At 43.4% G+C, this 249,162-nt stretch overlaps 5 protein-coding genes and 1 long non-coding RNA gene across 12 annotated transcripts; 2 read left to right on the top strand and 4 right to left on the bottom strand.

Moving 5' to 3' along the window:
* Positions 1-10,071: 10,071 nt before the first annotated feature.
* Positions 10,072-13,390, top strand: BBIP1 (BBSome interacting protein 1). The gene is made up of 3 exons (XM_030486696.1): positions 10,072-10,171; positions 10,249-10,469; positions 13,164-13,390. Exons 1-2 carry the CDS (start codon positions 10,108-10,110, stop codon positions 10,434-10,436), a joined length of 252 nt encoding a protein of 83 aa, XP_030342556.1. The 5' UTR covers positions 10,072-10,107; the 3' UTR covers positions 10,437-10,469; positions 13,164-13,390.
* On the bottom strand, positions 11,148-30,830 carry PDCD4 (programmed cell death 4). Of its 7 annotated transcripts, none has more exons than XM_030486690.2 (14): positions 30,677-30,830; positions 26,463-26,617; positions 25,224-25,321; positions 21,600-21,896; positions 20,991-21,085; positions 19,140-19,253; positions 18,681-18,902; positions 18,313-18,410; positions 16,714-16,828; positions 15,759-15,866; positions 14,609-14,719; positions 13,516-13,655; positions 11,792-11,898; positions 11,148-11,458 (listed from the first exon to the last, which is right to left on the bottom strand). In XM_030486690.2, the coding sequence occupies exons 3-13, from the start codon at positions 25,261-25,263 to the stop codon at positions 11,838-11,840; spliced, it is 1,401 nt and encodes a 466-aa protein (XP_030342550.1). In that variant the 5' UTR covers positions 25,264-25,321; positions 26,463-26,617; positions 30,677-30,830; the 3' UTR covers positions 11,148-11,458; positions 11,792-11,837. The 7 variants fall into 7 exon arrangements, with proteins under 7 accessions (XP_030342550.1, XP_030342551.1, XP_030342548.1 ...); XM_030486691.1 differs by having other exon boundaries at positions 30,757-30,816; XM_030486688.1 differs by lacking the exon at positions 30,677-30,830 and adding an exon at positions 27,673-28,108.
* A 13,840-nt stretch (positions 30,831-44,670) lies between these two features.
* On the bottom strand, positions 44,671-147,265 carry RBM20 (RNA binding motif protein 20). The gene is made up of 14 exons (XM_030488605.1): positions 147,123-147,265; positions 68,722-69,907; positions 67,063-67,124; positions 66,814-66,905; positions 66,364-66,465; positions 61,849-62,009; positions 60,273-60,404; positions 58,391-58,470; positions 56,914-57,601; positions 54,921-55,019; positions 52,851-53,520; positions 50,322-50,441; positions 49,450-49,571; positions 44,671-45,598 (listed from the first exon to the last, which is right to left on the bottom strand). The coding sequence occupies exons 1-14, from the start codon at positions 147,263-147,265 to the stop codon at positions 45,488-45,490; spliced, it is 3,768 nt and encodes a 1,255-aa protein (XP_030344465.1). The 3' UTR covers positions 44,671-45,487.
* A 25,769-nt stretch (positions 147,266-173,034) lies between these two features.
* Positions 173,035-203,252, bottom strand: SMC3 (structural maintenance of chromosomes 3). Its single transcript, XM_030487031.1, has 29 exons — positions 203,039-203,252; positions 198,858-198,933; positions 197,304-197,342; positions 196,460-196,527; positions 196,015-196,086; positions 195,567-195,646; positions 194,858-194,936; positions 193,398-193,515; positions 192,692-192,867; positions 192,427-192,507; positions 192,032-192,196; positions 191,396-191,517; positions 190,769-190,982; positions 189,157-189,260; positions 188,836-188,935; positions 188,221-188,381; positions 186,719-186,860; positions 185,350-185,500; positions 184,120-184,272; positions 181,740-181,891; positions 181,362-181,520; positions 180,559-180,666; positions 180,052-180,160; positions 179,132-179,379; positions 178,805-179,017; positions 177,909-178,100; positions 177,555-177,732; positions 176,881-176,987; positions 173,035-176,577 (listed from the first exon to the last, which is right to left on the bottom strand). Exons 1-29 carry the CDS (start codon positions 203,051-203,053, stop codon positions 176,506-176,508), a joined length of 3,654 nt encoding a protein of 1,217 aa, XP_030342891.1. The 5' UTR covers positions 203,054-203,252; the 3' UTR covers positions 173,035-176,505.
* Positions 203,253-216,646: 13,394 nt separating this feature from the next.
* Positions 216,647-227,019, bottom strand: DUSP5 (dual specificity phosphatase 5). The gene is made up of 4 exons (XM_030488274.1): positions 226,497-227,019; positions 222,034-222,176; positions 220,385-220,604; positions 216,647-218,282 (listed from the first exon to the last, which is right to left on the bottom strand). The coding sequence occupies exons 1-4, from the start codon at positions 226,888-226,890 to the stop codon at positions 217,882-217,884; spliced, it is 1,158 nt and encodes a 385-aa protein (XP_030344134.1). The 5' UTR covers positions 226,891-227,019; the 3' UTR covers positions 216,647-217,881.
* On the top strand, positions 225,799-228,083 carry LOC115608847. Its single transcript, XR_003991671.1, has 3 exons — positions 225,799-226,358; positions 226,585-226,800; positions 227,962-228,083. It is a non-coding gene; the product is annotated as an uncharacterized LOC115608847 (long non-coding RNA).
* The last annotated feature ends 21,079 nt before the right edge of the window (positions 228,084-249,162 follow it).

The raw sequence follows: 249,162 nt of genomic DNA, 5'->3' as shown, positions 1-249,162 counted from the left end.
TCTGCTGAAGGATAGGGAGGCTCTGCAGAGGGATCTGGACAGGCTGGATCCATGGGCTGTGGCCAATGGTATGAGGTTCAACAAGGCAAAGTGCCAGGTCCTGCATTTGGGCCACAACAACCCCATGCAATGCTACAGGCTTGGGGAAGGGTGGCTGGAAAGTGGCTCAGTGGAAAAGGACCTGGGGGTGCTGACTGATGGCTGCTGAACGTGATTTGAGCAGCTTGTGCCCTGGCAGCTTGTGCCCCAGCAGCCAAGGTGGCCAACAGCATCCTGGCCTGTGTCAGAAACAGCGTGGCCAGCAGGGCCAGAGCAGTGATCATCCCCCTGTGCTGGGCACTGGTGAGGCTGCACCTTGAATCCTGTGTTCAGTTCTGGGCCCCTCACTACAAGAGAGACATTGAGGTGCTGGAGCAGGGCCAGAGAAGGGAACAAAGCTAGTGAAGAGTTTGGAGAATAAGCCTTACGAGGAACGGATGAAGAAGGAACTGGGGTTGTTTAGTCTGGAAAAGAGAAGGCTCAGAGGGGACCTTATCGCTCTTTACAACTACCTGACAGGAGGTTGTAGTGAGGTGAGGTCAGTCTCTTCTCCCAAGTAACAAGCGATAGCACAAGAGGTAATGGCCTCAAGCTGCACCACGGAAGGTTTAGATTGGATATTAGGAGAAATTTCTTCACCAAGAGGGTGCTCAGGCATTGGAACAGGCTGCTCAGGGCAGTGCTGGAGTCACCGTCCCTGCAAGTATTCACAAACTGTGTAGATGAGGCCCTCAGTGACATGGTTTGGTGGTGGACTTGGCAGTCCTGGGGTAATGGTTGGACTCGATGATGTTAAAGGTCTTTTCCAACCTAGCTGATTCTATGACTCTATGATATTTTGAACCTTGTGGTACCGCACCTGAGTACCTCTCCTTAAGATAGATCCACAGACAGTATGTAAGAGGTTCCTCAGCCCCATTGCCCCAGAGAACCCAGAGAATTGTGTGAGGATCTTGAATTACTGCCATTCACACTGAAATGAACAGGAGGGGAAATATAATTAACAAGCATTTCCTAACCTACATGCATACGTGTTCTGAATTAAGGTTTCAGCAGCACTTTCATTTAGACATTGCCTAACTTTTAAACACTTGGCTTTTCAATCTTCATAATGTTTCTTTAACACCTGTAGTACTTTCTGTGTTCCTGAAAAGGACAACTGTCAGTGTAGGATCATGCAACACCACAGCACCTCTATGGGTCATCAGCCATGCTGGTACCTTTGTGTGTCCAACACAGACCTCTGCCCCTTTTACTTGAAAGAGAGACAGCAACAGCAAATTGTTAGTCTCCACCTAGACCAGCAGTGGAGGGGGATGAGCATTGGAATTTGGATTATTCAGTGGATTCATAAGACCATTCCTAAGGCTATTTGGTATTTACACAGTTGTTTCAAGCATGTCTCTACAAAGCAGTGTGATTTATTAGGAGCTAGCTCTTACACAATGAACTAAAACAAAGCAATTAATTAGCTAAGCTTGTTTAAACTGACCGCAAGATCGATCTAGCAACTTCAGAATCATCTTTGACTGAAGTCAGATACCTCTGATACAATAGCCCCACTTGCCTTTCCTTAATTTAGTGGCTGCCAAACTAATGAATTGACCCTTTCTCTCTTGGTCATGTGGCCTTTTCACTACCTCCTCCCAACTGTACAATTCTTGTCATCTCACAGAAGAAAGCCTCTCTCCTCCCCCAGGCAGGCAGCTGCTGCTGCCTCGGCCAAGGACACTCGGATTGAGCCGTTTCTGTGCTGTGGGCTGGGGCAGACAACACAAGAGGCAAATTCTTTGCTGGCTAAGCCAACGTGAAGGCCAGCCTCAGGGAAGCTCTGCTCCACTTCCAGCTCTCGAAGTCAGGATGTCCCAATGCCTCTCACAGCTCTCCCCTGCTACTGTGTTCCCGTCCCTGTGCCTGACCTCCACTTTCAGGCTCTGATCACTTGATCCCTCCCCAAGCTGTCTATCCTTTCTTAGCCTTCAACAGGGCCTCCAACTTTGGCTCCTCACACCAGGTCCTAGTTCAGTCTCTTGCCTGGTTCTTCGTCTCACTGCCTATCCCTGACTTTGCTGTCTCTTCCTTCTTGTCTCCTTGTACCGGCAAACTGAATTCTCCTGTGTCTTCAGTCCCTCTCCTGCTGCCAGTTCCTTCCCAGACAGCCTCAGTATAAAACTCCTCTAATTGCCAGTTTCAGTTTCTCTAATCTCCCTCTATGACTTCTCAAACCTCCATGTTCCCAGTCCTAGGTTTTATCTTCCTGTCATCTACACCTTAATCTACCCAGACCTTCCTGCCCTATCCTATTTCTTTCCCTTCTCTTGAGTCATCAGTTTACCAGAAGTTTGGCTTCAGTCTCTTAGCCAAGGGCTGCAACAGGTTTAGTTGTTCTGGGGGAAAGAAACATGCTTTGAAGGCTGATAGCACAACAAAGCCCATTGCATTTTGTGAGCCTCACAGCAATCAGGAAAATAGTGTACGCCTTTGTCATTGCTTTTCTATCTTCCCCTTGAACGTCGCCTTGGCTCCACTGTTATTATTATGAGTATACAAAAACTGGGAAGGCTGGAATAGTTGGCACAACTCAGGAGCTGAAGGGGAGAGAGAAAGGGTTCCTGGCACAGACACCGCACCTGGAGGATGCACACAGGCTTTCAGAGCCATGCCAATGTCTAGAAGCTAATACCCCACCAGAGTGGCTGACAGCAAGAGCCATCACATCGGAAACAGACACTGCCCCGCCAGAGCAAAAGCTGCTGCTTGGTGCAAGATGCTGTTGCAATACAAAGAAGGATGCAAAGAAGGGGAACCTCAAAATGTGGTTCTCTGTTGAAGGACTACAGCACAGTGAGATGTTGCTATTTTTACTGCCTGTTCCTTTTATGTCTTCAGAGCCAGGTCTGCTTACTTGAGTGACATGAATTTACTTTTGCTTCTTCCTCCAGTTGGTTCTACAAAGCAAACACATGATAAAAGGACAGGGTTTGATTAAGGTACCTACGTTCTCAAAACCAAGCAGCATGATTTAGGGTTGTAAAACTATCATGTAAAACCAATTCTGGTCCTGCCAGCTTCAACTTCCAACTCATTAGCCACCTATCTGTGTCTGTCAGGCTGCTAGCAAGTTTTTAAACAGACTTCCAAGGTCTTACAGGAGCTCTTCCAGGTGGAAAGACAGGACACAGCAACACTGAGACAGCACATCCAGAATGCCACGCATAACATGCTTTTCTCTTATTTACTTGTATGCACACAAACCTTTCAAATATGTGCTGTGTCCTAACTGCCCCAGGGCCGGCAGCTCTGCAGTTTATCTAGTGCAAGGGAAAACTGCAAATCCAGCAGGCTATCAAGCAAGCTAATCTTCAATTACACAAACAGAGAGTCAACCAGTTCAAACAATTTACGTTTCAAAGTCAACACTACAAACAACAGAAACAAGCAAGAGCTTTTTCATTCACAGCAGACAATAAACTGTATTTTTTTGGTGTAGATATCCTAGAGAGGATAGTATCAGCTGTTAGAAACTCCTACTTTTCTCTGCACTGAAAGACAGGGCAAATTAAAGGCTTCAGTTGTCTGTACTTTGAAAGGAAAGAAAGGCTGGAATGAAAAACTCAGCTAAGCTGAAACAGATGCTGATTACAGCCAGGCCATCCCTAAAGAAACTAACCTTTCTTGACTTCATTTCATACTTCTGGTACTCGCAAATCTTTCTTTGACATCCCAGGATAACTCGAAAGGACACAGCAGGATCCAACAGGACATTCTGTGCTCTGTGGCACACAAGCTCGGGTGTGCAGCACCTGAATTTCCCTAGACAGTGTGCCTTACCAAGGACTGACCATGTCCAGGACTAGCATAACTCCCACAGCTAAGGGGCAAGAGGGGATGGGTATTCACAAGAGCTAGTTTACAGAGTTAAGCTTCCTCTGTAGTCAATAAGATAAGCCCGTGCTTAGGCACTCTGAATCGTATTCTGAAGAGATCACTTTTTCCATTGACCTCACGCAGACCCTGGGGAGTTGAGCTTTCCAAAGGAAAAGCCACTTCCTCCCCAGGAACGCACATTCAAGCCTAAGTGGCTGTGGGTTCACCAGCCTTTTACATGCCACACGTTGCTGTTGGACTCCGATGCTGTGCGAGCACTGCAGTTCTGCATGCCTGCAGGTGGTACAAGACAGCCTTCTAAAACGGGCTGGCACCCATGATCTGCTATGGTGTGGCTTGGGTTTCATTTACACTGCATGTCGTTTCATGCCTTCAAAGGTCCGTGCAGATTAGTTCCAGGCTGACTGGTATGGCACGGTATGTAGGAATGTGAGGTAGCCCAAGTTTTTCTCTGCTGAACTTCACACAAGGCCATATCCTACCTCCATTCTGCATAAAAGAGGGAGCAGGCTTCCACTTCCCAATGTCCCCTCTGACCTTCCAGTCCTCAAAAGCCACAACAGGGTAGCAGCGTAGCCTGTACTTCAAAGAGAGAGCCTGAAGACAACCAGTTCCGTACTGCTATCAGTTTTAGCTGATAAAGGTGTGAAGCTGAAGGAAGGAAGCTCCCGCAGTTGCCAAGAAAGAGGAATGGTCTCTGGACCCGGTGGCCTCAGGAAGGCAGAACAATTTTATTATCAAGGGTTTTTTAAGGTTCCACTCATCTGTGCCCTAAAAGTGACTGGGAGTGGCAGCACATCCATGCTGAGCTGTGTGAAAACGCCAGCTGCCCCATGCCCAGGCAAGTACCATTGCCAGCAGGTTAACCAAGGCTATGGGCAGAAGCAGTTTGACTTGGGATTACATCTTGTCATTGCTGCAAGCTCCGCTGCCTGAAATGTGGAAGAAGCTGACTAGGAGAGGGGCCAGGAAAACAACCAACCAACCCTCGTTTGCATTCTCACAAAGAGAAAAAAAAAATCTTTATAAGTAATTTGGAAAGGGAAAATTGAGGTGGAATAAAAGATTTGCCTGTTGGTCTTAATAGCTGCAGCTCTGCTATCTATTTTCCCTCCCTCTTCCAGACTGTCAGCAGGAATTGAGTGTTCTCCGGAAGCCAAAGATGGATTTCCTAAATGGTGACAAATAGCAGTAAAGCCTGAAGTCAATTCCACAGCGAAATCATTATATAAATTGCTCTTTCCTGCAGGAAAGAAGTGGATGAAAAATAAAACAAACCAGAAAACAGTATGAAATGAGTAATCTGATGGTTCAGTTACGGGAAGCAAGAACAACCACCCCAACAATGATGCTGGCTCTGTCAGGCATTACCAGGAGGAGTACACCTGTAAAGGAAAATGTTAGTTGAGGATTCCTGAAATACAAAAAGCCCCAAAAACAAAGTAATTCAGGTGCAGAACCATATTCCAAAAGGACACCACGAAACTCCCTCTGCCATGAAAACTACAGAGCAGAGCGAGTGCGAGCAACCCTAATATTTATTATTGTTGTGGTAGTGCACAGGAGCCTTGATCTTGATCCCATGTGGGATGCTGTACAAAAAAGAGTATTGATTCAGCGACTGAAAGCTAAATGTAAGACTAGAGAAATGACACACATTTGTCACAGAGGCAGGTAGCATGAGGAAAGAAAAGCAGTCAGCGTGCTGCCAAGTTCTTTTATAGGCCATATGGACACAGAGAGCGTTGGAGAGAGCTCCGAAAGAGTATTTTTTCAAAACACATTAATAAGGGTTCGGCTGCAAGGCTGGGAGGAAGCTTAGGGATGTTTGAAATGGCAACAAGTAGGCAGTCGAACTGGTCCTCACCAGCTGATCCCAGGGAAGAGCTGACATCCCAGTAATACTCAAACAGATGAATGGGGATGGGCTAGGGAAAGACAGGTCTCATCCTGGTTATACTCTGAAACAGATGAACAGGGACGGGCACGGGAAAGACAGGTCTCTAAGAGGCAGGCATCCGATACACAAGAGAAGAAAGAGTTAGTAGGCAGAAAAGAAAGAAGCGACACAGAGCGAGGAGCTCAGAACAGTCCCGCATTGTGAGGACAAGGGCTTGGTTATTCAAGAGTTTTCTTTCCCCCTCTTGTTTCTCAGGGGGAGGAGCAGTGTTTCAAGGGCGAATAATACAATCATTTGACTGTGTTGAGAGATTTATGGTCTGACTTTACCATGTGTTAAAATATTGATTCTCTTTCTAACATATGCTTTAGATATTGACATTATCTTTTCTATACAGAAGACTGACTTCTGCAAACAAAAGCTGGGACTTCATAGCAGGATCCAGTGATGCTGGGTAAATACAAAGTGATGTAAGCGAAGCACAAGTCTCCGATTTTTTCCACTCAATTAAATAAAGATAGCAAGAGAGACACTGAGCAGTGTGCGGCGGTGAGAAGCTGGAATAATGAAACAATAATATGACAGACGGTGCATTTACGGGCAATTACAGCATGCCTCTGCTGGCACTTTAAGGCACAAGGCCAAAGACTTCAGCGATTCAAACCACACAAGTAGAGCAGCAACCTCCTAGAAACGCCAGCATAGAGCATCTGGCTTGGGAGCCCAGGACGGGACTGACACTTAGCAACGAGGCAGGTCTCAGCATTTACCGGACATCACTGCTACAGATAGAGCAGCCCATCAAAAAGCTGTTTCTGTGTCCCTTGGATAATACATTTCCAGGCTCTTTTACGTCTGTAGCAGTGAAAGACCAATCTTCACAGTGAGTAAGGACATCTCCTTCTTGCCTTGTGCATACAGCTTGAGGACACCACTGCATCAAACAACGACAGGTTTACAATAAGTAGATTCAGAAAGCTCAACTAGAAGAAATCACTCATCTGTCAACTCCCCTCCAAAAGGAGGACTGGGTTAAACATCAAGATATCAAGCTTCAGGCCCTGAAGGCATTTGGGATTCCCTCAGGCTTTCTGTTCCCCACCCAGCAAACCCGAACCACCTTCCTCCTCCTGTCTCCACAGAAGATGGGCTCTGTATCCCATGGTACCGCTCAGCAGCGTAAGGGGACAATTGCATGCAACCTGCATGTGTATTTTTGAAAGCACTGGTATGCATTATTCAACACACGTCAGAGGCATGCTGGTACACTACATTTCTGACCTCGTCAGCACATACAGAGGTGAAACAAGCTCTAGATTTTTAGAAAAGAAGGAAAAAAGAGAGACATCTGCCTGGGAAGCAAATGCAGATCAGATGTTGTTAAAAGCTTCTTAAACTGCCAACGAAGTATTTACTTAAACTCAGAACAGAGAGTCACCTTCGAGATGGGTGATTCTCATGGAAGGAGCTTTATTTTTAAACACCCCATATCTGGTGCTACATGCTTATACATGACTCTGAACCAGATTTTTGTTTTTAAAGTAAGGACTCGATTCCAGACTTTCTTGTCAGATGGAAAAGAAATGGAAAACATGAACTTGAAAGGCTCAAAAAGCAGAATGAAAGTAAAAAGCATTTAAAATGTATAAAGACAAAACCCAAGCCTCATAAACAAATGGGACTGGCAACATTGCTTCACCTAAATGCTTTTTTCTTCTACTTAGGAGGAGATGTTTCCCAAGACTTAAAATAAGTGTTGTTTTGTATCTGCAGGGCTTTCAGCAAGCCACTGCCACGTTATGAAACTCTCTGGATTCCAGCAATGCACATCTCCGCTGTCTGCTGCACTCGGGGTATCTGGGAAGAAGAGGAGGAAAACAAGCTTATCATTTATGAAGTTATTGCTGGGTTTGTGGTTGCGAGGCTTTCTGCAGCGTACAAGAATAACTTGTTTATGACTCCAGTAAAATAAGGATACACAACCTAGAGCACGTTGTCTTCTCTGTGGATACCACTCTCATGGTTTGTCAAGTAATGCCAGGTTTTATCCAAAGTTGAAGTCTCGGGACTTTAGGAAGGGGAATTAGGTCCTCGATGCTATGCCTTCCCCTCTCTCAACTATGGCTAGCACCACCCCAGTGAATAAATCCCAGCCTTACTCAAAGCTAAACCATTCCTGTCTTTAAGGATATTAAGCTGCAGACAACGCCATTGCCTCTCTCCTCTCTCTCATCCAGTCCTTCCAGACCTGAAGGTGGTAACTGTGTTTTCTTTTCCCAATGGAAAGAGGTGTCTTAAAAGCAGACTTACCAGAGACTGTCAAAACCAACCTCCACAGTCACGCTGTCCCAGTGCTATCAGCTTTCTAGATAGGCTGCCAAGTTGGCGTTTGACTAGCTAAGAAAATGGTTTCAGCCCACAAAGCCAGATTCCACTTCTCAGTCACTAAAATGCTCAAGTAAGAAACTGAGTTGACCATTGTTTCTTATCACCAAGCAAACAAACCCCATTGGCAGGAAAACCATGCTTGGAAAGTGATTCCTTACATGACTGAGGTGGGCTCTGGCTGCTATTAACACCAATCCTCACATGATGCTGGACTCCAGGTGGTCATCAGGACACTGTCACAAAACCTTGCCTGCAATTTGATTTCCATGTCTTGCTTTCAGTCCATCTTCTGTTGCTCTGCAGGCCGTACTTGTTACCACAGGAATAACTGGTGGTGTCATGGTGCAAGATTTTCAGTCATAACTGGCTTTTATGTTCATTTTTAGCCATAGCCATATCTAAGATGCTGGATCAAACAAAGAAACAACTGCCAAATGACTGATTTTCAATCTGCACATACTCTTTAAAACACCCTGGCCTTCAAACATCCACAGTCTTCACAAATCAGTCCGTAGTCTTTTTCCTTCCAATCAGTTTGAAATACTAATTGTCAGGCAGACTAGAACACCAGACAAAAGAGCTTTTCCTATTGAAATCAATGGGAACACTCCTATGCACTTCAAAGGGTAAAGACGTTCCCAGCAACGTCCATTTTACAGCCTCATCGATGCCAGCCTTCTGACCTGAAAGTGGAACATGTGAACCACAACTCAATGGCCCCACTTCTGCGCTGCCCCGGCCCAAACCATAAGTGTTGTCTCTGTCCAACCACACAACAGACAGGACATAGGACATGTACCTGAACCCTTCGCAGGTTCTCTGCTGGCCTCCAACCCAACAAGCAGGTGAGACATCAAGTGAGGTGGAAGCAGGCTACCTGAGGGACCATCAGCTTCCTACCCTAGGTTTCCCTTAGAGGAAAAAGGCAATAGCTCTGGAATAATGCAGAAGGAGGCTTTAAATAACTATCAGAGAGGTGCCGCTTACTGGAAGTTAGGAGTTTTACCACAGGTCTTCCTGCAAACCTCGTCCTTGGATCCCGTAGCTGATGGGTAGTGCCTAAGAGGGAAGCAGGCAGCATGGAAAAGAATGATCCGCAACAATCATATTCTCCCTCATTTCATCCATCCACAGCCACTCGCAGTGCAGTAGTAAGAAGGAAGCTCTCGATCTCAGAACAGTTGTCACTGCTGCGGCTGTGTTAGTAGGATTACGAGCCTTTACTGCCAGTCCCCAAGCAAAGGGCACAGGGCAGGTAACGCGCGCAGGGCAACATCATCTAAAACTACAGCACAGCCGGGTGCTGGGACAGACACTGAACCTTCCTCCACCGACCCTGGGCTGGGAATTCTGCGGGAAGCTGCTGCCAGCAGCAAATGATGCTGCAAAGGTGAACCCGGTGGCAGTGATCTCAGGTGCACTGGTTGATCAGGTTTGGCGACATTTAAACCCTCAGCGTTTGAAAGACACCGGCTTTTACTACTGTTTACATGTTGAGCAGTAGGATGATTCACGCCTCACGTCCCGAGGCGCTGCCTTACAACGCAGATGAGCGCCCGCACGCCCCGGCACAGCCAGCCTGTGGGACGCTGCCTGCTCTGAGGCGCAGGCCCGGCGGGGAGGCGGCGGCAGGCCGCAGGAACGGGCAGGCCCGCGCAGGTTGGAGCGGGGAGCTCCCACCTCACCGAGGAGCCCCGGCGCGGCCCCACCGAGCCCCCGCCGCGGGGCAGCTGCGCTCCGCGCCCCGCTGCCCGCCCGTCCCTGTGGCGGGTGGCCGGGAGCCGCGACCCGCCCTAAGACTACAGCTCCCAGCATGCACTGGAGCAGCGGAGGCGGCCTGACCGCCGGGTCGCCGCGCAGTGCAGGCTGGGAGCTGTAGTTCTCCCGTCCGCATGCGCAGGGGAGCCGCCATGCCGGAGGGGAAGGCTGCGTTCCAGGAGGTGCTGCCCAAGCAAGGTACCTGCGGCGGGCGGGAGGGTCCCCGCGGGCGGCCCGGCCCCGGCGCTCACCCCGGCGCTTGTCTCCCCTCGCAGGGCAGCTGTCGGTGGAGGACACGGCCTCCCTGGTGCTGTGCAAGCCCAAGGTGCTGCCGCTCAAGTCGGTGTCGCTGGAGAAGCTGGAGGCGCTGCAGCGGGCGGCGCTGGCGGCGGCGGCGCCACGGCCCCCCGAGGAGGGAGCGCAGCCCCCCGAGGAGACACCGCAGCCCCAGCCTCAGGCGTAGCCCGGGCCGCGTGTCCGCACCCGCCCCTCCGAGGTACCCGCTTGTAGCGGAGGTCGCGGATTAAAGGCTGGCCCGGAGCGAGGGGTGCTGCTGGAGCGGGGAGGCGGGAGGGGGCGACCCGTGACCTGGAGTTCCTCCCGTGCGAGCTCTACTGACCGCTTCCCAAGCGGCGTTTTAAACGCATCTCTGCGCTCGCCAGCGCCGACGGGCAGCGGAACCCCGGCGGGCGCGGCGCTGGGCGGATACGTGGGGAGGGAGCCCGTTACACGACTTCACGGCTCCGGTAACTGGTTACGGGGCTGGCTCGCGAGCGGCGGCGCTGGTGCCCCCGGCCCCGCCACGGCGGTTCCCGGTGTTGCCGAGCACCCGGAGCGGTGGCACCAAAGTGAAACACGTAAGGGAGCTGTGTGGATGTAAGGTCTTCTTGGCTCGGCCTTGTTCTTGAGCAGGGGCTGGCCAGAGGACACTTGCCAATACAGACACGCCAGAGCATCTCTGCTGCACCAGCCTGGCTGCTCCTACCCGAGACACTTGTTCTCAAAAGCATACTTGGTAAATACTTACCATGAGTTGAGTTAGTCGGGGCTCTTCTGCAGATGATAGTAATACAAAAGGGCAGGGTTAGATGTACAGCTCACTTGCACACACTGCAGAATTTACACGGTTACATTTGTTCTGGTTTGAAAATAAAAAGGAGGCAGGGAAAAGAGCATCACAAAAAAATATTTTTAATATGTTTTACCAGAACTTTTCACTTTTCCAGTTACATAGAAAAAAAAAAAAGACAAGTTTGGTACGCAGGGGCTAAAACCAACCAGTGTTCTCCCCTGGAACAGATGAAGTAATCTTATGAGCCAACTCCGTTTTCTTGGGCTCTTTAAAACAAAGAAACAGCTATTTTTTTTTTTTCCTCCCAAAGCACAGTATTTCTTCAGCAGCAATGGAAATGGGATCACAGCAGCTTAACTTGACCCTTCTATAAAGCTTTGTATAAACGGTGATTTTATGATGACAACACTGTCCTTGAAAGAAAGAGTGGCAGTCAGACATGGATGCAGATGTGGAATGATCAGGTCATACACATATGGCACGTGAAACGATAGCTTATTTGAAGGCACCACCACAGCAGTGGCCAGTTGTTCTACCAGATGCCCAAAGAAAGAAGTATTTTTCTTTCTGAAATTTATAAAACTATAGAGAAAAAAAAAAAGATTGTACCCAAAACATGTGCTTTTAAAAAAATATGAACTGTGCTAAGCAACTCTTAAATTTGGTACATTATATATGTGTATACATATATACATACACACACCCAAAAAGCATGCGTGTTTGTATATATATATAGAGAGAGATACCTATTTCCCTTTCAACATTTAAGGCTTCAGGAGCTGGTTCTCACATTCAGTAGCTCTCCAGCTTAAGACGACCTCCATCTCCTTCACTCACAAAACGCTTTCTGCCCCTGCAAGAAAGGAGAAAGTATGGTTTTAGTTCACAGTAGCATTGCTTCGTTGTTCTTATCTGTCATTGAGAATCTTCTCTTGGTCATAGAATGACAGAATGGTTTGGGCTGGAAAGGATCATCTAGTTTCTCAAGATCTAGACCTTAAGATCATCTAGTTCCAACCCTGCCATGGGCGGGGACACCTCACACTAGACCACGTCGCCCAAGGCTCTGTCCAACCTGGTCTTGAACACTGCCAGGGACGGAGCATTCACAACTTCCTTGGGCAACCCATTCCAGTGCTTCACCACCCTCACTGTAAAGAACTTGTTCCTTATATCCAACGTGAACTTCCCCTGTTTCAGTTTGAACCCATCACCCCTTGTCCTATCACTACAGTCCCTGGTGAAGGTCATCAAATGGAAGATGTGCTCATCCAGCAACATCAGCTGACGTTCCTAATCACTGAGAAATTCCTTAAAATCCATCTGAATCTTGCAGCCAGGTTTATTTGCAAGAAGCTTGTAAAAAAGCCTCTGTTGTCAAGTGCTTTCTACTCTGCTCACCTTTGAATGCTCACACTTGCAAAAGATGCTAGTTTGAAAGCCTGGGAATGGTGAGTTTCTACCCAAAACTGAAGTACATAAGCAAGAAGTGCTCCCCAGTGTATTACTGGTAACTGAAATATAATGAAGCTTTTGTTGCAGTGCTTTCAACCCTCCCACACCCCAAACCTGCAAAACATTCGATACCAAGATACACACAAACTCAATTTTCAGTCTGAAGTCCACAATCGGAGGCTGGTTTGGGTGAAGACACTAACATTTCAAAATCTGAAGTTATCTCAGACTGGCAGGATGGTTTAACAAGCCCAACAAAACACCCAAGTGAGATCTAATGAACAGTATTCCTGATGCATGAAATTGGGAATAATAGTTTTAACATCATGTTTTAAAATTTGCATGTATTCCCTGCATGAAATGAAACTCAGTAATGGTATGTGACCAGTAAGGAGGGAACAGAATACTGATCAGCTCCACTTCAAATAGCGTTATTTATGCTACAGATAAGTGAACAACAAACAGAAGCACTGTACAAACTACAGGAGAGATGGGAAGGGATCAGGTGTGTACAGCTTACTCAAATTAAGTGTACAGTTCCTTTTACATAAACATTAGAATTGATGGTCTTGTCTTAAACTCTGTTCATGCTGTTTGGTGAGTTTAAACCATTTTTTAAGCAATTTCTAATCATTTTTCTTCCCCCCCCCCCCTCCACTGTAGCTCACAGTTTTTCACTGTCACTGACATGGATTGGATCATTGTGACAACTCAGTCTTCCATCTCGGTACTGCACTGATCTCTGCTCAGCAGAACAGAAGAGAAGGCAGGCCTTCATCCTCTGGAGAGCACACAGGCCTGCAACAGACTCGCTGGAGGCTTATTTTCCTCAACTATTTATCCCATAACAGGATAACCATAACCCCTTAATAAACTTTTTACTAGTCCAGCCCTCTGTGTCTCTGTCCTCCATAGTTTCCAGTCCCAATCTGTAATATTTTGGTCGTAAGATCCTGCCTTCTGTTACGTACAGTGTGGACAAAAAAGCAGTGCCGTCACCCATCTAAACAAGTACCTTGAAGGACAGAGGTCTCTCAGTGGTTTGGGGATTATTCCAGCCTGAAAGCATTCCTCTACAAACCGCTCAAGCACAGAATAGGAGTGTGGCACATCCAGGTTGATATCTGGGATTTCACAGTAAACTCGTTCATAACCCTGCAATGAAAGAATTCCAATAATCATCTGGTTATTCTAAGATTTGATTACAAATGTCTTTAAACACCCTTTGGCACTCTCAGGATTTATTTTTCAGTATAGTTCCATGGACAGTTTCAAGAAGCCTAAAGCAGAGCAGCTGCAAGTCAGCGGAATACCATGATACTGCACAACCACCTATGTACAGAAAAGCATCAGCTGAACTTTTAACTTCTTTACAAGTCAGAAGTCCAGACAGTGCAGAATGGGTATGTTAGCCTGGCCTGGCCACTGTAGCATGAGTAGTTAACAAGGAAAAAGAGTTCATTTTTCTTCTGTGTAAATAAAGAAAACGTGGCCACAAATCTCCACCACCAGTTTATGCAGTGAGGGAAACACTGGTGACAACCAGAGCTGATTTTGTCACTTCCCCCAGCAGTGTGGCTGGGTGAATTCTGACACAAGCCTGTGTGGTTCCTGGTTTGCTCTGGGACAGGACAGCTGTCCTGCATTCATAGCTAGAAGCACGGATGATTCCAACTGTGTTAAATACTAGCTTCTATAGCCTGTTCTAATTGACATTTGTAATTAAGTGGCTCCTTACTGTACTACTGTAATTATGAAGAACTGGATAAAAAGACAAATTGGATTTAAGAAAGATGAAGCTGTACTGCAGCGTTTTAAATTACTGGTTTTAACCATTTAATTGCATGAAAGCATTTGAAAAATCTTTGACTGAAGATTCCAATATTCTACCTCGCAGTTCTACAGAGAACTACTGCTTGGAATCTTCCAGTCCAGGCCAAGTAATGTACATGTACCAGTGACAGATTATTTGTGTAGGATACAGAATGACCATGGAGAATTTAAAAAGCAGCAGTCAGCCACAGAATACAAACAGTACTTTAAGGAAGGTAAAAGCTATACAAAATTTTGGAAGACCTTACCCAAACTTGTCTAAATGCTACACTTACCCTTTTCATTTGGTCCACAGTAATGACAGAAGACTTCCAGAGAGATTTCAGCAAATCCAGTATCATTTTAAAGGTCTTTTCCCCAGTTGACTCCAAAACCATTACAATGGCCTAAAACAAATGATGCAAGTGTCAACTAAAAAGAAAGGAGTGCTTCAAGTACATGGTGTGTAAGCACACGAGGTGTGAAAAGGAATTTTATGTTTTCTGGGGAAACAAGTCCAGTTGTTACACACTCACAATTGCACAGTATCATTATTTGAAAAGAAAAACTGATGAAAAGTGACTTGGCTAAAGATAAAAGGCATGAAAAACCAGCAAGAAGTAGACAGAATGAAAAGCATTGCCTTTCTGGCTCTGCATTGAGAGATCCATGACTATACCCATATGGTTGCTGGCAGTACAGATGGCAATTAATTCTGTGCAATTAATTTTGTATCTATGATTTTTTTTTGTATCTGTGATTTTAAAGAACTTGGAAGTTGAAAATCTACAGCTCTGCACAACCCCCATCAACTAAAAGGATTCTGGGTTTCTATTGGGAAGGAATTTTCTAAAACAAGTCAATGTACTGAAAAAAAGAAAATAAAATTGTAGGTTGTGGGTGTTCAGCTTTCCTGGTAAACAACCATCTCCTAATTTGGCAGATAAAAGAGTACAAATGGGAACATCTCCCAGATATAGCAAAGATCTTTCTCTCTTACAGTCTGGTTCTGAAATATCTTGGAGTTATTACAAATGTACTAGATGGAACAATCCCACCCTGACAAGTAAGCTCTGCAACTTAACACGAGCAGGTGAATACCCAGATATCTGAAACTAAAAGGAAACAGACACCAAAACAAAGCAGAAAATAAACTGAGCTCTTCTTTTTTTAGGAATCTATAATAATCTGAACTCAACTATTTACCCAACAAATAATTTTGGATCTTCCCAGAGTCAGCAGCAGCTTAATGGTTGCACAATGTGCACAACACACACACACACAAACCATTAACTTTACATGAAACAATTTAGTTATTCAAATAAGATTAGAACAAGCGACCTGAGCTTCAAATTCCAGCTATAATATTTGCATCCCCACATCAAAACCAAACCAAACCTGTTGGTATTACTGACAATTATTAAAGGGACTCTGATTTCTCCTTACTTCATATACAAGTTCATGGTGAAAATGGGGTACTTCCAGTTCCTGAAGGCAACGTTCAGCTTCCAATACATCTCCGGAAAGCAGATACTCTTTCAGCAACATATCAATCTATTAGATTTTAAAACAAACAATGCCCAACACTAATTAGATTAGATATAAAATGTAAAAGCTGTCAACTGTTCTGATACTCTGCAACCAGCCCAGCAGCAAGTCAGTGCCTGAAACTTGCTGCTAGTGTTTTTGTAAGTGTAATTAAATTCAGATGTTAATTAAATTGAGACATTATCAGCAACCTGAAACACAGTGTAAGCGAAATACCCATCCATAGTGTTAATACAGACATACAAGCACCAGAAACGTTGCTTTATAAGATGCATATCACCATTAAAGGTTAATATGGGAACAATTAAGTTTATCTTCTTCCCTGAACTTCTCTCCTCCTCTCATCTGTTACACTCACAGCCTAGAAACTGTAACACCACTTTCTCCTTTAAACCTGCCTACTTCATAGCATGGATCTCCAAACATTCCCATTTCTTCCTCTCTCTTTTTCAGTTATTACTGTGCTTTTAATCAGTGATGCCAAACAATAATACAGTTTATCTAGTTTAGCCAGTTTCATCCTGGCTTTTCTAATTATTTCACCATTTTATATTGTAAGCTCTTAAAAAGCTAAGTGCTTAAAACTTTTGCTCAGAGCAAAAATAAATGTATACTTGCAATTGTACTAGCATGTTCCCATCACTGAGGAACACTACAAAATCAACTTAATGGTCTGCATCAGGTTTTAAAAACTACTTTGTATCTATAAATTATAATTCTTTAAAAAACCAAACCAAAATCAACACTTAAGACATCATTTTGCTACAGGACATGCTTAATGTCTTCATGCCAAACAAGAGAAGCTTAGACAGACAGTAAACTCTAGAAAGAAGAGTTCTGTAGAAGCAGTTACCTCTTTAACCAGGTGTTTCACAGACTGCTGCCCACCTCCTGATCCCCACACGCTGTCTATACGCTTTCCACCCTTGGTCATGCTCAGCAACACAGTAGCTCGGTCCAGTGCAGCTCTAGAAAGCAAAGTTAGATTGAAAAAGTTATTGCAGAACTTCATTAAAAGGCATCTCTAACTTCCCCCACTGCCATTCCTCTTTGGGCAAAGTGACCAAATCCCTGTGGGTGACCACAGATCCTTTGGGTTAGCAACTCCAGGGGAACATCTGGATCAAGCAGCCAGCAAGCCAGCTCCCCCATTCTGCCAGCTTTACACTTTTGATTATACCATGCTAAGGGCAGGAAACAATCCTGTGATGGCAACAGATCTGAATTATCAGTGCAGAACCTGAGGCATTCTCACAAGAACTTAGTATTTTCTTATTCAGAGACGGATTGTATCCAGGCTCCTCCAAGAACACAGCTTGGCATGTGTATCTCAAAAGAGGTTTGAGATGCTTTTCTACTGAAATACTGTTTTCTGTTTGGGTCTAAAGAATTATGAAACCTTGACAATTTAAGCCAAAACAGTACTTCAGAAGGCAAATATGTAGTTGCAAAGAGATGGCATGAACTAGGGAAGCTTGCCAGTTCGTTGAGAAAAGAATGAAAAAGGTGGAAAAAAAAGAAGCTTCAGATCCAGCTAAGCACTATCCAGCTAATGAAGGAACATTTATCCCAATCCTCATACTGGGAGCTGGCCAATCACAGGAACACTATTCAAGATTTAATGAGCAGAAAAGACTGGCCAAGAAATAACAAAGGCAGCAAAGCATCCCAAGGTGGGCAGTATTCAGGCTACAGTCCTTCAAAGTGCGGGGGACACTTGTAGAACTGGCAATTTCCACCCCTTGAACCCTCAAGTTAAACAGCTCAGCATTTTCCTTCCTTGCAGAAGTACCCAACTATAATCATTACAAATGGAACTTCCAGAAGCTACAAGAGTTCAGCAACAGCATATTAAGCCGAAACGTACATTTATGGGGGGAAATAATAAACCATGACTAGTTATTAAAATGTCCCTTTTTGTCAGAGACTGCTCCCTCAGCTTCTCACCCTGACATGGAAAACAATTATACTTCTTGATGAATAAATAAAGCATTACAGAGAATGTCTGGGAAAGCACTGCATGAGCTTCAAACCTTTATAAGGCAAAACAGTTAATCCCTTGTGTATGTCACAACATATCTACAGGAGCTGTCCTGATGCTATATTTACTCATTTATCACATTAAAGCTTTTTCTAAAGACAAAACCTTCTATAATCACTTCTTGTTTCAGCTCTTCTTTTTCCACCCTCAAACACGAGCTGGACAACAAGGCTGACAAACTGAACTCAAATGTATTCACACATTTTTGAGGCACTTTAAGTATTTCTCCTCTGACTCAAGTCACTCTAGATTTTGGTGGTGTTCTTGTTGCAGACTTTGTGGGGTTTTCTAAGTTTAAAAATAAGAAGTTATAGAGAGTGACTTGATTTTTCCTGAAGTCCTAAATTCCTGATCATCATCTTTTGTATTTGGAATAGAAAACTGTAGCTATATAGAAAGCAAGAAAGTTACCGAGCTTGGATGCAATCCACAGTGCCTTTGTAGCCATCTATGTAGGTACTGCTTAGAATCCCATCTCCAACAGCTCTAGCAATAAACTGGCCCACCAACTGCAACACAACAGAAGCAGTTTTAATTGAATGTTGAATTTCAAAGTAGTTCCAAGTAGACAATTATACCATGCTTGGGTTTCAGATTTTATTTAAATCAACCATCTCAAAGTAAAAGCTCAGCCTGAGAAATTAGCAAGGGATTATAAACAGTAAGAAAATCCATAGGTATTATTCAAACTAGAGTCTGTTTCAGTTCACTGGATTAATTTTAGCAACATTTCAGAAGAAAAAGCTTTTGACTACAAGCATAAAACTTCACAAATGTACCTGTGGTGCCCTGGGAGAATCCAACACCAATTCAGGTAGTTCTTTAAGCAATCTATCGAACGACTTTTCCACATCAGTTTTGCTTACTACTGTCCCACAAAGGTCGGAGATAAGCTTGGATGTCATTTCCCTGTGACTAGCCTTCCCCTCTAATGCCAGGGAGACAGCCAGCACTGGCACACTGTATTTCATTTCACCAAGGTTCAAATCCTTCAGCATCTCCTAAATAAGATTTGCAAAACAAAGTTGATTAATATATTATATAAACTTACTATATATATATTTACATGCTTATATTTATATATTTACATATATGCTGCTGCTCATGCAATTAATATAACTGCTTAGGTGTTCTTATTGCACACTTCTTGCCAACATCCCTATACACTCATTTACAGCTAACAGTTGGAGTAAAGCAGTTAGCAGCTGGATAAAGAAATAAAAAGGTATTGCACATACCGAAACTTCATTAGTATCTCCATGTTCAAAATACTCCTGTATGATTGGTGTCAAAGTTTTTTCAAATGCTCTTTCATCCAGAGGTAAAACAACAGTTTCATAGACACAGTTCTCCTATTTTAAAAGGGGACAAAAGCACATAGCCCTTTTGTAAGCAGTCTTGTCTCTTCAAAATGTATCTTCTAAATCCTTAATGCTTTATTAGTCTTGGTAGTCAGTATTCTGCCAGAAAACATCAGAGTATGTCTCTACCATTAAAGTCTGGATGATGATGGCTAAACGTCACACTGCTTATATTTTGAACGTACCTGTTAGCTGAATTCAACTGAAAGGCTGAATTTACTGTTTAAACGATGGTAAACACTCCAAACTCTGTTCTTAGGATCCTGCTGACACCACGTGAACACAGAGATCAAGTGCTTAAGTACCAAAGGGAGAGCGACAGAAACTCCCATCCCAGCCCAGCACAAGATGGAGCTTTCAGCACCTTTCCCTGCAAGTGGCACTCCAGTCCCTGACAGCAAGCCTGCCTGTCTTCCCTCTTCCCTAGCGACCGTGTGACCAGACAGGTGATAGCATGTACAATTCAGAGAAAAGGCATTTTCAGAATATTTGTGAGCAAAGACATTCCCTAAGGGGAAAAAAGAATCACACAGCGACTGCCTCCTGTATGACCAGGTCCTGCAGAGTTCCAGCATGAGCAGATCTCCCCACTGTAAGTCAGTTCTCTACTCCTCACAGACTACAGAAGGAACAGTCAGAGCAATACTACAGATCCCAGAAATCTGAACAAAGCAGCTTTCCAACTAGTGCTTATTGGAAAGAAGCTTTCCATGATCAAGAAGTATAGCTTAAGTCCAAAAGCCTATCCTTCCATTACATCAGTCTCCATTTACAACCTTAAAAAAGCTGAGCATACAGAAATTCCGTGGAATATTCATTCACCATTAAGCTTTCTTTTATGCATACATCAACTTCATTTCTCACAGCTATCTCTGTTAATGTAAAGCACTGAATTGTAGGGAAAAAATTAGTACTGGAAGGTTTTGACATTCCCACATACCATCCTCTCAGCAGCTACAGCAAACAGCCTCTGCTCAAAGGACACCACCATCGCTCTGCTTATGTTACACAGAATTTACTCATGGTCTCACAACTGTATTGATCTTAGATACTTTAGTCATCTGTGTGGCAATCAGTGATTTCATGGAAATTTCAGTGATTTCATGTGGAAATCAGTGACCTCATCTCTGTGATTTCATGTTATAAAGCACCCTTTGCCCAATGAGCTTTACTTCCCTCCCGTCCTTCCACTCCCCAATAATATCACTGTAAGGTACAATCTTTCAAAACATACCCTAAATAAATACCTGTAAACAAAATATCCAGGCTATCAACTCTGCACCAGTTTGAAGTGTTTATACCAAGTAGATACAAGACATTGGGAAGGTTGGGAATTCAGGGGAGAGAAAAATCTATAAAGGATACTGCCCCCTACTAAACCCCTGACTTGACTCAGTCTGTGTTGCATTTTTAATGTGGTGCCCGTTTGCAATAGAGAACAGGACTGCAACGTGCACCTCTCTGGGAACCAGGAAAAGGCTGCTGCCTAGTCAGGCACAGGAAGAGGGCTTATGGGGTAAGATTTGTGACTAGTACACTGTGACACTTCTACACCAGCTGTCTTCAACTAGCCAATAATCCACTCCTGAACATAAACCGAACATTTAGTACAGCCAGGCTGATGGGCACATAACTCACAAGGTCAAACTGCCATTAATATAAGCATCAAAGCAACTGAAATCAATAAAGGAAATTAAAAACAACACTGCAAAGAAATTATTTGCCTACCTGGTCATCATCGTAATTAGGATCCTTAATATCTACTTCTTCCACATCATATACTTGACCTGGTGTTCCCCAAACTCCTTTACCACCTGCCCCACCTGGCAAAATAGGGGACAGTAAGCAAGGACCACCAGTTTACAAAGAATAATTCTGAGTTCAACCCAACATTCTTTCACTTGAGTGATGTATATGCTGAAAAGAGTGTGCTTTTATCCCATGTTCCCCCTTCAGCAACCAGTCTTTTCACCACTTTCCAGTATGATACTAGAAGCAGTATGAAACTACACAAGAATTGCTGAAGGTTGAACTCTGTACTTTCAAATATAACCATGCTTTAAGTTTGCATTAATAACAGTCCTGTGAATCACCAACAGTTCAAGTTTGCATATGAAATTTGTGAAGAGAGAAGTTAATGGATGATACACATACAAAATTTCCTGATAAAAATGCCTACTATTGGCTTCTATCACCATCTACTATCTAACATAAAGAACCAAACACCTGCACAGAGACTGCTGGTTACGAAAATGAGTCCCAGTGGAAAAAAAAGACTATGTTTTGGACAAAATCTTTATCTTTACCATGCTACTCTCTTCGTTAAGCTACACCAACCTTTCTTTGGTAGACCTCTTCCCTTTCCAGACCGGGATCTCCTGTCCAGGAGTTTCCCCTTTGGGCTCGTCGGTGCAGCTCCAACCTTCAGTGTCTCTCCATTGTCACTAACAGAGTCTCCTCGCCCAGAATCTCTGGAAGAGTTTTTCCTCAAGCGTCTCTTTGCTTTAGCGTTTATTTTGGCCTCAGTAATTGAAGTTGCAGGAATCCAATTTCCATTGATTTCAGTCTTCCGCTCCTCAGACCCACCATTTTCTTCATCACCGGAAAATGGAGCATCACTTAGATTCTCAAGTTCTTACAAAGGAGACAGAGCAAGAAGAATCCAATATAAACAGTTTTATGTTAGAATACCAAAACACACTGCATTTAAAATGGATTACAATATTAAACAGAACTCTTATTTCCAACAGCCTTAAGGCAAATAATGTTGGTTTTGAAGTATGTCTACACATCACAGTCATAAGGAGTTCCTTATTCCCCCGCACAAACCATCCACAATCTAAACAGAACATATGTCAAGAGCTGGAAAGCAAACGAAGAAACCATTTATAAACAGGTAAACCACAGAAAACCCCACCCTTGTTAAACAAAAACTATCAGAAGTCCTCAGTGCAGAAGGTCCAAGTGCCTAATTCTCACTCCACCCACTCAGCTCTTGATTTAGATACAAACAAAACTGCCAATACAGTAAGTTCTGTAAGAAGTCACTAATGTTAACAGACTAGCCAACACCATGAAATTCATCTCCTAAATCATCAACCAACATTCTCCTCATTGAGGGAATTTCAAATGCAGTTCACCAGCTGGTAAAGCAATAATTTAGACATACAAGAATACAAAAACATCACTACTTTTATTGTTTGTGTTTAAAGTTATAAAAGAAAAAAGCTGTTTAATCCAAAGGCTGGGGGGTTCAGTAACAAATACTCGGAGAATAAATAAGGTCTTTGGAAACAGTGTGATCTCTCTTCTCCTCTATGGATTGCCCCTCACTGTAGCTTCTATCAAGATGGTTTCTAAAATAGCCATGGTTTATTCCCCAGCACAATCATATAGTAGGTTTGTTTCATATAGAGTAGCTCTGTTCAATACCCAACAAAACACTCTCTCCCAACTTAAGGAACTGTGTCTCAGAGCACTGAGAAGTGCAACCATTTTACTCTTTCAGGAAGTTAATGCACATTTAAAATTTGGATCTAAAGTCTTTCATTTCACGAAGGTAGGATGTCCCCCACCTGAGCCAGATGGTTCAGCGGAATGTCTTATTGACTGCATCAAGAGCACAAGTAGGTTTGTAGGTTCTTCTTATCCTTCTTAACCCATCAAGATAGAAAAAAGCACCTGGAGACCTACTTACATCCCAGTTAGTACCCTGGTTGTTCTTGAAAATTGTAAAACACACACACAAAGGGAACAGCCTCAGCTCTGTGACACAGCCCTTCTTTTCTTGAGGATTCAGGAGAGTCTTAAAACACAACCTACAGCCCCAACCCTAGGAAGTGCTGTGATGAGGCATACAGAGAAAGCTGCTTTTCCAGCTGTGCCACAAGCCTGCTTTAAAGAAAAGCTGACTGCCATAAACCCAGAATATGAAGAGCATTTTGAATTTGTATTTTAACTTAGCTAAATGTATTACTTCACATTGCCAATACATTCTAATTAGCACTGTTCAGTTGGCAATACTTCCCAGAACTGTTTTTTCATCCAAAACAGGTTCATGAAAAATTGTTTTGAAAGCAAAGTGCACTAATAAAACATTTCCAACCTCAAAGTATGTACCTATATCAAAGAGGATACTACACTACAAAATGAAGAAAGTTTGATGCAACTGCCTCCTTCCTGATCAAAGAAACAACATTTAGATGTTAGGGTTCATAGATGTGAATGCTATAGCTGAACAATAATGCAGCCATACCAGTCTAAGCTTCATTTTTCCACTCGTTACTCCCACAAAAGCATTCCTTTTACGCTTGCAGCGAGCTAAAAAGAAAAGCATGCACCACGTCCAGGAAAAGATTCCCCACAACAAGCTTGCTCAGTTTGTCTAACATTTTAATAAAACAATGAGAGATTTGCATAAAGCTAGCAGAGGGGGGGAAAAAAAAGGCAAAGCCAAACAGGTTTCCTTCCTCTCATTCCCTGGGGAGACCCCATCAGCACAATCAGCTCATCTCAGACAAATGAACTTAAATTCTCCTTCATGTCCACTCTCCCATGAATTTTTCCAGTTTAGACCTGCCATCTAGCTCTCCAGGAACTACGCTTTGCAGTGATCACTTACTTCTCAGTTTCCAAACAAAACGGCCAACCATTAGCACAAGTCAGTCCTGAATGTGACGACTCTTACAAGGGGAGGCTACAGTCCAACCTCCTTATACAATTCTGATCTCAGGTTCAAAGACTAAAGGAAATCCTCTACAGGAAACATCCAACCCCTAAGACTTCGTATTTCTCACTGCATTACTAAACTAGTTTTTTATATAACACTATTGCTTCCAGCTGCAACGTCTTTGTTCATAGTAATATAAACAACTGGCCTTCCACTAACAGTTAGCTCATTGGGCTTGAAAAAAATAGGTTAAACAGATGTACTACTATAAAAAGTACATAAAAAATGATGCGGATCTTCTTTCTCCTTCATATACACATATATAAGCAATAACAGTGTTCTGTAAACTTTAAGACTTTGCTTACTATGTATTAAAAAGTTACCCAAATTTCTCTTATTACCCTGCTACCAAGCCTAGCAGGCACACCTAAAACATGTGCTTTTCTGGTGCTACCTTAACTAACAAAGCATCCAGCAAGTACTTACCTGCACACTGATTTCATTTGACCAAATTAAGTCAGTTCAGACATCTAGCACTTTCCCACCTATGATCCAAATATAACTCTAAAATGCTGAGAAGCAACAGATCTACATTAAACTAATCCAGGTTTAAAATAAGAGGTCAGATGGAGCATGTGGCCACTTCAACTGCATTATACACCATCTTAACATACATATGATTTTTTTTTTTCCTGAAAAGCCTTTAAAAGCTACAAAACCTCTTAGGTATGAAAAGGTCAGTGCAGATCATCACAACCTTTGGGAGACACAGGAAACAACATGAAACTGTGTTAACTTGACTAAGCATCATAAAAGGCATCTGTGATATGCATGAAGCAGTCAATTTCAGCACAATCTCTGACACATACTCAGGACATTTTTCCATGCCAGGCCACTTCCAGTTCAAGCCTCTCACCACTTGTTTGCTCTAATTTTAGACTTAACAGCTACAGAAAAGCAGAATTTGTACCTCTCAAATGCACCTACACATTTTACTTTTGAGTTTATTCTTTTTTTCACACCAGGACTACATGAAGTCAGAGGATAAGGAGTCCAAAGTCACTATTATTTATTAGGAAATGTTAACTTTATGATTTTAACAGTGTTTGAAATCAATGTAATCAAGCAGGATACTCTGGTACAGAATTGAAAAAACAATTCTGCAGATTTTTGATGAAGATTTTTTACACCAGCACTGTTAAAAAACTAAGAGGTAACAAATTCTTCCTACAGAGAACACTTCAGGTCAGCTAAGCAACTTTGAGTAAAAAAATACTGAAGATATTACTTACCTGTTGGGGTAGTAGAAATGTGGTCCTTTTCTAGTTCCATAGTTGCTTAACAGAACTGACCGTGAAATGTAAAGTCTTTAATGCTTTCCCTCCAAGGCCTAAAGAGAAACAGAGAAGCTTAGGGGAAGAAAAGCACTAGACCAAATTTTAAAGTAGTAAAAAGCTGCAAAGGCTTCACTCACAAAATACAATGCAAAAATAAGGGTTAAGTTATAATGAACTATTAGCAACCACTGAAAATTTCCTGGGAAGGTAAATGGTGCAACATGAGACAGCACCACCCTCAAACACACCTATCTAAGCCTTGATGTCTTAGCAGCTGTCAGCTCTGTTGCTTATAAAGGAGGCACCAGGAGAAAAGCCCTCTGTATGCAGCTTTTTTTAGTCGATAAAAGCAACCTCTATCCACTCAGACTGTCCTATTCTGCAAAGTGATAATCTATATGAGAATACAATATCAACATTATAATTGCATCCACAACAGAAATGTTCTTCACATGAACTATACTGATAAAATGGTACAAATTTATCAAGTTCAGACCAGCCCTTAGAAGACAAGCCATTTTTCATTCCTCCCTCAAGGACATAGCCTTTATTGTACGTGTACATACAGCTACCAAACTTTCACATCTTGCTTCTGCACCACCCTTCAAACACTCCTCACAACCACCATTCAATCTGCAAGGGATAAAGGTAAACACTTGTGCCACTCTCTCCCTCCTCCTAGCAGCTGCTAATCTACAAACCACCCCATGTCACTGTGAAGAGATGGTATCATCCATCTTGCCTTCATGTACACAAGAAATTAAGCAGCCCCAGAATTCCCCATACACTTTTTCACCTGCAAGACTTTCACAGATCACTTTGTAGTCCTGTGAATATTACTGGCCTTTGTGTCTGCCCTGAAGAATGCAGTGGCTTTTTTACCCCCCTTTTTTCCCCCTTTGCTGCCCTGAAGACATCTTACCATTTATGACACCAAGTAACAGTGCTCCCTTCCCCTTTTCTTCTCTTCCCTTGTTTTCCTCTCTTACGGCCAGTTGCCTACCACAGACCCATTAACTGCAAATGATTCATCACAGACCGTTGGCAATAAAAAACCCCTGGTTTAGGGCACAGTACCAAGCTGTCATGATCTTGCATTTCATAATGGCAACCCAAACAGTTAACAGCTCTGTGTAACAACAAGTCCTCCTGCAGCACACCATTTCTTTTTAATAAATGTTTTTCTTGAGTTACCTCAACCGATCATTCAGGAGTTCTCAAGAGGTCCCAGTCACTGTTGGTTGAGAGATCTTTCTTTTTCCTGTATGGATCTCAGTCTAATCTGAGCAAACTACCTTGTAAGAGCAGTTTTATTCTTCGTAGTGGAATGTTCCATCAGTTGTCCACCTCTTTGAAAAAGACAACAAAGGACAAAAACCTGTATTAAATAACAATCATGACTTTCATCATTTGTAATCAAGTCCTAAATTTAAAGGGGAGAAATACTTCTTCCATATGAGATCCTAGTTGAAATTCTCCACTTATGGCAACGTAGTAAGTAACACCACAACTTCCATATGCTGTCTTCTTGACACTCAGCACCCTGCTTTGTCTGTAACAAGGATGATGGAATAACTGGGCCTTACAATTCATTTTGTCATACTGATCAGGAGACACACTCTCAATTTAGCAATGCACACCCTCATTAACTCAAGCCAACAGGTCTGCTGGGGCTTCAGGATGCTGCTATTTATCACTACAGCAAGAACACCATCACTTCATATTTTTCAGAGTTATAACAGACAATTACAACCCTGAACTTCCGATTAACTACAGAACACAATTTGAAAGCATGCATTAAAAGCATCAGAATAAATAGTTCCAACATTTCATGTCAATAGAAATAATACAGGAACAAAATGGACTGAGATTAAGTATCTACAACACAAAAATGCTGTGAGAGATCTTAAACTAGGCAGTGATACAAACAGTACTTTTAAAACAGTTCAGCAGATCAGGGTATTTCCTGAATCACTGAAAACCACTTATAAAACATACTCAGCCCTCTGTGCCCACCACCACTGCATATACTTTATCTAACCAGGCAATTCTACCCCAGCAGGTAAATAGCAGCAAATTAATATTTAAGAACAAAACACACTGCAGAAGAAAGCTTCCAAAACTTATCAACACCTCACACCTATGCAAAACACCCCTGGGGAACACAGCTTACAATATTTTTCTCATCTCCCTAACATTAAGCAACCCCCCCCCCCCCCCATCACCAAGGCTTGGGAGACCTGCAAACACCAGCTGTTCTTCACACGCAAGAATAACCAGGTTAAGACTGAGCCACCCCTACAAAACCCGTGCCGCTGAAAGAAACCAATGGCGGAGCAACTCCGGACCTCACGGCGTGACCGAGAAGCCACGGCCGCAGGGCGCGGGGAGCACAGGGCCCTACCTCCAACCGCTCGCAGGGCGGCACAGGCCCGGCCCCCGCTCGCCACGCCCGGCTGCTGCCTGAAACCCTCCCGCACCTCACGGGACGTGCCCTCAGCGACGCTGCCACCGAGCAGCGGGGCGGCAGTCGGTCAAGACGACGAGGAGGAGAAGGAGGAGGAGCAGCCCCCCCACACCCCTCACGGCGGCACCCGCGGCTTGGCCACCCCGCAAGGAGGAGGAGGAAGAGGAGGCGGAGGCAGGGCCGCCCGAACCGCACCGCACCGGGCAGGGCAGGGCAGGGCCGGGCAGGGCCGGCCGAGCCACCTCCCCTCAGAGGCCGCCCTAAGCGAGACCGTTACCGGCGGTGCTCGCGCGCGCGGCCCCGCCCCGTGCGCGCGCCCTTGCCTGCTCGTGTTTGTTTTCTTCCCCCAACCTCACCCAGCGACACTGCCGCCAGCGCCGCCGCGGATTGGTTGGTTCCCGCCCGCTGTCGCAGCCAATCGGCAGGCGGGAATAGCGGTGGGCGGGGATGGGAGGGTGGTCAGCCCTCAGGAGGGGGAGAGGGAGAAACCATCTCGCGCGTGTTGGCGGGGGGGAGGGAGGCGGAAGGAGCCATTCGTGAGGGGAGGGGAAGGGAGGGGAGGGGAGGGGAGGGGAGGAGGGCACCGAGGGCTGTGTGGGGTCGCCTTCACCGGGGGATGCGGTCGCTCGGTGCGGGAGGGAGCATGGGGCAAGCGGCGGGGCTTGGCTCCCTCGTGCTCCGGCCCTGCCGCCCCTTGGTGCCTGCTGGTTGAAATAAAGCTGCTTTACGCTCTATAGGTGCATGAGGAGGTGGCCTCTGGGGCTGTCCCGCACGCAGCGGACCCGCAGCTAACATTGCGCTGTAAAACAGTACCCCAGTCCGCCCGCAATAGTGTGCCAGGTCATCGTGTCCTCACTTCTTAACCTTCAGGAGGATCATTAGTGCCAATTAGCAATGCCTTTGGCCGGTTTTAGGTCAGATCTGGCACGATGAACGCCAGGATGTGGGAGAACTGTTGTCTGTGTGAGGGGATATCTGGGTGCACACAGACCTGAGGAAACCCTGACGGCTGTGCCTGCGTCCTCCTCAACACCATGTCCTCCATTAATAGGAAATCTATTTTCTTCACCAAAACCATCGTAAAAATAATGTACTACCTCTTCTTTGTGTTGCTAACATGGGGATCTCAGACCTTTTGCTCTCTCTTCACGCAACACCCCCCCTACCTTCTCTACACTGGGTGCCACAGGACAGGGGTTTGGGCAGGGGGAGTGGGAAACACTGCAAGTGCCCCACAGTTGGCAGACAGCATGCCCGCTGCCCAGGCAATCCAAATGTGCTGCAGACACCTTCCCCACTGCTGAAACTCTCTAACCCGGTGCAAGTTCAGGGCTGACAGCTAAACCAGCCATACCCATCCACAACCTTCCAACCTTTCTACCTTATTTTAGTTTACATTTACCCTCTTCATCCTATATGCACCGCCTGAGGCCAGACACCTAATTAGAGACAAAAGTCTCCCTTCATTGTCATGTATTTTGACTCCATTCACAGTTTCTCCCAAAAAGTCAGCTAACCCTTTGTTTTCTCTATATAATTTTTCCCACTGAAGAGCCCAAGCAACACAGACCAGTGCTATGAGGGAAGCACAGGTCCCTTCTCCTTTAGGGCTTTTGCACTGCAGGATTTTTCAGCTGCCAACAAGAGAATCCTCCTCAGTTAATAGATGATGGCTTGAATTTTACAGTTTTTTTACGTATTTTCCAAGTATAAGATACTCCAAATCAGTGTACTTTTGACTGAAATAAGAGCCAAACTTTCCCTATGTAAGAGCCTTTGATTTATTTTACTGGCCCAGCTCCTCATGAATCATCAAAACTTGGTTTAAGAATTAAACCGACAGTGATCTGTTAAAAGAATGTGCAGCACAGTTGCTGTATTTATAGTGATAAATCCTTTCCTCATCAGGCAAACGACAGAAAAAAAACCTTTCTTGTTCATGAAGACACTAAGTTGCAGACATTTTCAAGTCAGGACACTTCAGCATGCTCACACAAGACTTCTTTCACATGCAACCTAGAGGCAGCCTCAAAAGATGTTGTTTCCCCATCAGTCAAAAAGTAATATCTCATTTGTCTTTGCACCTCCACTGCACGTACCAAGCAAACCACTACAGTCTCATCACCAAGATTTGGAAAATGAATTCTAGCTGTTAACACAGATCATGGGATTCATCTTCCCTGGCAAGGCAGAAAAGGGGCTTTACAAATGTTTTTCAGGGGAGAGGAAATAGGTGGCAGAGAAACTGAAACAGTAACCAGAACGTGCACAAGAGAAGATGCCACAAAATACCAAATCAGTGCATCATGCCAGTTACACATTTTAAAGCACCATGGAAAACTGCTATAGGATTTTGTGGCAAAATTTAGGACTGGATCACTTCCAAGAGGCCCAAAAGCTGGGTCAGTGATCAAAAGAAGATGAAAGCCCCTGAACCATCCAGCATACCTCCAGACAAGAAAATGGTGAGGTTTTCCTTTCTTCTGCTGAATGTCTCTACAAGCAGCTGAAAATCACTGAAAATCTCATCTAGATTTGACTGTGCATACTATCTGGTTTCTAAAACGCTGTGACCTGAAAAGGGTCTGATGTGCATGAAAGATTATTTGTATTTTTCCATTGTATCAACCAGTCTGCTGAAAGATATCACCTCTTTTTTGCCTTTCTAACCTCAAAACCGCCTGCAATATTGTAAAGACAGCTGATCACATGCTGATCTCTGAGCTGTAGAGACCTGCTTCCTCTCTCCCGGCCTCCCTCCCCCAGCCATATTAATAGCAAACATACCACCAAAATCCCCATAAATACAAAAGAGCAGAATTCCTCCTCCCATAGGAAAAAACCCCAACACCCTCTTTTGACCGTTTCTGTCCAATTTGCAGCTCAAGACAACCCATGCAGGTTGCACATCCTCTCCCCAACACCTGCATCCCGGGGTTACCTGTGCCCACGACCTTCTCCACGCTGACCCGCACCAAGGGGGACCCGCCGGCAGCTCCCACCCCTAACGCCACTGGTCACCTGGAGCAGAATGCTTGCACGGAGGCGAGCAGGTCACTTTCTAGCCGCCTTCCTTCCTTAGAGCCTGCTGGGTTGTTTTCAAACTCTCCCCTCCCTTTCTCACATGCTGGCCAAGCCCTCCCGTAACACCCAGGGGAGGAATCCATTGGCTGAAGTTCCCCAAAACGCGTGGAGCAGCCCTTCCCCCCCCATCCAATCTCTAGTGCACAATAGACAAGGGGTGTCTCCAGGCTGCCCTGGACAGTTTGCTGCTGGCCTTTGCTTTTCATCAAGGTTTATCTGAGCTGCAGCTGCCATGACTCACATAGGTCCCCGACCTCCAGCACGGGAGAGAGCAGAGCAAAGCACAGGGAAGTGGTGTTGGGTTAGAAACATCCCAGATCATTCTCATTGCTCTTCCCTCACTGTGGATTTCTCAAAGTTTTACTTTCTGTTTTAAATATTTTCGATAGGCAGCATCTGTGCTCCTGACACCTCAGCAGTGCTGTTTGATTACAGTCGAGTCTGTTACTGTGCCACTTGGAATATAAATTGCCACACATAATGCACACGGCAAAAAATGTATCGTATCTGTTAAATCAATCTGCTCTGTTCAGTTGCCTGTCTCTTGGCCTTCTGCTTTCTCTTCCCTCAGCCTACTTTTATTTTTGCATCTTCTGCAAAGGTGCCTTCATAAAATGAACTGCAAGCACAGCAATCCCATTCTTCATCAGGCAGCGTCAGCCCCGGGTTGAAAGGATAGTAAATCATGCCTTTGCTGTTTTTTAATGCTCAGTAATTAGAGTTGCTTTTGAACATCCTCCTGCAGCTCCATCCATGAGCTGGGAACGGGGCTGTGCTGCAGACCTGTGTGTGCAGTGCCTGTCGAGGCTGGGCACCCTTGGGAAGTGAAAGGGGATCACCATGTGGTTGCCTGAACATGGAGACTGAAGTGTCACCCACTATGATGGCTTTGGATAACACTTTCCCAAACCACAGCTTGCCTGTCTCTGTTGTGGCTTTCCAGGACTTGCCCCTCACATTGCACAAAAAGCCTTCCCTCTTCACATTTCTGAGTACACCCTCCTGGCAGAAGTGTTAGAATTGGGTTTGCTCTGTAAAACTGTTCCAGGCATGTCTCCTCTGTGCTGCAGTTGTCATCTGTTCATTCTTGCCTTAACAAAAGGCAACCACGCATCTGAAAAGAAGCTTTACTGGAAAGGGCTGAACTTGTGAAATGTGCAGAAAAATGGGAGTGCTTGATTTAAGAGTTCCAGACAGTGAGTTCATTTAAGAGCTAACAACCAGAAACACGAAATACCGCCTTCACCTCAGAATAATTGTCCTTTTTTACTGGTTCACTGTGGGAGAAAATCTTAGGGAGCCATTTATTAAAACAAGGAGTGTTATTGCCTTGTAATTATTATTTGACAAGCTGAGGTCTTGTGATTAATAAATCATGCGCCTGCTTTTTGTGTGTGTATAATCACATGCTCCATATTTATATTGACAGTGTTACAGAGTAGTTACCTTTGTGCATAGGACTGGCACAAACTTCTGTGCTACCAATATCTCCTATCATCACGGGCACAGTGTGATATAATCCTTTTTGTAAACTTACCAAGTTCCGTCCTCAAAGTGATTCAATATTTTTGCATGCGTGCCTGCAATGGGGAGGCTGTACCAGAACCACACTGTCAGAATGTTAGTAATGATCTTCTACCCAAAATTTCTAATGGCTCTTTTTGATCGTTTATTCTGTATCAGCACTGGCCCTCCACACCATCAGCTCTTCCCTCTCTTTTCCTGGGAGTATTAATGCAGAGAAATCTTCCCTCTCTCAGGATTCTCTTTGCAAAATGAAGCGAGGTAGCCTCTCCTCAAGCACACCCCAGCCTTCACTGCAGTCTGGGCCTCCCAGGACTGCATTTCTTGCTCCATGTTTCCACTGTGTTGGCAAGTCGGTTATTTGGTGACCAAAGTGTGAGCTGTCAACCAGCTTGTAGGAAAGGGTACAGTCATTTGAGCCTGTGACCACCACTTTGTGCTGCTGACTACTTTTTTCTGTGTAATATCTCAAGCCTCCTTTGTCCTGAGGTTGCTTCATATTTTCTGTCATCAGCAATTTCACCAGTTCCCCACTAACATTAGTGCCAAGCTCATTTACAAAAGCACTTTGCTAGATCTCCAGGAGTGATGTTTAACACGCCCCTGGTAAGTGCCCTCCAGCCTGACAGCCATCTGCTGCTCTCACAGCAGATCTTTATGGGGTTTAAACCTTGTGCTAAATCACTTCTCCCTTTTCTTAAGACTTTTCCACATGGCACCATATGAAATGTGCAATTCAAGTCCAGATAGGCGAGATCCACCCCATTTCCTTCACTAAGCAAATGGCTTGCAGCTTGCCTTACCCAAGAAAGATAAATGGGCTTGATAAACCCATTTAATCTCATGCCATTTACCTCCCTCTCTTTTGCTAGCCTTTGCTTCACCATTTTTTCTGAAGCTTTCCATATACTATTAAGCTGAAACCTTCATGCCTGTTCTTGTCCAGATCAGTTCACTTCCGTACAGGTTCACTGTGCTCCTGTCCCTGACTGAGGGACCTGTTAAAGGCATCAGGCCAGTTCTTCCAGAGCTCTGGCATGCGGATCAGCCCGTTCCTCTGCCTTGAGTGCAGGAAGAAGCCCTGAAATTTGCTTCTATCCTGGCTATGAGCATTTTCATACCCCCATCCCATTATCCTTCTCATCTGCAGCCACATGATTAACATCCTCAGTGAAAGTTGAGGCAAAGTATGAGTTTGGGTTTTGCACATACCTAATACACATTAACCTCTATCCCATATAATCTCTCTTTTTCCTTCCCTGTTTTCTTCTGCCATATACAGCCAGGAGAAACATTTTCCCATTTTTATTAATATCCTTTAAAAGACAAAACCCCAACTCACTTTTGAGACTTAGCTTTTATACCCAATGGGATATTTTGCTTTTTAAAATGATTCCTTGTGATGACTGCTCATTCTTAGTATCATTTCTGAGGTTGAAATGTATTCAGCTGCAGCCTCTGTCTTCAAGTCTTACCCCTTGCCTGGGTTTTATCCCCAGTGAAATTATGCTTAATTAATTAGAGTTTTATCCCCAATCCTGAAGTCTCAGTGCAGTAAAGTTTAGACATGTAAATCCCGGAGCTCCTAAGGAAAGCTGGCTCTATGGATTAGTTCCTGTTATATATTTAAATACACCCCTTGGAAGTCTGAAGCCGTATCAGTCAAGCCTGCCTTGATCACAGGCATATAACATTTTAAGTGGGGTACTGTTTATCATTAAAAAACCTGAAGCATCTCAATTCTCCCAGAAAAAAACTTGACCAAAGTGGATTTTCCTGATATTTCTAGAGTAAGAATAAGCAACGCAGTGAAAAGGCAGAAGTAGCTTAGTTGGTCTTCTTAGAAATATTTTTTTTTTAACCTTAAAAATATAACTGTTCAAGTTACCTTTAGTGTAAAACACCACAAAGGTGTTTTACCTCAGCAGCGCCAGGAGACCCAGCCAAGGCCAATGAGGTCTAGAGCTCTACCTGCCTCTCTTCATCCTGTTTCACATCTGCTTTTAGCTCTGTCTTTCCCCTCTCACTCTTTCTCTTCAGTCCCCCCTTCTGGCTTTCCTCTCTGCTGACACAGTGACCCAGAGCCCCAGCACTGCGCCGAAGTCAGAGGAGTGTCGGTGTGCAAGAGCTTGACATTCTCAGCTCTCTTGCTGCAAGGCACGGAGGTTTGGCACCCAGTGCATCCCACAGCACAGCCGGCTGAGCCAGCCACAGAGCCTAACAATACAGAGAAGCGTACTTCTGACCTCCTGGCGGGTGCCTGTGCGTATATCTAGGCTCCTCAGCAGGCTTGGACCCCCTGGTCTGGAGGGAATCGGTGCTGCTGCACCTTCCCTGTAGCCAGGGCTCAGCTAGTGGGAGAGCAGCAGTGTGACTGCACTGCTGATAAAAGCACAGCCACTTCTGGTCCTCACTAGTTCTTGCATAGCATGTTCTAGGGTATCAAGGATGCAGTGTCTCTAGAGATGTCCCCTGACAAAGGAAGGTCCTTGTAGTCTTTCCCATGTGCATATGCCAGCGGGCTGGAGGGAGCATGGTGGAGATGAGGGCTGTGGTGGCGATGCTCAGCCCAGGGGCACACCACACCACACCTTGCCCTCCAGGTTGCTGGCTGCCATGGACTTGGCCACTCTGTGCTGTGACAAGCTGGTCTGCAGCCTCAGGCACAACAGATCCCACAACAGCCCCTTGGCGGTGTGCATGGGGCTCCCAAGGGATCGAGCAAGGCTTAGGAATGGTTGTGCTGCTCCCAGCCAGGCACCTCCTGAGCACTGCCCAGGCTGTGCTGACCCTCCGGGTGGGCCGAGCGCTCCCCCATCTCTGCACCCTCAAGGAGCTGGCACAGAAGAAGGCGAGGTGTGTCCTCACATTGGGGCATGAGCCACGAAGTCAGCACTTCGGGGCCGAGTTCCCACCTCTGACGCCGACTTACTGCATGACCTAAGGCGAGTCACATAGCTGCTTTCCTGCGTTTCCTGACTCTGCTAAACGCCGGGGATAATAAGTAACTTTGTGTGAGTGCTGCGAAGCTTTGAAATCTCCAGATGAAAAGGTGCTGTATAATTGCAAAGCATTTTTAATAAAGCTAATCATTCGCTTTGCTCCGCATTGCCCGTCAGTCTCAGGCTGGAGCGCTGCGGCAGCCACCAGCGAGCATCAGGCTTTGCTGAAGTGGAGGATTTTCCTGAGTTCGTTTCCATTTTGACCTCGTGCTGGTCCAAACAGGAATCTGAGCTCAGCCCAGGACCTGACAAAAAGCCGCAAGCTCAGAACAGCGCTTGGCGCTTGCAGGCAGGAGCTTTCTGGAAAGCAGGGGTATTTGGGGGAAGGGATTTAAACAGCTGTGTTGACAACACAGACAAAAGGGATCTGATTCAAGCTGAGGGGGGCTACGTGAAAGGCAGCACGAAGCTGAAATTAAAGCAACAGTGAAGAGGAAGGAGAGGGAAGAAAGGAAGATCGCTTGGGCTGAAATGCTCCTGGTTTGGATGCAGCCGCAGCCACGTGTCCCAGGAGGTGCCGGGCTGGCACCAGCCTCCTCTGCATCCCAGAGAGGGCTTTATACTTTCAAATGCGCCCTGCCAGGGGTGCAGGGGCCTTCTGGGGCAGAGAGCTTGAGTGTGGACACTAATCCGGCAGATTACAAAGGCAGTGCTTTTGTGAAGCACTGCAGCTAGAAGGAGATGAGGTTATCTCCTTTAGCAGAGCTGATGTTTAACCACACAGTGTTATTTTTACTTGACTCACTAACACGACAGTAGCTAGTGATGCTGGCAGCTTGCTGCAATCCAATGCCTCCTCTTCCAAACAGAGGAGACTCTGTGCACTGCTGGCAACTCCTGTGATTTTATCACAACTTTTATGCTTTGGGGAATATATCCTAAAATCCCAGCTCCTTGGAACAAGGGAATTGCAACTTTCATTTATAAACAAAGTATGTCCCTAGCCCTCAAGGTTGGGAATGAAAGATTTGAAAGCATGAAACTAGCGCAACCTAAGTGCTCAAAAAGCTGGGACGTGAATAAAGAGATCCTAAAGTTTGTGGGCTAATAATAAAAAAAGTCAGGAAAAGAAATAGTTGGCAAACAACTTCTTGGGAAACGGGGCAGGGCTCGGGCTGACTCCTGGCTTTTCGGGACTTGGGGTTGCCAATATGCCTTTGAACTTTGCAGCCATTCATAAATCCTTACATAACAACAGCAGCCACAACGCACCGGAGCTCCAGAAATGCTGACATGAGGAAAGTGGTGGGAAAAGATTATTTTAGCAACCTATGACAACACTCACCTTGAAGCATGAATCTTTAAAGATGGAAGATGTGGAGCCTCGACACCACATGTCCCCTCAGAAAGGAGGATCTTTTTGCTCCGGGAACTCATTTTGCACCATAGCAAACCTCTTGTAGATAAAGAGAAATTCAAAGGCTCCACCAGATCATAGAGGGGCATTGAAAGAGATTGAGTCTGTGTCTTGGCTGCTTGCATTTCAGGAAAATGATTCCTTTTTGTTTCAGAGGGTGGCCTTTGCTGAAAGCCTCCAGGACCAAATAGGAGCAGATTTGAGCTTCAGAAGCCTCATAAGCACTGCTCTGCTTTATACCATCTGCATATTTAGGCATGTTCACACACTCACAAGCGATCAAGACATCACAGAGGTGCTGGTTACCGTGTATCAGCTAACTCCTGGTGCACACACCTCCCCTGCTCCTTCTGAGCTGACATCCTAGACCACCTGCATGCACCAAACATCATTTACTTCCCACTTTGCTCGGCTGACAAGAAGTAATTCACAAAAGTGGGTTCGTGCCATTCCTTGCCATGGCGTGAACATGCCCTGAGCGCAGGGAGATGAAGCAGCTCCTATGTACCCAAGCCATATTTCCGGCGGGTTACTTTCACTTCCCTTTCTCACACTGCTAGGCACTGCTTGCGTCTGATGCTGTTTTAAACAGGTACTTAACTTACCTTAAGGTTCAAGCGGCCCTCGGTGCAACCTCACCGCTGGCTTTGGGATCAGACCCCATGGAGGGGGTTTGGGAAGAGAGATGCCGATGGCTAAACAGCAGCAGCATCTGCCTTTGCAGGAAGAGAAGAGCAGAGAAGCAGGTAACACACAGCCTAGAAACGTGCAGTCACATGGACATCAGCTTGCTGGTGGGAAATACCCATGAACAGAATCCTACTGATTTATTTCAGGCCTCTTGGGTCCATCTCATACACAGCCTGGCATCAGCCACACAAGGCACTGCCAGGTCTCCATGCACCCCTGCAGCAGCTGGACTTCTTTCTGTGCCTGGCCCAGGAAGGGAACATCCCAATGGCAAATCCCTACCCTGCCTCATTAAAATACCCCTTGTCCCCCACCCTCACCTCTAACAAGGCAAATTTGTGAGTGACAAGAAAGGAGAAGGCTTTTGGGATCATTTACAGCATCCTGGCTGCCTTGCTCATCTCTTGGCAGACTAATATCTAGCATATCCTCCTAACTGAGTTAATCTTTCCCAGTTGCAATCAGATGGAAATAGGCACTGGAATAGCCCAGCGGGAGTGGTGCTGATCCCCATTAGCATCAGGACAGACCTGGGCTGCTCTTCCTGTTGATCTCAGCATACTTTCTGTTTACTCAGCCAAATCCGCTGTGAGTGTGCTTGGTTAAGGTCTGCCTTGTTTCCAGAGACCCTGCACTTGGTGGCAGGGAACACTAATGGGGAACACTAGTGGGGAACACTAATAGCAGCCCCTGTGTGCCTCAGTGCAGGAGGCGGCTCAGCGAGCTCGCCAGCACAGCTCATACCTACAGAGAGAGTGTTACAGGAAGTAACAGTGAAGAGAGTAAATAAGGAGGTTAGAAACTCAGCTTGAGCACACACCAAAACAATACTACTTGTGATCGTAATGTTGGCGAAGTACGTCCAAGTGCCAGCTGCTCCATGCCAAAGTCCACGCGGGGCAGTGCAAGTCTTGCTCATGCAAATGTTCAAGGCCAGGTTACACAGAGCCTTGGGGGACATGGTCTAGTGTGAGGCATCCCTGCCCATGGCAGGGGGTTGGAACTGGATGATCTTAAGGTCCTTTCCAACCCAAACCATTCTGTGATTCTATGATTCTATGCACACACACACGCTGCACAGCTCCTGGGAGCTGGGGTCTCTACAAAGCACTAACAGCACTGCTGTGAAACTGGTTTTAACATCTCAGCGGTGATACAAACAGGCAAATTTCCCCTAGTTCTCCACCGCAGGTGTGCAAAACACGGTGTGGCTACACCCCCTGAGCTCAAGGTGAGTGTTTGCTGCCAAGAACATGATCCTATCTGCCAAAGATAAGCTAGCTGCAATGCAAACACAGCTCAGCCAGAGAAGAAACCCACAAACAAAACAGGCTTCCTGTGTCCTTTAAAGACATCAAGATGGTGTTTAAGGAAGTGGGAACTAATATACATGTCCTCAAACAAGGCTCAGGAATAAGGGGAGGACAGCTTATAAACAGGAACCTTCGTTTCTAAGGCACTGGGAAGAAATCAGCTTGGAAAAGCTGCCTCCTGACCCAGGCCTGGTACTTACTGTCTTACCTTGAGGAATATTGGCCAAGACTCTGCCTGGCAATTATTTAAACGTTTAATAGGCTGGATTCAGCTTGTCCCACGCAGCTTTCTAGTTCACAAAGAGCTTTTGGACATGCCCACTCGCTCAGATCTGACCCAGTTAATTAAAAACTGACGTATGCTCCTATTTTAGTTTAAACGCAGCTACTTCAGGTAGCTGAACGCTGCTCCTGACAGACAGCCCTTTAACCATAGTAATCTCGATGTGAACTGAGAGCGCTGACTGGCTTTAATCACCTTGGGTATCTGATTAGAAATCTCACCCTGCAGTAGGCTGATGCAATGGAGTGGAGATGTGCCCTGAGAAAACCATTTTCCCAGTGTGGAAGATGGATCCCGGTGGCCCCATCCCTCCCCTGCCCGCTCCCAAGCCCATGAGACACCCATCAGGGCCCTCCTGAGCCTCATATTGGCAGTACAAGGGGACAGCTAGGAAGGGAGAGATGGAAACTACCTCTGCTTCTTTCACTTCAGCACCTGGGAGTCATGTTTCCATGGTGCTGTGAATATATTAGGTTAGCACAAGACTGTGTGTTTCATAAAGATGAGGGCAGATTGCCAGCACTGGAACACACCATAGCTCCGCTGAAGGCAAGCAAAGGGGAGGTGTGACATGCCAGGGGAGGTGGATGGGATTCCTGGCCACCAGGTTGCTAAGGCCAGCTTGGGCCCTGCAATGAGAAGGCTGATCCTTATGGATATTTCTTTTGTGCAAGATTTGTTTTACTGCTGCAATGTTTTACCCAGTTCCACTAAGATCTTACATGGAAAAGCCCTGGTCCTTGTCCAGTCCCCCTCGTCTCCATAACAGGGGGAACTTCTCCTCCACAAATACAGACTGTATACTCCCATGGCTTCACGCGTTGCACCAGGCAAGCCAAGCACATGAGGAGTGCTTAATGTATTGACACAGATAAGCAGAGATTGGCATAGAAAAGTAACCAAGTAAGCAGAGGCAAGCCTGTTCTCTGGAGCTGCCCTCGCTGCCACCTGCACAAACACAGCAGAGTCCTGGGCTGCATCAGTGCTGCAGAGCAGGCGGAGCGAGGCTGCCTCGTGCCATGCCAGTGCCTGCTGCACGCAGCAAGCTGCCCATTAGCCTGGCCCTGCTTGTACCAGGGCAGCGTGTCCATGCCTGAGCCCACCGTGGCCTCATCCAGAGCAGGCAGCACTGTCCCCAGCTCCCTGCACAGCCCTGCTCCCCAGGGGGGGCTCCCCTTTTCAGACAGCCTGGGCCTGGTCTGCTCTGTTGGTCAGGCAGGACAGCTGGGCTACAGCCTGGCTGTCCAAGTGAGGGTGGTCACAGCCTTGTATCAAAAGGCCAAGCTGGTATTTGGGTGCAGGATGGTGTTCATTTGTGAAGTCTTTCACACCTGAGTTCCCCTTTTCACCAAGAAAATTGTGTGGCAAAATCTGGTCTGGAAACTCGTTGTGTTTTGAACACCGCAGTTTGGATTTATTTTTTGTTACGGATATGTGATGAGTTAACGCTTACGAAATTGATTTGCCTGATTTCTAGAGAGATTCACAGCTGTGAGGAGATGGTATTAAAATCACACGTACAAAGGTTTCAGTACATCCAGGACAGGAGAACTGAAACCATTTGTGCTTAAAATACCTTACATGTGTGCTTCAGCTGCAAAATGGTTACTTAAAAGACGCTAAAGCACCGATTTAATGAACTGCAAAGTCAGAAAACCCCTGTGCCAGTCTTTTTGTCCATGACCAATTATTCTGGCCATCCAGTGGGGCAGACAGACCCATTTCCCTCCCTCAGCAGGTGGTAGGTGCTTTGATGGTGCCCCATGCCTTGCCTTGCACACGGACTGGACATTGCCTTGTCTCAGTTCTCCTCCTGGTGTTTTCCGCTGAGGGAATTCATCAAAGCTGATGGTGGAGTTTCCCCTTGGCTTTTGTCCTCATTGCATTCTTTAAATATTTAGTATAAGCATGTCTTTACGTCACCCTGAGTGATGCCGAGTGTTTCCTCCCAGGAGCTCCGGTTGCTGGAGATGGAGGTGAGCCAGGGAGAAGGCCGGGGAATGGGAAAGATCCTTGTGGAACTGGGGTAGGACAGTCTGCTAAAAAGAGATAAAATCAGCAAGGGCAGAGGGAGAGCACAAGGGAAACAGGGTAAATGGGCAGACAAAGGCACTTAGGTTGAGATGAGGTGGAGAAGGTGCTTGACTGGGGATGATTTGATACAGTGCTTTTAGAAGGATGGGAAGACAACCTGGATGGAGACAGAGAAAAGGCAGCTCACCTCCTCCCCCCAGTTTCCGAGGACAGTTTGCCCAATTCATTTAGAAATAAAAAGGGAAGAGAGGACATATCTAGAAGGACAGGAATGGGTAATAACCATTAACAATAATTAGAGTGAACCACTGAGATGTGTTCAGCATCAGCATCAGGTGATGGCAACTGCTCACAGTCTGTACAGGAGGAGCTACCTGGTCAGAATCACAACTTCCACAAGTTATATTTAAAAGCAAACATTCTGTCCTCCTCTCTCCTTCTTCTCTTCAACCTATCTTTCATTAATTTTGATTTTTAATAGATCCCCTGGGAAGCTGGAAGCATGTTGCTGCTGGGACGACTGCCCACCAATGTATATGCTTTATAATTCTCTTTATTAAAATCTTTCTTTTTAAGAAACACAAATTGAAATACTTTGCAATCAGTTACACAGATCAGTTAATATTGGTGACAGTTCCTACATCATTAAACAAGTACTAACAAATTCCAACTGTTTACAAGCCAAAACTTAAGTTAACAAGATTATATAAGCTCAATAAATAGTACATCTGGTCCAGTTCAAGTATAATTCGACAAATCACAGCCTTAATCCTTAGAGAATAGAAAAACCCTGAATGCAACCAGCCCAACACTAATTTAGTGTTAAAGCCAAGATAAAACTTTGTCTAATCTTATGGGGCAAATGTTTAATTCTTTCATTTTTTACTTCAAAGAAAGTAAGTTGCAGATTGACATTAAAGACTCTTTGAGATCAATACAGATTTCACAGAGATGAAAAACATAGTACTTACTAAAAAAGTGCAATCTTTGGTTGAGATGTGTTGAAATGGTTTGTATATATTAAGGAAGCTCCTTGTTAAATATCAATATCTGTTTGGCTAGACCTGAGCCTGCTTTGTGCTATATATATATATATATGTATTAATAAACAGCGTGGATTATAGTGATGATGAATTATGCCAACTAAAAAAAAAAAAGTCAATATTTTAAATATAATAAACCAAAAGAAACAACACATTTTTACACAAGCTGAGAAAGGTAACGGCTGCCTAACAGTGGCCTTCCTCAGCAGAACAGGTAGTAGAGAGAAGTTGAGGAGTTGAGTGCCTGTCAGCATTGCATTATGGGCCTGTTGGAGAGGGAAGGAGATTATGTCTGAGTCCTCAAAGTGCATCAGGCTGAAAACCATAGGGATCATTAGGAGCTCGTTGAGACTCGATATTGCTTTTAACTTGCTTTTAAAGGTTGATTTTAGGGGGAGAAAGGACCTTTTCAGAAGGGGAATTGCCTGTTTGGCCATACCCAGGATTTTGCAGATTGCTGTTGTGTCAGGACAGAGCCCAAAGGATGGGTTCAAACCACCTCTACCAACACCTGGGTCTGATCATGTCTGTGGGGCAGGGCACTGCACCTGCATCACTCACCTGAGTCATCTGCCTCCAGAAGAGGAAACTACAGAGGGCAGAGATGCCATCTGGAGCCTCCTCCTTCCTCACTGGCAAGCAAGGGCCTGTAGCCATGACCCAAACAAGGTATATGGAGCCAGGACAGCTCCTGCTTCAGCTTTTGGAAGTAAAACTTAAGCAGTTGGAGACTGAAGGATACCAAAGCCCACTCTCTCAAGAAGGGGTTTTGTGTGTCTAATGCAACTGGCGAGGCAAAAAAACCTCCAAGGAGGTTAAATATGCAAGCTGTGAATAATGGGAGCAAACCCTGTTCAGAACCAGAGGAGGGGGAAAGGAGTTTGAATCATCTCCTGCACATCCAAAAATAAGCCCCTGGGTAAACACTCATGTTAATTATTCTTCTGCTGCCAGTCGAGATCTCATGGTTACCTACTGCTTTCCCTGCCTGCCTGTATCCACCTGTTGTCTGTTTTCAGAAAGCCTGATATAAAGCTCTCTGGCCTGGGAAAGTCTTTATTGTGGATTTGTGCCGTGCCTATAATAAAGGCAGTGGACCTGTAGCTTCTCCTGCAACACAAATAAAGAATAATAACAGTGATACTTTTCTCATTTGAGGTTACCCGGGGATAAAGTTGCTGGAGGCATATGACTTTGATATACAGTCAGCTATGTCTCACATCCAATTAAGCTTAACCACATGGTCTAACAAGCTCCCATTAGGCCGGTGAGAGCCCCAGTTTGATAGCAGGGTTAGCTTCAAAGATGTAATGCTTGCATTTGCAGTGATTTCCTCCCCTTGTGCTCAGTTTGTGCTGAAGGGCATGAAGGGAACTTCATATTCAGGCGATACATGACCAGCTTGAGAGCTGTGCTTTAGAAGACAGTTGCACAATCTTTACTGCCATTTTCGTAATCGTACAGCTTGCAATACAAGCTCCTGCCCTAACAGCCCTGTGCTCAAATTTCACTGCAATGTGAAAAACAAACAGTCAAAGAAAACCCAACCCTTGAAGTCAAAAATACCTGGTTTGCAATATTACAATTTTTTTTTCCCCCCATAGAGAAAAACACACAAAAAAAGGGCTGTTTTAAATGACAGATAGGCCCAAGTCTTAACATACTTCAAGTCTGGACAAAGGAGGATTTAGGCTGTAATGTTTTTCATTTCCCCTTGTCTTTTGGATAGGCCACGTCTGAATCTGGGATGCAAAGAATCCCTGAACTTGCAAGAAGCAGGAATTCCAAATATGAAATCTGAACCCACCTCTGGTAAAAATGAGTGGAAGGCACAGGCCATGAAATGGAACAGGGCTTCAGGCAACACCACCAGGCACCTCTAAGACACACTACAGGGTACTTCAGAGAATGAGCATGGCTGCTGGCACAAGACATAATGGCAGGAATACTTTGGTGGAAGCAGTTTTGGCACTTTAGCCACTCTGCAGTATTTTGCAACATCCATGTCATTCTTAGGGATGGCTTCCCATTCTGGGAAACTAGTTCCTCTGCACAACATCTACACAGGACATCCAGCACCAGCAATTTTTACAGAGCATACTGTGATAGATATTAGGGTCAGGCAAAGAGTGGAAATACATCTGCAAATCCCCATCTGTCTAGATTGTGTGGGGCACTTTATAAAAGCATAACTCCAGGATCAATTCTGGCACTGGCTTGCGTACGTATTCACTTTACTACACAAAGCCCTATTGAAATGAACCAGAAACTTGTACGGTGCATTTCAAAGGGACTCTGCAAAATACTAAGCAACAACTGTGCAGAAACAATAGCTTATAATAATGCCAGAGCTGCTGGTGCATCCTGTGTTCTCAGTGCAGCACTCTGTGAGCCATCAGTTGTTGTATTCACCTTTAAAAATTCAGGGAAATCAAGTACAAAAACAATATTAAAAATCTGGCGTCTTTCCAAGAAAACCAGGAAAAATTCGACGTTGCCAAGCTGAGGAAAAGCAAGCTTGAAAGAAAACAAAAAGACCCCAAAAGCAAGGATCTTGACTGAAATGTCTAAAAGAGACATGGTCCAAACACGTGGCACTTTAAAAAGCCTCTTGGGAGAGTTTCAAGTCTGTAAGACTCAAAGTTGGCACCCTTTAGAATTATCAAAAAAGAAGCGTTTCAAACACAGCGGTACCTGGAGAGCATCCTGATCACACCATGGACAATGCTGAAGACCAGAGCAGGTCAGCTCTCAGCACGCACATTCGAATTGCTCTTGCCGTGCTGGGCTCAGGCTGTGAGGTCCCTGGGACAGACTGTGGCTCCCTTGGTATTCGTACAACACAGTCAGTGCTTAACAACACAAACATTTCATCAATTCACCAAGCTCTAAGACACATGGAGGTGGATGCTGATGGGGTTTATGTTATGCCATCTACTGACTAGTATTAGCACAATGGCTTTAGATGTCCTATGCAAATCCTACTTCTCACCGGGGCAACGAGTGAAATGGCTGAAGATATTTTAAGCAACATTAAAGCCTATTTATAGTCACATCTCCTTTCCTTCCAGCGTCCACTGGAGGATGCTGAGTGCTTCTAAATACTCTGCCTGACCTGATGTGTCACATCAGAATTAAAACTTCAAGAATCCCTGAGAATTCTGATTTAATCTAGGAAACCACTCCCAGCACGCAGAGTGTGAGAAAGAATTGCTCCACTTCTTACAGATATGCCAGCATTGCTTCACCGTGGGAAACAGTTTCAGGCATTTTGGTTTTTAATGGCACTCTGGGCATAGATGCATGTTCCATGCTCTTTATTTCCCCTCCTCTGTACAGTGCAAATTGACAGTTATATCATAGAAATAAAAAAAATAAAGAATCAGCATTCACTCATTTATAGCTCTTCCAGTTCATCCACATCATAGTTTTTTCTTCGCAAAGTGAGGAACGATGCCAGTGTCATCCTGAGGCAGATGGCTGCCTTCTTCCTTCATTTTCAGGCTCTCTTCTGCAAGCTGGGATAGATACTTCTGCAAACACATCAAAAACAAAGCGTCATTACCAAAACCGAAAACGTTCAACACATGGTGCTTTATGCATTTTCAGAGCTCTTGCACTCTCCCAGCATCTCAAAAGGGAAGAAAGCACACAGAAGCCCCATTTTGGTGAAAATTCAAGCCAGGAAATATAGCTGTGTCAGGCAAACTACCTGAATATATGGAGAGCCTGAGAAGTCCAGTGATTTACCCTGTGCCATGAAGGGAACTGGTCACAGAACCAGGAGCACTGTGACTCCCCATCAGTCTGTGTAACCAGACCTCACCTTTTCTCCTTGCAAACTCCTTGTTCCCATATGCTATAGGGCAGGAATTAACTCCATTGAGTCAACTGAATTATGCTAGTATAAGATCGGTGTGTCAGAAAATAGATGCAGTTCCTGAACCATAATTTAAAGCACATGTATTGCATTTTAGCATGTCCAGTTCAGAGGTATGCCTTTTGCACCAGAACATTTCTTTTAAGGTAATAATCAAACTCAGTAATAATTAACACAATTTAGCAGCATGTGCAGAGTATTTACATTTACTGTGTTTCTCCAAGATAAAGCCTTTCAGAGCTTACACAGACATGGCTTTCAGCCTTTTGGCAGTGCTCTTAGTTGGCAGAGCTGCACACAAAATGGGCGATGAACTGGTGTGGGTCTGAAAATGGTGCTCCAAATATTTATTCAAGGTCAATAAACCTAGAATTGGATGGAAAGAAGCTTCTTCAGCAGCAGCTAGTGTAGAGACACACGTGGGAAATTCCCACATAATAATGTAGACATGTTCTTATTAATGACTTTTACCACATGCAAGAATAACTGATTATTATGATCATTAATCTCTCTTTTCTAGCTGATTAATCCTTCTGATTTGTTTTGAAAAGGCCATCTCACATCACTGCAAAATTATATCTACTTGCAGGATTCCGCCAGAGCACAGTTTGCTCTTTGGCATCTGTGAGGAAGAGGCGAGATGAGAAATGGATGTAAAAAAACTAAGGGCTGTGTTAGTACTGCCAGGTTGTCTCATGTAAATACAAGTTTAGGATGTAAAAGGTACATCTGAAAGGGCCTCAGTAATGCTAATGAATAGGCATACTTGTGACAAAACGATGACTGAACATAGAGTATATAGAATATACTCTGAACATAGAGATTTGGCTGTGGAAATTGCACGAGTCTCATAAGGCTTTATCCCCAGGTACAAAATTCTGTGTGGCAGAAAGCCAGAGTAAATGCTACAGTAGTATAGAGAGATACAGGGTCCATGAAGGCTAGGAAAAGTGATCTGTACACCATGAACTGTAATATATCACTAATTCTTGTCGCTGGATCAGATAACCCAGGCATTTTTGGTTTTTAATGATTACCCATCAAAATAAGACAGGTTTATCCACCAACTTTAGCTGTACTCATGATGGATCATGAACACCACAAACATCAGTCTTGATGTTCACAGACCAGACATTCAGATTCATTTATAGAAAAATGACAATCAAGGAAAACTATTTTTTCATTTAAATACACGTTTTGATGAACAGTGCATAAAGCCAGTGGAAAACACGATAAAATGCTGCACTGAGTTGCCGAGGTAGCTTACACCAGATGAATCTGACTGCTTTTTGTAGTAGTGGGGGGAGAGATGGCCGAACGATGGATTTTTTGGACATGCAAAATGCAGTGATCTGTAAATACAAATGCCAGCTGGGAAAATCATCTGTTAAGCTGAAGAGAATGGAACATTAAAAAGGCCTGCAAGGCTGACAAAGAAACAGTTGAGGTTTTTTCAGTGACTGCTGTTCTTCAAGGGGCACCAGACTCAGATGAAGTTGACCGTTTGACTTAAAGACAAAATCATCACCATCTAAGCAAGGCTTTTGGAAGAAAACTGGTAAACAAACTGTTTGGTTTTGCATTCAAACCCAAACATTGAACATATATTTTGGACGTCCAAGAGAACCACATGAAAGTAGCAGATGATGACAAATAGCAAATCAACTCTAAAAGACTCCTGGCCATGACAGTGTTGGGGGCAATGTCATTGTCACTGGCCATTGGTATTTGTCATGTAGGCAAGACAACAGAAAGTCTGCAGCAGCAGTGCCACGGCTTCACATACAGCAACAGTCCACAGTTCTCATGTTGGTGGATACACTCATTAAATCATCGGAGAAGACTGACATTTCTTACAGAGTGCATAAATAAGCATTATTACAACTAAAAGGCTTCTAGTAATACAGAACAATTACTTAAAGTTTGCTGAGTTTCCAGCTGAGTGGGCAAAAGTTGGACAAGACGCTTCCTCCATTTAGTAAGGTAAGAGGGACAGTTCGACAGAACAGTCTGTTTTCATTACCATATTTGACAGATTTAACAGCTTTTGTGGGCTTTGTTATTTTACCTCAAGTTAGGGTTAGAGATCTATCACTGCACTTAACGGGAAATGTCTTAATGGGGAGAAAAAGAGGGTATTTTTCACACTGATTTAGTTTTAGTTGGACCTTTTTTCTATGACTTTAACAAAATCCCTCTTCTTCCCATGGGACCAGTTGCCAGGGGCAGGCGCTGGAGCTGCAACCTTTGCATTAGCACAAGTTTCTTTGGAACAGACTTGCATGGGACACACAGCCTGCGCTGAGTGGTGCCACCTCTGGTGGATCCCTCTGGATTTTTTTGTGTGAAGCCAAAAAGGCATGCAAACTGGGTACCTGTTTTTCAGCTTACACTTGGAGGATCCATTCTGAGCAAGCATGGCAGCTCTGCAGGCAGAGTCTTTGAAAGCCAGAGCCCTTTGTGTGATCACAGTTACGTACCTTCAGGAAAGTCAGGAAGAAAACTCTCCCAGAGGAATTATTTGACTCCAAGTGTCACTAGAAAAGCCAAAGCCTACCAGCTAGCTAGGGAAAAATAGCTATTCTTTGGAGAGAGGCAAAGTTCCAGCATTTACTATGGGCAGAGGGAAGGAACAGAGAAAGAAGTGACTTTTGCTATGAGTACACAATGCCAGCAAAAGTGTCTTCTGCAGCGTACACACCCTGCACTCCAGGAGATGAGAAGCAAGGCTACCTCCTCTGAGGAGACCTCAGTACAGGGCAGTTAATGTTCATGCTGTCATGACTGATGTTATCAACTGTGCATCTGAAAAGTGATAAAGGTGGGGTCTTTTGATTGAACTGCAAGAACCCGTGATCTCTGTGTGCTCTTATCAAGTGCTGATATGCCTACAGTATATTCTTATGGAATCCATACAAGTAATTACATGCTTCTGCATATCCTTACAGAAATTATTCAGCAATGGTGTTCTGCGTGGCTGAACCGCCGTACTGCTGTGTAGCAGAGGGAGGTGATTTCAGTGGGTCACAGGAAATGCTTGGGAGAGCCTGTGCGTCACAAAGTACTGCGTGCTGAAACACGCTGCAGAAATTCACGCTCATGCAAAAATAAGCCTGGCAACATCATTCAGCAAGTGGCATGTTTAATGCTCCTGATATTAAGAAATAAGAAGGGCTGCAGGTGGGCTCGCTCCCAGTGATAGAAGCGTCTGGGACCCTCAAGAGCAGAGAATTAAAGATCTGAGTTGCATGCTGTGCTAGTGACGAGGACCAAATATAGGTGAGAAGATCAAATTATCACCTGGCCCCATCTTATTTATGACCCAGAAGTTGATTTCAAGGATCTGAGAGTGAGAAATTAGTGTGCTAACACTGGAACTACTGAGAAGTTTGGCTTATCTAAATTCCACTTCATCTGAATTCTGCCCACAGAGTAAAACCCATTTTTTGGTAGCATCACCTATCTTATGCACAATCCACCAGCCAGCTTTGAGTGTGTTTTCACCTGAAGATTTTTGTAGTGAACAGTACTTCTGCAGTGACTTGTCTTTGCTGTCTCTTCATTTGTGTAGAAGAGTCCGCAGAGCTTGCAGTAAAACCCAGTTCTAGGCACCACAAATTCCACACCTATTGAGAAATCCTGAATTACGTTAAAATGTCAGTTGAAACCCTTCCCCTCCACAGTAAACTTGCTTCCAGAGAAAAAAGTTGCTGTTTAGTTAAATGACATAGATATGATGACTGAATCTTGGATTCACTTCTCTGATTTCCCTGATTTCGCAATACTGAGCTGCAGTTTAACTGTGCATTGCAAATACACCTTCCACTTCTCTCTTACATATTACACATATTTAAAAATATACTTTCTTGAGCATAATTATTGACTGGAAACTTCACTGTGTAACCTCAAGGGCTAGAATAGCGATAGTAATTAGCAGTAAATTCATGCTTAAGTTACACAGATTGCTCTTTGGGATGTACTTCTGGGTGGTTTACTCATGATCAGTGTTTACACAGTAAAACTAATACTTTTGCTTATACTGAAAGCAATAGTTTTATAACAAGGACTTTTAAATTACTAAGTATTCTTCATATGGATTTCATCTATACTCCAAGGGAACTTATTTCATCTCATCAGCAACATTAACATCTATCATCTGCCGTTTATCTGGAATGAAATTAGCAATGAACTATAATCAAATGCCCGTTTCTTTCAACAGCTATCCCTCTGTCATAAACCCTGCTCCTTCACTCTCCTCACATCTGTTCTGAAAAATAAGCATAGCAAGTAGCCTTAAAGTGACATCTTGTTGTAAGCTGTAGGTATTGCAGTGGGCAGCACTGCAGGCTGAGGGTGGCCTGGGCGTCCGAACGTACCCAGGGGAATGCTGAGTTCGGTGAAGACATCCTCTTGTTCCCAGCCTGGTGGAGAGTGCCTTCTTTTAGACTCTACCTCCGGGTATTCCAGAGATCTCATTTCCAGGTACCTAGAATTTGCTTAACAAATGAATAAATGTATTGAATGAAAACAGTTTATTAGTTTAAAGAGACATTTGTAAACTTCTTGGGAACACTTGCGGGGTGGATCTATAAATGCAGTAAAATCTGGAAAAAATGCTTTTCCATACAAATCAGAAGCTTGCTCAGTGCAACTCCAACAGCTGTACTACACTGGGCAGCCACCCCTATTTCTCCTGGCAAACAATTCTTCCATTTGTAGTGTCACATTTGTTATGTTCTTTCTTTTCATATTTTAATCTCTACACAGATCTATAACGTTACACATGCCTCTGGCACAAGCATGGTCTGACTACAGCTCCATAACCACCTATGGTACTGCATGACCAGTGATGGCACTGTGCTCACATGGGGCTGCCGAGAAAGGGGGAGCCACCAGGACCTGCTGAGAACTCATCCCCAAACTGCCTAAGGAGCTGTGTGGGCAGAACAAACCTTCCTCTTGCAGGAACCCTGCAGCATCATTATCATCTGCTCCCTGGAGCCACTCTTCTTCCATCCTCAGCTCTCCAAGGGGTAGTTTCCGCTTTATGGTTCTTGGCCACTTGGGATGGGCTGGTTGGTCCCTGCCTACTGACATTAATGGATACAGGCAGGAGATTCAAGGTGTGGCAAACAGTGGTTTGCTTTGCTGAGGTAAATAAAGCCAGTCTAAAGACCAGATGTTCTCCCTTACCAACATGTGAATTGCTTTTATTTTAAAAAAGGAGAAATTTGTTATCACAGAACAATAGAATTACAGATAAACTGGTTTGATTCTTCTTCTTCAGTTCTTACATCAAAGAACTAGTTCCCTTACCCTGACAAAATTCCTATTGCATTGCTAAGTTCACCTAGATAAGGGATGTATTTTCTCATAAAACAAATATGGTTTTGCCCAAACCAAACCCTTCCTGCCTTTCAAGTCTGTAGTTCAAAGATCTGCAATTTCTGGCTATGAGAATGAATTTTTCTTCATTGTTTTAAATAAGTCTATTACATGATTTAAAAGAAAATAATCCAAATTCCTGACTGGTTGGCTTTCAAGTTAACTTTAAGCCCATCCCAGGTTTCCAAATCTGCAGCAGAGATCCTGGGAAAACCTGCAAGCTTTGGCTAGCTCTTCTTGAGACACCCAGAGCCTTTGTGGCAACTTAAGTCCCACTGAAGTTGATTTCTGGGCTGCTGAGCTGGCAGCTACACTTGCAGAGAGCCTAAAGCCTTGCACTACACATCCCAGATACCAAGTCCATGACAGAAACCTGGGAAATACAAGCTCCCCTGGAGCTTCCAGGCTCACTGCTGGCAAGCTGGAAGGTGAGATCCTGAAAACACAGAAGTAACTATGCTCTTGGGATACCCAACTCGTTCGTCAGCTGGCTGCCCGTGAAGTGGGCAGCCCAGGGGAGCCAATCTTGCCATCCCCAGTCCCGGGGAGTTTGCACAGCAGCATTATCTCCAAATATGCAAAGCCTGGCAAGGCGTCTTCAGGACAAACAGGTAAGTGTTGAAAACTAAGCAAGTTTAAATCTGTCCTGGGGGAAGAAGTTAGTTCAAAATCATTCATTCACATTAAATGTTGCAGCATTTTCCCCTCAGAAATCTTCCAGCAGCTTCTCCTCACAACCCCTTCTCCATCACGTTGGGCTCTGGCAGCAACCAAAAAGAGCATTCCTGGCCAACATGGTCTATGCTGTTTTCCACTTCACCTCGTTATACACAACTCATTCACTCAAGTTTCGTTTGAAAGTGTGATGAGGAACTGAACTCACTTTCAGACACTCAGATCCTTTTTTTTTCCTGACAGCTAAAGTATTAATAGGCAGCTATGATTACATTTATTGGCATTATCTCACAGCATGTCCTATCAGTTATATTAAAGGCAGGACGTGGCAGATAACAGATGATCAGGCAATTCCTACCAAAATGCATGTATTTGTGTGAACAGTGACTAAGAAGGAACAATCTACGGATAATTTCCATGTTAGTAATGCTTCAGTACAGTGTGTAAGAATACCCACCTTGTCCAGGAGCCAGCCAGACACTACAGATACTTTTCTGTTGACCTTCAGAGACTGTCACTCATTTCATTGACAATTCAAAATAAATATAGCAGGGCACTGAAAGAGTCCAGCTAAACTCATGTGAACCTTGACATGACAATTATAGCAGCTTATGCCTTTCAGAAAGCTTGCAAGCTGCTTATCATATTTCCTTTACACTATTCAGCTAAGAGGCTCTAATGGTTTAGCTTGGCGAAAGGCACTGGGGTTCTTTTACTGAGCTGCTCCAAGGACAAGTCTTGATACTATTAGCAACATTTATTCTTGTTAGCAATAAATTTCAGTCTACTGTCAGAGAAAACATGCAAGGCCCTCTGCGGGCTAAAGAGAAAGAAACAGTATTTACCCTTGGCCTCTGGACACTCTTGGCTTCCATGTCTGGTTTCTTCGCTCGTGTTTTTAACAAGCATTTCCATAACTTCTCTGCTCTCAGCTCCTTGTGATCCCATCTGTTTGTAATCATCTATAAATGTATCAGGGAGCTGGAGAGTCTCTTCTTTCAGATGAACAGAAGGTATATGGTGATCTTCGGGCTCTAAACGAGTGTCAGAGCTCTTATCAATTTTTCCTTCCTTCTGCTGGGGATCCGACTCCTTAGCAGATTGGTCTTCCTGCAATTCCTCTGGCTTCTGCTCAGGGTCCAGATTTAGGCTTGATGCTTCTGTTACAGCATCATCATTCTCATCATCCTCATCATCATCCTGGCAGCCGCTAGAAGCCACACTGCCCTTTGCCGATCTAAAGTTTGTTTCTAAAGCTTTATGGGCAAATTTGTCTTCACTCCTGGTTAGGTGGCTGTGATCGTTTTTCAGTTCCAACATGGTTGACATACAGGGACACATCTCTGAAGCAGTTTTATTTTTCTGATCAACCGGCACTATTTCTTCAAGCTCAGTTATATCAGGCTCCATAATTAAATCATCTTCTCCCACTTCATCCACTGTCACTAATTCCTCCATGTTAGTAGGATACCAGGTCTCACCTTCTATCTCACTTTCACTCTCCCAGTCTCGGTCCTGTCACAAAGATGTAAAACATTTGAGAGATCAGTGATTATAGATATCATCACAAACAGTGGGCTGCGAACATCAGTAGCCAGGAAGAACTTTGATCTGGCCATGCCTAACCCCTCTTGTATTTTAGTTTCAAAGACTGATATGTCTTGGTGTGATTTTAAGCCTTATGCTTATGACATGAACTTCACTTCATGGCGATTCTGTAACTGCCTTGGGGATTACAGCCTCCCCAGCCTCCTGCTTCTCACTTTTTTGTAAGCAGCAGAACAAGGTGCAACCTGTTCTACTTTATTATGCAACGGATACTACTATGAGATCCCCAAGGAAATGAACCTCTCCCCTCCCACTATCTCCATCCGAGGGTGGCAAGGAATAGGCAGCACAATGAGAATATACTGAACCCCAATCTAGCCCCTGCGGCTTTCACTTTTTCCTTTAAATTCCTGTGGTGACTCAGAAAACATGGCTACCTACTGCAGTCATTTCCTTCCACCAGCAAGAGCCCTCTGCCAGGGACTGTGTTGGTAGAGATTGGCCTAGACCTTAAGAAAACTCAGGTTTACAGTCACCCTCCAAAGTACATAATCCGAAATACCTCATACATGCAGTTACAGGACTCAGACACTGATATTTGGCCTCAGAAGTATTAGAATTATATGGTAAATGTTACTTTTAAGACACACTTGCAGCTCAGATTTCAACTTCCGGGCTCGTTGTGCACACATAACCTATTAATAATCTGTATTCTCCTCCTATTTGGCCATTCCCACACTTCCCCTCCTAGAATCCTAAAACAGCATGAAAACTCCAGGAGTTGACACTGTTCTTGCCAGGAGATCAGTTTTCTACAGCAAGAGATATCAATAGCTTCCATATCTGACCATCAACCCATGACCCTACAGATATGAAGCTGGAGGAATTCCAAGGACATTGCTGTCCCTGACTGCGGTGCTGCAGTAGGGGTGCTGTAAAGACATTTTTAATTAAAACCAGAAACAATCAGAAGAGGCTACTATCTACAGTTCATCTAAGGCCAAAGTTGTCACCATTAGTCCCCTCCTTCTCCACTAACTGACCACATCTCCTATTCTGGGGCATGTGTCACAAAGTTCCGTGGTTCACTTGGGCATACGTTACCTACAGTTGCCAGTGCCAAGGGCTATGCATGTGAAGCAATGTACATGGGCAAGGAGCAACTAAAAAAAGAGTTCTGGAGACTTCAGGAAAAGCTATCCCTTAAAGCAGAGGTCAAGATAAGGCAAGTTAATTTAGACAACCCCCTTCTACAACCCTTTTACATGCCTTTCATGGAGGTTTAATATCTCAGCTGGGAGAATGCTACCAAACCCAGGAAAACACTCATTTTGTTGTGGAAGCTGCATCAGCAACGTGTCACCTACCTTCTCTTGTCTTGTGTTTTCCAGGATTTCTCCAGATTCTTTTCCTTGTTTATTAGCTGAAGGCGAGCTCTTCTCGGGAACTTGCTCCTCTTTTCCAAGCTAAAATAAATACAAGATATACATGTACAGCAACACACAGTGGTGCTCTAGTATGTTTCTATTCTGGGTTTAGGGAAGCAAAGTCACTCACAAGGTCACATTCTTTATTTCTAAACTTTATGCAAGTCAACTAGGTTGTGGGAAAAGACCCAACAATCGGATTCCATTTGCAAAGCTGCACAAAAAGAGAATTAAGAAAAAGACATTTAAGCCAAATTAGAGCTGTAATTTGTATCATAGAATTGGCTGGAGACAGGTGGGGGAGAATGTGAATTCGTTAAAATTCCCAGCCTCCGCTCCTCTGTTCTCTACCCACATCTGCTATGTTGGCTCAGACCTGGTGAGGAGAGCAGCAGCATTAAAACTCTGCAGAAGACCTCAACTGTTTTGTCTATTGAGGTAAGATCAGTCGAGAATGCAACTGCTTGCACTGTTCATCCTTTGGAAGAACACAACCACAGTACTACCTGGCACTTGGTAAAAGAGAGGTGAAACACAAGTGTGACTTCAAGACATTCAAACATATCTCTTCCTTTTAAAATAGATTATTAGCAGCAGTCCCTGGAGAAGTATGCCTTTAGCAAAGCCACTTTTAACTTGAAAAACATGCAGAGGAGTGTGCAGCACTGGTGATTTAGGATGCTGTCTGACATTTGTCTCTGACATCTCCCCCCAAGAAACCATCCATCACAGTGAAATACCAGCCAAAGGAGAAAGATGACAAAAGGTGGTACAGCCACACATATCTATGGCATGAGGTAGTGCTGCTGCCTGCCACAGAGACTAGCTGAGTTACAAGACTAGAGATTTCCACCAACCTGGCTCCTACATGAGAAGAACGAACACAAGGTCAATTAAAAACAACCAAAGATGGCCCTGGCAGCACAAAGCCACAAGCTAGAGACGGACCCCTGGTCAGCAAAGCAGCTCTGCAGCCTCCTGTGCCAGCATCCCCGGGGTGGGTGGCAGCAGTGTATCACCGGGGGGGCCGGGGGAGGCAAGGTGGCCAAGAGCCAGTAACAAGATCTCCATGGGGTGGGGATATGAGCATGGGCTCTACTGGGACTGAGCGAATGAGGCATCTTGATCTCTTCCCATGTGTTTTTCCCAGTGGAGGATCAAACCCACAAACACTGCCGCTTTACTGACTGGGATTATTTCTCCTGAGATCCCATAATTTCACAGTAGGTTGATTCAGTGGTTCTGCCATGGGAAGAGATTCCTGCCAGCACACTGAAGGGAGTGGTATGAATTATTCCTGCCACAGTTGAGGGTAGGGACATATGATCAACAGAAACTAATTGTTCTGGTGTGTTGACTAAAACAAAAATGTTCCTCATTAAAAGTTCATTCCCTATTTTAGCAGTATATCCACCAGTTCCCTGCACTGTCCTGGGAATTACTGTCCTGCAAATATTGTGCATCCCTGTAAAATGCCACTTAATTCCCAGATAACTCAGCCCACATCACAGACAGTGCAAGGAGGTGGTGGATGTGGAGAGAGCGGCTATGGGGTATTCTGCACAACTTAGAAGAGAGAGCAGTAGGACAATTGCCCCTGCACACACAGCTTGCATGCAAACAGCACATTGTCACTTGGTTTTGTTTTCAGTTGTCTGTCCCCTTCCCCTCACGGGTACCCAGAGGCTCTGTGCTTGCACAGAAAGACAATGTCCATGTACCACACAATGGTGTCATAGATCTGCACGATCTGGGAAAGAGTTAGACAAGATGAACTCCCAAGATTTCTTCTAGGCCTGTATTCCCTGATTTTATCATGGCAAAACATTACAAGTCACCAGCACCACAACCAAAACAACTGACCTAAAATATTTCCAAAAATGTATTACTTCAGCAGTTGCCTTCTTAAATACAGTTTGAGATCTTTATTTACCTCATTCTCAGGAGGTTTGGTTTCCTTCACATCACTGCCTTCAGCAGCAGCATCTTCCTCTTGGTCTTTTTCGGCTTTCTTCACCTTATTCTTATCACTCTGTTTTTGCCTGGAGCCCTCGGATGCTTTGCTGTGCTTCTGTTCAGCAGCCTCCTCCCTGGCAGCGTCCTCGCTGTAAGAATGCCTGCGTTCCCTTAACTTTGCCTCTTCCTTTCTCTTGGATCTCCCAGGTAAATCCTGCAGCTGCCTCTGAAACTTGTCAGACTTTGACTTGGAGGTTTTTCGGTAATAGTCATCTTCTCTGGTTTTGTAGCCAGATAAAGGGTGAAGGGAGCCAGGGGAACCACTCCTTAAATATTTTTCTCTGTGCCCTCTGCCTCCTTCAATCCGTTCATCCAAATCAAACTTGTCCAGCTGTCGGGAATAATGTTTCCTCTCATGTACCCACATGTCAGTCCTGTCCCTCTTCTCATCCCCATTCTCTCGCCATTCTCTGCTGTCTCTTTCCTCTTCCCGTCGAGAATACGGAGACTGATCCCACGACTCTCTCCCATTTCCCCAGTCGGTCCTGCCCGTCCCCATCGGGCTGTGGGGTGAACTGCAGGAAGTAAAGCTGGGAGTGTGGGATCGGGGTGACAGGGAGCGGCTTATGGGGCTGCGAGAGCGGGGCCTTTCCGTGCCATACCTGCTGTAGAAGGAAAAGGCAGCTTTAACTAACCCAGCCAACCTACTGCGGTCTACCAAGGTCTTGTACATTGGAAACACACGGGGAATGCCCTGGGGACTGTGAACCTGAGACCCCAGGCCTGTCACAGACATGCACTGCACAGCTGCAAACACAGTGAGCGGGAGAAAAGGCAGAGTCATATCCACAGAGTTTAACTCTTCCTCACAGACCTGTCAAGAATATATTCATTCATTTTCAAAAGTGTCACATAGGGGTTCAGCATTAAAAGCTTATAATATGTTGAATGACTCTGATGACTGTACCCTTAATACTCAGTCATCTAGGGTATCTCTCAGACAAAAGTGAAAAAGGTCACCTGTTTAAAGGAGATGTTTTAGGACTGTGATTCCTCTCCATTTTTGCTGGAAGGTCCAGAAGCCAGGCAGATCCTAAATATACCCAAATACATTTTAACCTGAACTGGCTCCTCCCTGCTAGGTCTTGCAGCACCCCCAGCCTTTACACTGTTCACTCAAGGGGGAGTGTGTTCTCCACATGCCAGGTGCACTTTTTTGAGTCAGTAGGAAAGAGTTCATTTGTTTTCACAATGTGCACAGTTTCAATCTGATCTCATTATACAGGCCCTGTACCTACTATTGTATCCACTTATATTTTTACAGTGATTTGAAGTGAAATCCAAATTAAGAAAGCAAATGAGTTAAGAGAGGGAAGCACACAGATTATGCTTTTTCTACCTGCAGGTTTATAGACTTATCCAGGTCCCAATTCCAAACTATGGGGAAACTTTACCTGTCCACTTCACGCAGCAGGTCCCTCTCCCTCTGCGAGTGGATGTCCTGGATGATAGCAGCCACATTCTTACCTGGTTTCTAAAGAAGACAAAGACATGGTTTAGCATGCTGCACTACTCTCCAAGCTAACATAGGTGATTTGTCCTAGAAAGAAACAACATCCATGCGTCATTCCATTATACTACTACTGAGAATACTCGGTTTCAGTGTTGTGGTTACACTCTTTTCTGCAGCTAGAATCTCAACAACGAGATCAAAGCCATAAAATGATACAAATGGAAAGTTTGCTCCATTACCTTGTAGCACTGCCTCCCATACTTGGCTGCTGTAAAGGGCTTTGAAAACTCGCTTGCCCTGTTACATGTTCACTATTTCTAGGAATTGGATGTAAGAGGAAACAACCCAGACAATCTTTCTAATATCTGAATTCAATCTCTATAGCCTATCTCTGATCTTCTAGGATCTGCCTTCTCTTCAGCTTAGAGTTTAGCTCATTCTGGAGTATAGCTCTAATAGACTTGCTTAGACATGAGAGCTTCCGAAAAGCTAAGCGCAAGAAAGATGTGTACTGTGGAAGCATTGATTACTTGAGATTCAAGATCAATTACAAAAGATGCACTGCTCCAGGCTGGAGTGCATGCAATTTGCCAAACACTGGTGCATGCACCAAGCTGAGCAACATAATCGTGAAGGAACCCAGCAGTTTGTTGTGGTGAATAGCTCATGCATATCCCCCCTTCCATGTTGCACTTTTGTTTGCATGTTTGCTTTTAACAAAGGGAAAGGGCTTTTTCTCATGCAGAGAAAAATTATTCCATGCCCTGAAAAACTGCCAGTGGAAAGGCTGAAAACCTGCCTGAAATCTGGGCAAACTACCACACTCTCCTGGTAGTTTCCTATTCCACCTCTGTGTTAGGATGCACAGTCTCTGCCACCTTACATCTGAACCCCTCACGGTACCACACTGAGAAACACTGCCTGGTTTGTGAACTTTTGGCAACTCCTTTAAGTCTCCTTAAACTATTATACACATACAGGAGGGAAAGAGACTTTTCCAAAGGTCAAACTAAACCATCTGAGTTACTTGTTTTTAACTCAAGGCTCATAAAAGGCCCCTTAACCTTTTAACTTGGAACATTACAGAGTTATTGTAGAAAATAACCTTGTGCTGTGTTAGATAATACGCTATGAAGCTTTTCAGCTCTTTATTGCCAGTTCCAGTCCAAGTCTCCATGAAAAAACTAATACTCTCTTAGCATTACACATGGCAGTACATAAGCTTCCATAAATATCCTTATAAGAGCATGGATTTTTGGACATCACTCAGGTGTCCACATCAGAAGTGTGGTAAAGAAAACATAATTAAAGCAAAATTTGCTCCTTAACTTAGGTCATTTACAGCAAAGAAAAAGAAATCAGTGTGATGTCCAGCCCTGCCATCACTGGTTGGTATAGAGATTGTACTATTGGCTCAAGCATGCCAAGCAGTGAAAAGCATTGCTTCAGGCTTAATGCCTGAATAAAAGGATAGGACCATCTTATTTTTGCTGACATGTTTTATTTTACACATGGCTTTGTTTTAGGCCTTTGTTAGACCAAGGAATGTGGGGAGCCCACTGAGAAGGAAGCTCAGAAGGGATTTTCGAAGTAATGGTATGAGAGAATCTGAGAAAATGGGATCTCTTCCAAGAGTTAAAATTTAAAGCAAGAGCAAGCAGCTTAATATAAAGGATTGTTATCATGCATTCATTAATTTACCTTTCTTCTTCCATAATATTAAAGCATTAATTAGAAATCAGTAATCAGCAAGAAGTTTTATATGCATTCTCCAGAACATGCCATGGAAACTCAGGAAATCTGATCAGGAATAACTATCTTACCTTCAGCTGCAATTCCTTGTATCTTTTAGACATCCTAATAAGTAACTTGTCATCATTTATCATAGCAGGTTTTTCTTTGTAGTACTGTACCATGGCTTGGGCTGCTTCGCTGTAAGCCATTTCCAGAAAGGCCTAGCACAAATGGGGAGAGCTTTAATATCTAGTACGTAATTAAAAATACAAAGTAAAGAGAGAAAAGGCAGCATAATAATTTTTGTTTGGATTCTTCTCACGCAAAATGTCTTGACAGTACAGAACTGGGTAGCTTTTCAACCCTGGAGCTGAAACTGTAACACTCAGTCCATTTCTCAGCCTCCTTTTAACTGCAAATAACGGTTTCAATGCAGCTATTAAAGCCAATAGGCAACTTTAGAAGCCAGTTTAGTTGAAAAATTAAATGACTGGAATCTAATTTTTCTCAATATATGAAAGCATCACCTTTCCCTCGCTTCCTCACTGGTGCTTCTACACCAAAGTCAGCTGCTGACAGGATGCAGAACTGTAATGCTGCAGCATGCACTGCTCCCGAGACTGTCAGCTGTGTCTTGCACAATTGCAAGGGATCCAGATAAAAGCAGAACACCAGAGCATGAACAGCCAGAACAAAGGCAAAAAAGAGTTTAAAAAACCTGAATGTTGTTAACTAGCACTTTTATTTACACAAAAATCACATTTGATGTGATTGCGGTTTAGGTGGTCAAAGAATATACTCACAGCTGAGTAATGACTGCATTTTGAAACCTCACAATCTCAACCCACTACCCACTGGCATGGATTCTACATCCATCTGTACTGTCTGCTACAGGTATGCAAGAGCAGACGTTCTACTCTTCCCAGCCTACCACTACTGGTAGACTTAAACTGCTTAAGGTAGACTTAAACTACACTGAAGAAAGAGCTCTACTATAATCCAGCGCAGATTAAAGGGGAGTGAGTGAGGCCTCAGTGCTCCCTGTAAGGGTACAGCCTTCCTTTAGCATGTGTGCGCCAGATCACCCAGTATAGCCATGGCCAGGGAGCTCTGCCACCAGCCTGTAACTGTAATTACACCACTGAGGGGTCTGCCTCTACTCTAACAACAGTTCAGCTGTGTCGGACAGCTGAACCAGATTAGAGTGCAAGTCATTCTTCAATGCCCAGTTCAGCTCTACGTGTATGGGTAAGAAAGCAATAAAACCCTCCCAAACAGCACAACAGAACTCTGAAAGTGACCCTAACAAATGGCTGAGAGAAGGCCAAGTTATTAACTTTTTAAAAATATTATTATTTTTAATAAAATAATATATAAATTTAATAAAAAATACATAAAACTATACTTTATTAAAGTATAGTTTTACAATACTTCTTCATTGAAATGTCTGGGGGTTTTTAACAAGGATTGTGAGGCAGTGGTCATGTTTAGGCCATCATCTCATTCTATGAACACCAATTTTTTCTTCTACTTTAAGAGCAGGCTTCATGTATTTAAGTTTCTATTACAAAACAAAACAGATTTCCCCCCGAAAGACTCTGTCCTCTCATCAATATATCTTTATACCAGTAGATGTCAACACCGGTGACCCCAAATGCACAGTACCTGATTAGTGGATTTCATGAGGATATAGTTGGTGACCTTCCCAAATGGGAGCCCCAGGTTAATGACATCATTCTCTGTGCAGCTTCCCTCGGGGAGGTTGCAGATGTGAACAACTCGACCCAGTGCAGATTTCCTCTGGGGAAATTGGGGGGAAAAAACAACTCAAAACCATGTTTTTATCTTAGATATTCCATCCACTAGATCAGACCTTAAATTTCTGTAAAAAATTAAATGTTCTGTTCTATTATTAAGGACAAATAATCTTCTTTAAAACCTTGTATTTTAACATCCTTGTTTAGAAATACAAATGCAGTGCAGCTTGCAATGGAATCTCCACCCCTGGACATTACAAAGCCCAGAGAGGATTTCGAGAAGAGATGCTCTTGTTCAAACAGGATTAACAATATTGCTGCAAAAGCTAACTTGCCACCTCAAACCTTATGGAATTCATAAGTCATAGGGGATTCAGCTCCCTTGCACGTCACAGCAGAGGGCTGGGCTGCCATGGGCACAGGCCACTGCGCTGTACTCAGGACCAGCGAGAGTTTGGAGGCCCCTCAGTGTTTGGAGATGAAGGGTGCCCTTGTCACTAGGAGGTCTCAGCTCCTCCTGACTAGCTCTCTGCATGGCCAGTACCCATCTGGTACCCCAGCACAACCCCTGTTGCTTCTCTGGCAAGTCAGACAGCCTTCCTGAGCCTGCCTGCATCTGTTGGTCTCCCTGAGGGCTCTGTGCCTTCCCTGCACATGAAGGCCCCGTGCATTACTGCTGAGTGCCCTTAGCAGACAGTTTGCAGGCAATGCACAAAAAATTAGTATTTTCAAGTATTCCATAAAACATCCATTTATGTGGTGCTTATGGTTCCTGGAAATGAAAACAGATGCTCACTGCAGTCCTCATCTATAAATTCATATAGATGTCAGAAATCAGTTTAGGTGACTACAGAGGTGTTCAGGATAGCAGAGGCTGAATTTCAATCCTCCTTCTGTGCTGGTGGAACAGACTGGGCCCGGTGTAAAAGTGACCTCATTTATCTTGTGAGAAAACACACACTGTACCTCAGGTTGGAAAACCTACTACTTTCCCCTCTCATTACACCAACACGCAGTAGGAGGGACTTCTCCCCTGGGGACACAGTGATCACTGGACACGCAGACAGGCGGAGCTCCCAAACTGGGTTGGCAGAGGCACACGGTGGTGGTGCAGTAATCGCTTCCCAAGGGTGTTAGTCTATTTTGGAGTGCTGGGGCAGTTCCCAAAGAGCCGCCCATCTCCCTGACATGGAAAGCAGGCTCTACACTCCCCGTGCAAAGAGGCATCAGGGTACACTGGGAGAGGAACATAATTTACCCCAGCTAATGACACGCAAAACATTGCTCACACAGGATTAAGTCTTCCCAGACCACTTCCCTGTCTATGACCTCTGCTGTTAGGATTTTACTGAAGAAGTAACTATACCTTCAGTTAAAATTGTGTCATTCAAGGGGAGATGCAAATCATGTAATCTTGCAGGATCAAGTTCACCAGAGCCATCACAAATGTTTGGCTTGTCAGCAAGTTCACAAGTTACAGAGCTAATGTTATCTTATTTACACCTTCATCCCATTACCTTCCCTCCAGGCTTCACCACTTAACCATTTGTGTGGTTTTGCTGCAGCAAGACCATGTATTATACAGTAGTCTGCTGTTTAGCTTGCATCTTACGGAGCTTGCCCAGGTGCAAAAGGTAAGTCAAAGAAGTACAAAAATCCAGAAGTATGGTATTTTCTCTGGCAGAAAAATAACAAATGCCTGATCCTGAAAAGATGAAGCAACTAAACTCCACTTGAACATAAATAAATAGAAAAGGAAGTGGTGGCTGCCTGCATCTGGCAAGGAAGCATGTAGTGCACAACAGAAGAATACAACTACAGCTAGCAGAGGAAAAGGAAACTTTCCTGACAGCAAAAGCAGTTCCCAGTGTAGGAACACCCTTCTGTTTCTTTTGTCAGATTAGTTAAGGATGGTATGTTAGGAGTCTATGGGACTAGAAAGACTCAGCTGCTCCCTATGGAGGCTCCAGAGTACGTGTTCTGACACCTGCACAGCAGTACATTAAATCAAAATGACCCTAAGATGTTACCACCTCCCCACAATTGGCAATGGCTTAAATTTAAATGCTATGCCATAAATCTGCTGTAATTCATGATTAAGAAGTGGTCGTGTACTCATAGCAGAAGTCAATGGGCTGTACCAAGCAGTAATCTTGTCAGCTGATTGAAGTTAAATTGGGTCCATTCATTCGACAGAGCTGTAAATCACAGCCAGAAAAGGAATATACACCTTCCATACCCACACACAGGAAGTTAGAAGGGCTGTTGTGTGTTAAGTTTTGAATGTAATTTTCAATGAGACTCTAAGCTAATTTTCTTTGCAAGTGATATCTATGGGGGTTTAACAATGCAGTTGCACAACTACTACAAAAATAATTTGATGCACAGCAGTGAAATGCATTCCCTACCATGTGCCATATTATTTCCCCAATCCATTTTTTCTACTACAGCTTTTCCCATTTCCTTTGTTTCTTGCTTTTCAAATTCTTTATCCCTTTCTTGAGCTTTGCTTGAATTTTTTCTAAATAAGAACCTGTCAGTCCCATCCCTCCAGTGCTAATGGCTCTCCATGCCCGAATGAACGCTTGTAGCACTGTATCTGCCTTTTAAAGAGGGGCAGAGTTATTTGCAGATGGATAGCACAGAGCAAGCTCTTCCAGAAATCTGAACACTTTGTTTATGATTACATGCAGGGTCAAATATAATCTTCCACTGCTCACTTAAATGGCAGCAGCTTAGATGAAAGTGAATACTACCGTGCAAAGGTGTAATAAATTATAAGCCACCTGGTTGCAGGGTGAATGACAAATGGCAAACTCCATCTTAACACCTCTACTATAACTCCCTGCCCACCCGATGAGCTTCTGAAGAGGAGGATTTACAGGCTCTTGGAAAATCAAATTATCCAATTAATACTCCATTAATTTAATTATTTCATTAATGTCATTCATTATTATAATGAATTAATTATTCAAATTATTATTAAATCAAAATCAATTATTGTTTCTTTCATCTTTCATAGTACTGCCAGACATTGAGAAGGAGGACTTCTGCAGGCAGCTTAAATGATAAATAGTGACAGATTCTAAGGAGAAACGATACTGGTATTAGCACTAATTTCATTTGTTGCGAGGTTGACAGACATGATGAAAAGGAACATTCCTCTACACCCGCTGCTACTCCACCTCTGACCTTGGAGGCAGCTGTCATGAGCAGCTCTGCTCTCTGCTCCCCTGCACACAGTGTCTGTGACAGGCAGAAGATAAAACCCCTTCAGAATAACCTCTTGCCCAGCAAAGAAAATGGGTTGGATTAAACAAATCTGGGTGATGTTTCTGTAAGCAATGCCTGGTGCGAACTGGAGTAGCACAGGGGAGCAACTCAGCCTGGCTTTCCAGAGTGTCAGAGAACACATCAGGATATATACACAAAAGCTAACAAGGTGAAAACTTGAATCCTTGAAATACTGCTGCTATTCCATGAATGCCCTAACATGAGCCCTTGATGCCTCCAGCTTTAATCATAGCTTTCTGATATATGTTGAGCTTCATTTTCACCCTAACAACTTTGTACTTCCATCATGTATATGATATGCTTTTAGCTGCATTTTTTTTCTCTTTTTTTTGTTTCCTTTTAAAATCTTTCTGCCTCATCAATGCAAGAACCACTTTTAATGTTATCCTTTTTTTTCTGGCATTTTTTCATTACTGGGCTGGGAATTCAAGTGTGCACTAGAGCAGTAGCACTGGAGACCTGTGTTGAATGCAGGGGAGGGGCAAATAAACCTAAGCCATGGAAGGATGTACACCAAACCAAACTTGCTGAAAAGCTACCAGGAGCAGCAGATGATATGAACAGTACACTAAAATAAACTAAGAAAAAGTTAGTCCAGTGTAATGAATCGATCTGGGACCTCCAGGTAACAGCAAAGCTGCACTCACTATCTTTGCCACCTGGGAGAAGCACCCCAGCATGGGAAGGGCAGAGAACAGTTGCTACCAATAACTAACCACAGAGATGGAAGGCTGCTTGTTGGGATCATAGAATCACAGAATAGCTAGGGTTGGATCAATTACTTAGAGTAAGTAAAAGCTAATTCAAATCGTCATTCCAAGCTGAAGCTGACCTTTCTGAGTTGAAAAGATTCAGAAAATGGGGAAAAAAAGCCAATGGGATACACACAAACCATTTTCCCCCCTCCCTGTATCAAACAAGTAAACAACTTTTAACACTGGGAAAAAAACCTTACAATCAAGTTCTGATTTCGCCAAAATCAAAAGCATAAAAGAGCTGCAGGAAAGTTGAACTAACAGACTGAATATTCAGATTATTGTCTAAAACAAAGCCTTCAACAGTTTTAATTCCAGTAAGTAGAAGTGGCTTCTACAAGAATCTCGACACAGAGATCAATTTGCTTAAGTACTCACTCTTACCCCTGATGGAGGAGAGGAAAATGTAGGACCTGGCTGGCCAAAGGATCTTGCTGACGTAGTGATAAAAGATGCGCCGACATTTGGTGGATAATCTGAATAATGGATTACACACATTGCATGAAAATCCCGACTCACACTAATTGCATTAGTGTGCCCAGTAAGCAATGCCCCGTTTACATAATAATTAATTTCATAGTGTCTACACCAAATTATGCAGTTTGGTGGTACTGTGAAAACAAGTCATTGTTCGAAAGTAAAATAAATTCATACTTTGAAAGGCACAGTATTGGCTTTTAGCATTTCTGTGCACAGCCTCTAAAAAGTTTTCTTTGGAAACTTGTGTCACATTTCATTTTAAATGTCCGCTTTCCCCCAGAGACTGACTTCCCTTTCAATTTAAAAAAGAAGTGGTTTTAACTATTGCACATACAAGCACTCACCTTCGACACTAGATGGATTGAAAACTGCTGCATTATTTGGGGATAAATGCAATGTTCCATCTGCTGAGCTTAACACACACCGGATACCAGTGCTGGAAAATAAAAGAAAAGAACTTTAGGAGCATGCATAATGTGCCATAAATATTAAAGCATAATAATTAGATAGTAAATTCCCAGTGTAAAGCCACTGAAGTAAGGGATGCTCTATTCAAAACTCAGTTGGAAGAGGGTCTCTAAAATAATACTTACTTATCTGAAAAAGCCATACATTTTTGGATGTGAAGACTTCCTTTAACGTGCTGATCCCAGTCCTACGTTGAAACAAAGAGATGATGAGCACAGGAAAAATCCTGAAACAAATTTACAAGAGATTGCTTCTCCATTCAGTTTACCTTAGTCTAAAAACACTACTGAGATGCTGAAGATTAAACTGTGCAATGAGGAGCCAAGTGCACCTTCATCCAATGCATTTACCAATTTGTTATTTATAGGTTAAATTACCAGGTACTTTACAAAAGGAGAGCTTCTCTGTATTAGTTTTTAAATCCAGTACATTTCTATTAATTCACTTACTCCACTCTAGCTGAAGAGCTCATCCTGTGAGGTGCTGAGCACCCTCAACTCCTGCAATGTCCATAAAGAAGGTGCTCAGCATGCAGGGCAGCCAGGACAGTGCTTATTCATTTCAATAGATCAGCAAAATTTGCCAAAGTACATTTAGCTATTTACACTCCTGTGATCCAAATGAGGCAGTGTATTAAACACTGACAAACACACCAAATGAAACTCACTATGATGACATTTCCCCTGCCCTTTTTAAAAGTTTAATGAATAAAAAGAAATGCCCAGCATGGCCTAGGTGGGGGCTGCTTCAGACCAGCCCCATAGCTGCAGTAAGTGCAGCAAACCCTTTTCCAAGCAGGTGCTCAGGGAGTAAGAGGGAAACATGAAAGAGCAAATACAATCAAATATTCCTGTGTGTGTAAGTATCAGGCATGACTTCATTTGCTGGCCATCCTCCTTCCTGCATACACGCTGTTCTAATGTTTTTGTCAGGCCACCATCAGCATGAACATGCCTTTGCAGTTAGGTGCTGGTCCTGCGATGCGATGGAAAAGGTCATAAGGACTCGTTGAGCAGGGCTTACCAGGGGGCCAGCACAACCCCAGCGGAGCCCATGAATGGCTGTGGGGCTCCAGACCTGACCTATATAACGTGACCTAGCACACAGGCTGGGAAGCTGCTTCCCAAGGGTGAATTTGGAGCTCCCTTGGCAGTGTGAAGAGAGAATTGGGAGCGTGGTCTGCACCACACATGCTGAGCACCTTCTTGCTTTCAGGCCAAAGTCGCTGGGGACCCTGAGTCCTAACTTTTCCTTAGAGATACTAGAAGGAGGAGGAGATCTCAATAGAGGATTATTAAATATAATTATTATTAAAATAATTTTATCGAAATGCACTGTTTTGTTTAAGCAAGCTGTTCCCGCAAGGTTGTCTTTGTGGAAAGGGGAAGCCTTTGTGATCAGAAACACAAAAAGAAAGGGAGAGGCAGATGAAACTGCAGATATCATGGTTACAATACCAGCTTGAGAAGCAGAGGATCGGCTTCAAGCTCCTCGTCCCCTCGCTTCGGGCCCATGAGATGATGTGCCACCCCAGCCTGGACTCACATTTCTCACGCCAGCGCTGTAATCTCACTGTCTTTCACAGCGGAACAAAACCAGATCTTGAAACCCCACTAATCGCCATGGAACAGATGTACGACACCCTAGGCAAAACTATGGCCCTTTGTTTCCACTTCTCCCAGGGCACCTCCATGGGACAAGGAGCAGCAGGAGCCAGTGGCTGGATCAATCACCAGCCAGCCTGTTGGAGGGTCTGAACTTGGGGGTGCCTCAAACCCACTCACCTTCAGATCGAAGATCTTCTTGTCACACAGGGCGCAGACGTGTGGGAAGTGGAGGGGGGCCACCCCGCGGAGGTCACCCAGCTGGTGCTGCGGCAGGGAGCGGGCGGGCAGGTCGGGCACGCCACCGCTCCGCTCCTCCTTCTGCCTCATGCGAGGGCTGCCGAAGCTCTGCTTGCTGTGGTTGAGGCGGCCGAAGGCAGGGGGGGTGGCGGTGCTGAACTTCGTGTCAGGTGTTGGCTCTTCGGGGTTGTAGAGCTCGTTTCTTATTTCATACTGCTGCTGACTCGCTGTCGGCCACAGGCTGTTGTCGCCAGGCGCGAGGTCAGGCTTGTTTTGGCCGGGGAAATTAGGGATGTTTTCCCACTGGTTGCTTGTACCGCTGCCATGCAACACGGCGCTGGGATCTCCTTTCGGATGGGAGCCCGCGTGCGGGTCGCCGGGGAAGGCCCGTGCTGTGCCGTGCTGTGCCGCTGCCCCATAGGCTTCCTTGGGAAAGGCTGCCACTGCCGCCTCGTGCTGCAGCTGCCCGGAAGCCCCAAAATGACCCTCATAGCGTGGCCCTGCCGGCGAGGAGGCTGCATGGGTCCCACCGGCGAGGAAGCCGTGTTGGCCGGGCTGATCCCCCTCCGGGGCATACGCCTGAGGGGCAGCAGCAGTGGCGTTTTGCTTGTTGTACTCATAAAACCCCCCCGCAGCAGCGGAGCCGGAGGTACCCGCTTTGTTGAGACCCACCACCACGGGTTGCTGGCCCGAGGTCGGGGCCATAACACCTCCAAAGGGACTCATGACGATGGCATTGGGGGTCTGCGCCTGGACTGGCCCCAGCCCGCCCCCCGGCGCGGCTAAGGCAGGGCTCTGTGCGGGAAAGGCAATGCCGCCGGAGGGGAACCTTGTGCCGGCCATGCCGGGCCCCTGCGGTGGCCCTGCGGTGTGGCCCTGAGGGGCGTTCATCATGGAGGGGTGCCGCAGCTGGTTGAAGAGCGGCTGGGACATGGCCACTTTGGAGAGCACCTGGTTGAGGACGGTGGCGGCAGCCGGGTTGTTGGTGACGGCGGTCTGAGCCAACTTCAGCCTGTGGAGCGTGAGCTGCGCCTGGAGCTGCGCCAGCTGCAGGCTGGCCGGCGAGGGGAGCAGCGGGTTCGGGGTGCCGACGTTGAACGGACTCTTCTCCAGGAGCTTGGCAGCACTGCAAAGAATCAGGAGCTGGGTTAGATGAATTCACCAGACATCCACCTGCACTCGCTTCCCGCTAAAGCCTGGCATGGGATGCACAGCCACTTCTGGAGATCTAGCTTATCTAAACGCAGTGAAAGCAAGGCGGTGATTGAGAATGCAGCCGTACTGAGAATGCAGCCATAACATGTCATACTCCCTTCCGCATCTGTTGCTGCATCCCTTTCAATCAAAAAGCTACTAGGGAGACAACTATTCCAAAGATCTCGCTTTAAAACCCACATTGTGTCCCTCATCAACCTCCAGATCAGGCCTTCAGATCATTTTAAGTACCCATAGAACTCACACCTCTAACGCAGATGAGAAACAGAGGCAACATAAGCCCTCCCACACCATCCCCGAATCTACAATCCTTCCTCTTTTCTGCACTTGATGCAACCTCCAGCCTCCCTGCTGAGACACCACTGCTCCTCACTCTTGATTTTGTGACGTTACCTTTTCTCCCTTTTCCCCGCAGAGCAGGGGGATGTGAAGAAAAGGACATCAAATGGTACTGTAAAGCCAGCCCCATAGGTACTTCACACCTCGCACATCTGGCTGCATAAACTAAGATAAAATACACCACATGTATTTATTTTAGTTGTTTACAGTTCTCATTTAATTAATATGCATGGCAGCCTGTTCTGTAACCAAGTATATCGTTTCCCTGTATGTTTGCAGATGCAAATATAGTGGGAATAAAAGGGAATGATTTGCCAGAAACTGAAGCATTTACAAATCGTCCTGAGGAGTTTTCCCAGTTCAGTTGGAATGTAATGCAAAATTTCTGCAGTGCCAGCTGGTGAAAATCAAGGTCTTTATACTTTCTAGAAATTAGAGGTGCATTGAGTATTCTCCTTCAAGTCTCATACATAGAATGAATAAATGATGACTACGTTGTCTGTGTGAATTCCAGAGCTAGGAAAATAGATGATATTTTCAGGCATTGGGAAGCACCTTTGGGACATCTCACCAGTTCACAGCATCACCACCAACCCTTCCTCTCCCCATCCCATCAAACCCTGCAACCATAAACCAGGAAAAAATAAATCAAAATGGGTGAAGCGTAGCACAGTTACAAGCAAGCAAAATGTTATAATGGAAAGTATTAGGCAGCACAAGCTTCCCTTAGGCAGCTGCACTCATCCTGCTGCCCCCCTTGCACCATTTCAGGATGCCTCCAGCATCATCTGCGGCAGAGCCTGGTCCATGTGTACCTACACTGTCCCATGGACACACTCCTTCTGTATGCCATGCTGTCTACACTTGGATACCATCATCATGTCCCTATGCCAGAAAAATGTTAGCCATCATGTTTTCCATCACCAAGAGCCTCTGCTCACAGGCGGCACGGCTACTCAGCACATTACAAATGGCTGATCATCCTGAAAATGAGAGTAGAGAGCACTCAAATAACAGGGATGTGGTCCAAAGTTCAATTAATTTATATTGTAAAAATGTATTGAGTTTCAATTTAGGCCTTTCAAAGCAGCAGGAGCTATGCATCAACTGCCACGCAACCCTCACTGTTAATAATTGGCCAATTTGTTGAACTGCATGGATGAAGCTGTAGTTAATGATAAATGTCTTGTCAGCATGCTACATTTGAAAACCACGAATTAGGAAAACATCTGCTTAAATCCAAAGTATGACTAAGAGAAAATGAATGGGTTTCATATTTAACATTTAGCTTCCACTAGCAACTGCGAGGCACATCTGTCTCCCAAAATCCAAAACGCCGTTTGGATAAGTGCATCATTATGTAATGACAAGACTCCCTGCCAGCACAAGCTGACACCACTGTGCTTCAGAGCTGAGGTGCCCTTTGTTTTCCCCTGTGGTTTCCATCTCTTACTCTCTGACTTGCACTTACAATGCAGTTTGCTGTAAATCTGATTATGGATGACAGTCAGGGCCCAAGTACAGCCAAAACAACACGGAAGCTCTCGGAAACCCCATCCCGTGAGATCCTGAGGGTCCATAAAAGATACTGATGAGCCCCACGGGGTGCAAGGGACTCAGCAAGCAGAGGGTCACACACTGGCACACACACAGTTATCACTGTCACTGGATGTGGCACAACCCTGTGCCCAGGCTGTATTGTGCCACGAGCATCTGGAGTGTCCCGGCTCATGATGTGCTGTGTGGTAGTTGCCACAGTCCAGACAATGATTTAGTTTTATAGCTGGTTATACCTTTTGTACGCTAAGTAAGCTGTAAAACTCCTTTACAAGTTTTATAGAGCATGCAAATAAGAACTGCCTGGTGGTCTTAAAATAAAAAGAAAAGCCAGCAGCCAGCATATGATGTTTTCAGGCTCATGAGCTGCAGATGACTCCTGTTCCCAGCAATCTAATTCCACTGTGCTGCAAGCCTACGCAGCAGCATGCATATCCCGACAGCTGCAGCCTCTTCCCAACTCTGGCGGCTACCTGCTGGATGCGGGCACAGGCTCCCTTTTCTCCAGTGAAACCATCTAAATTGACACTCTGCAAGCCCTGAAGCTCCCTCAGCTCCTCATATTTTGACCAACTTTGGATCACTGGCTTTAAGACCCCCCCCCCCCAACATATAAGTAGTGCCCTGCCTGAGCACCCACTGGCTGGGCATGCCCAGGGCACTTGCTGCTCCCCAGCTCTGCAATCATTTATGGGCTCTGCAGCTGGGCATAGGGAAGGCTTGGGTAGGAATGCCCTGCTGGATGGTGGACACCCAAATTTGAGGATTTCCATTCTGTTATGAAATACAGGACCTAAGAGATGCACGAGACCAGCATGCACAGCTTTGGAAATTTCTTTCCCTCTTTCTGCTCTGCAATCATAATATTTATATATTTGATAACATCATTTTGTAAATAATCCTGCTACAGATTTACTAAGCTATTGGAAACTGCAAACGCAAAGTGAAGACAGCACTCAGCTAAGGCATTTAATGGAGGCCATTCACACTCATACACACACACTTGCCACCCCAGCTCGTCCTCAGGTTACCAAAACGCAGCCCCCATCTGCTCGTGGGGGGTCTCTGCTGTGAGATGTTTCAAAGCAGCTGAATGAAGCTTTCATTCTCTATTGAGCACCCAGGGAATTAGCCTGCGTCAGCCAAAGTTAGCTCAATCCCATGCAAAACATTCTCGATTATAAAGTCAGAGATGTAAAAAGTAAACAGAAGTTGTCCTCTTCGTTTATTTATTTAACATTAGTTGTACAGCTGCAGTCTCTGCACAACTAGGAAAGCCAGAAATGGTCTTTCTTTACTAAAATAATGACTGGCAGGAGCATTGCCCTACATTTCCAGGAAGAAAACCATAAACCAGGCAAGCTTTCGCACAGCTCTGGGAGATAGGAGTTGAAGATGTGCATCAATTATTGCAATACTCACAGTGAGATTGCAAACACTGGTCAGGCAATATTGCTATAAATCAAGTCAGCCCATCTGCTACCCCTGTAATCCTTATTATGCTTCTAGCATCCAAGAACAGCGAGCAACACACATTGCCAGAGGTAAAGTATCTAGATGGCTGGATTATTTGAGTAATCCTGTCTACAAGAGTGATGAAAAGGCTGAACACAAAACATGTCTATCAGAACAGACTGACAACCTGGAGCTTGATTTTCAAATTGTGAAATCAAGGAGTTTAAAATGCTCCCCAACACCATTCAAAATTAAGAAAATTAAAAATGTGAACTAATGAAGTCATGATCTTGGCTGCAACTATTTAAGAATTATTTGTACTCAAATATTTGAAATGCTGCACAGAGTATGAATTTGAATACTTAAAAAGACTAATCCGTAGCAGTGAAGAGTTCATTTTCTTGCATTTTCCATGAATCCTGCACGTCTTTTAAGATTTTTCCATTCCCTCCCCTATGACACATTTGCCTTTACATATAATTACATCTACCTGTCAAAACCTTTGAAAGATAATTTTTAGATGTTTTTTGTTCCAAAAGCTGCACTTTCTTTCCAAGCTGTCGGTATTACTGTGTTAATTTCAGAATTAAAATGGCCAAGGATGTTAAGAGACCAAAGTATCCCACATGTATGACTCTGCATTAGCACAGTATTAGATTTGAGACCCTGTTTGCAATAGCATGATGGGTTTTCATCCATTAAAGCTGTTTCTGAATCAATTTTCCTAAGTTACCAAACTTTAAATTTTTACTTCAGGACTCTTGAAAGCATCAAAGAGAACCATTTCCTAATTATCCAAGCACTAAATCAATTATGTTCCGTTATACAGAAGTGTGAACATCCCTTCCCTGTAATGTCTCATTTGTGCAAAACACAAGGGGCTGCCTTCTCTAAACTCATCCAAAACAATTGCTGCTGTACTAAAAGAACAAATAAAACCCCCTTAAAAATAAACAATTCAGTTGTTATATAGATGAAGGTGATAAGATATTAGGGATAAACCTAGCCTTCAAATGAAAATGTACCATTTGACAGTACGTAAGCGAGATTACATATCTGTATGCGAGGACGGAATCTGGCCTTTGAATTCAAGGGAACTTCAAAAGCTGTATTTCAAACACTGGCAGAAGTAAAGACAAAGTTCAGCAATGTCAACAACATATGTTAAATATTAGAATAATTAATTACTATAACAATATTTTATGTTATGCAGTTTTGCTGATCCCATTAAGAATACGGGGTTTATGTTCATTTTTGCTTAATAACCCCACCACTTATGTCAATAAAAACCAGAGCACTGGGTAAAAAATGGTCATGAGAACTTTTTTCTATACTCCAGATTGCATCTGGCTGATACTAAATGACTGTTTACTTTCTCTACAGCTCCACAAAAAGTATTTTCTTTGGAGTTTAGTAAAATCACTTTCTTGGTCAGAAAAGCTTGGAAAGTCTGCTGAAAGGAGAAACCCCTCCACCTTTATAATTTAAGCTCTGAAATCATCTGCTGCTGAAATTTTTGTTTTTGCTGAGTTTGGGTTAGAAATGATAAAAAAAAAGAGATCATGTTTCATAGTAAGTTCAGCTAATGATGGGGAGCACTAAAAACCTTAAGCTACTCTAATACGTTTCTAAGCCCCAAGTAAGACCCTTCTTATCCCAAATAACGATTTATAAAGCCCTCCATTATACTATTGAGTAAATTAAAACATCAGCCAATGTATACATGTGCTTTGCCAAGTGAGTTTTGCATAAAGTTGACCATTGCCAAATATATTATCTGGACAATCATCTGACTTAACAGTTAGCTGGAAGATGAAATGTAGAATGTTATCACAGAGCTGCTACACTCAAGGTTCACAGGGGTGACAGGAGTTAAGTGCTGCCTCTGACCGAGAGTCCTTTTTGCTTGTTTAAAACTTTCAGCCAGAATGTTCTCTGCTTTTGTTTGTAGCAGAGCAGTCAGGCAATTTTTACTGGGAAAGGGACAAGATAAAGGGGCAAACACAATGGCTATGTCTTGGATAACAGCTGTGATCACAGAAATAAAATCAGATCTTAGGAGGATGGTTATACCAGCTCCTGAGGTGGGACCACCAAGCTGAACTCAACCACTCTTGACATATTTATTTAATCTGCTCTTAAGAAACCTTCTTTAGTGGAGATTTCACGACCTCCAAGGATAAGTAATTGCTCAACCCCCTTTAGTCTTACAAAGTTCCTCTCGAGGCATACAGTGGCTCTTTGCTGGCTGCATAACCTGTCTTCCCATGAATACCGAGAAGGGCTTTTCTTACCTTCCTGCATCCGCTATCGAATCTTCTCTACAACCATCCCAGCTCCTTTCTCTGCACGTTTTTTGTGTTGCACTTGTTCATAATGCCCAGTATGATTGCTTTTCTTCATAATAGTACAGCCCATGGTCCTGTCACACCCAGACCCCTTCCTAAAGAGCTACTGACCAGAGACATTGGTTGGGAGGGATCTCTGGAGCTCAGCTGGTCTGACTTCCAACACAGAAAAGGCTAGCTCAGTCTTTCGACTGTCCAATGGATTTATCATATCCCCATTTCATATTGTCCTCAGTAATATTACATCCAGGTTACACCAGATCTGGTTTGTCAGGATTAATCTGGATTCCTGTGCTGCCTCCAGAGCACTTGTAAATCCTCTCTGCTTGGCATCAGCTGCAGATTTAATGGATGCTTTTTTTACCCAAGTCATCAATGAAAGTGTCAAATAAACTAAAGACTGTTCTCAAGAAGGGAACTGCGATGCACCTTTCGAATTTCTTTCCAAACACCAGTAATTCAAAGATATCTTATACATCTTGCAGCTCTGCTTTGAGTGTTGAAGACACCACACTCTTTCCTCCCTCACAGTCAATTTTGCTAAAAACCAAGAAAAAAAACCAAAAAAAAAGCAACTGTCCTATTTGCAGTTGCAAGGATAAAAGCGTGGATCATGTCTGGTGAGACTGATTTTACCAAACGTTGCTCTGTAGTTCTGGGAGAATAGTTTTGGATTGTTGCTTAAAATCAACTATATATTCTGGTTTCTTTACAGCAACATTTTCCTTCCATTTGATTAAGCTGCTTTCAACTGTTGAACTCAAAGCCATAGACAATAGTACCTATTTACACTGCAACAACAACAAAGCCAGGTTATCACCAAAGCCTTCGCTGGCCATCACGCTTTCTTCCCCTGTTATTCAGTATACATTTTACCCTGGAAATATGTTTCTCACATTGTGTGGAACTCCAGATTGCATATTGGGTTTATTTCTGCTTTCCCTCACACAACACAGATCTGAAAAGCTATTTAGTTAGGCAAAGTTCAACTCTTTTCAAGCAAGCGATGTGCTCTAGTAAATGTACCACCTAAACCCAAGGTTATAGGTAACAATTTTCAGAAGTTGGGAAAGTTATCATTTTGTTTCATGACATTTAAATGTTGCTTGGTTTTGATGATGTGCCACAGTATGTCAAGGATGTCTCTGAGTTTTAGTGAGTTTTAGAGTCTAAAATGTAGACTACTAGGTACACTAGTCTACATTTTAAATTTCAATAGGCAGCCACACAAATTCCTTTCGCTATACCACAACCACTTATCTGCAACTGCTTCCCAAGGAAATGTAATTCTTTACTAAAGAAATGTATTTTTAAAGCTGTATCTTAAACGTATGCTAAAACCTGTTGGAAATAGCTGTAGCACCAGATCAGTGCCCTCTGTAACATGTTGCAAAGATCTAAACTAGCAGACAAATCGTGTCACAGTTTTAAGGAGCTTTCAGAACAATCTGTGACAGCCTGGCGGTGCCACGCTGCCCGAGCCTGCCTTCCAGCAACCTTCCTGCAACAGCTCTCATCATCGAGCCTTCCAATACCCTTTATGGTGTGAAGTCCTCAAGCCAGATTATCCCTGCCAACCAGCATCCCAGCAGGGATCCTGTAAGAAGGGGTGTTGGGGGGTCCCCAATAACCTCATTGCCCCGACAGACAATAGTGCCAGGGCACCATGCGGTCATGCCTCAAGTCCCCAGCAGCAAACAGCACAGCCCTGGGGGCTTGCCTGGAAGCCGAGGGGCACAGGAGGCCTTTTGGGAGGGAAAAAGCAGGATAGAAGGAGGAATGGACAGTGCTGCAAATCCATAGGTTGACCAAAGAGGCCAGGGCAGGGATCAGCACTGGCAGACGTAGGTAACCTTGGTAGGAATGGGGTGAGCGGCTCCGGCAAATGCACTCCTGCTTTGGGAACTGTGGTTGCTGCTCTGTTGCACGGCTTGGTGCTCGCAGGGCTGCTCCCAGGCTCCCCTTGAAAATAAAAGAAATCTACAGAGAAATGATCTAGAAAGCTTATAATTTAAGTAAAAAAAGAGAAAATGCAGCCTTTAAAAAAAAATAGTCAGAAACCCTTGAAAGGCTTTTTACACGAGCACACAGACAAATGCCCAATTGAAAAATAATCCTTGGCATATAGTACTTACTAGAAAAGATATTACAGTAATATCTCACTGCACCTTCTGCTAATGTGTTTTCTGCATGGTGGTGTTAACAACTACAAAAATAATAAGTTTGAGTGTATCAATATCTCACACTGCCTGGAGGCACAGCCATTTTCCTTTGTGCGTTGAAAGTAGGAAGCATAATGCGGTAGGCAGATAATTCCTCATTTGAATAAGCCATTTCTATTTCACAGCCATATAAGACAATATAAAAGCCCTTTTAGAAAGGTAGTATCTTCAGTTTGTAGACAGGAAAATGACATACAACTGTGGAAAGGGTAAAGTGCTAAGAAGGGGTTTTATTTCTAAGTAGCTTCATTTGTGCTCAAAGAAAGGGTTGCAATTTGTGTGGAAAAAAACCAACAAAAATATTAAACTCACCTTTTTTATCCTTTTATTTTCAAACATTAGTCCCAGTGATATATTTGCAAAGCTTAATGAAAAAGTGTATTGGTAAATTAAGTTTCTAGGAGAACATGAGTCGGCATTCATAGCGGTAATGGCACAGGCTGAAGCAATCGTGCGCAAACCTGAGCTCTCCTGTTTGTACCCTTAGGTCAGGTGAAAAGCGACGGCTTGGGACTAAAAGTCACCCAGGAGCATCGTAATCATTTCATAATTAATCTAGTATCACCACCTCCACTAAAAGCTGTTTAAATGCCATGTGTTACTAACCACCATAGCAGAAGAGCGCACAAGGAGAAACGCTGGAACAGCGCCTATCCAATGCGGTCAATATGATTTACTTTCTCTTTACTGCTAGTATCTAAAAGTAGGCAATTTAAAGTAATATTTTAAATTAAAAAAGAAAAAAAGGGAACAAAGCTTCACTTCTTTTTAAAAGCAGATTTCTGATTAGAAAACCAGAACCTCTGTGGATTTCCTATGATATATATTACGTAACTGTATACTTAGGCCTATTTTTCAGTTTTCCTTTAATGTATATTTTAAAAGCATATCAGTGTTATAAATTCCTATTGTTTATATACCCACATGCATTACTGGTGTACATAAATTATATATGAATCTTATGAAGCCCAGATCTAATTCAGCTGTTACTGAAATGTGCTGCAAAGCCTTTCCTGATTTCACTGTAGCAAGAGCAATGCTCTTGTATCCCTTTTCAGTTATATTTAATTTAAACATAAAACATCAAAGAAGATTGCTCTCTTTTCATGATCTCTTTGAAATCGGCGCTTAATACTAGATCATAATATTCATACTATTACATGGAAGTAATACATAGTGTATTTTAGCCTAGAAGCTTTCATTATCTATTTTGCAATGAATGTTGCTCACTTTTTTCTTTAATGCATCCCAGTTTCTATGCTAAAGAAATTTAAATGTGAATTTTGAAAGATATATAGGAGGTTTTATTTATTTTTCTTATGTTAAAGGGCAACAGTTGGTATGAATCAGACCTGAGCATGTTCCTTCTGGCAAAAAACAGCCCATGCCAGAACTGCTGGAACTCTCTGGCTTTGAGAAATTTAATTTATTGTCTTGAATAATAAAGTGCCATTCAATCAACCTTATGAAACAAAACATAAAACGGGCCGGTGCTTAAATCTTGAACAGGGACCAAAAGAGTTTTCCACAAAGGAAGCAAAATTGGGAGAGGCATTTTATATTAAATAACGTCAATTATTTTGTTCTCCCTTTTTGTCTCCCTTCAGTATTAATTAGGAGTAACTGACAGTTAATATGCTGCAAGCTCTGCACGGTAAAATTGATTAGTATACTCAGATGGAAAATACGAATAAGTTTTTGATGAAAAATATCAGGTTTCAGAGCACTGCATGGGGCAGCTGTGAGGAAGGAAAAAGTGTGAAGACATTAACCCATCCACAACACTCAGCTGGGCATTTGCCCAGTCCTGCTGACCAAACTGTCGAGGCACACAGCCGGCCACTACTTTTTGGTTAAGCAGTGCATTATTTCCTCTTAATCTTTGCTTACTGGCTTGTCCATTTTTACTATAAAGTACACTGCTCAGTAGCCACAATCTATATATCTAAGTAGCTTGTACAACTAATGAAGAACAGGTTTTAATTCATTCTGCTGGCCTGCATAGTAGATGTTACACCTTGTGTTACTGATGTCTCTTTTAATTGCAAAGTACCACTCTGGGACTTGGATTCAGTTTTCTGTGTGAAAAGATGTCTAAGAAAGTTGTGACAGCTATATTTTTTGAATATATAATAATTTCCTTTAAAATTATCGTATTTATTTCCTAGGCTTTACTTCTGAGGAAAAAAAATTAAAAAGCTGTCCTGAAGTATATAGTCTCAGTTATTAAAAACAAACAAAATACAAACAAAATATCCCCATTAATAATGTTGCTCTGATTCTTTCTAATTTATTTTATTCCAAGGAACTCTATTCATACTCTAATGACAGCATTTCCAAATTCAACTGTCTTTGAAATATTCTGGTATTTTGACTTCTTTCATGTTTTCAAATAATTCTCTGCCCACTGGTTATAAACGACATTAATGTAATTCTGCTTTGTGTCTACTCACAGACGATGAGGGTTATTACAGGGTGGTTAACCATGGCAAATCAATAGGATACAATTTGGTGTGGAATGTCTTTTAAAGTAGAAAAGCCCTGGTATTACAAAAAGCTAAGCACTATAAGGAGCTAGAGCACAGACCAGATAGTACTGTTGATTTGAGATCAAGTTCGCGGTTACCACCAGCGCTGCACACGCCTGCCTTTTCCCTTCGCTACGGAAAGAGCTGTACCTCAAGATTGTATTCTAAAGATCGCTAAGATACTCTGCTTGGCAGATTAGCACCCGTCCTTGCTGGAGACGGGGATGACAGGCATTTCGGCGCCGCGGTGGGTGACATCTTACCTTCTTGCAACACGTAGGGCTGCCGGGAGCAGTGAGCTGGTGCGGAGGAAGCGTGGCTAGGAGCCGATGTCAGCGTTGCACACATACCTCCCGGTAACATCCCGCTGACATTCTACCTGCTCTCTGCACCCCGGCTATTCACAAACTTCCTTCCAGAAAGCCACAACTTTAGGAATGAGAAAAACCCCCCACCCTAGCCCAGCCCAAATGGAGGACTGGAAGGCGGATCACGTGGCCACCAGGAGCTGGTCTTGTTGCGTTACACGCAGCAAGTGCGGATGGCAAACAATATCGGTTGATGTTTACGCCATATGTTCTCAATCTCTTCACGTATCAGCACCAAAATCCTGTTTCTGCACAGTGTAACGCCGCAGGATCCTATCGGGGAGAGGGTCACAGTCTAATAAGGCAAACTGCAGAAAACACACGGCATGCTAATGAAGACCAAGAGGAACTGACTTTTACAAAGTGAGCCCTTGCTCCAGAAGGTGACAAGAATTACCTAGTAAAGTTTTAACAACTTCTTACAATGCATGCTCAAATACATTGTGTTTGAGTCCCTGAGAAATCTGTCTGTGTTTGAATTGCCTGCCTGTTAAGGGCAGTTGAGATTTAGAGGCAAAACACTGTTGTTATTTGCGCTAATATTATTGCTCAAGTCAGCTATCTGCCTGCTCAGAAACAGTCAACAGAAAGGAGATTCATAATTCAGTGCTAATCCACTGCTGCAAATGCATACGAGTGCTGACCTGTGCCATGGGGTCTGCTGGGACTCCCAAAGCAAGGGCAAAAGGCAACACAAAATCTCCACATCCTTAATGCAGTATTTGAGGATTTATCTCAGCAGGTCTTCTCCCATTCCTGATCCATCCTTGTTAAACCAAAGCTTTTCAATAACAAGTTTTGCACCTTCCTAAACCAAAATTCTTTGCACTTTACATCTGGGTGAGAAAATTATTGATCTTTCCCATATTTCACATTATTCAAAAATGACCATAGACACAAAAAATGCTGTTTTCCTGTTCCTGCTTCTAACGTACTGCAGTATATCCACCAGATAAGAAATAAATGAGCTGTTCTCCCATATCCAACAATCAAAATAAGCCAAATATTCCTGGTTTTGCCTGTGGTACATTAGCCCCTGCAGCCCACCAGACCACTCTCCTTACAGCTGTTTAGTTGGCCACGCTACTAACCTCCTGGGACACAGCAAGAGCTTGTTAAACTTTCTTCTTGCAATTAACAGCATTAGTCTGGAAACCTTTTACAGTAGCAGTGGCATTTTATATGTGACATGATCCTTCTATGGAGGATGCCGTTTCCAAAATCACTTTGCAATAAGGCAAACCACAAGCTAAATCAGCTTGTAAACACACACCTCTTACCTTTAAATAAAAAATTATAATCCTGCAATACTTCACATTTGCTCAGAGTGAAGTCCAGAGGGGTCTCCATCCATGTTTTTCTTTCTTTCTTGCCTTCTTTCTTCCTTCCTGTGCCATGCCAGAGAGCTCTCCCCACCTCTCCAAAGGAGAAAACTACTGTTCAAGTTTCTGGCTTTTCTCTAAATAAAAAAGCCTTTAAGAGATGGCAAAGACTGTGACTGAATGGGGAAAGGCGCCTAACAGGTGGTCCAAGTGTGTTCCTTCACACATGCAACTCTCATCAGGAAACAGCGGAAAATTCAGGGGAAGGAGAAGGAATTAGCAAAACCTATGGGGCTTTTCTGCAGCCTGTCACATCATCCCCCAGCACAGGCAACCTTACGCTCTCCTCTGCACCTGCATTGCATTAAACAGGATGAAGAAACACAAACCAACTTTCACTTGAATCTGAACTCTCCACTTCATGTCACCCCCAGGACAATCACGTGAAGCACATATGGTGAGCTCAGCCTGGGAACCGCGTCGGGACCTTTCCAGCCAGGAGCAGAGCTAATCCTCACCGCTGCCCGCATATGGCTTGTGACTGCAGGTTCCTCCCTGCCTGCAGCTGCCGGCCCAATCGGCAGCACGAGCAGGGCCAACTGGATTGTGTCAGCAGATGGACCTGCATTTTTTCCATCGAGTCGGAGCAGGCCAGAGACGAAGGGAAGCAAAGGCGAGTAACACGGGCGATTTGATTTCAGACTACCTAGTGCACAGGCTGCACGCTCGCTGATCTCTTTAGAGAGGGAAAAAGATTCACTCTCCCAGCTCCACGGTTCTCCCTAACCTGCATTTGCATCTGTCATCAGATACTCGTGTTTCCCTTCACACCTAGGGAAACAACCTGCCCCAAAACGACAGCGTTCCAGGCAATCTGGCAAATCTCATCCCTGTGGCATGTCCTTGCCCCATCTGTCTGCTAAGCTGGGATAAAATAAGGGGAAAAAAAAGAAACGAAAGAAAGAAACCAGCAGCTAGTCCTTTCTCCACCCCGCGAGGAAAGACCTGCCATTCAGAATAGATCGGTTACCATCTGCTATAGTGAGCCTTTCCAGTAATTTTTCCTACCTTAATTAAAAGTAACAAGAAATAAACGTTACTTTTGAAAGTGAATCTATCTCAGAGAGAGACAGTGAAGCCTCTCAACTGGTTAAATTTCAGCTGGGAGCCTCCTCATAGTTTTCAGATAGGAATGATGTGCTAGTCTCAATATCCGCCTTGTAGGCACATGCAGGTCTCCCAAATGCCTGACGCTCTCCGCTAAGGTAATATTATGCTTCGAGGGGCTGGTGAGACTAGAACGGCTCATCGCAGTCTTTGAGTATTAGTGGGGGTAAGGAAAAAAAATACATTCAGACCACTCTTATCACCAAGAAAAAAACATCCCCAAAGATGAAGTAATGCAGCTGAGAACAAATTTTAACTGAGCAGTTGGCACACGTGGAGAGAAATAATTCAGTCGATGGCAGTAACATATCTGATGAGCAGCTGTAAGTCCTGTGGTGCAGCTCTTCAGGAAACTGTGCTCTCTAACACTCTACTTGGGGACTGTTTTTGCATGGCTTTCTACTTGAGAGGTCAGTGTTTTCATATCAATTGCCCAGCATAATCTCTGAACTCTCATATCTCTAACTGCGTTTAAGAACTTTTTGTATTACAGCAAGCACAAACAATTTCAGATCCTGCCCCTATCTCCGGAGTTCCTGGATCATAGCATTACTGTTACAAAACCCATCAGTGCGTCATTTGGGAAACATCCTGAAAAGTCAGATGCGTCAATTCAAGCCAAGCAGGGATGTGACGGATCAATTTGAATATTTAAACAGCAGAATTAAAAAGAAAAATGAATGGGCAGCCATCTCCAGATATGGGAGCATCCCCACTCAGAGGAGATTATTGAATAAACAACACATCCTGATGTCTGATGGAACATGAGCCTGAAAATCCCTTGGCATAAGCCACCATCTACAGGGTGGGGGCTGGAAGAAGCTTATCTCCATGTTCCACAAAACATGAGCTTTATAGTCAAATCTTTTATAATACCCTAAGAAATGAGACACTAGCAGACAGAATTGTGGTTGGATCCTCTCTAAGAATTTATGTATGTCTGTAACAATCAAATGAGTTATTTTAAAGGAGTTTGCTACATCCATCTCTACTATTATAATGACACATGCAGTAAAACAGAGCAGTGTTCTCTCAAGAAAGAAGAAAAAGAAACTGTTTTCACAGTTCATGCAGAAACCTTTGCATGTATTTTTCTGCCTTTATTCACAGCCAGTCACCTCCTCCTGAGCTCCCATCCTGCTGTGGAGAGTAATATTCAAACAAATGATTTTATAAAATCCAGCTACAATTCTTTTTGCAACTGCGTTACAGCCTGATTTGTCCAGGGTAGGAAACCAGCTTCCTTGCTGGGACTGGAATTGGACAACTTCATCAACAGCTTCTTTATGACAGACAGGAAAACTGAACATCTGTCTTACATGTCTGTATGTCAAGTAATAAATTAAAGACTGGTCATACATTAAAGACTAGAAATACTCCACAGGACAGCGATTCCAAAATGTTTGCATGCCTGGGCATTGACAGTTTTGGAAGATCACTAGCAAACCCATTCAAAGGTCAGAAATACTTTTTAACATGGCATCAAAAAACAGGGACAAACCTTATCATCATCTTTTAGGATTATGGGTGCTCCTGCTGTTAGACATTAAAACAGGCCCATATCAGCATTTCTAACTTCTTTCTGTTTTAGTTGCTCAAGTGTCCACAGAGACTATGGCTTCAGAGATCAGCAGCATCAAATCTAACCGCTGATATAAACAATCCAGACAACAGCACAGTGCTGCTGCCAGGGTCAGGGTCATGCCTGATTCTTGGCATCAGACCTACTGCGATGAGCTGTAAAACCTGGCTTTGAGAGGGTCAAAGCACCCTCTGAGTGTCATGGCATGAGACATCCGTGTTACACTTGAGGTCAGTGGTCCTTTCTAGTGTAGAAAACCTCTACCAAGCTGAGATGACGAGCACGAACCTCTGAATGCCCAGAAGGAAGCATGCAGGATGTGCTTGTGTTTATCACCATCTACACTTGTTCTGTAGTTGGTTCAACTACTGTGCTAATCAAATACTTTAACACAAGTATATTAGCTCCATAGAAAACATGATTTAGCAGAGAAAATAGTTAGATTTTAAACAGGACAGTAAATGCCCAGTTACTCATGTTGCAATGTGGGCTGAAAACCTTTCACTGCAGGGAAACACCAGCCTTCTGCACTACTGCTGGCTGGTTCCCATTTACAGCCAGAGGATGGTTACCTGCTTTAATGATGTTATTCCTACTTTTCTGTCATTCCTGCTGGGTTTTGTATTGTCATCCACAGTGAATGCAGTGGTTCATTACCACACAGGGAAACAATCTGCTGGATGAGACAGCAGCTGAAGACAGTGTAAACATTAAGCACAATTTATAAAGAGATCTTGAGCAGTTTCCATGGGTGCCTTGTTTTTGAATTGCCTACTTGGGTTACCTAAAATCCTCCAGCACAACAGATCAGTCTTGAAGTCTTTCTCTCTCATCAGATTTAGTAAGCCTTCAGCTGGGTCTTCTGGCTGCGTTCTGGCCTGTGGTCTCTGTGTCATTAATACTGTCAGATGCTTTCGCCCCCTGATTTGTCTACTGAAGTCAAAGCCTCCTTCATAATCGGAGTTTGAAAGAGAATAATACACACAATAAGCTCTGCTGCACACTCCAGCATTAGCATAATTTAAAGAGGGCTACCTAGATGTCATTGATGAAAACTCACTAATGAAGCATTTAGTTGTTTTTTGTCCCATTTGGCCATAGGTCTGGAAAAGGAGGACATGGCCAGCTAGGCTTTCACCACTACAGGATGGTGCTTACTGTAAGACTTCTTGTCCAGCTCAGCTATTTTCACCTAATGCAACACACAGATTTTGTACAAATTGAAAGTACTGCAGAGCTGCCATTAATTTGCAGCACAGTAAAGGTTCATTAATTTTCTCCTCTAGGAATGAGTGTAGCTTAATACACAGGGCTACCACAGCCCAGCTCTTCATTAGCTTTGCCGGGAGCACGCAGTACGATACGCAAAAGATCTCTTTCCCTGTCTTATATGTCATTCTTGGGGGGTGTGATGAAGACAGCCAGTCCCAAGCGCCGTGTGCCAAGCTACATGTGAGCATCACACTCTGCTGCCCCTTCGCATGCCTGGCTGGATTAGCCAATGTCAACAAGAGAGTTACACCCTTCCCTACATGGGCACATATGGGGCGTCCAACTCCATACGCACCACGGGGGAGGGACTGGGGGGACGGGACAGACAAAGCACATGCTCAAGGCCCTGGGAAGAAACGCCACTCAATTTCTGACTCCTGAAACAGGATCGGAGTCCCTTGAAACAGGGCCAGCACCTTCCCCCTGGGGTGGAGCCAGACATGCTGGGTAGATTCTGTCCTGAATAGAAGTCTCCTGATAGCAAGGCGCAGGACAGCCCAGCGCTTCAGTGCTGCCAGCCTTTTTGGTTCCTCATAGCTCATCCTCTCTGGGGTTTGCACAGCTGGTGTGGTGAGTACAGTGGCACTTGAGCGTCCAACAGTGATGCTAAGGAGGAAAGGCTCGATGATCTGCCCAGTCTGGAGGATCTCCAGGTTCTGTATGTGGTGTATTTGTCACCATAAAAGCAGGAGACAGTAGGGAATGAACCCAGATTGTGTCCGGCGCTTCTCCTGTCTATCATACATTATGTTTGTTACGGAGATGGCTGCTGACATGAAGCAAAAGTGACAATATGCCAACAGCCCTCTTGGCCTCCTGATCTCCAAGAAGGGAAGGAGGACAAGCAACACAAAGTCTATAAATGGATCATGCAGTGGAGAGGATAGAAGTGTTTAAAATTAAGCTAGAAGCAGGCTCAAAGCTGCCCTAAGGTGGTAAGCCTGGGGACTGAGCAGAAAATGAAAATGTCAACAAGAATGCAAGCAGGATGGATAGTTAGAATGTGTGTTCTTCCATCTGATGCATACACCTTATGAAAAAAAAAAAGACACTGAAGTATTTTCAAATAAAGCAGCTGAATGTAAATGCGAAATGCTGCATGAGAATCACAGAAATAAGCCTGAGATTTAGCTATCAACACTGACATATAGGATGAGCCATTTTAATAACATCTCCGTTCTGCTGCTCCCCAGGAAAACATGCTGATATGGGCTGGGAAATCTGAGGAGCAGCTCATGTGACGCAGACTTCTGACATTCCCCCAGACGTGACTAAGCTTAAACAAGTGGCATTATCTGGTGCATTTGAAAGCAAGATGTGAACAACATGATCGTGGGGCTTTTTTTGGTACCACGCAAAATGTTCCGGTTTGGATGGGGTTTGTCAAGTGAGGGATATTACAAACAAGTTTAAATTTGCCTGTGGCTTTTATAGTCTTGCCAGCCTGAACTGAGAGCGTTGAGAGTTAACATGAACGTAAAGAACAGTGGTTCTGTGAAAATGCCTATAATTGAGCTGACACCATATACCACAACCAAAATAACTACGATTCCTATTACAGAAAACACAACCTTAGCTAGAAATAGAGCCTGAAGTGGGCACTCTTAGTCAGTTTTAGAAGTTTTACATCATTACAAATACACTGATATCTAAAGCGTGCTGCTTCCAAATATAGAATTAAATAGTGGGTCATCACAAATACTCTTTTTTAGTTGTGAACCTGAACACGTAAGCAAGCTCTGTATTAACTGAAAAGTGAATAAAGGGGAATTGAAAATGAATGTATAATGTGAAGCCCAGATGCTGTTACACTGATATGTGTGCACAGGTCAGGAGCACAAAGCTCAAATACCGCCTAAGCCCCTGTGCAAGCCCACCCTAAAGGCACACAGTGCACTGCCCACAGCTCCAGCATGGCAATTTCTTTTATGGGATTAATTTTGTTCTACATTCATAGGGATTTTAAAAAAGTAATCTTGAGATTGCAAATTAAGATTTCTGTTTTTGAAGAAATCAGAGCAAAAAGGTTTAACCATCCTGGTTAAACCAAACCAGAAAGTCAGGTCTGATCTCTGGGCATCAGAATAATTCCTTTAACTACAACAAAGCAATGACACCAGCTGACTCTTTATTTCCCAGTCCTTCAAAAAGCTCACCTGTCTTGGTAACAATTGCAGAGGTAATAACCACCTTCCTAAATCTGATATAATCACAGGATGGTTTGGGTTGGAAGAGACCTTAAAATCACTCAGTTCCAACCCCCTGCCATGGGCAGGGACACCTTCCACTAGAGCAGGTTGCTCCAAGCCCCTGTGTCCAACCTGGCCTTGAACACTGCCAGGGATGGGGCAGCCACAGCTTCTCTGGGCACCCTGTGCCAGCGCCTCAGCACCCTCACAGGGAAGAATTTCTTCCTTATATCTAGTCTAAATCTCCCCTCCTTCATTTTAAAGCCATTCCCCCTTGATCTGTCACTACAGGTAAAAAGCCCCTGTGCAGATTTGTTGACAGCCCTTTTAGGCACTGGAAGCTGCTCTAAGGTCTCCCCAGAGCCTTCTCTTCTCCAGGCTGACCAAGACCAGCTCTCTTAGCTTAAATCAGTATAATCTCATCTTATAATCAGAATTATTCTCTCAATTACCTCAGCTAATAACTAGAAAGTTCATTATTTTCCTATTAGTGGTTTATTTGTTCCGCGGTTTTTTGTTTGGTTGGGGTTTTTTTTTGGGGGGGGGGGGGGGGGGGCGGGGTCATTTCACTGCATTTAGACCATAAAATCAGGGGGAGCCCTCTCACTTTCTGGTTGAACTTAGCACAGAAAAGAAGAATTTCAGGTTCAAAAGCCTTACACGCAACTAAAAAAACTACTGTTATGCATTATATCTTTTCATTAGCTATAATTGCTTTTAAAAAGATTTTCTAAATGTACATGGTGTGGAGTTAAACGCAGCCTCTTCAAATACAAAACAATGCATGTTTTCCATCCAAAGAAACTTGTCATTTCGAATCTTTCCCACCTAGACTTTCCCATTTAGCTCAGCAATCGAGATGCTCGCTGGCTGATGCTGCCACCCAATGGCTTTTTAGTCATCAGCAACATAAAAAATATAATAAAATAAAATAAAAGCAGATATAATGTGAACACAGTTCTGCTTCTGCTATAGGAACAGAAAGTGCCTGCGTAGGACACTTCCACTGAAGAGATCTTATGAAAAATGACTCTATAAAATACACGTTAAAAATACTCATTTGATGAAGGTGCAGAGGAAGAAAGTTCTCAGAATTTCAGCTGAACATTCCTACTATCCAGCAATAAACACGGGTGAGCAATTCAGCTCACATGGACACCAGCTCCTGCACCCAGTACTTGGCCAGGCCCTTCTGAAGATGTTCCCCCACTGCAAAAGAAGGGATAAACAGCCGCTTCCTCCTTCCCCTTGCACCTCAGTTCCTCATCAGTAACAGGAGCTGCCTCTGGGCAACTTTCTTCCCAGACATTTAAGAACCAACCCAGATTTTCAGAGGGGGAAAGTGAGCGCTCAGTTTACACAGCAACAAAATACTTATTCCCAGGTGCTGTTACCAATGCTGGGGATCAGATGGGAGAAGCTGTGTGGATAGTACACTCCAAAAGCCTGGCTACACTTTAGCCCTACCTGACATAAAGCAAATGGCCCTCAAGAGTTTTTAATTCAGGGGAGGGAGAAGCATCCAATAAATTACCTTGTGATCCCTGAACAGGTATCTATGCAGAGAAAAGCAAAAGGGCCTTTAAGAAGCAAAAGGAACTAAAAGGCCAAGATTGAGGAGAAATAGAAAACTCTTGCTCCATTCCTGCAGTCAAATCCACAAGAGATTTCTTTGCCCATGGAGAACTCCATAGTGGAGAAAGCACTACAAAGCTTCCTGCAAGGAAGGAACCGAGGGTTTGTCATTGCCAACCTGGTGGATGCCTTGAGCTTGCCTCTGCATAACAGGGGTTTCCTTTTGTTTCCCTCTGCAGTTCCAACCAGTCTTAAAAATGTCTCCCCATCTTAGGTTGTGACAGCCTGACCACGTTTGTCAGCACCACTTCCCTCACAGCTGGCGAGGGCCATACTGTAGCTACATGGCCCTCACCAGGACAGAGCTCAGACAAACACCAGCCTTAAACTGCTCCTGACCCACAGCCAAACACCAACACCCATCAGCAACCCGGGACAAACCCCACTGAGTTAGAGTGAAACTTGCAGGGAGAAGGACTTCAACAAGAAGAACAAGTGATTGTTTTTCTCTGAAAGGCCACAAAGGGCCACGTGCAGCAGAAATATGATTGTACATTATTATACATGCAATAAGATCCCAAAAGATTCTACTTTAATGTACAATTCACTTAACAAAGTACTGACTTGTAACCAATTCTTTTCATCATTTTGTTGATAACAAACATGATCCTGCTTTATTGTGTCACTCTACATACGGTTATTAACAAACATTTTCATGTGTCAGAAGTAATAATACAGTAATAAAAGTAAAATGGTTTTAGCAATAAAAAATTGCTAAAATAGTAACAAATTATTTTCCACATGCAAATTATAAGCAGTAAAATTTTTTTCCTCTTATACAAAAACGTTTAGGTACTTTATTCTGTACTCGCAGCAGTTTAAGACATCCACAGGAAAAAATTTAGATAACAGGGGGCTACAACTGGTCTTACTGCTGTGCGTGTGTGCAAGGCATCCTTCTCCCCAAACTGGTACTTGAAGAGTGAAGGCGGAACAACCACTAGATGGGGATGTCTGGTTTCAGGATGCAGCAAACCCAAGAGGAGCCTCAGCCAACCTGAGACAAAGCTTTTTCAGAGTATTAGGAAAAAGAAAAGGGAGAAGAAAGGGGAGAAGAGAGGGGAGAAGAGAGGGGAGAAGAGAGGGGAGAAGAGAGGGGAGAAGAGAGGGGAGAAGAGAGGGGAGAAGAGAGGGGAGAAGAGAGGGGAAAAGAGAGGGGAAAAGAGAGGGGAAAAGAGAGGGGAAAAGAGAGGGGAAAAGAGAGGGGAAAAGAGAGGGGAAAAGAGAGGGGAAAAGAGGAAAAAGCCCATGCACTTGCCTTCTCCTTCTCTCCCTGTGCAAGGGACAGATAAACAGTACAAGAGAAAACAGGCAGAAACGGTATCAGGTCAATGTGCGTATTCCCAAACTGTCCTGAAGATAGCTGCCAGAAGTCCAAACTGCTGGTGCACCTCCCCTGACCTCCTGGCAGGTTCTCGCACTTCCGACCATCTCTTTTCTCTGACAAGATATCTTTTGTGGCTTCATCTGCTCATGGTCCTCTTCTTGTCTTGCTTGTCCTCTTTTCCACCCCGCTAACCTTATGGTCCTTTCCCTCCAGCATTTGGTAGTCAAATTTTGCAGCTTCTCTATCTATGTCTTTTTCCTTTCAGGTTATAGCTAAAAGTTCAACATGCATCTCCTGTCTCAGTTAATGGGTCACCCACCCCTTCCTAACATTTGTATGGCCCCCATCCCTTCAACCCATGACAGAGCTCCTGCACGTATATGTTCCCCCTCTTCAGATGGTTCCACAGGTCGCAGGGCATGAAGGCTGTATGATCAGCCCTCACCTTCAAACACTTCACAGCACTGGCACCACTCTTCTCCTTCTCACTTTATCAGCTTTGGGGCCCATGTGCTCACTTGTCCCTCTTTCTCCTCATGAGCGAAATGCCCTCTGCATTGAAATCCAAACACCCTTTTCTCTCCATCTTCAAAACCCCATTTCTAATATTTCCCTTCTCCGCAGTACCTAAAAGCAAGTGGCCAAATAATTCCAGACAAGTGGAGCAGTGAGGAACTACTCAGAGATACTTCAAATATTTCATACTTCATTTAAAAATTCTAGCATATGTCAAGAGAAGCACACCAAAGTCAGACTCCTTCTGTGTGCTCACCTTTCATTTGTTGGTCTTAGTTTGTAATTGCAAGAGAATCTGATTACACCTTCCATAGATGCAGACAATCCTATGCAGGAACAATACATATCTGAACGTAATGACTTTCTTTGAAAGAGCATGTGAGAAGTTCACAACAGCTTTTCATACGCTTAAGAACAAACCCAAAGAAGATACTTGAGGAACCCTGTTAAGAATACAGACAGATCTGGGGATATTTCAAGCAAACTGGGTCTTCCTTTTTTGCTTCAGCTGAAAGCTATGTACTCACATGAAAGCCAGAATTATAACCAACATTTGTATGCACCAAAAAAGGTATCAAATCTTTTAAGCTTTTCATTGATTGTTTTTCTTTGTCCCAAGGTAAAAGATTACAAACAAAACACCACTGTTCATTGCTTTGAAAGTAGCTGAGCATCTCCTTTCAAAACACCATTGTGTAAAAGTGAGAAGTGGTAAAAAAGTAAGAAAAATGGTTGTAAAAAAAGTTTCCTTCGACTTAATGTGACAAATCTTTGATTTATTTCTAAAGCTGCGTTTCAGAGGTGACACGGGTCAGGTTTTCAAACTCTTAGAAAACAAGAGAGAAATAGTTCGTGTTCAATGTGTTTTGTCATGGCTTTCAGCTTACTGGAAAGTAAAGATAAATACAGAACGCACTGCAGGCTGTGTTCTTGATCTACCATTCGTCTTGGCCAAAGATAAAATATCTATTGATCTCAGCAGTACAGACACAGCCTCCACTAGGAATCTGCTGTAACATATTTGAGATCTGAGAAGATGCTGTTAATGTTCACATGGGAGCCTCAGAGCACTTACAATATAAGATTTAGTCCAAGATTTGCACATCAACGTGTTATACCACAGTGACAGAATAAAGCTTTTCAATATAATTAAAAATACATTTACATAAAGACCTCATTTTAATCTGCTTTTCAAACACGTATTCAAAATAAACTGCAAGACAAGGTCACTGTATGAACTGATCGAGACCCAGCTGGGGTGCCTTGAAGTGCTCCCATAGCTTGTTTTCAACTATGGGCACTGGCTACGATTGAAAACTTCCATACATCTGCACTGATGAACGTTCAGACAGGATCATTACAGACTCACACACTCTTCATCTGGCTATAAAGGGGCATTTTACCATTTGCAAGGCACAGCATTGCCCCACGCTCTGGTCCTGCTCAGTGCTCTGTGCAGCCAATTAGGCTGTGGAATTCCCTCCCATTAAGCATGAAGAATATAATTCAGCGCATTAGGCTTGAGCATACCAGTATCTGGGTGGGCACTCCGATTTATTAAAAGAATTAACTATATGCGAGCATCAGAAAAGACTTTAACTACAGCTCCATGAAAGATCCTGTGCAGAGATCTCTTGAGGAGCTATGGACAATACTCCCAAAAGGAAACCCGAGACCATCCTCGGAATTATAACATCATCCACTACAGCAAGGAAGCATAAAACAGCTCATTAGCAGCCCTATCGAGTGACAGACCTAAAGCCAGCTCCAAAGTTGCCCACACCTGCCTGCCTATAGCGCCTGCCAAAAAGCCAGATTCCACTGGGGAAAGAATCCTTGTCCCTCTTCTACATCTGGATCTTGCAACCCCGATATGCCCCGGGGAACTGCAGGTTTTCCATCAGCAGGGTGCACATCTAGGGAGAGAAGATGAGCAGATGCTGTAAGATCCCTCCCCCCAAAATGAATGAATTCCACAGTACTGTGTTTCAAATGTGAAAACCCAAAATGCCATTTAAAATATCCATCAATTGTAAGTAGTCCAGCAAAAATTACACAGTGGTATTGAGTACATCTTGTTCGTCTATAGCCTGAAAACACACAAGCCCTACTATTATCTTAGGAACTCATTTACAGTTGGCACCCTGAGAAGTTCCTTTGACAAATGAGGAGCAAGCTGTATTCATAACATAATAGTTACTTTATAGTTTCACACTGAACTCCAATACCACAGTGAAAAGCCTTAAGTATGATAAAACTGAGCAGAGCTCTTAAAAGCAAGCCAGAAAATCTATCTTTCCACACCATCATTCATGACGATGTGAATACTTCATTAATCCCCAAGGATCTGTACTCTAGAAACAGTGGGATTTTTAACATGCTTTATGTACAGACCTCAGGAACAACCTACCAAGAAATTTGATAGGAGAAATTAAACTAACAACTGACATTCACACACAAGTACCCATCAGAGCTTCAGTGAGTGATTCTATCCAGACTCTAACCAGCACACCCACATCATACTACACTCTACAGGAGATGGGAACAGTCCCATGGGTTAGAATCCAGACATTGTATCCTTGTGGAAATCTTCTCTCACTGTAGCAAACTGTTAGATAAATTATTTTACAGAACAGGCAATTTTTTCAGACAATTTAATAAGAAATTTCATCTCTCTGCAATGGTGTCTTGCAAGTGTGAAAAAGGACTCCTCTCTAATGCCAGCACTGTTTGTTTTCCTTCCTGATATAATTAGCATTATTACTATCAGAATTTACTGCAGCTTTACAGTAAAAGACATAAAACTAGCTGCAATAGAGCTGTAGGAGTACACAGCTGTAGTAAGACCAGCACCACAGATCCTCCACAGCAGAAGAATATTAAATAGCAGAACTCCTCAATCTGTCACAAAGTTGCAAGGCACCAAATCAAGTCATTTGCAAGCCTATATATATGAATTTTTCAGAAGAAATTACAATCTTGTAAGAAGCAAAAGGTAGAAGAAGCCTTCCTGACTCTTCTTTAAATATTCTTGCCCTTCCACTGCAAGAATATAAACCTATGGGGCTGGGTTTTTTTTCTAGATATTGAACTAGGTTTTACGTTTTGATCCCAAATAACATTACACCCAAATAGGTGAAGACATGTGAAGAAGACTGAGGCCTTCTGTGCTTGGGAGAGAAAAGGATTTCACACCAGCCTGAGTTGCTTGATCATTTCACTGCAACTTCCCCATTGCCTAGAATTGCCTTAAAGCCAATTCCAGGTTTAATTAATTCTTAAAAGAAATGTCTCGTTTTGATGTAAAGAAAAGATGCATTGATAGTGGAGGACCATTTCGTCTCTCTCTTAGATTACAAAGATGTGCCTAGCAAAAGTCTGAAGCACAATACAGATCCTGAAAGAAAAGTCTTAATGGCAGCACCCGCATCCCAACAGCTACTTGCTTCTCTGGGCCACCCACTGCAGCGAGCTGGGACAGAGTCAGCACTTGCACAGGCACCTGAACCAGCCACTGCACCTTCCAGATTTTGGAACACGCCTGCACTGGCAGGGAAGAGCCTGAAGGAGGTTTAAGGAGGGAGGCAACTGGCCTGGGAAAGGCACAGGAATTCAGTAATCCAAAAGGCTGTGTTCCTGGCCTGTGTGAAGGGACCTGCAGCCCCAGTTGGAGGATGCAAGTGCTCAGAAGCCTTTTCACTTATGTACTAAGTAGAGACTGATGCTGCAGTAACAAGTCATGTATCACAGAAAAATGCGTGCGAGAGACGTTCAAAAGGCTCCTCATTACACGTAGGAGGGCAGTAACTAACAGGAATCTACTTTCTAGGTTTTCCCTCCCTGCCATGGCATTAAGACACTTTTTAACTATTTCCCACTCAGTGTGTTGCCTTTTACCCTAACAAACAAGCAGAAATTCCAAGGAATCCCTACCTCTGTGAAGGAGGGCTTTTTAAGGTTAATTATCTACCTTATGAAGATAATTAAAGTCTGGTCCATTGCAAACAGCTGCAGGTTCTTCTAGCACTGGAAGGATGACATCTTTAAAGAAACACCTGGCATCTGTAGCTGTAACCCCCTGTGGAAAAGCCCAGGGTTGGACCCAGTCACTTGGTCACACACGTGGTCCGAAAGTTAACGCACTGGCTTCTGCCCTGCCATTGCTGAAGCAGAACTTCAAACCCCACTGTCTGTTTGGGATAATAACTTAAAACCTAACCCACATCCCCCTTCAAAACAATACATAACATACACTAACCCAATTTATTATTTTTTTTTATGTGTTATGCATAACCAGTGTTCAGCTGCACAGTAGATGGCAGTAAATCTTCACTTGTCCCATTCCAGACCCTCCAGCCTCCCTCCAGAATTGAAAGAATTTGTGAATACATTTATGACATTTTCCAACATACTGTAGGAGTAAACTCCTGCTCAGTTACACTCATCTCCTGCTCAGCTACACTCATCTTCAGTCTTCCTCATCAACCTTTTCCCTAGGTGTGCACATATATGAGTTTATCATTTCACACACGGCTCATTCTCAGAGCTCTGTCATTATGGAAAAGCGATGGGATGTGCACAAAGTTTGGCACTGTCAGATGAAGACTGGCTTATTTCAGTGTAATGTAATCCAAAAATGTATGAAACATAAAACAGAGGATGCTTAATCACAGCTGTAAATGTGTTGACATATACAGAGTGAGGAAGGGAAAAAATACACTTCGTGTTGCTGACAGTATGTCAAATAGCATTACCAGAAAGAGAAGCAAGCTGCAGTATGGGATTTGCATGACACTTTGGGACACAGAATTATATCTTGATATAGATTTTCTGCCACAGAAAAACAATCTCTTCCTGCCAACCCTTCGTAAAGCTCTGAATCTCACATAAGTTCTCAAATGCTCATCATTTAACCTCTTCTGCCAAAGATGCCATTTCAAACTTTAAAATGCTCCATGTCCCAGTTTTCAAAAGGTACATTTGCTGAATCATTTTCCACCTGCAGATGTCAGCTCCTAGTAATTTACAGGACACATGTAATTTACACAAAACCATAAAAATTGAGCTAAGAAAATGGCTTTCACAGAGGGTTTGACCCAGAACACCAATTACTAAATGTATTTCCAATTTCCTGTCTGATCCTTGGATCAGGCCAAAAATGAACAAAGCTACACCAGCTTTTTGATTAAGTTTACTATCAGCTAAGAGCCCATAATTCCAGTGAAATTGTATTATTCATGGCAATGAGGAAGGCAGCCTTTAAATGTGCTTTTTCTTCACAGACTACTCAGCATACAAATGAAGCTCATCTCCAAACATATTGTTATGACTTGTTATGTTTCAGAGACTTTCATAAAAAGCACTGAGAAACCACAAAACAATCTCTCTTTGGATGATACTAATTAAACTAGATTAATATTATACTAACTTGTAAGAGCACACAGAAATCTGTTTTATATCACATCTTTCTGACAGACTGCATTCCAAAACAATTTTGGTGCCAGCTCTCACTTTCCCAAAAGTGCCTTAAAAACCACCTTGCAACCATCTGCAGAAGCCTCGTAACTTGCATCCAGCACTTTAGCACTGGCCCCCCGGGAATTCTGGGCCAGCATTCAAGATCAGTACCCTGGCATCTGCACAGGGAGGTGCGGAAGTGTGAAATCACTGGGACTCAAAACCCCACCAGAAATGTCTTCTGACTGTGCTTCATTTATAGGAAAGACAATCAAACCGCTACTGCAGTTCTGTTTCTCATGAGCAGCACTTGAGTTGCTTGCAAAAACTAATTTGCCTGCAGCATTGCAATTGCCTCTGCATTGCTCCAGAGCGCTGGAGCTGCAAGGACAGAGATTTATGCCAGGATTCACAAACAATACTGTCCTTGTGCTTTCTCTGTTCCAGCGTGGGACTTGCATGCAGTGAGTGGAAGCACTTATAAACAATACAACTTCTCTTCAACTGGACAATGTTGTGGATTCATTTCTTTTGTAATTTTGAAGTACTCTGTACACATATTTGACCTTTTCTACTTTTTTAAAAGACCCATCAGGGAGGCCTAGCAGCCATTTACTGCAGAAACAGAAGGGAAAGAAAAAGCTATCTATTAACACTAGAGTATTAGATGCAGATGAGCTGGATGCAGTGTAGTATCTGGACAAGATTGATTTGCTTGAACCCAAGACCAAAGTTAAAAGAAATTCTAAAGTGACAGGATATAAGTGTACATTTTGACAACCCACCTGACATCAGTCAGAGCAACCACTGCTTAAGTTCTCATAACAAGAGCAGTGAAAAACCTGAGCCCATGCAAAGTTCGTATCAGTAGCATGTGTGCAGATAAAGCAAACTCTATAAATGATCGATACAGACAACGTTTTAAATACTGGAAGTTATTTGAAAAGGGCCTTCTTTTTTTTCCATTACATGTTCATAGCATTGTCAAAAGGAGAAAGAGAAGAGCTTACCTGAAGCCTACAAATTAAGTCCTTATTAAGAAGTGGGGTGTGCAAAAGATCTCAGTGTATTCAAGAAGCCTAACAAGAACATGGAGGTTGTACCTGTGACAGGTCTTAGAGCTCTGAATTAAAACTTTGGTTTTAATACTAATAGCAAATTTTAACACTAATAGCAAATGTTTCACCTCCTGGCCCCTGGGCAAAGCCCACTGGCTTCACACTGCTTCACAATATCTACATCCTCAGCAAAAGCACAAGGTTCCTTTACACCACTGGAACTATTTCAGCCCAAGATTCCCATTCAGCTCAATGTGACTTGCTTTAGGTGAAGCACAGAGGAACCTTGATAATTGTGATCTGATGTTTCACAGCTTATAAACACATATCTCCCTTCCCGAATGCTGAATTGAACTCCCTAATAGGCCACAAACTTAACATTTGTCAATTTTTTATAAAATCCCCTCAGAAGACATTCCAGTATCTTTGAGGCAGCATTACCACCCATGGATAGAGCCGAAACCTTGCCAAAGGAAAAGGTGTAATACACTTTAATGTGAAAAATCAAGTGGTTATTTGCTTACCCACTAATTCTTCCAGGCCACTGAAGCATACATTTAACATTCAGTGGGCTACTGATGGGTTTAAGCTAGTGGAATAACTCAAATAACCACTTCTGTTGCTTCCACCATAAGCAGTAGTGAAATTCTTTGGTGGATGTAGGCCCTGGTCACTACAAGTCAACAAAGGTCTGCAGTATGGTATTATATTTACATCTTTATTCTAGAGCAGCATTTGCTCCACCCTTACTGCAAGATAAAGTGTTCAGAAAAAGAAAGCAAAAATACTAGCGTATTTTGTACACACTCTTACTTTAGAGGAACTAATCATAGAAGCATAGAATGGTTAGGGCTGGAAAGGACCTTAAGATCATCTAGTTTCAACCCCAGAGAGTTCCTCTCTGGCATCCTTGTAATCTTTCAGTACAAGCAAAATGAGCTAGATAAGCATCTCTTCACACTCCATTAAGTTATGAGCCTCTTCCATATCAAAGACAACATACAACATCTGAGTTGTATACAGTATTTATGTGATGGCCACTTGTCCTATACAAATGCCCTTACAGAACCTAATGATCTTCGGTCTGAGTGGAAACTACAAACAAGTCTCTGACACTGCAACAGTGAACACACAAGATCCAGACAGACTCACAGACCTATGACCTTTATAATTACACCCCATCGCAGGCAGCACATTAGTGTGTGGACAACCCTATTTATGGCAACAACAAATCACTGCAAGTTAGTCCCTGTGTGAAAGCCTGGAGACCAGCATACCTGAACTGTCAAATATCTCAGCATTCCTCATGCAGAGCTTGCTTTGCTCTAGTGAGACAGCCAGCCTGGGGATATCCCCAAACTGTCTTGGCTTCAGTTATGACACAGGTATGAGCAACACAACAGCGTTTGATGCCACAGCATGAGGAGCCAGTACACAGTGCTGACAACTGGTGATCAAGCTGTTCCCATGACTCTAAAAGGAACAGAAACAGGATCTTAGTGAAAATCATTGCTCATGAGCCAGAAATCAAAGTAGAGGAGCAAAGCAGTTGGGGTGATGAGAGATTTATACCTTTTTGCCACTTCTCCCTTTCTAATCCTTTCACTGCCTCCTTGTTGAATAAATGCAATTCAAGTTTCCTGTCTCTAATTAGAAACTGCTTGTTTAAGCTTTTCCTCCTTTTGCAAGCTTCAGTCCTGACCCTCTGCCTCATCTGCCTTGTCCACTCATCCTTTCATAATGCTGCACAAAATCAGTTTTGTAACGTTCCAACCTGGTCAGGCCACTGAGTCACCCTGCATTACCTTGCGTGCCACAGACTGAGATGCTTCACCCAGCTATCCCCATAACATGCACTTGCCTGAAAGCAAGACTTCCTGCAAAACACCACAGTCTTGATATAAGTGAGTTCAGAGAGGAAGAATTGCTTGGGTTTGTCTCCTTTTGATATGTTGCAGTGGCTAATTACACTTACTATGAAGGTGGAATTTTTATTCCAATTTAAATACCTGTTTCTGAACTTATTACTTTGGATTTGGCATTAAACCGTGTTTAAATTGTGTTAACAAGGGCCCAGCTTGTTACACGCACTGAGGTTACAGTCCTATTGTTATTTAAAACTGCAGTAACCTTTATGCTGAACAGCATCTAGGTTTACTCCAAACTCTTGGTTAAAATGCTGAATAAGACTGTTTCCAAGTCCCTATGGTATGACACTGAAAAGATCCCTATTTGAAGGAAATTCACTACTGCCAACAGGTCTCAGACATTTACGTTTTGCGGTTTTTAATCCAGTTAGGAGTTGCTGTACTGAAAATGTGGGGTTTTTTCCTAAAAATCAAAAGACAGGGAGGTATGAAGCAAAATTTCTTGCAAACATGAAATCTGATTATCTATTTATCTACCTTTATCAAACAAAACTAAAAATCTTACAGAAAAAAATATTCAGCAAACTCTATTTTACAGAAGATTATGTCGATTGAAATAGTTATACTTCTACCCTCTAGGCTTTTGTTGGTTTAGTCTTTGTCAACTGTATTCACCTTAAAAATTCCTGTAATATAGTCCCTTACTTGTATCCGACTAACCCCACTACAGCTACACTGACCATTCCAATCATTATTATTCAATGATTAGCCCTTCTTCATCAGTCTGGATTTATTCCCATAATTCCATATCTTTTAAACTCTCAGACCAAAAGTCTCAGGGAACTTAGAGAGCCTGCTCTTCAGATTCTTCGGTGAAGCTAACCAGATGAGTTGATTTTTAGTGCAGTTCTAGGATAAACATTACCATACCTTCATTAAATACTGACTCCAGAGTACTGTATCAGCCTCATTCGATACACATTCCTGCTCATTTCCAAATAGATAATGAAGTATTTATTAGAAAGTGAAATATTTATTGAACAGTTCTGCCTCTCTTGCATCAATTCTAGGCCCTTTACAGGCTTTATCTGGTACTGCGCCTCCTTGCTTTCTAGCATAATTTTCCTGAAACATCTAAATTCTTCCATCAACCATGGATTTTACTCTTTTATTTTTAACTTCCCAGAGTTAAATGTCCCTGTTGGTTTTTTGGTTCTTGAGTGGGAGGAGTGCAGCAGATATTTTGCAAGTGCTTCCTAGCAAAATCTAATTTGTTCTTCTCAAGCAACTTTGCTCTAAGATTTTTCCCAGCGTGGTGAAATTCAACCTTTCCCAAACGCCAAATCAGCATGTTACCGTACAAACCAGCATATGCCTCTTCGTTGGGAAGTAGGTCATGCTCGCTAGTCCCTAGGCAACCACCAAATCTCACTCCCTTGATCAATTCATCTGCATCCCTGTTCATGACGTCTGTAATGGATTCAGCTGGCATTGTCTGCTGTGGGTTTTGTATGAAAAAATTATTATCTGGTTTTAGCATTGCCAAGTGTGCTACTATTGCCTGCATCAGATCTCTGCTTTATTGAATGGCCCGTTTAAAAATACTCCAGATCTGTTCTCCTCCTCCTCCCACATACTGCAACACAACTGACTAGTTCCCACCAGTCTCTGCTTTTATTTCATGGATTCTTTTCCAGAATTTGTTATCAAATTAATCTTTATGCAGTCAAAACTCAGTGGATACGAGTTACTCATCAGTTCTTTAATACTATAGCATACAGCATCATTTCTTTTTTTTATGCTTATCCTTTCTAAGAGTATGGATGGCCACATGAGTAAAGCATACCCCACAGCATACTGCATTGCACCAGACACACATAAACAAGCAGCGCATTTGAAAGCATGAGAAACGAATGGGCACCATATAGCAAAGCAATGACCAGCAAGCGTGATGACAGAAGCCCTAGCTGAGGCAGATGAAAATTTGCTTCCCTTGAGGCTGGGTGAGCTCCCTTGCAAGAGCTGCATCTAGTACTCAAAGCCACTGTTCAGTGGAGATAACCTTACTTGGCCCTGGTTCAACCATTGAAGTATTCCATGAGTTTTATGACTCTAGTCACGCAAATAGTTCCCCAAGGTTTCAGCAAGACACATTTCTTAAAATCACTGAGAATATCAGTTCCCTTCTGCTGTTCCTCCACAGCCCATCAGTGCTATGTGAGCAATTTCTCTCTCTCATATTTTGCAATAGGGAATCAATTTGTTCACAGCAAGCTGAGCTCAGCTTGTGCATTTGGCTTAGCGATAGAACACAATCTTGTAAATTAAATGTTAATTCAATGCCTTCATATTTGCTTCTTCTAATGCCCAGAAAGGCTTTGCCTTCCAGTTTCTAAAGTACAGTTTATAAGCTGCTGCATATTTTTCTTCCTTTCTCCTGACAAATATCTTTTGGTTATAGATCAGAACTAAGAACAACATGATTTTTTTCTTAGCTACACCTAGAGACACCTTGTGCAGATATGAGTAGACAACTAAGAAGGTCGGATCTGCAAACCTAAAATTAGATCATAATGGAGGGACTAAAGCCAGCTTCTGTAACTAAGGGATGGATGTTAATATGTAAGGGTAAATAACTTAATTGTGTTACAGTGTCACATACTTAGAGTGACTGCATCTGGAAAAAAAAGGAGGCAAATATAAAGAAATCAAACATACATTTTCCTATTGACATCATCCATATTTTGATTTAAAAATGATGGAGAGAAAAAATCAAACAAAATATGTGAAATGCAAAGGAAAATGAGCATAATGTATTTTTTTTAACATTCTTGCAGATGAGAGATGGGTATGAAACAAAATCTTTCCTATTCTTGGTTGGAAAAAAAGTGCCACTTCTGGTTATCTGTCTTAAAAGACACTGAAGAATAAGGGAAACTTCCTTTGTATTGACTAACGCTGGTATTCAGGCCCCAATGCCCCAAAAGAGACAACCCTGATCCACTACCAAACACAACTAACCTCAGTGGCCACCTGACCCAGCTCACAGGAGGAACTAATAATCGTTCCAGACAAGCCACATCAAGTGACAGCAAGTTTTCCTGACACGTACTCAGCAAATGCATCAGCAACAGAAGTGAAGTAGATGTAGGTTAGATCTTCACTGGGGAAAGAAGAAGAAATACGTCTAGGCTTCACTCCTCACTTCAATGCAGTTGCTGCACTAATTGAGCTTTGTCTTAAGGTCAGCATCTTATATTAGCTCTCCAGAGTAGCAAGCCAAGAAGCCTAACAATAAAAGGCATCTAGGGAAAACTGTTTTCATTCTTCCATATCCCACCAGTTCCGGGGACCAGGGGTTTGGGGCCTTGACTTCGCTGTATGACTGGTGTTCACATAGCTGCAGCCTTAAAACCTGCTGGGCATGACCGCCTGCAGACACAGCAGATTTCCATCTGTCTTCATCATCAAGCTGTGGCTGTCAATCCCACCGGCTTCACGGGAAACCCTGGTGTTACCAATCAGCTTAGCCTACTGTGCACACGCCACACAGCTATGAACCATAAAATCATTGTTTTTACAAGGGCAGTGGATTTAAAACTGCCTGACCCCGCCAATTCAAGAAATGCAAGGCTATTGGACCGAGAGAAATACATATGTAAACAGATGAAACTATGAGCACCAGCGTCTTGGGATGTACCTGAACCCCGAACCTACAACATATAGAAAAGCACAGAAGAGAAAAGGTACTTTGTATTTCTTACAGGGTGATATATACAAGAACTGCCCTTGGAGGAGCAGTTTGCCACGTGATCTCTAAAGCCAGCAATGGCAGCAGCATCATCTGTGAGTATAGAGACAACAGGTGGGAGAAGCAGACGAGACAAGTTTTCTTTTAGGTGTATGAAGTTTGTATTTCATTCATGCTATTTGTGAAATGGAATAACATCAGCAAGCAGTCATGAGGCCGCAAGTTAGGAAATTACATCATATATTTGGCAATAACTGCAGGATATAAATAACCTGGAACATCAAACCTTTCACAGACATAGACGCAAAAAGGGATTCACTTGCCCATGGGCAATTCGCAGAGTGTAACATTTAGGCGTTGATGGGCAAGCTGTTTTTAGCTTCCCAGGAGTCGAGACAGACCTAGCAGAACTGGATTGCACATTCCCACAAGAAGGGCAGCAGGTGATTGTTACAAGCTGCAGAGCATAGCAAAGGAGTTGATTCAGTACACTGAAATAGCATAAATCCAAGAAAATGTAAGGAACTTGTTTCTTTCTCTCCAGTTCCCCATTCAAAGTAATTATAGGAAGATAAATAACTCTGAGCGCTGTAATTTAGGATAAGTAACCCTTATCAAAAATTCTCCACAGCCAACCTTACAATAGGAACAGTATACCTCTTCCCTTCGGGTTATTTTAAACATATTTGCTAGTAGTTCAACACCAAAACCCTGATCCTGCAGAGGTAAAAGCATGGGAATTGTTTTATTCCCACAAACTGTCTTACACGTCCTTGTTGTAGCAGATGTGCAATCATGCTTTTCATTGCTTCACAGTGAAGCATGTGTGACCCAAATTAAATTAAATTAAGTCTATACAAACAAACATTTATTGTGTCTTCTGCTTTTATAATATAATGTCTTAGCTCTGTGGATAAAGATAGGCATGGATTACTGAGATCCACAGGGCATTGGACAAATACTCCTGTCAACCACTACTGGCATCCTATACCATTTGTTAAAAGGGACAGCATGGACGCCCTTTTCCTGGGCACTGGAATGAACGCAGCATCAATCTAGAGGCTACAGTCTTCAGAATAAGGAACTGCAAGTAGACCAACCTGTCTGTTAGGCCAAACACTTTGGTGAATCTTAATTCATAATAAAGAATGCAAATGAAACAAACCCACTGTTTGGAAATACTCTCAGCACTTCCCCATGCTGAGTTTTAGAAACTCTCCTTCTCCCTTCCCACTCCCACTAGGAGATAAGAAACAGCCTCCATGTGTTCCTGAAGAAAGATGCAACTGAATCTCACCTCACCCCTTCTGCAAACATCCTTGCTTGCATGGGGACAGTACTTTCCAGTGAAAGACTAAAACGGATTTCAGGCAAAATACTTCATCCTGCTTTAGTGCCCACCAGCTATGACAAAGCATAGAGGTTTTGGTAAGTACTACACAACTAATTCTTACTGTCCCACTCCTCTCTGTCTTGCAACATCATAAGAGGTTAAGTAATTACATCAGTCTGGATTCATTGCATTAAAGATCTGTATTGCTGGTCTTGCCTCCCAAAATTAACCTTTGGTATTTCATTCATCTGCAAAGTATCTTCTTTATTCAAGAATTCCAAAGTGCTTTAGTAATTTTGCTTAACTACGTTTTATAGTTTTGGATTGTCAACTATTGACTGTTATTTATTTTTTACAAGTGAGCAAAGAGAGGGAAGGCAGAGAAACTGAGTGAATCCACTATGAGCAGGACCACAACACTGGCATTTTCTTAAAGAAATCAGGTTAGCACAGACGCTTAACTAGCAGGGGGTGTTCTTGCACACAGTACTCCAAGTGGGGTCTCACGAGAGCAGAGGGGCAGGATCACCTCCTTTGACCTGCTGGTCACACTCCTTTTGATGCAGCCCAGCACACAGTTGGCTTTCTGGGTTGCGAGTGCACACTGAAGCCGGCTCATGTTCAGTTTCTCATTAACCAACACCCCCAAGTCCTTCTCTGCAGGGCTGCTCTGAATCTCTTCTCCGCCCAACCTGTAGCAGTGCCTGGGGTTGCCCCGACCCAGGTGTAGGACCTTACACTTTGCTTGGTTAAACTTCATAAGGTTGGCATCGGCCCACCTCACAAGCATGTCAAGGTCCCTCTGGATGGCATCCCTTCCTCCAGCGTATGAACCGAACCACACAGCTTGGTGTCGTCGGCAAACTTGCTGAGGGCGCACTCAATCCCACTGTCCATGTCGCCGACAAAGATGTTGAACAAGACAGGTCCCAACACCGATCCCTGAGGGACACCACTCATTACCAGTCTCCAGCTGGATACTGAGCCGTTGACCACAACTCTTTATGTGCGAGTATCCAGCCAATTCTTTTTCCACCTTCCACAAGTTAAATAAATAGTGCTCAGAAGCAAAGGTCTTCATTGCTCCTTTTAAGCTTATCTAGATACTAATTGAAACAACGCACAAGGCAAATAACTGCAACTTCCAGAAACCATATGAATAAGTTCTAGGCTTTCTAATAGTTAATTGGAATCATGATCACATAAAAATAACTATCCTGCAGCATAAAACTAATCTAAACACTGAGAAGCAGTTGAAAGCAAATAGCAATCTTGCTGATTGAGATATTACAGATATTGCAGAGAACTTGCTTCCTTGCTTCTAGCACTGCCACAATTTTAAGATACAAATATAAACAAATCTTTATAGTGTTACCCATCAGCCTCCGCACACGGCTGCTGTAATCACTCCTCTCCTAGACTTTTCTTATTTCCCATAATGACTTTACCTATTTTGATCTTCCCCTCTTATTCTCTCTTGCAGTTCAGAAAGTAAAACATGAATGTTATTTAAGTACAGAAATCCTTAAAGTAGATTTCACTGGGGTTAGGGGCTATTTTTAGCCCAGAGATGCACTGAAGTGTTTACTAGCTTGAACATAGGTCATAAAGTCTGCATTTGTCATTACCAAAGACCACCTGCAGTTTAGATAATTTATTATCAGTAGCAACTGTTTATTACTCTCCAACAGGCAAATAAATTTAACCCTTCCCTATCAGTCATAAAGGTCCTGAGCAAACACTACAGCAGTGACCTTTGTGGTGCCTCTCAAGAATGCCTTTTAATCCTTGTGCCAACAGAAATATATGGGGGAATTGCTGACCTCAGAGTTACAAGCTTTCCATGCTGCTCAGGTCTTCCAGTGGGAAGTGCGAATTAGACATGCAGAGCCAAACCCCCCCAGGAAACCTCCCAGAGACAGCAGATAATGTATCTGGAAAATCAAACAAGCCCATCTGCAGAAGATGGTGGAAAGAAGCCAAGAACCCAGACCTGAGAACTGGATACATTACTGAATATTCACCACTGCACATTTATCAATTTCACTATTATTTCGCCTCAAATTAACCCCGCAGATAATTGTCAATCCCTCTGAAATATCCATGCACGAAATGCAAAGCCGTTTATTTTGCACAGTATTTTCAAGTATCTCCTCTACTGCTTTTATTACCTATTCTGTTTGTATTAGTTTCCTGTTGTCTGTCATCCTCCCTATACTGCAAACTCATGAAGTCTCCTGGCCCACCTCTCCCTGCTTTGGGCCGGAGGCTGAAGGAAGCTGTAAAGGACAACAAGATCTTAATCAGTAGGTTTGGGCAACCACAAGAATTTAATCACAAGTTGTGATTTACAGGATCAGGACTCAATTGCTCTATGCCGGGTCTTTCCTGCTCTATTAACCAGTGACTGCATTTCAGCTCAGAAAAGCTGTTCTACAGCTCAGTCTAGTAATAATAGAAAGGATGGAGGAAGGAATTGCATGTTCTCTCTGCAGAGCACTCCTCCACCCGCAGCCTCCTGAGCTATAGGGCCAAAGCAATTCAAAGATCTCAGCCGTAATGCAGCGACAGATGCAGAGGCAGTGCCTCTCTTAAGCAGGGAGCTCCTGCCTGCATCATTTGAGAGGTAAAAATGACCAGTCAGAAATTTTATATCTTAAATGCCTACAAGAAAAAGCCCATTAGTTCAGATCACACAACACAGGCTGTGCTTTTTCATAGAGGCACACTGCTTTGAATAGCAAGCTGACACATTCTGCACTGTTTTTTTCTTCTAAATGATTTCATTTCTGTGCCAAATCCACCACATTATAATAATCTCATCCTGGAATGGAACACATGAGAAATCATTTAATACATATAGTCACATACATATGTACCTCTTAAAATAATCAGATGTTTACACATATTAGCTTGGACAATAAACACATTACCAGCTTACTGTCTCCCTCTTCTATGACGATCATAGTTATCTACTCCTCTGCAAGCACTTTGGATTGTGCAACAACATAATAATGCATGATTCCCACATACTTTTCTGCTCCAGAGGTCTTATGCCAGGTGTCAAGTTTGTTAAAAAAACCCATCTTTTAAGTGAAGTAAGTTTTAGACTGTTGTATTCAATTGCTTATTGACACAGTTAAGTATCTCCAAAATCCATGTTCCTGTCAACCCAGATTGAACTGAAGATGACTTTGAAAACTAAGATTTGTTTACAATTCTAGAATTAACTTACATTATTGAGCCACATGGATTCCAAACTTCAGCCTGGCTGCACAAGTGATTTAGAAAAATACATGTAATTGAAATTAAGGATGCCAGATTTACTGCTGGGATATGCTGCTGCATTTCCACTGATCTCCATAGCATTAGTTAAGAGCGAAGGTCACTTTGCATTCCAGCACGCTTAAACAACTGTCTGAAGAGCAATGCCATGAGCTCTGGAGAGCTTCTGAACATTAACAGAGCACAGGAGAGGTGAACAAGGGCAAAATGTCACTGATGCCTGGAGGTACATCTTTACAAAAAAGCAGGGTAACTCATAGGAAAGACTGAGAGCTAACAGGCTCTCAGAGATGTGATTCATCAAGAGAAAAAATAGGGCATTTGATGCTAATTTTGTTAGAACTTACTGATTGCTGCAACCGCTATTTAATCAGCATATTTAATTTCATTCATTACAATGAATATTCACTTTCTGATGAACAAACCTTCTGTCATATTTGTGAACAACAGCCGGTTCTTCAGAGGAAGGCTAAAAGCCTCACAGCCTTCTGATGAACATGGTAAAACACATCAAGACAACCAATAGTAAGGAACTGAAACTTACTGGTTAAAAATGATGTTCAACTGGCTGCTGTATGTCTCTTCAGACCATCCAGCTCTTGTGATGTCTGGGAGACTATTTTGGCAGTAATATCTTTGTACGTGTAGGGTAATCTCAGTCTCTTGCACATCAGATTCCTGTCTCTGTTGTCCCCCAAACTCATTTTCAAGCTTTCAGTTTTGCTCTACTAAAGGTGGAGGGGGTCCCACACTACGCAGGTGAACATGTAGAGCTCCTGCTGCTTTTGGGGTGTGATGAGAACAATACTGCTAGGCCTACAACTTCATGTAAAAAAAACCCCAGTAAAATCTGCTGAAATAAAAGCTTCCATAGCAGACGGATGTTGTATTTTGGGTAACACAACAGCAGAAGATCCCCAAACTCAGAAGGTTTATTCTGTTGTGCAACGAAGCCCCAAATCTTGGGACAGTACAAGAAAAGCTACTGATTTTTAGAGTCCCCAGAAAACTGAATACCCAGCAAAGTGGAGCTCTCCAGCTCATGTGCAGCAGAGCTAGGGCTCTGACATAATATATAGGGATTATGCAGTGGGCTTACAATACTCCTTCTGAAGATTAGTATAAGATTTCCTTCTTAGATAATGTAATTATGCCATGAGTCTCATTTCATCTAGACATCAATATCTTTCTGCACTGCCATTAATATATACCTAATTTTCTGGGAAGGCAGCCCATTAGGTTTTAGTGTAAACCCTTTTTCCCACACAGGCTTGTTGTAGAACTTGCTGGCTAACATATCCACCAGGGAATGAAACACAGACTTTATCTGACATTCCTACACTACTGCCCTGGAGCAGATGCTCCAGCATAGATTTATAAAAAGGGGGTAAGAGGAATGTTACAGCCTCTGCTGGTCTATGTAGGGACATTTATCAAAAAGATAGCTGGTGTAAGATATCTATGTTCTCATCCCCTGATGCAACAAAAGGGACTTTAACAATGTTTTTAAGTAATTAAATTGAAGCTTATTTTCCAAAATACAACAGGATGAGGATTTCATTCCCCCAGCTGATGAAGTTGTTCCCTTGATGATGAAACAGCACCAAAAACAGTATTATCCTTTGTCTCTGTCACCACATATGCCAGCAGATATTTGCATCAGATACACTGCTCGCAAAGCACCCAGACAAGAGACCAAAATCATGGTTTACTGCCCCAACACAATATTAGGCTGTTTCTTGAAAGAAACAGGAGTCTGTGTTCTTGAGGTCAAGGAAGCTTCTCCCCTACGCTGGTAGGGCTGAAACATCTGCAGTATCTCACTTGGACAAGCAACAGAACAATTAAACACTTAGAAAGAAAAGTAACCCATCAGCTTGTGGAGTAGAAGAGAATCACATTTTTCAACTCAAAATGCAATGGGGGGCAGAAAGTTGCACAAACATTAATGAAACTTCAAATTGCAGTCCCTCAGTTGTGAACAAGAAATTGCAGCTTTTATCTAGCAATAAACAAATGCAACTCATGCAAGAAAAGGAATAAAATCTACATGAGAAAATAAGCAGCAGAGGAAGTTGGTCTGTAAAAGCTTCATTCCTAAGATAGTTCTGTAGCTGGCACGGGTCAAGCACCAGAAATGACGCATGAAGACGAAGGGTTGTGATGGGCATCCATGCCGCCACAGCTCTGGAATGCTGCAGCGTATGCTTAAAGAAAGCCCCTCTGAGAATTGCAGTTTCCACATGGCGTGGTGCACACATGGTGCACAGTACAGCATTATCTGAGCAGCGGATCTGAACAAGGAAAACATCTGCATCTCCTCCTGTTTACACGGCTACAATTTCTTCTTCACAAGGGAATTAGGTGCCCCATCCACATTACAGCAAGCGCTAGCCAGCACACACTTCTCTTCTGGAAGGGATTTTTCTCTAAGGACAAAAGCTGCTTTGAGAGTTGAACTTGAAGCTCTTCTGCTCACAATGTACTTGGGTGACATTAAAAACAAAAATAAGGAAAAAAAATCAGCTCTGCTGCAGTTTTTCTGAGTGTTAGTTAATTAATATTTGCCCTTCTTCCACGCGTTTTCCATGTTGGAAAGCCACCAGAAGGTGAACAAAACTGATCATGCATATATGCATGACAGACCTGACAGAAATAACATTGAACCAACGCACAGGCACCCGCAGGACGTATGCATGTGGGTTTACCCATTTTGCTGTGCGTGACTTGGCTGTATAGTACATATTTTATATCAGCTTCTGCCCCGACTTTGTTCACATCAAACCCTTGTAAGAAGATCAATGAGCTCTTGGGAGGATATGAAATTACTGACACAACTGAACTCACATAAGCCGTGATTTAATTCGGCCAAGTGTCCTTAGCTGGCCACCTTCCTAGAGTCTTTCCAGCTTCCACAAGATTTCTGGAAAGCAAGAGACCAATATTTAAGAGTCAGCAACAGTTTAGCTACAGTTTTACACTATTTACTTCTATTTATCTTTTTTTCCCCTGTAAGGTTTCCATGTGACAGAAGAGTCATTTGCAATTGATACTGAGATGTCTTTGCATACACTACCCACTACAGTGCAGCATAGAGGTGTTTCAAGCTAGCTTAAAATAAACTGGCTTGAGCACAAAAAATGGGTCTAGATGTAACAACACAGAGCTCTGCCATAGCTTCATCTATCCCAGCAAAGACCAAAAGCAACTGCACAGCTTGCTGATATGTTAGGCTTGGATCAGTGCCCACCTCTGAGCTCAGCTTTGTGTGCAGGCTATGTCGCTCCTACCCCATCTTTGAACAGGAATTTTACTCAATTTTAACAGCACTTCTGCAGAGGAAGTTTAGACTCCTGCTATCCATATCCTCACTGCACAGCCTCTTGTCACCAGCCCTTGCAGCAACACCCACATCAACATCAAACAGGCAAATGAGCTGTGCCACATACCACAACAGCAGCTGGGGCATCCGCAGAGAGCAGGAGCTTAAATCCCTCCCTCGTAACCCTATGGAGACCCAGCAGGCATCCTGCATCGCTGCCACATTGAGCAGGGGGCACTAAAGAAAAGTAAGGAATAAAGTTTTTATGCATCTCAAAGGTGATTTACAACTAAGGGAGAAGGTGAAATGGAAGAGAAAAAAACAATGATTTTTCTCCACATCTGAATAGCACAGGAAAATGCTTTCTTAGGATGTCTGGTCCTGCTAGGATATAAAAATTTTAACAACTGGAAAAATAGCAAAATAATGGCCTATGAAACAATGAAAATTGAGCATCTGAGAAACAAAAGGATTTACAAAAGTATACTCATGGTTTTAAATTTTAAAAAGTGTTTTGTGAAATAGTCAACATCCTCTCCTTTTTAGCTATTGGCACCGAATGTTCTTAAAACTGCAAAAATCAAAGAAAGAGGATCATACATGATTATGTAGGAAGGAAGTATTTAAAACCCTAACAGTTAAAAGACCAAATGTTTAATACACTTCCAAAGACCAAGCCTGTACTCAATCATTCACCAAGTTTAGCTCTTCCCAGATTCAGGGATCTATTTTCTTCTGGCTTTAAAGCCCTTCCTAAATATCCCCTCCATACCATCCCCTAAACAAATGATGCACTCGTATGCATTATGCACATCTTATGACCTGCTAGACCAGAATTTCCTGAAGTGCGTTCATGAAGAGACCATATGGAAGAGGATTTCTTTCCACATGCAGGACCTAATTTAATTTTCAGTTGCTTCTGTATTTTCCTATTGTTTTATGCTTCAGTTCAATTCCTATTCCCTCCCTCCCCCACACAAGAAAGGAATTTAGAAGTATAAAGGGTAACTCCAGGAAAACCTCACAATTTATTACAGAGGCTTACTTAAAAGAACAAACAGCCGCAGTGGATTCATGTATTTCCTTTCCCACAGCTTTTTCACTTAAACCATAACCATGTGTATTTACTGCAACTTTTCCATCTGCCAGTGGCATTGTGCTGACACATCCAGCACACAGGCTGTGGGGAATGACAGCAAGGAGACAGGTCCAACCACTGCTCTCAAACTTTGTGATTAATATGGCATGAAGCCTGGTGAAAAGCCACAGTTAGGGACACTGCTGACTATGAACAGTGACCCAAATCCTTGTTATTCCAGCTGTTTATCCTAATCGTGAGTCAAGTCTTTCAAAACAGAAAATTCTTATGAACAAAGCCCAAACCAGATTGTTGTTAAAAGCTTAAGGCAAGGGCTATTATCAGATTTGCTCTTTTTCTTACAAGAAGTCCTCCATAGCCTGTGTAGAAGAAGAAATGTCTAATGTAGGTGTCTGTGTTTTCTCTATGAAAAGCAGCACAACCAAGGAGGAGGCACTTACCTTTTTACAAGGTCAAATTGAGTCCACATCACTGTCAGAGTTTATCCTTTGAACCTGATCCTTTCAACAAGAATATATATAGACACACACGCATTTGACTATAAGGGAAGTGTTACTGATAGGTAAGTTATGTAAATGATACAACATAATATAATCACCTTTAAACTAATTCTTGGAGTCTGGAAGAGATCAGCCAGCCACATTGTCACTCCAGTGCCCCAAAGTGGCAAACCCACTAACTGCAGTAATGTCACAGTAATTCTACCAACAGCTTGGTGACCTCTTTGCAAACCTCTCTCCAGCCTAACACCAACCTGAACAAATCTAGCACCTCCTCAAATTGAAATAAGTATGTAAAAGCCTGTAAGTTGCTTCCACATACTGAACTTATAGAAAAGGTGATGTTTCTCTTCTTGTTTGGGATGGCAGATCTGGTTTTGGGTGGGTTATTTCTCAAACAACACTCTTCATTACTCATAAGCAAACTGACTGCAATTCTAACACTGACTTCAGAAGTCCAGTTAGTTCATATTTTTCTTTCTAACACTTTTACATGAGTTACGAAGAACTCCCAATTGCAACTGGCCAAGATGGGCAACATCAGAAGAAAACATGGCTATTTCAGCACCTTGAGAAGGCCACTGAAACACGTAAATCCTGGTTGTCTAGAAAGCTGAAGTAAAGAGGTCCTCAGTCTACTCGGAAACACAGCCAGCCTGGCCACCGGGTTTCTACTGATGTATCTAACAGCAGCAACACAGCCAGGAATGGATAAAGTAAATCCAAGTAGTCTCACACAACAGAGAATGCTGACTCCTTCCAGGGGTTAAAGTAATGCAGTCTCCCTTTGCCAAGATCAATAACCAGGCGCTGTGATACAGATGCTTATTCACTGGGTATCCAGATCAGACCTATCAGTTTGCTGTGCAGGAGTCACCAAAAACACCCAACCTCAGAGCCTTCCAACCAGGCTTTATACTTAAAACCATGGCCTGAACACAGACAGCCTTTCCCTATCCCCATGAAGGATCCAGGATCTTCCCTACGGTTGGCTATTCCCATTAATGACTCAGATCAATACTCTTCATGCTCATTTAAAAAAAAACATAGTGCAAGCCTTCTTAACTCTGTGCTATAAAACTCATTCATTTACATGTTAGCACAAAGAAGATTCCAATGTGCAGCACACTAGTCTCATCTGTCATCAAGCTGTGAAAAAAAAAAAGTCTACTAGTCTTAACAGGCTAGGAGGTAATAAAATGACTTTTTGTCAAGAGTGTCAGATAACATGGCAATCTCATCAAGGAATCTCATAAGAAATATCACCCATTGCTGTTCATAAACACAAGCCTGGTTTGGCGATATTCAATTACAAGCAAAGGAGGATAATTAAGCAGTTCATGATATGGAATGGCTAAAGCATGTGCAATCTTATTTATGTTCTCTGCACCTGTGTTTTCTATGGTTGAAATTATAATACTGATCTTTTAAACCGCACTCAGGAATATCCAGAGAGAGTAACATATTCTATTTTTAATCAATATGTAAATAAAAAAGGATTTAAGATATTGTAAAGCCTTACCAGTAGCCAAGTATATATTGACAAATTACTATCACATTGTTTATTATTATCAAGGCAACCCAAGCACTCCCAGGACTAGTCTGTGTGCCCAGCTCACTTGTCAGTGTTATTCCTCGTGTTTGTTCTCTCCATGTTTATTATCTCCTCGGTTGCGCTTCAACTCGCATTATTTAATTCACAGTATTATGGGAACCTCTTGTAGCTCATCTTTCAAACCAGACTGTAAGCGTAAGCCACCACTGTGTTTTCCAACGCTCGGAGCAACGAAACCACACAATCCTTGCTAAAGCCCTCTAATCCTTAACAAAGTCTTTGAGGTAGAGGCGACCACTCCTGTTAGATGTGCACAGCGCCTATGGGAACGGCACAGCCATCTCTCAGCCCCAGCGCAATCCAAGCCGTAGCGATACCGAGGACAAGAGCTCCAGCTCCGAGGCTATCAGCGCAGCCACTGCGGAGTCCTCACACATGGAGTCCCCTGCCACACGCCTATGGCCAGGTGGGTAATTCAGCAGGTTTAGTGCAACTGCCCACTCTTTTCCTAGCACCGACTGTTCCTGCTGTTCCTGCGCAAAATATCGTGGGAAAGACAACAACCTCATGCTTTTACTGAGCTATTACATTTTTAATTAGTTATTGCAGTATAACGGTAAATTATTGCATTGTCTGTAATTTCATCCTCTCTATATTCCAGTCTTTACTCTTCAACAGAAATTACAGGACTTAATAGATATTTCCCAGGTATTTTTGTTTTGCATATCCCTTAAAAGTATTTGAAAGCAAAGCATTGATAATCAGTTTGGATATAAAAATCAAAACTAATACAAACTATTTTTTAAATAAAGCCAGCTAAATTCAAGCCTCCTAAATCAATCTCCAAAAAAACCCAACCAAAAAATCACCACATAAAGAAGAAAGAAGAGATTGTACAAGACATGCGTGTCTAAACGGTAAACTCATGATATATGCGACGGCTCTGTATTTCCATTCCATTTTAAAGGGTACAGGTAACACACTGCAGTGTTTTTGTGTGGCACTTTCTCCTAAGCCAGAACAACAACATTGGCTCCATAAAGAGTAAGTACAGCTATACAACTGAAAGAAAATTAAACTCCTTTCAAGATGTTTAGATGCATACAAAAGAAAACGAAGTTTCTACCCTTTACAATTTTAAAATGCAACATTAAAAAGGCTGTACTAGTTAAACAGAATCATTAGTTGGCTTCTGTATTGTAATATGTGGATTAATGGTAATTAATCATATTTATGTAATGTGCCTTTTACAAATCCCACCCAAAATCTAATGCCAAACACATCAAAGAACTGTCTGACTGACATGAAATGCTCATATTGTTCATCCGTTGCAGTACTGACATTTAATTATAACATCAAAATGCTTTTGCATTCATTCCCTGGACAGCACGGAACACTACTGAGCTCAGTGACAATTCCAAGAAAATTTACTTCATTGCCAGCATTAATCTGAATACATTCACTTCAAAGAAACAGAAATTATTTAACATTTCAACTACTCACACATATTTATGAAATGCCTTGTTCAAGAGATTGTTTTTTCCTTACCACCATTCAATGGTCCTTCATCTTTGCTATACTTTTGTTAGACTGTGCCTCTTAGAAACATACAGAAATACACTTTAAAATTACTTTGATAATATCTGACTGAAAAGGATTTAAAAAGTGTCAATTCAAGCCAGGTGTTACTAGTTTTAAAAAGTGATTTAGAGCATTCACACAGAATGAGACGGCTTTTAAATAAGATGTTTTTACTGTAACAACCAAGAGGTAGGGTATTTTCACTGTACTTTTTTTCCAACAAACAGCTTCTAGCTGAATGTGCAACTCAAGCCTCTCAGAACACCGATACAGAAACACCAATACTACTGCTGAGGAAATTGTCAGCAGTACGGGAATGGAGTATTATTCTAAAAGTTACAGCAAGGATACTTTCTCCCAAGTAATTAGAAAAACCTCTGTTATATACAGGGTTTTCTGCTTCTAACTGTTACTCTTTCTTTTTTGTTTTGTTCTTCTCCTCGCTAGCTGATATTTTATTTCACAGAACAAGCAGCACATACCCAGTTTTAGATTAAGGGAGATTACACAGCGTTAAAACTCTCAGAAGTAAGAGTGAAGGCAAGCTGTGGGCCAGATTAACACAAATCATCTGTTGCCAGGATTTTCCTCCCCATTTCATAGGTTTTTCTCATTTAAAATATTCTCTATTCCTTAAATTTAAAAGTAATCCTTCAAACAATTTTATCTTTATTTGAATTTATGAAGTAGATATGTCCAGTGCTACAATTTCGGTATTTCTCAGACTTTACTGTTAAGAAGGATGTAACCAACCTAGCTGACACTTTAACTTCAGCGTAGTTTGTGGCAATTTCAAGATTTTCTTTTAAGACTACATACATACAAGAGATTAAATTAAACACTCATTCTTAGTAACTGAAGATGACTTCCAATACAATCAGATTTTAAAACTCTGAGCACATCATTCAGACTCGTACTTGAGAAACACAGCAAAACCTCAGCTGACTGAAAAAGCCATAAAACATCCTTAACATTTGAGATTTAACAACGAAACAAGAATTAACACGCTCAGTTTCCTCTCAATCCATACTGCATATCCTCAATATGCAGGGGTTTTTCCAATATTAAAAACATTAAACACAAGTTGATGAATTGTTAAGATTATGTGCTATTATAAACGATGAGTGGTGAATACAAAAAGCAGTCATTAACATACTTACGTACTAGTTTCAAGAGCATATAACTACAAGTACGGCTGGCAACCTTTCCACATTTCAGAGTTTTCCTGAAAACTCTAAAATTCCAGAAATAAGGATGACTGTATCAACATTTTTTTTGTCATAACTACTTCCTACAATATATTGTAACACGTATTCTTGAACCAGATTCTTTATTTTTATATTAATTCTACACGTATTAATACGCAGCAATTAGGCCACTGATTTAAACGAGCGATCTTTGAAATAGCAGAGCTTTTATAAGTTGCCCAGACAAGATTTGTTATTGCTATTCCTGAAATCTAGAAGTGTTAGAGCCTGGACATGGTAACCTGTTATTGCTTCCTCACTGCAAATGAAACAAACAATAGAAACCCAACAAATCTTTTTGACATAACACACAGAGACCTAAGACAGCTTTAATCAACTTAAGCTCACTACTTATTTGAAATTGTCAACAGAATTCACCAATAGCATCTTTAGTTGAAAATGGAGACAGAGAAATAATTAATACGAAGAAATACAGAAACAATTTTCCTTTCACAAACTGTCCACCAAAATATTCCTTCTTTTTATTAGCTAGCCAATTATCTGAGTAACTGCTGAATTACATTCTGTTAAAAGCTGACTGATAATGTGATGTACTTGGGCTGTTTTCACTGCATACTGATTAGAGGAAATACTTTCAGGCTCCACTGAAAATGCACAAGTATTTAATACTCTTTTGAGCAGAGAAGACATTTCCCTTAACAAACCTGGCTGGGTGTGTCATGCTCTCTGCTTTGTTGGGACATTCACCCAAGTGAAATCAAGTTAAACAGAAAGCAATTAACAAAAATACAGGCATAAATTCGATGCATTTGCTTACAACATTCTGAGTGAATAGTGAAATGCACTAAAAACTACTCAAAGGATTATTTTGTTGCTATTTTATTGTTTGTGAAACAAGCCAAACATCTCTGAGAACTTATTTGTTGAAATAATTGTATATTTTCCCAAAGGAAGACTGGATTCAGATTTTAGGGTCCAGATCCTCCACCGGAAAATCTGCCCTAACACTAAGCTCCCACACAACAGGGGAACTCGGCCTCTAAAGGCATTTAGTCTATCAGAAATCAGCTCCAGCGATAAGCTTCAAATGCTGGGTATAGTAATTCCAGGTGTTCTCAAAGTCGTGCTAGCGTCACAGATGGAGAGGATTTTTACCCTTCCGCACATCCTGTTTCAAAAAGCAGATGTGGGGGCTCCCTGGAATCCTGACAGGCAACTCATTGTTCCCACTCAACTGGAGGGTGTCCAAGCATTCTCGCTAAAGAAAACAGGGTTTCTGCATCCCAGTTGTGCTACGAAGGAAAAAAATCCCTAATTCCACGGGCTTTTTAGGGGCACTTCTCGATGAGAGTGGCCAAGATTATCAGCACCTCCACAGGTTCATTGGTTGGTTTATTTTAAGGTCATTTTTGTTTTGTTTTTCTCTCAAGCTCCAAAAAGTAAGTGAACAAATATCCATGAATGTAGCAGGTCTAAGATTTAATATCCATCAATGAGAACTGATCAGGCTTGGGCTTCAAATTGTCCCACATCAGTTATTCATAACACAGTACCCGAAATCACTAACTGAATGCAAAAGATTATTTTCCTGTTCAGCAAAGCCAAGATTCCCATTCTTTCTTCAGTTATTTTATAGAGAAATTCAATATTTATTAATTCTTTGGGCTGTTTAACAAAGCTTAATACTGGACTTTAACATCTATTTTGCTTTGATACCGTAAAGCATGTGGAGGATTCCCTGGTGTGTTTCCTCAAGGAAAGGCTAAAGCAAAGAGCTAATTCTAAATAGGAAATTTTCAAGCTCCAGCAAGATTAACGAATAACAAAAAAAAACCCCCAAACCAATGCCTCTGGCAACTTTGCATGCAAGTACAATTCAAAGAGAGTCGAACAGGAGTCTCTGAAGTATTGATTTTTGGTTCAAACTCACTGTGATAAATGATGACGATACAGAAAGGAATAGAAAATGTATTCACATGTTCCCAGAAGAGTTCAAGCTCGCTGCTGCTCTTTCGGCATATAAAGATGGAAGAGATTTATTGGTATAATAGGATTTCTAAACCAGCACGATTTACTGTTATATGCCTATAATGTATAGGCACTGAGTAAAAGTAAATCATGTAAAGAACTGTTTGAGGGCTAGTTATTTCTATGGAATGTTATTCCTTCCGGATACATTGTGCAAATGAATAATTTGCAGCCTAAACTCCTTCACAGGTTTGCTTTCAGTGCTCTATGCACCAGGTTACTGCCAGCACTGAAGAGTTTAGCAACTCCAATCTTCGGACATACAACGCTGCATCAGCAATGAGAATATTAGATTTTCATTGCCACTCCATTTACTGGGAAACTTTATACTCAAACCATATTGAAGATCAGCAGTAAAATCTGCTAAAAAGCAATTTCCATAGCTCTCACTCCAGCTAAAATACAAGTAGAAAAATACGGGTCATTGCTTTGGAAAACAAACTCCGAGTGTAAGGACAGCAAAATATCTATAACGTTTAGCACACTTCTAATACTCTGCTGACCTGTATTATCTGTTCGATATGTGAAGAGCTTGCAAGCTGGGTTTGGGGAAATTCAAAAAGTCCCCATGACAAATTTCAGCATAGGAAGTACCGACATGTTGTGGATGTCAAGCCATTTCTACTACCAAGGAGAACATTTTGGCTTTTTAAATCCTTGAAGATCAGTGGCTTAAAGAAGAAATCCCAACTCTCTAACTGTAAAGATAGAGGGGATCTGGTGGGGACCAAAATAGCTCATTCTTTATTGTAGTTCTTTTTTCTTCTTTTTTCCCCTCTAAGCTGTTTTCCTTTTTCTGTGACAGTTTCAAGACAGGTGAATAACACTAAAAAAGATAAACACTTCCATATGGCAGCTCTACAGATCTCTAACCAGAAACCACATACAATTAACAGTAAAACAGATTGTACACTTTTTAACAGGTAAACATTTCCATATCCATCCCTCTAGTCCTAGGAGTATCTGGGGATTAATCTACTCTTAAAATCCATAGGATCAGAGAGTGCTTCAGAGCAGTCTATGCTGCTAAAACTGTAATTTTTATAAAAGAATTTAACAAATCTATGTAGCTGGAATTACAAACTCCCAGGACAAGGAGTGACTGAGTTGTGTGATTTGGATTTTTCAGTTAACACAACAATTATGATCGTAAGTATTTAATACAGGAGTGACGCTCGTGGGGATGACAACAGCAGAAAGATTTTATCATATTAGTAATGAGTAAAATACACTGTCAACATTTTCCTAAAGAATATGAAGATCTTTGTCACTACAGGAAAAACAGTGGCATAATTAAGCTATGATTTATTCTGTGGTTTAACTTAATTCCCATTTTTCACTTGAGATTGTAACTAAGAAATTATCTATTCTGATATAAACAAGTAGTACAATACCAAGGAGTATCTGTTCAGCTCTTCTAACTACTTTTTAATCTTACTCAATACCATGCAGCACTTGTTTCATTCACTATAGAAATATTCTGAGTCAGATTATCATTAGTCAGATTTCATAAAACTCCTTCCAACCATTTTAAACCAGTTCACATAAACCCCATGAGACTAATATAGCAGATAATGAAAGTTTAGACATACAGCAGTTAACACGGTGAAGATGCCCAGGGAAAACTTCATAAATGAGCTACTGGACTGTGTGAACTGCCGCTGTGATGATCATGTTTTCTCCGATTAAGAATTTATATTGGAAAAAGGAAGACTTTAGTTTTCCTTTATTCAAAGCAGCATTTCCTCCTCATACAGAGATTTGCATCCATTGCCTAATAAGATTACATAGATGCAGGTGTCAAATACTAGTTTCTGCCAGGCTTCTCTAAAGCAAATTCAAGTACATATTATTTGTGACCTTAATGTTGTTTTTCAGGTATAATTCACTTCTATTGTTGGTTACACAATGATCGTACGTGCCGGTAGGCATGCCAACAAATGGCACAAAAAACTCTCAGTAACCGCTGTGGAAAGAGAAAATTCCATATTTTCCCTAAGGAAAATATTCCTGTAATATATTTTCCATGGTTTGGTTAAGTTGAAGAGACAGAAGCAACGATTATTAATAAATACATTTGTATACAGCCTGAATAAAATCAAGAGCATTCATTTTTCCGTTAGCACTGAAGTTCATGCATTTTCACTTCCTCCTTCAAAGTCCTGCTTAAATTTTGCAAATATGTCTTTAGACAGGAAATCATTTAGCAGTTAAATGCCTATACTGAATAAATTGTTCCTTTTCTTTCCCTTCCCCTCCAGTAAAGAAAGAGTTACGATATGAAAGAGACTGAAAACAGATAAAAAATTGTTATTTTGCCAAAACCACCAATATTTATCCATAATGATAGTGTAATAATGATAAGCTATTCACGACCTCTTATGAGACTTTTTCTTTTGAGTTGATACTCATAATTTCTTCTGGAAAACTGCATTATTTATAACTTCAGATTTCTTAAATTTTCACATTATTTTGTTGTAGTTTTAACTATCAACATAAATAAAGCCAATGAAAACATCTAGTTTCTTAGTTATGTAATTCTTCATTATTAACCCACCAACAGAGACAGAGCAGTAAGTTTGCAGTTAAACTGCTTTGCTTTTCAACACTGCAGGGTCCAAGAATTTGGGGCAGGGGAGCAATGCCGAGGCAAGATACTAAATGGTTAAAGAAGAAAAAAATATTTAACATAATGTGAGTGAATCTGGCTACTACCAGACTCCAACACAGACCAAGCACTCTACGTGTTCTTACTGAACTGTAAATCTTTTAAAAAGCACCAAAACAGCCTTTCCTTAAATAAAGCATTATTAGAACAGTGGTCCTCCTTAAAAACAAACAAAAAAATATTTCATTAAAAATTTCCCAAATGCACCAGAAAAATACACTTTTCCTGAAAGTACACCCATTTAAATAAAAACAATTAAATAACTGAAGAAGCGTATAATACGTTTAATACTTCCAAATTGTTTATGCTTATGTAACACTAATATACGCTTTTAACACAGCCCTCTAACAAAGCACTGTTGAAGGCAACATGCTTTTCTATGGCCCCTGGGCTCACTAACAGTGTTCTCCCCCAGTCTCGTCCCGCACCCCTGCGACTCACTGGGAAACTTTAATGAGCATCCTTAAAAATAGAAAAGGTTCATGACTTCCCCTATCTAGGTGATTCAAATACCAGCACTATCAAGCAGTCACCCCAGGACCCAGGAAGGATAAGGATATGTTGTCAGAAAAGGAAAAAAAGAGATAAGGTCTCGATGCCCACCCCGTGACCTGACAAAATCCAGGGCTTGATATAGGTCTCCAGGTCAAAAATAGATTGTCTGCATCTGAAAGCAGCAGAGAACATTTCCACAGTTAACTCATTGTTAGTTGTTTTGCAAACCACATTAAGCACTTCATATACAACAGCAGCCGTATCTGCTGTAACTCATTTGGGAACAACTCTGCACTGTGGTTGAGGAAAAGCATGTTTGTGAAGGGCAAGAGGATCAATTAAGAAAAATAACTCCTGCCTTCAAGATCCTTCTCTTGTGTCTGTGCATTATGCTTTCAATAGAAGTAGATGTCTTCTTCACAAACGTCACCACCACCCCATTCACAATAAGATTTAAACCACAGACCTTCATCTGCCTTTGCTACTCAACACAATGATACTACGCATTGGAGACACAAATGCTTCTAACAAAAAGATCGCATAGCCACACAAATAAGAGACCCTATGTTCTCTTCCTTTTTATGGACCTAGGAAAGAAATACCATTAACTACTAAACGTTACTCTAAGTCATTATAACAAACCGGTATCATCATGTTAAATGAATACACTACCTTTTCTGATTCATTATCTTTGCTTTTGAGCTCTTCCTCTTACTGATAAAAATTCAGTAATTCCCCATGTTCTTGCTGAGCACATAACTGAGCAGGGTTCAACTGCACACATTGCCCAACTGAAACCTCAGCCAGCCGGGAACCCAGGCAGATAAGCACTGGCCTATGGAAAGTTTATCTTTTGAAAGGGAACAGGGTGCTTGAAGCAGAACTTAAGGCCAGGACAGTCTGGTAAGTTAATGTAACGTTACAGTTCGTAGATTAATGATCACGTTAATGCATGGACAAGATCATTTGCTGGGTTCCACTAGATGTTACCATTTACTAATCAACTCATTTGATCTATTTTGAACAGGCAGGTATCGGACCCACACCTTCTCCAGTGCAGAGTTTTATAGTTTCACAAGAAAAATTAAATAAACGAGTTTCTGAGATATTATAAATTACTAAAAATGGGGTGTGCTTTTTCGCTGAGACGCAGGTTCATTTGCAAATCAGTAGAACAGAGCTTTTTTTTCTTTAAAGGAAAAGCTTTGCTTTTATTTAAAAACAGTATATTCTAGATTCTATATGCTGAGTGCTGGTATATTTTTTCAAAACTATAAAATAACATAAATTTCTATGTTTTCAAAATTCAAGCTCAGAAACCAAGTTTTAAAAACACCTCTTAAAGTCGTAACGGTTTAGGAATCCTGCATCATGACTAAATCACATTGTTGCATGAAGACATTTTCTCTGTAAGAAGTACTGAAGAATGACTTTTAGAATTGTACAAGAAAAAAATCTTCCATTTGTATTTTACTCAGAATTTTTACTAAAAGAAAATTTTACCAATAGCCTTGATATTTAAAAGAAAGCTTTAGAAAATAATTACTATTTGACTTTCAAGACCTTCAGGTATAGTGGGATTTGAACAGCTGCAGAGATGACAAACATTCATTCAATCAAGGGGGGAAATCATCTGTATATAGTAACTGAAAGGACAGGTATAATTCGGTAGTACTTAACTAGTCCCATTTGACAAAGCATCAGTGTACAGAACAAGACAAATATCCCTACTAAACCAGATGAAATTAGCATTAGCCCCTGAAATTTGTTCCTGAATGTGCACTGCTTCTTATTTAAAAGATTTGTAGTCACAAAATTACACAAATTAGTTATTTCCAAGTGTGATTAAGAAAAAAAATAAAAATCACTGACTGCAAAAAAAATTTCAAGGTTTTTCCTATATGTGCTCTGAAAAAAAATTCAAAATAGCATCATGGAGATTCAGACATGTCTAAATAGCTTTCACATTATATATGTTTACTTTAAAAGTGATAAAGAACTTGATCTACCAGTCTCCAATCTGGGATTCTAGCCCCAAACAGACTTCCTCTGCCAGAAAAATAAACTCCTGCTTTTGGAAGATGGTTTTTTTTCACTTACACAATCTTCTTAATATGATACAGATGAAAACACGTATTTTCCCTCTGCACGACATATATATACCAGAATGTGAGACAACTGAAAGTAAGAATTAGCCAGTATCTCTCGGAAAGTAATAGCTTCTTGTGCTAACGATTTAAGTTTCTGGGCTCAAATCATCTAAAGAATAAGCACAAAAATGGGACATTTTTGCAATCACCTTCGAGAGCAGAACTACACTGATATGGTGAGCAAGAACGAGTTGTAATATAAACAAATGTGAGACCACTTCTGTTTAATGTATCTAACCAGAAAATATTTAATTACAGTAAAATTATCTGATGTGCCACGGAACATTATTGTTGACTCGTGGATAAACTGCAATGATTATTCATTTTGCTTGTCCCATCCACACTGCAGTGTCCCATCACTCAAGCTCTAACCTACCCCAAACTGTCTCTGCACAGAACAAGACTCTTGGATGTTATCAGTTTGATCTTATCTATTATCAATGGAGGAAAAATTGGCAATACGTTTGATATCCTGTTCTACAATTCCTGCAAAAACTGTTCTTTTTTTCCTGTAAACAGAACAAAAGACCGACCAGACCACGTCATGTGGCTGCTTCATAAAAATCTCCACCTTCAAACAGAAAAAGGGTAATTTAATACGTACAACCTGACATTTAAAGACTAAAAGAAGTGATTTATGCAGGAGAAGTGGCTTATGGTTTGCTCTGTAGCTTTCCTATAAAACTTACTGTCTGACATTGCCGATCCAGATAAACACAGCTCCTAGGAAACAACAACAAAATATGGTACCACACTACTGATTAACAAAAATTGCCTAATTGGGACTAATTAGAAATTTGGGGCTGGGGTGGAAAGAAAAATGTAATTAAGAATTTTAAAGGAGTATTTGCAACATTAAGAAAAATCTTACTTGTATCTGAATCTTTTTTTTAACTTATTGCTGCTAAAATGATCTTGTACTACTGCAATCGAAAAGTTACATGGAAGTATTTTAGCCATAATATGCATAAAGAATTCACTTCTAGATAAGACAGCTTTTACACTTACAGATAACTTTTTTCTCTTAAAATTAGAAGGTGACTGTACATTCACAAAAAGCATAAGAGCAGTAAAATCTTTTTCCAACACTGTATTTCGATGAACTGACTTTCTGACTGGCAGCACCGCTTTAAACAGTGATGGAATTTTAAAAGCTGTCCCGATGTAGCAAAATCAAACTCAAAATATCTTAACAAATTTCTTGAGTTTCTATGACTTATAGTGTATCGTGGAGTTGATAGTTATGGGCTAAATGCAACCCTGATCTTTCACGCTTACAACTATGAGAGCTGCAGCCTGTGCGCTGAGGCAACACAAAATCTACGTTTACAGCAGCACTCTGCCCACCAAAAATCCTGCGAGGCAGGATTTAGACTTGGTTTATAGTCTCTTTAAAATACGGGAAAGGGCTCCCTACTCCTTTCCAGGAAGGGAATGTCTTTTATGGTTGCTCTCTGCATCTACGAAGTCAAATGTTTTTAGAGTGTAGACCCTATAGTGCCAGAAAGCCGCTGTTAACAGAGCACTTCCTGGCCTTTGATAAATGTTACATTTCCAGAACATAAAGTTTTTTATTTCTATCACCTCTGAAAATCTCTGGCCCCCCTCAGACAAACAAATGGTGAATTTCCATTCCCACCATCTTAAACCAGGTGAGTGGGCTGGATTTCTGAACAAAATCCTTTCCAGGTGTCAATCTGCTGTGATTCTATGTGGCATTTCTTGCAAACGGGAAAAAGCAATGGATAGAAGGTTTATCTGTTGAGGAAGAAGCAGCCAATTCTTACACAAAAAAAGTTAAAACCAAAGAATGTTTTACGGAGGAGAAACTAGAGATCTGGCAGATCAGCACATGACAGGGCATCAGGATGACTAGAAAGATTTTGTGTAGGACAAAACCTGAAGGAAAAGCTGCTGAGGAATGTGGTAAGAAAGGGGGAAGAGCTGTGGAAGGAGGGCATGAAAACACCATCCTTTCAGGACTTTTAGCCCTACTCTGTCCCCTCTCCCAGCCTTTATTTCACTGGTGAGTCCATTTTCCATGTACTCTTTGCAAAAGACACAGAGAAAGAGACAAAGAAGCTGTGTAAAACTAAGAATCCCAGCCCTGCCCTGGACTCAGAGGAGTATTTAATGAAAATGTAATTAGGTCTCTGCTACTCCTCAATTTCCAAAAGCCGCTGTCATTAATTTTGTTTCACAGGACAAGCCGTAGAAATCAGAACGGCAAAACACATTAATCACCAGCAATACCGCAGTGAGCACAGACAGCTTGAGTCAATAAACAAGCCAGGACTGAGTGACTATGAACAACAAATGCTCTTTACAAGCAGCCAAACTGAAGATCATTAGGAAACTGTAAAATGAGACATGTGCATCATGTAAACCTCTCCTCTTTCCCGCCTCCCCTACGAGGGGATGTTTTGACACTGAACTATGGAATTCCCCAGACACAATAAAGGAAAAATAAAAACAGCTACCAGCCAGGCAACGCCATGCATGATAGAAACCAGATGAGGAAGTCACTGGGTAAAACAACAACACAAGCAAACATGGCACAACTGTCAAAACGACAACTGTGTTGGAAACTGCTCTTCTCTACATTGTTTCTCAGCTTCTGTTCCAACCTTCCTTGCCCAAACACACACAGACAGGGTACAAAGTGCCAAGCCAGATCAGATCAACCAGCCCAGTGATCTGTGTCCTATCACTGGCAATCTATGGGCAGTTGCTCATAGACAATCACAAGATATTAAACCCACATCAAGAGACCTTCTCCTCCTTTCCAGAAGCTAGTTAATACCATGAACTGTTATTCTTCCCTCCGACCCATTATTCTGGGCTTAACCAAAGGGTAGGATAGCCCAAAGAAGCGCGTACAAAACCCACTCTACAAGATAACTGCCAGTAGATTGAAACCTCCTTCCCCAGCCCTAATCTCCCTTGCAGACTTCTTGGATGCATGTTCAAGTGAGAAACCGTACACGGATGGATGTCATGATGCACAGAGAGCTTTCGTTCCCCATGTACTCCTCAAATCCTGCCTCTGCACAGCAAGATTGCACCTGTCCCAGCGCAGTACCCCTGGCGCCTTCAATTAATGCTGAGAAAATCCTGAGCTAAGTGCCTACTTAAATTTGATGGGTTTGCCTTTCAAATGATGGTCTGTCAGCCTAATAAAAGCACCAGTTAGTAAACAACATTATCGCACGAACTCTGGCAGAATTATGAGCAACTGCAAGCTGCAATTAATTTGACCTTAGCCACCATGCCCACACAAGCAGTGATGCTAGTGCTGCAGTTTTATTTCACAACAACACAAGCAACAACAAATAAACATTCCCATCACCTCTCCAAAGAAGAGGAATCAAAACTGCCCAGTGCTGCTAGAGAAACTTTCAATTGAACAGATGTAAACTACTTCACAGCCCTGAGGAAAACGGGATTTAGCTCAAGCTACACTTGGGTGAGTAAACTAATCTGAGTTGCTGATCTAGTTCTCACAGAGCTCTGAGTAGCAATCAATCTTCCTGCATTCACCAAGTGATTTTTTAATCTGCAGTTTTCATAACGTAATAAAAGAACATTTGGATTAACCAGCTATTGTCATAACAGCCTGATGAGCTGCTTGAAGTCTCTTAGTTACTTATTGGGTATGACAGAGCATAGAGTGCAGTGAAACAAACTGGGCAGTATGGATTACATCACATTCTGCCATCTGGAAAACATTACAAGATAATCACTAATACTATGCAGCTTCCTGAATCCATTCTTCATTTATAACTTAACCATTCAAGCTCCAGAAAGAGCATCTGAACAGTGATTTGTAAAATATGTTACTGAAATCCTAAGTAGGATATTGTGTTTAATAAAAACCATACCTAAGTACAAACCTGAAGTTCAGCTTATATCCTTAACCAATTCACACACCGATGCAAATCTCCACTGATAAATTGTCTTGCTATATCCATTCTTGCGATGGATTAGTTAGCTCAGAGAAACCACACTGGGATACAGCTCTCCAGGTCCAACAAGGTGATTTGAAGATTTCCCAGTGACTGGTTAGCAACTTCTACTAGGTATGCAGTGAGATTCAGGAGTGTGATTTGGCATTTGACAGCAGCAACACAGAAATTTAAGGTCACTGCCCCAAACAGCTCAGTGAGCGGGGTGGAACAGGCTGGCAGTAGGCAGAGTCACTGGAGTCATGGGGCCTATATGTTATCCCTGTTTTATATGTTATTCCTGTGCTGGCAGGGGCAGAAAAAACTGCTCATGGTCAGCTGCTGAAGAGAAAGGCTGCCCAAAGAATGCACCAAGAACAACTCAGCAGCCAAACATTGTGTTTCGTATAGTCACAGTTGCCTTTAGCATCACCCACTTTTCCCATGAGGAATGCCCAGCATCCTGTCTTATTTCTGGCCCATGATGCTACAGGGCTTGCTGTCGCAGCATGTCCAGCTGCAGGAGAAGCTGGACATGCTCCTTGCCAGCAAAGGACTAGCACCACTTCTGACACACAAAGCAAAGTTTATACAACAGCACTTAGATCTGTTTCTGTGAAACTTGGCCCATGGCTGAAAGCCAACAGGGTCAACACCACGCAGCGGTTCAGTTTCACAGTGGATCCCCTTTTCAGATAGCCCTGGGCTGACATATCCCACTGTGTTCCTTGTGTTATTTTTTAACAGGGCAACCTGTGGAGAGGTCAGCAAATGAAACCTCTGGACTGGCTTTCCCAGGCAGCCATTCCCATTTTACTTTCAAGAATTCAGTATCCCTGAGGAGACATGCATCTGGGTTATTATCCACAGCTCAAGAAAACATATTTATGTATGGCAGGGGGGTTGGAACTTAATCTTAAGGATTGAATCTTAAGGTCCTTTCCAACCTTAACTATTCTATGTGTATTTAGACATTAATATGTTTACATACATAAACATGCATTCTTTGTACAAAGCCATGCTCATACAGTATTAGCACTCTCCCAACCCTCAAAGAAATCAGGTCAGGCTAACCTCATCACAAATCTATTACAAGTGTGGTAAAACCTATAGAAGTATATTATAGAAGCTTCTGTAAAAGTTAGGTCATGCCACAGGCCATGCAATAATCTGAAATCTCAGCTGACAGGAAAGCCAAAGCACTGGGTTGGATTTCAAAGAGTTCACGTCTGTTTGGTTTTAAAATCATGCCATGAAAATGTAAAGACAGTTTCCATCATATCAATGCTTTGATCCAGACAGCCCCAGGAATGTGGTAAGAAACCAATGGACCTTCTGAACAATATAGTTTGTCATATACATAATTGCCCAAGCACTATTTTTACACAATTCCCTGGTTAAAGGAGCACAGGTCTTTTTGGAAGACACAACAGCTGTGTGGGAGACCACAATGAAGTATTTATATGTTGAGAAAGGTTAGCAACATTAATAGCTAAAATTGTGAATGAAGTCCTTAAATAAGTAAAACTGTATACAAGTGTGTAAACAGACATACCGAAAAGCCTGTGCACACATAAAAATGTTGATACATTACATACATCATTATTGCTAATGTTGAGATAGACGTTTTCTATTCCACCTGAGCGATATGCTACACAAGATAGTTATTTCCTCTGGTTTTGATATCAGATCACATGACAGGAATCTTTGTATTACTTTTATGTTTTAGTGAACACCGCTTTATGACCTGGCTCTTTAGTTTTATTCCCCACTTAAATAAATGCATTTTATGTACCAGTTTGGAAATAAAAAGAGGATGCTTCAAATTCTTCAAATAAAGTCTACTATTAAAACTATTTAAAGCCACAATATGAAGAAAACATAAGAATTTTTATAGTCTAGTTTTAAAAACATATGTTTAGCTCAGCGAATAAATCTGTTCATGTAAACTCTGCAGCATTCAAACAAATGTATAAATGTTCAAGCTGCTAAAACCCAGACACAGTTTCTAGTTCTCCTATTATTTAATCCAATCTACTGAAAAGGACATTAGAGAATTTGAAGTGTCTGCTTTATAATGAGACAAAGCTGGCAAGATAGTTTTAAACAAGCGTAGCAATTATAAAACAGTTCCTTTGGCCACCTTGAGAAATGCACTCTTAGGATTATATAGAAGTACAATTTGCAATTCTGCTAGATTTGCACCATACCCATAAAATTCTCCTTTCCCTTTCAGTACTCTTCAATCAATGTTAAAGGTAATTGCTGTGCTGATCTCCAGCTTACATTGAACAGATGAGCGCTAGTAAATCAAGAGCTGTCCAAATCTCCTGCCATGGATTAACATATGCAGAATGGCTGCTTGCCCATGACTGGAAATCCTTCTGATAGCTTAATGCTGTCAGGTGCTTCATTTCCACCGGCCAAAACATAATTTAAGATTCCAGAGGACAAATTCTTCAGGCTCCATTTCAAGCACACAAGCATGTGAACACGGTTAAAACCCACTAATTTTGTCAAGATGCTTTTGTCAAATATATTTCACTGGTGCACAGTATCTATGTTCATTTACAAATACAACCTTACAAAAAACAATCAGTTTTGAAAACTAAACAGCAGCAGAAGATGCAGACAAAGATGACAGCAGCAGAAGTTCTGCGGGTACTGTTAGTATGACATTTCTAATATTGGACTACAGTCTCTGGTTGGAGAAAAGAAAATCTATGAACATATTTAGCCATACAAAAACCCCATTATCTAGGTGAACATCCTGTCCACATTTAGAGTCTTAAAATGCTACTTTTCATCTCTGAAAGCATAAGGGGTCTGAGTATTTCTTTATGAGACATAAAAACCTCTGTGCTGACAAATTTTCAATCTGAAGTCAAAAAAGGGGAATGGGACAGGACAGCATGAACAGAAGGCAGTGGCCAGCCAAGGCAGAAGGATTTACAGAAGAGATGGTTTGCCAAGGGTTTTCTGGAGAGGGCAAGGAGGGGGTGGAAGCTTGGAACAAATTAATGGGCAAACTGTTCCAAGCACCAAGATTGGCATGGGAAGATGTGTCCAAAAGACTGCGGCTCCAGGTTTGTGTTACTTAACATCACTGTCTAGCTATCTAACTATACTGCTACTAAACACCATGAATAGCAACATGTTTCTCACCAGCAATATGAATGTGTTGTCATCTAACACCCAAACCTATGAGATCTCCAGTGTTCCTGGTAAGGGACAGAGGGGAGAGGGAATGTATGTGGAAGTATAACAGTCGATCAAGAGCACATAGGGTCTGCCTGGGGAGATGTAACCACACTCACTGCCGTCCCCAGGTATCAGCCACCCTAAAGACATTGGTTTACTCATCCAGCTGTCAAAGCTAGGATTGCATATAGAATTCCATATGCACACTCCAAGAGCATCTGAAGGCATTCAAAGCTTAACACCTCACCCAGCTTCAGGTACCTTACAAAACACAAGCAACCCAGCACAGTGGAGCCTGATTACTGCTTGACCAGACATGGGAAACTGCAGGGAAGACTCTCCCAAGATCTCCAACACCACAGCTGCTCCCACTGACAAAAGCAAAGGGACCAGGAAAACACTGAGAAGGAAAGAACACATATCTCCATTTTAGGATCCTATGTTAGGATCAATAGCCAGTCCCAAAAGAGGATGGAGGATGCAGAGAAACACTGCATTGTCTCAGGAGTGTTCTTTTCATTGTGAAAGGGATCAGTGGGGAAGAAGTCCCACAGCCTGTGCTTCAACTGTCAGTCAAAGGAATCGATGGACAGATGTCACAGAGGACAGAGGCAGACAGACACCCTTTTCCTTTCCTGCCTCTGGATGCAGTGCTGAGTTCTCAGTGCAGTGCCAAAGGGACAGGGTGATGGGCACTGCTCTGAGAGATGATGGTTTGAAGGAGGAAAGCACACCCTCTGCAGGCTGAGAAACTAAGAGACTGGAAAACATTATTTCTCTATGCAAGCAAAGAGGACTCAATGTAATTTCGAAGGCGGTTGACAGGGATTTTTCATAGATTCACTGAAATGCATGAAGAAGAATTCAGTATATCCAAATCAGCAGAATAAAGGGGCAAATCTATGGTTTATAAGCAGTTCCGCTGCCCCTCCTGTGCTGGGCCCACATCACCCCTTCCACCTAAATAGAAGAATAGACATATAAACAAAATAAAATAGGAATAAGCCTGCACAGAACAAAATACTTTAAGAAATGAAAGTGTAACAAAACATTTTCAGTTATTACATTATTTTCTATTATTAAGGTCAAATGAAAATTATTCACTTGAATTCTTTTTACTGATTTGGTTTTGGTTTCTTTTGTTTTGTTTTTTTAAAGTGGGATTCCTTGTGATATTTTCCAGAAGAAAAACACAGAACAGATAGACAAGAACATCATCTACTTGCTAATTTTTTAACAGATCAAAATAGATTTTGAACACTTACCACAAGGCTTCCATCACTGTAAATAACTATGGAACTACAAATTAAGCATAAAACTAATCAAACAGACATCGAGTAACTAAAGTGTGTCCACGGAAAAGATGAATACAATTATAGTTCAGCAATTTGAGAAGAGAATATTTTAAATAAGTAGGTAATTAAGTTAAGAGAGGCCTAAAGAAAGATTTCACACTCACATTCATATGCTGAAGCAGTTTAAAAATAGAGAGTAAGAACTGCCTGACTTCACCTTTTAATTTTAGCTGGGTGATAAGCTGGTCCCAAACACATAAAGGCACAGCAGGATTTTTTCTCAGCAAAGTGCCCTTCGTATTTTTATGCAAAGGAAATGCAGCATGTTCTATTAATATCCTGCTGTAGTCCTAGATAAGTCTAGGCACCCTTTCCATCAGGAAAAAATCCCAGTTTGCTGCTTCAAATCACTTGTACTCTCACAGACATATACAGAAGCTGGAGAACCTCCCGACCACTGCGCAGGTAAATAACATCCACACAGGAAAAGACACTTACTTAGTTTTCCCATCATCCATCTCTTGCAATTACTAAAGCTGTAAGCAAGCCACTTTTTCTCTCATGAGGAAGGAAAAGCAAATGACTGAGTCTGCACCTTGAGATAAGCTTAACTTCATTCTCATTTTAATTAATAGCTGGAAAAGAAAACATTGATGCCAGCTAGACCAAGACTACATGGAGAAAGCACAGAAAAATACCCAGGAAAGATGTTTGACTTAACACCAGCATAATGCCTAGGCTCTCCTGAAGCAGCTAGGGAGAAGTACATCAGCTCTTCCCCACATACATCTTCTGGGAACAGCTCCCTCACACCTTACCTCTGATTAACCTAACCCAAACTTCCCCATAGCAGCTCTCAGCCCATCCCACACCGTTTCAGTCTGGCAAATTCTCAGAGCAGAGCAGAGCAGAGCTGAAACCCTTCCTGCTCAACAGCACCACACAAAGAACGTTTCCGTCCTTCAGGGAATGGTGGAAACAGAGGATATCCAGCATGCAGATTATTTTTCCAACATATTCTTCCCAAAGTGCCAGCTATCCAAGTGAAGGACAGATTCTCCTCAGAATCCTCAGTTGTCTCAAAAGCACCTTTTTAATTAGCTATCAAGCTAATTTTGCTTGATAGATGGTAGTGGTTAAAACCTTGGCAGGAGTCTGAGTTAACCCTGCAGTGAAAACAAGCCTGCTAAATTCCCCCCTTGACTTGCTCGTATTTTAGAGCAACAATCAGCAATAAGACTCTAGATTCATTCACCCCAATTATGTTTAGCCTTTAATTATGGATTCATCTTAGGCTCCACTTGCATACTTCTCACATGTGTAAATACTGGTCACCGATTCATTCCAGCCACTTCTGCAAATAAGCATTTGCAGTATTTATTTGCCAAGGAGATGAAATGTGAGTTAGTGGAAGCTTGCATTAGCAGCCTGCTGGTCAGCAATTACTAGGCAAGGATGCCCTGCCATTCTTATCTATAGCCCACTACCGTGGTGAACTGCTTGCCCAAGAGCATAGGAGGTCCCTACTGTCCTCTGAGTGACCTGCTTCCCATCCATTCAGTTCTTGAGGACATAAAGCAGAGCACAACACTCACACAGATGAACCTAGGAAGATGTATGTAGTTTGCTTACGCCCATATAACTGACATCTTTTGTTTCTAATCTTAACAAAGTTTTGCATTTCTAATTACTGTCTTTTTTTCCACAATCCTACCCCAATCCTAATTCATGTTAAAAGTTCCATACTGTTCTGAAACCTTTTTTCCATTATGATGAGCAGATGACAGGGATTGCCTTTTCTTCCAGCTGAAGCATGCTTTGCGTTTCATTTGTACATGTTATTAGCTCATTTACTCTTGTCACTCCTAGCATTTCTAGTTTGAGTGTCAGATACCAAAACTGGCCCAGGCATCAATAGCACTCTCTTCCCACCACAGTAATGACACCTTCCACTTGACTTCTTGCATCAAACAAAGCTAAACCACTTGAAACTAAGGATTGAAGAGACGACCAATTCTGTTTCTTTTACTGAAGATCCCTCTATTTTAATCAGAGATGCCTCCTTGCAAGAAGGTTGTCAGCTGATATTTTTACCTTCTCCCGCTCAAGTTCAACACAAAGTTTGTAGGGTGAGATCATCACTCACTGTACCACTATTTATAGTTAGTTACTATATCCTTATCCTAAGAAGACCCTAATCAACAAAGCTTCTGATCCTCCTAAATTAAAATTTTAACATGAAGGATTTTTTATTTGAAGGAGCTTTTAATATTAATTATATTTCTGATTTCCTTGCTCTTAAATAAATAAATAAATAAGGAACATTCAATTAAAAGACCACCAATTCTTCTTCCTTTCCTTTTTCATAACAGTTCACATAATGCTTCTCTATCACACCTCTGTGTAAAGAAATAATTCATGGGTTATAAGTACGAGGGGCTGGTTTTATTTGCAAAGGATAAAGATATTCAATTTATCTTTCCCTCTTCTAGAAAGGGAAAAAATATCCCTTTGGAAGAGTTTACCATGCAGACACACCCTTTCCTTCTACACAATCCCCTGGTCCCTTCAGCAAGGTAATACACCAGGCTCCACCAACTGGTAATACATCCCTGGCAAAGCAGTCCAGATTTCTGAAGGAACCATACAAAATATTCATTAATTGCTCAAACAAGCAGCCAAGTCTGCTTCCAGAGCCCATCCAGCAGGATCCAAATCCAGGGAACAATAGGAACCTCTCCTCTGGTTTTATTAGACTGTCCGGTAGGGCCCTAGTATATAAAAAGCATTCTCCAGGTCTTATCAAAGATGCAATATAGTCACTATAGTCTCACAGCCAGGCTTCCAGGGGCTCCAGCAACATCATTACCATCACACCCTGGCACCATAAAAGAAAGCCTGCTGTTCTCACCGCTGCCATCCATGTGGTTCTGTTCTTAGGATAGTGGTGACTCCTAAAAGCTGGTCACTCTCCCAGCTTCCCTACAGATAAATAAGTACAATTACCTCAGGGAATTTAAATTAAGAGCTGCCTCTCTGTCTCACACAGTTATATACAACTCTGTCTTGTTTAAGCTTGAAGAAGCACTTTTTTCCGGCTCCCTTGACAATTCTCTGATTTCTTAAGAGCAAGGGCTGGAGGCAGGGGGCGAGAAATGATGTACTACTCCAAGTCTGCCCGGGTTACTGAAACATGTAACCCCAGATCTGGGGTCCATTTGTCACAAATCACACCCTTGGACAGTCTCAGCCTTGTCCACTGGGACTCAACCAGCAAGCCTTCCTGCCATGCCGAGCTACTCGTACTGACTGCCAACGTGGAAGGAAAAAGTAGATACAGAGCTGGTTTGCTGCTCGTCAGGTCCCCCGGCATCCAGCTAAGAGGTGAGAAAACTAAATATAACAAACTTAAAACTACAATTATTGTATGGGAGCTTGCCAGAGCTGCTCTGAAGCTCCTAATGGTCTGTCGGGGATTTATGGATCAGCTGTGAAAATTTACTCACAGCTAAAACTTGCCAATCAAGTCCTCGGCTTTGGAACGCTGCTACCAACTTTCACATAATACAGCTTGAAACTGTAGAAGCACCAAAGCAAAACAGTAGGTTTTAATGCTTCAAAGAAGGACACACAAAGGAAAAATCTGTCATACCAAACAGATCAATAAGAAACGTGTGGAGAGTCTCTTTTCTGTGTGTTTCTATCTTTGTGGAAAAGGGTCTTATTTCTACAGAACGCGAGGAGATTACAAACAAAGCAGTGCCAAGTACTACCAAAATGCACAGGAAAAGGCAGTGTGTGGTACAGAAGAGGCTACAGAAGGTTGTCTTGTAGTTTAGAACAGATTCCCCCCAAAATTACACCAGCAATTCAGAGAGTTAGTTGCTTATATTTTATGTCCTTGCTATATGGATTGGGATAAAATGAGAACTTTATAAAATTTATAAAAGCTCCTCTGAATATAAAGGGAAACACTACAAAATGGTATCTGTTATTTTCATGTTATTCCATTAAAAAAACTGCAGCAAACGTAAAAAACAAACAAACAAACAAAACCCCTGGGAATTTACACAGAAAACAAAGCAAGTGGCCAATTTAGACAGAGATTAAGATTGTGCCTTTTTCCTCCCAAACGTTCAGCATCAACTGGAAGCCAGCTGTGAGAGCCACCTGCAAGCGCAGCGCTATGCGGAGGAGCTGATGGGCTCTTTGTAAACCCCTCTCCACCTCTGACGCTGCAAATCCCTATAGCTAGTGAGGCTTAAACACTCCAGAGGATTGGCTTTAAAACATGTCAGACCATTAATATGCTATTAAGAGGCACAAAGGAGCATGGATTCCTACTCCTCCCCGCTCCATGCTCTCTTTTAAAAGAGAAGTTTCAACGCTGGAGCACAAGATAACTTTCTGTTGTTTTCTTTGGCTTCTACTGTATCAGGTCTCTCCTGTCAGCAGTTACTGATCTTAACATTTCCCTGCAGGATTCCTAGTGACCTGGCAAAAAACAACAAACAAAACCCCGAACAAACAAACAAACCCAAGCAGCAAATAGTCATGCAGCCTTGCGGACTTAGATGACAGGATCTGATCCTCTAAAGCCTTTCGTAAGTAATGTAAGGCTTTACATGTGCATGTGCATGAATAAGGCTTTGCAAGATTAGTTTCATAGTATATACACTATATCCTAACAGGAATTCACCTGTCTTATTTACCACTGACAAGCAAAGTGGCTTGGCCACCTACCACACTCATGTAATAAGTAAAATGTGTTGCTTTACTCTACACAAATATACTTTAACCATCTAAGCAAAATTACTAGGTCACTTCCAGCCTTTGCCAATTTCCATTTTACTCCTTTTTTTGGAGGGAAATTCAGTCCTTTAATACTGTGCAATGCAGAAAACCTACAAAACCTAGGTTTTGTCTTTTAGAAGTCTGATCTACCAAAGATATGCTGATACGTGATTAACTTAAAATTTATTGTCAAATTTGTAGCAGTTAGTTAGCACTTTTTAACTTCTCCAGGAGCTGGAAAAGAGAAGGCATGCTCAAATAATATCCAAAACAGTGCAGAAAACACAAGAGTTGACTTGGATTCTGCACCAAGGAACTTTTATTGTTTTGTTTACATCATTTTAGCCATGACCTGTTTGCCCACGCTGCCAACAGAGGTATCCAAAAATACCATCCCAGTCAACCACTATTGTTCTGTACTACTTCAAACATGTTCACCTCTAGACACGACAAGGGCACTTTCCTAAGTGTAATGCATGTCAGAGTAACCTGAGGCAAACCTATTGGGCCATCTCAAAGAGAGTCAACAGAAAAATGCCAGCAAAAGGGTAAGCCCTGCTTGTACCATCAGGAGAAGGTGTTGCTGCAGGATAGAATAGTGACCTTGAATGAAGCAGTAAAGAAAAGAGCCCAAATGTTTGGTTGTGTGTTGGCAGGACAGTGGAAAGCTGTAGGTGACCTTATAAGAATGTGCCATGAGTGGGGCACAAATGGATGGCGCAGAGCACATGGATAGCAGGAGTGTGAATGTTAAGATGTGTTAATGGAAGAGTTTGAAAGATAAGAGGAGCCTAGGGCTGAAAAAACATCTCACCCTAGTTCGTTAATATTTCTCTCTGTGGTTTTGGGAGACATCTTTTCTCTAAATCCCAACCTCAATCTGAATTGTGCATAATCTCTGGCAAAGAATTTTATGTGGGGGAGCAAAGGAAATCTCTGACAATCACTGGAGTGGCATCCAGACCTCAAACCACTCAAACACACATAGCTATGCGCAGCTCTGCAGGGTCTGGAGCAAACTTCTCTATACCAGAAGTTAATCTGCTTTCACTCCAGTGCCAGGCAGAGCAGAAAGCAGGGTGGAAAAGACACTATTAAAGCATTATATGGCATTTTGTTCTTAATAAGTAAAATTTTACTCTATAGGTAAAATCGCAAACAATTTTATTCTACACTTATTTTAAAAACTGAGGTAAAAAAGAGAACAATAAAAGTTGGTCAGTGAAATTAACTGTATGTATCATAAACCTAATAAAATTACTTAGCACATCTTCCACTAAGAGGAGAACATGTTAATCAGCACAGACAGAAATAATATTTCCTACTGCAGAAACAGACTCTGGTTAATTTACTGCTGCTTTTTAACTGTACAATATGTAGAAGCCCACCAAAGAGTATTTATTATCTCAGTAAAGGAAACCATCATGTCGCTTTTTGCAGAGGTACTTTTAGTCTATTTCTTAAAACAAAGATTCAACTATAAGTAAAGATGCAAGAGAAACTCTTCCACATTCCCAAAGAAGTGGCACCGGCTCACAGACAGCAAGAACTCACACACCTCTCCCCCTCCAGGAAAAAAAACACAACACATAAAACACAGCTTTGACACTATCAAATGTAAGACATTTTACATTGCCTGAATTCTAGTATTCTGCAGCCTACTGTACAGAAAATCATAAGATTTGTGGCAAGTTGAGGAAAGCTAATACAAGATAACATCAGATCTTTTGGTATCTCAAAGCCAGTAAGCCAGGGAAGGGACCAAGTGATCAGAAATCAAGCCAGGGAACTTGCTCATCATACCCTTTTCTCTGTCCATCCTGGCCAGCAGAAGACATTACTCAAGGAAACAGGAGTTAAACACTTCCTCATCCTGTCCCTGTCTTCTTCTAGTAAGAAATTTATCCAGGAGTGATGAAGCAGAATATTCTCCCATTCCTCTTAAAGCAGTCACCATCATTAACACCTCATGTAACACAGACTTTAGAGTTAAAACCATGCAGGAGATGGACTACACAACCAGTATAGCTACAGATTCGTATCACTCCCAGAGGCAGGCAGGACTCAGGGAATCTTTGGAGCATTCTGCAAAGGCTGGTGAGACACCTGCATGTCTTTCAACAACGGAGATGACGGAGGACAAATCTGAACAGCATCATTTAGAGCAACAGGCACCCAGTGCAACCCCACCCTGGTCCTACTCAGCTCATCTCCCAACAGAGACACACAGAAAGCTAACAACAAATCCACCTTCCTTGTAGTTGCTCAGATGCACAAGATAAATATGCAGCTTGTGCTACAATCAACATCAGTTAAATTCGCATTTGACAAGTTTAGACACACACAGAAAAATGCTGTAAGCCTGCAACAAAATAATTGCCTGTGCACTCATAAATACTGATCCTTTAAGAAAACAAGCCTTTGCCCCTTTCCTGCAACAGAATACCCTATGCTTTTATTTGGCATCTTTTCTAGAGAGGCAAGAGGCATTTGTAAAACTGGCTAGGCTTCACTTGTCAGAACAGGACAGATATTAAATGTTTCTAAAACCCAAAGGGGCAAGTTTTCTGGTTTCACCCAGTGCATCAAGTGACAGCTTCACTGTGACGGGTCATTAGCGTGACAAAGAGAAAGCGGCTGGACATGGAAGGGCAGAGGCCAACAGAGCGATTACATCCTTAAATCAACTATAAAACGTTACAAAGGATGAACAGGTGGGGAAGAAGGAGAGAGTATATTCCGGGGAATAAAGTCAGTCTGATAAAGTCTAGCTGCAAATCAGATCAAAGGAGTTCATTTAAATAATAAAAAATAATAATCAAGACAGCTTACTCTTCAGAAAAAAGCAGCTTCTATTTGAAGGAGTATTTTCAAGTGACTGAAATTATTACTTCATGCAAACAATTAATTTTTTACCCTCCTAAATAAATTTCTGCTGTCATCTACGAAGTATAAATATTTCTGTGAAGATCTTGTGCCTCCCATTCTGACAGTCCCCAGGAAGGATCAGAACTAAAAGTTATTGAGGCTTTTACCCATCTTCATTTTCCTTTCCTCCAATGGAGTCAGAAAGATGTTAGCATCATCTCCACAGAGAAGCAGTAGCTCACCAGGTCACATGTAACTATTCAAAGGAGTTACATGTTAGGCGCACACAGCTTTGAATGGAGAACGGCTAAATTAAGAAGAAAACCAAAAAACCACATTTCCCAGTCTTCCCACTGATGGGAACAGTAGTATTAAATTTCCAATAATAGAGCAACCTCCAGGCAACATAGTTTCTGTAAAGATGACTCCACAGCCATGTGTTGAGCTCAAAACCCACTTAGTATGTTGCTTGTTATCAAGTACGTATTATTTAACTCTTTACTAAAGTTGATATCAGTGCTGTTACCTCTCTTTCCACTAAAATATGTGAAAGAATTTTGACATTTCTGGGCAACTCAGAATGGATTGATATCTGATAATACAAGCCAGATTACATGGAGACGTTTGCATGCAAGGCATTCCTTTTAAATTGTTTGTACCTCCGTGCTCTCTCTTCAAGCCTTAAATTCAATTTTACTGCGCTTTTCTCTCAATAAGCTGTTGGCTTTTAAATGACAGTTAAAACAAAACAAACAGAAAAACAAACACAAAAGATTTCAAGACAAAGAAACCCACATTTTCAGTAATTTTTGTTTAAAACAGAGAACATCCATATGATTAATTCATCTTTAGGCTTTGGGTCACACCTGATATACAGGAGGGGTCAGTTGTCTTCATAAAAAAAAAAAAAAGGGGGTTTTTTGTTTGTTTATTTGTTTTCAAAGTATTTTAAATGAGAAATGTTAAGAAAAGGAAATGTTAAGAGAAAAGAGAAACCTTCATTACCTGACTTGAAGGTAATGATCATTGCTGATGCTACTGTCTGTAAGAACTTAAAAGCAAGGCACCCCGCAGGTGTCCCTGTCCCTGCCTCTCCATGCACACTCACATGTGGCACACACATCGTTAGTCCTGATTTTAATGCCAGGTGAGGTCTAAGAGCCTCAATAATTGCACAGCAAGGAGCCAGACAATTGCAAGGAAGCTGAGGTTCCCTCGCTGTGTGTTTCACAAGGTACAGAGATGATGAATGGGAAACACAAGGAGGAGTTTAATAACGCGGGTTTAGTTCCCATATTCCGCGGTGAGTCCCACACCATGCAGTCTGCTTTTTCAGCTCCTGTCTCTTGTTTGGGTAAAGCTTCTCAGCTCAGACAGCTACAGCACTTTCTGTTTTGTTTTCATCTCCATTCAGGGATCTTACATAGCTGGTACAACACAAACTCCATAAGTTTTCAGGGCTCTGTCGGGCAGGGAAGCAACTCATATTTTGGAGATGTACTTTAAAAGGCAAATAAATATGGAAAGCCCAGATCAGTAACAGTAAGAAGAGAAACAGCAAAACCAGTGTTTCTCCTAATGTCCCCTTGTTAAGTATCAGTTTAGCCTTTGCCATATACGCCAAACTATTTGCCATGACTAATGTATATAATGGGAGCACATTTCATATTTGATCTCTCCTGAGAGACCTTGAGTTGTGAAAAGAAAAAAAAATAAAATAATAAGAAAATCCCACACTTTGCACAAAATAAACACACAAGGAAGCAAATTTAAAAAGAAAAATGCTTAATGTAATGGGTTTAAGTTAAAAATTAAAAACTTGGAGGTCATTTTTCCCAGTAAGTTTCCTCCTCGCTGCTACAGGAAATAAAGGGCTTAAAGCATTCAGCACCAGCCTGCTTACTCCTGCCTGCCCCCAGAACTGGCACAAACTGATGACGACTCAGGCGCAGATGTTGGAAATTCCATCTTCCTTCTAGAGGAGCTCAAAATCTTGAGGGCACAATCCTTTAGGAAAAAAAACCACCAACTTTGGTTTTCCCCCCATCGTTTTAAGATGTCTTTATTTGATTTGTAAAACAAACATATACTCCTGTATTGACACAGGGAGTTAAAAACTACTCCATTTCCGCCAGACAGATATTACCCATGACAAATCATTAGAACTGAAAGCATGGAACCAGCCATGAAAACATACAACGAGATTGCACTTCAACATAATCAGGTCTCCTGTAATTATGGAGTTCACTTGTGGCACATTTTAAGCCAGAACTCTCACAGAAAGCACTGTTCATGCAACATCTTTACAGTCAGCCCACAGCCAGCACTCGGTCCTTCCTCTCAGTTATTTCCAGCTAGTTGCTCCATCGGACTGCAATGAATCACACACCTGGAATTATTAATAGGAGTCTCTATTCACTCATGCTGCTTAGGCACTCCAGTCAACCTAACGGCAGGTGCCAAAATGTGTCACATGCCAAGCTGTCAGCTAAAAGTTACATTTTGCAATGTAATTGCGAATTATAAACAAAACCTCTACATTATAAATAAAAACACTCTTATAAAAGCAGACTTACCAAAGTGGGGGGGGGGGGGGGATATAAAACAAACCAGCAGTTCCGAAAACACATTAATTTTCTATGCAGAACAGGTATTTGAGGTGGTCTTAGAGATTCCCCATACACATTTAACTTGCTGGTACTATAGACCATGCCCTGCATTTCCACTCCTTCCACGCCACCACGGTACAAACCAGTTATGAACGCTACCCAACACCATTACGATTGTCCTTCTTCTCAGTCTTCCATTTTATTTCATATGCGATGGTATGTTTTTTGTAAGTCCTCCTCTGTAGTGCATAAATTCAGGGTTCCCTTCCCCTCTTGCTTTTTCATTCTCAGCTCTACAACTTTAGGGCTTTGACTGCAACAAGACTTTTACTTTTGGAAAATAAGTAGTATTTTTCCATCGAACATCACAACAAGCTGAATAGGCAGCAAGTTAAGTGCTCTGTAAATCTTATGACTGGACCTTTATTATCAACTGAAATGATGTTGTCACTCAGGGGGAAATTACAACATGTAAACAGCATATTTCAATTTATGTCCTATTGTATTCAGGTACTATCAGCATGGAATTTCAAACTAGGCATTCAGTTATATTTTAATATTAAAGTTATAAATATTAAAGCCAAGATGCATTTAACGCATTTGGTACGTGCTACCTGCGTCACACAAGTTCAGCCATTGTAGCTGCTATCAAAAACACTTCAGATCTCCAGTGTCACTATGTTTTAATCCTTCTTCACTGCTCAGTGTTCACAATGAAAGTTTAGCAGCTGCCCATGTAGAAAGTAATTTCTTAAATTATATTTGTCTTCAGCTAACATCTGTACAAATTTCTAACAAAAGCACTGTGAGGGGAGAAAGAAGGAAACCAAAGAGCTTCCTAAGTTTAAACAGTATAATCAAAACTAGAAGTGTTAAAACGGGGAGATCCAGCTAAGATCCACCACGCAATATTCAGACCCACAGGCTCTGAATTAGCATTCTGCGACTGCACACTTGTTTACTGCAGCTCCCAAAGCAAAAACATGGCAAATGTTTAAAAAAAAAGAAAGTCAAGAAAAGCAAAATGCTCAGGAAAAGAGGTCAGTGTTTTCCTTCCTGGTAATGAACCTGCGACTTCATTTTGTAGAGCAATCACTGCTTTCCGTTCTGTTTTGCCAGTCATAACACCCATTCTAGCATATTAGAAATAAACTCAGAAGAGCAATTGAAGATATTCCTTAACATCTCCCTTCCTAACAATCACTGAATATCCAATTCAGATTATAAACTACCAAGATGTTCTCAGCAAAGCAAAATAGAATTTGCCTGCGTTTCCAATTAAATGCAGGGTGGAAATTTATTAATCATCAGGTAAACACATAGGCCCACATCAAATTATGCTGTGCTGTTGCAAAAGTGTACGATCAAGTTGCAGGACCTTAGATGGAGCTGTTTGACATCTGCCATTCTGCGTCATATTACCATGACAAAGAAGAACATGGCACCTCTCTCAAATGTTTCCATTAAAGATAGGCTGGAAGGGAAAACGTTTCGAGGTTTCCTACCTATATAATTCCCTACCAGGCACAATCATCGAAGAAACGATGCCTTTTAACATAATGTGCGCTGCACCAGGTATACAATCATGAAGCAGTGTCGACAGCTTCACTGATCTAACTCACGATACACATCCACGTAAAGTCTTAGTAAACATGAACAAATAAGGGCCATCTTTAGAGAGGGCAGTTTAGAATTTAAGATTGATTTTGAGTAAGTGCAAATTACCTTTTGGTTGCACGATAATTCACACATAGCACTGCAGCTGCCCAGCGGATTTAGGAAGCGACCATTAATGTTTCAGTTTCAATGCAAACTCCCAAGTCTGCATTTCCAATTAGGAAATGTGGGTAGCAAGAACCATTAACGTTTTCACAACAAAGTTGCAAACCATGATTTAAATGCAGACAAAACCCAAGCATCAACAAACTTATGGGCCATACTCCATAACGACTTTAAAAGTCCAGGTTCGTACATATTTATAAAAGATAACACAATTCCCGGCTTAAAACAACGTTCACACTCTGAGCTTGCTGTAACATTAAAGCATACACACACATAAATATTTATATACGTGCGCATATGTATTTTGCAAATATAAGTGAGAAAACTGAAAGCATTTCCTCCGTTAGCTGCACTGTTGGGTTTTGTTGACAAACCGATACAGGAGATGCCTAAGCTGGTGCCTTCCATAAAGGGGTGTTGTAGGAGAGCAGAGCAAGCCCAGCGGCGAGGCCGCTGCAGCTCGACCGTGCTTTGTCCTACTCGCGCTCTGCTTGGCGGCCAAACACGGGCCCCGTCCAGTTCGTGGCCAATGTCAAAAGCGATTCTCAACCTACCCAGCGTCCCACTCGTCATCTCGAGCGGCAGATCTTAAAGTAATAGAAGGCAATTCTAACGGCTCCGTAACTCGGCATTCGCTGGTCAATTTATTGCTCCGTTATAAGCCCCCATCTCTTTTAACACGTTACGGCTTGAGAAAAATCACATACAGTGCATGCAACGATCTTGAATCGGCACAGACCAACTTCTGTATTACTCATACTTCACGTACTAACTACGGAGCATTACAGTTTCTCTTCAAGCTTCTCATTTAGCCAGAAAAGTATCGCTCGCCCCACTGCATCTGTGTAGCAAAAACACATTTGCCCTCTCTTTACAGCTAGAAATCCGAATAGCAAAATGCCCTTCGCAGCGCTGCCCTCGCTAATGCGCTGCCCTCATTAATAAGCCTTCCACGCATGCACAGGTTACTTTTTCTGGGACAGTTCTGCAGCGATGCGATCGCTTCTAGCACAAGATGAGCCCCGAACCCCAGGCCGGAGGAGAAGCCGCCCCAGCCCTCCAGCCAAGGCGAGGCAGCGGGGCCGGGGCGGCCGCGCAGCCCCGACCGCGGGAAGGCGAGGAGAACCCTCCGGACGGAGCGGACCCCGCCCGGAGGAAACGCGGTGCCGGGGCGAGCCCTCGGGACACCGACACCAGCGGCTCTTCGGGCTGGAAACTTCTGCCGGGAAGCGGGACCGGCGCCGGTCTTTACGGGGAACGCGCCCCGCAGCAGCACCGGGCGGCGGAGGCTCGGCGCGGCACCGCTCGGCCGGGGCCGGCCCCGCCGGCTGTCAGTCTGCCCGGGGGAAGGGGAGGGGGGCACCGCCGCCGGGGAGGGAGAGCGACCCGCGCCCGCCCTCCTTCCCTCCCTCCCGGCCCGGCGCGGCGGATCGCGGGGCGGCTCTTACTTGTGGAGGAGCTGGGGCAGGCTGGGCGGCGGCGGCATCCCTCGGCCGGCGCCCCGGCTGGGGGCCCCGGTGCGGGCATCGCTCTCCGGCGGGTCAGCGCCGCGGGGGGCCGGGGCCTGGCTCATGGCAGCGGCGAGGACCATGCGGGGAGGCCCCTGCGGCGGGAGGCGCGGACGGCCGCGCAGCCCTCCGCCGCGGCGGCGGGAGGGAGGGAGGGAGAGAAGGAGGGAGGGAGAGAAGGAGGGGGCAGAGCACCGGCCCGGGAGGCAACCACGCTCCCCCCGCAGCCCCCCCTCGCCGGGCTGGCGACGGCGGGACAGGCAGCCCCCTGCGCCTGAGCCCGCCCTGCGGGAGGGCAGCCGCTACCGGCCGGAGGCGGCCGGCGCCGCACAGGAGGTTCCGCGGCGCTGGCGGGGCCGGAGGGGCGGGCGGCCTGGACCAGCACCGGTCCGTCCCGGCCCTCCCCTTCTCGGCGGCCCCACCTAGGCGCCGAGCCCGCTCCCTCCTTGCCTGCCTCCGCGGGCAGCGGTACAAGCGGTTGTGCGCCGTGTGCCGGCCGGGCGCACCTGGCCCTGCCCGGTGCGGTAAAGAGCAAGCGGCACCGGTCCGCTCACCCTCAGGCAATGGTTTACAAACATCGAATCTTTCCCCTTCCCAAGGGCAGGAGGGAAAAGTGTGCATATTGGTTTAATCCGTCATCGGTAACACCTCTGCAGAAATGTTACTAGTCATTTATCAGACATAGGCTCTGTCAGCTGATGCAAAACGGAGAGGAGAGTACGCCATAGCCAGCACTATAAACCTTCTCATGTAACGGGGTCATCCCTAAAGCAAATCCCCACTCTGGGCCCACCCAGAGAACCTGCTTTTAATAAAGGATGTCAATCTTGGGCTGCCTCCTTCCAAATACATGCATGAGCAGGATCGAGCCCTACCCAGCAAGGCATTACCTGCTGCCATAATAACACAGGGTTGAGGACTGGAATTGCCGCATGATGATAGGGTGTGACAAAAAGCTTTTACCTGCACATATTTTGGGAGGACATTTCAGATGCCTGATGGAGTAGACATTGTGCTGCTTGTAACAAATAGGTAATGCTGAAAATGTTCCTTCCAGGTCTTCTCGCTTTCTTTTTAACATGCTCTATTAAGGAGGGCTGAGTCAAAGGCCATTGAAGTACTTGCTCCTGCCTCTGTATGCCGTGCACCCACCCCCCAACACACACACTCACACACGCACCAAGGAAAGCAGAAACATCCTGGCATCTTTGAAAGATTAATCCTGATTTAGGGGAAAGATTAATTTTGGAGGGGGTCAGGTTCTCGTCCCCTCTGCACCTGGTGTAATCATTTACAAGTATGTAGCTTTGTAAATGGGTAAAAAATACTAGCACCAGGGACTGGAAAATGTTAAGCTATTTGCATTTATCACGTCCTTTGCTCTTTGCAGATGGAGAGCACTAACCAGGTGCAGGGCAGTGGAGAATTGGGCTGTGTGGGTTTCTGGTTCAGCCAAGGGCTGGTCAGTGCTGTGTAGTGAATAGATGGCTTATCTTCCACCCAAGGGAAGGTAAGATCTGGCAGACAGGTGAGGCAATGCATGGAAACAGAAAGTTCATCATGCAGTGCTATCTTTGCCTGAAGTTTAAAGTGAGTCTCAGGTATCCACTCATCATCCACTGAAAAAGTGGCTTTGTGTGAATTTCCTCCCTGTTACAGCAGCAGATAAAGCCCTTGAGACCAAGCAACAGGCACTCTCTGCTGCCCGTAATTATTTGAGGAAGTGAAAGATGGTGACTCATGGCTCCGAGGGCAGCAAGAGCACAGCTATGACACTAATGCATGGCCCTGGATTAGAAGGTGGATAGTCACAAGAACGTGTTACTTCGCACAGACAGTTATATCACTTGTAAAAATGGATCAAGTGTGTTTTACTAGGCACTACTTCTGCATTTAATACACACAGTGTACAACTCAGCATTCAGCCTCAGCAGGGGCTCTTAAAGCTCTGCAAAGATCTTCTCCATGCACTCCTTTTAAAGCCACAGTCCTCATCCCCATGTCTGCTTTTTCATAGAATCACAGAACGGTTTGGATTGAAAGGGACCTTCCAACATCATCCAGTTCCAACCTACTGCCACAGGCAAGGACATCTTCCACTAGAGCAGGTTGCTCCAAGCCCCGTCCAACCTGGCCTTGAATGCTTGAACTCAGCAGCACAAGTCTTACTCAGATGCCAAGGTATTTCACTGGTTGTCCTACGTGGATATAAATGGGTGGGTGTATTATTGCTTGTGAACAAGCACAGACTAAGGTTCATGGGCTCTCTTCCTCAAGAAATCAATATAAACAGTTTCTGTCCAAGCCTTTCAGTATTCCTGGAGCACTGCCCCAAGAGAGAACAAACAGTAGCTAGGCCAAACAACATAGTTTTAGGGTCTGGATTTTGCAGTAGAACTGAACAAGTGCAAACTGCTATACAAGTTTCTATTCTCCTAAGATGGAATGTGGTTACATATGCACATGGAGAAATCATATCTGTAGGGTTTTTTCCTCAGCTAGAGTCACGATCTGTGTTAGTGTAACAATCAGCTAATGGTGATTTTGGCACTGAACTTGGCAAAACACTGACTTGCCCGTTGCTGATGTCTAATTTATTGTCTATGACTTTAGATTAAAACTGTTGATTTTTTTCAAAGTATCCATGCCATGGGTGTTAGTGAGCACTCATGCAACAAACACTTCTAGCTAATAACTTCAGCTGAGCTTAATATGCTTACTGCATCTCGTAATGTGATTAAAAACAACCCTCACCTTTCACAATGCCTTTTTTGGTTCTCCAGTTGTAGGAGTCTGCATGCTAAAACTGAGCTCCTGATCTAACTGCTGGTGTAACTTGCATGAGCATAAATCTGCAGCAGCTCTCTGGTAAACATGAACTCACAGCCAGAATGTTAATTTTTAGGAGGGGAGATTAACAAAGGCACAGGCAGAACTCAGGAAAAAAAGAAAGGGACCATAAAGCAGAAAAGTGATGGAGCCAGGCACGCACAGGATACTGTGTCCCCAAACAGTTCAGCATCAAATAACGAAAATAGCTGTAACTTCATTGCTTTAAGAGCTCACTTAACCACAGAGTTATACAGTAGCAAGGAAACACATCTAAGAATAAAGGACTATATCAAGTCAATGTGCCTATTAGTCTGACTAAGACCTTTCTTATGTTCGTGCCTGAACCTGTTTCTCTATGACCTGAAATTTAATCTTTTGTGAATTCAATACCCTAAGAGTAATCCCCTGTGAAATTAATATATAATCAACCCTCCATTATCAGGGGAAACAGGGGGTTGAAAAAATTGAAAGACACAAAACCTGGATTATACTAGTACTTCGGGACCAGGGTTGGCTTGTTCATAAGCGTTGTGCCCCACCATAATCATCCTGCTCAGTTAAGCTGCAAAGCGCAGAAGCAGCTTCGGTACCACTGTGTGTGTGACATGGCTTATTTCCAAACGGAATAAGAAGGCACCCAGAAATAATGGAAAATAAACTTTGGGTTTTATTGTTACTACAGTGCACAGGAATTTTAATTCAGGTTTAGGAAGTGTGATCTAGATAGCAATCTAGATAGTGTTGTGATAGTTCTGCAAGAAGCAATAGTCATTAAAATACAGAAATGATTTCATAAAGAATAAGATGTCAGCTCTTAAATAGGATTGAAGGAACGTAAGTATCCAGTTGCAGGAATAAAAGACTTCATCTAGGAAGAATGGCAACATCGTACTCCTTAGCACACTGTGGAGGGAGGCAGGAGAGCACTCTCTTACTCGACTCTAAAACTAATGAAGGAAAATAGCTATAAATTCCAGAAGAAAAGGATGAAAAAAAACCACTTTAGGCCTGGCAAATAATAATTATATACACATTAGCTTTTCCCAGGTTATGCTGAGCCCTATTTCTGGAGCTTGCTGTGCATGTTTGCTTGTTCTCTCCAATCATTGTTTGGATAGAGAAGCTGGAGACTGAAGCAGAAATTTCCAGTGCCTGGGTACATGGAATCTGCCTCCTGGGTAAGTCTCTATTTGCTTTTATGAGCTTCTGCTAGCAGCTACTCCTGAGAAATATTTCACTCAGCACCACTTTTTGCTTGTTCCTTTTTGGTGATTTTATTTTCACTGGATGCCAATGGAAACAGTTGGTCACAACTGGTAGGTTCTCTTGCAGTTACTCTTGCTTTGCTTTTTGCTGCACCTGCGCGAGCTCCACTACCCATGACTGCATGCCAGTTGGAATGGTGGTGTGCAGAAATACTCAGGGTACATTTACAAAGGACCAGGTAAAATTTAGCTTAGGGAAACAGGTTGGTTTATAAACAAACAAACAATAAAAATTACCTGACATTTGAAAGTACCAGAAAGTTTCCTAATGGTTGGAAAGAAAACACAGGGGAGACCTAGTGCTTTAAAATTTATTTGGCTATAGAGCTGATGTTTTCATAGGGGAACAGCATCACCTAAAGAATTTTACTAAATTTAGGTTGGAAGCAGAATAACCACCCCGTGAACAATCAGAAAATGAAGCTTATGAAATGATGCACCAAGAAAGACAGCCTTGTCCCAGATATGCAAAGGGAGAAAGACAAAACTCAAGAGCTGGGCTGACCGGTGATGGTCATATACCTTCAAGATTTGAGTAGATCAAGATGCAGAAGGATAAACTTTGGAGGCAAGCTAGCAGACACTCAGCCATGGATAGCTGAGACTTTCAAATATGCGGCAGCAATCAGCTAATGAAAGGCAAATACTGCAAGATTTTAGACCTGATGCAGAACAATGTGGAGTAAATTAATGTTGTCCTTTCGCATTTACTGTGAAGAGCTCAAGCCTTATACTTGTCACCTCAAGCCGGTGACAGTATAATCCTCAATTCACATATTGTAAATTTAGAAAACATTGGAATGTGCAACTGATCATACCTAGGATGTTTACACATGCTGTTTGATCCCAAAATACTGCCTTATGTCATTAATGGCTTGTGTCATGCTCCTTTCTAGCTTCAGAAATGGCAAATGTTTACCATTTTAACTACATTAGCCAGTTGCTTAAAGAAAAGCAAAAAGGAATCAAAGAAAGCGTAATGGGCACAGTAAAAAAAGAATGTTAAATTACTCTGAAGAACAACTGTGCTTTTAAAAAAATCCTCTATGTTACTTTTGGCTCTTGAGATAACCAAAATGTGCATGTTAATAGCCCAACTTATCTTTCCATGCCTTCACTATTGCATACTTCAAGTTCATATCATGGCATAACTGGTCTGTTTCCAGTCATCCTCACTTCTGGTTCGCATCCTTCATAACCCCAGAAGCACAAGAGAGTTTACAATAATTACTTATTTAGTTTTTTCACCCACACACACTCCCACCCCACTTTCTAAAGCATGTGTGCTTATACTGGGGACTTCTTCCTCTCATCCCCAAGGCTGTGGATAATAACTAGTTCCCCTTTCCTGTTAGTGACTATAACCGTAATTATCACATTTAGTACAGATTTTACTTCAGTCATTTTTAGTTTTTATGCATATTAGATTAGAAATAATATCCAGCCCTTAAAAAGCTTAATTTATCAAGCCTTTAAATACTAATTCTTCTTTATGTGCATGCAAGTTCTATGGGTATATGCATAGCTAGAGGCAAAGTCTAAACCTTAATGGTTTCTTTCCTGAGGGAAAAATACTGATTAATTGCAAAACTGCTAAGTACCATTTGATAGAGATGAATAGTACCAACGCTCAAGGACAAACTGAACATCATTTAAAATGCAAATTAGGGCCTTTTTAAATTTTACATGAAGACATCTGATTTCTAAAAGTATGCCAAAGTAGAGCAGTACCAAACGCTGCACAATCTTATGCACTGATGTTTGGCCATCGTGATTTTATCATCTTGTAGAGTTGGGCCTTATTAACCAAAGAAAATATTAATTTCATTGTAAAAACCCCACATGAATTTTGCTGCAAGTCATTTTAGTATCAAAGCAAACCCCTCTTCACTTAGAGACAAACTTAGTTATTGATAGTTCTTGTACACTGCTACTGTCGCTGAACCGCATCAGGGACTAAGCTGACCATTTAAAGCATCTGAGGTTTAAAACAAGAAAGAAGAGTGGGTAGGTATCAGGAAAACCTTGTATTTCCTTAAGAAGTATATTCCATAGGAGTTTTGTGCTTGGCATGCTGTTTCCAACACAAAACCATATTTTTTTAACGATTATTTTTCTGATGAGAATTTTCTCAGATCCACATATGGGAAACATTGGGCAAATGAGGGAGTTATCATACCTAAGTTCTGCTTTGGTGTCCTGAGAGCCTAGCATGTGATGGGCAATAGGAAAAGATAACCACCACCAAAAGTAGCCAGGGATGAGAGACCTACCCCTGTCAGGAAGGCTGGTCTGGACTAGAATGACCGACACATGCTGATCTGCTCTGTGGCAAACAGATCTATTCCTGGGGCCTCTCACTTGCGAAAGATGTTCTGCAGGACTGAGTTTTTGACAGGCCACTTGTCCGAGGCTCATCTGCTGGCGTGACCTGCCTAGGTGCTCTGGCTGGGGGAAGGTGCAAAGCCTGCTCAGCACCAACGCCAGCACTGCACTGCCTCCTGACGGAGGGAGGGAGGGAGAGCTCCTTCCCCCTTGTCTGCTGACAAATTGCACAGCTGTGGTGTTACATGTCAGCACTTGCATTGCGGATCTCCAGAGACAAACCAGGAATGTTCTGCATGCCAGACAGTGGCGCTGAGCCATTACATTGAGACAACCTTCTTGAGGGAACCATGGGCCCTGAGTGAACAAGAAGAGTGGGGAATCCACTGACGTGCTGTCCCGCAGCTGTGTAATGCGAGGCAGCCTACAGCAGCAAATCCAGCTCTGCAGTTGAAAGAGATGTCTTGCAAAAGTGTGCTAAATCCATGCAGCATTTGCTGCGCAGATATTACACTGATTTCAAACAACTCGCGTGGCATTTAGACAAGGTAGGTGAGGCTATATGCCCCTCAAGTCTGAGGTATGCTTTCATCAACATTTGTGGTGAGCCTGAAGTTATTTGGTGATGTTTAGCATCATCTGGAATGCTTCCAGTGGAAAACATGATCTTGCTGACCTGGAATCTAACTCGGCTCCTGCGATCTATACATTTGGAGTAGGACCCAACAGACAAATTCACATTGACACTTAATGCAGAGAAGCATTTCAGTTACCTGAAATGATCTGCCCACCTGTTGAGATCATCTAAAATTAGCCTTTTGGCTCAAAACCTCCAGTTCTTGCTGTTTCACTGAACTACCACAGCTGCTAATCTTTCGTCAGGTCCTTCCCCTTTAGAAAAGCTAAAAGGGCTTTTAAATATTCCGTTCATATTCCTACCAGGAATCTGAAGAATATCCATTGGATTGTAGAAATAGATTTTGTAAATAAGTATCATAGGGACTGAAAAATGACAAAGCAGTCTTCAGAGACAGGCAATTATGGAAGGAAAAAAAACACCCAAAACATTACTTTATGGAGGAAAAAAGTAACCATTATTATCTATGTTGACAGATTAGTTTGTTGAAACATCTGACATCTATGGATAGGGAAAGAATCAGAATTTAAAGACATTTGACTTGAACTCTGCAGGGCTTCTCCTTTGTTACTTCCCATTTTAGCAGCAACTTTACCTCTTTCTTTATCAGCACCTTGTGAGATAGGGCATAGAAAAGGAACAGCGAGGACAAATACTGGAATAAAAAGAAACATCAGTTGAAAAGCAATAACTTATGGTCACAGATAACACAGCAAAAGCTTCACGATCTCAGATAATATTCATAAAGGAAACCAGTGACATGCTGTAGATGAGGCTACAAGAAGATGGATGTACAGCTTCTTGGAAGACTTCTCTCACAGCTGGTATGAGTAGCTTGCTGTCAAACTAGAAAAGCATATCATTTGGGAATCTGTAAGAGTTAAGTCCTTTTCCTATGTTGTTATTTGACAGCCTGGGTAACAGAACAGATCACGCATCCAAAATCTGCATGTGGGGTAAAGTTCTGTAGGAAAACGGGAGCAGAGAGAGAGTGTTCAGAATGATTTGGAGAGATCAGAGAAACAGTCTGAAAAACACAGGATTCAGCTGAGCAAGAACAGGTGCTAAGTTCTGTACTTAGGAAGGGAAAATATTGTCTGGGAAAGTACAGGATGTGGAATGACTAGACGGATAACAGTTGTTCTGAATAAGACTTGGGGAATATTACAGGGGATCAGAGCTGAACATCAATCAAAAGCCTACAAAAGGAGAGCCACAAAACCAAAAAAAGTATGATGGAAAGGGTATTGTTTAGTCTAGAAAGGAGAAGACTGAAGGCAGAAAATAACCTTTAAAGAACAATGGAATTCATTTTTTGGATACCCAGTGTGAAGAAGATGGAAGAAAGCAGGCTTAAATCACAGCAACAGAAGTTCAGATTAAACCTCCTCATGGCAAATGAAAGACTACGCCAAATTTTGAAGCCTCTGACACCAGCAGTTTTAAAAATAGGTTGCATAAAATATCTGTCAGGAATAATTTAACCACAATCCACCTTTCAGGCAGGAGGAGAGATTAGATCACTCTGAAATGTCCCATTTTCCAGGATTACAAGAGCAAACAGACTCTGGGGTGGCAATGAAATACACAAAATCCATTGGAAAGCAAGAAGTGCAAAAGTTTATATAACTTCTGTAGTTTGCAGGCTCCAGCAATTCTTCACAGTCCTTACAAGTCCACGGTCCAGGAGCTTTTAAGGTGGCCAAAAGTTTATGTTAATAAATGGCACGACCATGCATCTAAAGAGAGTCTTGAAAGTGGGAGACAGCAGGAGAGAGACAGAAGCAGAGATCATACAAACATTTAAAGTGTTTGGTTTTGTGCCTAGTGAGTAGGTAACTCATGGTGCATCTGTAAGAAATGCATCACTCTCCCAGACATAGAAGTCATTGCAGGCACAGGCCTTTTACAGACAGCGAGATTTCATACATGGAGTATGCCTTAAATTCAGCTCCATCCAGGAAGCCCTGAACCAGAGCCTAAGGAAAGCTTAGTTTACCTGATGCTTAAGTGTGAATTATTAAGCTATTTAGCTAATAGGCTGTATCTGTTCAAGCAGGAGCCCTGAAGAAGCCATGGCTCCACATACAAAATACTGTCATGTCAGGATACTCTGCACTTAAAAAAGAACCCTGTCTGAACAGAGTCAGATGCTTTAATCCACTCATAAACCCAGCCCCTTCCCCTCCGCTGTTAAAAAAAGATGTGTGATGAGAATGTGGCTGGTAATCCCAGGGTGAAAGAAGTGACTTAAACCCACCCGTCAGTCACAGTCCACAAAGCTTTTACTTGGACTGCTCTTGGCTGTGATAACACATCATTACAATCTTCCAAACATTACACACATCTAATCTGTAATGCAACAACTACCATACAGTCCATAAACAGACTGAAGCAAAGCCATTGGATTAGTCCAGTTGCAGGATTCAAGGAGAAACAAAAACACCCTTCAGTCAGGGAAAGCCCTTACCTGAAATCCCTTATGAAATTAATTCTGATTTCCAGAAATGTTCAGTTATAAAACTGGAAAAACTCACAGTGCTCTCCTTGAACCAAAAAATACACAATCCGTTTTAGGCACTGAGAGCTCCATTAGCTTTAATAGCTTACAAGGAAATTAATTAGGTTGTAGTTACAATAGATAGACTTTTCCTTTTTTTTTTCTTTAACTGGGCACCTGCAGGATGAAAATCTGCAACAAAGAAAAAGCAGCTTTTAAAATCATACCTTTCCTCTTCTTTGTTTTCCCCTTTCCACTTGTCTTTTTGTAGAGAACTTGACATTTCACACTTTTTCCCAGTAAGCAGATCAATTGCTGAAGAAATGCAGCCTCAGGCAAACTTGTCAATCAGCTCCTGTTGAACTCTGCCCATGAGAAAGGTAACACTCCTGAAAGAACTGAAAGAATGATACCCTTCATCTTCATTTTTCTCCCAGTCACAATTGTGTCCTTACCCTCTCAGTTTCAAAAGCGACACTAAAACTGTGAGCAGCGGCACGGACGTTACAGGCAATGTCACGTGCTCGAGAGAAGCAAGGAAAGTTCTCGGGACTCCTGTGATATAAACAAAAGCCAGTGATAAGGACAGGCAGAGGGAAGGTGAGACAGACCCCGATGGAAAAAGTTAATCCTGAATAGTTCCAGTTTTATAAGATTATAAATAATTAAAAATAGGTTCTTAATGAAGAGAAATGGTGGGAGAATTCAAACTCCTCTGCCTTTTCAGAGCAGGAATTTGAACTGCAGGTTCCCATCTCTCCAAAGATACCTTAATTACCAGTCACCTTCTGAGTTTCTGGGACTGGTCTTTTTGGTTTTGTATCAAAGCTACTTTAGCTAAACAAACACACAAAAGGCAAAGCAGCAGGAATTCAATCCATACGCCTGTCACCTCTCCCTAGGTCTGCCTTCTGTTGAAGCTTCCACAAGATCAGAGATCATTTTATTTTGGAATGAACACGTAAGTGTAAATCAACTTCCTTCAGTTCTCAAAATGTTCCCCTATAAGTTGGGTTTTGGGCCAAGCTGAAAGAAACTGGAGTTTGGCCCATGACCAGAAGCAGTTCTTTGGCTGTAGTATTTGCTTCCAGGTGACCTTTTTGAAGGTCTCCACCTAAAACGCCTGGCCTTTCCTAGGACATCTTTACAGGACAATGTAGTATTTGGTTCACATTGTGAAAAACAACTTCCCAGGCTTTGCATCAAGAAATTTGACAGCTCCACTCTGTGGAGAAGAGACATTAAGAAGGCAAGAGGTCCAACCGCTCTTCTTATATTTGCTTTTCCAGGGCATATTATGGAGTAGGAGAAGCAATGGGGGGAAAAAAAGTTTGTCAGGATGGAACCAAGCATGCAGCCCTCTTAAGTACAAGTGGGTGAGTTTGCTCAGCATGGCTTATCTAATACACCCTATCTGCCTTGGCATCAACACCAAGCAGACAAGTCAGCCACGACCCTTCCTAGAAGGCCCTAAGTGCAAAAGGCATATGGGATTTGTAGGCAGTGGGAACCATGGCTGCCCATCTTGCACTGGCTGCAGCACACCAAGCTGCAGGCACCTGGGATGCCAGGGAGCTGGAATGAGGTAAGGAGATATAACCACTCTTAATATTTTTCCTACCTGAGGTTCAGTGGAGTCATCACTAGAGGTACATCAGAGTTAGGCAATGAGTTGCCTAGAAATTCTGCTTCGCTGGCACAGATCATGATGCTCAAACTGTCTATTAAACATTGCAGTCTGACAGCATGTATTTATTCTCTCCTCCTCAACTGTATTTTCCAAGAAATCTCTTCTGCTCTGTTATCGATATAGACAGGAAAAGCCAAAAGCCCTAATTAACTTCTGATTGATCTTTCATTAACTTAGATACGTTGGGCTTGCAGCCATTGCCACAGCCTGGAAGACAACATTTGTTGGATATGTTAAAGTGAGCTGGCACCAGCCTCACTAAGTAGCCTCAGGCAACCCAGGAGAACAGCAGTAAACTTTTACCCAGCAACAAAATCTCTTTAAAGAGGAGATTAAAAATATTCAGAAATTAGTGATTCCTTCTCCCTAACCTCTATGAACAAAAACTTGGAAAAATTGCAATCTGTGTTGAATTTCCTTAAATTCCAAATTTTTTTTCTTTTTCTGGTAATTCTTCTGCCTCACTAATGCTGCATAAAAAAGATTTTTCTGAGCCATCTGAACAATCTCCTCCCTTTTTCCCCATAGAACTTAGCTAAGCCATCAGTGACTCAGCTGGTGGTGATCCATACCCAGCCTGTGCTGAGTGGCTTCAGCAGAGAGCTGCTGATGCTCATCCTGGCTTCCCAAACCACAACTGCTGCTGGTGGTGAAGGCCACGCAAAGCACAGGAACTGTGAGCCCATCTACTGCTGATGGAGCAGAGTTGCTGGTGGCTCCTCTGAAGGGGAAGAGCACTGCACCAGGGTGGGGGCAGTGGAAACTTGCAGCTTTTGCACCTTATTGCCTGAAGAACCGAAAGAGGAAAGTAGGACTGGGAGCCAGAGGCTAAAAATGGACAGAAGTTTGGAGGTGAAGTGGGGAGGGAGCCAAGGACTGGCTGGACTTCCAGGATGGGGTCTCCTGGATGCCTCTTGGCAAAGCAGTAGCAACCAACCAACCAACCGACCTACCAAACTGCAGGTAGGGAACCTCAGCTCTTCAAAGCCTTGAAAGGCATTCAGCACTCACCACCCGCAAGGCTCCTGGCCAGAGCAGTGATGAAGTATTGCAGCAGAGCCACCACCGTGGATTCAGTACGAATAGGCAATTCCAACCAAAGTCCCCAGAGCAACATAAGGATGTGTACATCTGTGTTTTTTAAACCAGGACAGACAACCGAGGTTCCATCCCACAAGACACTCCCCAGCTCCTGTAGCTTGCAGAGCCTTCTTGACAGCACCAAGACCACTGCTGGAGCTTATGAGAGGTTAGAGCAGCCAGAAGGACCGAGCCCAGTGAATCTGAGGGTACAGGACCCACTAGGAACGTCCATCACCTCAGGGAAATGGCCCCAGTTACATGAGTTACAGACAGTTCTGCTATTCCCCAGGCAGTGAGAACCTCTTCCAAGGAAGCATCCATATGGCTAGATGACAACACATGGTAAATGATACCGGAAATTGGTTAACGGTAACATATTGTTCCACTGAGGAATCTGCTTCATTATTCCAGTTGGTGGTGAGTTTATACTCTGAAACAGGAGGATTAGTGGCCCCTGACATTTTATCCAAGCTAATCTGACTACAGATGCTGTCCTTATTATCCTAAATGCCTAATCCTCATTTTCAAAATGTTTTTCAATTGCCTTGACAGCATCCTACCACTGTAAGCACCACAGTTTAAATAGAAATTATTTGTTCTACATTAGGAGCTCATAATCCACTTCCGAAAACAGCCTGAAAGAGTGAGGCTTTGTGAAGAACCTTTCATGCTCTCCCCACTTCGAGCAATCCCATTACAATATCTGGCCCCCATTCTGGATATGGCTCAGGGCAAGTCAGGAAATTTGCAGTAAACCTGGGTATTGAAACCAGCTCTCCCAAGGGCTCATCTAGAGCTTATTTAAGTCAACAGAAGTCTTTCCAATTGACTTCAATTGACTTCTGAGCAGGTTCCGAGTCTTGGGGCACTGCCCTTACTATGACAGCATGCTTTTTATACTGCTCATTTTATACACCTATCAGATTTCTTCCAGCAATTCTTTCCAAATTAAATTGCCTCAGGGTGTAAGGGAACATTTCAGAGAGACGAGGGACCGCAAACTATTCTATTCTCATTGAAAATCAATACCCATCTGTAATTGTGCTATTTTAAGTTTTCTCCTTAATCAAGCCAGACGTTTCCTCAATGCCTCTCCCCATATTTATCTCTTCTGCGGATGACTTTTGCTGTCTTTTCTGATGCATAATAGGAAGATGTCCTAGCACAGTAGACAATAGACATCATGGAGAGAGTGATGCACAAGAAATCTATCCCATAGTGTACAGTCGCAGAAAAAGTATTTATTAAAAATGGGTGAACTTGTTCATTAGTTTAGTTGAGACGTGCTCCTCCAGTTTTATCCTCTGACTCCAGCAGTACACAAAAAAAACCTGGAGTGCTGCCATGACGAAATAGGCCTATCATGTTCCAGTGGCTTTAATATGGGTCACAACTTTTAATCAACCAATATTAATTTGTTTTAGTATTCCTTGGGGAAACCCAGGGTGATTTTACACAGAGCTCCTTCTAGCTGTTTAAACAAAGAAGAAATGGAAGGACATCCACTATGATTTATTTTCTCTGGATAGATCAGTGGGGAAATTGGATACGCATGACACACATTCATTTAGTCCTCACTTCCCTTTGATGATTAGGGCTGAATTTTCATTCTGGTGTGTGGGGATTTGTGTGTGTCACTCCAAACAACAAGTGTCATACATCTAAGTTCAAATGTAACTTTCTAAGAGTGAAGCTTAGAGACACAAAACTCCAATGTAAGTGGCCAAAATAGGATATTATCATTGCATGCAAGCAATATTTATGCTCTAGAATTGAAGCGTGAGCCTCACAGAGTAATTAAGATCCATTCCCTAGCTTAGGTGAAAAGCACATTGGAAAGATGTGCTGGCATCAACTTAATTAAATCTATAGCAATTGATTAACCATGTCAAAACATCTGTTACTAGGTCCTTTGTACACTATTATGAATAACCTCAATAATGAGGTGTGACCAATTGTTTTATTGTGTGAGCATTGCAGCCTCAGCAGAGGAAGGCTGAAGAGGCATAGCTATTGCTCAAACTGTCTGCAGTGAAATGATAGGTCTGTGGAACCAAGGGATGGAATTTAATTTGTTTATAAATACACCCTTTTTACAGACCATGATCATCAGAAATAGGAGCAACTGTGTTTCAGAAACAGTCCCTTCACCCTTCAGGACTACCTGACATTCACTAGAAGAATGAAGTTCTCCAAACAAAATCTAATGGAAGGATGAAAAAAAAAAAAAAAAAGGCTTTATTATGGATTATGGAGCTTTGTAATCGCTGCTGGCAAACCCAGAGATGATTTGAAAGGCTACTACTATGGCGTAATATTTTCCAGTTTTCATGTAGTCCCAATGTCAAGTGATACAAGCAATAAAGCTCTCCTCCCTTCCCCCGTAAGAGTATTCCATACATCACATTGTGAGCAAGCTTTATTTTTGGACTGTGATGAACACCTCACAGGATCAGGCCAGTAGCAAGGCACCAAGCACGTGGTAGTGATACATCACATGGATTCAAAAACAACTGCCTTCCACCGCTGCAGCACTGGCTGCACGCGCTGAAACAGCCACAGAATTAGAAATACAGCACAATTGTGATGCTGTTTAAACCCCAAAGAAATATCTTCTTGACTACACAGTTGCACTGCACTCAGATACTAAATATCTGGTGGGTCTAGTTTAAAACTAGGTGTGAGGCACCTCCTGGACAGGTCTCGGCACTGGAGTAGGGATTTGATGCCAAGGAATCAGATGCGAGTGCTCACAAGCATGCACAAGCACTGTGAGGACGGGAAAGACTGACCTTGAACGTGCCAAGCTGTACCCAGCAAGAGACAGGTGGCAACAGAAAGCAACTGAAGCTCTGCTTCGAGGGGGCAGCAGCCTCTGCTTCATCTGCAGATAACCATCCTTGACACAGCGCAGGAGAGGGTGCCAATATACTCCGTATCTGAAACACCTCAGTCTTCTCTGTACATGTATTTTATGTGTAAATCTGGAGAAGGGGGCGAAAAAAAGCAATAGAATTTTATATTTTTTATATCCAAGGTTTATGTCTGGCCATTTAAGAAAACAAAGCAATCCCATTCAGTTGGAACAATGCTACCGCTCTGTTTCAGCTGGGGAACTTAAAACAAATTGCTTGAGGAAAATGAGAGAAGAGCAAAGGTTTTCAATAGGCATTGTCATGCAGGAGGAGTGAGACAGAAAACATTCTTGTCTGTTATTCCTCAGCAGAGTTCAGATTTCTTAATTTCAGGCATAAACCGTTGCAGTGGAAGCTCCAGAGGACTCCTGTGCCAGCAGGAGGCCTGGGCTGCGGTACACTGAGAAAACCAAATCCGATAATCCTCACACAAAATTTCCATGCTGGAGCATTTAATATTGTAATTTCCAGCAAACATGGATAAACCCTTGCTGGAAGGATGACACAAAACAAACCCATTCCCACGGGACAGGCTGTTTGAGCTCTGATTCCACACAGTAGATTGCATAATGCCCTCGGGGAAGCTGGTTTTTCAGCATCTTCACCGAATATTCGAGAAGAATTTGAGAGGAAGCTGTAAGTACTAATAACATCTTATGCACAAAGGCAAGGGATGGGCAGGCCTTCAAAGTCATGACAAACACACGGTCCAGCTGGAAGTCTTCCCACAGGCTGTCCTCAACCTGTGTTTGCCGTCCCACATCCCAGACCGTTTCCCTGACAGGCTAGGCATCAGGTGAGTGATCTTTTCCTCTGTCACCATCCCAGCTCTAGGGAGGTGGTGACAGCTCTTACAAGACAGGACTTCTGCTGCTATAAATGGGACTCCTTTAAATGAATGATAAATGACTAGGCTTAAAACTCTCTTGAATAATCTATGATATGATTTTTCACTAGGGCACAGTTTGTTGGTGCTGTTTTAAGGACATCAATTTTGGTGCACAGAAGGTTAAAACAGGTTAAAACAAACAGAACACCCAAATCCCAAACGCCATCTCAGATATACTCCAATAGGGATCCCACTAATACACATGATTTATGGACCATGGATATTGTTAAAATCTTACTGTAGAGAACTGGTAACTGCCATGAGTTTTATTTGGCTTTAAAAGTGTTTTTTAAGGAGCTTGTCTCTTAGTTCATAAAGCATGGTGTGAAAATTTGGAAACAACTTATCCTTTCAAACCAGTTATTGATACACCCTGCACAGTTTTAGTTTTGCTTTCTTACTCTTTCTCCACAAATTCTACAATTAGATGGGTAAGAAGGCACATTTTTTTATGGATTACTACACTGATAAGGGTTGAAAGCACTTGGGCTACAGCCTGTATATCTCACTGCATGCCCAAGGCCTCTGATAATCCTGAAATACGCTGTGCATCGAATCTTTTTGCTTCATTAGAGACACATTTTCTCAGTCTGCCTTCCAAAAATCTTTCGAGGCATGCAGTAGTTGTGTGGTAACCACTCAAATCAAGTGGAGAAGGACCAGTAAACCAGACTGAAGTAGACTTTATGGGCAAAACTCATCCATGTTTGCCTGCAGCTGATTTTTTACTGCAACAGCTTTCCCATTTTGGGGTTCCTTTCCTAAAAACTTGCCACTCAGATCAACGTGTAGAAGCTACAGAAGGGTTGAACTTCCCGTGGAGCATTTAGACCCTTCCACAGGGTTTACTGTGTGCACCTTCACTTGTGTAAGTTCCCGATTCTGTGGAAAGCATTTCTTTTACCTTATATATTCTTAAAGAACTGCTAAAATACTGCCACACCTTTTTTCAGAGATCAAATCTGCAAAGGATATGTAACTTACATGATGAATATAGTAAAAATCATTATTCAGATCCTCACACCAGCGTTAACTTAAACTGGAAGATTACAGCTAAGTACCCTGGAGAACTTAACTCTAAATTGACTGCTATAAAACATTTAATTTCTTACAAAAGCCACCTGATTGAAATATGAGACAAGCTGAAGGATCAGCTCATGCAGCAGAGTGAACCCACCGTTAAAAAGGTCTTTGGAAACAGGTATGTTTCAGTCATTTCTCAGCCAACTTACAATTAGATCTCTCATTTCTGAATGAGCACCTGCAGAACTGTATTTCCCCATTCTGTTCTCAAAAAAGGGTTGTATTTTTCCTGTATCCCAAGTTTGCACAGAAAAAACACAAATTGAAGTATTTTCAAGGTCTTATAAAAAGAAGCATGAAAACCAGGTATTTTTCCAGCTCTTTGCTAGGACAGGATTGCTATTTACATACCTCATTTGAATAGTTTTTAAGTAAAATTATTTAGGGATTCATTTAATTCATTGCAACAGTACTATTAAAAAGTAAATAAATCAAACTTCTGCACTTTTTAGCCCTTAACACATGCAGTACAGACAGCAGAATTAACTGACTGCATACCCCAGAAAGTTCAACTTACATCTCTATCAGAGTTCACAGCTTCAGCTTTTTACTCTTATCCAGGCATAACGCCACTCTCTTTTCTGGTAAAGTGACACGAAAGCAGCTGTTAGCATTACAACCCCATGTGACAGTTCCCAATAAATTTAAGAATTAAATAAGCCCTTTTCTGGTGATTCTTTGATGCCATCTAATTTTCAGCCAGTTGGTAAAGTCGGAGAGACAGAAGTCTCAAAGTAATCCAAACATTATGATTCCAAGCTTTTCACACCTACAAGGAGCAAACCATTTTCTGCTTTGGTCTTTGAGGGATTATTAAGACAGAGGAACTATTATAACAACAAGGGAGGGAATGTTTGATTTTCATATCAACTCATAAACCCATTGAAAGGAGATCCCTTATGCTGTAGTATACACTGGGTAAGAGTTGCCCAAACTCAAAGGCTCATTAACACTTCAAGACTAACAAAAGCATCAGGAAACCAGTTGCATTTTTATTAACCACCCCACCACCAAGCCCCCTTTTCCTCACACTGAGTTTACATGTAGTCTATTCCTTTTCTCTTCCTCTAGGTCACTCCGTAAGAAGTCCCAGTAGAGTCACAAAGAGAGGGGCTTAAGGATTTTTAAGCTAAATCCCATCAGGAAAAAATGAGGCTATGTCTGTGCTGCCTCCGATGGGACAACCAAGGCTCCCTCATGGCAGATCTACTCATTCTCTATACTGTGGTCCTGCAAGTGCCTGAGAATGTGCGCTCGGGACCACGGGTGAGGGAGTAGCACAGCAGCCAAACGCAGTGCATCTGCTACGTGTGCCAAGGCGGGCAAGCACAGGGGCTCACATACCTGTGAACACCCTAAGACCAACCTTTTGGTACAGCATAAGCAGGACCTCATCTCAGAGCAGCAATCTCATCTGTTAATAACAACCACAGCTGAGTCTAGGCAGGCTCTGATCTTTAAAAGAGGCTTGACACTTCTCAAGGGGTGAAAGGAGTTACTTGTACTTGCAGTTATCATCCTTCAGCATCAACTTCTTCAGTTGCTTCATGTCCAGACAGGACTGCTTGGACCCACAAGACAAACCTCTGAACACTGCAGCTGAAACAGGTGCAAAAACATGGACTTGAAATCAGCAAAGTGAAAAAAAAGAGCTGAAATCCAACAACTCCTTGGAGTTGTTGGGTTAATAACATTATGAGTAGTGCTATGCAAATTCTATGCACCATTTTTCCTTGTCAGAGGTAATTCTGATCTAGAATCACAAGAGACTTACTCTTTTCCAGGAATACTACATCTGATCTGTCATCAGATGCTGTGTTTTGATTACTTTCAATGTGCAGGAATTCCCCTTCTTCCTCATTGGTGGTCAACTCCATTAAATCTCATTCCATCATTCCCTCTGCTAGCTCAGCATCACCTCCTCCAGAGATGTTAATGCAAATCTCATGATACTCTGTAGTATCTTTTAGCCCAATGTGATGGAGCCATATCACTACATGGGAATTTCAGGTTTCAATTAAAAAGAAGCTGCTGGCTTTCCTGGGTGTGCACAACTGCCTTGAAGTATGGTTTGCACGCACCTTTAAAGGCCAAAAGGGAAGCATCAAACAAAAAGAACCTACTGCCCTCTACTTAAAATCAAACAAAGCCCCATGATTTCCATACACACTCACTTCTGGTTGTTTCTTTTTTATCCTTGACTCATCATTTTGTAACACCACTGGCAATGCTGCAAAAGTCTGTTCCCTGCGGAGCTGCCCAGACACTTGCATATCCCTATGATGACTGCCAACAGCAGTAAATAAGCCTCCCAGTCTTACACTCATGCTGAAGATCTAACTGTTTGGAGAAAAGCTTCCCAAAGATTCCCTGAGTGCTTGCAGAGACCTTTATCGCTACAAGCTGCTACATAAAGTCTTTGTATCTGTGCACTTAATCCGAAGCCCAATAAACTCAGTAGAAAAATTCCTATTAACCTCAGAAATCTCTGGATCAAGTTACCAATACCACCTCAGTTTGTGGGGGTAAACCTTCATATCTGTGTGGCTGCTGATACTTATGTCACTACCATGTATTTTTGTTTCAGGCAAGGCACAAAATGGAATGAGCCAAGACAAATTTACTTGGCTTTCTATTTCTGTTTCGTCAAAGCTTCCATCTGTTTCAGTGATGTCTAAGTGTGTCTGCATTTAACATTTTCAGACTTATGTTCGATTCATTTGATTTCAAGTGTCCTCTACCATTTTTGGTGCAAATCAGAAAGTGTCCTATTTAAGTTTTGAAAAAACTAGCTGATTCATTAACTTTAAGCCTAAATAAAGTACTCGAGTATTAGCTACACGCATGGAGGAAGTTCCTATTATCGCATTCTTAATGTTACTGTAAATGGATCCCTCCTCCTTGCATGGCATCTCAGACCTGTGAGTGCATAACATACTGGAGAATTACCCTAGGAAATTGAGGACTGAGCCATCATGGTCTCAGCAGTGAAGGCCACAAATGCAGGCTCCAGACCTTGACCTTGGCTGGCTGCGTGACACTGCCAACATACCAGGAAAGAAGAGACTGGGGGGAAGGGTCAGCAGACACTGGAGACAGATGGCCTAGTTCATCATCCACCAGAAATAAAAAAAAAAAAGATCTGTTCCAAGCATTATACACACGGCAATGATTGTAAATTCCACAACTGTGGAGACCTGCCAAGCCATTATACACACACCCATCCTGCACTCGCTGTGCATAGCTCCTCAAAGGTGAACTCAGGAGAAACTGCAAAGCATAAAGGCTGTTCAGCTCTCGGGAAATTGGTTCATTAAATGATTATCCAAGCCCTGGTGGAACGAAAAGCATGTAGAAGTTAGGGACTGAGAGGATATTACAGTTTATTCATAAGCAATGCATTTATGCAATGCAGAACTAAGTTATCCATGGACGTGATTCTAGATATTACGGACCTAATTACCTTCTTTCGACACTGTGATGTTTATTTTGCTCTTAACAGTTTCCCAGTTGGAGCTGCTTGATTGCGTGTCCTGCTAAATAAAGTTCTCTAGTCACCAAGCAGAGTACCTCATAGGATCTAGCAATGCTGGTGACGCTGCTCGGGAGGGGTGGCATGCAGACCAAACAGAGGTTTCCCCAGACCATGTTCTTTGGTTTCTCTGCTAAGAGAATGAAGGAGCATTCTAGATCCTCCCTTGGATTTTTTGGCACCTAGAAATCCACAGAGAGCAAGGAAACAGAGCGGCATCAGTAATGTTTGTAGCACAGGCTGAGCGCTCCGAGTGGTTTTGCGAGCACGGCTTCCCTACAGACAAAAACAACAGCAGCCATTGAGTTGCTGAATGTCACAAAGCAAGTGCCAGAGAGCTTGATCATGGCCTTTGTCCAGCCCCTTTGCTGGAGTCTTTCTACACAGGCCAACATCTACGTTTTACACAACAAAGAGTTATTAATACAACCTCCACAGTCAGCCAGTGTGAAAACCCACATGTAGATCCTAGGGCTCCTAAGGGGTTCCTTAGGAGCGCATGGTATGAATAACTCTGCAAATTCTTGTCACAGATCTCAAACTGCAACCCACTGAGCAGGCCTTCTTTTTATTGCCAAGTGACCTCAGAAGGACCAGACAGAAGGGACTTGTTCTGTGCAAGTAGGTGCAATAAGCAAACACACTTGACAATCCAAGTGTCCTTATCGGACTGTCAGTCTCCATGTTTGTGATTCTGGGTTGCTCTCTTTGCTGGTATGCCAGAGAACCCTCCTGCTACCTCAGAGACCCCATGGGCTCCCTCAGTGAATTCGCTTCTCTAGAACTCTTATACAGTCAAGACAAAAACACCACTCTGGAAGCCTGGCTGTCCTGGGAACCTCCTCTCCAGTTTTATCACACCAGCTGTATCCATTCATGCTTTCCCCTCGTCTCGCTGCACATTCCATAAATCAGCCCAAGTCGCCTCACTCAGCAACTGAAAAACAAGCAGGAATTAGGCAACAATGCAGAAGTGTGCTGTGCTGAATATTGCTAGTGATCCCCATTCTGAAAGGGACCAGTTCACTCACTCTTTGAAGAGCTATTCTACATGCAGAGAATGCCCAAGTCTCCTGAGGAAAGGGAGAGAAGAGGAGGAACTAAAAAGCAGAAAGCAAGCAAGCATTCCCCAGTTTTCCCTGCTTACTCTGGTGTACCACCAGACCATTGCTTCATGAAAAACAAGTCGTCCTCCTTCATCCAGTTTGTGGTCTCCCTGCACTACCTTTGCACTGGACACTGAGAGACTATTTAAATTATCTACCTTGAGCACTTAAATTAAGTGTGATTCTCTTACAGCTTGGACCCTTGATGTCTTATGTAGCAGATGGAGATGTCACCCTCAGGAGACAACTCCAAATGGTCATCACGGGTTCAGGTAACTCACACTAGTACAACCCCAGTTATTTTGCTTCTCCCACATCTTTTGAAGGAGTACAACTGTGTGGGTTCCCTTCTCTTATTTGCCCTGAAATTTATAAGAGACCTTTTACAGACTTTATCTAGGTACACAGGCCATTGTGCATGAAAGCTTTTACATATATTCTACCAGAACAGTTGTGAACACACCTTTTAGCATGTCCCTTATTAAACAAGAGATTTGAATGTTGTCATGTTTCCCAGTTGTGCGTCCGTCTACCTAGCTAGGTACCCATCTGAATCTTTCTTCAGCATCAGAGCTGTCTTACAAGCTTCAGCACAATTACCTTTGTGGAGTAAGAGATGAACCAGAGAACCAGGATCCAGCACCAACCAAGGAAGATCAGCCTGAACCTCATCCTCAGCCAGTGACACCTTTGCTGTGGCTCATGGAAAACCCTGGAGGCCAAAAACACTGGAGGACTAAAAAGTGGTCAAAGAACTGTCATGCATAAAACAAAGCAGCTTGGCAAAAGATTGTTTTCTTTTGAAAGAGGCTGTAACCGTAATAGTGATGGGTTACTTGGTAACTTTTCCAGGTAAATAACAACACTGTAACCCACCAAATACCCCAAAACCTGCTATCTAGTGGCAAATCTACATGGATAGTATTGTAAGCAAGGGTAACTGGGAAAAAATGTTAGAACTCCAGAACTGTCCTGGCCCACTTTTTTTAACCTCCTAAAAAATAGAATTTAAAAATATGTTTTTAAAAATAGGCATTAGGTACCAGCACTGTGCATTCATTGTCAGAACTGTGTAAATACCTCCTCCAAATTACAGTGCTTTTATCATCTAACCAAGCAAAACCCATGCCGTTCAGTTCCAATTTGAGTCTAGCACTAGGCTAAATTCTTGATTTATCTTTATATATTCTAAGTATATTTATATGTATTGTATATTATTTAAATAATGTGTTAATTATAGTATACACATATATTCCAAAATTTACAAATCCCTCGAAACTGTTACGGAAGTTACATAGAGGAAGCCCCATAAAGTTTTAGTTTCTGCAGTATCAGACAGTCTGCAAGTAATCACAAAGCAGTAGGAATGCAGTTTATTCTCAAGCAGGCAGTGCTGGGAACTACAGCTGTACTTGAGAGATTCCAGCTACTCAACATTTACAAGTTTGAATTCTAAAACTAACCAGAAATTCATTTACAAGCTCAGACTTCTGCCCAGTTTAAGCAAGGGGGTAAAGTGTTTTCCCCTGTGCTATGAGGGCCTGCATGCAGCTGGCTAGACGCTGTTCAGGTGATCTGAACACTAAAGGGCATGGATGCATTTTTATCCTTTAAAGTAGAAAAACATTGAGCTCTTCTGGAGAGACAGAGGCAGATTTTCATTGTGCTCAAAGCTCAGCAGCATCTGACTACAACCTTTAGTGATACCAACAGCAATTTGACGTTGTACTTCTTGCTCAAACACATGCTCTGTCTGGAATGCCTCCTATTTAAAGCATAGTATACGCAGCTGCTGCATCACTGAGGTCTTGTAACTCAACAGACGTCTTACCAATACATCCTCTTGGGCACAGTTGAAGAAATGGATTTTAAATGCTGACCCTACCCGATGTAAGTCTCATTTCTAGAATGGTGGGAACTGTCAGGCATCAGAACCTGAGAACGCGCATGTCATTTCTCATCTTTACCTTTCCACGCAGAGGAATGAAGCCAAATGCAAGCCACGAGTACAGTAAGAAATTGCAACTTCTTTGCCCTAGCTAATAGCAGCTCGGAGGTATTTTAGAAGCATACTGTAAGTCTCCTAGAAGTGCAACATGAAGCAGCTGCTGATTCAGTAGCACTGAAAACCGATGCTGGGCTCAGCCTTGTTACAAAAATTCTTTAGGCTAAATGTATCCTCTTTGAACACTGTTAACACTTAGCTCAAACTGCAGCAACAGAGGAATCCAAGGGCTACTGATGAAGAATGTCCATCATCGTTACTGCATTAGAGAAGAAACGTTTTTCTATGACAAAATACATAGGCAGAAAAAGAAAACTAAGATTAAAAAGCTGAACGTGAGGCAATCAAGGCCAACAAAAACAAGAGATGCCACCTGGTGGTTACAGACAAAGGGAGCGAACAAAAGACAAATTTAAAGGGAAAGAGTAAAAACTACACTAAAGGCAAAGCAGAGTAATTAGAAAAAAGGATCTTGGCCTAACTGGCTTCTCTCTGCACTTCAGTTGACTGTAAGAGGGAGAAGAGAGACATCACACCAGGACTGAGGTGAAAAATGTCTCTGATTAATATAATCCTCAAATACGCTTATAATTGCACTAGAAGGAAATGTTATGGATTTGCTTTTCCATAAAGAAGTCAACTCTTATAACCCTCTTTGAAAAATAAGACAGAATCACTAGTGAAATGAACTTAAGTGCACGTTTGAAAGGTTCAGATTTTGTTACTCAGAACGCTTTTATTGACTACTAGGGAGATAGTAAGAAGCATCCATTGTGTCTAATGAGGAAAGAAAGCAGATGCTGGAAAATAAAGACCTTCCAGGGGCTAAGGTTAACTTTCCCTAGGAACATATTCTGAAGCACTATCTGAAGACTCACAAGCTTTTAAAATCAGCAGGACTCCACTAAGATCCAACAAAAACTTGCCCATCTCCCCCTCTCCCCCAGGTGAAGAGCCGTTGTTATCCGTTAGAACCTGGTGCCCCAAAAGCAGAGCAGCTGCGCTTCAGAAGCACTCTGGGGTGCCTCTGGATAAACACACTCAGACAGTAGCAAGCAAGAGGATCCCAACCTCAGCACTCAGGGTAAATCACTCGTACCTCCAATTTGAGGGAAGAATTTTAACAGAAGCAGCTCATCCCCTCTGTTCATCCCTGCCTTGGGAATCATCACCTCCCAGGCACTTAGGTTCAGCTGCAAGGAGGTAACAATGACTTCATTCACTAGAAAGAATTCTTGGTCATTTCTCATGAAGGGACCAGATTCTTACTGTCACTTCTGTGACAATTTCTACAGACTTCTTTTACCTTACTTGTACAATGCAATAAATGTGTGCATACCTTTTCTTGGAATGGCCCAGTTCTACCCAACAGGGACATTTTAGGAAATTATTAAAATCTGGAAGCCTTTTATACATTTTTAAGCCAAAAGTGTACTTTATTCCCATTTACTTACATTCTTGTCCGTGTAAAACTATTTACAATTTGTATTTCTCTATTTGTTCAAGATCCTCATGACCGCTGTAACAGTCCCTGGAATTCCAAAAACCTCATAGAAAAACTTTTATTTTACTCTCAACTTTAACAATAAACCAAATTTCTTTTTTGCATTTAGTCCAGTTTGGCTCCATCTTCTGCCCAAAGATACAAACTACATCTAGTAACATTTACATAAGATTAAAAATATGCAACTTAAAGGTTTTAACCTTACAAAGTACTTGAAGAATGAGATTAGAGATGAGAACTATCCTCATCAATTCAGTTGATAAGGTTCACATATTGATAACTAAGAGAATTAACAGCTGGAACACCTGTATTGAAGACATTCAGCAGTTACATTACATCAGTAGTTTCCAGGTGACGTTCAGGCTTCCAGTAGGAAAGGCAGCCCCAGGTGGACATCCAGAAATACAACAGTTGTGCTTTACTACAAGGACAACTATAACCAGAAAAATGGAAATAAAATGGTAACATTCTCAAGTTTCATGTTTCTGTATCACAGCACCAGTGATTTTTTCCCAGTTCACTAAGGCAATAGGGGCTGTACTGCTGACAATGCCCACAATACAACCACCAGCCCTGTGTTGCCATGCTTAAGCAGCATCTACCACAATCACCATGCAGACCCTGCAGTCAATACGTCTAAGCCCAGGCTGCCTGAGCATAAACAGTAGATGCACTATGGGGTACCCACGATTTCTATCACTTCTGGGATGCCTTACAGTTCAGAGCAAGTGTATAGTTTCTCTGAATTCTTCCCTCAACTTCCAGGTGGAATAAATAGGACACCTATGAAGAAACCCAACGACACAGTAACTAGGAACTAGGAATAATTTAACACACTGGCAGACAGAAAAGGCAACTTGTAAACTATGACGTTGAGCAGACCAGCTATGAACCATCACAAAGAGAACACAACAAACACACACCTTGGAAACCTATTGCTCCGATCGCTGCATTTCACAAATAGCTATGCCACGTCTTCAGATGTATGCAGCAATCTGTGGCAAATCACAAGGGGTTAGACAGCAAAGAAAACTCTGCCACTCCTGACCTTAACCATGGCCAAAACCAGATTGGGAAAACCAAAAATTCTCCTTTAGGTTCTACAATACTGGCAGTTTTTCCAAGACAATCCTTCCTCCTTTGTACTTTCCTAAAATATACAGCAAGAGATGGTTCTGGTTTTCCTCCTTTCATGCAGTTCTATCACTCAAGTTGACCTGCTATGGATTTTGCTAAATAACCTACCTTACTCCATCCTTCTTCAATTCTGACTACACCTCCTAACTTTAGCAACCCAAGCTTGCCATAGGGCATCCGCAGCACCACACAAAGGCTGAGCTTTACCATCTGCAAGAGGTGGTGTGTGTTGTTTCAGCCCTTCCCATTCCAGTCCCATTCACACCAGCATTACCGGTAACACACTCAGTGAATCAGGTGAAGGAACTGATGCCTTTAAGTTTTTTCACTCTTGGAGTATGTGGCTGCAGAGCAGAAAGGCACCACAGCACTGAGAACGAGCATGTGGAAAGAAGCCTGCTCACAGAACAGGGTGTCTATCAGCTTAGAAAGTAGCCTCCCTAGAAATGCCACTTTTAAAGGACAGAATTAAGTTTAGTAGTCATATAGGTTTAATCTAAAATATAAGCACCATCCCCCAAACTTACCTTGAAAAGGGATTATGAAAGTCTTCATCAATCTCCTAAGTTTTATGTAAGTACTTCTAAAGCTTGGTCTTTAGCAGACAAGACATTTGAAGCAATAGCTGAAAGCTTGTCTGTTCTTACTGTATACAGTAAGAACAGACAAGTGGAAACACAACTGAACACTGGGTTGTGTTTCCACCAGCTTGTTACCCATTGTCCTACAGTGCTTGATAACAAACTTAATGCTAGACTCAACCCAGAGAAAAATTCCTATCACAGCTCAAACTACTCAAGTTATTCGGCTGCACTGAGGCACCATTAAGCTGAGCACAGTACAAAAAAAACCCCAACCAAAACCACAACCACCTCTGCTCTACCAGTCTACTTCCACTTTAATGAGATTATTTGATAAAAGTCATGATCAGACTTAGATGAATTTAGGATGACACTTCTTAATAAGCACAGCTTCACAGTCTCTGAACTGCTTCTCTCTTCCCAAAGTTCAAACTAACAACTGTCAAGCTGATGCCCTAGCACTGGCAAGCCTATGGAGTTAGCTGAAAGCACAGCCTGCTGTTACCACAGGCAAGTCATGTATCTGACGGTCATAGATTACAGACACTTCAAGTGTGTCCTTACATGCACCGGATCAAATGGCATGGAATCAGTCAACCTGAGGTATGAATCTGTGGCAAGGTTCTTCAGGTCCTTCCCTGGACTTTGAACTCATTTCACCTGTAACTCAGAAATGCTTTGCATATTCAGAACTCTCTATGCAGAGGATACATTTCTTCAGGGTTCTTGAATATAAAGTGTATTCACAGACTAAAAATTCTGGGACTTTGGGGTTACTCTGGCTTCAGGTTTGTTGCATGTTTTGTACCCTTGCTTCTCTTCACTAAGAGAAGCCTACTATGTAGCTAGTGACTCCCCAGAACTACAGAAAGCTTTGTTATGTCAGGTACAACATCCTCTTCCTTCTGGCTTAAGACTTACTGCAGGTAGCAACTTCCTACATGATTATCATTCCCTGGGGAAGCTACTCCATACCAACTTTAGCATTCTTTTCTTACCCTGCCTTGTATGGCAAATATACGTACTCCTCAGCTCAGGAGACCTGTGATAAGTTCATGCTCTCTCTTCCTGCACTTCCTAAATTTCTCAGTGGGAAGCAAGGGTGCTTGCAGATGAAAACCTATTGGACAGCTTTATTCTTCTGCTTTGTTGAAAGTGCCCTACAGAATAAATGCAATACACAAGTTCACTGTTTCTCACTGTACTATTTAAAGTTACATAAGGTACTGTTCCAGGTTATTTTCTTTTACATATATATCTACTATTGCAACATCAACTGATTCTGGTTTTACAACTGCTTTGCTATCTAAGAAACGTATTGCTCATGGTAAAACCTGAAGTTTTCCAGAACACCACATCCAATTATTCACTACCCCGTTGCCAAAAGCCTAGACAGAAGGAAGAGACTCATATTTTGACTGGTGACTGTCACTTGGCCCAAGTTCTGCTGGTCTTTCAGGCTGAAGGGATATGATGGAGGAATTGTTACACTGGCCAAGGTGCCAGGAAAAAAAAGAGGGGGCTGTGATTTGTTTTGGTAAGATTTCCAGGGTCTTTTCAGACTTTTCAGTATCTTCTGAATCTTACTGCGCGGTTTTTTTTGAGTTTAGTAACCAGAACACTATGAATTTTGACAAGCTCAGATTTGGGGCAGTTATCTGCTGGCCTTGGCAATGTGCAAAAGGCGGGGGGAGAAGAGAAGAATGGCTTGAAAGAATTGCTTTGTCTCATACTGCTGAAATACGCAGGCCCAATATGACCAAACAGCATTTACTCCGTCTCAGTGGAATTCTCTGAAGACAACATAAACCAAAAACTTAATGTATACAAGTTACAGCAATAAAACCAATCATTTTAATTGAAGCCATTAAAAAAAAAAACTCATGTGAGGCAATAGAAATGATAAAATTATACTTAAGAAGGAAGAGCTAGCACTTTCTGAAGAGCTTTAAAACAGCAACAGACACTTTACAAAAGGTTTGAGGGAAGAGAATAAAATTTCCAAACTACAGGTACTGTATAAAGGTAACATTAACAGTTATCTTATAAAATACAGCAACAGAGACAAAATGGATACTCAAGCTCCTTCGAAACTAAGCCTTCTGGGGTCTTGGTTAAAATGTATGTTCAAAAGCTATTTTAAACGAGGACTAAATACTTCTTATTTCAAATTTACAGGTCCTTGGCATAAACATAGCACTATACACATCTTCCAAACAAGCAGTAAGTACAGTTTCATTTAACCATGCGTGGTGTCATCTTCTACAAAGTCTTTGGCCATTTCTGCCGTGATCACATCAATATGACTAACCTGGTGGAACAAAAAGAAGTAAACAGTTATTACAGTTATCTCCTGCAGAGTAAAACAGACTTATTCCTGAAGGCTCCAAGAGTCAGGAGCAGGCCTATAATCAATTCTCATTTCCTTTAAAGAACATAACAAGATACATCAAGATACATGAATTCTTCTTCAGGGAGAGAACTTTCACACAAGACTGTGATATAACTAGAAATCCATCACTGAATAAGACTGATCCCACTTTGAACTCCTGTTAAATCAAGTCTCAAATGCAGAACCTGATAAGGCTCCCAGTAAACACTGTAACATATTTACCTTGTTTCTGAATTTTACACCATAGAACTTGTCAGCTGACTCGAGCAGTTCAGGCCTGAAAGTTGTTGTAATAAACTGAGCATGTTCAGCTAGTTCCATAATCATATCTAAGAAAGAACACAAAGATTTTTTAGTAATGTTATCTTTTCAATAAAGCAGGACAGGTCTTAATATGAGACAGGTAAAGAGTTTGCTATTCCTTAATCAAAACAAGGTTTTGGTTAATAAAACACAAATCAAGAAAGGATCCATACCAGGTTTTTAAGTATCATCATTAATTCCAGTATCAACTCGGAGAAATACAGCCACTCGGCAAAAGCAGTGGGGTATTAAAACTTCAATGATTAAAACCAGAGTAAGCACTTTTCCAATGATGCAATGAGATGAAAGTTCATTTTTATTAAATGAAACTACACTTAAAACCAGGGCTATTTCCACCACACTGAAGTGTAGTCCCTTTAAATACAGTAGACAATACAGAGCTTCTACCTAAAACCAAGTCGATGAAAGCTTCAGAAGGCACCAAGTTAAATTCTAATTCTAATAAATTCTAATGTTGGGATATCAAAAAAATGTGCCTTTATGATTAAAAGCTTTTACCTTAAACATCAGAGATAAGATGACAAACTATCACCTTCAGCCACGATGAAGATGAATAAAAGGCTGACAGGTACCTGAAACAGCTTTTCTGTGCTGAGCATCCAAGGCTTGGTCGATTTCATCAAACAAGTAAAATGGAGCTGGGTCACATTTCTGGATAGCAAATATCAGGGCTAGGGCCACCAAGGATTTCTGTCCACCTGAAAGTTGCTGCATTTCTCTCATTTCGCCCTGCTTCCCTGTGAACGATACCTAAGAAAACAATGCAACAGCAAGATGACTTCAGAATATTAAACCATAACATCTCTTCCTATTATAGTAAATGAACAGGACCAATTAAACCTTGCTTTTTAAGAATATACTTAAACAGCAATCTAAACAAATATTCAGAGTACTCCAAGTACTGAAACACAAGTATTTTTCCTTACCCTTATGCCAACTCCAGTGAACTGGTCTACAGATGGAACACTGCTCTGAGATCCTGATCCCCTTTCACTCTCAGTGCTGCCTTCACCTTCATCCTGGGACTGATTGCCCTCCACGTCTCCTTTCTTCATCACTAACGTGGCCTTGCCACCAGGGACTAACTTCTGGAATACTTCACTGAAATTTTTCGACACCTAAAAAAGAAACAGTCAATACACCAGCTCATTTTTACATAGTGAAATCCAATGCAGACAACAGCTGTTTTTATATGATCACACTCTGAATCTGCTTCAAAGCAGAAATCCACGTTCATCGTAAGCAGAATTAGAAGTGAGAAACATATGCTATACAGAGTTGGTTTAAAAGCATCTAAGGCAACTGTTCTTGTAGTATGAGAATTTTTGTAAGTTTTTCCAGGAAAATGGTAAATTAAAACATAGAACAGCAGCAAAAGCAAGTATGATTTATTTCAGTAAACTTCAGATGAGATCTCAGTTAAGCAAATGACCATTTAAGAGAAGACTTCACACACTTTGTAGTTAAGACCCTTTGTTAACACTAGGAATTACTTTTACTAAATCTGGGGAATGGATTTGGTGCAGAGCTCTTCACCAGACATTTCCCATTAAGGACCGTATGTAGCACAAAAATACTTCCTTCCTGGTGAATCTAAGAGGTTTTAAGTAAAGCCAGAGTTGTAATACAACCAAGATGAGCACCTGTTTAAAATGCTAGCCTATTTCCTTACCAGTATTTAAAACCCCCAAACCTCATTACATGATACTGCCTTCTGTTATTACAGATGCACTTAATATTTGCTTCTTCCCATACAGCTGCTACATAATGGGACAATTTGATTTCAGCCCCAGCATCTTTACATTTGTTGCCGGTTTGTTACCTGTTTGAAAGTCAGCTGAATAGCCTCATATTTCCTGAGCTCAAGGACATTCATCAGTTCCATGATGGATTTGTAGCCCCTGTCTAGTTCCTCTTGTCTTTTTATCAATTTTTCCTTCTGCTCTGAGAAGTTCACAAACTGATCTAAAGCTTTTTTATTGACGTGACTGTATTTCTTCAGTTCTGTATTGCACTGCTCCAGTTTGCGGAACAACTGTAAATGGAAAACATTAAAGTATCCAAGTGACTTGCAATTCTAGCCACATTTGACATTCAAGATGTATGTGACAGTAATATTTCAGGTCATGAAACCAAGCCCACTTATTACCTGTTTTAAACTTAAAGTCTGATACTTTTCAAAAGCCTCCTGTGGAAGGGAACCCAACTCTCGGATCTTCTTCATGCATTCCTCTTTCTTCTTGAGGAGCATGCCTTGCCTGTTAGTCATTTTTTCAAGTTCTTTTGTATCATGGTTAATGGCATCCATATGCTCCTTTTCCATGTTCTTCCAGCGTTCCATGCTCTTTTGGAGCTCTTTAATTCCTGCTTCTGTTTTGTCAATGGAATTATCCAGATCTGAGATATTGAATGAGAGCACAAAACCCAAAGTGGTAAGTCTTACAAGCCTGCATAAAATCAGCAATTATCCAGTCAAGTTTTTACGAAACAAAAAGATAACCTAAAGAAAAATATTAAGGAGTAGAAAGTCAAATGAAAGACAGAAAGCTCAAAATCCCTCTCTCTTTTTCACTAGGAATATATGGCTTAAAAAAAAAACAAACCAAAAATGTACTAAAGTCATATTATTAAAGTCTAGAAAGAGAAGCAAAAAAGTTTGAGTCCTACAGATGTTATTTCCTATTTGACAGCAACTTGGGTTTAGACAGGTTAGACGAAATTTCCAACCCTTACTATTCTATGATTCTATGATTCTAACTATACAAGATAGTGCTTGTATAAAGGTTGCTTCAAAAGTACTATGCCCAGAACCCTGTTATCACCAACACATACTTCCTGGTATTACAGTGTGCAACTGTGGACACTTTCTTTTATGTACGACACGCACAAAATCTTGTTCCATTGAAGTTCCAAAAACCCGTTACATACTATGTAACTACTACAGCACATGTGACATTAACAATTACGTCTCATATTATGGTCTATTTCTAAACCAAAATATGGTATGTTGTGAACTTTCAAAACCCTGCAGAATTTTCTTTCAAAAGAAAAATAAATGATGCTACCAACCATCTGACCGTGCCAGTGTATCTTTCACTCGCTTGTTAATAGCCTCAAGTTCCGATGTCGTGGCAGTAAGAACTGTGCCACCTTCTGTTTCTCGAAGCTCATTCAGTTCCTATGGGACAAAGTAAATGCCACCAAGCTTCAGCACAGAGGGGAAACAAAAGTGTAAGCCAGATGAACGAGTCATCTTCTGCTACTCTACAAATAACTGCATTAAATATTTTAATAAAGTTTTAGAGAATAGTTGGATTTTCAAACCAATCTGTCACAATGATGGTCCTGTTTATCTATAGGTTGTATATTCAGAGCAGGATGCGTCAAAAATTCACATGCCTAATATACTGTGCTGAAATTTCAGTAAAACACTGAACTCTGCTTGTACATAGGGAAGCAAAACCTATCCCAGTTAATGCAGGGTAATGAATATTTATCGAACGATCACTATGGTAAAGCCCTGGAAATAAACAAAAAAACAGATTGTAAAAGCACATGTAAGAGAAAATCCCTTACTTGTTCCACTTGGTCTAAGCGTTTTCTCAGGTTCTCATTGAGATATGTTTCAACTCTTGTGATAATGCCTTCTAGTTTAATCCTCTCATTCAAAAGCTGTCTGTTTTCCTGGGAAAATAAAAAGAAAGTATTAACTGCCTTATCTCACTCCTAAAAACCCATTTTTTCCTTGTTAAAAAATTAAGACAAAAAATGCTCTTCACACTATTCTCGCACAGAATTGCACAAAATATCACACAGCTCTTTGGACTGTTGCTCTAATTTTATCAGGTAGAAAAGAACCAAATGGTAAGTATTTGTATAGTTGTTTAGTGTAAAAGTCAACCACACAAATCAGTAAGTTTCTTAAACTTTATTAGCATCAGAATCCAATTCTTAAACCTGGAAGAGCTTTACAGCCTATATTTAAGTAGTATTTTTTCAACACCACAATCGTCAGACATAACCTTGGTTTTTATCTCATCTCCCAGCTGCTTAAAGGCATTGTTTTATTTTCCCAATCTGTTCATCATTCTTTTCAGATGATATCTATTTATTTTTTGTAAAGTCCAAGCCTAGGAGCAAGGAAACTACTGATTTAACATAAGTAGCCATAATTCTCACCCAATACAGCTTGGAAAACTCACCCAGCATTTGAGAAAAACATGTAAATACACTTTGCAGGTAAGCTCCAAACATGCCTGCCTACTTCTGATGAAACACTAATCACACTATATTCATAAGTGACTTTTCACACAAAAGGACAAAAGTTTATGGGAAAGTAAGGTACAACATTTAATGGCAAGACATTTTTGTTTCCTTACTTGCTGTAGTTGGCGAATTTCATCATTAAGAGCATCCACACGTTTCTGGTCTTCAAGACTGAGCTGAGACAACAAATCAGTCCCCAGTTCTGCTTTTAATGATTCTCTAGTTGACTCCATAGCATGTAAACTTGCCTCCAAGCTCTGCAAACTGCGTTGCTATGGAACAGATACGAGACAAAATCATTCCTTAGAGCAATCTCCAATTTTATTTGAATTCCACTTTTCTGTTTACATAAACGTGGTTTTGTGACATATATCTCTAGTCATCTTTTCATACTATGATGTTAAACAGAAAGGAAGGCAAGTTTAACAGTAATCTTAGTGAAACAATTATATATAAAACCAGTAACAGCTTTCAATATCCCTGTACTATACCTTAGGCATAAAGGTCTTTTCAGACTGCTGCCTTTTCTCCTTCAGCATTTTCATCTCTGACAAAATACTGTCTCGAGAGGCTTTGAACTTTCTCTGCTGTGTCTCAATTTGCTGCATTTGGTTCATTAGCTGGTCAATCTCATTGTTAATCCATACCGCGGGCTAAGGAAAACTCCATCCGTGTTGCAAAAGCTGTATTATACCTGCTAGTACCTTCAGTTGTTATTGTTTGGCACATTTAGCTGCCATCAAAATAAAAAACAACCAAAATACCCATAAAAACAAAAATATTCAGTTGCATGGGGGAAATCAAGAACCAAAGTGACCTGAGCACCCTTATCAACACCAAGAACAAACAAGGAAAGCTTCGTTTCGCTGTTAATTTTACAATGTGGTACTCAAAAATATAGGGATACATTTGAACTTGTAAGGGAAACTCAGGGCTTATAAAATAAAGAGGAGCAGATGCCTACGTTTAAAAAGAAATATAAGAACACCAACAATTATTCCTTACTCAATTCTGAGGCAAAAAGTATAATTTTTTTGTGCTAATTTTGATATAACGGCTTAAGTCATGGTGCAGGGCTTGCAGAAGATTCTGTTTTAACTTATGTTGGATGGATAACATCATGATACTCCCACTACAATGTTTATTTTAACATGACCTCAACTAAATGCCCTAAAAACTAAGCAATTCCCCTAAGAAGAGGTTACAGTAGAACACTCACAAACATTTTGGGAAAACTGAATGAGCTACAGAACAGGAAGTTAGTAGGAATGCACATTTTACTTTCGAAACAACTGAGGTCTGTTTTGTTACGTCCTTAAAGTTACTCTCAGACTGCAGTAACAGCTCTTAATAGTCACTGATCTACCACAGCTGAAGAGTATGCCAGAGAGCATGCTACCTACATCCCCTATAGATCCCACCTCAAAAAGAAACCCAGACCTAAGGATTTTGACTTAAATGATAGCAAGAAAGATTTCTCAGTTCCAGAACAGCAGCCCCTGTTAAAAGTTCAACTATACCGGAACCAAAGCGATTAAGGTGAATTTAACTACAAGCAACAGGAATTCAAGCTCCCATTCTTAGTTACAAAAAGCAGGCTACCTGTACAATGCACACTAGGAGTAGTGTTAAAAATACTTTCTGCACAAATCTTTTCTAAACTACAGATATGTAGGCATATGGTTTTAAAAAGACCTAAAGAAGGAGAAAATGCCACACTTAAATACATAACTGTAGATACACAAATTGGGTCCTGCACATTGCCTACAGGGAGTAATGAGAAGAGTGAAAAGCATCCATTATTGCTGGTGCATGTAAAGCCAGTTGGCAAGTTCAGTCTATTTAAGTCATGTTTAACTGGCCATTTTGACATTCTTCCACTGACTTAAGGTACGTACTTTTAAAGTTTTGCTAATCAGCTGCAGATCTAAGCACCAGTTTCAGTGTTCTGCTTATCTGCTGCCCCGAAAATGTCTCTAATGCACTGCTGCAGGTCAGAAAACAAAGGAATTTAGTTCAAGAGACAGAATGACCTGGATAATGGAGGAGAAAATAGAATAAGCCTCCCTTGTCCTTTTGAGATCCAAGATCTAGAATTCATGCATGCTGTAGCATTAAAGGGATTAGAGAAAAAGGTGACGGTTACTTGAACATTTGTACAAAGATGCTGAAAAGACCAAACCGTCGAGCAACTCAGAGCTTAATTATAATATAATGCTCTCCATCTCCTCCTCACAGTGCAAGTGGACTATGTAAGACACCAATTCAGGACACAAGCACTAAAAATATTGTGTGAGTCACAAGAAGCAGTGAAGATTAACGCAGATAACAAGGGTATCTGGGTATAGGAGTTAGTGCAACAAACCCTAGAAGGAACAGAAAGCCTCATACTCTAGAGTTTAACCTCATCTCTAAGCTTTAAGGATCAAATTTTAACAGGGACAAATTACTAAAGCTCCTTTTTACCTGAAGCCTACAGTGCCAGCCAATCACTGAAGCAAACTATTGGAAAAGGTATTGTTCCAATTACTATTTTTCAGTCAAGTTTTCCCAGAATGGAAGTTTCACCAACAAGTTAACAGCAGTGGTATAGGAAAAAAATCAGTGGTATAGAAACTATTTCTTAACGAGCTGCAATGATCTAAAAAACAAAAGATGTGTTTAAAATCTGTTACCTTCACTGGTTGTACTGTTTTCTTTGTCACTAAAATCCCTACAGTGATATATAGAACCAGGCTGTATGAGCAACAGTCAAAATAGATGCCACAGCTAACATGTAACACTAACAAAAGTTAACCTCTTTTTTTTTTCTATTACTGCAAAACAGCAGCTGTGCAATCCTACCACCTTTCCCCAAGAACAAAAGGATATTTTCAATGTTTCTGCGTAAGTTTTCGTTGAGTTTTGCTTCGAGTTCACCAAGTTCTTCTTCTGCCTTTCTAACATCTTTCTGCAACTCAAGCCGAGACTTCCTGGTGTCGTAGTAACCTCCAGTCAAAGCACCGCGATGGCTGACCTGGTCACCTAAGAGCATAACAGACAATTAACTGCACACTCTACACTTGTCGTATGTTCAGAGCACTTTCTCCAATACAACTTGGCAGATTAACTAGAACATCTCAACTAACCTACAGAAGCACCACATCAGTGTCAGGAATCACATATATGTGTTTACAGCAATCACAGACTGTGATAAACTGCAATGTTTATTTTTGTATTCGGTTTAAAGTGCATTTCCTTTCTCAAGGCCAACACAGACTCCTATGATCTCCTTTAAGCATGACCTAAATTTTTTTGCTTGTTTTGAATTAACTTCTGAAACCATGCAGCTCTAAGGAAAAAAATACTTCCATGAAGTGGAAAATGCAAATGTCTAGCACTATCAGTTAAAGAACACCACAAAGTAATCTCAGATCTCTGTGAGACAGAAAGGGAGCTGAGTAATTAGCAGCATCTGTGGCTGTGGAGTATGATGTTCCTGAAAAATTAATCATTTCCTCCTCAGACATCCTTAGGAAGTTTTCATATTGACTTCAAGACAAGAAGACAACAATAAGCCTGCAGGGAATCTGCCCTCCAGGCAACTGACAAGAGATACAGATTACTTCAGAGAACAGAGCATGCAAATGTGTCTACTACAGAGAAGAATTCACCTTGCACTTCTCAGTAATTAAGACTGTACACTCGCACCCTAAACACTGGTTTGAGTTTGTGGAAAATAAATGCCTGTTCAATTGGATAAAACAAATTGGATGAATTCAAACCTAATCTGCTTTACAATTCTCAGGATGGAGATACATAGCTACTAATTTTAGATCCTAAGAAAATTCAACGGCTTGGGCGACATGGTCTGCTGTGAGGTGTCCCTGCCCATAGCAGGGGTGTTGGAATTAGATGATCTGAAGGTCCTTTCCAACCCAAACTATTCTATGATTCTGTGAAGCGTGTACTTAACCAAGTGCAACGTTGTACATCTCAGTCAAGCACACTATTGTTTAAAATAATCTTATTTGGACAACACTAACGGACCATGTTTAATGAGCCTCACATTTCAGGGATTCTGTTTTTACAATAAATAATTTATAAAACTGCAATATTTACCTTCCAGAGTAATACAATCCATAGTGAAAGCTCTGGCCAGCTGGGTAGACACTTCCATGCTACGACAAATTAGAGTCTTTCCAAAAACATGTTTGAAAGCTTTGTCAAATCTTGGATTGTATCTCAGTTTACTGATCATAGGAATGGCATCCTGAAATGAGAGCGATTTTAATGAGAAGAACATATTGATACAAATATGGCACATATATTGCAACTAATTCATATATTAGTATTCAAGAGATCCCTGGAGAAAAGGAACTACTATCAAGAGTAGAAAATGGAATACACTCTAGCCTGAAAGTTAAGCATAGCATATTCACTGAATTGGCTTCACAGGCAATAATCTTCTAGAATGAAGACTTCTGGAGCTGTGTGTATCATTATTTACATACAATATGTCAAACCCTGAACTCAAAAGCACAATAGTGTGAATGATACCTTGGAAAAAACCAGCTGTCAGTTGGTAGAAGGATGACACACTGGCTGAACATTCCCAAGAAACACATAAATACTCTATGGAAATTAAGTGCAACATTTTGCAATTTTAGCTTTTAATGGTGGGCTTGAGCCTTAAGTCAACTAAGAGTCTGTCATGAATCTCATCTGAGGATTCAATTGCTACTGAAACAGCTGAGTAAGGATCAGAAATTGGCAGTAACAAATTTTTCTGCTCAAAAAAATCATTCCTTTCTGCAAGGGCAGAACACAAACATTAACATAGTTTCCCTAGGAAAACCTTCCCAGAATAAGCACACTCCAAGTGTGCTTGTTTCCTATTTTTTCCTATATTTATCTGAGGGGAAAAAAAGAATCTATTTTAAAGACCTTCTTCTGCCATGAATATCAGAGGAAGCAGCCAACATTTACACAATTCATTACTAAAATTTCAAGTAAGAGCAGGTATTTTCTTGAAATTATTTCAGAACTACTTTTAAACGGTTGTCATTTTTGCATTTTTAAATATAAAAAGCCCAACTCACTTCCAGTAACTTTGAGAAATAGTCCATGATTGTAACACCTAACATAGCTCTTCAGCTTTTGTCCATGGCAGCATTTCAGCTTCAAGAATTACAATTCAGTAATAAAGGCAATTATTGATTGTCAGGTTACAATAAAATTCTACCACTTTTTAGTATCACCTATTTACTTACAAGGTGAAGTTAAACTTTAAAGAGGAAACACCTGGTAGGAAAGTATTTTCCTGTAGCAGAGTTCTTTTTATGTGAAGAAGCATACATTAGAAGTATTTTATTGCAGACATTCACCAGCAAAGCAAAGGGTGGGCAATAAGCAATACACACAAACAGTTCAAGACATCAGCCTTTGTAATTCTCAAGTAGAGGAAGGTTTGAAAGGAACTCGAACTCACATTAGTCTCAGGATAAGCAGTATCTCTCACATCTAGCTTGTTCAGAGGGAGGAAAGTAACTTCTCCAGGAAGGTTCATTTTGTTAAATTCCATTAGGATCTTTGTACTGACCTCATCAGAATCCACAATGTGATAAAACAACCTAATTAACAAGCCCAACAAATAAGCAAAACTTTAATGTGCTGAAAGCACTGATATATTTCTGCGGGAACAGGAAGCACAGAGGTACCAGTAAATAACAAATATATTCCAAAATGTATTCCATTTTCTCTATGAATCTGTGCCTTAGAATAAGAACGTGGGTGCATTCTGTTCACTTCCATTAAAACAGGATCAGCCAAGAATTTTACACTCCACCCTCCAGCCACAAAAGCAGCTCAGTCTGCATACAGTGTCCCTGTGTGCACTGCCTTTTTCGGTTCAACTGCAAACCTCTGTCCTCCATCCCATTCAATATACACTATTCATCCCTCTCTGCATGGATTTAGAGCGTTTGCATCTTATGCCTCTGTACACAATCAACAGAAACAGAGACCATATCTATCGCCCTGTGCATGACTGGGACTAGCAGCAGAGGGATTGAAAAAAGCTACCTTTCCTTTGCAAGCTGAGCTACAGTTTGTTTGTTACTGCTTTTTGTAACCTGTGGGGCACAACAGGATGCAGAGAACTGTGAAATACTTTGAAGAGACACCTTTATTCATGCAGACACAGATGTTTTAGAAGAGGGACTGCATTTCAAATTGCAGTAGCATCAACATTTCTTTGTGATAGTTTGCAAGATCACGTCACCTCTGTCCTCTTTCCTGCCCTTATGCCACTATCTACTTTTCATTAAAGCAAGAATTTCTATGACTACTCATGAATTAGAACAGGGGACTGATCAGACAAAAAGACAATTTAAATTGATTTGAAGTGTCAAACACTGCAGGAAGTGATGGATCTCCCAACAGACACTTACTTCTAGAACACACACAGACTCATTAACACTCAACATCTTTTCAGGTAGCTTTTAAATGGCAGGTTGACAGCTAAGAGACCATCCACATCCATGAGATTTTCTACTGTAAGTGAAATAATTCTTATTGTTACCATTAAAACAACAGCACTGCTTACTGTAGAATTCATCACAGTGGAAGATGCCACCCATTTTATTCAATATGGTTCAGCCTCACCACCAATCCTTCTGGCAAGTTTCTGGGAAGCGTCAGGAGTGTGAGTCTGGGGCCTTTTTTGGGCTCTTTGTATGGTTTTGGTTTGAGTGTTAGGGGTTTGTTTTGACAAGATCAAGAGCAGCTAGACTCCTTTTTAAATAAGCAGAATTCTTCCTAGTTCCTTCTCAAAGAGCTAGCAATGCAATCATGCTACATAGAAGGCACTTTGACAAAAAAGGACAAGAGCTCAAATTCAAAAGAATAAAACTTTCAGTAGCAACGGGCACCAACAACTGATTGTCAAACTGCCACTGCTTTAACTTTAGCTTTACTTAAGAGCACAATTACCTGTTCCCTGCAGTAACTTCAACACAGGTGTAGAAAGCTGGTTCACATTCGAAGTTATTCATTACAATGCCATGATAGCCATTTAGAACATGCTGGTTTATGCCTTTTCGACGAAAGTGCTCCAAAACTTTGTTTATGCTGTCTATCCCATTGAGAATGGCCTGTTAAAATACATCTCATTATTGTACTGCAATCAAAAGATGTAGAAGTAATGTCCATTCTGCCTTTAACTTTGTCAAAGTTCTAGCCTGCTTTTTTGTTAAGTTTCTGCTAACTAACCCATAGCTCTAATGGAAAAATACTTCAACATTTGAGTCCACCATTTTCAGGGCCTTTTTTTTTCCTTTAAGCAGAATGAAAATCAGCAGTTTTACATGTTTCCCATTTCTGCCTCTCTCCTCAATGACCTTGGCCTTACAAAACTCATTTCTAAGGAGTTCTAGAGCCACAAATATTTGAAAAATTCCACGTAAAAATACAATTTGTCCATCTTAAATACAACATTAAGACCATAACCAAAAGAAATAACTGTCATTTCAGATATAACTATGACCTGTCCTTTAAGAATGAGAAGAAAAGCTTCCACAAGGAATTCTCAAATGCATGGGATATTACCTTTCCTGTTGCTGCTCTGAGAAGCTGCTGTTTCTTTTCTAAATCCTCCCGCTTCGCAGCAAGAGCTTGTTGCTCTGCATTCTCTTCTCTCCATAGATAACTACAGAACAAAAGTAATTAAAACATTTTAAGCGTGAATGAAGTCTGAAGATTTTTTTACTATTATTATTCTCAAAGACTGCTAATCTAAGGGGAATGAGAAGTGCAGGAGGTCATACATGGCCAGAGTTCAAAAACATACCTACATGCCATGTTAACAACTACACAGTTGGGGTCCTTCACATTAAGTGAGATTCAGACATATTTCAATTAGTTACTAACTTTCTTTCGCTCTGTAGTTCATCCTTTTTATTTTTCACTTCATAGTATTTTCTGTCCAGTTCTTCAACACGAGCCTTCACTTCGTTAAGATCCTGGTCCAGTTTCTAATACAAAGAATAGAATAATATGAAACTAAAGCTCACCCTGTTCAAAAATTCTTTCTTTTATTCAATACTAAATTACTACTGAAAACTCAGAAACAATTCCTACAAATGTTTGAAACAATTTACAAGAAACTGCAAAACCACTAGGAATAAATATATCTTTGTAAGGGAGCAGCAACAAGGTGATGTTATCAAGCAGACTGCAAGGCAAGTACTAAGCTGAACTGTGCCTGTGGGCATTTACAGGGAAATGTCTGTTATGGTAACGAACTGACTCCAAACAGTAACTATCACACATGTAACTGTGTAATCATGCTCTGAAGTAGCATTTGTGATAGGAACATGTATACTAGTCTTGCATACCATGCCATACTGCTGTTAGTCAAAATTCTCCAGCAGTACTAGTACTTTACCACAGCTGCTGTCAGCAGCATGCTGTTTAAGCCAATGCATAGACATTCTTCCCTTGCTCATTTAACGCTTGCCATTTTCCAAGCAGCTCAAGGCTAGCACTCAGATGATGTTTTCTTAGTTGTCTCTATACAAGAGGACTAGCTGTGTTCTCAAAGCATAGCCAAGTTTTTCCAACATAACCTTCCAAGCTCTCACCCAAGACACCTCCCCTTTGAACAACAGTTCTACAACTCTTAGCCTAAGCATAAATTGACCTTCCTTAAGGAGAAAGAGAAAACCAAGATATGTTTATAAAAGGAATCAAAGGCCTCTTCTAATTTAACCTCTTCAATTCTACAGAACTCCTACTGAGCAGTACAATACAATTACAGCGTCAGTATTAAATGCCATTTCCTTCATTCACCAACTCAGAGAAACATTACTTTGCTAATTTGGCTCCACCCAAACAGTATCTTAGTAGAACACCACTGTCTTTGTACAACTACATTCCTGGGCCATCAGGCTGATCCTCCATTTTGGTAGATACATGACACAAAGACCAAGAACACTGTCTCTCAGCACAAAGTAGCTGCATTGGCACTGGATGCTCTCCCACCACAAATGTGGGAGTTTTCACTCCTGTAGCTCCGAGCAGCAGTGGTATTTTTGGATTATGCTGCTCTATTTCCAGTGCAAGAGCTGTTTCTGAATAAAAATTCACATCTAAAAGTTACATAGATAATACTGAGACAGATGAATCTTCTAACATGGATAGGGATGCAACTTCTAACCAGCCGCAGTCATGGTGCTAAGGTGCAGTGCCTGCAGCACAGTTTAACAGATCTTCTGTTTAGGGAAAATTAAGAGAAGAGTGAAAACAACCAACACAGACCACACTTCAGGGAAAATACAAGAAAAAGTCAACACACAGTAGTTATATGCAGTGCTAAAGGGAGTTTAGCATTTATCTGCAGATGTCTTCACTTTTTAAAAGATTACACCCAACCAGAAAGTCTCAAACTCCTTATAAACAGGCACTAAAATCTCATTGTCCAAGATAAGATTGAGCATTTAACCTTCCTCCCAAAAGTACTGCGAATAAGTGGAAAACTTACACTGTACTGTTCCAAGTTTTTCTCCTTGTTTGCCTCTGTATCCTCTAAATCCTTGTGTATAGCTGCAATCTGTCGCTTCTTGTCATTGATGGCTTGATCTAAAGACTTCAGTTCTTTCTTTATCCACTTATCCCTTTCTTCTTTGGAAGTAAACTGGCTTCCTCGACCTTGTTTTGCATAAAGATCTGTTCTTTCCTGCGTAGCCTGTGCAAGTCTATTTTGAGAAGTGAAAGACATGCTGTATTATAAAGAAATCATGAATTTAAGAGCAAGCATTAAGAATTACCGTAAGAACTTTCAAGAAGTGTCAAACCAGGCTCTAAAATTTAAGCCCTAAATCATTAACAAAAAGAAAAGGATCGCATTATAAACCATAAAATTACCCAGAAGACTTCACAAAACAGGAAGCCCACAGTAGCCCACAAAAGTGGTTAAGCTTAAAATTTAATTTCACCAAACACTGTTCCCCCACAACCATAAAGGCAGCTTTTTACAGGCCATCTGTAAGTACATACAGCTACCCCACCCTCAGGCAACAAGTACAACTCTGAGTTAACTGCACATATGCATAGTATAGATATTATCTTTAAAAAATGCTTTGACTCCCCACTGTAGAATGCCACAGACCTAGCAATACCCCTCTCTTCTCTTTCTTTTACACTGTTGAATTTCGGCTCCGTTTCTGCTAATTCTTTCTGCTTCTCCTCAATTTTCTCCAGAAGCTTTTGCCTCTCTTTTAACAGTCTTTTCTGAAAGTCAAACAAAGCAGTATTTAAAGTTAGGTGATATCAGGAACTGTATTATTAAATACACCCTTCTAAAGAATTATTTAACTGTATGATGCCATTGCTTGTCCGATGCTACACTGTTTCAATGTGTAACAGAAGTGAATTCAGTTCTAATCAGGACAGTAAAGAGGGATGAAACGAAGCATTCTCCAGAAGCTAAACTATGCAAGCAAGGAAGGTCTGTATGGGCCAAACAATCAAGTTCAAATTAGTTCTACAAACAAAAGCCTCCTTGCAGCAATTAAGAAAATTATAGATGCTTTATTTCGCAACATGCACTGTGAATAAAGAATCATAACACAGGAGTCTATGTTTATATCCCCTAGAAAGACATTAAAGGCATCATAAAAACTGAAACGTGTGTCCAGCAAACCTTAGAAGATAATGAAAGGCAGCAGCCTAAAACCAGATCTTCAACGTACAAGTATACTACCTTGTGTCAATGACATATTAACACTTTACTGCTGTTACGTACTCTTTGTTCACTGTTGCCAGCTAATTCATCCTGCAGGTCTTTAGCCTTCAGCTCTAATTTAGTCCTCTGTTTAATCTGTTCCTGTCTTTCAGCACTAAGTTGTTCCTTCTCTTCTTTCATTGCCGAAATCTTTGTCTTCAGTTCTCGAACTTGCCGTTCTATTTCCTAGGCAAAGTTAAGCACGTAGTGTTTTAAACACGCTTCGGGAGCAATGAAAAGTCACAAGATTATTATTATGTAGATCAAGATCTGTTAAAAGTGTGAAATCGCCCATTTCCAAATGGGATGAAAACATAAAATAGAATTTAACATGGTCCTAGACCACCTCCACCACCCTCAAAAACCCCACAAAGCAAAACACACCTCTGAAGGGCCCTTGTTAGAAATATTCTTACCTCCATTTTATCTCTAGCATCTTGCTGTGCATCCCTCAGCTGCCTGGATTTCTCTCCACTTGTCTCTCGTTTGGCAGAAAGCTGCATGGAAATATCACCAATAGCTTAAGTAGCAAGATTCTGGCTTGGCAGTAGTTCCAGAAGGAATATAATTTGTTAAATTAGTGAAAAACATTGACAGGATTCTACCAAGGAATGCAAAGAAAAGTGGCAAAAAGCAAATCAACAGCTCATGCTATATTTTGTATTAGACAAGATATTTCACCTCATCAAGCTTAGCTCGGGTTTCATTCAGCTCTTGATTATAAATGGTGTATTCTAATGCTCTCCTCATTTTATCCCATTTCTGGTACTGAGCCAGCTCTTCTTTCTCCTCTTCTAGAGTATGCAGTCGCTCTTCAATGTATTTCAACAACTCGTTGATCTTTTCTCGTTTGCCCTCTTTCGAAAAGATGACAAGATTGAAGTTCAGTTAAACACACTAATACATTCCCATGCCTTTACAGCTACTGAATCTCCTTCACTGATTAACTATTTGTCAACAGCTATGAAATTTGAAAAGGAGAACCCATGTACAGAAGTTCCACCAAAAAACCATCCCAACAGCAGAACTGCTAATATTAGTTAAGTAAAGCATGTACACAAGCATGTACTCTCTTGGCTCACACACTTAAAATGATTATAGACTATCCAACATAAACTTCAGTGTTTGCCTAGCAGTAGGTATCCTGATTTCCTGATCACTGCTAGGTGGCATCACTTGTGTGTTGTGAACAGTACAAATATCCCTATTAGCTCTGTGAAAAAGTTTTAGTAATAAAAGCACACACAAAGTCACTTATCAAACCTTTTGAGATAACATACCACAAACAAATCCTATCTAGCAATTAGCTTTACTGAAAAATCCATAAACCTTCAGAGTCGACAGAATTACTGTGGCACAAAACAGTCATTTATTAAACGATTTTTACCTGTTTCTTTCATTAGTGAAATACTCTCCTCTTTACGCTCATCATACACTCTTGTACCAGCTACTTCTCTTAGTAACTTCAGTCTTTGAGAGTCGGGAGCTGTGGCCATCTGGTTGATCTGAAAATTCAAGATCAATGATTTTAATAGCCTGCTCTAGATGTATGGCTAACCACAACAGATCAAAGATTGCACTTTTTTTGCTGTGCCTGCTTGCCTGAGGTTTTGGCAGGAAGATTCAGATACCTAGTATATATTATACTACTTTTATTTTGAGACAATTACTTTAGGATGGCAACTATTCTGCTTACAATGAATTTTGCTGGGCTCCAAATGCTACCAGTTACTGCTAAAACTCAAGATACTAGTGTTAATGTACACTGTAGAAGTCATTACCCACTCAAAACTATGTGTAGAGAAACTCAAGTTTGGGCTTTTAAATCCTGGTGCTAAACCAAATAGTTTAAATGCCTCCATAAAGCCACACCAAAATGTAGGGGCTATAAAGCTTGGGATAATTCAGGTCATAGAACCTCATTAATCCAACATTAAACCAGTCATACACGTAAACCCGATGAAAAACTTGCTTCCCTTCAACAGAATTTCAGTGTTTGCATCCTTTTATAAAAAGGTAACTGTTGCTAATTTTTATTATATTAAAGCCAGTATGTGTATTGTGGCAGGAAGAGTCATGTGCACCAGTCCCCACTACACTGGATGACTTTCCAGCTGAAGTTTTCTTCCAAATGCACGTGTTCAGCTGAATAGGAAAATTTATCCTGATAAACATCTGAGAGACTGTACTGCTGGGTCAGCATCTCTGCCATCAAGTGCTCCTCAAATCCCCTGCATTCCCCTTTGAAGTATGCCTTTCAGTAATCTTTTGGAGCTGACAGTTATCAGTGTCTCCATGGTGCCCCCACCCTGTAAGCCAGTACAAGTAATCTGTCCTTTGTCTCCAGACCTTTGTTCTTTGAAAGCTCTGGTAAGCTACTTGGGTCTTGAAGACCAGGCCATGCTGAGAGCCCATTCCCTGCTGTGTGTTCACTTTTGGTACTTCCAAATGTTTTTCCATTCATCATCCATTGACAGCATTTTTAGCCTCTTAAAATTTTCTACAATTACTTTACTGCCTCATCTTAAGGCCCTGACATCTACGGATTTACACTGAAATAGTGATAGAAATTAAGGGTTTTATTCAAGTATACAGAAAAGCATGTGACTGCAAAGATTACCATGAAAAAAACCCCAACCTTTTCTAAACATCAGCATTACAGACACTAAAACTTCTTAAAATAGACATAAACTACTAAACCAGTAATATTTGCAAAAGCAGCATCTACAAGAACTGCTTCAAACTAAAATGGATTTAGGTTTTGGTTTACTTCTGCAGTAATAGAACTAACTTTGGCATCCATGATACTCTTGACAGTGATTTCTTCCACTTTGTGAAGAATCTTACCTTTCCTTGTTTGACAATATAGTAGGGATTACTGCGAGAAAATCCAGCACTTTCAAGAAGATTCATTACATCATTTTTCCTGAAACGTTATTGTGAAACTATTAAAAACACTCATGGTAAAAGTGACAGCTGTAAAAATTCAGTACCACAACTAAAAACTATCACAACTATACATCACATGTTATAATCGCTGTACATAATGCACAGTCTGTCTGAAGAGGCTTCTTTATTTGATAATAATTCAATTCATTATTCAAATGAATGAATTAAAAAATTATTCAAAAATTCAAAATGAATTCAAAAATGAAATGAGAGAATAAAAACGGAAAAAAAAAAATCAAAAATACTATAGCGTTAGAAAGAGATTAAGAAAGAAGCACCTCGAAGCAAAGGGGGGGCAAATACAGGTACAGGTATCACATGGAAGGATAGGATATGAAGCAACCTAAAGTCTGGTAACTCCTCTATTTAAAAAAAGCCCTGAGAGAAATACTGTATAAGCACTTATACATTATGTTAATGACTGGATTAAACTGTAAATTCAAAGTCTGCTGTCTACTGCACAAGGACTGATGTCCTTGCTGTCAAATTATCAGTACTCAGTATTATACAACTGAATAAATTTATTTCAGGCTAGAGATGCAAGTAGACTAAAGAATTTCACAGGAATACTAGTAGTCTCATTCAGCTAAGGAAAAGAAGTACCTACGTCACCATTTTCTTGTCTAAGAAATACTGGTCCTTCTTGGCTCCAATGACTCTGCGAAGTGACACTTCCTCTTTATCAATCTTAAGGAAACAAAACCCAGTAAATTAAACTGCTTGCAGTAGGTACCTATAACTAATCCAGAACATTTATGGCACTTTCTACCAGAACTGACTGAGGCATTGGAACAGGTTGCCAAAAGAAGTGGTAAATGCTCCATCCCTGGCAGTGTTCAAAGGCCAGGTTAGACGGAGCCTTGGGTGACATGATCTAGGGTGAGGCATCCCTGCCCATGGCAAGGGGGTTGGAATTAGATGTTCTTAAGGTCCTTTCCAACCCAAACTATTGTATGATTCTATAAAAGCTGTTATTGTACCAAAGGCTTCTGTAATCCTGAGATTACTGGAGTCTGAAATGATGGTCTATTTCCCAAGTAGCATTTTCAACTTACCGGCAGCCTGTTGTCTGAATTGTCAAAAATAATTTCCACAAAGGCTGAAATAACACGAGGGCCTGTACCTTCCTAAGGAAGGAGATATTTTGGTTAGATAATTTCCACCTTAGAAGGATTTTGAGCTCATGCATCTCCCCTTTTTCCTGACAATCCCACTATCCCTTTTATATCCAAGTATTTGAGCCAAGAGCATCTATGCAAGATCTAGTACATAGTTTTTCTCTCTGAAAATCTTGGATACCCATTCACCAGCATGCATTATCAGCTTAGTGTATTACTTTGTAATAAATTCCCTTTTGCCAACGGGAAACAAAAAGTGTTTAAGGATGCTTTCAAAATAATTGGCTTCAAATAGCCACAGCCCAGCAATTTACCATTTCTGCAGTAGCGTTCAAATGCATTAGCTTATTCTTTAGTCTTGGTGTTATACAGCTTCACTTACATGCAACAAAGCCAGTCTCTGCTCTGGGCGAAGATGACTAAACTCATCACTGAGGACAAACTGAATTGCTGTAATAAAATAATAAAGAAACAGAAGATATATTCTTTCCTTCAGGGAGATATGCAGCAGTTTCTTTAACTCAAAACATACTGTTTTCCTGCTGTATAGTACAGTCATGCCACTGCTAATATCTTACAATGCCACTTTATCACTCAGCCTGCTGCACACCAGAATTTCTCTGTCTCATTGTCACCACCGTAACTGATTGACCACATAAGCTTTAACAATGCTGCATAAGTAGGAATTTGTGAGCTTTCCTCTACAAATACACAGCACACAGGCTAAAAATACTGCTAAAATACTTAACACTTGACAATTATAAAGACTACCATCACAAAGGCCACCAACACCTCTGACTGGCACTTTTGCACCTCCACTGATGCACCCGCCCCACAAAATCCCCCTCAACATTACATTAAAAGGTTGTATAAGCTGTGCCATTCTGGTATGGAACCAGCTCAGAATTTAGCCACTAAGAATGTCTTAAGCAACTGCAAATATCACAATCAGCTTTCAAGGAGGAGTGACTTTTAGAATCAATTCCCTCCTGTAAACACTTTTTGTCATCTATCAGTCTTAGAAGGCCCTTAGTAAAAGAGGCCAAATACCAGGGGAAAAAACCTGAAGGTAAGTATTAGACAAATGCATTGACATCTGTCAAATCACTACCAATCTGCCACTCCTTGTTGAGGAGGAACGTTTGGTAAACCAACTTCAGGCAAAACCAGAGAAACCTGGTATCACCAGCATCCCCACGCTATTATATTAAGAAATCCATGCTCACCGTAAAAGAAGTTGCTTTTCCCAGATCCATTTCTTCCCACTGAAAATTAAAACACAAAGTACAACCTCAAGTTGACATAGGTTAACATTGCTGCATTAAATGCTGCATATGAATATTCAAGAACAGAACCCAAATATAACACAGCCAAAAAATTTCAAGGGAATGAGGCAAACTTAGTAGGTGGATCACTTAGTCAATGACTGAGAACAAGAGAGCAGCCCTTTCCCCACTCAAACACATTACAATGACTTACAAACTCCAACACTACTCCACAGTGAGAATAATAGTTAAGCAAATCCTACTTATTCCCATCCTTTTCTTTTTAATACTGATCTCCTGGTGAGGTAAGAACAGTAGACCCAAGCCAAATTCTTCTGGTCCCAGCATCAATGTTTTATATTTAACCAAAGGAAATCACTTGCCTTGTATGAACTTCTGGTAGCTGATTCAGCAATGTTTTGTTTGGAAAAGAAAAAAAAAAAAAAGGAAGCACTATTTCTATTTAAAAAATAAAGGCATAAGAACATTGCACTACCCTACATACAGCAATCACGATGTGTTTCAGCAAAGCTCAGCGTCTTATCTTTAAGATCAGCACCTACTGTATTAATGTTTAAACTGCTTGCCTTCCACCACCAATGAACATCCCAGGCTTTTCATCCCTTCTTGCCTTCATGCCCTCTGGATTCACCTCATCCCCAAAAATACTTGGGATTGCTACAAGGTCTTTAAAAAGGCAAAAAATAATGAAGCCAGATTTTTTTTTACCTTTTAAAGACACGAATACATGGATAGATTTAGCTCCTGCTGAAGTAACATTATGGAATAGGACATGCTATTCAAGCCATAGGCATGTTTTTTCCCAGTCTCAGCATAAATCCTGGCTACTAAGTTTTATGTCCAAAATTGACAGTTTTCTGTAGTGTCAGCAGTCTCAAAGTTGCTGCACAATCACTAAAGTCAATGCAAAGGCAGGACAAAGCATCCATGGGCAAAAAAAAGGAAGAGGTTTGAGACTGGTGGACAACAACATAACTGTTAGATTAGGTGTTACTGACGAAGCTACACTTCCAAACATACTTTTTGATAGTCTGCATTCCAGAAATTCATCCCTCCAAAGCTGGAAGAAAGAGGATCATCTTTTCTGCAGCAGTTTACAGTAGCTAGTGTGCTTGTGAATCAAAAACGATCATGCTTCCACACACATACTCAAAGAATCCCGTACAAATTCCCTGCTGCTGTTCCTGCAACGACAGCCTTTAAAGGGGTCTGACTGATAGAGATCTGCACGTATGAAGGAGCTTACAGACCTCACTCCATTTCTGAAGAGTCAGACATACTATTGTCACAGTAAAAGCAAATGTTATCATTACTTTGCTTTGTAAGTGGAATACACCTTGTGACATGTTACAGATAACTGTAAGGAAGTTTCTGAAACAGAAAATACAGTCAACAAATGTAGGCAGATTATTAAAAACTATAAAGGACTCTGATGTGAACATCATCTGAAAGAACAGTGCAGCTCCAGTTAATGTCAAAAGTATCAGAACTTACCAATGACGTTGTGTTTTGAGCTGAATGGGTCCACAATGGTTTGGTCCCTGTAGCTTCGAAAGCCCTGAATGATTACCTAATGAGAAGAGAGTTATTTTAATAAAGTTCTCTCTGTTCTTGAGGTTTTCGACCGTAAGATTTTACAGCATATTTCTATTAATTGTACCTGATTTTCCCCATCCTTCCCACACACGCTTCAACCTTCCAGCTCATCATCAACTTGTATCATAAAACTTGCCTCTCACCTAAGCATCACTTTAGGGACAGATTTTTCTCCCCGCACTACAAGAGATGCTGGTACTTCTCCCAGCCAAAGCACAGTGAAAGTTCTGAGAGTCTTATTGTAACAAACTACCCAAGAAGATGTATTTGTATCAAATATTACATACAAGAAAGCCCCAATATAACAAGTACTTATCCTAGAGGGCCAGATTTATAGTTAATTTTTACAATGCAATCCACACACAGCATGAAAATTCTATTTGCAAACTCTCCAAGCAGAGCAATTACAGACTGCAATAACTATACCAGACTCTAGTTATTTTACATGCAATACAATCTTATGTTGCTTTACTGAGCAACCTAAAGGGAAAAGTTAAAAAAGCAAATTACCTTGGTTCCACTGAATTCACTTCCTAAATGGACAGATACAAACCTACACAACTAACTTCAGGAGCCACACAGTAAACGGTCATCTAGAAGCAGCACGTCAAATTCCAATTCTTCTATTTCAGTCGCAATGTGAGGTTTACCAGGCCAAGGAACACAGAAGGTACAGAATGACAATACCCTAATATGTGTGTGCTACATAGCAGCAAAGTGGTCCAACACCCAGTACGCACATTCAAGCATTAAGCAACCTCTTCCAAACATTGAAGCTGAAATACCATACAGCAGCTTTGCTCTGCTCATTAACACATCAGCCACCTGAAAACTTTGGGTGTTTGCAGATCTTTCAGCAAGAACGCTTACAAAAGGATGAGAGCTGACATTTCAATCATGTCCTTCACCCAGCTCTTCCCCAAAAGCAGCAAGATATTGTTCAAATAATGCCAATGTTTCACTGTGACCGCTGTCATGAACTAAGAATTACTTGTTAGGAAGACAGCAAAACATCTTACAAAATATTTCTCACTGCTGAAGTTTAGAACGTGAAATTATTTAGTCTTTGGTTTGTTTGTAAGGTGTATGGTCTCATCACCATTTTCTGTTTTCTTAAACACGTCATCCCTTCTCTCACGTCGTCAAACAGAGTCCTTATTCCACAAGATGAGCATTATACTTGGTATCTGAGAAGCACATACAAAACAGCAAAAAGCCTAGAAGTACTACTGTACACATTAAAGCAAGCCTTTCCCCCCTACTACAAAGGCTGCATTAACTGTACACCTAAGCAACTCAAAAAACAATGACCTTCAGAACCACTTGCATAGCATTGGTAGCATGCTATGGAAATGGTGGGGAAAAAATCCTGCCCATAAAATTCACTAGACAAAAGACTGGGAGAAGAAAGTGCCCCGATTTATTCACACCAAGTTTGGTCTTAAGTCTTTCTCCCATCATGTGACAGCCCATTATCGAGGATTACCACAGAAAACTCCTCTTACCACCTGTTTGTACTAATGGATTAAAACCATCTCACTAACACCAAATGAAAATGCCATGTCAGACAGCAAATCAAACACTGGAGTCCATAAAAATCAAAATGAAATAAACCTTAAAGACATTAACTAACTTTTAGTCAGACATCACAGAGCCATTCTCTTCCAAGGCAGTATGGCTTGTCAAATCCTCTTTGCAAAATTATTTCATTACTGGAATCTGAAGCTAAGTATATAGGTAGGCAGAAAATTACTAATCCTTGACTATCAACCATCAGATCTAAGCAACAGCAGCTATTTTGGAAAAATAAGAGTCTTCCAATATAACTTCCTCCAATGCTTTGCCTATCTAAACCTTTTTGAATTGCAACTGCATATGCTCCCTTTCTTTGAGCAAGATACAGTTTTCATTAAGTACCTGCGCTTATCTAAATCCAAAGCACCCGTAATGGAAGTAATTAAGGATTTCAGAATTTAATGGACCAAACTACAGAAAGCAAGTTCATTTAATGAATGAACTGAAGATTACCCAGTCCCTGTGGCTGTGAACACAGACCCCATCTCCCCTAAACAGCCTGCCTCATCTCCAGATGACAGCAGCAATAGTAAGCTCTGCCTCAGTACCAGTGGCTTTCAAAGGGAAAAGAGCAACAGCAAATCTCACTCAAGTCTTGCCACCAACTCTACACCTCTAGGCCATAGCAAGTATGTTCACTTACTCTGATTTTTTAAAAATAAATAATAATAGTAATTAAAAAAAAAAACCCAAAAAAACACACACCAACCACATGTGGCAAACAACGCTGCTTCCTGATGGACCATATTTCAAGGGGGAAAATAGGCAAAAAAGTTTGGTCTCTAGTATTTTTACAGTTTACCTGTATTCTAAAAATATCCAGAATGGAATATTTCACCTACTTCGTTCTCATAAGAACCTGAAAACCTCTACAAAAATGTAAAGCCAACCCAATAAGGTCATTATTTTTTTGATATTGCTATAGAAGCACAAACTTTTACCACCCATATACTCAGGCACCAAAAGAGTACGATACAGGGAGACTCTGAACATCATTTCAGCACCTCAAAGCTTTTTCCTAGGTAGTTTCTCACTTCACCCACCCTACGTATTCTGAAGCCTCAGAACTTCTTTATTGCCTAGTATAGCCTTTAAGGATTAAGACTTAGATAATTTTACACTTTTAACTCCAAGAATGATTTCTGTGAAGCAACAAAATAAGGAATACTGGTGGAACCAAATTCACCTTCCTCTGCTTTGTTTTCATGTTCACACCTTCTTCCACTGTCTTCTATAGCTCCCTGAACAGTACTGGTTATCGGCCACCTAAATTCCTTTTTTTCCAGATGACACTTATTTCCCCTGTTCTGACATAATTTGGACTCTTTACTCTGATTCTATGTATCTTCACTACTTACTCCTGTTGTGCAATTCAAATGCGGAGAACTAGAATTCTTATTCACAGACTGTAATGCAATGCGTGCACCTGCACGGACAGAGTGATTTACTAAAACACGATCAAAAGGCATTTGAAACACTCCCTGGACAGCCACACAGCTGATGAAAACCTGATTTTTATGTAGAACACGCTCTTTCAAACATGATACAGTATTCTTCCTAATAGAGTCGCAGGCTGTCAGAAAGCGAGGTCAATTCTGAGCCCACTGAGAAATGTGAATCCATGCATAGGCAATGGTACGAAAGCAGCCATAAAAATTCAACTATAGTATGCTATGCAGGGACATACTACAGAAGTAACATTAATAATCGCTCAATCTCAAAAGCTGTTTGGAAGAGGTCCAGACAAGGACCTTCTTTTTAACTGAACGACAGCTGTAGACTGCTCATCACTGACGAAGTATATAACAGCTTATATGGTCCGTGCCCGGGGGCCTAAAGCATCACAAACTGTATAAACAGAAACTGCTGTTTTTCCTGGGGGAAGGGGCAGACAGAACCAGTTTGAATTCAAACCCCAAGACACATTTCCTCGATGAAACCACACGTGGATTTAAAAAAAAAAAAAATTAAAAATAAAAATAATAAAAGAAGCCACAACTTTAACAGCTGAAACACTGAAAAATGCCGCCGGACGGTTTAGGAGAGCCCTTTGTCTACCAGCCCCACGCGGGTAGGAGCCTCCTGGCCTTAGGCCGCCCGCCGCCAGGGCTGCCCCGTCCAAAGGGCCCCCGCAGAGCCCGCCAAGCCTCAAAAGGGCCTCCCCCAACGCCACTTCACTTCTGCAATCACTGAAACAATCCGCGGGCACCGGGGGAGGCCGGGCACCCGCTACCCTCCCCGGCGGAACAGCTCCGGACTGGGCCGGGGATGTCTCCCCTCAGCAAGGACCGCGGTCCCGACCCCCAGGACAGCGGCAAACCGAGCAAAGGCCTTCGGACCCGCCACCAACCAGCGGTCCTCTTGCTGCGGGGCCGGGACCCGGCTCTGCCGCTCCCCCCGAGGCTGAACACACTTAGCACAGGGCAGGGCAGGCGGGGCCAAACCGACCCAGCCAGGCCCAGGCCGCACCGCACAGGCGGGAGGCTGGGACCCCGCCGGCTTACCTGCTTGATGTACATGACTGCGAAGGATGGCGGAGGCGCCCCGCCTCGGTGCCTGCTGCCGCCGCACGACCCGCCCTCACCGGCTCCCCCCGGTACGAGTGTTGGGCGCGACCCCGGGCCGCCGCCTCCTGCCCCCGCGTCAGGCTCCCCAGCACCGTGCCCCCCTCACCCCTCACGCAAACAAAATGGCGGCGGAGCCTCCCCCGTCCCGACCAGGCACGAACCATTAGCCACCAGACGGAGGGGGAGATGCGGAGCAGAAAACGCAGCCCTGCTCCGCCGGAGAAGAGATACCGCAAAAGACAGTAGAAAGTCCTCTTTCTCTCATCTCCTAAAGTGCCTCATTGCCCTTTTGGAAGGTGCTCTGAAGTGGAGAAGGCGGGTGACTGCCCCCCCCCTCGCAGTTAGGATCCCCCCAGGGAGATGTGAAAAGTGGTTTCTCCCCTTGAGGGGCGGGTTGGGCGCCAAAGGCAAGTGTGAGCCGAGCGAGGGAAAGTGGCGCGGCCGGGGGGGCGCGCCTGCAGGGGGCGCTGCCGGGCCGGGGCCGGTGACCCCAGGGCGGGCAGCGCTGTTCCCTGCCGGTCCCGCTCCCGGGGCGGAAGGGCAGTGAACGTACAACCAACCCTTAATCCCAAACGCTGTCGTTTATTCAAGGATATAGAAACAAATACATAAATCTATCTAAAAAAGAGGCGCTAAGGCGTGCGGCTGGGCCTCAGTGTATCCCCTCACCCAGCTATGCCCCAGGACTGACGGTCGCAGCCTGCCCCCAAGGCAGCAGGACCCTGAGGTGTGGGTGCTAGTCCCCCCTCCAGGTTTAGCTGATCTACACCCATTTTTGCTCTTCATTCCCACTATACCATCTCCAGGCCTTGAGCCTCTTCCTACTCTTATCTCCCAGAGAGCCATTCTTCAGCTCCCGGAAGGAGCTTTCAAACACACGAAACAAGCAAAACGAAGGAAGAGAAACATTAATTTTCTTTTTATCTCCTTCGGTTACAGTAATTTCAGGTGTTATGGTGACAACAGTAGGGGCTCGGCGCCTCAGAGAAAACACAATTGTCAGTTTGACAGTACTCCCTAAAAAATGCAGCTGTGGCCAACACTTCTCTGTATGTTGTAGAATTCCTGTACTGATCCTCTTAACACTAATAAAGAGTAGATCTAAACACAACTGTCTAGTTCCTACCTCTCCTAGAATAACAGGTGGATAAGTTATTTCCTTGCCACAAAAGGAAAATCTCACTCCCAACCATTCTTAATTGCAATGTAATGAAATGATTTTACTAGCTGCCCATCAGGAGGCTATTATAACAGGTTTCACCTCCACCTTTAAAGGAATGGTTCATTGTTTCTTCATAAAGCACTTAAAAGTGCTTAAAAAACTAAAGCATTCAATGATTGCACCACAAACAATTTCAGAATTAAAAACTCCTGCCTGACTGTTCTGCATTTACTTTTAAATAGCTCAGTTCAATGGGACTTGGGGGGAAAAATAATTTCTCTATTTTTGGTTTTTAAATCACCTTCATTTTAGGATTTCAAAGAATTTTAAATCCTTAAATGAGTCTCACAACGTATTTCTGGGATTGGATTGTGAAATTGCCCTTCACTTTTTCAGAGGCGAAGTGAATTACAGATGCCAGTATTTTGGGTCCCAGTTGCCTGGCCCATCCAAGGGGACTCAGCGGCAGGCGGGGAGAAAAAAATGTTTAGAAAATAGAAGGTAGTCGAATTCACCACTTTTTCTCACAATACACTTCACCAATCTCATATTAGGGACTGTAGCAATAGGACAAAGGGTAACGGGTTCAAACTTAAACAGGGGAAGTTCACATTGGATATAAGGAAGAAGTTCTTTACTGTGAGGGTGGTGAAGCACTGGCACAGATTGCCCAAAGAAGTGGTAAATGCTCCATCCCTGGCAGTGTTCAAGGCCAGGTTGGACAGAGCCTTGGGTGACATGGTCTAGTGTGAGGCGTCCCTGCCCATGGCAGGGGGTCAGAACTAGATGATCTTAAGGTCCTTTCCAACCCAAACCATTCTATGATTCTATGTGGTTAAAAGAATTATTTACATCCATTTTTGTGTTAATATTTGCATGTAAATAAATTGCACAGATTAACACGTTTTAGACGAACTTGCGATTTTCAAAATCAGCTCGTGAGGCACTCAGGCAGGAGAGAAGAGCAATAATATGTTTTATGTTATGAGACCCCTTTGGCATTGCAGGCAGCGCAGTCTGACCTCTGCAGAAACACGTCAGCAAAGGCTTTGTCCCAACAAACAGCTGGGATATTTCCTCATTAGCAGCCTTCTCCTGCTAAAGACCATGGGTGGAAGGACCAACCTGCTTTACTCATCTCTGTTTCTCAGGGCAGTAGTAGGCATAGAAATGTTTTTAAATTGACAGGTTCTAAAATTCGTTCCTCTTCGTCTTCTGCTTGAGGCACAGGATGCCTTGAGTCATGTATTCAAGCCTTCTTTTGTGGTTCAGAAACTTATTTTCACTTTATTATAGACTGCCAGAGCAAGAATTTCATCTTCCTCCCCTAAAGAGGGGGTTCAGACTCACCAGGGTGGCCATCAGCTGAGGAGAATTTTGCCTTTTCTCTTGCCTGCTGCACTAACATTATTTATTATGTTTGGATGCACCAACTCCTCCTGAAAACCCTGGCTCCAGTCAAAGCTCTAAGAGCTGAGATCCCACAACCTGCTAGTCCACATCTAGCGCCCCAGACAGCTTGCTGTTGCTGAGGTGGACAAGCCTCATCGCCCTCTGTATTATGAACACGCACAAAGAAGGAGCTCGGATCTTTTTTATCCCCAGGTGTTCATTACCTCTTGAGGACTTTGGATATACAGCATACTCCTGCAATTTGGAGATGGCTTATGTTTGCGTACAGATGTGCACAGACATCAGGCTATATTTATTCATAAGAATAAAGCCACATCTCATGGGTATTTAACCAACAAACACTCCCACCACTGTGGTATGCTTGCAAAAATAGCAACTGTATTCATTAAGGATTAAGTGGCAAATGATCTTCAAAGTGTGTTTCAAATACAGGCCCCAGCATACAGGTTTTGTCACATAGCTCTTAGAGATCCGTATTTGAAGGAGCGGAGGGGTGGGGAGGAATAGGTATTACATTTTTGTGTTATTCTTTTGTTTTTGCAGTCCATATTGAAAATACGCACCCAACCCAAGGACGATGCGTGTCGTCTTTATTCTGTCAAGCTGCTGTGGCTGTAGGAGTGCAGCAAGCTGGCAGCTAGTAAAACAGCGCACTTTAATCAGAACCTGCAAACATATAATCAGTGCTCGCTACACGTGGAGTGCAGCTCGCTTCAGTAGGTGCTGCAGAGCTTCTTTCTATGGCCCTGTTTTATAAGCGGTGTTTTTCTATAAATACGGTGGAATTAAACATTAGCATTAGAAAGGAGAAAGTGGGAACACTGCTTTAATTCATCTAGGCTTCATTGGCATAAAAATACGTCAGGCGTTTCTTTCATGAAGCTTAACAGGAACATATAGATGGGATTTCAAGCCTGTAGTGTTTTTTTTCTCTCTTCTCAAACAGTAAGATTTCTCTTACAAAAAAACATGCTAAACATATTGTGGGGGAAAAAAGGCATTTTAAGTGTATTATTAACCTCTTCTATTACTACTTTCCATTATGAACCAACATGTGTATAGATTGCTTTCATTCATGAATGGCTGCAATCACCGAGGTATTTACTGCCATTTTTAAATGACTGTAGAAATCAGTGGGCTCATCACATCAACCACTTACGCTTCACCACTTGAAGTCAGTAGGGGAGGCAGAGCACTGCTTGGGGCACTTCTTCATGTTGGTGTCACAGCAGAATGTCAGGATCAAACCGTGGAACCAGGCTTTGGTTGACACTTCACTTAGATCCTGCAGAAACCGGTGTTTAATGGCACTCTGAACACATAATCAGATATTCTGATATTGTGATTTCAGCTTGTGAAACAAAGGCAGTAAGAAAATATCTTCCCCAAGGTCAAGTAGGGTAACAGTGGGACAGCCAAGAAAACCTCTCCTCCTGAACTATCCATGTAAGCCCGAATCCTAAGGCAGCAAGACCATAGGGCAGCTTTCTCTCACCTTTGAATTCAGTGGTGATTCTAACAGGTGAATGGGAAAACCCAGCCCTTTCTCAACAGAGCTGGGCATGCACATCGGTCTCGGTGAGCTCAACCCACCAGGCTTTCAAGGAACAAGGAGCACTTAGTCTGAAAAACATGCAAGCCAACCAAACACAGGTTTCCTTCCCAAGAAATTTTTTTCTCTTGAGCAAAGTTAACCAAGCTCTTTTGCTCTCAGGCCCTGTAGTTGCCCATATGCATTGCAATGCAAGAGTCTGACCCCTCACCAAAACCTGCAGAAATGCCTGTGTCTTTGCCAATGAACTGCCTGTAAAGAAAAAAAAAAACTTAAAAGAGGGAGCCCTAAGCCTGCAAGATCCTTAGAAAGCTCTGTTTGATAAAGGGTGAATGTAATTACAGGTTCAGATGCTGGCTGCACAGTGTTAGTCGGTGATATATGTGTTGCAATAGCAGGCACCCATTCCCACCACCCTCTTGCTCTTTTTTCTCTGGTGCCAATGTTGCATCAGGCAGTAGACACCCTTCTCCTGCTCCCTGTCTGGATCCATTTCGGGGGTGATACACCGTAAGCAGTAATAGGCAGAAAGTCATCTATATACCTATATACAAAGTGCAAATGTGCCGTTAGTGGTGATAACATCACTTGTTCCTGTGATTTGGGAATGATCCGGTGCTGCTGGTCACAGCTCCTTTCAGAGGAGGAGGGCAGAGCAGTAGCTGCCCAGTGGCTCCTGCCAGCCCAGTGCTGGGAGGCAGCAGGCAGTGAGTAGCCGTATGCCTCCCACTGCCTGGCACCGTGTGTGGATCATTAGCTCTTCCCTGTGTGTTTTATAAGCTGCTGTGGTGGAAGGGTCCTGCCAGGCCACAGGATTCCTGCCAAGCTCTCCTGTTATTTCCTCGCAGTGGGTGCTCTGCCGACCATGAACAGCATCAGAGTCTTTTTTTGCTGCTTCTCTTCTGCCTTCATTTCTATGCACTTTAAACGACTCAAAACAGTCAAGCAGCTTCTTTTTAAAAATAATGTTTAAAAGTTTCTCTTGATCTTTATGATCCTTTGAATATGTAAAGGTAAATAATTACTGCTGACTGTTAAATGTTCACCCGTAAATCCATTCATCCAACCACATTTTGAGAAAGCTAACATGCCTGTCAAGAAGAGAGTGGCAGGGTAAAACAGCAGAGTAAAATGAACAATAGGAAAAGGTTCCTTTTAAAAACATCATATTTTATTAAGAACTAATCTGCTGCAGGTTTATTAAGGGAAAGCAGTTGTTATAGAATCATCTTGCAGCTGATGAATGAATAAAATGTGGTTGTGGTTGAATTAACTTCACTTGTTTCACTAATTTTCCAAAGCAAGCCACAGCACACACACAACATGAATTAGAGACATGGGTGCTGTGACAGGGCTGAGCCAGGAGCTCTGCTGGCAGGCGCTGTTGGCCAGGTTGGCTCCACTTGTGGGGTGAGAGGGGCCGCATCCTGCCAAGGGGAGGAAACCATCTATGTTTTTCTTTGTTCTGATGCAACAAAGAACTTTGTTGCATTTGGCAGTTTTGTGAAAGAAACCATTGCTCTGCAGTGTTTCTTTTTCAACCCCCAGACAAGGGAAGGGCCCTGCAATGGGCTATTTATGGGGTCAGCAGGGCTGGAAGGCACTCCGAGACCTGTTTTCAGGTGAGTTGGGTTCAGTGTGAATGAGAAGCAAATCAGGGACCCTGGACCCCACAGAGCTATTGCACCCAGTGACAGCCCACAACACCCCTTGGCTTTGGCAGGGGCTGCCTTGGAGCGGAGCTGGTTTGGCACCAGCTAATGGGCATCAAAGCAGGAGGGTGGCTGCTTTTGGGAGTTTGCACAATGTTCCCTGGTGGGACACCTGCCCATGCACCAGCAGAGCTTGGGGACAGCCCTGGGAGGACAGGATCAACTGGTTCTCATCAAAATAAATCCTAAAACAGGGTGATCTCTGAAGACCTGCCTAATCCCAAACTCCAGGTGAAAGATCGCCAGCTCAGACAGCAGTGTGAGCCTGGGAGATCGGGAGGTGAATTAACAACAGTCGATTTTACTTCCAAAGGATCTTCTCATGTTCAAGCAAACAGTAAACATGATCTGGGCAGTGAGAAAGCCATGCAGACATAAATATATACATCCCATCCACAGGACTGCTTGTTATGAACCTGTGACCACAGAAATACTGATATTTTGCTGTTTTGAAAGAGTGGGTGAGGGACCAAGGGGAAGCAGCAGGGCCTGTCCCGGCCCCGGAGGTGTTGGTGGTTGGATGATATCATTGACCAAAGGAATATTTTGCAACCCATTCCCAGCAGTGCCAGGACACAGACTAACTAAGAGCCACAGAGACTCCCTGGGGGAATTGGCGGGTGGATGCAGAGAAATCTCTGAATGTCTGCACATGGTGTGTGTGGTGAGCCAGGCTGCAGGGCAAGGGACAGAGAGAGCCCACATGGGCCTGTGACCCACGCTGCTTCATTTCAGGGCAGCTTTTTCAGTCATTGTGGCCAGTACAGACAAAATGACATTTGACAGAGATGCCAGACTGGACATCTGCCTTCCACAGAGCATCCTGAAATACTGAAAAATCCTTTTCCTCCCACCTCTATTCCTCTTTAGCACACTGGAAGGAGGCGGCTGCAGTAAATTTGTAATTTGATTGGAACAAAAACCATGATTTTGGCTGACCGCATCCATCCAACAAAGTAATATACATCCAGACTGACGAATGCATCAGAATCACATTGCCTGGATTTTACTCCCTCTTTGAGACATCCATCTGCTCTGCAGCCTTCGGATCCACAAACAAATGTGATTTTCTAACCAGGGCACCAAAACCAGCCACAGGAAAAGGCAGACTCCTTTCTGCAAGGCATTTTCACACTAATGCAGGTGAGCTGCTGACCTTATGGTGTCTGACCGACTTTGGCAAGCTGCACCAACTTCACCTGACACCGGGTGGCTCCCCTAAGTGTGAAATTTCCTCCTGCCCTTTGAAGATCAAAGGACAGCAAAGATAATTTCCAGCTTTATCATGGCAACTAAAACCACCACCCCAGGGATTATATTGGACCTCCCTCCCCATTAGCACTCAGCATTTCCCAGGCTCTTCCCAGGCTGAGCCCAGGGGCAGCAGGACATCCTTCTCCTATCACACTCAAGCAGGCAGGCTTCACCGGAGGAGCTTTTCGCACTTCGGTCCGGATAATGGGCATTATCTTTTTTATCTTTTCCAGCCCTCCAAGCAAGTGTCTTGCTGTTTATTCTACATGGTCTCTCCCTGCCCTGGCCTGCTGCCTCCCCTGCTGTCCCCAGTTCCCTCCTGGAGGGGGGCCTCAAGGGAAGGAAATGGGAAGAAGAACTGAGATGGGAACACTGTCTGAAGCCTCTTGGCAGCCTCTTCTGCGGTCTGCAGACATCCCGCACTTGTCCCAGTGACCTTTCCCCAGGATCCTGCAAGCCAGAGCATCGAGCGGGGCAGTGGCCAGTTCTGCAGAACCCTTCTGCTTCCCCACACACACATGGCCGAGGCATATCTCCATCAGATGTTACATTCAAGTCCAGAAAAGCTCCTTGCAGCTGGATTTGGTAATCACAACTTGCCAGGAGCCACTTTAGCACTTAGTAGTGCAGGGAACAACATACCTTCCCCTTCTCCCTTCTCCCCACTGGTGGCCCCTGATCAATTCTCTCAAGCATATCCGCCTGCATAGGTCATGCTGACTGCCAGAAAACCAGCTGCTCTTCACAGCTGGATTTAGTAAACTGAACCATGTCAATGCTTTAGCACTAGGTAGCACACAGATTTCTTGCCACCCACCCAGGGCTCCCATCGCTTCCTTCCTGGCAGAGCGGCTGCTCTGCCCCATGGTGGCTGTCTGAAAGTGCTGCCCGATGGGTTTTGGTTTTAACTAAGTAAGACATTATATCCTGGAGGGACAGAAAACAAAACCCAAACCAACAACAAACTCTCTTTTGTAATATGGAACATATGGCATCACAATGTGATATATACATCATGGTAATGCAATTTTGTGCTTAGGATAGCCTTTGTCCATAGGTCTAATGTGCATTGTAAGAAAAAAGCTTTACGCCTTGCTCAGAATGAGATCAATATCATTAGCCCTGATGCAAGGCAGGATGCACAGACATATGGATAAGCCTACAAGAAACATTTAGAAAGAAATTCGGATCTACTCTAGCAGCAAAATGCTTCCTGTGTGAGCAAAGCCACATCAGCAAAGCTCTGCTTTTTTACCAGCAGAGCAGAAATATCCTCCGCAGGAGAAATGAGCTGTCCTGTGGAAAACACAGTTTTGCTGCTACAATCCTTTTCAATATACTCAAGGGATCCATCTGGCCAGCCTGGTCAGTCCAGGTCTCACTCACTTCCTTTATGCTTTTGACAAATGCGACTGTGCCAGCAGGAGTGCACAGAGCAGCTGCATCGCTCGCCTGGAAAGCCAAGGGCAGAGCCCACAGCTAATCCCAGACTGCCTAACCCCCCAGGCTCTCTGTCAGCCACAGTAATTACTTGGGGCAACATGGGCATTGTTAGGGAGACCTCAGGTCGACAGCATCTCTAGGAGATGAACACGCATGGTTCTGCTCCATCCCTGTTAGAAATCTGCTTCATTTTGGCCAGCCTCTCGGGGCCCAGCCGGATGGCAGTTAATAGTCCTGCTGGAATTCATGTCAATTGATTTTCCAGTTAACTTGACTGAACATGATTGGAGGCATTAAAGCAGAGAGGATATACTCGTCATTCCAGTTTGAGTCCTATAGACCTCATATTCCATTTCAATGCAGCAGCAAGTTTAGTTCCAATTAGAACAAACTGTTCCTTAAAATAAAGATTTAACAGAAAGATTCATCTAGGGCCTGATCCGAAGCCCATTGTGTTCAGGAGCTGTCCTCCCCACTGAAGGCAATAGGCTTTGGATCAGGGCCTGGAGGCAGCTCACAAAGTATGGGCAATTTAATAATGAAAGATGACTCACTATCGAAAGCTGCCTGCTTTACAAAGGAATCTCAGAAATGGAGTATCTGTATGACAGAAATAAACCACTATTCACACACTCACTCATACAAAAAGAGAGCCCATAAAAACCTACATTGTCGTTTCACTTGGGGAGGCTTAAGCCTGGTCCAATGAATGCTTACACATGTGAGTAACTTTACTAACATGAGTAGTGCAGTAAAACCAAATCTGGAAAAATGGTTATGCCGAAGGGGTTTGAGGTTGTCATGAGTTTGCCTGTCACTTCTGAGCATCCAACAGCCCCAGCAGATCAGACACACCTTTGTGTGCTTCCTGTCCTGAAATCCTAGTTATGACTGCAGTGAGCATGGGCTGAGGCCGGGGCGGGGACCCCTGTGTCATGTAGCTGTAGGATTTATACTGCAGGTGTTTCCCACTTCTGCTTATGTACAGTATATCTAGCGGGTCCCGTGGATCCCATGCATGCCTGTCTCCTAGAGGTGCTTTCCACCCATGGTCTCCCTTGCACGTGTCCATATGCAAAAATCCCAGACAGAAAGGAGAGTCCTAGGGCAATGCTGTCTGTAAGGGGCTTTGAGTTTCTTCATCCCTTTCTGTCTACCATTGTCACTCCTGATCCTGTGTTTCTGGCTTTCTGGGTTTGTTTGGTGCTTGTACAGCTCCTGGCATAACAGGTCCTGCTAGGATTCTCAGGAGCTACAAATAACAGCCAGTGAGCTAGTACTTGAAAGAGATATCTAGGGGCCATAAATCCACTTTAATAACAAGACAGAGCTGGAAGAAGTGCTGAGCATTTCATCTATAACCACAGAAGCCATTTCTCTTGGTAATCTTCACAATTCCCTGCAAGTGTTCATAGGCAGGATGCATAGGGATGCATCACAGCTGCTATAGAAAAATGAACTCGTTTGGTAAGCCTTACTTGGATGTCAGAGTGCTTTGAATTTTGAAGCTGAAATAAACAGACTGAAATGATCCCATCATTTATAATGCAATGGTAAAACAAAGTAGGACTTTACAACTGAGGCCCTGGTGTCAGAACTTCATTTGATTTTCTCTGATGACTCAACCCGTTTCACAAGCTGTTTTCATATTCCTTATTTAGTGAACTTACTCATGTCTCGGTAAAAGCCCACGATGTGATAAAGCCAAGGAACCGTAATGTGTGGTACTGGTAACACCTCCCACGCCCCAAAAAATCCTACTTCCATATTTATATGGCTTTGCAAATTGGTTCCTGCCTTTTTCTCCCCAGAGAGTGAGCTGGCAGAGTGTCTCCTCTCCAGTTAGCATGAAGCTGTGAAAAGTGGAGATGGAGGGTCAGATTCACCATGCCTGGAGCCTCACTTCTTGCTGCCATGTTACAGGCACATTTGGACCTTTGACTTCCCAATAAGGCAAGTGTTGTTTTTAGCATACAAATAGCAATACCTGCAGAATACCTTATTCATTGAGCTTTGTCTCCTAAAAAGTAAAAGCAGTTCACCATCAGAAGGCAAGAAGCTAGGAAGAGCTACCTACCTTGTGTTGCTCAGGGACTGTGGATGGGCACCTCAATAGAAACTCCCCATGGAGCAGGTGAATTTTACCTGGTCAGGATGTAATTTCTGCCTTTTGGAAAGTCCTTTAATCAGAGAATCAGGAGAAGCTTTTGTAACCAGCATAGGCTGAAAATCACACCAGCAAATTATATGGAATAAAAGAACACGTAGGGACACTTAAGGACAACACCCACCCATCCACCCCCACCTCATATCTCTTCACAGTGTGATTTGTAAGCATGTAAAGACATGTATTTTTTGTGGCATTTTTCTGAAGAGTTTGTTTGTCTTGGAGGCAGAAAGGAAAGGCAGCATGTGCAACACGGAGACAGGGGCTGAGCATCAGCACTCATGCCTGCAAGATGACTGCTCATTGCAAGCCTAAGCTTAAGGGACCACTGAACAGTGGCACAAGCTCTGTTTAGCCCCACACCAGGATCTGGAACATTCCCTGACTGACACGAAGGAGTCCAGAACATAAAGGTGCACCATCAGGAGGACTGATGGAGAGAGATGCTCACATCCCAGCACAGCCCTGAAGCAGCGCTTCCATGGGCAGCATAACCTGCAAATTCCCCTTTTCTGTAACACTTCCTCTCATCTCCTTTGGATTCATGTATCATAAGGGATAAACTCTAATCAAAGCTTTGCCTAAGGGTACAGCGTTCTTGGCATCTTTCCCTCACTTGCCTTTTCTGATGTCTGAAATCATCCTGCTATAGCTTTCCCCTTGCTGTTACAGCTATGTAGGTCTCTACTTTCAATCAGAACTTTGTTTTTGAGATCCTTATTCCTCTGCCAGGCTTAGCTGGCAGACGGACACAGGTATCTCGAACCAGCCCATTCAGCCCCCATCACTGTCAACCCCATTCTGCAGCTCTGACATTCCCCACACAGCTGCCTGGTCTGAACTTCCATCCTTAGGAGCGAACTACCCAAAACCAACCCCATCTTGGCTAAGAAAGCTTGCTAGATCTTCCATCCTACCCAGTCTGTCGAATTTGCTCAGCACACAAGCCACAAAACACTTTTGGAGCTGTTTCTTTCCCTAAGGATGGAGGTAGCTTTTGTGTGCTGGTGTCTGGAAGCAGAGAACCAGGGCTCCTGCCCTGCCCATGCACTTCAAACTCACACATCCCATCTCCCAGGTAGGTACCACCCTGATTTGTCACACTCACCTTCACACACCGATGCTTGGGTCCTCAGCTCCTCCCTGCCCCTGGGAGCAGCATGTCTGAGGAGGGAGGAGAACACGTACTCTAATGCCAGAGCCCTGCAGTCAGATGGCTGCGATGTCCCCTCAGAGGGGTGAGATCGGCCAAACAAGGAGCTGATCTGTGGGCAGAGGTCTTACATTAACACTGAAACAGCGAAGACACGAGCATGGGAGCACATTCCTCTGGGAGGCAGCGTTTACATCCCGCTCTGCCCTGGATGCTGGGGCTTCCTCCTGCAGGGAGGAGACATGGGTTGGGACCAGCCAAGCAGACTGAACTGTTCCCTCAGCAGGAGCACAAGCCTTGGGCTCCTCTGCTCAGGCATGACAACCACCCTTCTTCAGGCTCCCACAGGGCTCAGGCCCTCCATCCTTGGTGAATCCCAGCCCAGCATCTCCCTCTGCCAACACCATCCACCAACACACTGTGTTAACACTCAGGATCAGAGTCCTGCTCCAAAATCAGGGCAGCTCCCTTCCCTCTCTGCTAGATACCTGGATCCTCCTCCTGGCCTGTGATCTTTTTCACCGCCGTGGTCAAATCTTCCAAGGTCATTAACCCCTTCAGCCCACTGCCTCATGCTCTGCAGGTTCCCATGGCAAACATCATCAGCTCTGCAGAAGATTTTTGCTTCCTCATCCTTAAGGAACAAAGCTAGTCGTTCCCGAAGAAGGAACTTCATGCTGTTTTAGTGACAACTGTTGACTGCTCTGTTTCTGTGAAGGTTGTAGGTCTCCATGCTCAGGATGCAGCCACTGTCACTAAGCCTAGCAGTCTTTCTGCTTGGGTGCTCATGGGGGCTGAGAGCACTTTCCAGTTCCCCAAGGGAAGCAATCAGATCTTTCAGAACACTAATTGATCTGCTTTTACTGGATCACATTCCCATGTTCAGGTTTCCCAGAGCCCAGGCAGGGCTGCTGCTCCATCACCCTGACACAAGGAAGAAATCCAAGGCTCATCTCCAGTGACAGCTTCTCACCTGTCAGATTTGCTTCCCTTGGGGTAAGAAGTTACAAAGAGATGAGCCCTGCAAGGCATAGAGATGCTTTGTAACCCAAACACCTACCATGAATTTTTCAACTTGATAACTTGGAACTGCAAATTATAAATGTGCTGCAGTGATGAGCCAGGAAGAGCCTGAAAACTTCCAGCCAAAAAGGGGGATGAAATGGCTCAGAGATGCTGGCACTTCAAATTAAGTCATTCCATTTAAATAAATGAATAGATGAGCATTACCCACATGTGATAGTCCCTGGCGTGATGCTGACGGGTGGCCCGTGGCACCTTGCAAGGTGCCACGGGCCACCCGTCAGCATCACGCCAAGGACCATCACATGCAGCATCCTATGGCACATGCTCAGGAAGGAAGTGGGGGCTGTGCCTAGTTCAGATCTTCAGCAAGATGGCAAATCTTATATAAAACATACATGAATCAAACCAAAAGCGCCTGCCTGGCTGCTGGGAAGTGACGCCACCGTGACTCATGTCATTCTGTTTAAAACAATCCTCCCCCTCACCGTCTCCTCTCTGTAGAGATGCACCTTAGAGGCTTCCAGCAGAACCCAGTGATGCTCACCCTCCTCTTCTACCTCCTTACATCACTTTTGGGCCATGACACTTTGTCACAGGTGACCTTTGTGGCCACCAAGCTCTGCCAAAGCACTTTAGCAGCTCACTCCAAATGCAACAAACAGCTTGCTTTTCCTGGCATTTTTTTTTTTCCTTTATTATTTTTTACACTCCATAAAAAACCCATTGCAGGTTTTCTTTCACATTCACAAGATCTCCTGGAAATTATTGCCATTTCCCATACATATTACATATTAAAAAAAATAAAAAGGTCAACAGACAAAGAGAGACGCTCATTCTGAACTCTCTCAGACACAGAAGCCAAAGAGAGAGAAACCAGTTTTCACAGACAAAGGCTGGCTAAAGGTAACCACACACACACACGAAAAAGCCACATAACACTGAACAAGACCACTTGACCACACACGATACAGGTTAGGAACACTTGGGAAGGGATGGAGGAAGAGTTGGTTTGGAGCTTGTCAGGGTTTTTTTGGTGTAAAATCCAGCAGATACAGTGTTATCTGATGGGAAGTTACTGGAAGGAGGTTTGGAGACATTCAAGTATTCTAGGGCTGTTCTTAAATAACAGATGGGAGGATAATAGCTCAGCAGGGTAGCCTGATAGCTTCTGTTAAGTCCCCCGCCTTAGTTAAAAGCACATCCAGTACAAAGGCAAATGCAGAAGTACAGGAAATGCAACACCTGAATGGATCCAAGGTCTGGTTTGGTATCCAGTTACACCGTGGTCTATACCTAACACTTCAGAGGCTGGAGCAGGAGAGGGGATTTTCACCTGGTTGTGCAACAGTGTCCTGGGAAAGGAGCTCCCTCCCACCACCCCAGCCCTTTGCTCCCTGAAACATGACACAGGAGAGGGGAGGAGGAAAGCGGGAGGAAAAGCAGAACAAATATTCACTCCCACCACCTCTGCGGATGCAAAGGTCATGCTTTCCACTTTGCTTTCTTTCCTGCTGCTGCTGCTTATTGCTTGGAACGTTAAATAAGGGTCTTTCAAAAAACAAGAAGGGAAGGAGGTGGGAACAGAGAACATACTAAATGGGTTTCTCATTGTTCCCGAGGAATCTGGGAATACAGTAGTGGATGCACACTCTGGATAAAAACCTAAAAAAAGCACTTTCTCGTTTTAAAAAAAAGGACCATAAAAGTTCAGAGAACCTGCCACACTTGGAGCACTTGTGTCTCACAGTCACAGCATATGGGAAGTATGACCCATGACAACCACTCCGTCTCAGACTAAGTCAATGAGGTTTCTCTATTGCACGTTCATGAAATGTTCTTGTTGGGGGTGTCACAGTTCGGATCAGAGGACCGCGCCAGCTCCGGTCTCCCAGGGTGTTTCAGCAGGATGAAGATGCTGTCATCGGGCTGAGTTTCAGCTGGTGGACAGGAGAGTGGATGGGCACAGAACTCAGCACTGAGGTAGGAAAGGCAAAACAGGAGCCTTCAAAGTCTTTGCCTAACGTCAGTTCTTCCGCAAAGAAAGATGCAGCTTCTCTTTTGCATGAGGCGACAGGGGGGCTGGGAGTGGAAGACAAGATCTCTGACTCGTATTGTAGCAACTGGCCCATGAAACCAAAGTTTGGTGAGATCAGGCTCCGGCGCTGCTTGATGTAATCGAAGGCTTCCTCCAGGCGGAGCTTCTTCGTCTTCATGAGATACGCCATGCAGATGGTGGGAGAGCGTGAAATCCCCGCTTCGCAGTGCACCAGGATCTTGCCCCCCGTTCTTCTGACATAATCTAGGGGAAAAAAAAAAAAAGGTGTTTCAGACATCAGTTGTCACTGGGGATGCAGAGGACACTGTGACATGCACCCAGCGCTGGAGGTGGAGTATGGCACACAGCCAGTCCACCAGCAAGGAGACGCTTGTTCCTCTGTTGGGTACTAAGGGTAACATGGAGATTGAAAGAGAGGAGGGACAAAACCCAGAGATAGAGCTGAGCTGCAGATGGCACTTGGTTTCAGAATCTGTGCATCCTGATTTGGTTCTTTCTGTATTTTTTAGGAAATTGCTTCCCTATCTCCTTCCCACATGCCTATTTCTTTTTTGGAACAACTGACTTTGCAGAGCATTGCAAGATAGAGATCAGGTATTTGAGCAATGCTTGTGTTTGCTGTGCCCTCACTTCTCTGCCTGCAGCTCAAAGTGCTGCCCCAAGCCCAGACCATCAGGTCTTTCAGATGCTGCAGGGCTGCCTTCCTCTTACCAGCTTTGCTAGAAAAACAGAACTTTTAAGTCCAAACCTAACTCCCTGTTTGGCTGGTTAGCAGCACATGGCAGTACCAGGTGCTGAGCCCTTGGTGGGTGCCCTTGGGTGGAGAGGCTGAGCCCACTCCCCGGGGCCTCACCACAAAGCACACAAGGGCTGGTAGGCAGTTACTAATTACAGCCTGGTTAAAGGATGCTTGGACTTAAGTCAGGGTATAAAAGGCTTATGCAAAGCACCCATTTTACACAACAGGAGCCGCTGTGGTTACTCACACAACACAATGATTGTTATTAGATTAAAGAGAATGTGTTTAAAATAAACCCTTTCCACACAAAAAATACAGTTCAAAAATAGACATTCTTTGCTCTATTGCCTTGAGCAATATGTTCAAGCTCCAATTTATGGATAACTGCGCTGAGTGTAGTGCTCAGTGGAACAACGCAGAGCTGAGCAAGTTATCATTTGCCTGTCTTCAATTGTCTGCCTGGGGACTGGTGCCACCACAACCGGTTATATTTAACTACTGCACAAAATAAGACATGGACTTGAGTCATCCGCAGCATTGACACCACACGCCCAGTTTTAAAAGAAAGTGAAAACTAAAGTCATCCTCAATCTGGGAAGTTTCCAGTTGACTCAACTATCAGAAGGGCTTGGGGATGGGACAGAAGAATGTCATCAATTATCCTGTCCCTGAAAGGTGTAAAAAGTCCCTTACCAAGAGGGGAGGGACTCAGATCAGGTTTTTGCAGTTCTGCCTGCACTGCTGAAGGACTTGAACTCATCTGAGCAATGAGCCCAGAGAGCCTGTAACTGGGGGTTTATTCTGTTTCTCTCTTGAGTGTTCCTGGAGAGCAACAGCACTGACTTCACCACCACCTCCACCCAAGCTCCAGCCACTCCACCCCACTAAACTACCCTGTACCTCTCGAGGAGGAGCCTCTCCCGTGTGCTACTTGGCAGGGCTGGTGTGTGCTCACCTACCCAGCCTCACACAGGAAGGCTTGGGAGGGATGGCCCAGAGTTTTCTAAAGGCCTCCTCATTTTTTTTTGAATCCAGATATTTAAGGGTGGGATACTAGCATGATCAAAATGAGCAATGGAAGGAGCTCTGTGATAAGGGATTTCTAAGACACTGGCTTTAGGATGTCTCAGCAGAGGAAGGCAACAAGCTGACTCTGCTTCACCTGGCTTTTGCAGGGTCTGGTATGCAAGCCCAAGGAAGCAATGTGGGTTTTTTCCCTATACAAAAATCAGTAGATTTTGGTGTTATTCGACCATGCTTCTTTGCTCCTTGTCATGCTGAAGTTGCACCTACGCTTGCTTTGAAAAGAAAATGAATCTAACCAGCTCACTTGCCTCATCTGCCTGATGGCAGTCGAGAGGAGGCATTTCCCTTCCCCAGCCTCCTAGCCTGGGGAGGATAGAGACCTTGCTCTCAATGTCCCTCTTCCTTCCTTATGGAAATCCCTCTCGAGGAGGTATGCTTGGGAAGGGAGGGAGCTTAAACTTCAGCTGTGACATGTGGGAGTATACACAAAAAACTAACTCGTCCTTCCCATCAACATGTCTTTTAAAATAAATGAACTTAAAATACATGAAGGTCTGGAAATCTGTTAATTTGGACCTACCAATGAAGTCGATGGCTTCCTGGAAGTGTGAGCTGATGTCTGCCGTGTGACTGTCCTCCACCGGGATCCATTTGTAGCAATACTGGTCTTTGAAGGACTCTGAGCTTTTCCTGGAGACGTTGAGCAGGGCCGTGATGTGCAGGTTGGCGAGAAACTCGCACTTGGAAGCGTGATAGGCACTACCAAGGTAGAGAAAAGGCAGGATTTCGACTGGACCACCCTGGAAGAGAAGGAGTAGAAACATGTAATTCCTTTCCAAGAGTATTTGAGTCCTGATACCCAAGAGCAAGGTAAGGGAGCCTGCGTGGGTGCCCGCTCCCTCTCCCGCTGGTGCTTTTGGACCCCAGTGTTGCCGGCCAACAAATCACTGCTATGGCAAAGCCCACGCAGCAAGAAGGTTTTCATTTTCCTATCCACATCTGTGAAGCACAAAGTCAGATCCAGCCCACTCACGTGCAGGATGTTTCTGGCTTTCTTTAAAGTGCTGCCCGTCGGGATGCAACCAAAGCACTTTCATATGCGAGAGGTCCATTCCCTCTGAGGCTTTACCAAAACATAGGCGAGGCGGGGAGCCACCTCTGAGCAGGGAGGAAGAGGAGGACAGAGGAAGAGGCTGCTCTAACTCAGCCCAGGGCTCAGCCCTTCCACTTAAACCTCCAAAGCTGAAACAAAGCAATAAAATTGGAGCTCCCCATCCCCTCACGCCTCCCTGGAGAGCAGCACCCACTGCGTCACCCGCACTGAGCAGCACCCACTGCGTCACCCGCACTGAGATGTCATCTTGGTTCCTCCTTCAGCACAAGCAAAGGCTGAGTGACGAGACCGTGAAAGAAGAAAAACCAGCCATCGCCTGACACCAGGGTTTTGAGATCACAGGTGACTTTCCATGATGCGCAAGAGCTGCTGCCAGCCCCCAGCTGTGAGAAACCGGCTTTCCACCCCCAGAGCTGCCCACCCAGCAGGTTCCGCACACCAGGGACAGCCAGGAGCCACACAAGGCAGCAGGATGGAGCCTGGGGTGGGAGGTGCAGGGGGGGCATCACCGGGGGCTCCCCCCAAGTGCCAGGAAACGCACGCCCCGGCGGAAGCAGCCTGACCGCAGGGTGACATCTCAGAGTACACGTATTCCCCGGGCCAGGCCAGCATGCAGTGACTTCCCCTGTGGAAACCCCGCTTCCCCTGCCCAAGGGCGGCTCTCAGGAGCCACTGCCTCTTCTCAGAAGTGGTCCCACAGCCGCGGCCCCCTCCACCAGCCTCAGATTCCTCCTGGGGTCTCAGAGGAGGCCCAAGCAATGCATACTACTCTGCTGGAAAATGACATTCCTGGCAGCCTCTCCCCTGCCCTGTTTAAGTCTCCTGGGGAGGCATGAGCTGCTGCCTGGTTGTGCAATAGATGGGACACAAATACAGTTTTGGGACTGGACAGGGTATTTTTCCTCTTTCTGTTGCCTAATTTTGAAGCCAGGCAGAGGTGATGCTGACCAGGGCATCTTATTCAACACACGGGCTCTCAACCTGGACTGTGACAACTTACTGACAGCCCACGCCAGCACAAGGGCCACCAGCACCCTGCCAGCCTCCAACAGAGCCTGGAGGCAGAAGGGAGAAGACCCAAGGGGAAGGTCACCCGCCCCAGCCATGACACATACCTGGTCATAAGCAGGCTTGTGGTTGACGCTCTGCTTCTCACAGTGGCTGGCAAGGTTTCTCTCTGCCTCAGTCCTCTCCAGGGAAATGAGTTTTCCATCCACACAGCACTCAGGATATTGCGAGTTAAAGGTTTCATATCCCCCTAGGGAGAAAAAGGGAAAAAGAAAAAAGAAGATATGAATGTTTGTGCTTCCAAAACCTGGTTTAATTAAGCAGAGGAGAAATGAGGTTCCGTCGGTTGCAATGTGGTGGGACAGTGCTGCACAGCGATGGGCCCCAGGGGGTTAATGGGGGATACTGCTCCCCTGGGAAATGCCTTTGTTTAAAAGGCTTCAGGCACCCAAAGAAAAACCTCTATTACTGCTGACAATTATTAACTTGCCAAAAGCTGGTGGATCCAGATTAAAACTGTTAGTGAATGTAATTCTGTCGAATCTATCAACCATTAACTCCAGTACAGCAGGGACTAAACTCCCTCCCACAGGTTTTATATAAGAGCGGTATTTCTAGTGTTTGAGATGGAGATTTCTGTACTTAGGACTCATCTTCTCTAAATCTGTCACTACTATTTATACTGTGACAACATAAGAAATATTTTACTTGCATTTTTGAATGGACATAAGCACAAGTGGGGGATGCTTGCAACTGTGCCATTAATCACCATAATGCATGAGACAGCAAGGTAATGAAGACAGTCCCACTGAAACCAATCTATTAAATAACAGCTATAAAACTTAATGAAATCCTGTGACAGCATTTGACAACTGAATAGCCCCACATGAGCTATTCTGCACGGTTAAGTACTGTGTTCATTTCATTCAGTGCACTGCTAATGAAAAGGAATTAATCCTGTTATTACATTGTTACTCAAAGTTTGTCGTCAGCTAAACCGTTGCCTGTTTCCAGGCTGGGAATACACTGCACGGAAACGCAGGATCTCTAAAATGAATGTGAATAAGTCAGGTAGCAGAAGCAGCCTGGAAACGTCAGTGGCATGCCACATGTCTGCCACCTGTGCTCTTTCAGAGCCGAAATGAATTGCGAAAGCTCTTGAACAGCTAGATTCAACAATCCTCTAGAGCAGGGCCCTCAAGTAAAAAAGGCTCAGAAAGCAAAACCCCCAATGTGATTCATTCACCTGCAACTGTTTCACCCTGATAAGCGGGGTCGGTGCGGGTGCCCCGGTGCAAGGAAGGCTTTCAAAACAAAGGAAGTGTTGAAGATCTGAGCAGCCGCAGGGCCCCTTCCATGGGCTGCCTGGTACCTTGACATTTCAGCCCTGTAACACCGGTGTGTCATTGGTTTGCAATGTTTGAGCAGATGTGTGCTCCAATTCATGACGTGCTGCCATCGCCCACTCAGCCCTGCCGTGGGGTCCTCGTGTTGCAAGCGGCTGGCACGATCCAAAGCCCACTGAAAGTGATGAAAGTGTTTTCCATGACGGAGGGCTGGAGGGTGACTTGGCAGTGAGCTGGCACCCAGAACCTGCACCTTTCCTCCTACTCCCCAGCCACATGCAGCCAGCTCGCCCCAGAGCTCACAGCGGGTCAAGCAGCCAAGGGACCATGGAGACCATAAGGGGGAGTGTGTGTGTGTGTGATAAAGTGATATCCACAACAACTGGGTCAATAAAACGATATCCCTAACAACTCGCAGTGTGAAAAGCCAGCAAACCCAAGCAGCTCTCCACACTCCTCTGCTTTCCTGATCTCCAACTGTCCTTCACAGGGCGGACTTTTAAATCCTCTTGTTTTGCATAGCTGACCTTATCTCCCCCCGGCCCCAACCACTGCCATCGCATAGGAAAAATATGTCCAGCTTATATAAATAGCCATTATCCCCATTGACGCCCTGTGTTGTTGTTTTTACTCTTGAATGAACACAGAAATCCACCCCAGCCAAATCAGCGTGTGTGTTCGAACAGACATGCATGGCTCATGTCTCTGGGGCAGCAAGCGCATGCAGCTGGTGAATGGTTAATTACAAGCCTTGAGGATCAGGATATTTGCAGGCCATTCTTACAGTGAGTCATCTCCTCATCCCGTCCTCCAGCAATCTCCTCTTCCCCCTCCCCACTCAACCTAGCTTCCCGGAGGTCATTTCTGCAAGTACTAGATGGCTCATCGCAGAGAGCTGGGCTGCACTTCGGTTTTAATCAATAGAGAATAGAATCCTTGTCAGCACCGAAGGAAGAGCTGTTATTTTATCTTGCTGCATGATCTTCCCTCCACCACACAGCCACTCTCGCTGTGCTGGGACTAAAGCTCACCCAGAATGAAACTGCACCTACACAGATGAAAGATATGGCACGCTCAGCCCCTAGAAGGGAGAAAGTGAGGGAAGGGATAGGGCCTGGTGTGCAATTTGGCTTGTACTTACCTACACTAACTGCCCTGCCTGGGGCCAGGTTCCCGGGATGCTTGATGACACGATGGGGGTGACCTGCTCATATTGTAGAATCATAGAACATTTTAGGTTGGAAGGGACCTTTAAAAACATCCAATTCCAACCCCACGCCATGGCCAGGGATACCTTCCACTAGACCAGGTTGCTCAAAGCCTCATCCAACCTGGCCAAGGTGAGACCACCTTAGCTCTTAAGTAGCCAACACCTCCTCCCAGCTCTCCCACTCTTAAAGAGAATAGGAGTACAAAGGGAACCTCAAGGAGGTCTTATTTTCCTGTTGGTTTTACAGCCCATTATTTGCAAAGCCGGTGTTACAGGCTCCCAGAGGACCCTTTCTTCTGATCAGTGCACACTGCTTCAGGGTGATTTATATCCCCTCTGCACAAAGATCTTCCCCCAGACCACAACAGCTTCCTGGGGGTCGGTGGCCCTGGTGAATCACCAGCGCTGCCCACTGAGTCACCAGCTCCTCGGGCTGCACTGGACCTGAAATGAAGCTGTGGACTTCATGGGCCTGATCCTGACACCCAGAGCACTTCCAGCAAAGGAGAACAGCAGCAGGAAAAGGAGGGAACTTTCTCATCCATGAAGGGGGAATGCTTTCAAGATAAGACACTTTGCAATACACAAAAGGCACAAAGCAGAGCCTACACCAAACCCCCATCCCAGATAAACTGCCCACAGCCACAGTCACCACTTCAAAGCGTGGGGCTGGTCTATGAAGAGGAGAGGATGATCTTGCGGCTAAACGAGCAGGCTGAGAGTCAGCAGAGCTTAATTCAGCCCCTGGTTCGCCACAGACTTCCCGGCGTGACCCTGGAGGTGTTTTTTCATGTTGGGTTTAATGAGGTCCCTAAGGATTTGACTGCCCCGGCACAGTGCAAGTATCGCTGCCCTGCAGCAGCACAGTCAGTGCTTTGGGGGGGACCGGGGCAGGGTGCGGGTGGCCGGACAGAGCGAGGCGCGGGGGGGGAGTCCCTCTCCATGGCATCGGGCAGTACTAGGCTGGAGGTGCCTCTACCCCAGCGGGGATGCCCTCGGGGCACTCTTAGTTATAGGAGACACAAGCTGGGCACATCAGGGTAAGAACTAGCGTGACAAAATGCTTAATAAAGGCGAATTAAGCCTGGTCAGTGAGGACGCAGGGGCAGAGTTAATTCAAGAAACATCGCCTGGTTTTCTCCTCCATTTATGGCCTCGGGGTATGGCAAGGGGAGGTGTTTAGGAACCCTAGGTTCGGCATGGTCCCCTCCGCGGAGCCCAGCGGCCCCGGTGGTAGGGGCGAGCTCCGGGCATTGCCCCGCCTCGGGGGGAAGCACGGGGTGGGGGGGTGGTGGTAAGAATAGCAACAGAGAGGGCAAAGGGGCAAAGGCACTGCCTGGAGAAGCGGAGGGGAGGCAGGGGAAGGGCGGGCTGCAATTTCTTTTTATCGTTTTATTATCCCCGGATTACACGGAAGGAAAACAACCGCAATCAAAGGGCTATAATACACGTGAGGAGGTATTTCTGTCCCTCGACAACCCCCGGAGTTTCGGCTATGGACTTCCCCTGCCAGCCTGGGATGGAGAGACAGAGCTCTCGGCTCCAGGTGGAGCAGCGGGCACCGATCCCCGGGGTTCGGGAGCCCAACACAGACCGTCCCATGTCACCGGGCGGAGAGTGAGAAGCAGCGGCCTCGGCTCCCCTCTTCCCCACGGGGCTGATTTTATTTTCCACGCAGCCCCATCCCTCTGCCCCCCTTCTCCCTTTGATAATCCGCAACTTTTGCTCTTCTTCCCATCAGCTTATTAAACGCGCGGCGGGGGTGAGCGGAAAGGCATGTCGGCTCAGCCCGCGGAATCTATCCGGGATTTATTTCCAGTGGGTGGAAAAGAAACGAAATCCCGGCGTTACCTTCCTGCCCTCCACCAACAACCAGGTTAACCGCGGGGCGGTGGTGACAGAGAAGGGACGGGACCACCGCGGGGGCCGCCGCCACCCGGAGGAGCTCTGGGGATCGATCCGCGCTGCCTTCCCCAAACTCCTACCCTCCTTTTCCCCGCCACCCCCCTCTCACCTTTTAGGAAGCAGACCCTGGCCCCGGCCTCGGGCAGGCTGGAGAGCAGGGCGTTGAGGACGATCTGTGCCGTGCTGTCCTTTTTCAGTTTCTGCCAGTGCCCCGTGCCCTGGTCCAACACCACCACGGCCGCCAGTCGGGCGGTCCCCGCCGCCCCTTCACCGCCCAGCAGCAGCCGGGACCGCGCCGCCTCGTCGGGCACCACGAAGTGGAGCGGCACAGCCCCACCGCGGGCCCGCCGCATCACCACCGAGTTGAGGTTGACGTTGAGCGAGCCGCGGAGGCAGGAGGCCGAGTAGGACAGGTAGGGCCGGCAGTCCAGCACCAGGCAGCGGGAAGGCTCCTTCCGCAGGAGCTTCCTCAGCTGCCGGCAGTCGAGGGACGTGACTTTCATGCCGGCCGCGGGGCAGGAGCAGGGAGAGCGGCTGGGGAGTCCCAGTGCTAGCGCGGGAGCTCGGCCGGTGGCGGTAGGGCAGGAGGGACCGCGGCTCTGCGCAGAGCCCGGGCAGGGAATCCCGGCCGCCGCCACCGGGCATTTATATGAATGGGAGGCCGGGCCCTGACGACACTGCCCATATTAGGGGAGTGACGCGCCCGCCTGCCAAATATGGGCATCCCCCGCCCCGCGCACCGCCCCCTGGCGGGGATCCCCTCCCTCCGCTGGTGCGCGGCGGGGGCCGCGGGCGCGCAGGCAGCGTTAGTCAGGCTGGAGGCAGAGGAAGCTGAAAAACACCGCAAAAATCCTCCAGTCATCGGCCCCAGGCTCATCCCGGCATCACCCCTGCCCCGGCAGCGGGGAGCCGAGCGGGGGAAGGAGGAATGGCAGCGCTGGGGCAGGGTTCTCACACCAGGTTGTAAAGGGGGTTTCAGTTCCCCTTATTCCCGCCCTCTGTGTGTATGTTCTTACCCCCTGCAAAGCCTGAGCACAGGGATAAGCGTGGACTGCCCCGGGAACATCCTCTAGGATGTGGTTACCGGGCTTAAACCTGCCAGCAAAGGAGGAAATGAGGAGTAAGAGCTTGGGACAAAGCAAGGTGTGACATTTCTGCACAATGAATGAATGCTCTGGAGAGCGGGTCAGCGATGGGGGATGCCTGCAATGGAAAAATTGCTGGCATGGCTGTTTAGGGGGGTCTTATGTCCCTTTCCTTGTGGCAGGCTTTGAGGCTGCAAGATTGTGCCTCAAGGACCTTGCAAGATATACATAACAAACCTCTGTCTGTGCCTGTGTCCAGAAGTCACGACACTAAGATGCACAGGAATTAGGAAATTTGGCACTTGCCTTTTCCTTGTAGATAAGTCTTACCAGGTCACCAAAAAGAGAACTGGAAATTCCTGGAAGAAGTTGGGTAAAAGGATGAGCTCCATCCAAGCTCACCACAGCCCCAGAGATTACAGTGGAGCTGTCTAAGAGCAGGGTGTCATTTATTCTGATGGTGCCCTGAAAGTATGTTCACCTCAACAGGAGGCAGGAAGTGCCATCGCTGCCTCAGATTGCCTGCAGCTGAAACAGAGAAGCATGAAAGAGGCTGTGCGGGGAGGAAAAGGCTCAGGCTGATTAAAAGAACAGCAACTACTGGTTTCGAAGCACCTTCTCCTCCTCTTCCTCTTTCAAACCCCCCGCAGCCCCCGGCCGGCTCCTTCTAACCTGACCCCCCCCGCTCCCCTCCTCTGAGTCACTCAGGGTATGAGGTGGAACAGAAATAGAAGCAGCCTGTGAGTAGGGGCACATGTTCGTGGAGCGTCTAAGCGTGGGTGCTTCACCTGGCCATTGCCGTCATGCAATGCAGCTCCTTCCCTGTGTCCGCAGCCACCCTGGACATACCCAGAGCTGCATGGCTGGGATGGATGTCCCCATGTGCCAGCGTGGTCCCTGCCAGAACCGGATTCCTACCATGGGAAGCATGGCCACAGCCATGATGAAAACCTTAACATCATCCCATGGGCAGGCTGATTCCTCCCGTTTATTTTTCACCAGGGGGGCAATCTGGCATGGGCAGGGGCGCGGTGACTTGTCCCACTCACAGGAAACCTCCTGAATACAACCTGCCTTTCCTGCCTCCCAGCCTCAGGAGCAGCTTCTTCCTCCCTGAGAAGCAGCCTGGCTCCCTAGGGGCTTGCCCCCCAGTAACAGCCCAGCTGGAGAACTAGTCCCAGTGCGGCACAGGGAGGGGAAGAGGGGCTGCGGGCAGGCGTTAGTGCGCTCCTCCCTCCTGGGAGGAAGCAGGGGGCCAGGGGAGTCACACGAGAGCATCATTTCCTCTCAGGAAACCCAAGTGAAATGTGGAGGGGTGGGAAAGAGCACTTCTCCCCCACCTCATCTCCTGACTGAAGTGCTAGTCTGAAGGGGGCAAATCACACCAGCCCAGCAAATAGCCTCTGTGGGGAATACCTGAAGTTTGGCCTGTTCTGGGCAGCGTGAACATCACCAGACCTGACCTGAAGCTGACCTTCCTGCTTTTACACACCTAACACTGAGCATCCAAACAACTGCCTTTCAGTAGATTACAGCTCTGCTTTTGTTTCTTAATGGAGTGAGTCATGGCCACCTTTTTATTAGAAGAAAATAACAAGGCTAACAACAGCAGTATTAATGCTTCCTCCCTGCAGGGTGCCGGACACGAAGAGTGTCCCTGACTTCTCTGCCCACCAGCGAAATGACTCGGTTGTACTTGGAAATAGATGAGCAATCGGGGTTGATGCTGTCAGGGCTGTGGGATGGACAGGGATACTTTTTGCCTGCTGGAGCAGCTCCTTCGTTTGTCAGGTGCTCCCAGCCAGAAGGCAGAAAGGGGATTGATTCCTGTAAGCGGAGGTGGTTGAGTAACTCAAACAACCCTCTGCTCTAGGTAGGAAACTCCCCTCCTCCCTGCAGTACTTTACATCATTCCCACTTCGAGTCTGCTGCATCTTTCTGCTCCTCCTCCCGCTTCCCCTTGATAATCTCCCAGGCTCTTTCGTCCTTTGTCTTGGGCTTTTATCGGGGCTTTCAGATCAGCTGGTCCTTTCCTTTTCTTCCAGGCTGTATTTCCCCTAACCCAGCTCATTCTTCTCCCCTCCCCACCTCCTCCGGGCTCTTTGTTTCTGCCTGTTCACAGTGCTATGAAGGGAAACTTCGTCGCTGCAGCTGGGGAGGAGAGACTCCAGCTCCTGGGGGCACAACTGAACCCCCACCCCAGGTAAAAGCTCCCAGGGCTCAGCATCCATGGGGAGCAGCCAGCAGGCATGGCTCTAGGGCAAAATGCTGCCTTTTGGAGAGAATAAAACTCAAAAGGAGCTTTTAAAAGGGGCTTAGGTGACTAAATGAATGGGAAGTGTGTTTCTTGGGAAGCAAAAGAGACAGGATCAGCTGAATTTCTAGGGCTCGATTTGCCTGAGCTGAGACAAGGGATGCCCTGTGCTGGGGGCTACAAGTGTGCTTGTCACCCCAAAGAGTTAACCCCAAACCACAGCAAGACAAGAGGTGAGAGAAAACCAGTGGGCTCTCTTACTGCTGGAAAGGGGGCTGAGGGGAAGCTAGATCAAGGATTACACAGGAGATCCATCAGGGAGCAACCTAAATGTTGTGGGATCCTAGTCTGGGGCCTGAGCTGTATCCTGTATCCCTGCTGGGGCACAGTCCTGAACCCCCATCCTCCGGCTGGTTGTGAAATGCAAGGAATGCCTCAGACGAACAAAGCGCAGCACAAGACAGCAGCGAAGATGGGTTGGCATTTCTTTAATGTTATTAAGTTTTCCATAACATCAGTTTCTAATTTTGGAGCGGCTGATGTCAAAACACTTACAGCACAAGCAGTGAGATAAGTTTGTGCCGGTAAATGGAGAGCTGGAATACAGGTAAATTTATACCCTGGGCTAAGGACAGCCGAGCAGTGGCAATAGGGGATTGTCAAGCTGAGACCTCATGGGTGTCATAACTCGGTCACTCTTGAGACAAAGGCTAAAGAACAGATCAGATCATGAATATCAGCCTCGTTACAGATTCCTCTCAGCCTCATCAGAAAAACCCGTCGCCAAAAGCTGATTCTAGAGGGTGTAAAGCACTCTCAGGCACAGACTCTGTGGCATGGCAACCACCCCCCTCACTTTGTGGCCCCATAGATATGATGTTAAGATGGAATCTTTTTTCTTCCCCCAGAAAGCTAATAAATAGATCAGTAACTGCTTCGGTATTTCCAATAAAAAGAGAGTTCATAGAGTTTTCATTTTAAATCTATATTCAGTAACAAATCCATAATCACAAGTGACTATTCCCAAAGAATTAGGAAAAATGCATGCCACAACCTACACAATTAGGGAGAACCAAACAAATTCTTGTTTGCTGTGGCCCAGGTGTCTCTCAGACGTGGTTTATATTCCCAGCTCTGCTGCTGTAAACCAGAATTAAGATAAATGGTGCATTGGCTTGAATGGGAGCTGCTTGCACTCAGCACCTCTGAAAACCAGGCTGAAAGGGAATCTCAGACTTGCGTCTGACTCTTACCTGACTCATACCTATGTGACTCCACTGACTGCTGCAAGCTGCTGTCAACAGCTGCTGTCAGGAGTGAAAGAGGAAGAAACTGAACCTCCTGTCTCCTTTTAGAAGCCACTGTTCTTTCTGTTCCACTAGCTGATGACTTATTCCCACGTACAGATGGGCAGTCAGTTTGTAAAATAGGGATTACAGCTATCTGCACAATCAAGTTTCAATTTCTCTGCTCGCCTGCCGTGGCTCAGAGCACCATGAGATATATTGATGGAGCGCTTGCAGACCCAGTTATGAATGTAAAGAACCCATCTTCCCATTTGCAACCACGTACCATCCCTGGGGTACAGCAGTTGTTGCTTACATGGGAAAATGTTTTGTGTAGTTGGCTGCCTTTAATGTGAGACAAAGCCCTTTTGTTCTTTTATCAACTTGCCAGTTCTCATTTGTTCTTTCCTCTTCCTGCCACTGTTTCCCCGCACGCATTTCTTGCCTTCTCGTCCTGTCTCTTCCCTTTTCCTGGATATATTTCCCAGGAACCTGCTCCTATTCCTTACTGGCAGACCTCCCCCCACTAGCACAGCCATCATCAGCCCAGGCGGGTTTTCATTCACATCTCCTGGCTATTCCTGCCCATCAGAACCCAACCAGCCTCTCACTCTGCGAATCCTAATCCTTCCGTGTGGTTACTGCTTCTTTAGACTGTCGGGAGCCATCAAATGACATAAAATATTTTTACATGAGCCACTTAATTGACTATTAAGACAAGCATATCTTGGGGGAACACTGATTACTCTGGTCCAGATCTTTTGGAAGCAAATCTTATAATCGCTGAACCTGATTCCCTCCGCCTTGGTCTTTCTGAGTGACTCATTTCTTAAGCACCAGGTTGTTGCCTGGAGGGTATAATCACATAGATATAATCCACTGCACAGTGCGTGTTACTATGCCCACTCCACTGAGAATGAGTACAGCTCCTGGGTACAGAAATGACTTTTTAAGCTCAAAATGGAGTAGCTGATGCTTTTAGCTGAGAATGTTTTGGAGCCATTTCAGTGGGCTACACAGATAGAAGCAAACAAAATAAACACATTCAGTAAAACCCATTACACCTCTGTTTTCTATAGCACTGCCAGTAGCAGGAAAAAAAACCCACTACACAGCTCCTGCTTGTTTTCAGGGGTCCCCAGGCATGGCACAAGCAGTGAGACCAGTGGGTCATGATGCAGGCTATAAACTCCCTAGGATTACCCAACTCCAGCACAAGCATGGCACTGTACATCCCATGGCCAAACCCCTCTTTATCCCACCTTTGCAAAGTGAAAACAAACAGAAGGTAGATCTAGGCTTTGGATATAACCCTGGATGGTATTTCTGGATGGTATGTGGGTCTGCTGCAGCGTACCTAGAAGGCAGCTGAGAGGAAAGAGGAAGCAGATGGAGCCGCTGGGCTGGGGGAGGCTGCGGTGACAGCAAACATGCCACCCAGAGCTGCAAAGAGGAAGAAGATAAACCAGACCTCCTCTTTCACCCACGGTAACATGGTAATGGGCTTAAAGTGGAGGCAGGCACATCTGCTGTAGATGGAGGAAGCTTCTTGGTGGCAGAGTGATGGTGCGGTTCTCCACCACCGAGGCTCCAAGAACAGGCTGAACAATAGTCTATCTGGAAAGACTTACAGAGTCGATCCTGCCTGGGGGTAGGGGTGGGCTGGGTGACCTTTCGAGGAGTCTTCCTACAAATCCTTGTTTTACAGGCTTGTGCGGATCACGTTCAGGCACACAAGTCTGCGACTTGGTAAATATCCTGGGTAAATGACAAAGTAACCTGAATTAGTAACTTGATTAATTTCAGTACTTCTAGGGTTGTCTCCCTCCCCTGACCTCTGAATCATCCAGAGATCAAAAAAATAACTTGAATTAAATATTATCCCCCCCCAAATAAACCTGGTGAAACAAACTTGTGAAAGAGAGGAAATAATTTACATCTTTTATGTTCCTTTCTCCTAGGCTCTTACTTACTTAACCCCATTTAAACTTTGTATCAGCTTATGACATCCGGTGAAAGTACTCTACAGCTTATTAAAATTTAAAGCTGTTACTCCGAGGGAAAACACTGAAAGCTCTTTTATGGATTACCCAAGCCGGCAGGATGTGGCTTCCACTCTGTATCCTTTTGATGGCACAGCCCACTCGAGCATCTTCATAAAATAAAACGCCCCCATCACTCACAGCCCGTTAGAGCTCTCATTCTGAGCATCAAACTGCTTTGCGCCAGTAGGACCATGTTCCACCCTGTATTTCACCGGCAAAGAGGGTATCATATGCTAACCCCATAAAATATATAGTTATGTTTAAGCTGAAGTAAATGCTAAAAAAAATGCTTTTCATTTAAAACCAGGAGAGTTAAAAATCCTGGATGATCCCTGCCATGCATTTGCTCACCTTTGTCCTGTAGGAAGGGCATGATCTGAGACCAGCAGGACCTGGGTGGTGATTCGTACTGAAACCTGTGCAGTGCTGAACCAGTGCAGTGCCTTGGCTCCTTTTAAGTCAACTTTGTATTGGAAACTGTTCCAAATACAATGCTGCTGCTTATAGTACGAGTCTTTGCCACACTTTCCTACAGGCGGAAAAGAGCCCGTGGGGTGACATCGCTGATTTCCTCTGCAGATATGGCAAACGCCTGTTGCACAGGAACTCTTACAACAGAAACCACCTTGCTGCTCAGTTTGCAGACTGCACCTCTAGGAAGACCTTCTAAGTATGGACAAAGTCATCTTTTATTTAGCTCCCATTCCTGGGAAAGGATGGTCTCCTCTGAACAAGAGGCTGTTCCTGTATGGACCTACTTTCAAATGAGCTCCTTCAGTTGATGCTTTGGCTTACACAAGCGCAGACAGGCCTTGGGTCCCCACTTCCCTGGTCTCTCAACTTTAAGTGCATTTAATCTCACTTCCCATGATTTCCTCCCTGAGGGCTTGGTGGCCTGGAAAAGGCTGCTGTATCAAATTTAAAAGGGGGATTTCCAGGTTTAGTAAGACTTTCTTATTTAATTACAAATTAAAAGTTTCAAAGCTAGGCCCTTCCCAAGTTCCTCCTGGGAAATGCCTCTTCTGGCAGGGACTGCTCATGGTGAAGATCTCTAGGGCTATCTTATAGCCTATGGCTACCAGATAGTCCCAGCCTGCAGTCCTGACCAAGCGAGTAACAGCCAGTCCTCTAGAGCAGAAGGAAAACACTAACCCTATAAACTGCTGTTCACCCCATCCCTCCTGCACCCAGTGGGTTCTGCTTTGCTTTCCTTTGCTAAGCTCTCCACAGAAAGGTCCCAGCTGAGCCAGAGGTCATCACGCTGGAGAGGCTGGACTATCCAGCACCATCCCTTCCTCCAGCTCCAGGGTGTGGAGCGTAACTTCTGGCTGAAGATCAGCATGAGGCCATCACGTTTCACACCACTGCAGACATTTGCTCCATGAATGTGTGCTGGAGCTCCTACAGAACGTGGCTTTTGGGCTGTGAGCTTTGGTAGTCTTTATTATTCATGAACTGTGAGCAGGGACTTCAGTCATACAGCATCACGCTGCTCTCTGCCTACATGCAGGAAAATCTAGAAATCCAGGGGAAGAAAGCGTGCATCAATGCAACCTCACCATCCCATCAGCACACAGTGGAGAAGGCATTCAGGCTGGTCTAGAAGCATCTGTGTAGGCAGAAGTCAACTCACAGGGAAAAAGGGGTGGGAAGGGAACAGAGCTGAGCTGGGAAAAAATCTGTCACTTGCCAGAACATTTGTCCAGCATTGCTTGCACTGGTAGTGGAAGCCCAGTTTAGGAGGGGGTGGTGAAGTGACCCTCTATGATTGATGCTCATCTCTCATTCCCACCACCCTCCTCCTCCAGGAGTGTGGTACAGACATACACATTTCCTTTCCTGCACCCCTGGGACCTCTCAACATCCCCCTGATAGGCAGGACTCTGGGAAGCGGTGCTGTAGTAGGAGTATGGTTTGAGGAGCAGCTTCCCAGGAAAGACGGTTGCTGGGACACGCTGCCAGCCAGACCTTAGCGGTGCTACTTTGGGAATCAGGACATCTGACACATATTCCACCGGCTGAATCACTGGCAGTTTTGGGCTGTTTACAATACATCTCTTATCTGCCAGGAAGGGGAAAAAATATTTATTTGGACTGATTTGGAAAGATCTTGGACACCTGAACCCATGGGGCTTAGAGATATGCAAACCAGCTTTGCCTTTAGAAACTGTTCCACCAAGGGAGGTCAGCCCCAGAGAAACTGCTCACTACAGCTGTGATGTTCCTGTTGCACCACTTGAGACAACAGGCTGCTGAAGCTGCTCCTCCTTTTTTTATCCTAACAATCCCAGGAAATGACTACCCATGAAGAGCAACTGAAGCTTTTCCAGGAATGAACACATTTGTGATATTAGTAGCCTGGTCCTGGGGCTGTGCCTGGCACTGAGGTTGTGACTGGCACTGCAATGAGCTATGAATCCGTGGTGGCAGGGACTCTTTTCTATACCTATGGATCACAGCAACACTCTCCATGCATCATATGCTGCTAGCTAGCCAAAAATACTATTGGACCATACAGGTGTCCCACCAAGAAGCACACACACGGTGCGGTGCCTCTGAACAGAAACCTTCGCAAGTAGGAAGGGAAGGCAGCCAGGGATGTGGAAATGACAGAGCTTGCCAGGGGTTCTCTCTGTCCACTCTCTTCTTGTGGTGGGATGGCAAAGGGCAAGGAAAGCTGTAGCCACCATACGGTGGCTCCACCTTGTCACAAGGTTAGTGTGACAATCCTGCCCACGCATTTTCTACTGATGTGTTCAAAGAGGGGGGAAACCACCCTCGCTGCAGCAGGGAGACTACAGGAGAGCTAGTTGCACATTTTGGCAATACCCAATGTCGTTCCTAAAGGCAGGTTAAGTATCTGCTCCCCTTTCCCACCGCCTGCCCAAGCCCTCTCCTCGAGATGGCCTGGAGCCATACAGAACTCCTTGAGCAGAGATACGAGTCCTCCCCGCCTAAGGCAGACCTACAGTAAGTTTGGGACAAGAAAGATGCTTAACTGCTGGATTTCACCCTGATTGACACAGGTTAGACTGTCATTTCCAGAGGGCTCAGCGTGGCCAGCTCGCACTTTGGACCTTCTTTGCCCTTTCCATGCTGCAGCTTTAAGCCCAGGGGGATGAAACCGTGTGTCTTCTTTGTGCTGGCCATCCAGCCCAGCATGGTGTAGGTGGCTCTATTTTAAGATAATTCCCGGCTTGTAAAAAAACCCATACCAGGTGAGAGGTAGATGTGTCTGCTTCTACTGCTCTTGCTGCAGGGACAGACACGTGCAAGAGGGAGATGGTGTTGGTACCAGGGGCTCCAGAACGAGCAGCAGGTAGGTATCCTTCCCTCAGTTAACGCTCACCTTTGCGTTACTTAGATCAGGCCCCAGGGGCTGGTGCTGGAAGGTGTTTCAGAGCTCAGCCTCCTCCACACAGGCTTATTCCTTAACAAGAGGGCATTGTCCCTGTTTGCAGGAAGCCTGGCCTCATGATGCTGAGCAGGACAAAGGCTCGATTTATCCTGTCAAAGAGCTGGAAACCAGAAAGGAGCCAGAGGCAGCCAACCATCTGAGACACTCTGGATTTTGGTGCAATGGGGTGATCTGCTGTGGGCACAAGTGGTCAGGGCTCAGAGCTGCCTGCCTTCAGCAGGAAGTGCTCTGGGACATGTGTGGAAATGGGAGGTCTCGGGGCATTATTGCTCTGATCCTGTCTGCTTCCCATGGCATAAATCAACAAGAGAAATGCTTCAGATACTCCACAGCCAGACATGGATGTACTCATTTTGTGCTTCACTTGACATTTAAATTACAGCCTCCTGAATTGCACATCCACTCTAGTACCGAAGAGGAAAAATGGAGCTTAATGTTTGGAAAAGCCACCTGAGATCTGAGAATCATAGAATGGTTTGGATTGGAAAGAACCTTAAGATCATATAGTTCCAACCCCCCTTCCACTAGACCAGGTTGCTCAAAGCTCCATCCAACCTGGCCTTGAACACTTCCAGCCCTTGATGCTGGCAGTGCCCTGCCTGTTTCAGAGAACAGCATACAATGTGTTGGCCTTTCCAAATGCTTTCTGCACTCTAAGAGTCCAGAAACTCCTGCCTCTAGCCATGCAGCAAGACAACCAAGACAGGGATTACAGGGGATATGCAAACACGCCTCTGAATGCAGAGAGAGAGGACGGACCCCATGATCAAAGCCATCAGATACCTGTGACCAGACACAGGACTGCCTTTCCCTGGACAAGTCATGCTGGTCAGTGACAGCAGCAAGACTTTGATTGCCATCCTGGAGAGTGGAAAGGACCCCTTTTTCCACCACCTCTGAGTTAGAAGAGCCCAAAAGGGTTGTAATAAAGAAGATAAGGGAGAAATCATGGCCTTGTCTGAGGGAAGGTGTGAACATGGAGCCACAGATCACTTTGCACATCTCAGACAGGGAGGAGCTCGGGGCAGGCAGTGATGGGAACCACACAGGCATCTACCCTGAAATGAGTCTTGAAACTGTTGTGAGAAATGCCTTCCTCCAGCCATAAACGGGGCAGTTTTCTAGCTCACCCCATGACGACTTGGGCAAGTTAATCCTGACATCCTCCAGGCTGCTGTATCTAGACACATGCACATGGACATGCAAAAAACATCCCACAACCAAACCAATCAAAGAATTCCACCCCAAACCCCAATCCCAAAACACTTCATTGGAGCCAGGATTTAGCACCCACCATTTTTTGCAGCAGGCCATCTCATCCATTTGTGCAGCTCCCATTCTTTGTCTGCACATTCAGTACTTGGGTAAAGGCATTTTTCTAGTCCAGTCACGACTGACAGGATCATTACAATACATATTTATTGCTGTGCATTGTAGATGTCAGCCTAAATTGGATCACCCTGGGAGAAGCTACAGTGTCTGTCATGTTAGCTACCATGCAGACGTGGTCCATGGAGGCAGGAGGTGATGTGACACGCTGAGCTCAGTGCAGAAGGAGGTGGCCACATGGCCAGAAATAAACCCTGTCTTGTGGTGGTCACTCATTAAACACTTTGCTGCAAATGATTCCCTCCCTTCCAGACAGTTCAGGCACCCATGTCAACTGGATATGTTAGAGACAAACCAGAGGAATGATTGACCTGAGTTTTGACCCTGACATTTGGGATTACGAGACCTCACGAGTGTATTGCTGTCACGTCAAATACCACCCCATTAATTCTCCAGTGAGCACAGGTCAGGGGGAGACGAAGCCCATCAGCAAGCAGCAGTTGTATTATTTCCTTGCTGTTAAATGCTAATAGCTCTAGTTTGTAACTTCAGCCTCGTTACCACATGCAAAAACATCCAGATAGGGGAGTTCTCTCTTTAAGCTTCTTGAACTTTTTTCTTCTCTTTTTAGATCAGAGTTCAAGAAAGGATGCAGAAGTAGAGGCAGATTCAATGTTCGATTTTGGTTACAGCAGGAGCAGGCATCTGTCTACATGATTAATTGCAAGGTTGTTTTAGCTGAAATGTGCACTGCAAAGGATTTATAATAAACAACTGTAATTAAACTCATATTGAGGCATTTTCTTTTGCTCTCACACATAAGAACTGGATTGCATCCGTACAAGCTGTCAGCCAAGTTATTCTGCAGAGCTAAAAATGATGCTCTTGCTGTGGGTTGCTGTGGGCCTGATTTATGAGAGGTTCCTCCTAACAATGCAGTCCTAGTTTGATTAGCTACACAGTGCCTATTCCTGAAAAGGGATTTTTCTATTTCTGTTTCTTCCTCCAGTGGGGGATTCCCTCTTGATTAGCTGCAGAAGAAGAATTGCAACAGAATTAGAGGCAGAGAGGGAGGAGAGTGTTGAGGTCAATTCTTTCAAGTCAGAAGGGTTATTTCTCACCAGCTGCTGCAGAATATCTTGTCCATCGCTTCCATAGAGAAAATAAGTTGCAGTCCTACAGAAAATTTTGCAGGATTACTAGAATTTGAACTTGAAATGCTTTCAGTCATCTGGCCTGCTTCTGCTGCACGTGGTGGGTGAGGCCAGCACAAAAAGGCAGGGATGGGAAGCAAAAATCAACCAAGTTCATGTGAGAAATGAGGCTCACATTTTTAGTAGCGAGGATGATTAACCACTGGAACAAACTACCAAAGGAAGTGGTGGAGTTTCCCTCTCTTGATGTCTCCAAATCAAAAAATGCTCTAGTCAAGTAAGAGATACAGGGTTTGACTTGGGAATCACTGGATCAGATTGTCATGTCTTAAAAATGAAACGGTCTACATGTTGTGAAGACACACGATCACATGGCTGTCCCTTGGTCAGACACACTGGTTGAAACCTGTCAGCAACTCACTGCATACTGTAGCTACAAATAAGCCCTGTTTACAAGCTGTGCTTGTAATAGTTCAGACTGGCCCTTTTGTGGCTGTGAAATGAGCAAGCCAGAGAGCGCATCCTTTACCAGGTGAGCAGGTGTGCTCTCATGGGAAAGCAGCTATTCTACAGCTGTAAGTGTTTAAAAGCTGACGAAGACATCTTCCTGTGTGCTTGCAGCACCAGCCCTAAACCAAATCAATATTTTTTAAGACAAACTTGTCGTCAAAACAACTGATATTTGCAACGGCAAGTGGAAAAAAGGTGTATAGGAACACCCAGCTTTTGCACCAAGTCCTCACAGAGACCAAAGTGCTGACAGAAGGGAAATGGAGAATGAAAAAGATTATGTCCTGTAGACAGAGGCAGGAGCAGAGCTCCCTGGTGGGATTGTGTGTGGGGCTGGAGGCAGGGATCCCACTGCTCCTGGTCCCCAGGCCACGATCTTCATTGAGTGGTGCAATGGGATGGTGCCACTAGCCCTCTTCTAGGAGGGAGCCGACATCCCCAGCCCTCATGGTGGGAGTGGTGGTCCCTGAAGCTAGCACAAAGTCAGGATCCACCTCACTATGGCCACTGTTACTTCAAAGGATGAGGCTCATACACAGCTGACCCAACAGACTTGAAAAACGCTTCCAGCCTCAGCATGTCTGAATGAGGGGGTCCCCATCGGTACACCTCCAACTCTGCAGCCCCATGGCTCACACCATGGGAAGTCCTACCAGGGCATGAGAGCAGAGAGAGCAGCAATCATACAAACACTTGAACTGGCTAAATGATAAGATTTCCTCAGTATGTAATCCATGCTGGGCCTTGTCAAGAGTGGAGTCTCAAAGGTGTTAATGAAGGTGGTCTCCAGACAAACGCGATCTCCAGGACATCTTACTGCAGAGGGTTCCCTGGACCCTGCACAGCCCACCTCCTCGGCTGCTCCTAACTACAGACCATCCAGCAACTGCTTGCCCAGGGTAACAGCAGCAAGACATTACATGGATTTGGGCATCTTCTGATGCAATTTAATTGCTGGAAACAAAGCCGAAGAGTGTTTTCGCTATAAGCTCAGGGAGTTTCCAGGGATCGTGTGCTTTTTATAGCTCCCCAATGGGCTCTCCTTACACTTCATGAGCACAGAATAAAACACTGCAAGTAGTGGAAAGAGACACAGAGAGAGAGGCAATGCCAGAGATAACGAGATAAGAAAAGCAGGGTGTCATCATCTGCCTGATCCTGCAATCATTATCTTGGGTGGCAGTTCCCATTGCTTTCATCAGGGTCTCAGGCAAGAGGAGGAACGCCGGATCTGGCCCAGCATGTGTGATGATATCAGTGGCTCATTGTCACAGAGCTGGGAATTACTGCCAGCACGTTAACATCCTCTGCCACCCACACTTTTGTTCTATCACATCACATGCTCTAGAGAGTCGCTCGCTGCTGCTACACTGTGCTTGAAACACGGTGGCCAAAAAGCTCTGGTGAAGGGTCGCCAGCTTTGGGTTTCCTCCTACCATTCAAGCCACTTTGAGCTCCTCCCAAACTAAGCTATAGGGCTCATGCGTGCCAAAAGCCCATGGTTCCCAGCAGCCAGAGGCATGGGGAGGGGAGGTTAGTCAGCAGGCAGAACGGCTGGGCTCCCCAGCTCGGTGATTTGTTTGTCTGATTTCAAGTGTGATGCAACCTGACAGCAGTGCGAGGGTGCAGGGGTTTCATTATATACCCACTTGGCACCTATGTTTTGTGTCCCTGACCCACGGAGGTGCAGCACACCTGCAACACTGACAACCTTCAGCAGGTTTGGGAGCGTGCAACACCCAGAGCTGTATCTCTATGCAGAGCTGTATCTCTATGCAGAGCTGTAGTCAGACAGTCAGACTGCATTTAATAGAAGAGCTACACAAGAAACAGGAAAGAGCTTTCACCTTCTATCACCATCCATACCTGGGCTTTGCATCTATCTAGGCAGAGGAGAACTGGTTCTTGCTCCCCCTTGCCCAGGGTGTCACAGCACTTGCTGGGAAGTGACCCACAGGGTCAGGCTCTGGTTTTGTGTGCATATGGGACATGCACATGCAGAAGATGAGCCTGTGCGTCATCCGTTTAGCTATTGCAGCTCAGGCCTAGAAACATTCCTTACACCTATGTATTACCAGGGTCTGGCAGCCCCTCAGCTCCCCCGATCTCACTCCTGTTTCCAGTGAGAAGTGATGTGACCACGTCGCCAGTGCAGACACAATGTTCCCGGTGAGCATGGGAGAGAGCCCGGCATGCTGCTCCCCTCCCCAGGCTTTCAGCAATGACCCTGCAGCAAGCAAACAGCATTCAACATCAAAGTGGGGAGGAAAGGACAGAGCCTGATTGAATTTGCTTGTGGTCAACAGCAAACTTTACCTCTCACTACCACGCTTTATATGCTAATCAACCCTACATTTTCTCCCCCACTCTCCCAGAGGTGGACTGCCTCCTGGATCTGATAAGAGCCTCACCCTCATTAGGGCAATCAATTAGCTGCAGAAATGCAGCACTGAAGAACCCAACCCCCAAATAAGCTTTACATTCCCTTTCAGTAGTTCCTGTATGCTTTGCATGTGTGACTGCCCACCACCGGTTCCCTCTCCTGCTCTCCGATCCTCCATGGATGTGCCAAGAAACAAGGGTGAGAAGTGACATTGCTTTAGGCCAGTTCGTCTGTGAGAACTTTCTAAGTCCTCTTCCATTCAAGCCCTAACAGCAGGAGAGGATATGTTCCTTACATACTGGGGCCTTAGGTAAAGCAGAGCCTTGGTGTCTAGCATGATGTATCTACCATGGGATCCCCCTTCTGCTGGTCTATGACCAGGCTGCCGAAGGGTGTTTGAGCTTGTAGAAATGTCTTACAATGGTTATCTTTCCCTAACTTGTCAAGACTGTGCTGCTGCCTGACCAGCACCCAAGCACTGAAAAGTTTAATGCACATCTGATGTCTCTTTGACGCCTCCCTGATCTGTAGGATCTCTCCCTGGTTTCCCTCTGCCTTCTCAGTAAAGCGCAGTGGAAAAGGCAGAGTAATGCACCATAAAAGCCATGTCCCTCCAAGGAGCTCTCCTTCACTAAGCTGTGTGCAGAAATGAGATGCTTTGGGCCTCTTTGCATTGCACTGATAGGTCTCCAGGGCAGCACTTGGACCAGTAAGTGCAGCCTGCCCATCTCCGGGGTGGTCTAGCCTTCTGCATGCCCCTATTTCATGAAGAATGATATCAAAGGAGCAAAACCACAGATGAGTCAACACTTACTATCCAAATAGGACCCAGGCGACATACACTGGGGACTTAACCTTGAAAGCAGATATGATGAGGGCAAATGAGCATCTGCAGAGGGAGGGCTGCCTCAACAGAGCGAGGGGCAGTCTGTCAGGGGACAAGTCTGTCACATGGAGACTGGCAGACTGAAACAAATGGTCTCTTGGAGCTGGAAGAATGTGCTCAGTCAACAGAAGCTGGAAATAAGTACAAAGCTATGGGTTGCCTTTCAAACTTGGCATCCACAATGAACACAAAGCAAAGTCAACAAGCTCCTGGGAGTACCTGGTTTCCAGGCAGTTGGGTCTACAAACTCCTAACACACTCAAAGGCACTTGGGGAGAGCTGAATGCTAATTTAGGTCAGTGCTGTGCAAACACTGCAGGGTTCGGGTAGCAAAACGCTCCAGAAACAACCCCACCATTTGCTTTGCAGTGAAAGGAAGTGAACCCACAGCTACAGCTCTTGTTCTGCTGAGTGAGGGGCTTGTAGGGACACCCCACGCTATCCCCTTCATGCACACATGATGGCAGGGTGCCTGGGGGACATGGAGCAGCAGTTCTCCACCAAACCCTGCTCACCACCTGAAGATGCTCTGCTTTCCACACAGCTCTGGCTCTGAGAGCCGTGCTACACACCCAGCCATGCAGCACATGGCTCCCTCCTCACCCTCAGCAGGAGCACAGCCAGCAGCGTGCTGTGCATTAACCCCAAGCAGGATTACAGCCACTTCAGAGGAGGTTTCCCCTGGAGACTCACAGGAGATTGAATTTGTTATCCGTTTCCTGTTGGGCGAGCCCTCGGTGCTCTTTCATGCTGAGAGGTCATGGCCACCCTCTCACCATAGTGCTGCTGACAGCCCAAAACCCAAACACAAGCTGGTCTCGTTTATGGCCAAACTACCCCAAGGGCCCTGTTCTTTGGGGTGCTGATGGAGGGAGCACGTGGGGGCAGACCCCCCGCAGACAGGGCACTGCAGGAGGGACACGGTCTGCTTTCTCCCTCTGCCCGTTGATGTCCTGTTTCCTATTTCAAGGCTGTTTTAATACCCCTGAGGCAAACAGATCTAAAAAGTGGGATGATGTTTCAGCCCCCATCTGTGCATGCACGGGAAGCCCTAATTCATGCCAGTGCTGAGCTGAATGGTGCACTTCCTCCACATCCCAATCGCTCCATGGCTGCTAGTGGGCTTTGGCAGCTTCAACTTGTGGTGGGGTCTTCCCTCCTTTCTGTGCTCCTGTGTTACCCCGCTACGTGGACTCAAAGGCAGGTTGGCAAGCTGCAAACAATCACCCCAGGCCTCCGTGCTGCCCCATGGCTGTAATTGGCAACAGATGAAGCCAGACTATTTCCTGAGAGACAAGAGTTTTAACAATCCCTAAAGCCTCTTAGGCAGCAGCAATATCCTAAATGGGAGCTTTATTCTCCGCACCGCACAACAGAGCCTGTATTCAGACATGAAATGCTGAAATACTCACTCAGGAGCCCCACTCGGGACTGGAAACCTTCCCTAGAAGCCTGGTCTGTCCTGGATCACCCCTGGGGAACTGCAGTAAACACTCACACCAATGAGCTGTAAATGATGCCTCAAACCAGAAAGCTCCTTGCTGGATTCAGGGGCCCTGGACTCCCAAACCCTGCTGAGTCTCCCTGTTCATGGGACAGCTTTTGTGTCCTGACCCATCCCCTGTGCACGGGAGCAGTGGCACATGGACATGCCCAGCACTGATGGTGAAACCCAACAGTATGACCCTGGGTCCACAAGGACATTTTGCCTTCTAGGAAGCCAGAGGCTTCCCAACACTCGCAAACAAGGAAGAGGGAGGGCAAAGCACCCCACTTGTCCCCTGTCTCATGCATGGGGCCCAGGGCATATTGCCGATGGGAGCAGCAAGAATAGAATCGTAGAATCAACTTGATTCCAATCAATCAAGGTTGGAAAAGACCGTTAAGATGATCAAGTCCAATCATTACACCAACACTGACAAGACCACCACTAAACCATGTCCCTAAGGGCCTCGTCTACATGGTTTGTGAACACTTCCAGGGCTGGTGACTCCACCACTGCCCTGGGCAGCCTGTTCCAATGCCTGACTACCCTCTCTGTGAAGAAATTTTTCCTAATATCCAGACTAAACTTCCCCTGGTGCAGCTTGATGCCATTACCTCTTGTCCTATTGCTTGTTACTTGGGAGAAGAGACTGACCTTCAGGTAGTCTTACCTCCTGTCAGGTAGTTGTAGAGAGCGATATGGTCCCCCCTGAGCCTTCTCTTGTCCAGACTAAACACCCCCAGTTCCCCCAGCCATTCCTCATCAGACTTATTCTCCAGCATGCATCCACCATGCATCTCCAATATGCATCTGTGTTCACTGCAGGTACCTCCTTAAGTTTCATGCACCTCACACCCATGTCTCCCAGCCTCATCCTGGCCATGGCTGCACAGCCCTGCTGCCAAAGAGCGAGGGAGACAGCAACTGCCAAAGGTGCGCGTGAGCTCACAGCATCCTTCCAGAAGCTCCTCTAATCTCAGTGACCTCGGTGGGTGAATGGCAGCCAACTGCCATCACTGCATCCTAAGCAAAGCCACGGCAGTGCTACCACTGCAGGAGTTAAAAGGGAAAAAAAAAAAAGGCAGAAAACAAAGTCGCCTGGCCAGTCTAACTGCATTAGGTTGATCTGATTTCAGGCGTCTCCTAAGACACAGCATCCCTATTTATCATAATCAGCTTACTGCACAAGGACAGTGTTAACTAGGCTTTACCGGATTAAAACCTGCCAACTAATTCATAGCACCTACCCAACCAGTATAAGTGGGCTGAGCCTCTGTGATTTGTTTAAAACATTTTAGCTGGCACCTGTGGAAGGTGGAAGGGTACAAAGGCCTTATTGATCCGTCAGCATTATGAGAAATCCCACAATGAAAGGGCACAGGAAATAAAGAGGCTCATGATCCAAGTGTGGGCAGGTTAACACAGAGTAGAGCAGTAAAAGCACTCAGAAAAAGGACTGTGCCTTGTCTCATTCAAACTGCTCAGGGCTCTGTCTGAAATCACCAGCAATGTGGCTCAGCTTCAGCTGCAAAATTCAAACTAAAGTGGAATTCGCAGCTAAAAAACGTTGTTAAACCAGCCTGAAGGAGCTAATATAGATGGGTATGTTGAGGGGCTAGGGGATAAAGTAATGCAATACTTGTTTTTAAAGTCCCACAGAGCAAATGCTAACCACAGTGAGGCCATATCAGATACTACTGGTGAGAGCAAAAATGGAATTTCACCAATCCTACAAAAGGAAATGTAAAAATAAAGTTATGCTTACAGGAAAACTATAAGAGAAATCCCCATGGTGGGGTATGGCTAGAAACCCTCAGCATCCATGCAAACCCTCAGCATCCATGCCAACACCCCAGGGCAAGCCTAAGTCGCTCTGCCCGGGCCATGGGGCATCACACATACTGTAAACTCTCATCTAGGACTTGTCTGTCCCTGTAAAGCACAATACATGTGATTTAAACAGTTAAGGTGCTCCCTGTGAAGGTGATTGTTTTACAAAGAATCGCTCCACATTATAGTGAACTTGTGCTGGTCATTTATCAAAAGAGTTCTCAGATTATTTGAGACAAGTATCTGACCAGGACCAGCCATTCCTAAGTGTCAGGAATTCTTGCTTAGAAAAAAACCCAACACAGACAAACCCAGATGCCTTCCTGCCATGATACCCATGGGTATTACCTCATCCATCCTCCTCAGGGAAGTAGTTGCCAGACCATAAAATGGAAGAGGATGCAGTCTTACCAGTGGGTTGCTCAGAGGCATACTGAATCCCCCTGCCCAACCCTCTTATCATCACTTGTACACAGTGCTTTACCTCCAGTCCTCTTGTTGCTGCAGGGCTCTGTGACCCTGTATTTAATCACAAAATCCCAGCAACCCATCTGGCAGGACCCAACACAGAGTTTTTGATTAGCTTGTGAGGTCCTCTCCAAGCCCAGTTCCTGTGGTCCTACAGGTTACCTCAAGGCAGCTGCTTTGAGTAAAGACGAATGCAAACCACATCCCCTGAAGGCTTCAACATGAGAAGGAAACAAGAACCCCAGTGTATGCTCTTTGCATGGAAATCCCGCACTGGGGGACAAGAGGAAGTGGGTTGACTCAAGATTTTTACATGTTTGAGGTCAGCAGAGCTGATATTTGTGCATTGACACATTAGATAATTAAACACAGGCAGAGTCAGGTGTTGTCTGTAAGCTGCTCCTTCCTCCATTCAAGACTCAACCTCCTAAAATAGGGGATGACCTTTGATTCCCCAGCAACACCCACATCCTTATATAAAGATAGGAGCTGCTCTTCACCAGAGTGGACAGAGAGCTACTGCAGCTGCACTGGGTTGGCCATGGCTCCTACCACATCCCATAACACTTCCCTTTGACAGGCTCTGCTCCCCATGCTACAGAAACCCCCAGATCTTGGAAGAGAGAAGTGGATGTAGAGGAACTACAGCAAAATGATGTAAAATGGCAAAAAAGGAAAAAAAACCCAACAAAGTCCCAGGAATGTATTAAGCCACTCCAAGGACCTGAGAGATGGCCAAAGGCTTCATGTATCAACAGCCCTCTTTAGCCAGCTGAGTCCTCGCAGTGGTCAGTGCTGCTTGTCTTGGTCCAGACACACCCCAGAAGGAAGTGTAGGAAATAATGAATGAGAGGGCCAAAACCAGGAATTAAGCCTGATACTGTCCTGACTCCACTAACCCAAACTGGCAAGCTGCACATTCCAGGGTGAGTCCCTTGGGAAGCCTTGGCTGGCCAACTCCAGGACTGAGCATTTATCACCTAGCTCCCAGTCCGTTCAGTGGGACTCTGACCTGGCAGATACAGCACATTGACTGTCTCCTCCCTGTCTGTGATGCTGCTTAATTTGCACGAGGGGTGTGTTGAGGCACAGCCTCCAACTGCTCCCCCCCCGCAGCAGCCAAGCAGCCTTTGCTGTGGTTGGGAGGAACAGGGAGGGGATGTGATGGGGCCAGGGCAGAGCAGGAGGTGGAAGGCACCAACCCCAAATATTTTTCCTGTCTCTCTTACTCATGCTACTACTGGCACGTTTATTCCTGCAAGTGCTGATCCCTCGTGGCTCAAGAAACACAAACCAGACCCAGCTCCTCTTGCAACACCCACATCAAGGACTCCCTCCTACAAGAAAATCAGTCCATGTGTTAGGCCTTTCCAACAACAAACCTCCTCTCTCATTCCTGGAGTCCCCATACTCATCATTGACACCTCTGCTGCCAGCGTGGCCAGTGGGGTCTTATCAGCTGGGGAAAGGCAGCTGCAGGGGAGTCAATCCTGGACCTTTCAGGATGACACATCCTGCCATCCAGCCTGCTTGCAGCAGCAGATAAGGGCTGTGTTACACCCAGCTCAAGGCAGCTTGCAAAACCGTATCTGGGAGGCTTCCAAGACTTAGGACACCATGATGGGGAGCTGCAGCATGATCTGAATAGAGCAGAAAGGTCCAAACAGTGAATTTTTTTCCCCTTTCTCACTTGCTGGTTATAGTCTTCCCCCAACCCTGCATCTCAGTTTCCCCATTTGTACAAAGGGCCCAGTGATGTTCAGAGCACAAACCACTCTGTGTTGCCAAAGTGCTTCTTGTGGAAAGCTCGAGCGCAGCATAGGAGACAGTTTACTGCAGTTCAGAAATGGCAGATGATACCCGATGTTTAATGTGCATGAAAAATGTCTGTGGACTCCGGGCTGGGGCACTGTAAAGTCACACCCTGCCAATGGACCTTCTGTATGCAGTGGTACTGCAGATGTGTGGGAAGGATTCATCACCCAGACATGCAGGAGGCTGAGGATTGTTATGATTAATCGTTCTCTGTGATCTGGAGGCACTAAGGGACTCTAGCCTTTGGCCAGGCTGGCAGGAAGCCAGATACTGGATAAACACAGACCCAAAAGACCGTTCCTGTCTCTAGGCATTTCTAACCTAAGATGCTCAATAAGAATCTTATATGCAGCAGTGGAGAATCCAGAGCAAAGGGGTAGTAGTTACACATGAATGTGGAAAATATTCTGGGCTATCCCCAAGCCAACTTTGCATACTCTGGTGAGGAATTTTTGGGTGATAAAGCTAATGGTCGTTTGTAGGATGGATCCAGCATCCTTCCCAATCTGGGGCTATGCACTCCAGGATTCCCAGTATGTTCGGAACATAAAGCACTAGTTCACCCTTCAGTAAAGCCTGGCTAACATCTGCCTCTCACAGAACATGCTCAGCCAGGCAGTCTGCCCTCCCACTGCCCCAGCCAGCCCTAACCTAAGAGCAGGGCCATCCTTCCCGCCCAAGAGGTTGCTGATGGAGGAGATGGACACCTCAGGCAGGAGTTTTGCCAGTGCACTGATTTGACAGCTAGCTGCTGCTCCCCAGATCCAGCATAGCAAAAATACAGAGCCATCCCCTGCATAGTGGAGCAGAGTGAACCAAGCTCCTC

The sequence above is a fragment of the Strigops habroptila genome, chromosome 5 (genome assembly GCF_004027225.2).
Source record: "Strigops habroptila isolate Jane chromosome 5, bStrHab1.2.pri, whole genome shotgun sequence".
In the NCBI taxonomy this organism is placed as follows: Eukaryota; Metazoa; Chordata; class Aves; order Psittaciformes; family Psittacidae; genus Strigops; species Strigops habroptila.
This window is presented reverse-complemented; position numbering and strand designations above follow the sequence as displayed.

Excerpts from the sequence above, each read along its gene's own strand:
- PDCD4 (XM_030486690.2), bottom strand. The coding sequence starts at position 25,263 with ATGGAACTAGAAAAGGACCACATTTCTACTACCCCAACAG. Across the intron at positions 18,411-18,680 it reads ATTCTCCCAGGGCACCACAG|TTGGTGGGCCAGTTTATTGC; the intron begins GTACATTTGTGA and ends GTTGTGTTGCAG. Across the intron at positions 11,899-13,515 it reads AGAGACCTCTGTCCTTCAAG|GGGCAGAAAGCGTTTTGTGA; the intron begins GTACTTGTTTAG and ends CCTTTCTTGCAG.
- BBIP1 (XM_030486696.1), top strand. The coding sequence starts at position 10,108 with ATGCGCAGGGGAGCCGCCATGCCGGAGGGGAAGGCTGCGTTCCAGGAG. Across the intron at positions 10,172-10,248 it reads GGAGGTGCTGCCCAAGCAAG|GGCAGCTGTCGGTGGAGGAC; the intron begins GTACCTGCGGCG and ends CTCCCCTCGCAG.
- SMC3 (XM_030487031.1), bottom strand. Across the intron at positions 192,508-192,691 it reads CCCGAGCTAAGCTTGATGAG|CTTTCTGCCAAACGAGAGAC; the intron begins GTGAAATATCTT and ends ATTTCCATGCAG. Across the intron at positions 188,936-189,156 it reads GAACTACAGAGCGAAAGAAA|TTATCTATGGAGAGAAGAGA; the intron begins GTTAGTAACTAA and ends TTTGTTCTGTAG.
- DUSP5 (XM_030488274.1), bottom strand. The coding sequence starts at position 226,890 with ATGAAAGTCACGTCCCTCGACTGCCGGCAGCTGAGGAAGCTCCTGCGG. Across the intron at positions 222,177-226,496 it reads CAGGGTCTGCTTCCTAAAAG|GGGGATATGAAACCTTTAAC; the intron begins GTGAGAGGGGGG and ends TTTTCTCCCTAG. Across the intron at positions 220,605-222,033 it reads ACAAGCCTGCTTATGACCAG|GGTGGTCCAGTCGAAATCCT; the intron begins GTATGTGTCATG and ends CTTCTCTTCCAG.
- RBM20 (XM_030488605.1), bottom strand. The coding sequence starts at position 147,265 with ATGGTCCTCGCCGCTGCCATGAGCCAGGCCCCGGCCCCCCGCGGCGCT. Across the intron at positions 66,906-67,062 it reads TGTATGGCTTTTTCAGATAA|CACTGGTATCCGGTGTGTGT; the intron begins GTAAGTATTATT and ends TTTATTTTCCAG. Across the intron at positions 66,466-66,813 it reads CAATCCATCTAGTGTCGAAG|ATTATCCACCAAATGTCGGC; the intron begins GTGAGTGCTTGT and ends TCCATTATTCAG.